Genomic DNA, 288,358 nt, shown 5'->3' with positions numbered 1-288,358 from the left:
TTTAAAATCAATGTTTAATTTACTAGATTTTCTCAAACCCCATCATGAGTAATGTCGCAAACTAAATGCTTTGTGTTATGTGTTCCCTGACTCATGTTACTTGTTATATGCTTCTTAAACTGACTTCCTCTCTTTGACTTTATTCTTGAAATATACTTTTTCTCTTCACTGTGTCTGTATTTTTTTTTTTTTCCATGGCCTTAATATGCTTCCGTACATGAGAGAGTAACCGCGGAGCAAACATCCTTTTATTTCTATGTATTGTGCCTACGTGACCACACGGTAATACCCAATCTATTCCAAAGTGACGCTTGCACTGTTTTCTGTTTTTTGTATCTCACAACCTCATACATCCTTTATCTACGGTGAAGAGTTTGATCAGAAGACAATATGAAGCTGGGTTTAAATCAAAAGTCGTTGAAGTGGCGAAAGAAATTGTTAACTGCGCTGCTGCAACAAAATTCAATGTGTCCGAGAAACTGGTGCGAGATTGCAGGAGGCAAGAAGATTTTAAAAAAGAAATGAAGTGTCATATATTTGAACGGGAGCAGCACAGTGGTCCAGTGGGTAGTGCTGCTGCCTCTCAGTTAGGAGACCAAGGTTCACTTCCCCAGGTCCTCCCTGCGTGGAGTTTGCATGTTCTCCCCGTGTCTTCGTGGGTTTCCTCCCACAGCCCAAAGACATGCAGGTTAGGTGCATTGGCGATTCTAAATTGTCCCTGGTGTGTGCGCCCTGCGGTGGGCTGGTGCCCTGGCCAGGGTCAGGGCCGTTTGAAGGAATTTGGGGGCCCCAAGAAAAATGGACATGGAGGCCCCCCGCACGCACGCACGCACGCATGCAAAGGAACCACAGCATAGCCATACAGTTTAAATTCACTCACACTTTATATAAATAAAAAAGGTTTACAATCAATCAATCAATCAACATTTATTTATATAGCACATATTCATACAAAAAAATGTAGCTCAAAGTGCTTTACAAAATGAATAGAAAAATAGAAGACACAATAAAAAATAAACATAAGTCAACATTAATTAACATAGAATAAGAGTAAGGTCCGATGGCCAGGGTGGACAGAAAAACAAAAAAACTCCAAAGGCTGGAGAAAAAATAAAATCTGTAGGGTTCCAGACCAAGAGACCGCCCAGTCCCCTCTGGGCATTCTACCTAACATAAATCATCATATTTTCATGGAAGGACCTGATGATGATGGTCACGTAGACTTCTGGCTTTCAGTCCATCATTGTTGGAGCATCATGATGCAAAGAAACCGGAAAAAGAAACAGAAAAGAGAGTTGGGGTCAGTACGGATTTTAGAGCCACCATGAATAGTTATTATGAAGAATTGAACATACAGAGTATCAGGATTATGTTAAAGTGAAGTTATAAAAAGGCCATGTTAAAGTAATGTGTTTTCAGCAGTGTTTTAAATTGCTCTACTGTATTTGCCTGGCGAATTCCTATTGGCAGGCTATTCCAGATTTTAGGTGCATAGCAGCAGAAGGCCGCCTCACCACTTCTTTTAAGTTTAGCTTTTGGAATTATAAGGAGACACTCATTTGAAGATCTAAGGTTACGATTTGGAATATAACGTGTCAGGCATTCCGATATATAAGATGGAGCGAGATTATTTAAGGCTTTATAAACCATAAGCAGTATTTTAAAGTCAATCCTGAATGACACAGGCAACCAGTGTAGTGACATCAAAACTGGAGAAATGTGTTGGATTTTCTTTTCCCAGTTAGGATTCTAGCAGCTGCATTCTGCACTCGTTGCAAATGATTTATGTCTTTTTTGGGTAGTCCTGAGAGGAGTGCGTTACAGTAATCTAGTCTACTGAAAACAAAAGCGTGAATTAATTTCTCAGCATCTTTCAATGATATAAGAGGTCTAACTTTAGCTATGTTTCTTAAATGAAAAAATGCTGTCCTAGTGGTCTGATGAATATGCGATTTAAAATTCAGATTACAGTCAACGGTTACCCCTAAATTTTTACTTCCGTCTTAACTTTTAATCCTAGTGCATTAAGTTTATTTCTGATAACCTCGCTGAATCCATTATTGCCAATTACCAAAATTTCAGTTTTCTCTTTATTTAGTTTGAGAAAATTACTATTCATCCATTCAGAAATACCAGTAAGACATTGTGTTAGTGTATCGAAAGAGTCGGAGTCATCAGGTGCTATAGATAAGTACAGCTGTGTGTCATCAGCATAGCTGTGGTAGCTCACGTTGTAACCTGAGATAATCTGACCTAACGGAAGCATGTAGATTGAGAATAACAGCGGACCCAGGATAGAGCCTTGTGGAACACCATATCGGATATCATGTGTCTTTGAGATTTGATTACCACAACTCACAAAGAATTTTCTCCCTGCCAGGTAGGATTCAAACCAATTTAAGACACTGCCAGAGAGGCCCACCCATTGACTAAGGCGATTTCTAAGAATATTATGATCAATGGTGTCAAATGCAGCACTCAGATCTAAGAGGATGAGAACAGATAAATGGCCTCTGTCTGCATTTACCCAAAGTCATTTAGTACTTTAAGAAGTGCAGTTTCTGTACTGTGATTTGTTCTGAAGCCTGACTGAAAAGTATCAAGAATAGCATGTTTATTGAGGTGGTCATTTAACTGCATAATGACTGCCTTCTCTAAATTTTACTTAAGAAGGGCAGGTTAGAAATGGGTCTAAAATTTTCAAAGGCAGAGGGGTCAAGATTATGTTTCTTAAGAAGGGGTTTAACTACAGCAGTCTTAAGACAGTCTGGAAAGACCCCGTATCTAATGACAATTTACTATGTCCAGAATATTGTCAATTAGAACGCCTGATATTTCTTTGAAAAACCTGGTTGGTATTGGGTCAAGGACGCAGGTGGAGGATTTCAGTTGAGAGATTATACTATGTAATTCAGGTAAATCTATCCTGGTGAAAGCATTTAATTTGTTTATAACGGAGTACCGGGGCTTTGGAGGTTCTGCAGTGTTGGGGAGATATACTATGTTATCTCTAATATCATTAATTTTTTGAGTGAAAAATACAGCAATGTTCTCACAGGTTTCACTGGAAGTATTCTGGGGCATTCCTTTGTGTTCCCTGGGTTTAACAGACGGTCAATTGTTGAAAATAAGACTCTGGGATTACTAGCATTGTTATTTATAATATTAGAGAAATAGCAGCGCTCTCAAGACGGACAGTGTTATTGTATTCTGTTATTTTAACTTTTAATATTTCATAGTGGATAGTTAGTTTAGTTTTCCTCCATTTACGCTCAGCTCTACGACATGTTCTTTTTAAATCAGACACTCTTTGGGTCTTCCATGGAATAACAGTACTAGAGGATTTTTTAACTGTCTTTTCAGGTGCAACTATGTCAACAGCAGTTCTTACTTTAGAGTTAAAGTTTTCCACTTTACTATTTACATTATCCTCGCTATTATAGCTGGCATTATAAACGGACTGATTGCTTAGAATAGTTGTAAGCTTTAAAGCTGCTGATGAGTCAAAGAAGCGTTTTTTAACAAAATGCTTCTCATGAGCGTTTTCTATCTTTATTTCTATATTAAATAGTAGAAGGAAATGGTCTGATAGACCGATATCAGTGACCTGCTTTATATCAACTTTAAGTCCTTTAGTAATCACTAAGTCTAACGTATGACCTGCTTTATGTGTAGGCTGATTTACGAGCTGCCTCAAATCAAACAGTGCAACATACTGTTTAAACATACATAGTTTACAGTGCAACATACTGCTTTTGCATATAAAGTGCATAAAATTTGAACATTTTCAACAATTGAACATTTGCAAAAAACACCACTGTACCATAAAATCAAATATACATTAAAAAGTGCACAATAACTAAATCCAACATACTTAAAAACACACACACACATACATACTCACATTAACATTTTTCAGTTCTCTCAAACATGTGCAAATTATTTAAAACTGCTGTTTGCGAGCCTTGTTTTCTGCAAAGGCAATCACAATGTCCTCCATGTCCAAAGACTGGCGAACATCCCGCTCAATGGACATAAGTGCCAGTCCTGTGAGCCTTTCTTGGCCCACCGTGGACCTCGTGTAATTTTTTATCAGCTTCAAAGCTGAAAAGCTCCTCTCACCAGAGGCCAATTATTCTTATTTCTTTTTATTATTTTAATTTCTTCTATGTAAAGCACTTTGAATTGCCATTGTGTATGAAATGAGCTATATAAATAAACTTTTTACTGTTAGTAGTGCTGTGAGTCGACTACCAATGCTTAAAAACATCCCAAGCTAATGTTTGATGCACAGAATTTATTGTGTGGTTTTCCTAAATAGATTATCGCAGTGGAATAGTTAGTATAGCATGCTATGCCACTTTCATCAAAACCTATTACAAAGCTATAGCAATGTCATGTCATTTATGTATGATACATACTGTAGACATATTTCTGTTAGCCTACCTGCTGCAAAATTGCACCATTTGTACAAGACAAGTAGAGCTATTTTATGTGTGTAATTTATCACTTACCACTGTCTTGTTTTTTCTTATCCTCCTCTTCCTTTCTCTTCTTTCTTTTTTGGCTTCCTGAAGCATAATTCCGCTTCATGACTGCCGAGGAAGTTTTGTATTTTGCCGGCAGCAGAGATCGCGTGGTTGGCTGGCTGCTGTCAGCGAGGGGGCCCCCCTTGAGGGGGATCCCGATAACAGTGTCATTGCACTTTACTGCATTCACTATCAATGGGGCGCTCACACAGTTTGTCGCTGCATTTTATTCTTAACCAGTCGTTGTCTTGGGGCCCCAGGCCAGCTCGGGGCCCCAAGCAATTGCTTGGTTTGCCTGCCTTGTCGCGACGGGCCTGGCCAGGGTTTTTTTCCTGCCTTGTGCCCTGTGTTGGCTGGAGTTGGCTCCAGCAGACCCCCGTGACCCTGTAGCTGGGATATAGCGGGTTGGATAATGGATGGATGGATGGATATTTAAACGGGCGTATAAGTCGGGGTCTGATTTTATGATCAATTTTTTGGGTTTCAAGACTCGACTTATACATGAGTATATACGGTAAGTGCTTGTTGAATTTGAATCGACTAGAAGTTTCACGCAGACACTGGGGTAATGGTATAATATTTTACCTCCTGTAAGGTAACATGTAATAGAACTTTCTCGGCTTTTTCTGTAATAACGGAATGTTAATTCGCCGGTTAGTCTTTGTGTTAGCAACATGGACTGTTAGCTTAGCTTACAAGCAGAACATTCTAGAACATTTCTGACCGTGTAACTGTACTGTATGACTAATGTCCTGTGAGGATAGGATGGGAACTCAGAGAACTGCAATCAGATATTTAAGCCTTAAGCAGAAGCATCTCACACAAGAACCCCCTTTTTGTATTGTTAATTTTTCCCTTTATTTTGTGTGAACGGTATTTGCTTTGAATTTTACGTTTAAAAATCAAAGATACTTGGACTGTGGAATTATTTGCATACGCGTTGCACTTCTTGCCCAAATCGTTGTATGAAGTAAGCCGAAACTGCAGAACTTTGGAAACCCTCGACCAACACAGCAACATCTTGTATATCTGCGTTATGTAAGTGCATATCGATTTATATTTTTGCCATGTCATTTATTCATTTCTATTCTTATCTATTTTGAATTTGTTTTGTTTTGGGTTTTTTTCAGGCAATTTTCTCTTTGACATCTTGTAAAGCACTTTGAGCTACGTTCTTAGTATGAGAATAGGCTAAAGTGAAATAAATGCTGTTGTTGTTGGGGCCTGCCTTTTGAGCTTGGAGCCAGGCTGCCTGGGGTGAGACCTGCTCCTCAGACACACTAGTGCAGTGGTTCTCCACCTGTGGGGCAGGCCCCCCTAGGGGGGCACAAAGTAACAAAAAGGGTGGTGCGAAGATGTGAAAAAAAGAAAACAAGAATCAAAAATATGAAAAAAAAATCTGTAGAAACCAAAACAAATTAACTTAAACTACATTCTGATACTGGAACAATAAATATAGAGTTAGATAAATGTCGATAAAAGTTAAGTAGGTATAATAAAATATGCATCTACATTTCAAAAAAATGTTATGGGGGCGCGATTAAAACTGTTATGCAAACTCGGGTTGCAAATACTTAAAGGTTGAGAGACGCTGCGCTAGTGATGTCCTGGTTGGATTTTTTTGGAGTCATTTTGAGACCATTTTGCCAAGTTGTGCTAAAAGTTGTGTTGTCACCCTAACCCTTCTGGCTGACTGCTTACCTTGTTTTGATATGCTTCATTAATCCTGAGGGGGAGACTGTCTTTTCGTGTGACCTGTGGGGGTCAGAGTACAGGGTCAGCCATTGTGGAGCACCCATGGAGAAAGTTTTAGGTTAATGGCCCCAGAGCCCAACAGAGTATGCTCCCTTCTGGCAGTAACGGGATTTAAACCAGAAACCTTCCAGACCCCAGGGTAGATCCTTAGCTTCATTTTCTCCTGTTCAATCCCCAAAGACGTGTCAGTTATGGTCACTGGTGACTTCAAATTAACGCTGTTTGAGTGCGGGTGAGTGCGTGTGTGTGTAGCTGGGCCCTGTGATTGACTGGCAAATGAATACAATATACCACGATTGTGAGCAAATGAAAATGAACAGATCCTTTAAATGTCTCAGGTTTACCATGTAACTACTTTGAAACTATTAAATATTTCAGGGCAGAGAGCTTCACGTACAACAAATCAAAGTTCAAAAGGCAACTTAAACTACTGCCATCAAAAGAGAAATCTGTGGTGTTCTTCACGCTGTTAGTTAGAGGGCTTTCCAAATTTTTCAGCCCAAACTTTTTTTGCACAAACTCAAACTCTCTAATTGTTTAAACGTTAGCCTGTTTTTTAGGCCATTGTTCAGATTTGATTTTTGACAGTTTGTAGCTTCAGATCCCACCACTGCCTCACCGTGTGCCCCAAAGCGAGTTTCTTATCCGGATTCTGTGAATGTGTCCTGATCTACTAAGTTACATGGGATAAAGGTGTCAGCCATTTGCTGAATAATAATAATAATTCTAAATGTATTTATTATTATTTATTTATTATAATAAATATAAATTTATTATAATAAACTCAGGATTGGGTCACTGCTTTTTGCAGATGATGTTGTCCTGTTTGCTTCATCAGGCCGTGATCTTCAGCTCTCTTTGAATCGGTTCGCAGCTGAGTGTGAAGCGGCTGGGATGAGAATCAGCACCTCCAAATCCGAGAGCATGGTCCTCAGCCGGAAAAGGGTGGAGTGCCCTCTCAGGGTTGGGAGCGAGATCCTGCCCCAAGAAGAGGAGGTCAAGTATCTCAGGGTCTTGTTCACAAGTGAGGGAAGAATGGAGCGTGAGATCGACAGGCGGATTGGTGCGGCGTCCACAGTGATGTGGGCTCTACATCAGTCTGTCGTGGTGAAAAAGGAGCTGAGCCGTAAGGCAAAGCTCTCAATTTACCAGTCGATCTACGTTCCTACCCTCACCTATGGTCATGAGCTATGGGTAGTGACCGAAAGAACGAGATCGCGAATACAAGCGGCTGAAATAAGTTTCCTCCGCAGAGTGTCTGGGCTTTCCCTTAAAGATAAGGTGAGGAGCTCAGTCATCCTGGAGGGGCTCAGAGTAGAGCTGCTGCTCCTCCGCATTGAGAGAAGTCAGATGAGGTGGCTCGGGCATCTGATCAGGATGCCTCCGTGACGCCTCCCTGGTGAGGTGTTCCGGGCACGTCCAACCGGGAGGAGGCCCCGGGGAAGACCCAGGACACGCTGGAGGGGCTATGTCTCTTGACTGGCCTGGAAACACCCCGGGATTCCCCCGGAAGAGCTGGAAGAAGTGGCCTGGGAGATGAAAGTCTGGGCCCCCGCGACCCGACCTCGGATAAGCGGAAGAGAATGGATGGATAATAATAAAGCCAGGGTAGCAGGCTGTTGCTTCATTTTAGATCTGGCTGGCCGTGTGGATGTTTTCTTGTACCGTAAGCCGTCCTGCCAATGCATTGAGTTGAACTGAATTGTTGTTTGAGTGACTGCCTCAGATGTCCTGCTGCTCTTCAGGCCCAAAGGTTTTTCAACATATTAAAAAAAATAATAATAAACAAGGGTGGCACGGTGGTGCAATGGGTAGCGCTGCGGCCTCGCAGTTAGGAGACCTGGGTTCGCTTCTCGGGTCCTCCCTGCATGGAGTTTGCATGTTCTCCCAGTGTTTGCGTGGGTTTCCTCCCACAGTCCAAAGACATGCAGATTTGGTGCATTGGCGATTCTAAATGTGCTTGGTGTGTGCCCTGCAGTGGGCTGGTGCCCTGCCCGGGGTTTGTTTCCTGCCTTGCACCCTGTATTGGCTGGGATTGGCTCCAGAAGACCCCTGTGACCCTGTAGTGAGGATATAGCGGGTTGGATAATGGATGGATGGATAATAAACAAAAATCACTCTGAATCAGTTTAACATCTGATGTCTAAATAGGAAATGCAACTTTCAAACTGACTGATTGAATATTATTTAGGAGGCGTTTAAGGAGCTCCAAGCCCCACGTCCACAGACGATTGCGAATAGCGTCTTCACGCCGCAAATAAAAAAAAAAAAAAAAAGAAATTCACTTGCACTTCACTTGCCTTGAATATAAAATGATTCTGCATTATTCAGCGTCGGTTCACATCCTGAGACACACATGCAACTGTTTTTTGAATCTTCAAAAACAAACAGGCAAATGAGCCTGGTACGCAATTCTGCTAATTATTGATGATTATCGTGTCATTTCCTGCAGTCCTTGGCCACTTCATTAATGTTTAAGCATCAGCTGAAAGACAAATTCCTACAATGAAGGAAAAAAAAAAAAAGAAAAACATACTTGGCATGTCAGGCTGCGTTTTGTAAAAAGCACTGAATGACTCCAAAAGGATTCTTGATGTGCATTGATACACACGCAGAGAGGCAAACTTTCCTGTCACGCCAAACTTGTTACCCTTCAAAGTTCAACTCTTTCTGTTGAGAGGTGAGGTGCCTTGCAGGACTGAATTTGCACCCGGGATTCTCTCATCAGATTGAATCGAACTCGGTCATATAAGCTGATCTGTCAGATGTTTTCCGATGTTTGCACTCTGCAACTGCCATGTTTTGTTCCTTTACCTTCCTATACTTTGATGATTAGATTTACTGCATCACTTTTCATATTTTGTTTCTTTTATTGACAATCCACGTTATCTGTATTTATAGCACAGCATAACCTTCTCAAACCCCTTAAGTGTCTGTGTGGGTTTCCTCCCACAGTCCAAAGACATGCAGGTTAGGTGCATTGGCGATCCCTAGTGTGGTGGGATGGTGCCCTGCCTAGGATTTGTTCCTGCCTTGCACCCTGCGCTGGCTGGGATTGGCTCCAGCAGACCCCCGTGACCCTGTGTTAGGATATAGGGGGTTGGAGACTGACTGACTGACTGATTGATGCTCTCATCAGATTGATGCCAATCTATCTCGGTCATATAAGCTCATCTGTCCGATGTTTGCACTCTGCAACTGCCATGATTTGTTCCTTTACCTTCCTATACTTTGATGATTAGATTTACTGCATCACTTTTCATATTTTGTTTCTTTTATTGACCATCCACGTTATCTGTATTTATAGCACAGCATAACCTTCTCAGACCCCTTAAGTGAGTTCTAACTTGCAGGAGCTGAAGCCCTGGGTACAAATGTTGAATTCCAAGAAAAGGTACGTCTGACTGAATCTGCAGCATTGTTACACTGAGGTCCTTCTGGTGTGTGTCTGCCCAGATCTCGCTCCACACATTGTGCCCTCCGTAATGTTTGGGACAAAGTCACTTCTTTCCCATGAGCCCCCCTCTGCTCCACAGTTTAAAATCCATCCATCCATCCATTTTCTAACCCGCTGTATCCGAATACAGGGTCACGGGGGTCTGCTGGAGCCAATCCCAACCAACACAGGGCACAAGGCAAGAACCAATCCTGGGCAGGGTGCCAACCCACTGCAGGACACACACAAACACACCCACACACCAAGCACACACTAGGGCCAATTTAGAATCGCCAATCCACCTAACCTGCATGTCTTTGGATTGTGGGAGGAAACCGGAGCACCCGGAGGAAACCCACGCAGACACGGGGAGAAAATGCAAACTCCACGCAGGGAGGACCTGGGAAGCGAACCCGGGTCTCCTAACTGCGAGGCAGCAGCGCTACCACTGTGCCACCGTGCCGCCACAGTTTAAAATGATAAATCAAAAAATGAAGGTGCTGTGATTAAAGTGTACACAGCAAACTTTCAGTTGAGTTCAAGTCTTTTCTGTTGAGAGGTGAGGTGCCTGCGGGACTGAATTTGCACCCGGGATGCTCTCGTCTGGGCGGCACGGTGACACAGTGGTACTGCTGCTGCCTCGCAGTAAGGAGACCAGGGTTCGCTCGCCGAGTCCTCCCTGCGTGGAGTTGGCATGTTCTCCCCGTGTCTGTGTGGGTTTCCTCCCACAGTCCAAAGACATGCAGGTTAGGTGCATTGGCGATCCGTAGTGTGGTGGGATGGTGCCCTGCCTAGGATTTGTTCCTGCCTTGCACCCTGTGCTGGCTGGGATTGGCTCCAGCAGACCCCCGTGACCCTGTGTTAGGATATAGAGGGTTGGAGACTGACTGACTGACTGATTGATGCTCTCATCAGATTGATGCCAATCTATCTCGGTCATATAAGCTGATCTGTCCGATGTTTGCACTCTGCAACTGCCATGTTTTGCTCCTTCTTATTTCTATACTTTGATGATGAGATTTACTGCATCACTTTTCATATTTTGTTTCTTCTATTGACCATCCATGGTTTGTATTTGTAGCACAGCATAACATGCTCAGACCCCTTTAAGTGAGTTCTAACTTTCAGGTGCTGAAGCACTGGGTGCAAATGTGGGAGACGACACTTCTAATAAACGGTACATCATTCTGAATCTGCAGCATTGTTACACTGAGGTCCTTCTGGTGTGTGTCTGCCCAGATCTCGCTCCACACACAGTGCCCTCCATAATGTTTGGCACAAAGACACACTTTCCCATGATTCTTCCACTGCTTCACAGTTTAAAATGACAAATCAAAAAATTCAAATGCTGTGATTAAAGTGTACACAGCAGACTTGCAGTTGAGTTCAAGTCTTTTCTGTTGAGAGGTGAGGTGCCTGCAGGACTGAATTTGCACCCGGGATGCTCTCATCAGGGCGGCACGGTGACACAGTGGTACTGCTGCTGCCTCGCAGTTAGGAGACCTGGGTTCGCTCCCCGAGTCCTCCCTGCGTGGAGTTTGCATGTTCTCCCCGTGTCTGTGTGGGTTTCCTCCCACAGTCTAAAGACACGCAGGATTGGTGATCCTAAATTGTCCCTAGTGTGGTGGGTTGGCGCCCTGCCTGGGGTTTGTTTCTGCCTTGCACTTTGTGCTGGCTGGGATTGGCTCCAGCAGACCCCTGTGTTAGGACACAAGGGGTTGGATAGTGACTGATTGATGCTCTCATCAGATTGATACCAATCTAACTCGGTCATATAAGCTGATCTGTCAGATGTCGTCAAATGTTTGCACTCTGCAACAGCCATGCTTTGCTCCCTCTTATTTCTATACTTTGATGATGAGATTTACTGCATCACTTTTCATATTTTGTTTCTTTTATTGACCATCCATGGTTTGTATTTATAGCACAGCATAACATGCTCAGACCCCCTTAAGTGAGTTCTGACTTTCAAATGCTGAAGCACTGGGTGCAAATGTGGGAGACGACACTTCTAATAAACGGTACATCATTCTGAATCTGCAGCATTGTTACACTGAGGTCCTTCTGCTGTGTGTCTGCCCAGATCTCGCTCCACACACAGTGCCCTCCGTAATGTTTGGGACTAAGACACACTTGGCACGTCAGGCTGCTTTTTGTAAAAAGCATTGAATGACTCCAAGAGGATTCTTGATGTTCATTGATGCACTTGCAGAGAGGCAAACATTCGTGTCTTGCTGAACTTGTTCCCCTTCAAAGTTCAACTCTTTTTTATTGAGAGGTGAGGTGCCTGCAGGACAGAATTTGCACCCGGGATGTTTATATCACATTGACACCAATAAGTCAGTCATGAAAGCTGATCTGTCAGAAGCTGTCTGATGTTTGCTCTCTCCAACTGCCATGTTTTGCTCCCTCACATTCCTATACTTTCACAATTAAATATGTGCGTCATTTTTCTTTTTTTGTTTCTTTTATTGACCATCCATGGTTTGTATTTATAGCACATGCTCAGACCACCTTAACTCTTTCAGGGCTGATGTTGACTTTTGTCAAAATTCAGGGGTAGAGGACGGTAATGGGCTGTAAACTGCGACAAAACTCGTCCTTATGTTTTAGTTCGACTCTCTTTGGTTGAAGGAAAGTTACGTAGCTTTGTTGACTTGACCTCGATTCGCTGCATGTGCATGAGTATTGAAGAGCCAACAGCCTCTAAAATGGCATTGACTACTGGCAAGACTAACACAAATGTGTAAAGCAAAAATACTCCATGGACGTTGTACATGTTATCGCTGAATCGGACTCTGGAGTGAGTGATCTGGAGATGGATATCGAAAATGAAAGTAAGGTGTCAGCATCGGCACATCGGTCCTCAGCTGATCGTGGTGCTGAACACGTTCATGTAGCTGATGCACCTACAGCAGCGTTCGCCTAGGAGGACCACCACTTATGATGACAAGAGGTACAAACCAAATTGCGTCACACTGCGACTGCCACCCTCGCCCACCTGCTGTGCGAAGACAAAGAGGTAGCTGGCCTGCTGGCCATCGAGTTGCCCCTGCAGAGCCAGTCATGAAGAACAGGCACCAACAGCAGCCACAGCACCTAGCAACAGGCGTTTTATGTTGATTTATGTGTCAAACCAAGCATTGTGTGCTTTTCAGAAAACTACGTTTTTCGGAAAAAATATTCAGGCCTCAAAGAGTTAAGTGAGTTCTAACTTTCAGGTGCTGAAGCCCTGGGTACAAATGTTGAATTCTAAGAAAAGGTACGTCTGACTGAATCTGCAGCATTGTTACACTTCTGGTGCGTGTCTGCCCAGATCCCGCTCAACACACAGTGCCCTCCATAATGTTTGGGACAAAGACCCACTTTCCCATGATTCCCCCACTGCTCCACGGTTTAAAATGACAAATCAGAAAATTCAGACACTGTGATTAAAATGTACACAGCAGACTTGTAGCTGAGTTCGTCTTTTCTGTTGAGAGGTGAGGTGCCTGCAGGACTGAATTTGCACCCGGGATGCTCTCATCAGATTGACGCCAATCTAAGTTGGTCATGCAAGCTGATCTGTCAGATGTTGTCCGATGTTTGCTCACTCCATCTTTGTTTGTGGCCCATTTTCTGTTCTGATTTTGAAAGAGCTGCCAGGTTTTGCTACCTCACATTTCTATACTTTTCATAATTAGATTTGCTGCATCACTTTTCATATTTTGTTTCTTCTATTGACCATCCATGGTCTGAATTTGTAGCACAGCATAACATGCTCAGACCCCCTGAAGTGAGTTCTGACTTTCAGGTGCTGAAGCATTGGATGCAAATGTGGGAGACGACACTTCTAATAAACGGTACATCGGACTGAATCTGCAGCATTGTTACACTGAGGTCCTTCTGGTGTGTGTCTGCCCAGATCTCGCTCCACACACACTTTCCCATGATTCTTCCACTGCTTCACAGGTTAAAATGGCAAATCAAAAAATTCAAATGTTGTGATTAAAGTGTACACAGCAGAGTTGCAGTTGAGTTCAAGTCTTTTCTGTTGAGAGGTGAGGTGCCTGCAGGACTGAATTTGCACCCGGGATGCTCTCATCAGGGCGGCACGGTGGCGCAGTGGTACTGCTGCTGCCTCGCAGTAAAGGGACCTGGGTTCGCTTCCTGGGTCCTCCCTGCTTGGAGTTTGCATGTTTTCCCTGCATCTTTGTGAGGTCTCCTCCCACAGTCTAAACACATGCAGGATTGGTGATCCTAAATTGTCCCTAGTGTGGTGGGTTGGCGCCCTGCCTGGGGTTTGTTCCTGCCTTGCACTTTGTGCTGGCTGGGATTGGCTCCAGCAGACCCCTGTGTTAGGACATAGGGGGTTGGATACTGACTGATTGATGCTCTCATCAGATTGATACCAATCTAACTCGGTCTTATATCTGTCAGATGTTGTCCAATGTTTGCACTCTGCAACAGCCATGTTTTGCTCCTTCTTATTTCTATACTTTCATAATTAGATTTGCTGCATCACTTTTCATATTTTGTTTCTTTTATTGACCATCCATGGATTGTATTTATAGCACAGCATAACATGCTCAGACCCCCTTAAGTGAGTTCTGACTTTCAGGTGCTGAAGCATTGGATGCAAATGTGGGAGACGACACTTCTAATACACGGTACATCATTCTGAATCTGCAGCATTGTTACACTGAGGTCCTTCTGGTGTGTGTTTTCCCAGATCTCGCTCCACACACACTTTCCCATGATTCCCCCACTGCTCCACAGTTTAAAATGACAAATCAAAAAATTCAGACATTGTGATTGACTTTCATTTAAGGGGATTTGCTACATGGTTTTTCTACATGGTTCCCCCATTTCAGGTCATCATAATGTTTGAACGCAGCAATGGCAGGTCTGTTAAAGCCATTGTCATATTTAGTCCTTTGTCACATATCCCTTGCATGCAATGGCTGCTTGCAGTCAGCGATTCACAGACATCACCAGGGGCTGAGGGTCTTCTCTGGTGATGCCATGCCAAGCCTCTAATGCAGCCATCTTCAGCTCCTGCTTGTTTTTGGGGACTTGTGTCCCCTTAAGTTTTCTCTTCTGCACATGGAAGGCCTGCTCAGTTGTATTTAAATCAGGTGACTGGCTTGGCCATTCATGAATTTTCCATTGTTTAGCTTTGCTGTGTTGCCTCAGCAGTATGTTTGGCTCATTATCTTGTCGTAGGATGAAGCACCGTCCAGTGAGTTTGTAGGCCTTTACTGGAATTGAGGAGATCAGATGTTTCTACACATCTCACAATTCATTGTGCTGTCAGCAGGTCATCACCAATGAAGGTAAGTGTACCAGGACCTGTTCACCGACAAAAGCGCGATAGACATATGATCCCCGACAAAAGCGCGACGGACAAATGAGCAGCGACAAACTCGCTAACTGGTTTCTGCGAGAGAAGCCAAGAGAGCGGGACGCGTACGTGCGCATTATGTACACATTATGTGCTAGATTATAACTGTTAAAACTGCTGATGGCATGCCGAGAACAAATAACTCAGTCGAGGGTTGGCATCACGCGTCGTATACAAAGCGGAATTACCAGCAGTCAGGCAGCCAGCAAGTCTTAATACGCTCAACTATCAAGACGTCTTAATGCAATTCTTCCTATATATGCAGGGCGTGATCTTAAGGACCATCTGCGTGCCGTGCTGATGGCATACCGCGTCTCATAATATTGACTTCTAAAATAAACATTATTATATATGCTTTAAACTAGTAATTCATATTTGATGAAACTTTCGCGATTTTGTTGGCGCGATTTTGACGCCGTGTTTTAATCTGCGCTATTTTGTCGGTGCTCATATGTCTATCGTGCAAATGTCGGGTCACAACCAGGACCTGTGGCAGCCATACATACCCAACCCATAACACCACTAGCACCACCATCTTTAATAGATGAGGTGGTCTTATTTAGACCTCGGCAGTTCCTTTTGGTCTCCACACTTTGCTCTGCCATAACTCTGCTATGGCAGGTTCATCTTTGTCTCGTCTGTCCACAAGACCTTTTCCCAGAATTCTGCAGGCTCTTTTAAGTCCTTTTTCACAAACTCTAATCTGGCCATCCTGTTTTTGTGGTGCTCATCTTGCAGTGTGTCCTCTGTATTTCTGTTCATGAAGTCTTCTGCTAGTCGTCTCTGACACACACATTGGACTCCTGATGACTGTTTCTGGTCTGTCAGACAGGAGCTTGGGGCTTTTTCTTTACCAAAGTGAGGATTCTTCTGTCATCGGTGGAGGTCCTACCAGCACCTTTGTGATTACTGAGACCACCAGTGTGTTCTTTCTTCTTCATGATATTCCAGTTGATTTCAGTCAGGCTACGGTTTTATTGATGTCTCTGATGGTTTGATTCTTGTTTTTCAGCCTCAAAATGACTTCTTTGACTTTCATTGGCACAGCTCTTATCCTCATGTTGAATAACTGCAGACTCCAAAGGGTAGAAGCAGGCGGAGGGATCTTATGAAGCCATGAAACACACCTGAGGAATCACAAACACCTTTGACACCAAATATCCCATTACAGTACGGTGCCCTGAAATGGTGGGACTGTGCAGACAGGGTGTTGTCATTTCTAATACGGTGAGATCAAAATGTCTGCACATCCCCTTCAATGAAAGTCTGCAGTGTGCACTTTAATCAAAATGTCTGAATTGTTTGATTTGTCATTTTAAACTGTGGAGCAGATGGGGGACACCAAGGAAAAATGTGTCTTTGTCCCAAACATCATGGAGGGCGCTGCAGCACCTTCCTTTAACTTTGTTTGTGTTCTGTTATATATGCAGTGGCTATAAAAAATATTCACCCCTCGGATGTCTATCCATCCATTATCCAACCCGCTTTATCCTACGTACAGGGTCACGGGGGTCTGCTGGAGCCAATCCCAGCCAACACCGGGCACAAGGCAGGAAACAAACCCCGGGCAGGGCGCAGTCCACTGCAGGGCATACACTAGGGACAATTTAGGATCACCAATGCACCTAACCTACATGTCTTTGGACTGTGGGAGGACACCAACACAAAATGGGGAGAACATGCAAACTCCACGCAGGGAGGACCCAGGAAGCAAACCCAGGTCTCCTAACTGTGAGGCAGCAGCGCTACCCACTGTGCCACCATGCCCTTGGATGTTTTCTCAAATGTATTCTTTTATAACATTAAATCCCAGGGAATGTAATTTGCTGTTTTTGACATTGATTAGCAGAAACCGACTCCTTAATGTCAAAGTGGAAACAAATCTCCGAATCACAGCAAGCCAAATTAACATTTAGTGACACCTCAAGATACATTTCACGACATCTCCAAAAGCATTTTAGAGTTCTCAAATTGAATTACAGATATCTGAAAATAAATTAATTACAATTATAAAACACACAATAATTAATCTCCTAAATATTCACCCCTGAACAATCACTGGACAGCCAACTGGTTTTAGAATGGAGGTCACCTGTGTGGGACTTCAGTTGATTGTCATCTAAATGCAGCTGAATGTGGAAGGTTTCAACTTAGGGTGGGTCAGTATGGTGGTCTAACCAACACTTTGATGACAAAACAACACACCAAGCACATCCATGAAAAGCACAAGTCGGGATATAAACAAGAAAATATCCAAGTCACTGAATATCCAGTTAACTCAGTCATGAAGAAATGGGAAGAGAACTGAAGAGAGCTGGTATTGTACTAGAGCAGGCCATCCACAAAACCTGAGCAAGGCAAGTGAAAGAGACCACCGAGAGACCTCTAAGAACTCTGATGGAGTTACAAGCTAAAGTGGATGAGATTGGAGTGACAACAACTGTTGCTCAAGCCTGCATCTATTATCAGCTCAGGCCAGGGCAGGTCCACCCTCAGGACATTCTGGGTGTGCACTGAAGGGGGCCATGATGGCAAGGGCCTTTTTTCCAAAAGCACCTGATGAAATGATGTACAATCCATGGACCAAAATGACTAAAGAGGACACATCACCCCCAAGCTTGAGGAAACAACCAAATATCATTGTGTGATATGACCAAGAGGGACCTGAAATTCAAGGCTTGCTTAACAATCGAGTATCCATCTGCCAACAAAATGAGCAAGTGGGCCGCTGCATTGTGCTGCTTTGTTAAAAGTATGATCAGCTCTCTGATAAGAACCTCATTCACCGAGGAGCTTGTTGGGGTCTCAATATGGCCTTGATCTCACGGCATTACCTAAAGTCGTATGATCACCTCTCTTGTAAGAACCTTAGTAACCGAGGGGATTTTGAGGGTCTCAATACTGCCTTGACCTCACGGCATTAGCTAAAGTCGTATGATCAGCTCTCTGATAAGAACCTCACTCACCCAGGTGCTTGTGGGGGTCCCAATACGGCCTGGAGCTTGTGGTATTAGATAAGTTGTATGATCAACTCTTTTGTAAGAACCTTAGTAACCAAGGGGCATCTGAGGGTCTCAATACTGCCTTGACCTCACGGTATTAGCTAAAGTTGTATGATCAGCTCTCTGATAAGAACCTCAGTCACTGAAGAGCTTGTGGGGGTCTCAGTACGGCCTGGAGCTCATGGCATTAGCTAAAGTCATATGATCAACTCTCTTCAGAACCTCAGTCACCGAGGGGCTTCTGAGGGTCTCAATACTGCCTTGACCTCACAGCATTAGCTAAAGTTGTATGATCACCTCTCTGTTAAGAACCTAAGTCACGCAGGGGAATGTGGGGGTCTCAAAATGGCCTGGAGTTCACGACATTACCTAAAATCATATGATCAAATCTCTATTAAGAACTTCAGTCACGCAGGGCCTTGTGGGGTTCTCAATATGGCCTGGAGCTCATCAAGCCTTTCCTATCTGTAGCTGAACTAATTCAAGCCTTTGTCTCTTCCCAGCTTGACTATTGCAACTCTCTTCACCAGAGCCACCCAGTCATCCTCTGCTCATCTACAACGAGTCCAGAGTGCTGCGGCCAGACTCAAGGACTGGCACACGAAAACAAAATCTCATCACACCGAGTGCAGGTTCATTTCACTGGCTGCCTTATCGCTACAGGACTGAGTTTAAAATCTTATCGTTTGCCCCCTCATACATTACTGACCTTGTGATCACTTAGCTCCTCTGGGGTCCTGACTTAAGCTCAGAGGTGGCTGTGCCATTGCAGACTCTATGCTTTGGCACAAGCTGCCCCTTTATAGTTGGTCTGCAACAGCTTTTTAAATTAGCAGGAGAGTATTTGCTGTTTGTTTGATCTTATTTATTTTTTAGATATTTATTCTTCTATTTATGGAAACTGTACAACACTTTGCTCATCTGCTGTTGTTTTAAGTGTGCTCTATAAATGCAATTGACTTGAATTGACTCTCTGGCGTCTGTCACTGCCATTCTTTCCTTCTTTCCTTGTCACTGTATTTCAGTGCTGTGCATGAACGAGTTCAGAAGAGTCCGTTCATCGCCCAGGCTCATTAAACTAAGAACGGTGAACTTAACGTAACGTATTTACAAGTGAAGAACTTGAATATGAGCTCATCCAGTTTGATGTGACATTCTGGTTTAAGTCCAGAATAAACGTTTTGCCTTACTCTGTAATGTAGGGGTGGAGCCCAATCCAAATGCGGTATTCAGATAAGCACAATTAGTGGATTTTTACAAATATTTATTTCATATGAATTTTTTGCCATTTATTTGTATTCGGAAAAAATAACGTAAAATCAAATTGGCCCTGCGTCTGCCTGCTTGTGTTTAAGCTTCGCCCCTGCTGACACAAGCATGCGGTGACGCTCCGATTTCACTTTTAGGAAAACGTTGAACTTCACGAGGCCACTTAATATTGTTCTCCATTCGACATGAAATAAGTGAGATGAATTTTGGCCAGCAGCGTAATTTGACCAGCAGTTTAACAGGTTACTTCACCTACACTCTGGCTCCACAGTCACCATTTGTGTCACACGGTTGGAAACAGAGCGGTAATTTATATGGATACTTGCGTCTATTTAATTTCTTTTTTTGACCGGGAGGATATTAGCATATATGGTTATACATGTTTGTTGCTGGGTATAACTCAATAAAGTGTATTTAAATAAAACATTATTGTATTTTATTCAAGAACACTGTAATAGATAGATAGATAGATAGATAGATAGATAGATAGATAGATAGATAGATAGATAGATAGATAGATAGATAGATAGATAGATAGATAGATAGATAGATAGAATTCTATTTTTTCCCAGGAGAAAATGTGTTTTTTTACAGAAGCCCTTTAAATAAATAAATAATACGTAGGGTATATATAAACTCATATTTTTATACACACTATGGTCTGAACACACACCAGAGTTACTAGAAAGGAAAGAATGACTAGAAAGTACCATTGAGGAGCTATGCAGGCGTATTGCTGTTGGTGTAAAGGACCCCCTGTCACTTTTCCTAACACACTTCTACTGAATGATCCATTGGCTGAAAGTTCTGTGTTGTGTCACAGAGAGGATGTGCAGCATCGTTGATAATGACACTAAGGTTTGTTTTAATTAGATAGAGTAAGACACTATATAATAGATAGATAGATAGATAGATAGATAGATAGATAGATAGATAGATAGATAGAGTAAGACACTATATAATAGATAGATAGATAGATAGATAGATAGATAGATAGATAGATAGATAGATAGATAGATAGATAGATAGATAGATAGATAGATAGATACTTTATTAATCCCAAGGGGAAATTCACATAATCCAGCAGCAGTATACTGATACAAAAAAACAATATTAAATTACAGAGTAATAAAAATGCATGTAAAAGCAGACAATAGCTTTGAATAATGTTAGCGTTTACTCCCCCGGGTAGCCTAATATAAGGCATGCAAAACTGAAAGAAGTAAACTTATGGTTAATTTATTCTCACTCCTTAAAAAATACAAAATGAACTGAACAACAACTAGTTCAAATTTGAAATGGTGAACTATGAACGTGAATTTATTCATTTTAATCTGTGGGAACTGAACTTTGGGTGAGTTCTTGTGAGGTGTGAACTTGCATACCACTGCTGTATTTTTATTTCTTTTATTTCCCGGTGCCAGTTTCCCACTCCAATTGTCGCTGCCCATCCAGACAGTTGTGTTTGTGTTTTTCATGTTCTTCTAAACAACAACAACAACAACATTTATTTTTAGGGCATGTTTTCATACAAATGCTGTAGCTCAAAGTACTTTACAAGATAAAGAAAGAAAAAAGAAAAATATACAAATAAGATTAGGCAATACTAAGTAACAAAGAATAAAGTAAAGTCCGATGGCCAGGAGGACAGAAAAACGAATTAAACAAAGAGAAAAAACAAAATCTGCAGGGGTTCCGAGGCCAGCAGACCACCCGGCCCCTTTTAGGTACAGGTAGAATAAATGAACTCAATCAGTCCTAAAGGTATTCAGGCTTCATGTGGAAGAATTTGATGATGATGATGATGGTTATGTGGACCTCTTGCCTTCAATCCATCAATGTAGTGACTGCATGGTGCCCCTAATCAAGTGGGGGTGGCACAGATCGGCACCACAGAAAGAACAAGAACAGCAGAGAAAAGTAGGGGTTAGTAGAGATTGTGGAGCCATGATAAAAATGATAATTCAATGCATACACCAGCGGTTCTCAAACTTTCGTATTTCGTGCCCCCCCCTTTTCTACCTTGAATAATTCTGCGCCCCCTGCATAATATAAGATAGATGAGAATAACCCCTGATACAACTAGTTATGATACTCGTGTGGTGTCACAGTATCCTATCATTTTTACTTCCATAAGATTTGCATGTGTTCGGCTAACTTCGATGAGATATTTGCAATAAATTTTTTTTAAGTGCTTTAATAACTGGTAAAATGCCTTGTGTGGTTTTTGGTAGTAATTCTAATCCCAAAAACAAAGAATAAATTATTTATTCTTATTTAATAGTTTTTTTATGCAAAGAAACGATTAAATATGTTTTAATTTTTAAAAATCTAAAAGCGAGGACACCGATGAAGTCAATCTGCGCGAGACGAACGTATTTTCGTCCGACAAATATTATACCGCCGTTAGTTTTATCATGAAAATAACCCAATACGCAGTAAATTATTTAACTCAATTTGCCAATATTGGCTATGCGGCCAATGTGGTGCAGTCGCGCCGCATTATCACCTGATCTACTGTTACCCGAATGTTCGTCACAGATACCGATACGTCTCGAACTTTCTGGATTGAAAATACGCGACTATAAAAGCAGCAGCAGCGGCGCCGCTCGTCAGTTAGTCATTAGATCTATGCCTTAGAAATGTTTTATTTTAATTTTAGTTATGATGCATTCATTGTGATTATATGCTTGCAAATTTAAATTTGAAATAAAAATGTAAAACATTAATTTTGATATCTTGTTCATTTATTCGATGCCCCCCTTGTACAATACAATACAATACAATACAGTTTATTTTTGTATAGCCCAAAATCACACAGGAAGTGCCGCAATGGGCTTTAACAGGCCCTGCCTTTTGACAGCCCCCCAGCCTTGACTCTCTGAGAAGACAAGGAAAAACTCCCAATAAAAACCTTGTAGGGAAAAATGGAAGAAACCTCGGGAAAGGCAGTTCAAAGAGAGACCCTTTTCCAGGTAGGTTGGGCGTGCAGTAGGTGTCAAAAGTAGGGGGTCAATACAATACAATATACACAACAGAACAATTCCTTAAGACAGCATAATAAAAATTTTAGAATTACGGTTTAACAGTAGATGATATGACATAATTAGGTTTCGATATTTTTAGAGTCCTGGAGACCTCATCCATCTAGCTGCATCTCCATTTGGCCATGCCACGGCTGAAACATTGCTCGATGAAAGGACCTCTCTTTCCCATGATTCCTGTGATCCTCCATCAGGGATGACTTTACCATAGGCAGGCAAACAACTTGGCAGGTGGGCCGTGGCACCAATGGCCACATTTGGGTACCGAGAAAAGAAACAGAATAGGTGAGGGTTAGTATTCAAATATAATTATCATGTTACTTATGTTATAGTGCTAATGACTAACAACAGAGATGCAGTATGTACAGTTAATCAGCAGCTCTAGTCAGGATATGCTAAACTGAAGTAGTGAGTCTTCAGCCGGGATTTAAAGGCTGAGACCGAGGGGCATCTCTTATGGAAGCAGGAAGACCATTCCACAGTTTAGGGGCCCTGTAACTAAAAGCTCGACCTCCCACTGTTATTTTATTAATCCTTGGAATCCTAAGCAGACCGGCATCTTGAGATCTTAATGTGCGCTCTGGTTTGTAAGTCATGATAAGTTCAGACAAGTAAGCGGACCTTGGCCGTTTAATGCTTTATATGTTAAAAGGAGGATTTTGAAATCTGCCCTAAATTTAACTGGGAGCCAGTGTAAAGATTTAAGAACTGGGGTTATGTGTTCATATTTTCTTGTTCTTGTAATAATTCTTGCAGCGCATTTTGGATTAACTGGAGGCTGTATAGAGAACAGTTTGAACAGCCAGTGAACACCGCATTGCAGTAGTCAATCCTACTAGAGATAAATGCATGAATTAATTTCTCACAATCCTGTTTATTTAGAAAGCGCCTTAATTTCCTAATATTTTTAAGATGGAAAAAACAGGTTTTGGACGACTTTGTAATATGCTTTAAATGACATGCTAGAGTCAAAGATAACTCCTAGATTGCGGGCTGATTCAGTAAAATTAATTGGGATTCCCACTGAGTTAAATGACGACAAAATATTGCTGTGATCAGCGTCATTCCCTCCAACAATTAACATCTCTGTTTTATCTGTATTTAAAGACAAGTAGTTCTCATTCATCCATTCCTTTAATTCACTAACACAACTAATTAAAGACAACATCGGAGAAACTTCATTTGATTTAAATGAAAGGTATAACTGGGTGTCATCTGCATACGAGTGAAAATTAACATTATGTTTCCTAATGAGAGATCCCAGTGGAAGCATGTAAAGTGAAAACAGTAAAGGTCCCAGTACTGAGCCCTGCGGGACACCATATTCAACTTCTGTGTATAATGATGGAGTACTGTCAGCATATTTCTGTACATATTGGAATCGATTTGATAAATAAGAACTGAACCAAGCGAGCACGGGGCCTGTAAGCCCAATATCATTTTCTAGCCTGTGCAGTAAAATAGAATGGTCAATGGTGTCAAACGCTGCACTTAAGTCCAACAACATAATTACAGTGTACTTGTACTGCTTCAGCGCTCCCCCTAAGGGGTACGCCCCACAGTTTGAGAACCGCTGGCATATTCAGAATATCCAGGGTACACTAAAATGAAGCTATGAGAAAGCCATGTTAAAGTAATGGACCTCTCGCACCACCCCTATCTCTCGTTGGTAAGGATTAGTGTGGCGTCACCGGTGTGTTCAGACGACTGAGTAACGATGGCATACAAGAGTCGGCCTGTGCAGTTCCTCTGCATTCACTCCTCTGTAGGCAAAAATGCAGACGCTCCCTGTGTGTGACATCCATTCTCAGACAATGTGATGATGGACAAATACTTAGTGATCGACAAAATCAAAGAGACTCGACCTACCGCTACAAACACTGTGCGGTGTTCATGAGACCCTCTTCAAATGCACGCAGTGCCCTTCATTACACAGGAATTGACTTTTTTGGACCATACCTCATTTAGGGTGACACAGCCCCAGCCTTTTGCCCCCATTAGTGAAGCCTGTACCAATTTGACAGAATGAGTTTTAATCTCCGATTCTGATCTGAAAATCACAGCTCAGGTCAGAGTCAAGTGTGAGTCCGGCATTGTCAGGGTGAAAAATGAAACAAAGACAGACGACCATTGAAAGCTGTCCCGAAATGCCCACTGTCTGGGGGGGCTAGGCAGGTGTCCATGTACCCAGCTGCTAATAGCAAAGCATGTTGAGTGTCAAATTTGATGTAAGGTTTTGCTTTTGTGAACAAAGATTTACTAACTATCAAATAAAAAAACAAACATAGACAATTAATTTAGAAAGAGTAAAACTAGCAAAATATTAACACCCCCATCAGCTCCCACCCTCCCTGACTGTACTAATGGCACAAAATGGCAGTAGTCAGAGGAAAAGATGCAATGAGTGGATAGAGAAAATAACCAAACTCAAAAAATGGCATGGAGCTCATCTAGAAAATGAGTTCAGTACGCAGAAACCAAAAGCTTATCTTGGGGAGTCGAATATCCAAGAAATGTACATAAATTAAGTGAAATCTTAAGCTGAAGGATGGGATCAAAAAGATAGAAATCAAAGTAATGTACAAAAAAATACCATTTGGGTCTTCTGAGTTGTATGAGCAAACTTGGACAAACCCAGAACTGCATGACGCTGACCTCTTTATACCACGATGGCCATTAATGTCACACCCCGCAAACTTCTGGGGCCTCGTGTATAAATGTTTCGTACGTCCGTTTCCTCGCACACTTCGAGATGTATAAAACCTAAACTTGACGCAAGCCGTGCACATTTTCACAGTAGCCCCCTACCCTGCGTACGCACGTTTCTGCTCAGTTCTGCAAACTGCCGGCACCAGCGCAAAGTAGTGCCACTGATTCTGTGTCATTTCCTTTTCTTTTTTATATTCACATCAATGATGTGGGATTTATGAAATACACTGAAATTAATTGCAAATCATTCACAAATCGAATTCACTTGATTGTAATCATTCTGCAACAATATAACGAAGCACGGAATGGCCAGACTATTCCAACTACCATAGCTGCTTTAACGTTGGTAGAAGACGCAAATGGAAGAATTAGAAGCGAGCGTGTAAATCATACTGATTGCTTGTCCCATGGTGTTGTCTGCGTTCTAAGTTAATGTCGATTTCTGACAGCTACCCTCTTGGCGCTGTGTGCTGAACTGGCGCCGGCTTTACAAAGGCGGACTTTAAGGGACTGTGGTCTACCATCTCCTTTACAAGTTCTGACCACCCTTGGGTTTTTAACCACGGGTTCCATTCAACCTTGAACTTGCTGACGAATCGGGTATTTCACAAACATCACTGAGTGGCACCATGCCAGCTGTATAGGATGGTATTATCCGCTTCTCATCCAGATATACAGTATAAGATTTCCTTACACTGTGTTTGAACTGCAAAACATCAAAGTGCAATTCGCAGCCACAACCGGTTTTCCAAATGTAATCGGAGCAGTCAGCTGCGCACACATTGCTATTGGAATGGCGTCAGACAAGCTACATCAGTCAGGGATGAATCACCAAAAGAATGAGCTGGCATTACATTATGTACTGTATAGGTGGAGAACCTATAAAAACAGCAGCTCCGTAAAGCTGCAGGTGCTTTTTCCCCAACTAGTGCAGCAAAAAGCAAGCAGTTCTTTTAAGGATAGCCAATCACCTCAAAGTAAAGAGCAGAGAATCGATCCGTTGTGTCGCTTGGTGCTGTCAGCTGCAATATAAAGGAACCTTCAGAGAATGAATTTGCTTACGTAATTAGAAAGCGTTTCCATTCTATTAATGTGCTTCTCTGTCGTCAACAGAAAGTGTGTTGCATTCTGCAGGAATGTAGTGTTCTGCTTGCCCGTACCTGAAGAGATGCACTATGATGACCATGACCCTGACTTACCCCGACTTACCAGTTAAACAGCATTACAACATCATTAGAATCAGATACCCATTCATTTAAATTGTGGTCAATACCACATAGTACAGCCCTTATATTCTTTAGTTTATTGGCCACATCTCTTACAACATCCGCTTTTGCATTTTGTGACTCCAGAACAGCATGTGTCAGCACACAGCCAGATGGTTTCCGAAGCAGAGGTGTGTATGCCACCAGCGTCTGAACATGTGCTGGGCTCAGCAGCACCATCACCGCCTGGAGTCCTGTCATCGGCACCGGGTTTGATATTTGTAATATTGCCTTACACATCCACTTTGATATCTGACTGCTTCTTTTTAATTTCAGGAACTGTGCGACTTTCTGAACATGAACTGTCAAGTGTCTCCGTCACACTGTATTACACCATAACTTCCTTTACTTGCTTATACCTCTGCTTAAGCCAACAAAGAGAACATTTCTCCTTGCCTCCACTTCACATTCACTGAAAATCTTCTTTTTTCCATGTGATTTTGACATTGTCTTTTAACAAAGCACTAAATGGAAGGTGATATTTACTGCATATTGATTTGCTTATTAAAATGTGCAAAATTCTGGGAGGAGTCGGGGTGGGGCTGTAGGTGCACGCATGTGCGTTAAAGTTCATATTCATTGGGATTTATACTGGAGAAGTGTGTGGAACTTGGCGTACGCACAGCGTTATTCATCTGTGGCCTTATGTATAAACGGTGCGTACGCACAGTAATGTTGCGTAAGAACTTTTCCACGTTCAAATCGCGATGTATAAAACCTACACTTGACGTAAAGCTACGCACTTTTCCACGGTACCTCATGCCTTGTCGTACACAAGTTCTCCGCTCGGTTTTGCAAACTGGCGGCACCCAGCGTCAAAGCAATGCTACTGTTCTTGTGTGATTACTCATTATTTTCATGACGCGGCTTTATAAATACACTGAAACTAACCGCATATTGTTTATTAGTGTAATGCATCTGATTGTAATTAACTCGTAACAATATAATGGTCCAGGGAACAGCCATAGTATTCCAAATACCATAACTGCTTTAGCGTTGTTACTCTCACTTCTTCTTCTTCTTCTTCTTCTTCTTCTTCTTCTTCTTCTTCTTCTTCTTCTTCTTTCAGCTGCTCCCGTTAGGAGTTTCCACAGCGGATCATCTTTTTCCATATTACTCTCACTGCACGACTCGGAGTATTTATATCACGTTATCTGAGTTTGAATCACAGCAGCAGCTGATCGGAAAGAGAATTATTGGTATACAGCTTTAAGTACACGCTGTGTCAGCCACTGCAAAATGTTTTAAAGCCTTTCCTGTACGGACCTCGCGGTTCAGAAACAGTTTAATCCCAAGAACTTTAAATGCACTCAATCAATTGCTCCTTGTAGAACGGTTTGTACTTATAAGTACAATCACCCCACTGTAAACTTGCACTACAGTTATAATATCTCACAACCTGGGCCACTTTATAAAGCGCGTATTTACATATGATGACGATATCATTTTTAAGGTGAAATGCAGCAAAATATGTTTGTTAAATTATACACATAAAACTTTAACTTCAATTAAATAATCTATATTCTTCACTGGGAGTGTCGTGAAGGATAGAATAATTAAACATGTACTACGAAGATATTTCAATGTTCTTTAAACGTTTTGAAGAATCGGCGCTAAGCTTACAGATGGCTTAACGTCTATTACAGAGCTGATTGTATGGCGATCGGTTACTTGGGGAAAGAAAAGCAAGGACTCTTGGGGCGGCCACGCCAATATATATTGAATATAAAACAGAAAGAGAAAATAACAACACAGCTAAAAACGCGGCGACAAATTTCGGCAAAAGATAATGCTTGTCATGAGCACGAGGCTCATGAAACACATGTTTAATAATGTGCTTTAGCTCCTATCATCATGAAAGTGACATCACGTATACATCTCAGTATTTTAGTTATTCAGAGAGCTGTAATATCACAAATGTAATGGACTCTTTGTCCAGTTGGAGGAAGAGAGCCAGTTTAAGAAGCAAGTAGTGATTCACACACATATATCACATACGAGTAGAAGATCAAATACAAAACAAAGCATTTAACGTGCTACTTTCATTACGATGTAATTTTGAGAAACTGGTTAATTAAACGATTTTAAGATGAAGTTTATAATGTTCTACTAAATGACAAAATAAACTATGTGATTAAAGTGGAAATGTCGAGATTGAAGTTGACATTTCGTGCTTTTTCCCCACCGTGTGCCTTTTTCTCTGTACCCTAATAAACTTTCATATGACACTCAGACAGTGGGCTACAACTCTTCTTTTCATGGCGACTTTGATATGTGACAACTTCTTTTTATTTCCGGCACTGTGCGATTTTGTGAATGTGAGCTTTCAAGTTTCTCCAACACGCTATGTCACTCGATCAACTTCATTTTGTTGATTTATTTGAACAAATAGTATGTTTTTCCTTTGCCTCCACTTGGTATTCGCTGAAATTCTTATATTTTCCCCGTGCTTTTCCCATTGTCTTTTCACAGAAGGCTGCGCTTAAGGGCGATTTATATTGATTTGCATATTCAAATAGGTGTAATTCTGGGAGGATTTAGGGCGCTACAAAATGCGTGCACGAGCGTTAGTTTTCACGCTGATCGGGATTTATGTAGCGGAAGAACGTGGAAGTTGGAGTACGCACAGATTCCTGCATCTGGATTTTTCTGTGCGTAAGCACATTTCGGCTTTTGTGCTTACGCCATGTTATAGTGCGAGTTCTACGCACGGCGTTATACATGAGGCCCCAGGTCATCCAGCCTTGTTACTTCCCAAAGACTAAGAAAACAACAAGGTGCACATTAGCAGAGCTGGGGTTGAAACCAGAAGAAATGAACTGTCTTCATTTTAAACTTACTTAAGAAGACATTTACACTACCGGTCAAAAGTTTTAGAACACCTCAGTTTTTCCAGTTTTTCTTCAAATGTAATCAGTTGAAATGCAATGCATGACTTGAAATGGTGAAAAGGTAAGCAGTAAGCTGTCTGAGGTTTACATGTTTAGGTTAGGAAAAACTGAAAAAAGGAAATTTCAGAATATTTTCTTCAGGGAAAAACCAATAGGTTACAACCTACAGATGTTCTGTAGCAGTTCAAGTAAATAAAGCCTTACAAATTAAAGCAAACAATTTGCACTGGCGTCCCCATTTCTGTAGATTACTTAAACAGCCTTAGTGTGTCTTAAAGCAGAGTTGGACCAGACTGTGTTACTACACCCTCTGAAGTCCTTCTTCTTCTTCTTTCTGCTGCTCCCGTTAGGGGTTGCCTCAGTGGATCATCTTCTTCCATATCTTTCTGTCCTCTCCATCTTGTTCTGTTACACCATCACCTGCATGCCCTCTCTCACCATATCCATAAACCTCCTCTTTGGCCTTCCTCTTTTCCTCTTCCCTGGCAGGTCTATCCTTAGCACCCTTCTCCCAATATACAGTACTCAGCATCTCTCCTCTGCACAGGTCCAAACCAACGCAATCTCGCCTCTCTGACTTTGCCTCCTATTCCTAATCCTGTCCATTCTTGTCACTCCCAATGCAAATGTTAGCATCTTTAACTCTGCCACCTCCATCTCTGTCTCCTGCTTTCTGGTCAGTGCCACCGTCTCCAACTAATATAACATAGCTGGTCTCACTACTGTCCTGTAGACCTTCTCTTTCACTCTTGATACCCGTCTGTCACAAATCACTCCTGACACTCTTCTCCACCCATTCCACCCTGCCTGCACTCTCTTCTTCACTTATTTTCCACAATCCCCATTACTTTGTACTGTTGATCCCAAGTATTTAAACTCATCCACCTTCACCAACTCTACTCCCCTCATCCTCATCATTCCACTGATCTCCCTCTCATTCACACACATGTATTCTGTCTTGTTCCTGCTGACCTTCATTCCTCTCCTCTCTAGAGCATACCTCCACCTCTTCCAGGGTCTCCTCAACCTGCTCCTTACCCTCGCTACAGATCACAATGTCATCAGCAAACATCACAGTCCACAGGGACTCCTGTCTGATCTCATCTGTCAATCTGTCCATCACCATTGCAAATAAGAAAGGGCTCAGAGCCGATCGCTGATGTAATCCCACCTCCATCACTCCTACCGCAGACCTCACCACTGTCACACTTCCCTTGTACATATCCTGTACAACTCTTATGTACTTCTCTGCCACTCCTGACTTCCTCATACAATACCACAACTCCTCTCGAGGCACCCTGTCATATGCTTTCTCCAGGTCCACAAAGACACAATGCAATTCCTTCTCCTTCCTTCCTCTCCAACCACAGAGCAAACATCGCACCTGTGGTGCTCTTTCCTGGCATGAAACCATACTGCTGCTCACTAATCATCACCTCACTTCTTAACCGAGCTTCCACTACTCTTCCCATAACTTCATCAATTTTATCCCCCTGTAGTTACTGCAGTCCTGAACATCCCCCTTATTCTTAAGTATCAACACCAGTACACTTCTTCTCCACTCCTCAGGCATCCTCTCACTTTCCAAGATTCCATTAAACAATCTGGTTAAAAACTCCACTGCCATCTCTCCTAAACACCTCCATGCTTCCACAGGTATGTCATCTGGACCAACGGCCTTTCCATTCTTCATCCTCTTCATAGCTGTCCTTACTTGCTCCTTGATAATCCATTGCACTTCCTGATTCACTATCTCCACATCATCCAACCTTCTCTCTCTCTCTCTCTCTCATTCTCTTCATTCATCAACCTCTCAAAGTACTCTTTCCATCTTCTCCACATACTCTCCTCGCTTGTGAGTACATTTCCATCTTTATCCCTCATCACCCTAACCTGCTGCACATCTTTCCCAGCTCAGTCCCTCTGTCTAGCCAACCGGTACTTTTCTCCCTTCTTAGTGTCCAACCTCTTATACAACTCATCATACGCCTTTTCTTTAGCCTTCGCCACCTCTCTCTTCACCTTGTTCCTTGTCTCCTTTTACTCTTGTCTACTTTCTGCATCTCTCTGACTTTCCCACTTCTTCTTCACCATTCTCTTCCTCTGTATTCTGTCCTGTGTTTCCTTTTTCCACCACCAGGTTTCCTTTTTCTCCTTCCTCTGTCCAGATGTCACACCAAGCACCCTTCTTGTAGTCACTCTTACTACATTTGCTGTAGTTGCCCAGCTGTCTGGTGATTCTTCACTACCACCCAGTGCCTGTCTCACCTCCTCCCTAAACTCAACCTTGCAGTCTTCCTTTTTCAGCTTTCTCCATTTGATCCTTTGCTCTGCCCTCACTCTCTTCCTCTTCTTGATCTCCAATGTCATCCTACAGACCACCATCCTATCCTGCTTAACTACACTTTCTCCTGCCACCACTTTGCAGTCTTTAATCTCCTTCAGATTGACTCTTCTGCGTAGGATCTAATCTAGCTGTGTGCATCTTCCTCTACTTTTGTACATCACCCTATGTTCCTGCCTCTTCTTAAAATATGTATTCAGCACAGCCATGGCCATCGTTTTTGCAAAATCCACTATCCTTTGAAGTTCTTCTTTCCTCTTCTTGACAACATACCTACCCATCACCTCCTTGTCTCCTCTGTTCTTTTCACCAACATGTCCATTGAAATCCACTCCAGTCACCACTCTCTGTCCATCACTTCATCCAACTCACTCCAGAAATCATCTTTCTCATCCATCGCACACCCAACTTGCAGGGCATATGCACTAACAACATTCATCATTACACCTTCAATTTCCAGCTTCATAATCATCACTCTGTCTGATACTCTTTCCACCTCGTGACATACTGTTCCTTCAGAATAACTCCTACCCCATTTCTCCTCCCATCCACACCATGATGGAACAATTTGAATCCACCTCCAATCCACCTGGCCTTACTCTCCTTCCATTTAGTCTCTTGCACACACAATATATCAACCTTCCTTCTCTCCATCATATCTGCTGACTCTCTCTCCTTACCAGTCCTACTGCCAACATTCAAAGTTCCCACCCTCAATTCCACTCTCTTTACCTTCCTCCTATCCTTTTTTCTCTGGACACGCCCCCTTCTCCTTCTTCTTCATTGGCCAACAGCAGCCCAATTTCTGCCAGCACCCTGTTGGCTAACAGTACTGGCGGTGGCCGTTGTTAACCCGGGGCTTGACCGATCCGGTATGAAAATCTGTATTGTTGTCCACATGTTGATCTGGCAAAATTTTACACTGGATGCCCTTCCTGACGTAACCCTCCCCATTTATCTGGGCTTGGGACCGGCACGAAGAAACACACTGGTTTGTGCATCCCCTGTGGCTGGGTTACACCCTCTGAAGTCCTACTTGGACAATATGAAAGTGATAATGGCAGGAAAATGGCATTTAACAAATGAAATGAGACCGCAGCATTGTGACCATTAGAAGTGCAGACCTTTCATTGAGAGAAACCGCATAAAATACGAAAGTGTCATTGAGTCCAGTGGTGTCCTCCACAATCTAAAGGCAATTGGAAACTGGAAGAAACTCTGATAGGAAGAGATCTGGCAGAGCCAAAGTCACCAGCCAATCGGAAGACAAGTTTTTGGGGGTCACCAGCTTGGGTGGTCACAGGCGCCTCACAGCACAACAACTTAACATTGCAGATCGACAAAAGCGAGGGTCAGTTTATACTGTGAAGAGGAGACTTAGTCCTGTCTGCCCTAGTCCACAGCTGGTATTTCAAGGCTTTGCCATTTTGACTTTTAAGGAATGGCTTTCTTCCTGACACTCGCCCTGTCAAACCGGCAGCACAAATTCTCCTCTGCCACCTGCCTGGCCTTGTTTATTTATTTTTTCCTGCCATCTCTTTATTTTTCATGTAGATCTCTGCAGCTCAAGCAGATGCTTCTTTCATCCATCCACTGCAGGTGTGGCTGACAGAAAGAGTGCACTTTCCACTCTTCATTGATGTCACCTGTCTCAGACCACAACGCCACAGCTCCCTATGTCAGCCACCAGCAGGATTCTGTCAAAGGTTGGAAAATTCCCAGGGCTTATGTGACTGAGTGAATTTCCTAAGGCAGATATTCACATTCTCACCGATCACTTCATTCATATCCCAGCAGCAGAGGTGAACTGCGGTCAATCAGATGTCAAAACAGGCCACTGTCACCGGCACAGACAGACCTAAGCAACTTAAGGCCTGCGTCCTCTGAAATAGCCCCGTTTACTTTTTCAGTCCCTTCAGAATACCGTTAGGCACACATAAAAGTATCAGCTAATCATCTTATCTTATGTTTATATTGATAAACTGATATGAAAGGCACTATATGATAGATAGATAGATAGATAGATAGATAGATAGATAGATAGATAGATAGATAGATAGAAAATGCACTATATAATAGATAGATAGAAAATGCACTATATAATAGATAGATAGATAGATAGATAGATAGATAGATAGATAGAAAATGCATTATATAATATAGATAGATAGATAGAAAATGCACTATATAATAGATAGATAGATAGATAGATAGATAGATAGATAGATAGATAGATAGATAGATAGATAGATAGATAGATAGATAGATAGATCCATCCATCCACTATCCAACCTGCTATATCCTAACAGGGTCATGGGGAACTGCTGGAGTCAATCCCAGTTAACACAGGGCACAAGGCAGGAACAAACCTCAGGCAAAGTGCCAGCCCACCACAGATGCAACATTTTTTAAATAATTTTATGTTCCTACCATACAATTCCCTTAGCTCTGACAGGGTTGTCCAGTTTTCTACCTGAGGGGATCAATGGCACCCTGGCCCTGCTGTGACCTCATGCCTGGCACAACCAACCAGCAGCACCTAATAAAGAGTACCTTTAAGAGACTTCATATCAGTTAAAGAGTTGGCAAATCTACAGAGTATTGGGGTTTGAACCCTGGGCACAGGATCTGATTGTATGGCTCTCTCTCTGTGTCACTTGCTCGCTTTCTCTCTCTCTCTCTTTCTCTCTGTTGCTTGCTTGCTCTCTCTCTCTCACTCTGTCGCTTGCTCGCTCTCGCTCGCTCTCTCTCTCCCTCTCTTTTACTGGCTTTCTTCTCCTGCAACCTCTCGTTCTTTCCTGTTCTCTTCTCTTTCCCTTTAGCTGACTCGCGCTTCTATTTATGAAGAGGCATGGTAGTCGTGGCAATCAGCAGCTCCTGGGAACAATTACGGATGTGGACCGCTTCTCACCTGTGCACTTAGGTGAGAAACGCCCACATCACAAACTCCTCAGGAACCACTTCGGCCACACACCACCACGCCCCCTCGCTAAGCCGCGAGTGCGGTGATTATTTATTAAACCTGGCCTTTTTGATGGGAGCGCAATACCACAGGAGGAAGATGTGTGTGGTGCACTGAGAACAATGTACTGTACAGGGAGAAACTGAACACGTGCAGAAATCATCGGCGCGTACGAACTGGAAGGGAAATGAAATAGAGCACAAAGAGTTCACAGCGAATGCACAGGTAGAGACTGAACACGTGAGGAAATCATCGGCACGTACGAACCGGAAAGGGAAACTGGCTTGTTTGTCACCCGAGTGTGTGGTCGTGAACAGATGCAAAAGTTTGGCGAACTTTTTGGTCGTAACCCAATTTGTATGTGTTCTTAGACGTTCGTGACCCGAGGTTCCACTGTATTTGTGTCATTCTCAAAACTTTTGGCCACGAATGTACACCTCAAAAAACAGAAATCTTACTAGTTGTTACCAAATCTGTCCTCTCTACCCTTCGTGGGCTAAAAATTAACATTGATGGGATCCTGGTTGAACCCTCAGCATCAGTCCATAATTTGGGTGTCATCTTTGATCAGCTCCTTACTTTCCAACCACACATTAGCTCAATAGTACATTCAATATTTGCTCATCTGCATTCTTTCCTCAGTATGAAGGATACTGAAACACCGACTCACGCTCTCATCACTACCCGTCTGGACGATTGCAATGCATTGTTTTATGGCCTCCCGACTAAACATATCAATAGATTAGCTGCTCGTCTACTTACACACACTAAAAATCTTCTCACATCACTCCTGTCCTCCATGATTGCCATTGGTTACCAGTTTCTTCAAGAATCAAATATCAAATTATTCTTCTCACCTTTAAAGCCCCTCATGGTTTAGCCCCTCATTATCTGTCTGAGCTGCTGCTTCCTTACACTCGCGCATTAAGATCATCGGACCCTAACTTACTCACTGTACCTAAATACAGGTTAGTAACTATGGGTGGCAAAGCGTTCAGTGTGATGGCCCCTAAAATTTGGAATGCCTAAAAACACATCTCGTCAATGAGCATTATCCATTTTCTTGAATGTAATTTCTATTGTCTTGTGTCACACATGCGCGCCTAGGAGGCAGTCAACAAGCCCGGAGGTGAGCCAAATATCGTGAGACAGGGGGGTTGATATACAGTACTAACGCCTCTCTCTGTCTCTCATTAGACAAAAAGAAGAAATGTAAAGTACCTTCTGTACTTCCGGGTTCCCAAGATGGCGTCCAAATCGTCCTTCGACTTGACGTCACTGCCGGTGCCTTTGACACAATGTCACTTCCAGCCCCACCCCGATGACCTGGCTTCCAAAGATGACGTCACTTCCGTCTGACAGCCATGACGTCATCTCCTGCCAACTCACTTCCGTCCGCCGTTTTTTCTCTGTATATAAGCGCCAGTTTTCTGATGTACTATGTTGAATGACTGTAAAGTACTTTGACCCAAATTTCTGTCTTTTATGCATTCATTGTCCTTTGGACATTATACGGGGACGGTCCCCAACTCTTTTTTCTTGTTTGTTGTTCTATTTTTCATCACACTTGGTGATGTAATGTATTTATTAAATTGTAAAGTGGGCGGCACGGTGGTGCAGTGGGTAGCGCTGCTGCCTCGCAGTTAGGAGACCCGGGTTCGCTTCCTGGGTCCTCCCTGCGTGGAGTTTGATTGTTCTCCCCGTGTCTGCGTGTGTTTCCTCCGGGCGCTCCGGTTTCCTCCCACAGTCCAAAGACATGCAGGTTAGGTGGATTGGCTAGTGTGTGCTTGGTGTGTGGGTGTGTTTGTGTGTGTCCTGCAGTGGGTTGGCACCCTGCCCAGGATTGGCTCCTGCCCTGTGTTGGCTGGGATTGGCTCCAGCAGACCCCCGTGACCCTGTATTCGGATTCAGCGGGTTAGAAAATGAATGGATGGATGGATGGAATTGTAAAGTATCATTGAGTGTATGAAAGGTGCTACATAAATAAAACTTATTATTATTACCTCAAAATTAATTTGACAGTTCTATGTGTGGTCTCTGGTTTGTATGATTCTGGGGGGGCGGCGTATTTCTGCACCCCAACAGAGTTGAGCCGTCAGGTTTGGTTGGTTTCAGGCCTTCAGTACTGGGGTCTGCCTTGCACCGATCGCCCCCTTCAGACTGAAGTCCTACCCTTGCATGCCTGTCTCCCATGGTGGTCTCCCACCCACTCTGGCTCTTAATCAAGGTTTGATGATGGGCCGATTATTTTGATTATTATTGCTTTTATGGCTCTCGTATGAACTGCAGGGACACTCGAATGAATGCTTTTGTTCTTCTTTATCCTTTCAGCATTTTTTTTTTCCATTTTTTATGCAGGAGCTTGCAGGCCAGCTGCTGTTGTTGTGACAAAAGTGAAAGAAGAAGAACATTAAACGGTGGCGAGAGTGGCAGCAACAGTAAGTGTCTCCTTCATTTTATTTATTTATTTTTTCTTTAATATACCATTGGCTCTGCATACCCAAAAATCGTGCTCGTCTTTTCAATTGCCTCTCCACATTGCCGTCTGATTTTGTGTGATCATTCCTTTGCAGCCCCAAGGTCGCTCCTCCATTCTTCTTTGTCTCTTTTGATCCCATTCATTCACCCTTTGTATCCTGCATTTTTGAACCGATGTGTCGTGCATCCCATTTAGTAGCATTAAATATCTTTTGCTCACTTACAAAGGACTTTTTTTTCCACGTTATACCTGTGCAGCATTTTCTCTCGGTCTTTTGTGGCGATTCAATGAGCTTTTAACTTGTGTCGCCATCAAGGCTGTTTATACAAATTAGGAGGAGCGTGAACCCACACAAAGTGCCCCCAGGGTCCCACTTGATGTCGCACGCCCCTTGCTTGTGGACCCTTTCTCTTCTCTTCCTCCTTCACAACTTCTGGATGAGTTCCACGTCACCTCGGTCCGCTCACCTTTAGAACGGTCGACCGGAGCTCGGCAAGGCCTGTTTGGCGTCACTTAACATCAGGTGGGCTCAGCGTGTGCTCTTTCACTTGGGCACTATGACATCCTGCTTGTAATTATGCTCAATGGCTCCTCAGCTGGGTGGACACACACACTCTGCTCAGTTATTTTCAGTCTAGCAAGTCATAAATGAGCAGCCTTAGTCGGCACAAGACATGAGCCCCTTTCCCAGAACACAGACTGTAGACTTTGACGTGTTCAGTGTAGGCCATGGATCTCCAACTTCAGTCCTGGAGGGCCGCAGTGGCTACAGGCTTTCATTCTTCTTGATTAGTGACCAGCTTTTGATGCTCGTTAACATCTTTTACCTTCATTTTAATGAACTTGAATCAGACCCCTTAGTTGTTCCTTTTACCTTAATTAGCAGCCAAACAATAATGAGACATGAAATGAGTCGCCACATGACCAGCTCATCTGTGCCCATCACACAATATCTAAAAATAAAGAAAGGTGAAGGTCTCAGTAAGGAAGATCTGCTCAGGTCACCAAAACATCTTGACGGTGTTCTTAGAAAAAACAGAAAATGAACAGTTTTGGAAATGTCTGCCATGGCAGAATGACAGCAGCAACAAGCCATGGAATTAAATAACGAGTTTAATTAACAGCAAGAATCGGCTTCTCATTAAGAAACTGGTTGTAGTTTGAAGCCCTGATTCAGCTGGTCATCACTTCACATGCACAATACAATAGAATATGATACAATACAAGACAGTACAATTTATGTTTGTATAGCCCAAAATCAGCAGCACGGTGGCGCAGTGGTAGCGCTGCTGCCTCGCAGTTAGGAGACTTAGGTTCGCTTCCTGGGTCTTCCCTGTCTGGAGTTTGCATGTTCTCCCTGTGTCTGCATGGGTTTCCTCCCACAGTCCAAAGACATGCAGGTTAGGTGCATTGATTATTCTAAATTGTCCATAGTATGTGCTTGTGTGTGTGTGCGTGTGCCCTGCAGTGGGTTGCCGCCCTGCCTGGAGTTTGTTTCCTGCCTAGCTCCCTGTGTTGGCTGGGATTGGCTCCAGCAGACCACCGTTAGGATATAGCGGGTTGGATAATGGATGGATGGATAGCCCAAAATCACACAAGGAGGCCTGCAATGGGCTCTATCAGGCCCTGCCTTTTGACAGCCTTGACACTCTAAGGAGACAAGGAAAAACCTCACCCCCCCAAAAAAAAGCCCTTGTGAGCCACATTTAAGTACCAAGAAGAGAAGCAGAATAGGTGAGGGTTAGTAACAAATTATAACGATCATGTTACTTATGTTTTAGTGCTAATGACTAACAACAGAGATGCAGGCTGTACAGTTAGTCAGCAGCTCTAGTCAGGGTGTGCTAAACTGAAGTAGTGAGTCTTTAGCTAGGATTTGAAAGCTGAGACTGAAGGGGCATCTCTTATAGAAGCAGGCAGACCACTCCACAGTTTAGGGGCCCTGTAACTAAAACTTCGACTTCCCTCTGTTATTTTATTCATTCTTGGAATCCTAAGCAGACCGGCATCTTGGGATCTTAACGTGCGCTCAGGTTTGTAAGTCATGATAAGTTCAGACAAGTAAGCCGCACCTCGGCCATTTAATGCTTTATAAGTTAAAAGGAGGATTTTGAAATCTGCCCTAAACTTAACCGGGAGCCAATGTAAGGATTTAAGAACTGGAGTTATGTGTTCGTATTTTCTTGGTCTTGTAATAATTCTTGCAGCAGCATTTTGGATTAATTGGAGGCTGAATAAAGAACAATTTGAAAACCGCATTGCAGGAGTCAATCCTACTAGAGATAAATGCATGAATTAATTTCTCAGAATCCTGTTAATTTATAAAATGCTTTAATTAAATTAAATGCCTTCATTAAAATGAATTCATTCAAAAAGATGAAGCGTTACACACACCCCGATTTCTCTGATTCCCAAAGAAAAGGTAAATATTTGCAGTGATAGATAAGAAAAGTACGAAATGGATCCCGACCTCCCTTGTCTTAACTCTGACAGATAAATAATTACAAGAACAAACTATCCACAAACACACAAAGACCAATGTAGAAAGACAATAAAACTGTAGAGATTGGAAAGCAAAGAACAGATGGAAGCAGTTGAAATTTAAGTGATGCAATGGCAGCAGAGGCACAGCTCAGCCAGGGATGCTCCGAAATGTGAACTGTTGAGTCCAGATAGCAGTCCAACAGCGGTGGGCAACTTGGTGAGACGTGGTGATCTGGTGTTCCTGTTGGTGAAATGATGGCAACGACTGCTATGGTAAATGCCGGCCTTTTCTGATGCCCCCTTTTCTCTCCCAATTTCTTTAAATGTATGCAACCCCTTCCCCTCAAACTCCAAAGAAAGGTCAAGCATTGTAATTACAATACAATACAATACCATTTATTTTTGTCTAGCCCAAAATCAGACAAGAAGTGCCACAATGGGCTTTAACAGACCCTGCCTCTTGACAGCCCCCCAGCCTTGACTCTCTAAGAAGACAAGAAAAACTACCAAAAAAAAACCCTTGTAGGGAACAAAATGGAAGAAACCTCGGGAAAGGCAGTTCTATGAGAGACCCCTTTCCAGGAAGGTTGGGCATGCAGTGGGTGTCAAAAAGAAGGGGGTGACGTCCTGGTGGTGTGTGGAGAGACACTCACGGTCAGACAACACAACACTTACCAGCATTAAATGAACACAATCGACATTTTCTGTAGCCCCGCTACAGTCTCTCTTTCTCTAATCGTGTCCAATGGCTGAGGATGGCATCAGTCCCAGCGAATTCCTCCCACCTCCAAACCAACGGCATTAATAAAAAAACATAAACTGTCCAGCTATAAATACAAAAAAGAGAAGACTGTTAGCGCAGTTGCCCCCAAAACAGAAAGGCTCGTTTTTAAAATTTAGTGTCTCAGACTCGCTCACCAAGGATGATAACCCACCCTCATCATCAGGTCACTGATTTTACTATAAAGTTTGCCCAACTGCAATCAGCCATGGATGTAGTGGTCTCTCCTTCCAAGGACAGCAATAAACAAACCCCCGCCAGTTTCAGCTCACTAAAGCTGTGAGGTGATGATGCAGGGTGATGGAGACGCTCAATGAGCCCACCATGAACCCAAATGTCCTCTTCATTTACTGCAGACTCTCAGACTGAGACAGTTCTGATGAGAAGAGGCCATTTGATTGCTAGAGAGAAAAGGCGCTATATACTTACAGTGGTACCTCTGGTCACAACCTTAATTCATTCCAAAACTCTGGACGGGTCGCGATCTGAACGTAATTTCCCCATAAGATTGTATGTAAATACAATTAATCCATTCCAGACCGTATGAACTGTATGTAATATATTTTTTAAGCAAAAAAATAGTTAATTATACCATAGAACGCACAGTTTAATAGTAAACTAAACATTTACTAACACTGAGAAAATCTTGAACAACAGAGCAAACTAACATTGTAAGAGTTTGCAACAGATCCTTACGAACCGCTCGCTGTAAACACTTTTTTATTAGTTTTAGGCACAGGGAAAAAAAAATGAAATGCCGCTTCTCTTGTGAAACTTTTCAAACCATCCTCTACTGGATTTAAATTCCTCACCTTCGCCACTCGAAGAAGGATTTTGTTTCAGCAAATCGCCATGAATCTTCCTGGCTTTCTCGATATGATCGCCTCGCTTACGCTATCCCCTGCAAGATGCTTCTCGTTCAGCCACACTAGCTTCAGTTTTTCCACCTCTTCCAGCACTTGAGGCCTCTGCTTGGTTAACATTGTAACTCCTTTTGCAACATCAGCTGCTTTGTTAGGCCCTGTATGCGCAAACAAAAGAAAACGGGAGACGGAGAACAGGAGATCATTGGCGCATATGAACGTGTGTAGAGAAACTGGCCGCCAGTGTTATTGTTCGCCACTAGAGCGTGTGGTCGTGAACAGATGCAAAATTTTGGCAAACTTTTTGATCGTAACCCGATTTGTACGTGTTCGCAAACGCTCGTGACCAGAGGTTCTACTGTACGTGTACTATCTTCATAGATTTATTTATTTATAAAGCACTTTAAAAACAATATCAAGGCTGACCCAACATATCAGACGCACAATAACCAAAGGCTAAAAGAAACAGAAACACATAATAAAAAGTACACCGATACAACAACAACAACAACAACATTTATTTCTATAGGGTGGTCCAGATCTAATTATGCAATTTTCATTACGTTATAACTTATTAAGTTTATTACATAGAAAATCACCCAAAAATTCCCGGACCATCGAGAAGTGTGCAAACTGACGACATGAAGAATCGTCTTCACGCCAAACTGGAATCGCGTAAATCAAAGTCATCCAGACGATCTGGATCTGCATAATTAGATCTGGACCACCCTGCAGAGCACATTTTCATATAAATCTGCGGTGGGCTGGCACCCTGCCCAGGGTTTGTTTCCTGCCTTGCACCATGTGTTGGCTGGGATTGGCTCCACCAGACCCCCGGGACCCTGTAATTAGGATATAGTGGGTTAGGTGATGGATGGATTGATGGATTTTCATATAAATAAAGCTCAAAGTGCTTTACATGATGTAGAAAGAGGAAAAAGACAAAATAAATAAGAAAATAAAATTAGGGAACACTAATTAACATAGAATAAAAGTAAGGTCCAATGGCCAGGGAGGACGGAAAAAACAAAAGAAAAACTGCAGACGTCTGGAGAAAACAAACAAAAAAAAATCTGCAGGGGTTCTGAGGCCACGAGACCACCCAGCCTCCTCTAGGCATTCTACCTGACATAAATTATCTCAATCAGTCCTCATGGTATTCAGGGTTCACATGGAAGAACTTGATGATGACGGTCATGTGGACCTCTGGCCTCCAATCCAGCAATGGAGGGACATCACGGTGCTTTGATCAGGTAGTGGTGGTGCAGATCAACACCACAGAAAACCGGAAAAAGAACAGAAGAGAAAGTAGGGGTTAGTACGGATTACAGAGCCACCATGAATGATAATTGTAATTAATTGAATATACAGAGCATCAGGATTAAACTAAGACGAAGCTGTGAGAAAGCCATGTTAAAGTAATGTGTTTTTATCAGTTTTTTTAAAGTGCTCCACCATATCAGCCTGCCGAATTCATATTGGCAGGCTATTCCAGATTTTAGGTGCATAACAGAAGAAGGACGCCTCACCACTTCTTTTAAGTTTAGCTCTTGGAATTCTAAGCAGACCCTTATTTGAAGATCTAAGGTTACAATTTGGATTGTAAGGTGTCAGATATTCCGAAATATAAGATGGAGCGAGATTATTGAAGGCTTTGTAAACCATAAGCAGTATTTTAAAGTCAATTCTAAATGACACAGGCAACCAGTGTAGTGACATCAGAACTGGGGTGATGTGCTCAGATTTTGTTTTTGTAGTTAAGATTCTAGCAGCTGCATTCTGTACTCGTTGCAATCGATTGATTTCTTTTCTTGGTAGTCCAAAGAGAAGTGCGTTACAGTAATCTAGTTGACTAAAAACAAAAGCGTGAACTCATTTCTCAGCATCTTGCAATGTTATAAGACGTCTAACTTTTGCTATGTATAGTCAACATCTCACACTGGATTAAAGGCCAGGGAGTAAAAGTGCATTTTTAAATAAGATTTAAAGACAGCAAGTGAAGGAGCCTGCCTAACGTGCAACGGCAAATCGTTCCAGAGTTTTGGAGGTGCAACTGAAAAAGCCCGATCACCTCGGAGTTTGCATCGCATCTTAGGAACAAGTAAAAACCTCTGGTCGGCTGACCTGAAAGAGCGAGACGGTACATAAGGGGGCAACAGTTCCAACAAATAAAATGGGGCACAACCATTAAAGGATTTAAAAACAAATACAAGAATCTTAAAATGGATTCAAAAATGAACTCTGAGCCAGTGAAGGGAAGCCAAAATCGGGGTAACGTGCTAACAGAGGCATAGCTAGGGTTTTCAGCGCCCGGGGAAAACGGAAGATTTCGCACCCCCTCCTGTTTGCCAAAATGCAATGGGGAAGGTAAAGAAAATTTTTAAAAATGTATTTAAAATAATAGTATTTTAAGATATTTTTTATTTTAAATAGTTTTAAATTTTTAAATATTTCAATTTTTTAAAGCACTTTTATGCGGATATTTTCAAGGTTTCGCTAAATTTATAAAAATAGAGTGAAGTGAAATAATTGAGACAACAATGGTAGTTCGAAAATATATATTTGCAACAACAACTTAGACAACGATACACTAATACCTCATGTCAGTCGGGCGACTTGTTTAATAACGTCAAAAATGTTTCTGGGTGGGAGTCAAGCATGTTAGAGTAGTGGAGGGGATAAATTATTGTCTGTTGGGTATATAGAACTAATACGTACTTCGACATCAGAAAGAGACAAAAACATAGGAAAAAGATCTCCTCATACTGGCGGAGTGATGGACTGAGTATGCCAGTGTTTTTTTATCTACTTTTTAGTGCATTTAAGAATGGAAAACATTTCATTCTAAAATTTCGTAACATCAATTTGGCACCCCCTGGATGCTGCGCCCAGGGACAGATGTCCCCCCTTGCCCCCCCTAGCTACGCCACTACGTGCTCATGCTTGCTAGTGAAAAATCGAGCGGCGCCATTTTGCGGCAGCTGTAGGCGAGTAATGGGGGCCTTGCTAATTCCAAAAAGCAGCATATTGCAGTGATCTGGCTGTGAAGATATAAAAGCATGTACAGTATCACTGTTTCAAGGCTGCGTTTAGACAAAACAGGCTTGATTTTCTGACAGCCGCCTCAACTGGAAAAAGCAGGATTTTTATCACTGCGTTCACATGGCTAACAAGTTTTAAGGCAGAATCAGTAAATTTGTGATCATGGATTTCTCGTATTGAGCCACAGTGGAAAGGTCGATGCAGGGGGTCCCGCTGGTGCCATTGGGTCTGAACAGCATGGCTTCTGTCTTGTTCTCATTAAAATTTAGAAAAATGTAATGCCATCCAACATATTTGAAAGGTGCTTTAATAGAATAATGAAAAGGTATGATAAATGACAAGATTTAGAAAGATAAATGGGATGAAGGGCGCTTTATAGAACGTAATGTGCTGTATGCAGGCACACATAACTGGCACCGTACAGAACACGTTGGTATGGTGTCACATTTTGGAAGCATTTGTGAAGTTAAGAGTTGTGATAAAGACGCACTCGCCTCACTGAGTTATTCCTACACAAACAGGCACACATTTCTGCTCTCTGAACGTTACGCACGCTCGGCTCCTTCTCATTGCTCCATTTTTATAATCTCTTCATGCTGCCATCTTCTACAAATTGAAAGAAGTCTGTTAAAATGTTTAGAGCTGCCGGGTGGAAAAATGATTATTATTTTTTTTTTTGTACATTTAATTTACAGAGAATATTTCATAACGAGGGAGGAACGCACTGAAAAAGTAGCTTTAGACAAAGGCGGCATGGTGCAGCTCGGGATAAGCCGTTTGGCGTTTTGTACGACGACGTATCGCTGGCTCCCGACTGAATCTGTTTTTGTCCTTGCAGGTCAGAGGGGAAGCTTGATTGCATATGGTTTGAAGGATTTTCATCTTGAATTTCAATTAATTACCGGAAAATCTTTTTGTCTGTAACAGGTATGTGAAAGAGTTACCCTCATTTCCATTTGCCGACATACGGTGGTCCTGCTGCTGATGTCTCTTATTCTGTCGGATTGGCACTATTTCAAATGCCATTAAAACAAACACCTTCATTATTAAACCTTCAGTCGCTGTATTATGTTGGGCAACACAACAAGTTTGTGAAGTGCGCTGAGGCTTGTTATTTAGCTTGCTTAATGTGAAAATGGGACAGAACAGCAAAAATAAATGATTCATCAGGGACTTGCAGCGTTTTCAAAAAGTACAGTTTCATTAAGTGTACATAGATTTAGAATAGCATTATGTATATGTATACAGTATATATATTGTAGAAAACATAAAGGACTCGAGATTTCAAAGGGGGGGGGTTCTGCTCCGTATATTGTTGATTTACTGTAAAGAAAGTGAGAGTTAGTGAGGAGTAACCTCATAAGAATGAGTCCAACATAAGACTGCCATAAGGAAGAGCTGAAGGAGAGGAAGAGGCAGATCCTCAGAGGAGGGAGGGAGGAAGTGATGTCATCTGAGGGTGTGGTCTGTAGTCGGAAGAAAGCGGGTTAGATCTCTTATATATATTTCTCTTCTGGTTCGTCATGCTTCCTCTTCAAACCCGGTCACATCATGTCACGTCACCACCCTATATCAAGCCTGACCGCGTGACCTTTCACTTCGGCGGTGATGTGACACCAATAGGGTCATGAGAAAGGAGCAGGGAATTGCGGTAGTCCGAAGGAGGAATAGGAATCGAGAAAAGCGGTGCGGGGCTGTATGGGAGGCCGCAGCCAGTGTGGGGAAGGGTTTGGAAGAGGAGGAATAGGAATCGAGAAATGCCGCGTGGGCTGCGTGTGGGGGACCGGGTTGGAAGAGGAAGCAGGATGAACCAGAAAAGAAATATATATATAAGAGATTATTGAGTGCAAACTGATCGCTATTCAAAATTCTGAAACAATCTTCATTCCCAGAATCTCTCTCTCTCCTTCCTTCCGACACCAATCTCCCTTTTAAATTTAAGCGCACACAATTCCCACTCAGACTCGCCTTCTCCATGACTATCAACAAGTCCCAAGGACAAATGTTTGCAAAGATTTGCGTTAATCTACAACAACCAGTCTTCAGCCACGGTCAGTTGTACGTGTCTTTTTCTAGGGTTAGATCTTTCGACTCATTATCTGTCGTCTCCAGCAAAACATCTATTCACAACTGCGTCTTCAAAGAAGTATTTCTTTCTTCTTGATTTCTGAATTCCTTTCTCACCGTTTTCCATTCCTATTCTTACACCGTTACGGCTGGCGTCGGCTAGTATTACCTGCAAGGAAGGAGAGAAGGTAATATTGCACATGATTACAACATTTAACAACAACAACATTTATTTATATAGCACATTTTCATACAAACAGTAGCTCAAAGTGCTTTACATATTAAAGAATAGAAAAATGAAAGACATAATTATAAAAAATAAATCAACATTAACATCGAATAAGAGTAAGGTTCAATGGCCAGGGGGGACAGAAAAACAAAAAACTCCAGACGGCTGGAGAAAAAATAAAATCTGTAGGGATTCCAGACCATGAGACCGCCCAGTCCCCTCTGGGCATTCTACCTAACATAAATGAAACAGTCCTCTTTGGATTTAGGGTTCTCACGGAAGGGCTTGATGATGATGATGGTCACGTAGACTTCTTCCTTTTAATCCGTCCATCATTGTTGATTAGCCCATTTTATAATGTTTATTCTCGTAGCTTATTTCAACCCAAACAAAACTGAATAAGCTTGTTTTGCCAGAACATTTACAAAATGTTGGTGTCCACAACTCACGTTTTACATTGAAACATCACAAAAAAATATTTAGTTCACCTGCAAGTGCATTTTATATCTATATACATTATCTCACACTATTGAATTAACACATGAACGCTGTCAGAACAAAACAATGCAATTCCAAATCCACAGATATGACTTCTTCATTTGTCATTTTGTCACATGTCACTGTGTCGCTTTATTCACAGGTCCAGTTGCATGTGTGATGTGTTGTTTAGTTAGTCAGATGACTGGCACTGCATGGAGTCAACAAGAGAGGCAGGTGTCTGGTGGAGTGGAGCCACTGAGGTTCACTCTGATGGAGTCATTTAAATGTTTGTCTGTCAGTGTTGTTCTGAACTTGGATTTCATGACATTCATGTCAGACTCAGAGAGGTATGGAGATCCAAACAAAGCAGACATTTTCAGAGCTGCTTGGTGAAGTGCTCCAGAAATGCTGTTGAGACTTTAACTGTACTTATGTTGAAGGTTTATAGTACTAATATCCTTTCATCCATTATCCAGCCCGCTATATTCTAACTACAGGGTCATGGGGGTCTGCAATCCCAGCCAATACAGGGCACAAGGCAGGAAACAAACCCTGGGCAGGGCGCACACATATACACACACACACACACACCAATCACACACTAGGGACAATTTAGAATTGTCAATACACCTAACCTGCATGTCTTTGGATTGTGGGAGGAAACCAGAACACCCGGAAGAAACCTACGCAGACACGGGGAGAACATGCAAACTCCACGCAGGGAGGACCCAGGAAGTGAACCCAGGTTTCCTAACTGCGAGGCAGCAGCGCTACCCACCGCACCACCGTGCCGCCCATTTACTAATATATAATATATAAAATCCAATGTCTCTCTGTCTGTATGTCTGTCCGCTTTCCACGAGAGAACTACTTAACGGATTTAGATTGATTTTTTTTTTCTATAATTTGGTTAAACATTCCGGTTGATTTTGCGACTCCTCTCATTTCGCGATGTATCATAGTTCACTTGCGGTGCCAATTTATTTGCACGAATCTGAGAAAAAGGCAGTGGGTCGAAGGGAGGGCGTGTCCCTTAACTCTGCTTAGCTAGCGAATGAGAGAACAATTGAATTCAACTTTGTTTGATATTTAAAATAAAGTGTTACTTAGGTCTTGATGAGTTTGAGTCCAGATATTCTCTTAAGTGTATGCCACATTGAAAAGATAGATTGCAATTCAGATTGTGGATCGTGATTTTGTGTTAAAAGGATTGTGATATGATTTTTTGGAAAGATCGCCCACCTTTAATTTGACTAATCAAGTTTTCAAATTTATGTAGGATTCATTAACCCTTTGGAGAGCTACTTGGACAGGGGTAGCTCGCAAGCAACGTGTTGGAGACCCCTGAACTAGAACTTGCTGCTACCTCCTATGTGCACACGTGTGACAATATGTATATTATGACAGGCATTCACAGCCATTACCCAGCTGGGATGCCAACAGAATGGAAGGACTGGGGGAGAAGAGAGCATCTCTGGAGCAATGCCTGGAGGGCAGCCCTCCTGGGTGGCTGTGGCACCATGGACTCCCTCAGGGTGTGCTGAGAGCTGGGGTTCCATGGGGGCCATAAGGGAGAGCTGCAGAGCATTACTGTATAGTGGACTTCTACCCATTCAGGGAGCCAGAGTGGGAGTGATTCTAAGGAGAGAGAAGAGAAGAGTAAGGACAGGTAATACTGATGAGCCACCTGGAATCACTCCTGGGACCTGAATCAAATTCTCCAACTTCCGGTGGGTGGAGGCCTCATTCCTTACACTTCCTTAGTTGGGCAGGTTTTATATCGGGAGGTCATAACTGGAGCAGTTGGGAGATGAGCTTCAACGCTGTGATGGAGGAGGAGTGGAGACATGCAATATAATTGGAGAGCGAGAAGACATATACAACCATATTCATGAGTTCTGCTACTTGAAACAAAGCACGATGTAAACCTACACTTTAAATTAAGGACTGAGATTTATATTGTGTTTAGGAATTAGGCTGTGGGAGAGATGAAAGGGTGGTGTTTGACACTCCCAGCTGTAAGGACTGGAACTTGTTTCTGGCTAACTGTGGCGGATTAGGGCAGCTGTACGCACCCTGGTGGTCCACATGTATGTATATGTATATATATATATATATATCTTTACAACGATATTAACTCACAACACATCCTACAAATACGAACCTGATTGAAAGAAATAATGATAATCAAATCCTTGAATGGGAGACGTTATTTTTAAAATGTTCCCTTTTCTTTTCTACCTTTTTAACACACTACTTCTCCGCTGAAGGATCTTAACAGACCTGGGAAGACATTGAGCGGTAAAAAGTAAGCAGGGAATGGCATGGGCTACTAACTTTCTCCCTCTGCTTTTCATATGGACAAAAGACACTCTGCCACCATAAACTACAGCTGGCACAGCTGCCTTGCGCACTGCTTACTAGAGTTATTGCGCCCTTCCTCCTCCATCTTTTGCCTGAACGTGCATCAATCCTATCTCTTCCAGTTAAAGACTGGTTCACTTGAGCCCAGCATTCCTCCACTTCACACCAAACAGAAACGAACTCCTCCTCCATAAAATGACATATGAGCAAAGACAACTGATGATTTGATTTGTTATTGCGTAAGAGCAACCGTTATATTGCAACTCTGTGTGTTTATATGTATTGTTGACATGTAGTTTTTATGCATTATATTATTATGTATTTGGTGTATATATGTGTCTGTATATATGTAGATATATATGTATGTATATATGTGTATATGTATAGATATGTATATATATATATGTTTATGTGTGTGTGTGTAAATATATATATATATATATATATATATATATATATATATATATATATATATATATATATGACAACAATCATCACTCACAACAGTGACAAAACCATTGACCAATTTTCACCTTTTCTCTGTCTCAGTACTTTTACAGTATATATACTGTATGTGCATATTTTGGCCACCTGCAGCAACAACAGCTCCACAAAAAGGAAAATTTGGGACACCAACTTGGTTATCCCGTTTAATGTTTACAGTCCAACAAAATTGAATGCTTTTGGGTGTACTAGCCATCCAATTATCAAAAATTAACTAAATATATCAGCTGGTCAGCCACTGATACTTGGTCAGATTCTCTGGATCTCCACCTGGCTGGTAGCCCTTGCCTTTTGTGGAGTGTGAATCGGAAGCGGCGGAGCCAATTAGCCCAACTGGGCAGTTTCTTGGCGCTACTGAGAGAGAAGGAGCTGACCATCATAGCGATCACATCCCCTCTCCTCCTGGGGTCTTATTACAGTGCCTGTAATGAGAGCCTTCAACGCACATATGTGACAATATGTAAATATGTTTAATCACAGAAAATATCGGGTAGTGCATCCTTTTGCTATTAAAAGAGCATCAGTTCTTCATGGCATGGATTCCACAAGATGTGGGGTACATTCCCCTTAAGATTCTGCTCCATATTGATAAGATTGCATCAATACACAATTTAATTGATTTAAGCACACATTTTTATTATTAATTTTATTGTAATCTTTCCATACAAATCAATCAATTTTTACAAAAAGAAGGATTGAGAAAAAGTTGACCCCTACCCCTGAGAGAGAAAGCATGGCCTGATTTAAGCACACAATTTAAGCAGTTTTGTCAACTGCAAATTCACCTGTGTGGTCTCCATTTCTTTTTACTTTCTTGTCTACAAAGTATTGTAATCGTCTAAAAATTCGATTTCGAGATTTTTGATGAATCTCGACGTTTTAGACCTCCCTACTGTAAGGCCGAAAATACTGTATGTCTGTCTGTGTGGGTATGTAAACACGATAACCTGAGTACACTTTCACTTAGATTAACCAAATTTTGCATACAAGTATTAGGTACAACATTTGGGCTATTTCTGTTAACCAGAAGTGGTTACTGTTTTATTCATGCAGCTGCAGAGTCCGATTTATTCAACTTTACTTTTATAATAATTGTTCAATATATTATTAATTTGATTTCATTTGTTGTTGATGGTTCTTTAATGTACATAATATAAAAATATAACAACTGTATTGTGATTTACTCCCCAAATATCCATCCCCATATCTGAATATGCGAGAAAGTCTAGGGGAGACCACTCCTGATTTTTTAGATTTGCATCTGTGATGCAGATTGTATCAAATACATCAAAATTAATTGCATATCATTTACAAATTTAATTCACTTGATTGTAATCATTCTGTAACAATATAATGGTGCAAGGAATGGCCAAACTGTTCCAACAACCACATCTGCAGAATTCGAAGAAAGTGCATATTTAAAGATGATGATGACTTGCTTCTAAGTCGATTTCGATTTCCAGGAGCTATCCTCTTGGCGCTGTGTGCTGATCTGGCCCGGGCTTTACAAATGCAGACTTTGAGGAATTTTGCTCTACCCAATCCTTTGCAAGTTTTGTCCACCCTCAGGTTTTTAGCCACAGGAGCTTTTCAACATGAATTTGCTGGACGATCGGGTATTTCACAAACATGACTGAGTCCCGCCATGCCAGCTGTATAAGATAGTATTATCCGCTTGTCATCCAGATAGATAAGATTTCCTTATACTGTGGTTGAACAGGCAAACATCAAAATGCAATTCTTTGCAACGTCCAAATGTAATCAGAGCGATCGACTGCATGCTCGTTGCTATAAAGGCAGCTTCTGAGAATGAATTTACTTATGTAAGTAAAAAGCATTTCCTCTCTGTTAAAGTGAAAATCATCTGTGATGCGAAAATGTGTCTCATTAATGTTGTGGTCAGAGGGCCTGGCCCACCTCATGATTCATTCATTCTGAGAAATAGTAGTGTTGGGAACAAACTTGGAAATGGTGTTGTGTGAGATGGTTGGCTTCTTGGTAAGATAAGACATTTAATATTACTGTTTTAGTCAGAATTGTAAGTTATGTGTATGACGTACCATATAACACGATTATTTGGTGACAAGACGTGGTTTCTCACCCTGCTCGCCAACCCACTGCCTGAACAAATGTGATGTTATAATGAACTCCACTATCAGGCTCAGGCAGTGGTAGCATGCTGGTTTAAAGTGTCTTACCAGTAATTGCAGCAGCTTGCTGCTCAAACAATGAGAGCCACCAGAATTCCACTTAACCTTGTCCAGTGGTGTTGACACTCAGACGGTGGACTGCGACCCGCCTTTTCACTTCAAATTGGATATCTGACCACTTCTTTTTTATTTTGGGTTCTTTGTGACTTTCTAAACTGTTGAGTGCCTCTGCCACGCTGTACCGCTCCTTCGAATTCCTTTAATTGCTTATACCACTGCTTAAGCCACCAAGCAGTATTGCTTCCACTTCACTGAACAGGACCTCCATTTTGCATTCTCTGAAGTTCTTCTTTTTAACACATGCTTTTGCTATTGTCTTTTAACAAAACACAGAACCAAAGGGGCTATTTGTTTTGATTTGCATATTCAAATAGGTGAAATTCTGGGAGGAGTCAGGGTGGGGCTGTAGGCTCATGTAGACTGGGATTTGTAAAGGGAAAGTGTGCACAACTTAAGTTACGCAGTTTTATCCATCTGAATTTTTTATGCGTATGGACATTTCCACTTCTGTCCGTACTCCATGTTTTAGTGTGAATTCTACACACGGCATTATACATGAGGTCCCTGGAGACTGGGAAGACCACTGAAGAAAACTCAGCTCATTGTCATGTTCATGAAAACAGTTTTGCTTTGTGATAGTGGTCAATGGTGACCATGAAGGACATGCTCAGCAGCAAAACTCCAACAGACCTCGACATTCAAGTGAAGTCAAGCACCAGAAAGACACTTACCGTATAAACTTTCATATTTCGCGCCCCCCCTCCCCTTTTCTACCTGGAATAATTCTCCACCCCCTGCATAATATAAGATAGATGAGAATAACCCCTGATACAACTAGGTATGATACTCGTGCGGTGTCGCGGTATCCTATCATTTTTACTTCCAGAAGATTTGCATGTGTTCGGCTAACTTCGATGAAATATTTGCAATTTTTTTTTTTTTTAAGTGATATAATAATTGTTAAAATGCCTTGTGTGGTTTTTGGTAGTAATTCTAATCCCAAAAACAAAGAATAAATTATTTAGTATTACTTAATTATTTTTTATGTAAAGAAACAATGAAATATGTTTTAATTTTTAAAAATCTCGTAAACGAGGACACCGATGAAGTCAATCTGCGCGAGATGAACGTATTTTCATCCGACAAATATTGTACCGCTGCTAGTTGTATCATGAAAATAACCCAATATGCAGTAAATTATTTAACTCAATTTGGCTATATTGGCTATGCTGCCATTGTGGTGCAGTCGTGCCGAATTATCACTTAATTATCACTTAATTTTTAAAAATCTCGTAAACGAGGACACTGATGAAGTCAATCTGCGCAAGACGAACGTATTTTCATCCGACAAATATTGTACCGCTGCTAGTTGTATCATGAAAATAACCCAATACGCAGTAAATTATTTAACTCAATTTGGCTATATTGGCTATGCTGCCATTGTGGTGCAGTCGCGCCAAATTATCACTTGATCTACTGTCACCCGAATGTTTGCAACAGACACCGATACGTCTCGAACTTTCTGGATTGAAAATACGCGACTATAAAAGCAGCAGCAGCGGCGCCACTCGTCACAGAAACAAACTTCAAGTAGAAAAGGAGCTCAGAGTGTCTCGATATCTTGAATATCAAACCAAACCTGGACAGGCTGTGTGCTTTAAAGCAGGCACATATTAGTCATTAGATCTATGCCTTAGAAATGTTTTATTTGAATTTTAGTTATAATGCATTCGTTGTGATTATATGCTTGCAAATTTAAATCTGAAATAAAAATGTAAAAAATTAATTTTGATGTCTTGTTCATTTATTCAACGCCCCCTTGTACAGCTTCATCGCCCCCGTGAAGGAAGAAAATGGATGGATGGATGGATGTCTTGTGCCCACAGTTTGAGAACGTGCCCCACAGTTTGAGAACCGCTGCCGTGCATAAGTTGTGTCTTGAAACCTGAAAAATCAATCATAAAATTAGACCCCAACTTATAGGCCAATTCAAAAATACAACGCTTCCATTTTTTTTTTTAGATCTTCTTGCCTCCTCCACTCTCACATCAGTTTCTCAGACACATTGAATTTTGCTGCAGCAGCGCAGTTACCAATTTCTTTTGCCACTTCAACGACTTTTAATTTAAAATCAGCTTCATATTTTCATCTGATCGAACGCTCCATCGTAGATAAGGGATGATCTTACGATAAAGGTGTATGAGGATGTGAGATACAAAAAACACAAATCTGTGCAAATGTCACTTTGGAATAGTTCAGGTATTACAGTGTGGTCACGTAGGCATAATACATAGAAATAAAAGGCCGTATGCTCCGTGGTTACTCTCTCAGGTGGGCATTAGCATATCGTAATCTCTTGGACCAATAGCGTGAGTTTTCCGCATTCCACTTATACAACCGACATAATAAAATGCCAGAAATTATAAGGTGAAATCAAGTCCCAAATTATCCACAGGAGAACTTAAACGCTAGTACGAGGTGTGGCAGAAAAGTAATGAGACTGGCAACACTGCAAGCGATCTGGCAACGCTGCGCTGTTGTCCTTGATAGAGCACGTGTATCAATCCCCTCCCATAGCTCAGTGCGAGTTTCAACTCCTTCCGTTAACTACGTTGATTTTGTGACTGCTATTAGCGAAGTTGTGTTTTTGGTTGTGCGTCACGCAAAATGGAACAGCGGAATTTGGAGCAACGTTGTGCCATTAAATGGCAAGTGTGACGTTTGAAAAGTTAAAACAGGCCTATGGGGAACATTCTTTATCCCGAGCTCAAGTTTTTCGCTGGCACAAATCATTTTTGGAAGGCAGAAAACACGTTGAAGATGAACACCGTTCAGGGAGGACTTCAACTTCAAAAACCAATGAAAACATCGAACGTGTGAACACTTGTGAGATCAGACCGTCGCTTAACATTAAGAATGTTGAGTGAACAATTCAATTTGAACAGATTTACCGTTCATCAAATTTTGACTGAACATTTGCACATGCGAAAGGTCTGTGCCAAAATGGTGCCGAAAAACTGCCCTCTCCATAACAGAATTTTTGACCTCAAAAGGCGTTCCTGTGGTTCCCCAGCCCCCTTATTCACCTGACCTCAGTCCGTGTGACTTTCTCCTTTTTCCTAAACTGAAAAATGTCCTCCAAGGACGTCATTTTGGGACTTTAGAAAACATCCAAAAGAGTGTAACGGACATGCTGAAGACCATACCGGTTGAAGACTTCCAGCGCTGCTACCAACACTGGGAACAACGTCTCCATCGGTGTGTAGCTGCCCAAGGGAACTACTTTGAAGGGGATAACATTGAGGTTTGAAAAAAATAAAAACTTTAGTAAATAAAAAATCAGTCTCATTACTTTTCTGCCACACCTCGTATGTACGGTATATGGCAAAGAGTGGGTCATGGGACCAAAATGGTGGTGAAGCCCTGATAAAGATGGCTTTTACTGTACAGTTACTGTTCTTTTGTGGCTTTTTAAAATTAAAGGCAAATACTGTGCTCATAAATACGGAGCATCATATGTGTTTTTCTTTTAAAATTGTAAGAAGTGTAAACTGCCTAACAGAGTAGCTACAAAAGACGTTAATCTGGAAAACAGCAGTGATATCGAGTGGTGATGCCTCTTTAGATTGTGTTTTGATAACTCCTATTAACTCAAGGAATGTGATGTTTGGTAAAATGGGTGTCAATTTTCTGACTCAGGAATGCATACATTCTCCTGTTGTAGATAATGATGATTATTTTCAAATTACCAGAATTTGCCGTATGAAGAAGCTTTTCAGGGATATATTATGTTTGTAAAGAGGGAGAGAGCCTTTGGTGTAGCCGGGTTTAGAAATAGTTAAACTCTGCAAAGAAGAAATTAACTGTCTTAAGGACTGCAAAAAAATGTTCTTGCTTTCTAGTCGGTCATTTTCTAGTCTGCTTAGTCCTGAACAGGGCTGTGGGGACGTACTGCAGCCTATCCCAGGTGTCACAGGGTGGGAACAAACCAAGGCTGACATTCCGGCTCGGGGCGAACGCACCAACATGTACACTTCCACACACACGGGCCAGTTTAGGATCGTCGATCCATCTGACCTGCATGTCTTTGGACTGTGAGAGGAAACCCACCCAGACACAGAGAAGACATGCAGACTCCATGCAGGAAGGACTCAGGATGCAAATCATGGTGTCCTTACTGCAAGGCAGCAGCGTGACTACTGTGCTACCATGCTGCCCAAAATGTACTTGTTTTCTGAGTTAATGTGATTTTACCGGTGTGTTTTTCTAATATCTACAGTAGAAATGGCATAATTGTATGTCAGTTATAATGTCTCTCTATTATAATAAAAAAAGCCAGGGACGAGACGAGACTTTTTAGCCTGGGACGAGGCGAGGCTTTCTCAGAGAGACACCTTCACGTCCTGCAAGATGAGTCTTTGTGCCAAGAGATTTAACCATGGCTGGGGCCGGAAATAAAAGACAAAGAGTAGAAGACAAAGTAGAACATTGTAAAGAATTCAAAAAACGTTGGCGCGTTAGACATGCAGAGCAGGTTAGAGAAAATGAAAGTACTAAAATTTGAAAGTCGCAAATGATATTAAAACAAACAGAAATATTACTCAGTGAAATAACGGAACAGTGAAAAGAGATCGAAAATATGGTTCGGATTTAAACTTTAAGTCGGAGACTTATAGATCGTCTAATTTGTGTTGCCATTGGGGAAAAGTTGTGTTTCTTTCTAATGAAGAGGTGAATCTGCGACAATTAAAAGATTTGTTGTTTAGTGAAAGTGAAATCCACATACGCGAGCGGCAGAAACGTGAAGTGGCTGGCGTGTAGGGCAGGCCGAGGGGTTGGCAAGCAAAGCGAGCAGGGAGCAAAGCCCTTTAGTCTTCTAAGAAAAAAAAAATTGTAACAAGGAAGCATATATTCTTGGTATTGTTTTAGTGATTTACTGATAAGAAGAGCTGTATTTTGATGTTTTGACGTTCCTCCCAGAGTCTGCTAAGTTCTAACTCAGGTTCTGAAGTTGATGGTGTGGATAGTTGGGGATGGGGATGAAGTTTTAGTGGTTTTAGCTACAAAGCTACTTTTATGGCAACAGGGATTTTATGACAAAGCTTTGAGTTTGAAATAATGAGTACAGATCCCCCCTTCAGGAAGGTACCTTGGAGAATGAAAAGTGGGGTTTATGGACCTCAGTGACAAGAAGGCAATGAAAAGTCATCTGATGAGCAGGTTAGGGAGAAAAGACAGAGACACAGAGGGAGCTGACAAGAGACAAGATGAACTTGCTACAGGCAGCAGCAACCATAGGGAGCCGACCAGAAATGATGACTTCACCGGAGACCTTGTGGACCTGCAAAGATTATGGGCCATCTGGAATTGACATACATGTTGTCACAAACTTGACTCCGACTCATAGAAAGGTTTGGGGCAGCCACCTGTATAACTGATTTCCTGGCTGCAAAGTTACTCAAATGAAAACAACACTGATGTGCTCAAAACCCGAGTCCAAAACAGAACTGGGGGAATAGGCAAAAGGTGGAGACTTTTAAAGAGGGAGACAGGAAGTGAGATCAAAGCGGTCCGGCTCATAAGGGTCTTCAACCATAGGCTCGAGCCCAGATGTGACATCACAGGGGCCGGAGCCAGCAAGGTCTTCTTCAATAGGCTCGGTCCCGGAAGTGACGTCAAGAGGGTCAGGTGGGATCTCCTGTGAAAGGTCTACAGGCAATGGAGAAAAAATAGTCTAGTGCACTCTACCACATCCCGGTATGACTCGGAATTGCCCTTCCTCAAGTCCTTTAGCTGCCTCCTATGCGCACATGTGTGATAATATATTGGATATGCTGAGGATCTTCATTTACTTTCACAACTACAGGGCGATCCAGGCTGACATGGTATGAAGCCACATCTGCATTATGGCATTAACTATAATATTTATAGATAGATAGATAGATAGATAGATAGATAGATAGATAGATAGATAGATAGATAGATAGATAGATAGATAGATAGATAGATAGATAGATAGATAGATAGATAGTGTGGTGTATGGCCGGCCGTTTATCCCGGCCAATACCCCCAAGTCGCCAGGTGGAGCCCTCCCTGCAGTATGGAGGTTCCCCGAAGACCAGCTGGGAATCATGGACATTGCAGTTTTTATACGCAGCCCTGCTGGATGCCGTGGGGGCCACTAGGAGACGCTGCAGGGAGGAACAATGGGTATTTTCCCTACGCCCCGGAAGCACACATGGACAAGGGGAATGACGTGCTTCTGGGGTGAAGAAAAGGACTTTTTACCTGACCCAGAAGTGATACAAGATCACATGGACTGGGGATTGGGAACACTTCCGGGTCAGGATATATAAAAGGACTATGAGAGCTCCCAGATGGCAAGCTGAGCTGGGCGGAAGGGTGGCAACACGTCTGGGTGTGGAGGATTGATTTATTGTATTGGTTAGTGATTGTGTATGAGTATAGGGGAGGAGAGGGTGCTTTGTGAACAGTGGCAAAATATAATAAAGTCAAGTATTGGACTTTTACCTGGTGTCTGGAGTTGTGGACAGGGGTTCAAGGGAGCGACAGCACCCCCTATCTGTCACAATAAAAGGCACTATATAATAGATAGATAGATGTGAAAGGCACTATATAATAGATAGATGTGAAAGACACTATATAATAGATACAGTAGATAGATAGATAGATAGATAGATAGATAGATAGATAGATAGATAGATGTGAAAGGCACTATATAATAGATAGATAGATAGATAGATAGATAGATAGATAGATAGATAGATAGATAGATAGATAGTGTGTTGTATATCTATCTATCTATTTCATTTCATGTTTTCAAGTAGAATTAGGAAATAAAAGTGACCAGTGCTGTACAATTTTATCCATCCATCCATTATCCAACCCGGGTCACGGGGTCTGCTGGAGCCAATCCCAGCCAACACAGGGCACAAGGCAGGAAACAAACCCCAGCAGGGCGCCAGCCCACCGCAGGGCACACACACACACCAAGCACACACTAGGGACAATTTCGAATCGCCAATGCACCTAACCTGCATGTCTTTGGACTGTGGGAGGAAACTGGAGTACCCGGAGGAGACTCACACAGACACGGGGAGAATGTACAATTTCAAAACTTATGAAAAAACTCATTATTCTTGTCATATAATGCATGTGTTGATTATTCAGTCATATCCTCAGAAGATCCAAAACACTTGCATTTTCTGCTCAATTATTGTTAAATATATGTATACAGTACTTCTGGAATATTCAGCAGACATCACAAACAGGAGAATGTATTCCCACAATACCGTGCTTCTCATTTGAAGATCTGCCACTCCCCCTCATTTGTTGGTGCCATTTTCTGTACTTTATGGGTGGAGTTCCCCAGGAGGCAGGGCCACTGTGATGTCACTGTTGCTGATGACATCCTCCTTCAGGCTTTATAAGTCAACCAAGAAAAGAATCCCAGTTATGGAGCATTGACTTCCTATCTCAGCCAGGGTTCATCCTCTGGTTGGGACTCAAGTTCATGTTTAATTTCTATTGTTCATTCATTTTTGATTCTTTAATGTATCTACATAATGTTTAAATCTTTATTTTTGCTTTTGTCTATGTTTATATGTAGCTTGTGTTTTGTACTATGTGTTTCAGGGGTGGTTCCCCAAGAGGCGGGGTCACCTGCCAATCACCTTTCAAATGCGCTAGGAAGTGAGTGGAGTGTCTGACTGGTGTTTCTATTCTGCTTTTTGTTTTTTCCTGGATTTTTGAACCTGTGCTCAGTTTTTGACTTCACCATGCTGTGAATTGCTTTGCCTTCTCAGGACGTTCCTTTTTGTGCTTTAAGGAGCTTCTTGTGCTTCTGAGAAATTTCATTAAAAATAAATATTTTCTTTTATAAAGATTCTTCAATGCCCCTTTAGTTTCTTCTTGAGGGTGTTGACAGTAATCCCACCTAGAGGGCAAATTTTCTAATTATTTATAAAACGTTTGTGGTTTTGGGACTCCCAGTTTGTGACAGTTGAGTATGTTTTTGGAGTTTCATTGAGTATTGCTATCTTCTGATTTTTATAGTTTTTGTTAGTTATTGTTTGCGTTTTTGAATTTTACCTTTTAGGTTTTGTATTGGGACTTGTTTGCTTTGGACTGCCTATGGACTGCATATCCCTTTTCCTTATATTTCCCCTTTTCCCTGTTTTTTTTTTAATAAATCCTTTTTGTTTTCGATTGCCTTTATCACCCAGAGTTCTATGTTTATCTCTCCCTTGTAAAACATTTTGATGTGTTTTTGGCCTTTGAGTGTTATTATAAACTGGAGTCATCCACATGACGATAAAGATATGAGGCCTTCGAAAGGCTTAACTGACCGGGCCAGGCCTACTTAGCCTGCCTGGAAGAAGCCTCACCTCGCTGAGCTTAAACCAAGCTCCAGTGGTCTTCCTCAGTCTTCACAGGCACAAAGTGGATTTAAACTTCCAGAGTAAAGTCTCAAAATTATCACAAAAGCCCCACAAGAGGAGGGAGGACTGTAAACCCTTGGCTTGTGTAACAAAGGGCAAACAATAAATGTAAGATTTATTTAACAAAAGAAAAATGCAAAGAAAAGCTCAAAAAGGCAGGAAATTGGCATAGAAAGGCAATCTACAGCAAGCAAGTCCCAATAGACAATCAAGACGAATAATCCCATAACAGAGCTGAAAAAGAAGTGAAGAAACCTGAAAATCAAAAAGAAAAAAATACTTACATGCTCCATGAGAAACGTATGATCTCCTGCTCCTGAGTCTTCTCAGCAGACTTATATAGTCAGAGGGAGGGCTCAGAGTCAAGATGTGGGGCTCCACTAACAAGGGACAAGGAACATTAAAACATTTAAAGGGACAGTACACTATTACAGAATTACAAATTAAAGCCAACAGAAAGTGAGAATTAACAAAAATAGCAGTAAAAAATAAAATACACATCAATGCAAACAGATACGTAAAAAGTATATTGTTGAGCATTTTTAAAATTTTTTCTCCATTTTGTGCCTGTGTAGGCTGAGGCCTGCATCTAGCAGTTGAGGGCGGAGGCTGGCTGCCTTGCCTGGCCGGGACAGCGAGGGTCTTGGCCTTCTTTAGTGGATTATTTTGGAGGCCTCACCTCTGTTTGCCATGTCTGGAACTCTTAACATACAACACCAGTATTCACTGCATGTATTCCATCCATTATCCAACCAGCTATATCCTAACTACAGGGTCATGGGGGTCTGCTGGAGCCAATCCTAGCCAACTCCAGGCGCAAGGCAGGAACCAAACCCCGGGCAGGGCGCACACACACACACCCACACACCAAGCACATTTAGAATCGTCAATGCACCTAACCTGCATGTCTTTGGACTGTGGGAGTAAACCGGAGTACCCGGAGGAAACCCACGCAGACACGGGGAGAACGTGCAAATTCCACACAGGGAGGACCTGGGAAGCGAATTCAGGTCTCCTTACTGCGACGCAGCAGCGCTCCCACTATGCCACCTCACTGTAGTATTACTAATTGAATTATTAAGTACATACGTAAAGGACGGACTGTCGACTACAGAATAAGATCTCTCCAGACAGGGTGCCGTCTGTCATTTTCAGCTGGTATCTACAGAATTGTCCGTTGGCAACTGTAAGGGTTCTGCTTCACCAGCGGTGGATGCACATTGGAATGAATGAGAAACTGGGACCCTGAAAGGTTAGTGGAGCAACAACTCCAGAAGTTTTTTTTTTTCCTTCCCTTCATCAGGCTAGTCTTCCTCTTTGAGACCCATGAGATTATTAGTGAAGTGGAGTTTCCGTGTTTTGCTCCACACTGTGGGAGATTCTTAGCCTCTGTAAGGATGTTTTGTTTTTCTAAGGAATGCTGCACTTGATTTGACTTCAGTTGAGTTGCTGAAGTGCTTGTCACCCTGCCAATATCCAATGGGGACGGCGCCCCCTAGTGTCGACAGCGTATTCTGAGGCCCATCTCCATTTGCAGGATTTGGTGAAGCAAACCTGTTACCCGGACTCTTGTCTTTTGGTGCACTTTGGGCCAACTTACTATTTTTTTTTTTCCTGTCAAGGTTCAAACTGCACTTGCACTGCTAATTCAGATACTAGACCTGTGCATTATTTTCTCTATTTCCCTGAAGTTCCTTTTGCACTTTACTAAAGCCGCCACAATTTTTGTTTCCTGTCTACCTCTTGTGTAGAAGTTCCTTTTGTAAGCCATCTTGCTAAATTGATTGAAAAATGTGTAGCATTGCCGCTTTGTGCACATTCAGATGCGACTTGATGAACAGCGTGCATTGTTCCAGCAGCAAACCTGAATAGTCTCATCTCGACTCTAAGTGTCTCCTATTCGGCTCCCACAGAAAGCTTTTCTTCATCGGGTGGCCTTGAGTCCCAATATTGGAGATTCGTCTCGGGGTTTCTGCCAGTGGCCGGCTCTCATTTAACCCTTTCGGCCCTGACATCCTATTACGAGTACATACAGTACACATGCAGCCATTTTTGTAAAGCACAGGTACGTTGGCAGCCGTTGAAAAGGGGGGTGTTACTATTCACGCAGACTGGCATACAAGTGAAAATGGACACTTCCGGACTGTGCACACCACATCGTAAGTAGGTCCACTTTCAATTTTATTTCTTCACGAAGATTGAAGTATTCGGCAGCTATTGTATAATAATAGTGATATTTTTTTTTTTTGTTGTTTTTTCATTTTTGAGCTTCCTAGACACCCCAAAGGTAGAATATCTCACAAAATAATTTCCCATAAAAACAGAAAATCCAGGGCTGAAAGGGTTAACTTCTGTCATCCTGAGTTTGGCTTATTTCAGATCTTTCATTTCTTTATTTAATTACTTTATTTAATTAATATTAATTACACTAGGGGGCTTCACTATACACCCCCCAGCGCTACTCTGTGTTTGTGTGAAGAGGGGGGCTGAATGCACCCTAAGAAGACGCGGCCGCTCCTCCGAAACCCCCTTTTTAAATGGTGATACAATGGGAAACAAATAACACTTTTTTTTTACCTCCTCTTTGCTCGATCAACTGCTGCCATGCCGCGTGATCGGCATCTTGTTCAGCGCTTCGAACGTTTAGATAGATAGATAGATACTTTATTAATCCCAAAAGTCTGTACAGCAGCTGTCCTTTTGTCTCACTGCCTTGTCTCTCTTCTCCCCCAGAAATCCTCAAACACTATTCGATCTCTTTTCGCTGTTCCATTATTGCACTGAGTAATATTTTCCATTTGTTTGTGAGAATGCGATCTTTACTCTTATTTTTTTGAGACTTTCGAATTTTCCTAATTCCATTATCTCTAGCCTGCTCTGCATGTGTATCACGGGACTTGCGTCGGAGGTTTTGTAAGTATGACGTGACTTGCCTGTCTCACGGGATGTGAAAGTGTCTGTCTCTTTATCTCTATCGTGCTCTGCATGTGTATCATGGGACTTGCTTCCAAAGGTTGTCAGTTTGATGTTGTAGCGGTCTGGTGCCACTAAGATTCACACCGTCAAGCTGACGGTGATTTATTTCTTTTTTATAGAGGATCCCAGGGACGCCCCCAGGCCTTGGCCCGTCTGCACACACTCACAAACAAAGGCAAAATAAAGCATGCTGGAAACTAAGGACAATTAAGAATATAATGAAATGAAATGATATAAATGAAAACAATAATACCACCCCTGTGCCCCTACGGCGATATTACATTAAACATATAAACACAAACACCACACAGCAAAGTCCATGGAATACCAAAACGGATGTGATGAGAGATGACGAGAGTAAGTCCAGAGATCTGTATGTTGAAAGGGAAGGAAAAAACAGTCCTACCGGTAAACTCTGTAAGGGCGAAGACGGATCAATCAATCAATCAACATTTATTTATATAGCACATATTCATACAAAAAATGTAGCTCAAAGTGCTTTACAAAATGAATAGAAAAATAGAAGACACAATAAAAAATAAACATAAGTCAACATTAATTAACATAGAATAAGTAAGGTCCGATGGCCAGGGTGGACAGAAAAAACAAAAAAAACTCCAAAGGCTGGAGAAAAAAATAAAATCTGTAGGGATTCCAGACCATGAGACCACCCAGTCCCCTCTGGGCAATCTACCTAACATAAATCAAACAGTCCTCTTTGTATTTAGGGTTTTCATGGAAGGACCTGATGATGATGGTCACGTAGACTTCTGGCTTTCAGTCCATCATTGTTGGAGCATCATGATGCTTTGAGTGGTGGTGGTGGCACAGGCCACCACAGAGAAACTGGAAAAAGAAACAGAAGAGAGAGTTGGGGTTCAGTACGGATTTTAGAGCCACCATGAATAGTTATTGTGATGAATTGAACATACAGAGTATCAGGATTAAGTTAAAATGAAGTTATGAGAAGGCCATGTTAAAGTAATGTGTTTTCGGCAGTGTTTTAAAGTGCTCTACTGTATCAGCCTGGCGAATTCCTATTGGCAGGCTATTCCAGATTTTAGGTGCATAACAGCAGAAGGCCGCCTCAAGACTTGTTTTAAGTTTAGCTTTTGGAATTCTAAGGAGACATTCATTTGAAGATCTAAGGTTACGATTTGGAATATAACGTGTCAGGCATTCCGATATATAAGATAGTGTGAGATTATTTAAGGCTTTATAAACCATAAGCAGTATTTTAAAGTCAATCCTGAATGACACAGGTAACCAGTGTAGTGACATTAAAACTGGAGAAATGTGCTAAGATTTTCTTTTCCTAGTTAGGATTCTAGCAGCTGCATTCTGCACTCATTGTAATCGATTTATGTCTTTTTTGGGTAGTCCTGAGAGGAGTGCGTTACAGTAATCTAGTCGACTGAAAACAAAAGCGTGAATTAATTTCTCAGCATCTTTCAATGATATAAGAGGTCTAACTTTACTTATGTTTCTTAAGTGAAAAAATGCTGTCCTAGTGATCTGATGAATATGCGATTTAAAATTCAGATTTCAGTCAACGGTTACCCCTAAGTTTTTTACTTCCGTCTTAACTGTTAATCCAATTTCATCAAGTTTATTTCTTTTCTGATAACCTTATTGAATCCATTATTGCCAATTACTAAGATTTCAGTTTTCTCTTTATTTGGATGGATGGTTCAGGAGCGCCCCTTTTCTTGTGGGGAAGCCAATGAATCCAAAATCAGTCCTCAGCACACAGATAGACAGATGATCCAGACCCCAGCCATGAATATAATCCAGGACACAGTGATTAAATATGACTTATTTAACAGAAGGCAGTCCAACAGGTAAACGACACACAAAATACAACAAACAACACACACCTCTCCCCTTGGCCACCCGCCCTCCTTTTAAACTCCTTTGACCACCTTTGACCCCAACAGCCCCTGCAGGGACTGCTGGGAGATGCAGTTCCCACTAATAGAAGCACTGCTACAATGTGACTTGACCGTCTCGCGGGACGTGAAAGTGTCTCTCTATCTCTATCCTGCTCTGCATGTGTATTGCGCCAACGTTTTTGAATTCTTTACAAAGTTGTACTTTGTGATCTACTCTTTGATTTTTATGTGGTTAAATCTCTTAGCACAAAGTCTCATCTCACGGGACGTGAAAGTATCTCTCTTCAAAAGATCGCGTCTCGTTGTAGGAAATAAGTCTCGGCTCAAGATTTTTTTTTATATAGAGAGAGAAATAGAACATTTTCCTGCCAGCGCTATCACAATGCCATTTACAAAGCAAACTGAAATGTAATTCCGACAATTCAAAATTCAAACAATGAATCCAAGGAAGTATTATCAGTTTGAAAATGTCCGGCAAGTCCAAATGAAGAGAATGTTTATTGGAGTCGATGAACAGCTTAGAGAGGAGTTGGCCACTATGGTGTTAGGGATGGCTGAGTGTAACCTGGTGGATAATCACTTTAAACTTTCTTTATTTATATATGTGATGATACTGTGAGATGCTAACACCATGCTATGTCTTGTAATGAGAAACACAAACAAGCATACAGAGTTGGGGGATCTGCAGACAAACCCCATATAATCGAAAAATAAATGTAAAGTGTAAATACGTCCTGCGGTGGGTTGGCAACCTGCCTAGGATTGGATTCCTGCCTTGTGCCCTGTGTTGACTGGGATTGGCTCCAGCAGACCCCCGTGACCCTGTGTTCGGATTCAGCGGGTTGGAAAATGGATGGATGTAAATACGTCAAGAAAAATACCAAAAAGTCTTCACAGACGCGGGTCTCAGAGTGACTGCTCCAAGGTGGTGATGCTGCCAAGAGAGTCCAGCTGCAGACGAGACCGTCAGAAGCCTCAGGCCGATTCAGCACCATGATGAGATATGCTGAAGCCCCTGTCAGTGGTGTCTCTTTGACTCCGCCCACTTTCCAAGAGCCACTCCCCGTGTTTCACCGGTGTACTGACCCCTATATTGCATGTTCGTCATATCGATTTAAGTTCCTGCTCTCAAACCTGTGGAATCGGTAGTTCTGAGGCCTGTGTGTTCAGCATGCATTAAACTTATTAAACTATCTCGGTCTCTTAGTTCTGCATCTGAAGCAAAACCACAGAATGGATGTGTCTTTTCTTATTTCTTTTATATATATATAACTATATATAAACATATATAGAGGGCGGCACGGTGGCGCAGTGGTAGCGCTGCTGCCTCGCAGTTAGGAGACCTGGGTTTGCTTCCCGGGTCCTCCCTGCGTGGAGTTTGCATGTTCTCCCCGTGTCTGCGGGTTTTCTCTGGGCGCTCCGGTTTCCTCCCACAGCATAAAAGACATGCAGGTTAGGTGGATTGGCGATTCTAAATTGGCCCTAGTGTGTGCTGGGTGTGTTTGTTTGTGTCCCACGGTGGGTTGGCACCCTACCTGGGATTGGCTCCTGCCTTGTGCCCTGTGTTGGCTGGGACTGGCTCCAGCAGACCCCTGTGAATCTGTGTTCAGATTCAGCAGGTTGGAAAATGGATGGTTATATCTGTATTATACATAGTATAAAAAAATCCTGGAAAGAAAGAGTAGGTTGATGAGACATGATCTTCACGTTAAGATCACGGAAGACACTTAAAAGACCTGCGAGACTAGAGAGATTGGCCACGGAGCATCTCGTGGGGACTTTAAACATGAGACTTTGTGCCAAGAGATTGACCCCGGACCGTCTCGCGATGACGTAGAACAAGAGATTCTTGCAAGACAAGCCCTACTTACAAATAAATAAGAGCACAGGCAGACAGAAAATTGGACACACTCAGTCGTGTTTTGGCTTTGAGACCACACAGCTATAAAGCATATAAGGACAATACGTTATAAATAAAACGTAGACGACTAAGTAGAAGAAGAAAGCAGCACAGAGAAAAGAGACTCAAAAGTGTTGGAGAGACAAAAAAGAAAAAGAATAATCAAGGTGCAAATTCAGAAAATAAGGAAAGTAATTATCAGCCCGGAACAAGTGGAATTGAAAAAAAAGCAGGGCCAATCGGGCTCAGAATTAAAAGACAGAGTAAAAGACAAAGACAAACGTTGGCGCTATACACATGCAGAGCAGGTTAGAGATTATGAAAGCAGTGGAATTCGAAAGGCTCAAAAAAAAAAAAAAAAGTTGGCGCGATACGCCTGTGGAGAAAGTTAAAGAATATGAAAGTAGGACAGTTAGAAAGTATAAAAAAAAAAGAAAGTAAAGATCGCAGGAGCGCAAACAAACGGGAATTATTACTCAAAAAAGGGAAAATAATCACCACGGACCAGGTGTCATTGAAACAAAAGCAGGATAAAGCGAGGTCAGAAATAAAAGACAAGTAGAAAACAAAGTAAAACGTCATAAAGAGGTTAAAAAACAAGGGGGGGGGCCAAACACAAGCAGAGCAGGTTAGAGAAAATGAAAGCAGCAAACGCTGACAGTGTCAAAAAAAAAGAAGTAAACATCACATTAGCGCAAAGAAACAACGGAAAGGGCGACTAGAGATCAAATATATGGACACAGGTGATATGTCAGAAGTATGTAAATATTGTAACGCTTTGAAGTTTAAGTCAGAGAATTTCAAAAACGGAGTTTACTTCACATGCACTTATTGGTTATTTTTCCCAAAAAAATTATTAACTGCTGATGATGAAGATCTTTTTGTCTGTGCTGAAATTCCAAACAGAGAAACTTATCCTGAATTATGGTACAAAGTCATTAGACACAAGTCTCACGGACCTCATTGAAAAGATTCAGAACATTGGGACTTGAAAGATTCCAAATATTATTTTTACAGAAGTTCTGAAATAAAAGTGAAACTAATGAAATAGTAACAATTCAGAGAAAAAAAAATCTTAAAAGTGTGTATCTGGAAAAAAAAAAACCAGGGTTGGCAAGCGAAGCAAGCAGGCGGTGAAGCCCCCTAGTGTATATATACAGTATATATATATATATAAAATTATGTTAACATTTGAATGGCAGAAACAATTTATTCACAAAATATACTTCATATGTGCAAAATGATTTACAAGAATGTCTCAGCCTGTTCCCCATTATGTACAACACACAAAAACCAAATGTGGCACGTACATTGTCCACAAAAATTGTGTATAAGTATATACATAGCAGTACCATTAGTCAGTCAGTCAGTCAGTCATCATCCAGCCTGCTATAGCCTAACACAGGGTCATGGGGGTCTGCTGGAGCCAATCCCAGCCAGCACAGGGTGCAAGGCAGGAAACAAACCCCAGTCAGGGTGCCAGCCCACCACAGGTCCTATCCACTTATCCACATCTCATTGAGTTTTGATGGACCCTTTGTAATGATTAGTCTATGCGCCCAGTCTGTGTCCAGAGGGGACTGGGCGGTCTCATGGTCTGGAATCCCTACAGATTTTATTTTTTCTCCAGCCGTCTGGAGTTTTTTTGTTTTTTCTGTCCCCCCTGGCCATTGAACCTTACACTTATTTGATGTTAATGTTGATTTATTTTTTTATAATTATGTCTTTCATTTTTCTATTCTTTAATATGTAAAGCACTTTGAGCTACTGTTTGTATGAAAATGTGCTATATAAATAAATGTTGTTCTTGTTGTTCTAGGCTAAAAGAGGGCAATGCCACATTAACCATAAATTTGTTGAGCTCTTATTAACTCATGGAACCTGACAGCTCTGCCATTTCTCCCCTCAAAGCTTAGTATTAAGCAAAGACAAAAACAGAAGGAAACATTAGTGGAACAACACAAGAGAACATTTTTCAAACATATTTATATATATTGAAACTACAACAGCAAAAAACAAAATAAAGTCCCCTTTAACCGTTTCTCATACAAATGCCCATCCCATAATATAGACACTCCCTTAAACACACCAAATTCCACCAGGCACAACAAACCCCACATATATATATATATATATATATATATATATATATATATATATATATATATATATATATATATATATATATATATATATATATATATATATATATATATAAATACACATGAAAACTCTCAATGTGACTTAAACAAACAACAGACACCCCAGTTCAGGAGAGGCCAATCCCAGCCGACAAAGGGTGCAAGGCAGGAACAAATCCCCAGTTAGGGTGCAAGCCCACCGCAGGAAACACACACCCACCCAGCACAATTTAGGACCACAAATGCACCTAACCTGCATGTCTTTGGACTGTGGGAGGAAACCCACGCAGACACGGGGAGAACATGCAAACTCCACGCAGGGAGGACCCAGGAAGCGAACCCAGGTCTCCTTACTGCAACGCAGCAGCGCTACCACTACGACACCATGCTGTGCAGTATTATTAATTGAATTATTAAGTACATACGTAAAGGACGGACTGTCGACTACAGAATAAGATCTCTCCAGACAGGGTGCCGTCTGTCATTTTCAGCTGGTATCTACAGAATTGTCAGTTGGCAACTGTAAGGGTTCTGCTTCACCAGCAGTGGATGCACATTGGAATGAATGAGAAACTGGGACCCTGAAAGGTTAGTGGAGCAACAACTCCAGAAGTTTTTTTTTTTTCCTTTCCTTCATCAGGCTAGTCTTCCTCTTTGAGACCCATGAGATTATTAGTGAAGTGGAGTTTCCGTGTTTTGCTCCACACTGTGGGAGATTCTTATCCTCTGTAAGGACTTTTTGTTCTTTTTACCTTTTTACCACTGTGCCACCATGCCACCCAAGAGACAGATATTTTTACACAAATTCAGTCCAAAGGGTTATTGTCCATAAAAGAAGGAGAACAGTGCGACGAGGGCAATGAGATTGGGAAGGTTCGAGGAAAGATGGATGACAACACTATCCCGGAATTAAAAAAAAAGGGGGGTCACAGATCTGACCTTCCGATATTGGTAATCCAAAGCCTAGGGACAGTCCGAAGAAAAAAAAAAAGACTAAAGGCATGCAGGTGGCCTTCTCACTAACCTTATCCTAGCACTCAAGATGTTTCTACTTCTTTTCCCGTCTGCGTTGATAGTGTCCGTCCTATCTCTTTTGCAATGCAAAGCGACTATTCCTTCCCCTGATCATTTTCTTTTTGCCAATTTCAATTACGGTACTCAGACCCTTCATTGGCTGTCCAACCAGAACAGTGTTTGTGTTGGCCCTTCCAGATCCGTCAATCATTGCCTTGCAAATCCTGATTCTGAACTGCGAAAGGCTCCACCGCCTGAATCTGAGTGGAAGCCCCCGGCAGTGACGAAAAGCACTCAAAAGACAGACAAGACACAATACAACACACACACAGGTAAAACTCCTTATGTGGCAGTGCTACACCCTAAAGTCCTGCTGTCCACCACACTACTTGGTTGCTTACTCCACGTGTTTGTGGTTCCTCTGTGTGAAGAAAAACCTCCTAATGTTTCTACGAAATCTACCCTTAACAAATTTCCAACTGTGCCCCCGTGTTCTTGATGAACTCATTTTAAAGTCACCATCTTGATCCCCTGGACGCATTCCCTTCATTATTTTAAACACTTCAAATCAGGTCTGCTCTTCATCTCCTGTAAAGGCTCAGCTCTTTTAACTTTTCCTCATAACTCATCCCCTGTAGTCCTGAATCAGCCTCGTCGCTCTTCTCTGGACCTTTTTCCTGTGCTGCTGTGTCCTTTTTTGCAGCCTGAAGATCAGAACTGCACACAGGACTCCGGATGAGGCCTCACCAGTGGGTTATAAAGCTTGGTAAAGAGGAAATCATGCAGTCTGTCCCGTCCAGAACAAAAAATCAGACATGCAAGAGAGAAAGGAGAGGGACCGTTGTGTCCTTTTTAATGTTATGGCTAGTGGAACCAACCATAATGGACCTCCATTATGAATTCTATATAGATAGGGGACCAGGGGGCAGAGAGTAGCCCAGAAAGAGGTGCCAATCCATACGTTTAGAGTCTTATGGGACAAGATTTTTTACTTTACTGTTTTCACTTTCTGCGGTGGGCTAGCGCCCTGCCCAGGGTTTGTTTCCTGTCCTTGTGCCCTGTGCTGGTTGGGATTGGCTCCAGCAGACCCCTGTGACCCTGTAGTTAGGATATAGCGTGTTGGATAATGGATGGATGGATGGATGTTTTCACTTTACATGCTTCCACTGGGATCTATCATTGGGACACATCATGTTAATATTCTCTCGTATGCAGATGACACCCAGTTATACCTTTCATTTAGATCTAATGAAGTTTCTCCAATGTTGTCTTTAATTAGTTGTGTTAGTGAATTAAAGGAGTGGATGAATGAGAACTACTTGTCTTGAAACACAGATAAAACAGAGATGTTAATTGTTGGAGGGAATCACGCTGATCACAACAATATTCTGTCATTTAACTCAGCTGGAATCCCCATTAATTTTACTGAATCAGTCCGCAATCTAGGAGTTCTCTTTGACTCTAGCATGTCATTTAAGGCGCACATTACAAAGTTGTCCAAATCAGGTTTCTTCCATCTTAAAAATGTTGGCGCTTTCTAAATAAACAGGATTCTGAGAAATTAATTCATGCATTTATTTCTAGTAGGATTGACTACTGCAATGTGGTGTTCACTGGATGTTCAAACTGTTCTCTATTTATCCATCCATCCATTATCCAACCCGCTATATCCTAACTACAGGGTCATGGGGGTCTGCTGGAACAAATCCCAGCCAACACAGGGCGCAAGGCAGGAAACAAACCCCGGGCAGGCCGCAGGGCGCGCACACACACCAAGCCCGCACTAGGGACAATTTAGAATCGGCAATGCACCTAACTTGCATGTCTTTGGACTGTGGGAGGAAACCGGAGAAAATCCACGCAAACACAGGGAGAACATAGAAACTCCATGCAGGGAGGCAGCAGCGCTACCCACTGTGCCACCATGCCACCCTGTTCTTTATACAGCCTCCAGTTAATCCAAAATACTGTTGCAAGAATTATTACAAGAAAAAGAAAATACGAACACATAACTCCAGTTCTTAAATCCTTAAATCCCGGTTAAGTTTAGGGCCGACTTCAAAATCCTCTTTTTAACATATAAACTTGTCATGACTTACAAACCAGAGCGCACATTAAGATCTCAAGATGCCGGTCTGCTTATGATTCCAAGGATTAATAAAATAACAGTGGAACTGTGGAATTGTCTGCCTGCTACTATAAGAGATGCCCCTTCGGTCTCAGCTTTTAAAGATGATGACTCACAACTTCAGTTTAGCACACCCTGACTAGAGCTGCTGATTAACTGTGCAGACTGCATCTCTGTTGTCAGTCATTAGCACTAAAACATAAGTCACATGATAGTTCAAATTTCTTACTAACCCTCACCTATTCTGTTTCTCTCCTCGGTACTCAAATGTGGCACTTGGTGCCACGGCCCACCTGCCAAGATGTTTTGCCTGCCTACGTCATCCCTGATGGAGGTTCACATGAATCATGGGGTAGAGGGGTCCTTTCACCGGATTGGCTGGCCCAGCACTGTTTCAGCTGTGGAATGGCCAATAGGGGGAGGCAGCTTGATGGCTGAGGTCTCCAAGACTCTCTGAACAAATCCACATCATATGATGTGATATCATCTACTGTTAAATTCTGCTCCATACTTGTAAAATTTTTATTTTTATACTGTATTGAGGATTTGTTCTGCTCTATTTTGTATTGTATTGACCCCCTTCTCTTTGACACCCACTGCATGCCCAACCTACCTAGAAAGGGGTCTCTCTTTTTGAACTGCCTTTCCTGAGGTTTCTTCCATTTTTTTCCCTACAAGGGTTTTTTTTTTCTTGTCTTCGTAGAGAGTCAAGGCTGGGGGGCTGTCAAGAAGCAGGGCCTGTTAAAGCCCATTGTGGCATTTCTTGTGTGATTTTGGGCTATACAAAAATCAATTGTATTGTATTGTATTGTAAGATAGAAACCCATGAGGGAAAGCATCGACAACCTCCTCACAATCAGCAAGGTGGTATGAGATGCTGGATCCATGAGGCAGAACTGCTAACCGCGTTGCCACTTTACTCACTTTATTTCAAATGTCTTACACCTTTGTGTAAATGGCAGAGTTCTAAAATGCACTCTTGCTCTCTCTGAATCTCACTGCCCTGTGGCCCATCAGCTCGCTCTATCAATCCAACCCTTCCACTCCGCTGTGGCCTGCTGGCTACGCTCAGTGACTTTAATCCACACGGTCCCTGCTTTTCCTGTCACGGACTCTCTGCGTGACTCCGAATGAGTCACTCAGCCTGCACCGTGTGCACATTATCCGAAGTCTATACGAACACTTGAACTATAGCTCGATCCTTGTAAAGCACCATGGGATAGCGTTACATAAACAGAGGTTTGATACCTCAGGCCAGAGTGACGCACACTCGAGAGCGAGCACTTTCCCAGGAACGCCCAGCGGTGTTATGTATCCAATTCCCATAACTGTGGCACAACACGGGGAATATGTTCATTCAGATGAGCTGAAATCTATCATATAATGAGCTCCATGAAATGACGGCTGTCTGCGAAGAGTCTGAATAAATCATTGTGTCTCTGACAGGCCGTTTGTGCCACAAATTGACCAAAACTGCAGCGTAGCAGGGCTTTGATACTCGTGGCTGTGATAGTGGCAATTTACGAATGAATGAATCTTTGTGTGGCGGCCAATTCAGCAACTGGCACCTGTTGAAACTAAAACTGCACAGAAAGAAGTTTGGCATCTCACAGCCGCAGCGAAAACAAAAGCTGCAGCTGTCAGAGGAGAACTGAAGCCTGGCCTGAAGGCTCCATCCCCGAGCAGGGAAAGAGCTTACCTGGAGCAACAGGACACCGAGAATCTGCTCCTCCTTACAGCTTCACTCCACGGGCCGTCACGGGGGCCGCGCCAGCCAGGGAGACGCTCCCCTGCAACCGATTACCTTTCTGACACCAATGAAAAATTCATGGCATCTTGATTTATTTCACAAGATAACTCTAATTAGAGCGCCCTCGCCAAACTTGATACTTGGCCAACACTTTTTTCACAACACGTGCTCCATAATCATCTCGGAGCCGGGCTGAAATACACAGGGTCTGTCTATTTATCTGCAGTCAGGTCCGTAAGTATTTGGACAGGGACACGATTTTCAGAATTTTGGCTCTGTTACGCCACCACAATGCATTTGAAATGAAGAAATAACGATATGATTGAAGTGTAGGCTTTCAGTTTTAATTCAAAGGGTTTAACAGAAATATCGTATGAGCCGTTTAGGAATGGCAGCCATTTTTATGCAGGGTCCCCCATTCTCTGGGGCTCAAAAGTATTTGGACATTTGACTGACCAGCTGTTCCATAGCCAGGTGGGTGCAGGTCCCTCCTTATTTCATTAACTGGTAAGCAGGTAGAAGATCTGGAGTTGTTTCCAAGTGTGGGATTTGCATTTGGAAGCTGTCACTGTGAACTCTCACTATGAGGTCCAAAGAGCTGTCCGTGCAAATAAAAACAGACGGAGAAAACAAAACAAACCCTTTAGAGAGAAACACCAGGAGTGGTCAAGTCAACCGTTTGGTAGATTCTTAAAGAGAAGTAAAACACTGGTGAGCTCAGCAACATCAGAAGGATCTGGAAAAGCACAGAAGACAACAGTGCTGGATGATTACAGAATTCTGTCCTTGATGAAGAAGAACACCTTCACGACATTCAGCCACACCAAGACCACTCTCTGGGAGGTAGAGCTATCATTGGCAAAGTCTACAATCAAGAGGAGACTTCATGAAAGTAAAGACAGAGGGTCAACCACAAGGTGCAAAGTATAGGAAGGACAGATTAGACTTTGACAGAAAACATTTAAAAAAATCCAGTTTTAGAATAGTTTTCATTGGACAAATGAAATCAGGATCAAAATATAAATATATAATGATGGACAGAGAAGAGTATGGACAAGAGAAGAAACAACTCATGAGCCAATGAATAGCACATCATCTGTGACATATGGTGGAGGACATGTTGTGGCCTGATCACACATGGCTGCCAATGGAAGTCGGTCACTGGTGTTAATTGATGATGTGACTGTTGGTAGACGTAGCAGGATGAATTCTGAAGTGTCCAGGAGTCCACCATCTGCACAGATTTGGCTAAATGCTGCACAACTGATTTACAGTACAGATGGACAATGAGCCAAAACATACTGAGAGAGCAAACCAAGTGCTTCTCAACGCAAAGTAGTGGACTATTCTTCAATGGCCAAGTCAATCAACTGACTTCAACACAACCGGACACGCAGATCACTTACTGGCAAAGCATTGCTGGGGTGGAAACTCAACACTGGGAGACGGCTGTGGGTTTAGACTTCAGGCAGTCATTGACTAGAAAGGATTGTCAACCAAATATTGAAAGTGATCATTGAGCCCCTGAAAATAGGGGGACCATCTACCAAAATGGCAGTCTTTTCCAAACAGCACCTATAATGTTTTTGTTCAATGGCATAAATTAAAACTGCAAGTCTGCACTTCAGTCACATCTATCTATCTATCTATCTATCTATCTATCTATCTATCTATCTATCTATCTATCTATCTATCTATCTATCTATCTATCTATCTATCTATCTATCTATCTATTATATAGTGCATTTCATATCTATCTATCTATCTATCTATCTATCTATCTATCTATCTATCTATCTATCTATCTATCTATCATATAGTACCTGTCATTTCTCAATTATATAGTGCCTTTCACATCTTTCTCTCTATATGTCTAGATCTATCTGTCTATCCATCTCTCTCTAATGTACCAATTATTCTAGGCAGTATCTATCGATCGCACTTCTCTGTGTTTTTTTTTTTTTTTGTGCCCCCCCCCAGTCTTCTCGGCCTCCTTGCCTAATTACCGCAGACTCGCTTGTCTCTTTTCAGCTCGTGTTTTCTGACCGTCTTTGCCACGGCAGCTTCATTGTATATGTCATGATTTAGCGCGGAGGAGAGAGAGGAATGTCCTTCCTTTCTTTCTGCCATTGTAATATCATGAATAGACAGGCCTCCATTTCCAATTAAAATCCAGGACCGGTCTGTCTGGACGATGAGCCGTGAGTTGTTCTTCACAAAGGTGTCTTATTCATTCCAAAGGTAAATGAAAATTTCAAAGATTCCTTTTAATCGATACTAGTATTAAAATCTTATTAAGATTTATTGCAGTTAACAGGCTTTTCCCCTTGTGTTAATTTTGCTTGCTTTATTGAGCTGAATAAAAGTCTTTTTTTTTTTTTTGCCTTTCCTTCATTTTTTTTTTTTTTTATGCTCATTTGTGATTTTCTGTATCCGGGGCATTGATCTCATGGCTTCTCTGTGTTGGTAGACACTGTTAAAGGCGCTATACAATATAAACAATGCGCTGCCGATTGACTGACTTATAAGGTCCAGTGGGTCCTCCTGATTGTGAAGAGTCTGAAGGACTGAGGTGACAAGTGGCCTTTAGTCGCTCTGTTCCTGACTGGCTTATTCTGTGCCCCCCATTTGTCTCGACTGCCACTCAGCCTTAACTTCCACCCACCCTGCACAGGAAGTGCCAGGCGAGATTCAGGCAGTATGTTATGCCAGCATTCTGAGCCATAAGAAATCAAGAGGAATGTGTCTCATTTCAGGGAAATAATCCCCCTTGACTTTGATAGTATGGTTGACCAATGTGAGACCGCTCTGCATGCACAGTGTCCCATGGTGCTGTAGGATGGACTCACAGCCATTGAAGAATTCCGACTTCACTTTCTCCTGCATCCCCTTCTCAGGGTCTTGTTAAGACAGTTGTGGATGACGATGATGATGAGGAGGATGGAGAGTTGGGAGGGTCCTCTACATCCCCTGATGTTCGTCATAGAGAAGTCTACTGGTCAGCATTCCTCACTGATGGAGCTGCGTGAGGGCGGCCGTCTGAAGAGAAATCCATTCAAATCCCCTCACTATGTCACTCCACTTTCAACAACAATTCAAAATAAGGCCTTCATTTGTTTTAAGGCAGCCTTTTTGTGTGCACTTCACCCAAATTAACGGGAGGCATTATTTCCTTCTCAGATGATCACGGGCAGAATTTTTAAGCCTTACCAGACAGAACTGAGAAAATTAAAAATGAAAGCTGAAGGTCACCTATGAGGGTCCTCAAGTGAATTCCCTGAATGAAGGTAAACAATGAGAGACTGGACTGGAGTTCATTAATGTGGTCATTGCTGAGTGACCACACTCAAGATCACCAGTGTCGGACAGAACCATAAGTCATGACTGAGAGTCACCTCACTGCAGAGGAGCACAATTAAAGAGCACAGCAGAGGATCACTGATGAAGTACACCTTTCTCATTAATAATACGTGGTCACTACAGTAGGATAACACTGAGGGTCAGTACTGAGGGTCACAACTGAGATACCCTTCTGAGGGTCACCATTGAAGGCTGCCTGTGATGGATCACATCATTGAGAGTTGCAATGGAAGTTCTTTATGAAGAGAAAGCACTGCTGAGGGTCACCATTGAAGGACTTCACTGTCACAACTAAAGGTCACTGATGAGACGCCACCGCTGTAGATTAAGACAGAGGGACATAAGGTGAAGGTCAGGAATGTGGGAAACAGTTGCATGTGTCTGACAGCGGTCAACACTGTTACTACCAATGACAGTCACCACTGCAGGCCACTACCAATGGTCACCATAGAATGTTGTCTATGTGCATCACCGTTAAAGGTCATCAATGAGAGACATGACTGAAGATCACCACTGAGGGACACATCTGTTGACCACTTTCATGGGTCACCATTGAAGGTCACTGCTCATGGACACCACTAATGGTCACTGATGAGGGTCATAGTTAAAGATCATCTGTGAGAAAGAGAACCACAGGTCACTGCAACGATGAGGAGCATAAGTCAAAGTTACAGAGGATGGTCACCAGACAGGTATAGCATGAAAGGTCAACCCGAGGGAAACCACTGAAGATTACCGTTGAGGGGTAGGACTTCACTCGCACAACTAAAGATCACTGATGAGGGTCACCGATGAACGTCAAGACTGAGGGGCACAAGTGAAGATCAGGAATGTTAGTCCACTGTTATCTTCCGATGACAGTAACCACTGCAGGCCCCTACTGAGAGTGACCAAAGAATGTTGTCAACGTGGATCACTGTTAATGGTCATCAATTTAAGCTTTTTAATTAATTTTACCACTGGGGGACACAACTGTAGACCATTTCCGAGAGTCAACATTGAAGGTTACCTACGAGGAACACATCAAAGAGAGATGCAGCTGAAGGTGATTATGTAGAGATAGCATCACCACTGAAGGTCACCGCTGAGGGGTAGGACTTCACTCTCACAAATAAAGGTCACTGATGAGGGTCACCGCTGAACGTCAAGACTGAGGGACACAAATGAAGGTCAGGAATGTGGAACACAGTTGTATGTGACTGATTGTTACCACCGATGACAGTTACCACTGCAGGCCACTACTGAGAGTCACCATAGAATGTTGTATATGTGGAACACTGTTAAAGGTCATCAATGAGAGACATGACTGTAGGTCACCACTGAGGGACACAACTGTAGACCACTTCCATGGGTCACCATTGAAGGTCACTGCTCATGGACACCACTAATGGTCATTGATGAGGGTCATAGTTAAAAATCATCATTGAGGAAGAGAACCACAAGTCAAAGATACAGAGGATGGTCACCTTTCAGGTATAGCATGAAAGGTCAACCTGAGGGAAGCCACTGAAGTTCACCACTGACAGTCCACAGTGAGAGTTGACACTAAAGATCACCAGTGTACACACCAAAATAAAACACCACTCAAGACACTGCTAAGGGTTCCCAGCTCTGAAGGCTACTAGTGAGGGTCAGCACTGAAGACCATCCAAGCTTAAAAGAATACCATTGAAGGTTGTCACTGTGGGACAACAGTGACGGTCACCACTGACAGTCATTACTAACTAAGGTTCATCAATCAAGGCCATCCCTGAGAGAGACACCAATGAGGGACAGAACTGAAGAATCTGTCTAAATCACCACTGGAGATTGTTAGTCCTTTAGGGTCACCATAAGAGTCAATAGTGGAGGTTACAATGGAGGGTCATCACTGAGAAACCCCACTAGAGTATCATTAGCTTGATCCTAGCAGGTGATGCCAGCCTGTAAGTCCTTACTAGCCCTGATGTGGGCTTCTAGATGGCAGCCTCCTGTCTGTGCTGCTTTTGTCATCGGGTGTGTGTACGTGTCTAAAAATTGAAAGTACGCCTTATGAGAAGGATTTAGGAGTTGTAGTGGACTCTGAGCTATCAACTGGCAGACAGCGTTCAGAAGCCATTAAGAAGGCTAACAGAATGTCAGGTTATATAGCGCCTTGATGTGTGGAGTACAAGTCACAGGAGGTTCTGCTCAAGCTTTATAAAACACTGGTGAGGCCTCATCTGGAGTCCTCTGTGAAGTTATGGTCTCCATAAGATATAGCAGCACTAGAGAAGGTCCAGAGAAGAACGACTAGGCTGATTCCAGGGCTACAGGGGTTGAATTATGAGGAAAGATTAAAAGAGTTGAGCCTTTACAGGATATGAAGAGCAGACCTGACTTGAAGTGTTTAACATTATGAAGGGAATTAGTGCAGTGGATCACGACGGTGACTTTAAAATTAGTTCATCAAGAGCATGGGGACACAGTTGTAAACTTGTGAAGGGTAAATTTCACACAAACATTTGGAAGATTTTCTTCACACAGAGAACCACAAACACGTGGTGGACAGGAGGACTTTAGTTATGGTTCTGCTCACAGTTTATAACACACTGGTGAGGCCTCATCTGGAGTCCTGTGTGCAATTTTGGTCTCCAGGCTGCAAAAAGGATATAGCAGCACTAGAGAAGGTCCAGAGAAGAGCGACTAGGCTGATTCCAGGTCTACAGGGGATGAGTTATGAGGAAAGATTAAAAGAGCTGAGCCTTTACAGTTTAAGAAAAAGAAGATTAAGAGGAAAAATGATTGAAGTGTTTAAAATTATGAAGGGAATTAGTGCAGTGGATCGAGACGGTGACTTTAAAATGAGTACATAAAGAACACGGGGACACAGTTGGAAACTTGTTAAGGGGAAATTTCACACAAATATTAGGAAGTTTTTCTTCACGGGGAGAACCTCAGATAATTAGAATAAGAGACCAAGTAGTGTGGTATACAGGAGGACTTTAGGGACACCCAAAGTCAACTTGATGTTATTTTAGAAGAATTAAGTGGACGGGACTGGCAGGCTTTGTTGGGTGGAATGGCCTGCTCTCGTCCAGATTGGTTCTAATCTTTTAATAAGCCACAGATTATGTGTGACTGCTCAGTCGTGTGGGGTGCTTGGGTTGCTTTGTGCCTTTTGGTAGGTGAGTGGACGGCTTGTGTTGCTCTTCATGTTGTGTCTGTGCCTGTGTTTGTGAATTTTTGCACAGGTCACAAGGCGTCACATGTCACATAGCAGCGGCGAGGTCCATACTGAGACAGGAGGTGCCAACATGATATCAGAAATGATAGCCAATTGGATTCCTTGTGGTTTCTCAGCTTGGCTGTTTTACCAGGAGTTTTTGAGGGCTGGAAGGTGCCCCTGAATACAGAAGGTGTTAGAGTCATGGGTGCAGGTGGGTTTTTAGGGTGGCATTCAAGTTAGTTTTCTTCTACTAGGCAGATCAGCAATGCTTCTCATGTGAGACGTTTGGCCATGGTAGTCCCTTAGCGCTTTTTCAAGGTCAATCTGATGTAAGGATGTTCACTTTTGCCTGTTTCTTGTTTTCTATGTCTTTCCGTGGTTTCCGGTCAACACCAGAGGCCTCAAGTATAGCACAGCGAGTAGAATTCACACTAATACATGGCATATGGACAAAACTAGAAATGTTCTTACACACAAAAAAATTCAGATGCATAAAACTGTGCGTAAGCAAAGTTCTGCGCACTTGCCCTTTATAATTCCAATCTACAGTACATGAATTTTCACGCACATGCACACGCCTGCAGCCGACTACTCCCAGAATTTCACCTATTTGAATATGCAAATCAATACAAAAAGCTCTTTCTGTTCAGTGTTTTGTTAAAAGACAATGGCAAACGCATGTGTAAAAAAAGGAGAATTTCAGCAAATGCGAAATAAAGGTCCTTCTCTGTGAAATGGAGGCAAGGAAAAACATACTGTTTGGTGGCTTAAGCAGCGGTTTAAGTAACAAAAGGAAATCCACGGAGTGGCACAGTGTGGTGGAGGCACTAAAAGATTCAAGTTCAGAAAGTCGCACAGTGCCTGAAATAAAAAAACGAAGTGGTCAGATATCACAGTCGACGTAGGAAGGCGAGTCGCAGTCCACCGTCTGAGTGTCCTATGGAAGCGTATTAAGGCCACAGAGAAGAAATAAAAAAGGTCTATGTGGAGATTAAAATCGAAATGTCGACTTTAATCTCGAAATTTCAACTTTAATCTCGTAGTTTATTTTGTCATTAAAGTAGAATGTCATAAACTTCATCTTTAATTTGCCAGAGTTTCTCAAACCCCATTGTAACTAAAGCAGCACGTTAAATACGTTAAAGTGTTCCCCTGTTTTGTGATGAAATGCATGAAAGCATGTATTAAACATGTGGGGGCACGGTATCACTGCTGTGTCAGTTCCAGCAAGCATTGAGTGTGAGACAGGACCAATCCCGGGTGAGCGCCAGTTCATTGCAGGGCTAATATGAGCCCACCTATACACTACAGCGTCAATTTAGAATCACCAGATCCCGTAACCTGCTTGCCTTTGGAAGGAAACCGAAGCACATGGAGGACACCCACCAGGAAAACATACAAACTCCCGGCAGGGAACACCTGGGATGTGAGCCACCTCATTGTGAGGTAGCAGCGCTTTGGCCGCCCCACCGTGCCCCCCACGTGTTTAATTATTAACAGTATACATTATTTAAATGAAGTTAACAATTTATCTGTAAAATGTAATATGTATACTTTAAAGCATTTCAGGGCGGAACGGTGGCACAGTGGTAGCGCTGCTGCCTCGCAGTAAGGAGCCCCGGGTCCTCCCTACGTGGAGTTTGCATGTTCTCCCAGTGTCTGAGTGGGTTTCCTCCCACAGTCCAAAGACATGCAGGTTAGGTGCCTTGGCGATCCTAAATTGTGCTTGGTGTGCCCTGCGGTGGGCTGGCACCCTGCCCGGGGATTTATTCCTACCTTGGGCCCTGTGCTGGCTGGGATTGGCTCCAGCAGACCCTCGTGACCCTGTAGTTAGGATATAGCGAGTTGGACAATGACTGACTGACTAAAGCATTTCATCATTAAGATGATATCAAGTTTACCTCCAAGAATTCTAACAGCACACAATGCCAAGAGGATAGTAGCTCTTGGAAATCGAAATCAAGTTAGAAGCCAGTCGTCATCATCATCTGTAAATATGCACTCTCTTCTAATTCTTGATTTGCGATGTCTTCTAACAACGCTAAAGCAGCCATGGTAGGTGGAATAGTTTGGCCATTTCATAAACCATTATATTGTTACAGGATGATTACAATCAAGTGCATTACATTCGTAAACGATTTGCAATTAATTTTGGTGTATTTGATAAAGTCCGCGTCATTGATGCGAATAAGAAACGGAAACCGGAGAGAAACAGTAGCACTGCTTTGACAGCGAGTGTCGCCCTTGAACAAAACCCGAGCAGAAACGTGTGACAGCTTAGTGTGAGGCCGCCATGAAAATGTGCATAGCGTTACGCCAAGTTTAGTTGTTATACATCTCGACGTGAGCGTGGAAATGGGTGTATGCAACATTTTTGTGCGTACGCGACGTTTATTCAATAGGCCCCTGCTCTTTCTCTTTGGGTTCTTATTGTTTAGTGGGGCTTATTTCTAGTCAGGACAACTTTATTGTCATGTCTGCATAACATATTTCAAATTGTATGCGTTTGTGAACCACCAGGGGGCATACCGCTCCCCAAACCCCGATACAGACTGGCTGAGACACAAGGCTTTTATTTATTTAATTATTTTTTTAACATTTTATTCATTTTATTAAAATCACATAACATTCCATACAAGCAAGTCATATTAAACAAAACTAGATTCGAAACCAATCGACCTCCCACCCGTGAGAAATAGAGCTAGGTCATCAGAGTAAAACTTTAATAAAAGTAAAAATATGTAAGTAAATAAATGAATAAAAAGAAATAGAATAAAAAAGGGGAGAGAATCCACTTCCTCAATTTAAATGCTTATTCTAAAATGTTATTTACGGAAGTCGAGAGAGGATGTGCAATGTCGTTTTTTTTTTAATTGTCTCCTCGAGATAACGGAATAATTTTATCGAGATGTAGAGAAAACGAAAATTTATTTTCACGAGATAACGGAATCATTTAATTGAGATGTCGAGAAAACGTAAATTTGTTTTCTTGAGATAATGGAATCATTTTATCGCGATCTTGAGAAAACGAAACGTAATCTTTGCTTCTGGCATCAGGCTTGCTTAGCTTGCAACGCCTATACAGCTGAAGCCTTGCTAACCGTCTTCTTAAATGACGCACACTAACATTATTATTTTCTAAATTAAGGCATAAACATATTATAGCCTGCATCAGCCCTTGATTGAACAAAAATGTGACGCGATCATCAACACAGTTCTGCTCTTCTGCAATTTCAAACAGAACATGGCTTCAATGAGCTAAACATTAAACATTAGATACAATTATTTCATAATTTTGAGGAAACAAGATCTTTTGTTTTATCGGGATCTCGATAAAATTATTCCATTATCTTGAGAAAACAATTAAAAAAAATAATGATATTGCACGTCCTTTCTTGGCTTCCGTAGTTATTGAACAGATCCTGCCAGGTTTTGAAAAAGTGAGAATATGAGCACACCTTTATTTAAGTGGGGAAGTGTTTGTTACACAGCACAGTACAAAGCACCAAACATATAGCCCAGTTCTTGTGTCTTCCTCCCTCTTTCTCTATGTTTTTGTCTCCACTCCTCCTCCTCACAAGCTTTGTCCTCCACCTCCCGACTCTGGCTCCCTGACTGGTGGTGAGGCGGCCCCTTTCATAGCTCACCCAGATGTGCTCCAGGTGTTTCTTAACCTTCTTTCCGGCTACACTTCAAGGTGTGGTGGAAACGGTGCCACAAAGGACTCAGCTGTACCTGCAACACCCACTGGTGGTGTCCACGGAACACAACAGGGCTGCTCTCAACTACAACTCCCAGCATGCCCTGTGGTGACTCTGTGGTACCATACCAACCCTGGGGGACTACCCTCTAGAGTCGAATGGAAGATACTGTACTGTCCCAAACAGGTGCTCTCCCTCGGTTTTTCCACCCAGCCAGTGTCTTGGCCGGGTAGTGGCCCTGGGCATCTGTCACACCTTTTAGGGACAGTTCACAAAAATATAATAAACAAATATGTGAAGTATTAATAGTTAGCATGCAACGTATATGTGGATTAAGAAAGCATTCAGACCCCATTCACTTTCTGCATGCTGTATTGTGTTGCAGATTTCAATTGAAGTTGATAAATTTGCCATTTCTGTCATTTCTAATTCAAAAATCCCTCGTGATGAAGTGAAAACACATGTTCAGAAAGGTTTGCACATTTATTCAAAATCAAAAACTAAAATTTATAATTCATAGATATCCTTTAATTTCAATCTTTGTAGAAGCAACTCCAGCTTTGAGTCTTCTTGGTGTTTTCTACAAGCTTTGCATTCCTGGATTTGGGCACTGGATGCCATTATCCTGGCACATCCTCTCAAGCTCCATTATATTGGACCCCTAAGCGTCTGTGAACTGCCATCTTCAGGTCTCTCCACAGATGTTCTGTGACGTTTAAGTCTGGCCTTTGGCTGGGCCACTCAAGGACTGTGTCTTGAAGCCCCTGCAGTGTTGTCTTGGTTTTATGCTTCAGCTCATTGTCAGGCTGAAAAGTGAACCATTACATTACTACTGGAGCAGGTTTTCTTCTAGGACCCCTCTGTATTTGGTGATCTTCATTCTTCCCTCAGTTCTGACCAGTCACCCTGTCCCTGTCACTGAGAGCCATTCAAATGGCATGATGCCTCCACCACCATACTCCACCATAGAGATCATATTAATCAGGTGAGGAGCAGTGCCTGGTCTTCACCAGTCAGAGTGTTTGAAGTTCTGCCCAGAGTTCACATTTTGTCTCATCAGACCAGAGAATCTTGTTCCTTGTGCTCTGCTAGTATTTTAAATGCCATTTAGCAAACTCCAAGCCGGAATTAGCCGCTCTACGATCAACACCTGATTGATGGAGTGCTGCTGAGGTGGCCGTCCTTCTGACAGGTTCAGAAGCATCTGCTACATTGACTATTAGGTTCTTGGGTGCATCCCTGACCAAAGCCCTTCTCGCTTGGTTACTCAGTGTAGTCAGATGGCCAACTCTGACAGTTCCAAACTTCTTCCCTTTTACATTTCTAGAGGCCACTTTGCTCAGTGAACACCCAAAGGTTTATAAATGGTTTGATCCCCTTGCCCTGACTTCTGCCTCCTGACAGTTTGATCACAGAGGTCTACGGGGGGCTCCTGGGACTTCATGGTTTGGTTTTTGTACTGACGTGCAGAGTGAATAGTGGACCTTTGAACATTCCTAAATATGGCTCATCAGTTCAGTTTGTCACAAGCTGACTCCCATAAAGCTCTACAAACATCTCAAGATGAATGAAAGCAAGCTTAGCACACTTTGGAGTGACACAGCAAAAGACTGGAATACTTCTGGAAAGGTCACACTTCTGGTTTGGATTTGAATGAATTTGGAAACATTTTTAAATGATTGTTTTCACTTTGTCAGTAGCAGTTGTTGAGTTTGGACTGACAGGCAAAAGCAGCAAATGTGTTAATTTAAAAGTAAATCAACAACACAACAAAGTTTGGAGAAAGTGAAGGGGTCTGAACATTCTGAATCCTATTATATGGTACAAAATAAGATTATTTATTAAAGTATCCTGTATGAGAGTACTGAATGTACTCCCACTGTTTGGTAAGTTACAATATTTACATTGACATTAGATAGATAGATAGATAGATAGATAGATAGATAGATAGATAGATAGATAGTGATAGATAGGCAGATATAGATAGATCGATAGATAGATAGATATGTAAGGCACTATATAATAGATAGATAGATAGATAGATAGATAGATAAGATAGCACTATATAGATAGATAGATCGATAGATAGATAGATAGATAGATAGATAGATAGATAGATAGATATGTAAGGCACTATATGATAGATAGATAGATAGATAGATAGATAGATAGATAGATAGATAGATAGATAGATAGATAAGGCACAATATAATAGATAGTTTGAGACATAAAGAGACGAGACCCTTTTTTGTCTCTCTACTTTGACACTTCTAAAATCCAAGACTTCAAGCTGCATGGCCTTCACACCGAAGCTCCTTTTAAGCCCCATCCCATAATTCCTTCTGGGGTCACTCCCGCTCTGCAGGCTAGCCTGTGTCCTGATGAGGGATGCCAAGTCAGAGCTCCACCTAGTGGATCCTGCTTTCTCTGCCCCCCTGCAGGGGTCTATCCACCGGGTTCTAAGTATAACTCAAGGCACCCTGCTGCCCCCAGATGGTTAATGTTCACGTTCTACATGTTGGCCAAAGCGGTGTGTCTTCTGTGGTCACCTCGCAGCTGAAGCCCCTTCTGTCCCCCTAATGCTGTGTCCAGCTGGCTCACTAAAACTGGGCTTAAGGTGCTCGCCTTGCTCTTCTCCTCTGATAGCCTGCCCCTTTCAACAGCCCCCACCCAAGCCCCCGCACTTCACTACCAGCCCCCAGCTTTCGTGGCCCCGCTCTTCCTTCCTTTTACCGGCCCTTTGTCTTGTCTATCTGATCTCTGCCCTTTTGTTGCTCTTTCAAAGCGTGACCCGACAGTCATTATTTTCTCTTTTATCTTCTTCTTCCTTCCTTTGATTAGACGAGTCAGGGCTGACATTCGGTTTCCCCGAGATCCTATCCATTACGCTGTCAGCGGGGCCGGCACCATTACTCTAGGTGGAGTGTCAACAGAAGGTGAGGCAGAAAATCAGCAGCAATCTAAAGCTAATTACTGTGCCTTGAAGTTAATTAAATCCTTGTTAGAAGCAGCAGGGGAGAAGACTAATTAAACTTGTCGAATAATTGCACTGTGACACGCAGAATTTATACCGGCTCCGCGCACTTGTGTAAAGGCTAATAAATACGTGTCACGCATGGCGGGCCACTCCTGGACCTCATTCTGCGTCTCCTTGGGATGCCACAGGCCGCAGCCTTTTCTGGCTTTAATTACTGCCTTGAAATCACCAGCAACATCGCTTTGGCCTGCAGCCCCAACATGAGAGGCCTGCTGATCTTCTCTGCTGGGGTGGCGGTGGCCTCAAGTCAGCGAAATTTTGCAATAAGAGCATCTGTGCCGACTGCAAAGCTCGCAAATGGACGTTTGACTCAGCCTGGCAGGCTTCAGCATTGAAAAACTGTGGCGCCACCTCCTGGGAATTCTCCTTGATATTTGCTAGAGTTCCAAATTGGCTGCTTTTGACAATCATGTGGCCAACCGCAGGACACCCCACTGGACGTTTATCACTCTGTTTGGCAGCTTTGGGCGTCTACATCTGCACTGCCAGCTATAGGAGAATGTGGCACCACCTTCAGGGCATGAAAGCAGGTTGCAGCAGTGACAATGGGAGCATGTGATGCCATGTGCAGGGCACAGTGGTAGATACCTACTGCATACCCTGGCTATGTGTCAGAGATGGTGGTGTCTAATGCTGGGGCATCTCAGGGAACTGTCCATGTCTCCCCTGCTGTTTGCCATACTCTCGGTGGTCTTCAAGTATACTGTAATAGCAACACTTGCCACCAAAGTTTTCAGACGATTCCTCCATCATAGGTTGTATTGATAATGGAGGCAACTCGGAAAACAGGAGGATGGCGGATGACTTTGTCTCATAGCTACCTGCAGATCAACATCAACAAGAGCTGGTGGTGGACTTCCAGTGGAGACAGATCTAACTACAGCCTACAATACCTATGACATACAGTAGGTCAGGTAATGCCCACAATATCAGTCACGAAATGCCTTTTGTGTCAGGTGACCCTCTCACAACCGTAATCTTAACCACTGTGTAGAGGGGCCCTGATGTTAACCATAGTCTGATGCGATGGGCTTTCCGTGATGTTGAGAAATTACATGACTGACCTCATAGGCACTGCGGTCTGCAGTTACACAAAATTGTTCAAATGTGTTTTGAGGACCCTAATAGAGCAGTCATCATCCAGAGGGAGGAAATGGAGTTGGTCCAGAGCTACAAGTACCTGGGGGTTCGTATGAACAGCAAACTGGACTGGTTTGACAGCCCAATGGTGCTGTATAACAAAGGCCGGGGCAGACTGCATTTCTCGAGGAGACTCAGCAAGCTGGTGGAAATGTCTTACCAGTCTATAGTAGTGCCAGTGTGTTGTCCCACACTGTGGTCTCATAGAGAAATGAGAGGCCATAAAACACCTGAGCAAACTTATCAGAAGACCCAGCACCACCATGACAGGACTGACACTGGACACTGGATGGTGGCAAAAGTTGATGCCCATGGCCTCCATTAGTAGATACGTCTACTACATTATAACAAGTATTACACAATATGCTTTATTCTGTTGTCTGATGTTGTACTTTAGTCATTATCTTTGTAATTTATGCCTTCGAAATTTCCCCCAGAGGATTGATGAAGTAAATCTCACGCAATTTCAGCACACACATTCTTGTGAAGAGCTTCACAAAGTTCAGCATCATTGATGGGGCAAACCGTTTGCGTTTGCCGCAGCCTGTCATGTCTGAGTACTAAAATCAGTGTTGGCATACCTGAAGGGATATTGCAACAATGGTCACTTATGCTACCATGTGGAACCACTCACTACAAAGGACATTTGATTTAGCACTCATATTGTTACGAACAGGTTCTGGAAAGTGAGATGGCTCCTGCAGGGTAAAATATCTGCAACGGCCAGATCAGCTGTCACACTCTTATGGGTTAAGGAGGTTGGCATCACCTACAGGATTGGCTATCTGTGCTTCAATAAGGAGGGGAAACTGGAATGAGGCTACAAGTGAAACTGTGTTACCCCCTGAAGGCCGTGTCACATGATATGACTTTTCCAGCGATCTTCAGTCACAGCATAATCTTTGTGAGTTGGAGGCAGTCATCGATGTGCTCCTGTGTAGCTGATCATGTAACGTGACTCACTACGACTAGTCGGTGACTCGGAATGATAAACTCGAGTGAGTTTTATTTTGTGTTTAATTGCCGGGGTGGCTGTGTCTGTTTGAGATCTGACAGCCAATGAATGATCACCTCCAAGTACAATGCATAGAATGTAAGGAACGTAGAAGTTTGGGAGCTCGCAAACAGAATAGAAGGTCGTCTTGTCTGGTGTCTTGTGTTTTATGTACCATGATAAAATGGAAAAATAAAAAGTCAGGAGTGATCTCCCCTTGACTTTCTTGTAAACTCAGAAACGTGGATGGATATTTGAGGAGTACACTGAAAGACAATGATTATATTTTTATATTATGTACATTAAATGACCATCGACAACAAATCAAATCAAATGAATAATATCGTGAACAATTATTATAAAAGTAAAGCTGAATAAATCAGACTCTGCAGCTACATGAATAAAAAATTTGCCATGATAATTTTATTTTGCCGAACAATTCAGGTACAGTATATACTGTACTCATGCATAAGTCGGGACTTGATTTTACCGTATAATTTCTGGTATTTTATAATGTCGGTCGTGTAAGTCGAATGTGGAAAACTCACACTATTGGTCCAAGAGATTATTATATGCTAACACCCACCTGATAGAGTAACCATGGAGCACACTGCCTTTGTTTTCTATGTGGGTGCGGCAATGCGCTGTATTAGTGCTTGATCCTAACCTCTCTCTGTCTCTCTATTGTGCCTATGTGACCACATGGTAATACCCGAACTATTCTGAAATTATGTTTGCACTGATTTGTGTTTTTTTGTATCTCACACTCTCATACACCTTAATCGTAAGAGCATCCCTTATCTACGATGGAGAGTTCAGAAGAAATTATGAAGCTGGTTTTAAATTAAAAGTCGTTGAAGTAGCACAAAAGATTTGGTAACTGCACTGCTGTAACAAAATTTGCATTTTTGAACGGGCATATAAGTTGGCGTCTGATTTTATGATCAATTTTTCAGATTTCAAGACCCGGGTTATACATGAGTATATATGATAAATTATCACTTTCAGTAAGTGGAATGGGTCAAAAGTTGCAACAGACTTTAGTAGTGTGCATAATGTAATACTTGTACGCAAAATTTCATTTATGCAAAGCAAACACTTTTTTAAATATGTATGTATTGCCATTTTATCATCAAACAAAAAATTGCAATTATCTCAAAAACCAGTCGTTTTTCAAAAAAATGCTTAGAATGTGTTGCTTTATCATAATATGATGCGAAATTATCAAATCTATACTAATAAAAGGCAAAGCCCTCACTCACTCACTCACTCACTCACTCACTCACTCACTGACTCATCACTAATTCTCCAACTTCCCGTGTAGGTAGAAGGCTGAAATTTGGCAGGCTTATTCCTTACAGCTTACTTACAAAAGTTGGGCAGGTTTCATTTCGAAATTCTACGCATAAGGGTCATAACTGGAAGCTATTTTTCCCCATATAATGTAATGGAGTCTTGAGTTGGAGATGGCCGTTGGGGGTGGAGTTTCGTGTGACATCATCACGCCTCCTACGTAAGTACGTAGAGAACAAGGAAGAACTCCAAACAGCGATGAGCACAAAACGCCATTTCACAATTGAGAAGGCAGAAAAACATTATGAAGCAAATGATGCATACAAGCATATTCATAAGTACAGCTACTGCGGAAACAAAGCACGGCGTGAACCGTAAGTTTATATTAAATTAAGTTCATAGACAGGCTGCCACTAGCGTTTGTAATTTAGTGCCTGCCCATATAAGGCCGTCCATCAGCGGCAATCCAATACAAACACTGCCGGTAAATATTCACGTGTGAAGGACTGTGCTTATGCAGAGGAAGATGAGATGGTCAGGGTGGTGTTTGGCACAAACTCATTGAAACTGCGAGAGAAACTTTTAAGTGCGGGTCTTAGCTGACATTACACGAGATGGCACCAGTACAGCTGGGAACCTTCGATGCAAGAACACCAAGCGGCTCACGTGAACTGACGCAGTGCACAGACAAAAAGCAACAGTTCCAAAGAGTGCTGAACAAAACCGAATTACACAATTGAGAAGGCAGCAAAAAAATATGAAGCGTCTGATACATACAATCATATTCATAAGTGCAGCTACTGCGGAAACAAAGCACACGGTGGAAAAAGTGAATGTCCCGCTAAAGGAAGACAGTGTAAAAAAAACCGTGCATGCAGTTTGTCACATCTCAGATAAAGAGGAAGACGAGCTGTTTATTGATGCAGTAAGGAACTAATCGATGAATGAAACCTCTTATCTTTACAACGATTGACAAACACGGAATGTAACTTGAACACAACACATCCTACAAATACGAGCCTGATTGAAAGAAATAATGATAATCAAATCCTTGATGACAGCAACATTCAATAACACTCACAAAACAATTACTGTATATTGACAATCATGTTACGTTATTTTTAAAATGTTCCCTTTTCTTTTCATAACTTCTACTTCTCCACTGCGATACGGGTATATATATATAAATGTATATATATACCCGATCTACAATACATACTCTAGCATAGACAAGCCACACGCTGTGGCTCAATTGTAGAGTCTTCGCCTCTAATGCCGACATTTGAGGTTCGATTCCCGAGAGGGGATGTACTGACTATGTACGCTACCGATTCATTTTACCTTCGATCTCCTTGGTTTGGGACGTATGAAAAATATTAGGTTAACTAGAATCATGTTACGTTATTTTTAAAATTTTCCCTTTATTAGCACAAGCACAGCTGAGAAGCTTCATGCATGTACTCCATAACGCTTAAAAATAACGCATTTAATCACACTTTCAATTCCAAGCAAACGGGAACTTTTGTCAATGCATGATTTCCTGGTACATCCATTACACTGATGCACACATCACAGCTACAAAAATGTTAGAGTCGGAATAAAGCGCGTTCCTACGACTGATCATTTCGACTACCCGAGCGAAGCCTTGATAAAAGCATGGTTTTGTGCACACTGAAAAGCAAGCAAAATTAGATGCATTACAGAAAGCGGACTTTGTGGCTCTTACTGGGGATCATTGGACTTCCGTGACCGTTAGTAATTCTAAATTATATCTAATTACAAAATGTTCAATGATCACACTGTTTTAGCCTAATGTACAAAATAATTTTGGCTAATGTTACTCAGGGTTTAAAGATTAAGTTGGTCAAATTACCTTTTATGTTTCTGACTTATTTTTTAAGAAGAAAACTGCACTTTATGTTGAAATTTTGGTTATTATTATTTAAAGACAATACTATTCTGAAAATGTACTTAAAGTACTTAAACTACCACTTTATTTTTAAGTCTGCCCAATTTTAACCAGGGATGATATTTTTGTTTCTGTTTTGAATTCAAATGCAGTTTAAAGCTTTTTTTCAGAAATTAAAACAGCTTCAGTTTACAATATTCATGTCCATGTCTATTATTTGATTCTGTCGCCCACTAAAACCTTTTAAATTAAAAAAAAACATTTGCGATTTGGGGCAAATTTACGTGTCGATTACATACGATTAATCAAGATTAATTCTTACACAGCCTCTAATTAATTGGATTAATTTTTTAATGAGTCCCACCTAATATATATATATGTGATATATATATATGTAGATTTGTATATATATGTGTATATACAGTATATATGTAGATATGTATATGTGTATATACAGTATGTATATATGTGTGTGTGTATATATACAGTATGTGTATATATGTATATATATAATGTGTGTGTATATATATATATATATATATATATATATATATATATATATATATATATATATATATATGCCAGCAACACTCATGACAATGACAAAACAATTACATTGTCAATCATGTTACGTTATTATTAAAATGTTTCCTTTTCTTTTTACTTCTCCGCTGCCAATCGAGGTATTTTGCTATATATATATATATATATATATATATATATATATATATATATATATATATATATATATATATAGATATATATAAATATATAGATATGACAACAACACCCATATCAATGACAAAACAATTACATTAACAATCATCTTACGTTATTTTTAAAATGTTTGCTTTTCTTTTTCATAACTTCTTTAACACACTACTTCTCCGCTGCGAAGCGCGGGTATTCTGCTAGTTTTTTATATTTTTGGACAAACATTTCAGGTAAAGTACTACTTCCGGTTAGCGGAAATAGCTCAAAAGTGGATAGAAATCTACATTTTGTACGAAATACTTGTATGCAAAATTTGGTTGACCTAAGTGAATGTGTACTAATGTTATCATGTTTACACAAACACACACACAGACAGACATGCAGACATAATTCCAAAAATTATTTTTTTCCGACTCAGGGAGGTCTAAAATTTTGGGATACATCAAAATCTCGAAATCAAAATATTTGAATGATTCAAATACTTTCCCTATACTTCGTGCTCGTACAAGAAAGTAAATCGGATTCAGGGAGGTATAAAATGTCGAGATTTATCAAAAACTCGAGGTTGAATGTTTGGATGATTCCAATACTTTCCCTATACTTCGTATATATGAAAGTCAGGGAGATCTAAAATGTCAATATTCATCAAAATCTCAACATCGAATCTTTGGACAATTCCATTACTTTCCTAACAAGAAAGTAAATCGGATTCAAGGAGTTATAAAATGTCGAGATTTATCAAAAACTCGAGGTTGAATTTTTGGATGATTCCAATACTTTCCCTATACTTCGTATACGAGAAAGTAAAAACAGATGAGATTACAGCTGAATTCTCTGTACCTTTTAACCCTTCACACAGCATCAACTCCGTCAAGCATCATGGTATTGATTGTCACATAAAAGGGTGAAAATGACTCTACTGAAAGTTGTCAGGCAGTCACTAGATTTGACACGTCCAGCAATTTTCAGTCATTGATGTGTTCTTGTCGAGTCGGAGGCAGTCAGTGGCAAACTCCTCTGAAACCGGTCGTGTAATGCGACAATCCAAGTGACTCAACACAACTACCCCGTGACTTACTATGATAACATCAAACAGGTTTGTTTTTGTGTTTGGTCGTAGGAGCAGCTTGTGTGCGTGAGAGCTGACAGTCAATGAATATACAATACACAGGAAGCAAACCATGAGAAATAAAGAGGGCGAGTGTTTTCGACCTCACAAACAAATGAAACGCTCGTCTGTCTGATGTCTTGTGTTTTACGTCCCAGAATAAAATGAAAATTGGCGGTTCAACTCGGCATCCCTGTGAAGCCTTCATGGAGCTCCTGCTCTGTCAGGCAACACGTTATCAGGGTGAGTGCAACTGGGCTGGAAATTCAGTACGGCTGTCACTAAATATGATCTTCAGTTGTGTAAATTGATGTGGTCCGGTGATGAGATCGGTAACAACATTTGGCAAGTCTAAAATACTAAAATACCCAACACCTAGAACTGGCGTAATGTGGCATCAGTTTTAGTTGGGTTCTGAGCTGCCATTTTGGATGGTTAGAATGAAGCCAGCTTAGTGTGAAGAGGATCTCACGGTGGCACCAGTTTGTGCTGGGGAAGGTGGCATGACACGCTATGAACTTTTGTATGTTCAGGTTATTCAAATCTTTATTGTTCTTTTGTTTTTTAGGCATCTCCTTTAACTCTGTGTTTTAACACCTATTCATTTCTGCATTTGTAGCTCCTGGCAAGGAGTGTGACCCCCAATCATGGCTAACTGGTAAGACATGGACACTGGCTGACTCAGTTATTTCAATCACTAGTTATCTCATACAGTTGTGCTTAAAAGTTTGTGAACCCTTTAGAATTGTCTATATTTCTGCATAAATATGACCTAAAACAATCATCAGATTTTCACTCAAGTCCTAAAAGTAGATAAAGAGAAACCAGTTAAACAAATGAGACAAAAATATTATACTATTATACTATGACATATTTGTGAGTGGCAAAAGTATGTGAACCTCATGGATGATCAGTTAGTTTGAAGGTGAAATTCGAGTTCGGTGTTTTCAATCAATGGGATGCCAATCATGTGTTAGTGGGCACCCTGTGTTATTTAAAGAACAGGATCTATCAAAGTCTGCTCTTCACAACACATGTTTGTGGAAGTGTATCATGGCACGAACAAAGGAGATTTCTGAGGACCTCACAAAAAGTGTTGTTGATGTTCATCAGGCTGGAAAAGGTTACAAAACCATCTCTAAAGAGTTTGGACTCCACCAATCCACAGTCAGACAGACTGTGTACAAATGAAGGAAATTCAAGACCATTGTTACCCTCCTCAGGAGTGGTCGACCAACAAAGATCACTCCAAGAGCAAGGTGTGTAATAGTCGACGAGGTCACAAAGGACCCCAGGGTAACTTCTAAGCAACTGAAGGCCTCTCTCACATTGGCTAATGTTCATGTTCATGAGTCCACCATCAGGAGAACACTGAACAACAATGGTGTGCATGGCAGGGTTGCAAGGAGAAAGCCACTGTTTTCCAAAAAAATCATTGCTGCTCGTCTGAAGTTTGCTAAAGATCACGTGGACAAGCCAGAAGGCTACTGGAAGAATGTTTTGTGGACGGATGAAACCAAAATAGAACTTTTTGGTTTAAATGAAAAGCGTCATGTTTGGAGAAAGGAAAACACTGCATTCCAGAATAAGAACCTTATCCCATCTGTGAAACATGGTGGTGGTAGTATCACGGTTTGGGCCTGTTTTGCTGCATCTGAGCCAGTAGGGCTTGCCTTCATTGATGGAACAATGAATTCTGAAATATATCGGAGAATTCTAAAGGAAAATGTCAGGACATCTGTCCATGAACTGAATCTCAAGAGAAGGTGGGTCATGCTGCAAGACAACGACCCGAAGCACACAAGTCGTTCTACCAAAGAATGGTTAAAGAAGAATAAAGTTAATGTATTGGAATGGCCAAGTCAAAGTCCTGACCTTAATCCAATCGAAATGTTGTGGAAGGACCTGAAGCGAGCAGTTCATGTGAGGAAACCCACCAACATCCCAGAGTTGAAGCTATTCTGTACGGAGTAATGGGCTAAAATTCCTCCAAGCCGGTGTGCAGGAATGATCAAAAGTTACTGGAAATGTTTAGTTGCAGGTATTGGGGGGTCACACCAGATACTGAAAGCAAAGGTTCACATACTTTTGCCACTCACAAATATGTAATATTCGATCATTTTCCTTAATAAATAAATGACCAAGTATAATATTTTTGTCTCATTTGTTTAACTGGTTTGTCTTTATCTACTTTTAGGACTTGAGTGAAAATCTGATGATGTTTTAGGTTATATTTATGCAGAAATATAGAAAATTCTAAAGGGTTCATAAACTTTCAAGCACAACTGTATATAAATGTCTACATGTGGAAGTGTGTGTGTGTGTGTGTGTCCGGCCCGGAAGTGAGAGGCGTATTCGGGCTAAAGGCTCCACCTCCGAGGATGCTCAAGCGAGGCGAGCACGTTGGCAAAACGAAACCTCCTAGGAGAGAGTTGCCCTGAGTAGTTCCTTTCAATTACCTGACAACTCTACATTTCAATTTTTTTCTGACGATTTCAATAGTTTTCTACACTGCTAGTATAATATAAGCAATTGCAGTATGTGGGGAATCTATTCTGTGTGAAAACGTGAGCTATAAAATAAAGCAAGTCTGTAATTCACTGGGCCGCTTTCATTTTTCAGAGATCCTGCCCACTACGCTGTCAATGGGGCCAACAGCAGCTCTCTAAGTGCAGTGTCAACAGAAGTGGCATTGTGGTTAGGGCTGCTGACGAGGGAGAAATTTAGCTTTAAGTGAAAAATGAGAATGTTATAACCAACAACAGCAGCAACAAAGCCCCTCTAACCCACACAAGAATTACATAAAAGAAGAAAACATCTGACTTGGCTGAAGATAAGAAAGCCGCCACAATGAGGCACTATAAAGGAGCATCGCCTTTGGTATGAAGGACCCCATGTAGCATTTCTTGACACACTTCTGTTGTCTGAAAGCCCTCAGTGTTAATCTGGCACTCATTTTTGTCTTCATTCTGTGCTTCATACCTACCTCCAGGGGGTCCACAGTGCATCCCTTAAGTGAGCCTGCATCCTTAAACAGGTTGGTTTGGGGGACCTCACTTGAAGAGATGTGACCAGCTCAGCACATGACAGCATAAAAAAATCATAGTGGCCATCATGGAGGTGCTTTTATGGCCAAAACAGGAAGAGTGGTCTGGACAGAGCCTACTGCTGGACACGATGACCAACAACCAATCACAGACCATTTGGGACAAACATGGACACATTTGGGGAAAATGTTTAGATGATCAAAGAGTGGCCACCAAAGCCACAGGTGACACCATCGTGACTTCACATGCATACATGGAGGACAAAAAAAAATTAGAAAATCGCAGAGTGATGATGTCATCAGTGTACAAAATTGACATGGTCCAAAAATGAAATGAATAAAGGAATAAACGTAAGAAGATCATCACCGTGAGGTCTTCTTTTAAATGGTGACAGTCTTCACGTTCTCTTTGCATCTGCATTGGTTTTCCTCAGAGATCCTATCCATTATGACATTATTACGTTATCAGCAGGTCCGGCACCATTACTCTAAGTCAGGGGTAAGCAAAGTCATTCCTGGAGGGCCGTAGTGGCTGCAGGTTTTTGTTCCAACCCAACTGCTCAATAAGAAGGACTCATTGCTCAAGTAACACTTCTGCTTCATTTTAGTGGTCTCGCTCCACTGGCATAACAACGGATTATACAGAGTGTGCAAAGCACAAGGTCCTATGAGCTTGGGGGGCACACTTGGGGCCATATGGATTTAAAAAAAAAATGTAATAACTTAACTAAAACAGCCGTTTCACTGTCTCAGTGCAGTGGCTTCAACGCTCAATGTCGTTACCATCAACTCTGACTTCGATGGCTGATGACGAATTGTATGCTGCTGCCGATCTTCTCATTGAACGCTGTTTACCGACATTTCACCAGTGTTTTGCACTCAGTTGTGTGTTTTCTATCTTTCCTGTCGACCATTTCCACAAGTAGCTGAAATTTTGCTGTTAGGTCACTGTGCACTGTCATCTATTTTCAGTGACGTTTGCACGGTTTACATGTTACTGCAGACTACGCCAGCGACTGTTGCTGCGTGTGAACGAGCATTCTCCAAGTTAAAACTCGACCCCAGAAACACCGCATCACAAGACAAACTTAGTGGCTTGGCTGTACTCTCAATTGACAACTTAACGTGTCAAACATTGTGGAGACTTTGGCATAACAGAAGACATGCAAGCAAGTATTTCAAGGTATTATGATTTGTGACTTGTCGGTCAGTTCCATTTTGTTAAGCTTTAATAGTTTAACATGTCTGCGATCTGTTTTATTGTGTCCCTTAGTATGGCTTACTGTGCATTAGTGTCACTACTCTGGGGATTTGTGAGCATCATCACTTTATGATGTCCAATTTCTCAGAACTTGGTTCAAACAGGTTGATGGTGTAGTAGCAATTTGTTACAAATTAAAATTGGTTCATTTTATCCTAGAGAATCCATTCCCGGACAGGTTTATCCATTCCCAGGAATCCCAGGCTCCCGGGAATGACACAGTGCACGGGCATCTCACATGTGAATGGTTTTAGAATGACGACACTTATTTTTAATAAAACTACTGCAATATGTTGATACCAATAAAAGACTAACCTCATCTACAAGCAGTTCATGCTGTCATATAAGTACATGTATCTAGTTGAGGGGTGCCCACACTTTTTCGGCTTACGAGGTACTTTTAAAATGACCATGTCGAAATGATCTACCTACATTAAAAATGCTATATATATATATATATATATATATATATATATATTGCATAGTTTTACTGTAAAATAATGCAAAGAGTACGTGACACGTGTTTCGCCCTAATTCTGGGCTCATCAGGCATCCACACTCACTGCACCACCTGTCGGGAATCGAACCTCGAACGTTAGCGGCGAAGCCACGGTTTGTGGTTCATTTATTTGACAGCATATAGATCGGGGTAATTATATTCATGGCATTCGTAGTCTGAATCACAATCTGATTGTATGGGCGCATGTGGGATGACCAGTATGTTAGAAGAAAAGAGATCTCAGACTGGCCGCCCTGTATGTCAATCAAGTGGCAAATGCCATAGGGAGGATATATGATAGACTAACATTTAAAAAAAAAAATTTTTGAATGCAACGCGATCTACCTGCACTACCTTTCCGAGCTACCGGTCGGTCGTGATCGAAGTGTTGGGCACCCCTGATCTAGTTAGTTGCGGTAATAAGAGCGTAGAAAGCACAATGTGTCGTGTGCGGTCGTCCAGGCGAGAGCGTACTTTGTGCAGAGTATGCCAGTCGCTGAGAAAGCACGCTCTGCCTCCACTGAAGTATGTGTCACAATCATCAGATACTGATACACTTGTTCTAAACAACGCCCGCGCTTGCTGTTGCTCTGAAACACCACCATTTTAGCTTTTTCTGTGATGGCAAGTTTCTTGGCACAGATAATGGGGAAGCAACAGACTGATGCATTGCAATTTCAAGTTGCTGTTCAAAGCTGTTGTCTGACAGACGTTAATGAAGTCTTCCCCGTCCCGGCATTCGTGAGCTGCAGAGTGCAGACTCCTCCCAGTCCGCCGTGCTCAGTCTTAGTGGGAGCCGGGAGACTGACGACTGCTGCTGGTCTGTTGTTGACTGAATTACTCGGCAACACACTACACCGTGGGCCAAAAAACCGGGCCACTTAATTATTTTCAACTATAACTATGTTATTTCTTGATCTATTTTTACACTTTCACACACTATATATGCAAGCTTGACCGTTCCCGGTTTCCCAGAAATTACAGCAGTTTCATTCCTGGGAATCCGGGAATAAAAAATGTCCGGAATGGATTCCCTATTTTATACCACAGAACAATTTCTACTTTCTATCTTACATTACATTTTAATCATCTTCTTTCACAAAGTTGTCTTGGAAAAGTAAGCGGGTTCACATTTTACATATATTTATGTAATACTAATACCCACACCTCCCATAATCCATTCTCACAATTTATTTTATTTTTGCTAACTTACAGCAGCTGTAATAAAGCGATTAAAAAATGGAAAATTACCAATTCCATATAAAGAGCTGCTTTGTTTGTCACCAGTGTGTGATCTGATAGTGACGCGGTCCTGGACACCACTGGCCAGCCGGCCCCTAGGATCTTATTGTGAATAAATTACTAAAAGTTGTGCTAGACAGGAGGGGGCCCACCTCAGGGCACTGCACAGGGGTCTTCAGCAAGCTAACTACGCCAGCGCCTCACAGATTTTGAACCTTTATTTGTTATTTTAGTCTTAAACAGCTGTATTCTTGGCTTTTAATTGCTCCTTATTAACAATGAGATGCAAATGACAAAAGAAACCAGCAGTTCTCCATTTAGGTTAAACACTTTGAGCTACATTTTTTTTGTATGAAAATGTGCTCTATAAATAAATGTTGTTGTTGTTGTAGGTTGTTTTTGACCAAAACAGGAAGAGTGGTGGTCTGGACAGAGCCGACTGCAGGACACGAAGACCGACAACCAATCACAGGCCAGTTGTGTGTGTTTATATTGTACTATTTGGTTTAATTAAATACATGGAAGGAAAGTGAAGAGAGAAAAGTGAAGGAGTGGGAATTACTCCTCCATTTTAGCCTTCAAATCATTTGGATGAAATCCTTAGAAAGGGGAAGAAAATCTAGGATATGAGAATGACCGGACATGGCAGAGTTAAAACACTAACAAGCAACTGAATTAAATTATTGACAAGGATTGTTTTCTAATTAAGCAACTGGGTTGGAACAAAAACCTGAAACCTGCTCAAGGGGGGATGTCCTCAGAAGGTGAGGCCGATTCCAAAGACATGCAAGTCTTTAATGAGCCCAATGTGAGTGTGACCCGCAATGGACTGGGGTGCGCAGTCCTGAAATGAGATTGGCTCCTGATCAGGAAGCCGAGGGACCCTAAGCCTTGCTTGCTTGCCAGGACAGGGCCATGGATGGATGGATGGATGGATGGAAGGAAGAAATAATTTGCTTATGATTCATTCCTAACTAGCTGGCTGCCCATGCCACTGGAAGTTTTTTACATTTGGTCACACCTGGTGGACATCATGGTGATGACCAAAAGGTTTGTATTTATCTCAGACTTGACTTGCTCAGTTCAAGGCAGAAAATGAGAGAGTGAAGTCTCCGTAGAACAGGGGTCTCCAACTCCAGTCCTGGAGGGCGGCAGTGGCTGCAGGTTTTCATTTTAACCCTTTTATTGATTAGTGGCCTGTTTTTGCTGCTAATTAACTTCTTTTGAATTAATTTTAATTGACTTGCTCTTGAAGACTCAGACCCTTTAATTGTTTCTTTTTCCTTAATTAACAATAATGAGATACAAAATGAGCCAAAACATGACCAGCAAACATACAATATCATACAATATCATACATCATACAATATCTGAAAATAAATAAAAAGCTCCCGTTCCACCACATCCCAAAGATGCTCTATTGGGTTGAGATCTGGTGACTGTGGGGGCCATTTTAGTACAGTGAACTCATTGGCATGTTCAAGAAACCAATTTGAAATGATTCGAGCTTTGTGACATGGTGCATTATCCTGCTGGAAGTAGCCATCAGAGGATGGGTACATGGTGGTCATGAAGGGATGGACATGGTCAGAAACGATGCTCAGGTAGCCTGTGGCATTTAAACGATGCCCAATTGGCACTAAGGGGCCTAACGTATGCCAAGAAAACATCCCCCACACCATTACACCACCACCAGCAGCCTGCACAGTGGTAACAAGGCATGATGGATCCATGTTCTCATTCTGTTTACGCCAAATTCTGACTCTACCATTTGAATGTCTCAACAGAAATCGAGACTCATCAGACCAGGCAACATTTTTCCAGTCTTCAACTGTCCAATTTTGGTGAGTTCGTGCAAATTGTAGCCTCTTTTTCCTATTTGTAGTGGAGATGAGTGGTACCCGGTGGGGTCTTCTGCTGATGTAGCCCATCCGCCTCAAGGTTGTGCGTGTTGTGGCTTCACAAATGCTTTGCTGCATACCTCGGTAGTAACGAGTGGTTATTTCAGTCAAAGTTGCTCTTCTATCAGCTTGAATCAGTCGGCCCATTCTCCTCTGACCTCTAGCATCAACAAGGCATTTTCGCCCACAGGACTGCCGCATACTGGATGTTTTTCCCTTTTCACACCATTCTTTGTAAACCCTAGAAATCCCAGTAACTGAGCAGATTGTGAAATACTCAGACGGGCCCGTCTGGCACCAACAACCATGCCACGCTCAAAATTGCTTAAATCACCTTTCTTTCCCATTCTGACATTCAGTTTGGAGTTGAGGAGATTGTCTTGACCAGGACCACACCCCTAAATGCATTGAAGCAACTGCCATGTGATTGGTTGATTAGATAATTGCATTAATGAGAAATTGAACAGGTGTTCCTAATAATCCTTTAGGTGAGTGTATATACAGTATATATACAGGGTGACTCAAAATTATGTTAACACTAATGGTACTGCTATGTATATACTTATATACAATTTTTGTGGACTGTTTATGTGCCACATTTGGTGTGTTGAACATGATGGCGAACAGGTTGAGACATTCCTGTAAATCATCTTGCACATATGAAGAATGTTTTGTGAAAAAATTCTTTCTGCCATTCAAATGTTAACATAATTTTGACTCACTATGTATATATATATATATATATATATATATATATATATATATATATATATATATATATATATATATATATATATATATATATATATATATATTATTATTAAAAAATCTTGAGTCGAGACGTGATTTTCTCGGAGGCACTTTAACGTACTGCAAGACAAGGCAGTGAGACAAAAGGACGGCTGTTGTACAGGTTTTTGAATGTTCAAAGTGTAGCTTGACATGCAGATCAGTAGAAGCAGCAGCAAGACAGCTGATTGAGCATAGAGGAGGTTAAAAAAAACTGTATTTGTTTCCCATTGTATCACTGTTAAAAACGGGGTTTCGGAGGAGCGACCGCATTTCCTTCACAACGCAATGTGGCTGGTGCGTAGCGAGCCCCTTGGGAGGAAAGGGGGTGGGTGAGTGAAACAAGCAGGGGGCAAAGCCTCCTAGTGTGTGTGTATATATATATATATATATATATATATATATATATATATATATATATATATATATATATATATATATATATATAGTGATTTGGGGTTCAAACACCAGCACTTTGTCCAAACACATGTTTATTAAAGAATTCCCGCACAACACACAGTGCCCCCAGCACCCTCCACAGGCCTTTCTCTTCCTGTCCGTGGGCCGCCTTTCCTCACCTCACAGGAGCTTTGTCCTGCTCCCACTCCCGACTCTAGCTCCCTGATTGGAGTGAGGCGGCCCCTTTTATTTCCACCCGGATGTGCTGAAGGTGCGTGATGACATCCTCTTGCACCTCGAAGCACTCTGGGCATCGCTGGAAGGATCTTCCTCCACCTTCCCAGGTGTGGTGAAAGTGCAGAAGCCATGGGCCCCCAAGGGTTTGTGCCTCCTTGCTCCATCCCCGTGGTCCCTTGCTTATATCGGGGGACATACTGACTGTCTCCTGGTCCTTCCAGGTGTCCCCCAGCCTCCTGTGACAATATATATATATATATATATATATATATATATATATATATATATATATATATATATATTGAAACTGAAATGTTGTGAGAGCATATGTATTCAGTTAAACCCCTAAATAAGGTCTGGCCCAACCAGTTAACTTCAGAAGTCACATGATTAGCTGATTAGGGTCCACCTGTGTGTGTCACATGATCAGTCACATGATATCTGCATAAACAGGCAGGTTCTGAAAGGACCCTGAATCAGCAGCACCACTAAGAAAGCGACAGGAAGACCAAGAAACCCTCCAAACAGGGCAGAGACAAAGTTATGGAAATCAGGGTTGGGTTGTAAAAAAATATCTCAAACCTTGAATATCCCACGGAGCACCATGAAGTCCGTTATAACAAAAAGGACAGAATGGCTGCCTACTAAAACTTACGGATTGGGTAAGGAGGGCACTAACTGGAGATGCTAGAAAGACACCAAGGATAACACTGAAGGAGCAATAAAGATCCGCAGTAGAGGTGGGAATATCTGTCCATAGGACCACTTTAAGCTGTACACTCCATAGAAGAGTGGCCAGAGAAAAGCCATTGTTGAAAGGAAAAAAAAAGTGTTGACTTTGGGGTGGTGAATACCTGCACACATTCAGGATTTCTGTTTTTTGTCTATATATTGTCTTCAGTATTATCTTCGATTATCTTCAAAGTGGTAGGCAAATCAAATGGTGCTAACCCTGCAAAAATCCATTTGAATTCCAGGTTGCAATGCTACAAAACATGGAGGGGGATGAATACTTTGACAAGGCACTGTAGATATGAAAGGCGCTGTATAAGAGATAGATAGATAGATAGAAATGAAAGGCACTATATGATAGATAGATAGATAGATAGATAGATAGATAGATAGATAGATAGATAGATAGATAGATAGATAGATAGATAGATAGATAGATAGATGATCCCAGTTGTACGTCAGGAGTAACCCCTGAGGCCTGATCTCCATGTCTTTGGGCTGCGAGATGAGGGTTGCCGAGTTGAGGGACTCCTCCATTCATCGGGGGGATTTGGGGGGGAGTTGGTGGGGGGAGATCAGGGTGGATGTCATTTAAATAGGTAATTAGTTGAAAAGGCAGGAAATTCATTTGTTTTTTTGGCAAAGCTCAGCCTGGTTTGCATAAGCCCACGTCCCTCTGCCTCCACGCCCTCCTTGACACATCGAGTGCCTGGTTTGGTTTATTAATGCCAGAGGAGTGCATAAGAGGAAGGTCTGAAAATGGTGACATTTGAAGTCGGCTTTAGATGAATTTGAACTGCACCACCTGGCAGCCCTTTTGCTCAGTGCCGGCACTCATAATTAAAAATCACAGCTGTACAGACGAGCTCTGTAGTTCCACGCATCTTGATATTGAAATAGAATTTCCTTTTTGGCTGGGGAGTATGAAAGCGTCTCAAAAGACGCAGCTCCCAGCTTCAGGCTCAGGAGAGAAGCTGTCTCACCCAAATGCTCACCTTGTCTTCTTTTAATTCCTGCCAAGTGAATTAAAATAAAAGCAATTTTGTATAATTATCCCCAGTTTCCCAGTAATAACTGTTAATAATGATTTAAGTAAAAGCTCGGGTGGGAGCTGGTGTTAAGGAAATAAAGGAATAAATGAAAAATTAATTGCTAATGCTTTATGACAGCATTCCTTGTGTTAATTATAACCTGGTTAACATAAAGAATTGCATTGAAATGTTATGCCTACATTATGGATAATCAGGAAATAAGCCCTGGAAAAGGCCGCTCGGCATTTTTGTGCTTCATATTACTGTAGCGATTGATGGTAGCTAAATTACAGTGTAATGTTATTATGTATAAATATATCTATATGTGCACATGCAATATTGTGATTGGCAGCCTCCAAAACTGTCACCAACATGAGGGAACATGAGCAGTGACACAAATACTCGCAGATTACCAGAGAAGCATGCCTGCCAATGTTTCGTCCGTCAGGTTGTATGTCATATAGCCTCTTTCACAAAGAGTCGGTGGGCTTTGCTGCCTCATCTCTCCAGAGTCCTGGCTCTTAATTTCCGTATGGATTTTGTGTGTTTCTCTTACTGTGCTCTGATTTCTTATCCCATCCTTAAATGTACAGCTTGGGTGCATCGATGACTCTAAATTGTCCCAATGTTGGTGTGTGTATCTGTGTGTGACATAGATTTGCGCCCGATGCTTCCCCTTTGACCCTGCGTTATATTATAAGCACCCAGCAATACGACCCCCTACTGACTGAAGAGATGGTTTAAAATCAAAATTCACAGATTCCTGCATGGACTCCAAATGTATGAGAAACGTGTATCTCTATGGAAGTAATGGGCTATAAACTGCTTTGAGGGGACACGATGTCCACAATAAAATGAAGATTGTCACTGTTAGGTCATTTTCCAGAAAATGGGACCTACTTAATCATGGGGTTGATGAGTAGTACAAGAAGAAACAAATCTGAGAAATGGTCAGAAGAGGACAGAGACAGAGTGGCATCTGTGGCCGGGTGTGCCAATGACAGCTCAGGAATTCAGCAAAGAAGTTTTGGGGCCCCAACCACATCATCCCTTTTACTGTCTGGACACAGAAAAGCAAACAAAAAAATCAACCAAAATAACACTCGATGGCGCACATCCCTTCAATGGGGAATTCAAAGTAATGTAGCTAGGTTGTCGTTCTAATGGGCGACTCTGGCCAGGAAAGATGCCAAGGGTCTTATGGCAACTGGAGCAGAAGGGGCAGAGTTAAATATCTTCATTGGGCAGCTTCTGGGTAGGAAGGAGATAACAGCAGTAGTTGCAGTGCCCCCTCTTGTCTTGGGAGGTCATTACATATCATCTCAACTGACGTACATCCTCCAACGTACAGTACGTACGTGACACAACCCATTACATTTTGGTTCCTGCCTTAACATTCGATTCTTCCAAGCCCACTATGACCATGAATTAGAAAGCAATGTCTTTATTAGAAGAAGAATAAGATGAGTAGCTTAACTTGTTTTCATGGTTCGGGTCTGACTGTTGTGACCCTGCTGGCTAAGCAGAAGTATGTTTGTATTCAGGAATCCTTGGAATGTGCTCCTTAATCGCTGAAGCCCAAATGAAATTCATTATACCTTTCTCTAGTGCCCATAGCACAGAAGATATTATGAGAATACAACAGTGTGGATTATGGGACACAAATCACAAGGGTGGAAGGAATAATCACACAATTAAGTCAGCAAACACTCCTAAGTGAAAACAGCCAGAGGAAGCCCATGGAACAAAACACCCTGTCATAGTGAAGTCAGTGACGGGCATCGGTGTCCACGTAAGGAGAGTGGCATGGACAGCAGCAGGTTGTCTTTGTCTATCTTTAGATAAGCTCCACGTTCTACATGGTGCCGACTGTAGGGGGCACTTTTGAGCGGACCCCAAACCCAAAAATGGCTTTAGGTAGGCCAAAGTATTAAAAGGAGCTTTATTATAAAATAATTAGAAGAACACATGGCAGTAAAGATTGCTAAATTTCCCCCTGGGTACAAATAAAATCCTATCTATCTATCTATCTATCTATCTATCTATCTATCTATCTATCTATCTATCTATCTATCTATCTATCTATCTATCTATCTATCTATCTATCTATTATATAGTTCCTTTCACATCTATCTATCTATCTATCTATCTATCTATCTATTATATAGTGCCTTTTCCATCTATCTATCTATCTATCTATCTATCTATCTATCTATCTATCCTATCTATCTATCTATCTATCTATCTATCTATTATATAGTGCATTTCACATCTATCTATCTATCTATCTATCTATCTATCTATCTATTATATAGTTACTTTCACATCTATCTATCTATCTATCTATCTATCTATCTATCTATCTATTATATAGTTATCTATCACATCTATCTACTTTCATCTATCTATCTATCTATCTATCTATCTATCTATCTATCTATCTATCTATCTATCTATCTATCACATTTAAAACAACTAAAAGTTGACCAAAGTGCTTTACACAGAATAGATAGATAGATAGATAGATAGATAGATAGATAGATAGATAGATAGATAGATAGATAGATAGATAGATAGATAGATAGATAGTAAGAGCTAACAGTAAGAAATAAAAGCCAGATAAGGAATTATTAAAAAGAAAAACAATAAAAATTATACATACATGAACACACATATACCAATACACACAGATCAATAGCTTACATAAAACTAGTTGTCCCCTGCGGCTCCAGCCATGTAGTAGCAGAACAGGACAAACTTTAAAAATCAATTAACAAATTTAAAAAAATGTAATTCTGGCCAAGCGGAAGGTATGTAGGCTCCAATATTAAACGCTGGCTCTGTATCTGATCATTTTCAGCTCTGATGGGAGAGCGTCCCCCACGTGGGGAGAAAAGCACGTGGCCGTGATATCTGTGGCAATCAGCAGCTACCTTGTAAAACACACGGAGCTCTGATCTCTCTCTCACAATGTTACTCCTTAACAATCTCTAAATAATAATGACTGCTGAACAAACAGGTAATGCTAGCTAAGCGGAGGCAAGGTGCGCTCCAATACGTGGTGAGAGGTAGAGCGACCTGAACGGAGGCTGGCGCGTGAGTTAGAAGGGCCACGCCCCCCTCCCTTTGTCCCACAGCCGCTCACTCGGATTTTTGCAAATAAATCGTTACTGCAAGCGAACTATGATGCGATGAGAGACATCGCAATGTTCAAGCAAATTATACAAAAAAACCCAATCTAAATCTGTTAAGTAGTTCTCTGGTGAAAAGTGGACAGGCACGCAGATAGACAGACAGACAAACAGACAGATGTTAGATTTTAAATCTCTCTATTATAATAAAAAAATCTTGGGACGAGATGAGATGTGACTTTTTGAAGAGACTTTTTGGAAGGAAGTCAAGCGAGATGGAGACTTTTGCCATAAGATAATTTCAAGTAACGCCCTGCTTACAACTATTTTCAAACAAGACCACGGTCATCAGGTGCATTCCGGCACTTAACCTGGACAGACACGAACCTATTAAAGGGCTTACTTATGAACACACACGCACACAAACGCACACTTCTGAAGATCCAGTTTAGAATCACCCACTCATCTAAATATGAGAAACGATGAAGTCAAACGAATTAATGTGAAAATTGTCAATCGGTTTCACGGAAAACTGGTTTAATGCGTATCAATAGACTCTGCTGAAGGAGATGGTGGTGATGGTGCAGAAGATGAAACATCAACTTACAATATCCTGAAGAATATCAACAAACGTTAACACTGTCTGGTCTTCCACCAGTCAAATTATTGTTGATAGAAGGACGTATCGTAATGTTATTGCGTAATTTATGTCTGAGTGATGGGCTGTGCAATAGGACAAGATTAGTTGTATTAAAAATTGGAGGAACAACTCTAACATAAAATTTTAACAGGCGACAAGAAAGGTAATGTAGTACATATTCAGGGGATAACATGGGACACCAAAGGACATCTTGATATGCCATTCGTATTAAAACATTAACAGTTTCCCATTAGAATAGCTTTTGCTATGACAATTAACAAATCACAGGGACAACCATTAAAAAAAATTGGTTTATTTATTATAGAGAAAGAAACAATATTCCCTCGCAGGCAGTTATACATTGCATTGTCACGATGTAAATCCAAACACGGAATAAATAATTCAATGCGATCTTGAATAAAAGTTAATTCCAAATATTGTTGTTACTGAAGTTATAAAGTAAAAGTGAAAATAATGCATATGTAACAATTCCCATGAAAATAACAATCTCATTAAATTGTATATCCGGTTAACCAAACTCGGGGGTTGGTGAGCAAAGCGAGCAGGGGGCGGAGCCCCCTAGCATATATACATATAGGCGGCATGGTGACATAGTGGTAGCGCTGCTGCCTTGCACTTAGGAAACCCAGGAGTTTGCATGTTCTCTCTGTATCTGCGTGGGTTTCCTCCGGGTACTCTGGTTTCCTCCCACAGTCCAAAGACATGCAGGTTAGGTGGATTGGCGATTCTAGATTGTTTCTAGTGTGTGTATGTGGGTGTGTGTGCGCCCTACCAGGGGTTTGTTCCTGCCTTGCGCCCTGTAATGGCTGGGATTGGCTCCAGCAGGCCCCCATGACCCTGTAGTTAGGATATAGCGGGTTGGATAATAGATGGATGGATGGATCAGCTCTTTTACTCTTTCCTCATAATTCATCCCCTGTAGCCCTGGAATCAGCCTAGTTGCTCTTCTCTGGACCTTCTCTAGTGCTGCTATGTCCTTTTTTGTAGCCTGGAGACCAAAACTGCACACAGGACTCCAGATGAGGCTTCACAAGTGTGTTATAAAGACTGAGCAGAACCTCCTGTGACTTGTACTCCACACATCAAGGCGCCATATAACCTGACATTCTGTTAGCCTCTTAATGGCTTCTGAACACTGTCTGGAAGTCGATAGCTTAGAGTCCACTGTGACTCCTAAATCTTCTCATAAGATGGACTTTGATTTTCCGAACTGCCCATTGTGTAGTCAAACATCACATTTCTACTTCCTGTGTAATTCTTTACATTTACTGACATTAAATTTCATCTGCCACAAATCCAAGCCTGTGTGCTGTCCAAGTCCTTCTGTAAAGATTCATCGGATTTCAGATTATCTGCAAATCCACCTATTTTGGTATCATCTGCAAACTTAACCAGCTTGTTACTTATATTCCTATCTAAATCATTTACTGTATATATAATAAAAACCGCAGTGGCCCCAGCACTGACCCCTGCTGGTCAGCACTCTTAACTTCGGCCAGTTTTGATAGATAGATAGATAGATAGATAGATAGATAGATAGATAGATAGATAGATAGATAGATAGATAGATAGATAGATAGATACTTTATTAATCCCAGGGGGAAATTTGATGAGGTTCCTCACACCATCACCCTCTGCTTCCTGTGTCTGAGCCAATTCTGCACCCACCTACACACATCATCCTGAACTCCCACTTCTTTGACTTTGATGCCGACCCTCTCATGTGGCACCTTATCTAATGCTTTCTGAAAGTCCAGATAAATAATCTTATAAGCTCCACTTTGATCACATCCTTTCGTTGCCTCCTCATAGAATTCCAGCACATTAGTAAAACACAACTCTTCAGACCCTATGCTGACTATTCAGTAAAACTTGTATACATGACATGTGCGGATCTTATCCTTAATATTCCCTCCCATTAACTTCCTTGTGATGCATGTTAAGTTTACTTGCCTATAGTTACTTGAATCACTCTTTTTATATAACAGGATAATATTTGTAATTTTCCAATGTCCAATGATTTCTTAAAAGGGTTTATATCTGTACTCGCTAACCTCCTTAAGAACTCAAGGGGAAATATCTGGTCCTGGTGATGTGCTTGTCAGAAGTCTATTACACGGCCCAGCCATTCAGACCAGACCAGGTAATCTAAGGTGTGTGTCTTTATCCTGTGAGACCAAACCCACATGCACTAATCACTGCGCCACAATATCACCCATTTCTAAATATATTCTCGACCTGTTCTGTATAAGAGGGCTTGGAAAATTAATAGATGGAATTATGCAGTGGATTCAGTGGATGTTCAGACCCCTTCACTTTCTGCACACATTTTATTTGAGATGTGGACTTATTTTTAAATGGAGAATTTGCCATGTTTTCCCATCAATCTACATTCAGTACCCAAAAATGAAAAAGTGAAAACATGATTTCAGAAAGGTTTGCAAATTTATTAAAAATCAAACCTGAAATCTCTCTTTTAAATTCAGTATGTATTCAGACCCTTTATTGTGGCATTGCAAACTGTGGTCATCTGCCTCCCATTTGCTTTAATTCTTCCTACGGTGTTTCTAGAACTTGATTGGAGTGAACCTGTGACAAAATAAATTGACTAGACTTCATTTAGAAAGGCACACACTTGTGTATTGAAGGTCCCACAATTCCTATCGCATGCCAGGACAAAAACCAAGCCATTAAGTCCGTGGAACTGCCTGTAGACCCCCATAATCAAATTGTATGGGGATTGATCCATTTCTAATGGTTTGTGTGTTCCCAGGTTCTCAGTTGCCTCCATAATTGTGAAATGGAGGAAGACAGAAACCACCAGGGGCCTCATGCATAACGCCATACGTAGAATTCACACTATAACATGACATAAGCACAAAAGCGGAAATGTATGTATGCACAAAAAAATCCAGATGCATAAATCTGTGCGTTAGCCAACTTCCATGTTCTTCTGCTACATAAATCCTGGTCAACATTAACAGAAATGCACGTGCCTGCTGTCCCACCGCAACTCCTCCCAGAATTACACCTCTTCGAATATGCAAATCAATATAAATAGCCCTCAAGATCAGTCTTCTGTTGAAAGGCAATGGCAAAAGTACGAGGGAAAATAGAAGAATTTCAGCGAATACCAAGGGGAGGCAAGGAAAAACGTACTATTTGTTGGTTTAAACAGTGATATAAACAAGAAAAAGAAGTTGATCGAGTGATATAGCGTGTCGGAGAAACTCGAAAACTCAAGTTCACAAAGTCGCACAGTGCCCGAAACAAAAAAGAAGTTGTCAGATATCAAAGTCGCCGTGAAAAGGCAAGTCGTAGCTCACCGTCTGAGTGTCATATGAAAGCTTATTAGGGTACAGAGAAAAAAAAGGCACACAGTGGGGAAAAAAGCACAAAAAGTCAACTTTAATCTTGAAATTTCCACTTTAATCACATAGTTTATTTTGTCATTAAAGTAGCACATAATAAACTTCATCTTAAAATCTTTTAATTAACCAGTTTCTCAAATCCCATTGTAACTAAAGTAGCACTTTAAATGCTTTGTTTTGTATTCGATCTTCTATGTGTGCGAATCGCTATGTGCTTCCGGGCTTTCTCTTCCTCCGACAGGACACAGAATCCATTACATTCGTGATATTACAGCTCTCTGAATAATTTAAATACTGAGATGTATACGTGATATCATTTTCATAATGATAGGAGTTAAATCATGTAATTAAACATGGGAACATGGTGGCGCAGTGACTGTTCATGTCTCACACAAGATGCTCGCTGCGCCGTGCGCGACCTTCGATGAAATAATTTATTGCAGCAGTACTGTCTCTTTCAAACGTACTAACCTCCAATTCCTATCCTTCCTTTTCTTTCTATAAATACCCAATCGCCACACAATCAGCTCTGTATAAGATGTTAGGCCATCTGTAAGCTTAGAATGCAGATATTTCAAAACTTTTAAGGAACATTGAAATATCTTCGTAATGTTTAATTATTCTATCCATCTATCCTTCCAGTGTCGCGCCAGCACAAACAAGAATACAGAGGCAGGAACAAACTGTGAACGAAGTTCCAGCTCCTGGCTAGCACTGCGGCACCGTGTAGTTAAAGTTTTATCTGTATAATATAATAAACATATTTTGCTGCATTTCATCTTAAAAATGATATCGTCATAATATGTAAATACGCGCTTTATAAAGTGGCTCAGGTTGTGCAATATTATAACTGTAGTGCAAGTTTACAGTGGGGGTGATTGTACTTATAAGTACAAACAGTTCTACAAGGAGCACTTGATGCACTGATTGAGTGCGTTTATAGTTCTTGGGATGAAACTCTTTCTGAACCGCGAGGTCCCTACAGGAAAGGCTCTGAAGCGTTTGCCGTATGAGAGCAGTTCAATAGACAGCATGGCTGAGGCAGCGTGTGCCTGATGCTGTATACCAATAATTTCCAGTCAGCTGCTGCTGTGATTCCCCACTCAGATACAGTGATATAAATACATCCGAGTGGTGTAGTGAGAGTAATATGGAAAAAGATCATCCGCTGTGGCAACCCCTAATGGGAGCAGTTGGAAGAAGAAGAAGAAGAAGAAGAAGAAGAAGAAGAAGAAGTGCAGTGAGAGTAACAACGCCCAACTATACTTCTTTAGAAGGTTGGCATTCTTCAACATCTGCAATAAGATGCTGCAGATGTTCTACCAGATGGTTGTGGCGAGTGCCCTCTTCTACGTGGTGGTGTGCTGGGGAGGCAGCATAAAGAAGAGGGACACCTCACGCCTGGACAAACTGGTGAGGAAGGCAGGCTCTAATGTAGGAATAAAGCTGGACAGTTTAACATCTGTAGAAGAGTGACGGGCATTAAGCAAACTCCTGTCAATCATGAAGAATCCACTGCATCCACTGAACAGTGTCATTTCCAGGCAGAGGAGTAGCTTCAGTGACAGACTTTTGTCACTGTCTTGCTCCACTGACAGACTGAGGAGATCGTCCGGGGGAGTAAATGCTAACATTATTCAAAGTTATTGTCTGCTTTTACATGCATTTTTTATTATTCTTTAATTTAATATTGTTTTTTTGTATCAGTATACTGCTGCTGGATTATGTGAATTTCCCCTTGGGATTAATAAAGTATCTATCTATCTATCTAAAGCAGCTATTGTATTTAGAATAATTTGACCATTCTGTGGACCATTATATTGTTACAGGTTAATTACAATCAGATGCATTAAACTAATAAGCAATATGCGGTTAATTTCATTGTATTTATTAAGCCGCATCAGGGATGTGGATCTGAAAAAGAAAGTGTAACCACACAGGAACAGTAGCACTGCTTTGACGCTGGGTGCCGCCAGTCTGCAAAACCAAGCAGAGAACTTGCGTACGACAGGGTATGAGCTACTGTGGAAATGTGCGTGGCTTTGTGCCAAGTTTAGGTTTTATACATCGGGATTTGAAGGTGGAAACGTTCTTACGCAACATTTCTGTGCGTATGCACCGTTTATACATGAGGCCCCAGGACTCTTCCTACAGTTAGCTGTCCAGCCAAATTGAGTAAATGGGCAAGAAGAGCCTCGGTCAGGGGGGTGATCCAGAACACAATGGTCACTCTACGAGAGCTTCAGAAGGCCTCTGCTGAGATGGAAGAACCTGTCTGAGGGACAGCAGCACTTCTTCAATCTGCCATTAATGGCAGAGTGGCTAGATTAATGGCAGCCTGCTTGGAGTTGACCAAACAGCATTCATTGGACTATGAGAACATGAGGAAGAAGATTCTCCATCCTAGTAAGACAAAAATTTAGCTCTTTGGGAAAAACTCCAGGCACTGTGAGCAGGCTCTGCTCATCACCTGCCTCATGCCCTCCCTTTGGTTAAGCATAATGGACAGCAGCAGCCAGAATTGTGGCAGCAGGTCAGAATTGAGGGAACATTTAAGGCAGCCAAATACAGAGAAGGCCTTGAAGAAATCCTGCTCCATAGAGCAGCCTACCTCAGACTAGTCAATGACCCAAAGCATACAGCCAAGACAACACTGAATGTCCTTGACTGCCCCAGTCAAAGCCCAGACTTAAACACCATAGAACATCTGTGACGAGACCTGAAGATGGCAGATGCTTCTAATCCAATGTAACGGAGCTTGAGAAGATCTGCTAGGAAGAATGGGATATGCTGCCCAAATCCGAGGGTGCAAAGTTTGTAGAGACCTACCCACGATGACACAAAGCTGGAATTGCTGCCACAGAGGCTTCTACACCATATTGAATTAACATTCTGAATACTTAGAAGGATGAGAGACTTCAGATATCGATTTGTAATAAATTCACAAATCTTTCTGAAAACATGTTTATCATGACGAGTTATTGGGTGTAGATTGATGGGCAACAGTGGCAAATGTATCCATTCAAAATGAAGAGTACAACACAGTAAAGTGTGTGGAAAGTGAAGGGTCCCGAGTATGCACTGAATCCACCGTATGTCCTTGTAAACCTTTATTAAGCCAGCCTGCTTTAGTCTCTGTGGGTTTAGTTTATGTTGATTCTGCTCTGAGGTTTTGAGTAGAACACACGCATATCTGAGTACAGCAGCTCCCCATGCCACCCTGCTATATATATATATATATTGTGACAGTAGGGGGCAGTATCGCTCCCTTGAACCCTCAGGTACCACACCAAACACCAGGTAAAAGTGCAATAAACCTTTATTATAATAATTATGTGCACTAAGCACCCTCCACTCCACACTACTCATAAACAATCACAATACTCTAATAATAAATCAATAAACCAATCCTCCACTCCCAGACGTGTTGCCCTCCTACCACCCAGCTCAGCTTGTCGTCTGGGAGCTCCCACAGTCCTTTTATACTCCCTGACCCGGAAGTGTTCCTGCCCAACAGTCCACAAGTCCTTATTCCTTCTGGGTCAGGGTAAATAGTATTTTTCTTCACCCCGGAAGCCCGTCGCTCCTCCTGTGATGAACTTCCGGGTCATAGGGCATAAATGAGTCCACTGGCCTCCCGACAGCGACTCCCAGTGGTCTCCAAGGTATCCAGCAGGGCTGTGCATAAAAACTACATAGTCCATGAGGCCCTGCTGGAATTCGGGGCCCGTCCACGCTGTCGGGAGAGCTCCTCCTGGCGGCCTGGGGGTGAGGGCCGGAATATGAAACCGGCCATCCATCACACTATATATATATATATATATATATATATATATTTTTTTTGTCACACACGTGCACAGAGGAGGCAGCTGAAGGGCTCACAAAGGGATAATTCCTTGCCAGACCAGGGGGTGGCAGGGTACACTAATCCTCCCTATTTTTCATCAGCAGACCAACCACAGGAAATTTTGCCAGGACTCAATGACATCACTTCCGGTTCTGGCCCTGATGGCGTCTCTTCTGGTTCCTGCCCCGATGACATCACTTCCTCTGCCCGGCTTTAAAACCGCATTCTTTGCCTGTTATAATTGTTCTATTGTTGGACTGAAGTCTGTTGAGACCTATTCAATGGAACCAACCTTTCAATTTTGGCAGCCTAATTCAAGTATACTGGTGGCTGCTCCCAAACCTCTTCCTGTGTCTGTCCAATCTTTTCACAATATTTACATTGGCATCCATAATGTTTGAGACAAAGACCCATTTTTTTTTGCTGTACCCCTCTGCTCCCCAGTTTAAAATCACAAATCAGACATTTCAGACTATTCAGTGATTAAAGTGCATGTTGCAGATTTTCATTGAAGGGGATTTGTACCCATTTTGGTCTCACTGGGTTAGAAATGACAGCACTTTTTTTAACACAATCCCCACATTTCAGGGCACCGTAATTGTTTTTACGATTGGTGTCACAGGAGTTTGTGATTCCTTGGATGGGTTTCATTGCTTCATAAGACACCAGACCCTTTGGAGTCTGTAGCTGTTGAACATGAGTACAAGAACTGTACCAGTGAAAGACAAAGAAGCCATTATGAGGGTGAAAAGCAAGAATAAAACCATAAGAGACATCAGTAAAACCTTAGGATGACCAAAATTCACCCGCCTGGAATATCATGAAGAAGAAAGAACACATTGGTGGGCTCAGTAATCACAAAGGGGCTGGTAGGCCAAGGAAGACCTCCACTGCTGATGACAGAAGAATCCTCACTCTGGTCAAGAAAAAGCCCCAAACACCTGCCTGACAGATCAGAAACAATCATCAGGAGTCCAATGTGTGTGTCAGAGACGACTATCAGTAGAAGACTTCATGAACAGAAATACAGAGGACACACTGCAAGATGAACACCACAGAAACAGGATGGCCAGATTAGAGTTTGTTAAAAAAGGACTTCAAAGAGCCTGCAGAATTCTGGGTAAAGGTCTTGTGGACAGATGAGACAAAGATGAACCTGCTGTATCTGATGGAGGGCAGAGCAAAGTGTTGTGTAGCTGCTCAAGATCAAAAGCAGACCACCTCATCTGTTAAACATGGCAGTATGGGTGTTATGGCTTGAACATGTATGGCTGCCACAGGTCCTGGCACACTTCTCTTCATTGATGATGAACTTCTGACGGTGCAATGAATTCTGAGGTGTAGAGAAACATCTGATATGCTCAAGTTGCAGTAAAGGCCTCCAAACTCACTGGACGACGTTTCATCCTATGACAAGATAATGAGCCAAACATACTATTGAAGCAAAACAACAAAGTTACAAAATGGAAAATTCTTGAATGGCCAAGCCAGTCACCCAATTTAATTCCAAATGAGCAGGCCTTCCATGTGCAGAAGAGAAAACTTAAGGGGACAAGCCCCCCGAAACAAGCAGGAGCTGAAGATGGCTGCCTTAGAGGCTTGGCAGAGCATCACCTGGGGCCTCATGTATAACGCCGTGCGTAGAACTCGCACTATAACATGGCGTAAGCACAAAAGCCGAAATGTGTGTTCTTTCCCCAAGTAACCGATCGCCATACAATCAGCTCTGTAATAGACGTTAAGCCATCTGTAAGCTTAGCGCCGATTCTTCAAAACGTTTAAAGAACATTGAAATATCTTCGTAGCACATGTTTAATTATTCTATCCTTCACGACACTCCCAGTGAAGAATATAGATTATTTAAATGAAGTTAAAGTTTTATCTGTATAATTTAACAAACATATTTTGCTGCATTTCACCTTAAAAATGATATCGTCATCATATGTAAATACGCACTTTATAAAGTGGCTCAGGTTGTGCGATATTATAACTGTAGTGCAAGTTTACAGTGGGGTGATTGTACTTATAAGTACAAACCGTTCTACAAGGAGCAATTGATTGGCTGCATTTAAAGTTCTTGGGATTAAACTGTTTTGAACCGCGAGGTCCGTACAGGAAAGGCTTTGAAACGTTTTGCCGTGGCTGAGACAGCGTGTCCTTAAAGCTGTATACTGATAATTCTCTTTCCGATCAGTTGCTGCTGTGATTCACACTCAGATACAGTGATATAAATACTCCGAGTCGTGCAGTGAGAGTAATATGGAAAAAGATGATCCGCTGTGGAAACTCCTAACGGGAGGAGCTGAAAGAAGAAGAAGAAGGTGCAGTGAGAGTAACAACGCTAAAGCAGTTATGGCATTTGGAATACTATGGCTGTTCCCTGGACCATTATATTGTTACAAGTTAATTACAATCAGATGCATTACACTAATAAACAATATGCGGTTAGTGTCTGTGTATTTATAAAGCCGCGTCATGAAAATAATGAGTAACCACACAGGAACAGTAGCACTGCTTTGACGCTGGGTGCTGCCAGTCTGCAAAACCGAGCGGAGAACTTGCGTACGACAAGGTATGAGGTACCGTGGAAAAGTGCGTGGCTTTACGCCAAGTGTAGGTTTTATACATCGCGATTTGAATGTGGAAAAGTTCTTACGCAACATTTCTGTGCGTACGCAACGTTTATACATGAGGCCCCTGGTGATGACTATGAATGGCAGACTTCAAGAAGTCATTTCCCACAAGGGATGTGCGACAAAGTCCTAAATATGACAATAGCTTTAATAGACTTGCCACTGCTATTGTCCAAACATGATGGTGCACCCCCTGATATGGGGGGGGGGCATGTAGAAAAGGTCATTTCTACATGCTGTGACTGAAATGTATACCAATAACTTGAAATTAAAGTCTGCAATGCACACTTTAATCAAGACTGAATTGTTTGATTTGTCATTTTAAACTGTGGAGCAGCGGGGGAAATCAAAGAAAAAAATGGGTCTTTGTTCCGAACATCATCATCATCTACAGTGGGTATAGAAAAGAATCCTCCCCTTCGAAATATTCCCATTGTTTTTGCTTTACATCCTTAACTGAAAACATGCACAAAAAAAAATTTCTTCCCAGCGTTACTTGCAATCAATAACATCCAAGTGAAAGATATCACAGCTACAGTTCAGAAAAATTATAAAAACAAGACCTACTGAGATTAATAAAGGACCACCCCGCAGTGTCAATGTCATTTTGTTGGACCACCGTTTGCTTTAATGACAGCCTTGAGTCTGTTGGGATATCAGCTTTGCACATCCAGATTGAGTAATATTTGGCCCGCACTCTTCTTTACAGAACTGTTCAAGTTCGGTCAAATCGGATGGTGAGCGTTGGTGGTCTACTATCTTCAAAACTTTCCATAGATTTTCAGTGTGATTTAGGTCTGGGCTCTCACTGGCCACACAAGGACATTCACTTTCTTCTCCTTCAGCCACTGTGTGGTCAATTTTGCTGTGTGCTTCGGGTCGTTGTCGTGTTGAAAGATGAACATTCTGCCCATCTTTAACTTTCTGGCAGAGGGTAGCAGGTTTTCCTCAAGAATTTGATGGTATTTTGCCCCATCCATTTTTCCTTATTCCCTAACGAGAGCCCCAGCCCCACCACAACAGGATGCTGCCCACTCCATGCTTTACTGTAGGTATGGTGTGTTGTGGATAGTGAGCTGCATTGGTGGACCATTTGGTATTAGGCCAAATAGTTTGATTTTGGTCTCGTCTGACCATAAGACGTTTCTCCACTTGGCATCACAATCTTCAAGGTGCATTCTGGCAAAGCTCAAATGAGCCTTAATGTGGCCTTTCTTGAGAAGTGCCTTTTCCTTGCGACCCTCCTGAACAAGCCACAATTGAGGAGCGCTTGTGAAATTGTTGTCACATTCACACAATGACCTCTCTTTGCCATCAAATCCTGTAACTCCTTCAAAGTGGCCATTGGCCTCTTGCTAGCCTCTCTTACCAGTTTTCTTCTTGCTCTTCCATCCAGTTTGGAAGATCCAGGGAGAATCCTAGTAGTACCAAACACTTTTTTTATTATGGACTTTGCTGAGCCCCTTGGGATTGATAAAGACTTTGAGATTTTTTTTGTCTCTATCTCCTGCCTTATGTCTGTCCACAACTCTGTCCCTGAGATCTTTTGAAAGTGGCTTGCCTCCCATAGTCAGTTGTTTGCTGTCAGTTGTACTACCAAGCAAGGGAATGAATGGACCAGGAACAGCTTTACTAATTACTCATTACAATTGATCACAGGTGGAAGGAAGCAAGTAACCGCAATGGAAATGGTGGGCACTTACACCTGATTGAGTTGAAGGGGTCCTTTATTCATCTCAGGATTTCTTATTTTTTAAAATTCTTCTAAACTGTAGCTGTGATGTCTTTCACTCGGATGTTATACATTGTATTGAGTAAGTAAAACTGGAGAAAATATTAGTTTGTGTGTTTTCAGCTGTCCTGGTTATGACGTTAAACTTCATCCGACCCTTCAAGCGTTCCTCCAACTTGTAAGGAAATCAAGGGGTTTGGTGGCAGGATTGGCACTCCAGCCACCGTAAAAAAAAAACAAAACTTCACAAAGCTCCGAGACTACAGAACGAACCCCTTTTTGCTCTCCGCTGGAGGAGCTCTGCTGCAGCCACCCATTGGAAGGTTGCTCGCATCATGAAGGGGATGGGGAAAAAACACTCGGGAGCCCCATTCCCAGAAGAGTCGAAACCGTTGGAGAGCCAATAGGGTCATGTCTGCTGGGGATCAAAACTGGTGTCCTGGATAAAAACCAAGAGCCAGGACTTTAATGACCTCTTGGGCACAGCCATCAGCAGTGTGTCTGTCTACGGAGAGAGTGTCGACCTCATCGAGAGGTCTACTTACCTTAGCAGTTACATTCATGTCTCTTGTGACTCTTCCTATGAAGTCAGCAGATGGATTGGGAGAGCATCGGGGGTCATGAGGTCTCTGGAAAGGGGTGTGTGGAGCTTGGACGAAGGTCCAAGTCTTTAGAGTCTTGGTGCTTCCTGTCTTGCTATATGGTTGTGAGACATGGACGCTATCCAGTGACCTGAGATGAAGACTGGACTCCTTTGGTACTGTGTCTCTTTGGAGAATCCTTGGGTACCTATGGTTTGAATTTGTGTTGCTCATGGAGTCCCGAATGAGGCACATGACCTGCATTGTGAGGGAGCATCAGTTACGGCACTACGGCCATGTGGCGCGATTACCCGAGGGTGATCCAGCTTGTAAGATCCTCATTGTTGGGGACCCGAGTGGCTGGACCAGGCCAAGGGGTCGCCCACGTAACACCTGACTGCGGCAGATAGAGGGTCATTTCCGGAGGGTGGGACCGGACCACGTGTCTGCCTGGTGGGATTTCAAAGTGGGATCCCGAGTTGTTTCATTGTGCAGTGGGTGCGTCAACGCTGTCTTTTCTATACCCACTGTATGTTGGTCATCTGGGACTGACTCAGCCAGCCTATCCTATAGCTGTGTACAGTGGCATAGCTAGCTTAATGAAGACCCCTGTGCAGCTCCCTGAGGTGGGCCCCTCCTATCTAGCATAACGGTTAGTAATTTATTCACAATTAGATCCTAGGGGCTGGCTGGGCAGTGGTGTCCAGGACCGCGTCACTATCAGATCACACACTGGTGACAAACAAACCAGCTCTCTAAATGGAATTGGCAATAACTTTTTTAATTGCTTTATTAGAGCAGTTGTAAGTTAGCAAAAAGAAAATAAATCGTGGGAATGGAATATGGGAGGTGTGGGTAGTCGTAGTAATCATACATCAATATTTGTAAGATGTGGACCCGCTTGCTTTTCCAAGACAACTTTGTGAAGGAAGATTCTTAAAATGTAACATAAGCTAGAAAGTAGAAACTGTTCTGTGGTATGAAATGAAGCCATTTCAATTTGTAATTAATTTAAATGACAACACCGACTGACAGGATACTACTACACAATCGACCAGCTTTACACAAGTTCTGAGAAAATGGACATCATAAAGTCAGGTGTCAATGATTCCAAGGAATTTGCCTTGTCGGTAGGAAATTGCTTGGTCATATATTTTGCTTGTTTGTCTGTAGTAGTTTCTCCATTTTTAACGGTTTTAGCAGATAGCACCTGATCTGAAGACATTGCATTGCTTCTTTCAGACTCAGTTGTAATCATTTCACTCGCTGCACTGTCTGCATAACCTACTGGCTGCCATTGTGACGATTCTCCAGCATCAGCACTCTCGGTACTTGGTAAGCTTAGCGTATTGCAATTCTTGTTGCCGGTGTGCTTTACATTTAGCAGCACCACTCTTATAATGTTTGCCAGATCCGCCAACATGACGTCATATGACGAGAGTACAAAAGGTGTCAGATTTGCCGACTAACGGGGACCATAACTTAACAACAGAATTGCTATGATTTCCCGTTTACAAATTCGAATTTCGAAAACTGTTGACATCAAATTAAAGTACAAAAGTAACATTTACGATAATGATGTATTTTTACATTGTCCATCCATCCATTATCCAACCCGCTATATCCCAACTACAGGGTCATGGGGGTCTGCTGGAGACAATCCCAACCAATATAGGGCGCAGGGCAGGAAGCCATCCCCGGGCAGGGCACCAGCCCACTGCAGGGCACACACACTAGGGACAATTTAGGATTTCCAATGCACCTAACCTGTATGTCTATGGACTGTGGGAGGAAACCTAAGCAGACACGGAGAGAACATGCAAACTCCACGAAGGGAGGACCCAGGAAGCGAACCCGGGTCTCTGAACTGCGAGGCAGCAGTGCTACCCACTGCACCACCATGCCACCTCATTTTTACATTATTCACCTTTAAAACTTTTTCCATTCATGTCCACTGTGGCACACCAAAGGTCGGCAAATTTGGGAATGTGCACTTCTCTGTAAGGTGGATTAGGACGTGCTGTGGCTCCGAGCTTCCAAACTCCCAAAGTCTAAATTCGTGTAAACTGTAGGCCTGCCGAATACATAATATCATCATGGATTAGATTGGACTTGCCTGGCAATGGTGCAAACATGTCACTGAAACTGTGAATTATTAATGCAATGAACCGTGCAAGTCAGTCAGTCATCGTTCAAACCGCTATATCCTAACTACAGGGTCACAGGGGTCTACAGGAGCCAATCCCAGCCAGCACAGGGTGCAAGGTAGGAACAAATCCCAGGCAGGGTGCCAGCCCACCGCAGGGCACACACACACACACTAAGCACACACTAGGGACAATTTAGGATCGCCAATGCACCTAACCTGCATGTCTTTGGACTGTGGGGGGAAACCCACACAGAGACGGGGAGAACATGCAAACTCCATGCAGGGAGGACCCAGGAAGCGAACCCCCAGGTCTCCTTTCTGCAAGGAAGCAGTGCTACCACTGCACTGTGCAAACGATTTAAGTTATTCCATTTTGTTTTTAAATCTATAAGGCCCAAGTGGGCCCTCCAAGCTCATAGACCCTTGTGCGTTGCACAATCTGTACAATCCATTGCTACACCACAGGCTGTGTGTAGCTTCTCCAGGTTCTCCAGTCCAGAGATCTTAGTTATCTATCAGCAGGCCAGGCTTCCTATCCATCCCTGGTCGCCATTCGTGCACGCAGGATGTGTACAAAGTCTTCAGGACGGACTTCATTTTGTCCATCTTGTGGCTTTGACACTGAAATCTTGCGTAGTGACGGCGTGGGGGGGCTTTTGTTTTCCCCTTCCCCCAAACTCGAACGCATATCGGTCTGACAGGCGGGGACCCCGTTCGACCGTTTTTTTTTTTTGTTTTTTGTTTTTTTGCGGCCCTTAACGGAGATCATTTTGGGGTTTACCACTTATAGAACTTTAACGCACGTTATTATTATTATTATTATTATTAGTTTTAAGCCAGAGATCCCAGATTTAAAAAGTGAGAGAGGGGGAGAAAAAAGAATGAAAGAAAGAAAAAAGGCACGGCGCAGAACAAAAAAAAAAAAAAAAACGAGCTGCTATAATAACAGTAAATGGAGTGAATAAAGGCGAGCCTGTGTGCCTGCGTGCCAGCCCGCTTCCATTTGCCTTTTTGTTTACACTGGCAATACAATGGGAGCTCTAGTCCTTCCAATACGTCTTTTATACAAGTACTGCAGCCCTGAATGTACAGACAGTAGCGGCTCTGTGAATAAGCTCTGTGAATATTGCCAAGACACTGTGCTTTGTTCAGCATTATTCCTCACAATAGATATCACACTTTGGAAGTAATTTTAAAAAGGGAATCAAAATAGTGGTACTTTTAGCCTTTGTCTCTTTTATACTGCCGTGCATTCTCTGTCTCTCATTCAGCGGCTTTCATTATACTGACAAATTAAATAAAGCGCTCCATTGCTAAAGAGGCTTGGACAGTCAGGGAGTCACTAGTCGGCTACAGACAAGTAGAACGCAAACATTTGCTCGGTGTGCCAGCAAGTTTGCACTTTGCGAGAGCCGAGTGGAATGCCGGGGATCAGGGTGGCATGAGACGGCGTTCTTCAGCCGGCGGATGGGAGCGGCGTGCGGGCGGGCGGGACTCTGGACGGCCCCCTCCAAGGTAACAAAGCCTCTTTATTTACAGGACACACTTGAAGCCTTCAATCTGCCGAGAGTGTATGCATCTGCGTTTTCATGATAATAACCTGTATTTACGTCAAGGTGCCACTCGGGTGACCTCTGGACTGCTCGTGCGGAACAGCGGACACCGACCCACTTCAATTAGACCCCGGTCTGCTTCGGATCTGAAGCTCGTCGAGGTTCTCTGGGAACCTGTTGATTAAGTGCGTGCCGCTAGCTCCATGTGTTTCACTTCACAGGGACCGAGAACGGGGAGGTACTGGAACAACGTCTTAAGTGGTCCTGTGCCAGCCTGGGATCTGCGTGAGCCCACTGCGCCCTATCCACATACTCAGACGTGATGCGTGCTGCCCCTCCTGCATCACTACAGTCATCCAAAGCTCATTTTCTACAATGTAGCTAGGGTCGACCTCCTTCATTGACAGAATTATCTCGTTTCATTTGCAAAGTGGTTTGCACCATGAAAGGCGCTATATAAACTAAAGATCAACGGATCGACTGATGACTGATTGGCCCAGTGGTGCAGGGGTTTATGCTGCTGCCTTATAGATCCGGGAGTCCTCACCACATGGTCTTGGATTGGAATAAGGGGGCACAGATGAGTGGTTCAGTGAATGATCGAGTGATTGATTGATCAAATGGCCTGAAACCAATTTCATAGATGGACGTTTTCAAAATTATGCTCACTATTTTTAATTAAGGAATGGAAATTATTATAGCATGCATTACATAATAATGTACTTTTTTGGCAATTTGTTTACTTTCTGCACTTTTTAGGAAAAAGCATCCTGAAACTGCATGCTCTTTTTTCTTTCTTTTTGAAAAGCCCTATATGCAAGTGCTCTTTTTGTTCATTTCCTTTATTGTTATTGTTTTTGCAAACTTTTAAGATAAGCCTGACTATGAAAGGTGTTATATACAAAGTTTTTCGTCTTTCTTTCTTTCTTTCTTTCTTTCTTTCTTAGTTTGTGTAATGTTTAGAAATGTTTAGAATATGGCTCGCAGAAGGCACTATATAAGGTTTCTCTTTCTTTATTCCACTTTTTATCCTGAATTGCTTTGTTAAACGGGATTTAATTCAGTACTAATGGCAATATATACACATTTTTTTCTTTCTTTCTTTCTTAAATATTCAAGGTACACCAAAATGTGAAAGGCACTATATACATATTTTTCTTTCTTTCTTTCTTTCTTAAACATTCAAGGTACACCAAAATGTGAAAGGCACATATACATATTTTTTCTTTCTTTTTCTTTCTTTCTTTCTTTCTTTCTTTCTTTCTGAATCATTTAAGGATCACCTAACTGTGAAAGACACTATATACTCATTTTCTCTGTATTTCTTTCTATCATTTACTCTTTATTACTTTTAAAAACATTTAATATGCAGGCCTTATATGAAAGATTCTTTCATATTTAATTTGCACTTCAGGGTGAAAGGCACTATATACATGTTTCTCTGTATCTCTTTCTATCATGTACTGTTAATTGATTATCAAATCATTTACTATGCAGCTCACTGTAAAGGGACCAATATAAAAGTTTCTTTTACTATTACTTTGTGCAGTGCTTAGAATGTAGCTTACTAAAGAAGGCACTATATACAAGGTCCCTCTTTCTTTATTCCACTTTTTATCATGCATCACTTTGTTAAACTGGATAAAATTCAACATTAATGACAATATACACACACTCTTTCTTTCTTTCTTTCTTTCTTTCTTTCTTTTTTCTCAAACATTTAAGGAACACCTAAGTGTGAAAGGCACTATATACACATTTTCTCTGTATTTCTTTATATCTCTAACTCTTTATTACTTCTAAAAACATTTAATATGTAGGTCACTGTAAAAGCGCTATAGAAAAGTTGTCTTTCTTTCTTTCTAAAACATTTAAGGTACCCCTCATTATAAAAGACACTATATACCCATTTCCTCTGTACTTCTTTCTATCTCTAACTGTTTATTACTTCTAAAAACATTTAATATGCAGCTCACTGAAAAATGACATATAAAAGTTTTTCTTTCTTTCTTTCTTTCTTTCTTTCTTTCTTTCTTTCTTCAACTTGTATTCTCCCATGAGGAAATGGAAAGTCAGGAAGCTCGTCGCTTTGACAGCATTCCTTTAGAGCTGCACACTTAGGGAAAGGTTAAATTTCCAGAGCTGCCCGGAGGTGACTGTCTTTGTATCTTCTAAAGGAATCTTAGAATTGCTTATAAAAATGTTACAGAAGTAAATGGCAGGTGGAAGAGATGGCTTTGAAGACTTGTGCCACCCTCTAAGGTGACCTCATTTAAAATGCAAGGAGTCTGCAGAACAGAGTGCAAGACACTGTGATCCAACAGGGATGCCCCTCTGCTTCTGAGTCAGGGATCACCGCAGGTGGACGGCGACAAAATATCGAATGTGAAGGAGTTGCAGGCAGACAATTGCAGCTTCATCTTTTATTGCCAAAGAAAAGACTTCAGATTGCACAGCTGAAATTCCCCGCTATTGTCTAATGGTAAAATGTGTTCACCATAATTTGCCCCCGGGGAATTCCCGCTGCTGCCTTGAAGCAGACTTGCTGCCTGCCCTCTCATAAGTGTCCGCGGGGGCCTCTGGAGAAAGCAGCGGCCAGAGCCGGCGGCGGAGCTGAAGGTCAGGGTTACCCACTGTGGCTTGACTTTTCAGCTAAAGAGCTTTTTATTTCTCTTGTTGCCGTGTCAGATCTAATTTGCTGTGCATTATGTCGCCAGGGTGGGCCTGCGCATGACAGGAGAGGGTTAAATGAGATTACAAGCTTTAGACATTGTCAGCAGCTACTGCTGACTGGGATGTTAAATGGCAATTTAATAGTCAGCTTTTTTGGGTGACACAACTGAGGGGGGGGTGAGCAGTTTTTAGTAACAGATGCAAGCGTTGACACAATTCTGTACAGGACGGAAAAAGTTGAGGGATCACATTTCAGCGACAGATCCCAGTGGAAAAATCACTATATGATATATAGTGACAGTTTACTTGACAAAAAACAGAACGCTTTGTATTTATTCTTTAACTTTGTAAATTCATCGTCACATTTATACAGTACAGCATGCATCGTTACTTCAGAAAATCAAATCCTTAGCAGCAGTGAGGTACACGGTGGGGAGCGGAGCAACGACTGAAAGACAGACGGAAACACGGACTTGAGTTGTATTAGTTAACTCGGCTAACTCAGTTCTATAGACCGCCTTTCATATCTGTAATCATATTTACATATCAACTTTTATTTCTCATATAACACCCTTCATATGTGAGTCCAGTTAGATTTATAACTCGCTATTACATTTAGTGCTGACCATTTCAAATGAACATTTATGTTTTCAATTCAATTATTCTATCTATCTATCATATAGTACCTTTCATATCTATTTAACTATCTTTTATATAGTGACTTTCATATCTATCTATATTTCTATCTATCTATTTATTATATAGTACCTTTCATATCTATCTATCTATCATATAGTGCCTTTCATATCTATCTTTTATATAGTGCCTTTCTTATCTAGTCATCTATTATATAGTGCCTTTCATATCTATCTATCTATCTATTATATAGTGCATTTCATATCTATCTATCTATTATACGTATAGTGCCTTTCATATCTATCTTTTATATAGTGCCTTTCTTATCTAGTCATCTATTATATAGTGCCTTTCATATCTATCTATCTATCTATCTATCATTCTATTATATAGTGCATTTCATATCTATCTATCTATCTTTTATATAGTGCCTTTCAGATCTATCTATCTATCTTTTATATAGTGCCTTTCAGATCTATCTATCTATCTATGCAATGGTTTTACCATCAGTCACGTGTAATCCGTTTATCCTGCCTCTTTATACTAACAGATCTCTCACAAGCAGATCGTTTCGTCTTTTGCTCTCCATCTTATCCAGTTGCCACTCCTTTTCCAACTTGTATGATTTTCCTGTTATTCCATCTCTGCAACTTTGTTGCACTTTTAACAGTATCGACATGTTTTCTAATGGCTTCACTGCCTATCGCTCTTTTTGTTTTTGCCTTACTTTGCGGTTTCAGATCACCCCCGCCTCTCATCTCTCTCTAGTTACAAGTCTGTTGATTTAACGGAGTCTGACATTATCCGTGTCTGCCTATATAAACTTTATTAAATGTAACAACGTTTAAATAATTATCACTGTGTCATCTTGTATATTGCTATAATCGATCACTCGTACTGTTCTGTGTATGGCCCTAATTGTCTCACTTTTGACCATTTTTGACCACTGATACCAGTATCTGTGTATGCTCCCAACCTTAGTAACGATGTGCGCTATTTCATGCAAATAAAATCAATGTGAATTAATCTTCATGTTTAATTTAAAAAGAATTTTAAGTGTCAAAGGACGCTCGACCTTCAGTGTTAACGTGAATAGACGATTTGACTTTTGGGTCACACCTATATTAATAAAACACGTCTATAAAATGCGTAACCTGAAGCCGAAGTTTTTTAAAAAAATGTCAATTTGCTAGATCTCATTTTGTAATGCGTGAAGTGTGACGTCACGTTTGGCCCGTTTCCGCAAGCATTTGTAATGACGTCACAGACACTTTGACCGCGGCGGGCGGATGGAGCTGATCTCCTGGCAGGTAGACGCGTCCGCGCAGCGCTCCGGGGTGCAGAGTGAGATGTAAGTGAAAGAGACAGCAATTGATTGCCCTGCTGGTTTGTGTATAAACAAGCCGCTGATCGAATTAGTTCCAGCATGTCCGGCAAGCCAAACCAGCCTCATCAGTCCCCCCGCCCACCACCAGCCGGGCAAAAACAAAAGGCGGAGAAAGTGCTTGGCAGGCACAATCTGCATTGTCGCTTTGCAAGGGAAGGGTCAGTAAGGAAAGTTCAGGATTAGGACATTTAATATCCTGTCAAAAAATTCTCATGATAATGAATCACGGATGGGCTGGCTGAGCAACTGTGACAGCAACAATGCCGCTGCCACACACGAGATAGCGTATGGTAATGTACTAGCGCGAAATGTGCTGAGCTGGCATCTGGGTGGGGGGCTGTGGGGAGCCTAGGGTGACACGTGCATGCCCGCCCGCGCCCTCACAAGACCAGCTTATGAAAAGTCACTCATCGATCAGATCCCACTACTGGCACTGTGTGACCCTGAGCAAGTCTCTTCACCTGTCCTTACTCCACTTGGAAAAACAAAAAAGAAAAATTCAACTGTATCTCAAATGTTGCAAGTTGCCTTGGATAAACACAGCAGCCAAGTGATAACACGAACTTTCCTACCTAATAATTACATTGTGCTTTATCACTCCATCTATTGTATAGTGCCTTTACTACTGTATAAAAACCAATAATCTACTGTACAGGCAGGCAATGCAACATAGTGGTTAAGGCTTTGGACTTCAGTGCCTGGGGTTGCGTGTTCAAAATCCTGCTATTGACATTGTGTTACCCTGAGCGAGTCATTTCACCTACCTGTGCTTCCACTGGTGGGGTTTACTGGGGAAGAAATGTAACCAACTGAATCTCAAATGTTGTGATGAAGGAGTCAGCCAAGTAATAACAGCGCCTTTAATTTCTGTCAGCCTATTTTATAGCACATATGTACTGCCAATCTATCTATCTATTATATAGTGCCTTTCTTATCTATCTATCTATCTATCTATATGTGTACTAAGTAGTGCTTTCTGTTTATCTATCTGTCTATCTATTATATAGTGCCTTTCCTATCTATCTATCTATCTATTATATAGTGCCTTTCCTATCTATCTATCTATCTATCTATGTAGTGCTGTCTATCTATCTCTTTCTTTCTTTCTATCTATCTACTACTGCAGTATTTCTCAACCTTTACGTACTTGCAGCCCGAGTTTTCATAACAGTTTTAATTGTGCCCCATCTAACTTTTTTTGAAAAGAGCCCACTAATACCAATTTGTTCTTTTTTAATTAATGATATATCATAGAGGGGCGGCACGGTGGTGCAGTTGTAGCGCTGCTGCCTCGCAGTATGGAGACTTGGGTTCGCTTCCCGGGTCGTCCCTGCGTGGAGTTTGCATGTTCTCCCCGTGTCTGCCCTCCCAAAAACATGCAGGTTATGTGGACTGGCGATCCTAAATTGGCCCTAATGTGTGCTTGGTGTGTGGGTGTGTTTGTGTGTGTGTCCTGCAGTGGGTTGGCACCCTGCCCGGGGTTTGTTTCCTGCCTTGTGCCCTGTGTTGGCTAGGATTGGCTCCAGCAGACCCCCGTGACCATGTGTTCGGATCCAGCGGGTTGGAAAATGGATGGATGGATATTCTCATACTAAGAACGTAGCTCAAAGTGCTTTACAAGATGTCAAAGAGAAAATTGCCCGAAAAAAAACCCAAAACAAAACAAATTCAAAATAGATAAGAATAGAAATGAATAAATGACATGGCAAAAATATAAATCGATATGCACTTACATAACGCAGATATACAAGATGCTGCTGTGTTGGTCGAGGGTTTCCAAAGTTCTGCAGTTTTGGTTTCAATAGATGTATTTTTCATATTTTCGATTCTCGTTTTCTTTTTTTTCACATCTTCACGGCCCCCTTTTTGTTACTTCGTGCCCCGCTAGGGGGGCCCACCCCACAGTTTGAGAACCACTGTGCTGCTGTATATAGGCAGGCAATGTGGCATAGTGATTAAGGTTTTAAATTCCAAACCCTGAGGTTGTGGACTCAATTCCAGCTAGTAAACGCTGTGTGACCCTAAGCAAGTCACTTCATCTGCCAGTGCTCCAGTGGGTAAAAACAAAAGAAATGTAACAAATTGTATCTCAAATGCTGTCAGTTGTCTTGGATTAAGGCATCAGCCATAAAATGAGCAATAATAGGGATAGTTTCTGTATGTCAATTATATTGTTCCTATCTATCTGTCTTTGGACACTTCATAGTGCCTTTGCTGTGTCTATCCATTTATCCAACTCGCTATATCCTAACTACAGGGTCACAGGGGTCTGCTGGAGCCAATCCCAGCCAACACAGGGCGCAAGGCAGGAAACAAACCCTGGGCAGACCGTGCACACACACACCAAGCACACATTAGGGACAATTTAGAATTGCCAATGCACCTAACCTGCATGTCTTTGGACTGTGGGAGGAAACCCACACAGACACGGGGAGAACATGCCAACTCCACACAGGGAGGACCCAGGAAGCGAACCAGGTCTCCTTACTGCGAGGGAGCAGCGCTACACACTGCGCCACCGTGCCGCTCCTGCTGTGTCTATATATCTATATATCTATCCATAGAGACAGGCATTTTTCCATAGGGGTTAAGCCTTTGAGACTTCAAACTCCCACTGATGCCTCTGTGTGACCCTAAGCAAGCTACTTCACCAGCCTCTGTTCCATCTGGGAAAAAAAAAAAGAAATAATAAAATATCATTTTACCTGAAATGTTATGTCACCCTGGATTAAGGTATCAGCCATTGAATAAGTAGTAACAGGGTCATTGCTCTCTGTTAATTATATTATTCTTATCTATCTGTGTATTGTATAATGCCTTTCCTCTATGTGTGCGTGTTTGACTGGCCAACCACACGCATTACCTGTGTAGGTAACCATATAGTAATCAGATTGCGATTCAGACTTTAAAAGAAACTATCTATATATATTGATATCTATACATCTGTCTCTCTCTCTTGGGAGGCTGTGTGGCGTAGTGGTTGAAGCTTTGGACTTCCACTGCTGACACTGTGTGTCCCTAAGCAATTCACTTCACCTGTCTGTGCTCCAATCGGTAAAAACAAAAGAAACGTATAACCAATTTCTGAAATGTTGTAAATCGCCTTGAGTAAAGGTGTCAAGCAAATAAAAGAAAACAAGAAGAAGATGACACCTCAGCGCACGCCATTACTTGTTACACGTCCGGATCGAAATCGCCCAACACGGTCACGCGTATTTGCCCCAATTGCACGATTCTACTCTTTGTAACTTTTTTTTTTTTTTTGATAGCACGTGAATCGGAACACGGATTTTAGATTTTAAGACCTTTAATATGACATGAGGCTCACACAGGAAAAAAAGAATAAAATAGCATGTCCACTTCTGCTTGAGCTCGATTCTCCTAAGAAAAGTGCTTTTTTTTTGGGGTCGCTTTACGGAAATCGCTCACTCAAGGTTGAAAAATGTCCCAATAAAGCTCAGAAATGAGAAAAGAAATAAAAACAAAACAGCAAAAAAAAATAATAAAGGAGTCGGAAAACAAGAGGGCGCCGATCCAGAGCGGCGGATGGAAAACAAATGAGAGGCGCAGGTTAGCGATCAGGCGAGAGCGCAATTTTCGGCCTTTTTCCTAAATGGGCCGTTTCGGCTGCGCACCTCTCTAAGCAGCTGTCACATTTGTACATTATGGTACATTGAATGTGAATGAGGCTCTCCACATCAAAACCCTGCATCCATTATGATATCATCTCCTGCTCGAAGCCGTAATGCTTATTAATTCCGCAGCCATCCTCGGCAGGCTCGGCGGGCTCGGGCGAATGTATTCCATCAGCCTTGCATTTAATTTAATTAGTACAGCTGCGCTCTCATTCTCCTGTCTGTGTCAGAGGTATTGTCAGCACGTTCTGCTAGAACACAATTACTGATTGCTTTTAGATAGGCAGAAATATGATTAGGGTTTTGGGTGACTGTATCATAAGCCTTATTAGTTTTATTTGAAATCTGGAGATAAATAGGAAACTTTTATTTGCCATGTAATGAGATTATGCTTATTAGTCCAAGGCCTCCAACCCTTCTGTGGGGATTAGAGCCGCACTGTAGGATTATAAACTGCAACTCTAACGTAGCGTTATGTACAAGTGAGGAGCTGAAGGCACACAAAGCTTGAGGCTCGCCCAAAGCCAGCCATGAGATTGGAGTGGGGGGCATAAACCCCCCAGCGCAACGCCCTGAATAAGAGCCGGCACGACGAGGCCCCACAAGATTGAAGCAGTTATGGAAGCTTTCTCCTCCTTCTCGTCTCTCCCTCACTCGCTCCCTCCAGCAAGACATTTCCAACTTCCTGATGGCGGTGAGCCGCTGGCCCACATAATGCGGTCGTACGTGCAGCCGCACTAAAAGACAGCTGCTAATGAGTCCAACTGCAAAGTGGTTAACAAAGATATTTCTGCTCCGGCCAACACATAGCAACCATTATGTTTCCGAGTGCAAAGAGCTCCTGTTAAAGCTTCTGACCCAGGGCAACTAGATGACTACATTAAAACATGCCTCATATTAGCCCTTCGTCTAATACCCATTAGTGTTAGAGCCTATTACTTCAGTAATGAATGACACAGCCCTAATTATAAATGTACTTGGAACACTGACATTATTAAAGGAAGAGCTTCAGCAAGCCATTAACAATGTTACTCTAAGTGATCTGGCTGCGAACTGTTAAAACCATTAAATTCATTATATATCAATCAAAAAGGGTGTTGCAATTAATTGATGAATGGAAGAATGCTTAAAATCTAAATATAATTGCTGCACTCTCGGCAACAACCATTTTTTGTACCGTTACACTGCAGGTATTTACTTTAGGAAACATTTCTGGAGATTTCTTTTTTTTTTAATCCGTCACTACGTGGAGGATTCGGTCGACATGGCGTGAAAGTTTATCATGTAAATATGTGTGTGTGTGCGTTTTTTAATTTTATTTGTATATTGTTTAAAATCTTTAATGAAAACGCTCTTCTCTTCCACCTTACTAGTGTGAGGAGGATGCTGGCTGCATTTGTACTTACACAGTCAGGGTGATTTGCGGTTATTTTATTTGTCCAAGCATACGGATTACACAAAGAAGCCTTACTTATTTTTAATAATGTCTTTTCACGGCACGGGCACAGCCTCGAGGCTCTTTACACGTTTAATGGAGTGCCTGTTGGGTGATGTGGCTCCTCCAGGCTCACACTGAGAGCGACCGGCTGGGTCGAAATGTGCAGCCTTTGATTATGTGTGCAATGTAAAGGGAGGTCCAGATCTAATTATGCAATTTTTATTATGCTATAACTTAAGTTTATTACATAGAAAATCATCCCAGACCATCGAGAAGTGTGCGAACTGACGACATGAAGAATCGACTTCGTGCCAAACTGGAATCGTCCCCACATAAATCAAAGTCATCCAGACGATCTGGATCTGCATAATTAGATCTGGACCACCCTGTATAGTGCCTTTCATCCTGAACACCTACCCGAGGCACTTGACATGCATAATACAGTTATTTATTATTATTTGGCTGACACCTTCATCCAGCTTACAACATTTAAGTTTCATTTCTTATGTTTTCTTCTAGTTTTAGCACAGGTGGGTGGTCACACAGTGTCATTAGCAGAGCCTGGGCCCACAACCTCAGGGTCTGAAGTCCAAAACCTTAACCACTACACCACTCTGTCTCATCCAATTCAACGTCACGGGTCACTGGCGCCAAAGCAGGACACTCACCGGGACAGGGAGGTGGTCCATCGCAGGGCCCTCATACTCACACAGGAGTGATGTATAACCAGCAATTGAGGGGACTTCGGTGTGTCTGGAATGTGTGAGGAATATCTGGAGGAAAATCAACACAGATAAATGGAGGGCTTGAAAAGGCAAAGTGACACCACCAGCATGTAGTGCGGCCATTTCAGCTCATTGGCAACCTGAGCCCAGAAGATGAAATTAATTTGTTATTGATAGAATTATTTATACATGGCCCTATCTTGGGTTAAGTGCAGGGTTTAAGTATATTATTATTATTATTATTATTATTATTTTTTATCAGATAATAATAATCACATGTGACTTAGATAAGTGAACTTTATATAGAGTTTGCGTGAACAGTATTATTATTATCCCATCTCCAACTCTACAAGTTTTAGATGATGATGATGATTACTAAGATGTCTTTATCCAAGGCAACATATTAAAACAAATACACTAAGTGATAATTATTGCTATCATTCTCCTGTGTTTAATGTGTATTAAGTGGTGTTCATCGAGAGTTGAGGCTGTGTCCAAAAACAGGGCCTGTTAAAGCCCACTTAGGCATTCTTTGTGCAATTTTGGCCTATACCAGAAATAAATTGTTTTTAGTATTTTCAAAATGTATGTTTATATAATGTTATTATAATCATCTTCATCATCATCATCGTTATCTTCAATATTAGTATTCATCAGACATCTTAATCAAAGGCAAACTTAGAAAAACACAGAATATATCCAGTGTAAAATGAAGCACAAATGGTTGAAAAAGAGCCGGAGTTCCAGTGTAAAAAAAGAAAGCCAATAAATTGTCATGTTGGGAAAAACAAAAAGAAAATGAAGAATTAAAAAAAGAAGGCAAGGTGCTCTTGGTTCAGTGTCTTGATCTTCTAAACACTTCTAGTCAAAATGAGGCCCACTTCCTGGGGTGCTCTAGTTTTATAACAAGGTGACCTGAAGGGGTGGAGTCAAGAGTTACTTGGTGGGCGGGTCATCTTATTATTAGTCAGATGTCTTTATCCAAGACACAATGCAAAAGCAAATTAAACATACAATCTGACCCCATAATCATAGAATGATATTCTTCTTCTTCTTCTTCTTCTTCTTCTTCTATGCAACTCTTCAATTCCACTCGGGGGAGTAAATGCTAACATTACTCAAATTTATTGTCTGCTTTTTTATTTATTTATTTATTTTTTTCATTTTTTCATTTTTATTACTATTTAATTTAATATTGTTTCTTTGTATCAGTATACTGCTGCTGGATTATGTGAATTTCCCCTTGGGATTAATAAAGTATCTATCTATCTATCTATCTATCTTTCTTATTATTATTATTATTATTATTATTATTATATTATTATTATTATAACAATAGTAATCACTATCATCATCATTTTAAGACTCTCAAATGTGTTAGGCAATTTATAAAAACAAGTTAAAATTACAGTTTGTAATATTGTTATTATTAAATTTAACATTATTTATTTCATCAGTCACAAATTTACAAGACATCTTACAAAAACAAATTAAACTTAGAGTTTGCACTATTATTATTATTATTATTATTATTATTATTACTGATGTTACAGTTTGTATTATAATTATTATTAATATCATTACTCTTGATTTTATTAATCATACATCTGTAAGGCAACTCATAAAACAAATTCTGTTATCATTATTTTCCCATGACCATAAATCAAATAAATCAGTTTTAGAATGTTACTATTATTAATGATGTCTTGATCCAAGTCAGGCTACAAAAAAAAATATACATACAATTTAAGTGAATATTATCATTTTTTTATTTATTTTGTTTTTTGGGGCAATATTTTTTATCTAAGATTACTTACAACATTGCACATAGAAGTGATTTCATTTCCATTGCTTTTTCCCTGGTTGGACTGCAGGCAGGTGAAGTGACTTGATCAGGGTCACACTGTGTCAGCAGCAGCGACTCCAAAGCCTTAACCACAATACATCACACTGCTGTTATTATTGCTGTTCTAAATATTTTCTGAGGTTTTCCTGTTCCTTCACCCTGAACTGCCACTTCTTTTAATTTGATGCCCAACCTCTCATGTGGCACCTTATCAAATGCTTTCTGAAAGTCCAGATAAATAATATCATAAGCTCCACTCTGGTCGTATCCTTTTGTTGCCTCCTCATAGAATTCCAACATGTTAGTAAAACACGACCTCCCTCTTCTGACCCCATGCTGACTGTTCAGAATAACTCCTGTCCTTGCCATGTGTTGCTCAATCTTATCCTTAATAATTCCTTCCATTAATTTTCCTGTGATGCATGTTAAGCTTACTGACTTATAATTGCTTGGATCTGCCATGTCACCCTTTTATATAATGGGATAATATTCAAGATTCAAGATTCCAGAGTATTTATTGTCATTTCATCCATATACAGTAGTGCAGCACACAGTGAAACGAAATAACGTTCCTCCAGGACCATGGTGCTACATAGAGTACAGGACAATGAAGAATCCATGACACATAACATAAAGACACATAATATATAACATATATAACATATCCTACCAATATGTGTTGAGGGTTTATGTCTCTACTCACTAGCCTACTTAAGAACAGATAAATATTATCTGGTCCTGGTGATTTGTTAAATTTCAGTTTATTTAATCTGAACAACACTTCTCTCTCTGCAATTTCCAAATCAATCAGTACCTCCTTAATAGTCCCTGTTACTACTGGGATGTTATCCACTTCCTCATTTGTGACAACCTCAGAAAAATGCTTATTTGGAGTGTCCACTATTTCACCGTCTGTATTTTTTAATTCACCTTTTCTATTTCTGATGCCCTTCACCTTCTCCTTGACTGTTTTTTTACTACTAAAATCCTGAAAGATTCTCTTTGGGGATTGTTGTGAAAGGTTCCAGTTTTCCTCTTGTATCCGAAAAATGTGCTTTTTAGATAGATAGATAGATAGATAGATAGATAGATAGATAGATAGATAGATAGATAGATAGATAGATATATAACAATAGGATACTAGATAGATAGATAGATAGATAGATAGATAGATAGATAGATAGATAGATAGATAGATAGATAGATAGATAGATAGAAGAGTAAGACACTATATAATAGATAGATAGATAGATAGATAGATAGATAGATAGATAGATAGATAGATAGATAGAAGAGTAAGACACTATATAATAGATAGATAGATAGATAGATAGATAGATAGATAGATAGATAGATAGATAGATAGATAGATAGATAGACAGATAGATAGATAGATAGATAGATAGATAGATAGATAGAAAAGGCACTATATGATAGATGCACACACTGCAGTCTGGACACATGCCAGAATACTTAAAAGCAAAAAAATTAAAATGAAGAAAACCTCTGACTTGGCGGTCCCAGTCCCAGGGTGGCACAGGTACATTGAAAGACTCTCAAGAAGTCATTTATGGGTGTGGATGATTGTGTGTGTGTGTGCACTCAAACTTAATGGTCGCGCATCCCAGTTTTTTCTTTTTAAATTCATTGATGAGCAGCAATTTCAAACCAGTTTCTTGGTGTAAAGAGCACCATTGATGGTCCCCATTAGTGAAACAAACTCACTTAGAAATGGGGAAACACATCACACCGTGCTGCTAATCGTTTTGGCGACCCACTTGTAAAGCATTGACAGAAGCCCATCAGTTAGCAACCTGGGTCACAGCTTAGTGATTGATAAACACAGTTTAGGCGACCCACCACTTCCAGCTCATGAGCAAACATGGTTGAGAGACACTGCCTTACACAGACAGGGCAAGCAGCTGCCATGATGCAAAGAGCAGACTATGCTGCTCTGAACCAGCAATTAAAGAACTGGTGACCCACACCAGACCCACAGACTGTCACTTGCAATAGGAAAGACCTGTACACCTTGCAACTGATGTATCCCAAAATGGCCAGTCCCAAATGGGACCACTGTTTCATGACCAATGTTGCATGGCCCCGAAGAAGAGTCACTAGGCCCCAAAGTGCCTGAACTGTTTCGCTATGGGTTACCTTCTTCTCCAACTTCAAAACCAGTCATAAATCTTTGAGACACCTCTCATTCTTAAGACTGGCCATCACCAACTCACACTCGTGATCAAACACCTCTGGACATTCAGCTTGATGTGATGGACTTCTTCTATCCACCTCTAATTCTTTCCCTGTTAACACAATAACATGAAACTGTTTAATAATTAGGTACATTGAGCAATTTATATATATGAGGGGGGACGCAAAAATAACCGGAAGTATTTTTAAAACGTGTTTAATTTAATTTTCTGTACAAAATACATTTAGTCTCCTTCAAAGTACTCTCCATTGGTGGAAATACACTTATATAACCATTTGTTCCATTGTTCGAAACATTTTTTAAATTCGTCTGAAGTAATACCCATTAATGCTCTGGTCGTTTCTTGTTTTACCTCTTCGACGTCAGCAAAACGCCTTCCTTTCAAGTCTTTTTTCATCCGAGGGAACAAAAAGAAATCACACGGAGCTAAATCCGGTGAGTAGGGTGGGTGGTTCAGGGTTGTCATACCGTTTCAATAACAATAGTTTCTGCAACACTTTTTTCAGAAAGAAAACAATATTTCACTGCCGCACGTTGCTCATGATCATCGGCCATCGTAAAAAAACGACGCTTGCACAAAACTACTTTTACAAAATTCACTGCACACAAGCACAACCTTCCAGACTGATGGCACTTGGCAGACTGACTTGTGAGGAGTGTAACTAGATCGACCTAGCGGCCCAACCACGTACTACAAGTACCAACCTAACAACAACAAAATTCCGGTTATTTTTGGGTCCCCCTCGTATATGGTTTATATAACAGTTGATATAATAATTGTTGCACCGTTCAGACATTTTTTAGTATTTTGCTTTCATACCAAGTATTAAGCTCATCTTCTCTCTTTGATCTCTTCTTTGTCAACTTTAAAAATCCAACATGTTCTCCATTATGGCAGGATAGCAACTCAGATCTCTCAAAGTGAGTGACCCCCGAGATGAGACATATTTTTATGGATTTAAGGGTAGTACAGGCTGAAGATAAAATATTTAAAGACACAATAACGGAATGACAAAAATTAAAAATTTGAAGGTGCTGTTAATCCTCTCACTAGGAATACTAACACATCCTCACAAGATCACACATTGGCTGCGTGGAAGATTGCTGGCTTCTTACTCCGGCCCTCACCCCCAGGTCGCCAGGAGGAGCTCTCCCGACAGCAGGATCGTGCCCCGAGTTCTCAGCAGGGCCTCATGGACTATGTAGTGTTTATACACAGCCCTGCTGGATACTTTGGGGGCCACCAGGAGTCGCTGTAGGGGGGGTTTCGTGGGCTCTTATGTGCCCTATAACCCGGGAGTACGTCACGATCACGTGACGGGAAGGAACGACGTGCTCCCGGGTTGAAGAAAAGGACTGTTTACCCTGACCCGGAAGGAATAAGGAACTGTGGACTGATTGGGCAGGAACACCTCCGGGTCAGGGTGTATAAAAGGATTGTGGGGAAGCCCTGAGACTGAGCTCAGCTGGGAGGTAGAGGGGCGAAGTGTCTGGGCGAGGAGGAGAGAATATTATTGTTGTGGTTGATTTCATTTATGAGTAGTGTGGAGGGTGCTTTGTGCACGTTATTGTCCTTGAATAAAGAGGTCTTGGGCTTTTATCCGGTGTCTGGACTAGTACCTGAGGTGGAAAAGGGGGGTTATCTGCGACAGCTGCCAGTGCTCCCAGGAAAAGCCAGTCATACCGCATCCGGAGAGATATTCAGGAAATCCTGAGGAGTGTTGTGCGAATGTAGCGTTAAGCAGATGATTCTTGAATGGGGAAAATCCTAATGCGTAAATGTTTGAATTGCACAATAAATTGTTTCCTTTTCAGTTTTTAGCCCAGAGTAGCGTAGTCAGCAGGATAACGCTGTAGAATGGTTTTGGAAAGACAGCCACAAACGAATCCGGATGATCACACTCGTATCGTGTTTAAAATTTCTTTATTATGCAAGAAACCACTTCAATGGGCATCCTTGATGTACGATACAAGCAACCTGTGTTGTTCTTCACTTGATTTATTTGTACAGAAAGTCAGGATACTCCTTCAAATGGAAGAAATCCAATTTGAGAAGAACATGAAAGATGCAAATAAAGAAAACTTCCAACACACGGCTTTGAAAACATTCATGAGTCTGGGAGTTTGTGATGGCAGTGTCGGCTGGAATGCCAGAGTTCCACCAGTGCATGGCATACACTGGGAGTGGAAGGAAGTGGGAATCCACAAAAAAAAAAAAGACTGCAGAGATACAAGGGGAGCATGCAGACTCCACACCCAGCCTGGAGTTGAACTCTGGTCTCTACAGCCGAAACTCCTATGGTAGCCACTCTGTCCCCACGTCATTATTCAGAGTTCTCTTAGAGTTGGCGTCCATTGTGCGGATTCCTCATCCCATCACTGACAATTACCTTACCTTACACGTGCTTAACGCTGGTGGGCGAGTGCACTCTTCTCTGCGTGAAGTGATTTCCCTTCCAAATGGCGTTATTTACTATATTGCTATTACCGTTACTATTAAGCAAGGATTCTTGAATGGGGGAAAATCTAAATGAATAAACATTTGAATTGCACCATAAATTGTTTCCTTTTCAATTTTCACACAGAGAGCTCAGAGGAGCGTAGTCAGCAGGATTAAAACGCCTGATGAGTGGCAATTGGCATACTGATGACATAAGGGGCAGTCCTTTTTTTTTGGATGGGGGTTATAGAATGAGTAGATGGGATTTGATTCAATTTGTTTAAGATTTATGTTGAACAGATTAGGACAGTGGTTAGCGCTGCCACGTCAGGCCTACTCCTGATGTGAATCTCAACCGTGGGAGTCATTTGGTACACATAAAATGTGTGGGGGGTGATTTATCTTAATTTGCATTCATTTAGGGTTAATGGAGTTGGACAGTTGGGTTAGTGCCGTGATCTCACATCTACAGGGATTTAGGATCAATCAAAGTGCACAAACCACCTTGAGGAATGTTTGGGCACCAACTGGGTGAAACCCCGTTTGATAACAAAAGTAAAAATTAAGGGTGCTCAATGGCACAAAAAAAAAGTTGGGCACTGTAGCCCAAACACAGTGTGTAAAACCAGGCTACAACAAGATTAAAACCTACAGCAGACACTGGGGCCACACCAGCCAAGCACAGCTTCTTCCCAGTCTCTCCAGCTCACCCAAGGCTTTCTCAGCTGGACAGACTTCTGTCCTCAAGCTACCGATTCCTGTCTTCGCTGCCTCCACTGACATCTGCCGGACTGCTCAGGGTCAGTTGTCCTCCCATCTTCCTTCTCGCACTTGCAGTCATCCCTCGGACCCCTAGGGCGGAATCTACCTCGATCGAACCCAATCTTTACATTCAGTGGGTCCGATCTTTCGCTCCACATGGGACCCCTGACCGCGTTGACCTCTCACATCAGCTAGCAGGCTCATCCGCTCACTTTCACTACGCCCCAATGCCGCACTTACGCTATCCAAGCGTTTCTTTCGTTTCTTTTATATCTCTCTTTTCGTCAAGCAGGACCCTCACCATCACAACCATGTGCTGTAATTTCCCTTCCAAATGGCGTTATTTACTATATTGCTGTTACCGTTACTATTAAGCAATGATTCTTGAATGGGGGAAAATCTAAATGAATAAACATTTGAATTGCACCATAAATTGTTTCCTTTTCAATTATCACACAGAGAGCCCAGAGGAGCGTAGTCAGCAGGATTAAAACGCCTGATGAGTGTATCTCTTTTTTCGTTTCTCTGTGCCGGCTTGTTCTTATATGGTTTCGTGGGCGCAGCGCCTTTAATCATGAAGCCGATTAAGGAATTGAGAACGATTGCACCCTCACGTGTAGGTGCGACTCGCCCCAATTACTTCATCAATTCCCTGCGGCTGCACGATCGCGCCTTTCCTTTCGAGTCGTGGACCCAATGCACCACATTGGTCCGGAAAAGGAAATCGTGGCTGGGACTACAAGTAGGCGTCCTAACTGGGAGGTCCCTTTAGAGATGTAGGCGGAAGAGAAGAAGATGTAAGCCTCAGTGCCCCCTCTTGTCCTGGGGTGGTACAATACAATACAATAATACAATACAGTTTATTTTTGTATAGCCCAAAATCACACAGGAAGTGCCGCAATGGGCTTTAACAGGCCCTGCCTTTTGACAGCCCCCCAGCCTTGACTCTCTGAGAAGACAAGGAAAAACTCCCAATAAAACCTTTTAGGGAAAATGGAAGAAACCTCGGGAAAGGCAGTTCAAAGAGAGAACCCTTTCCAGGTAGGTTGGGCGTGCAGTGGGTGTCAAAAGTAGGGGGTCAATACAATACAATACACAGAACAGAACAATTCCTTAATACAGCATAATAATAAAAATTTTAGAAGTACGGTATATGGTATATTGGTGTATGGTATATTGGCAGAGCCTAAGGGTGTGCTCACACTAGGCATGTTTGTTCCATGCCGTTTCCCAAGTGCGAATGTCCCCCCTTCCTACTCCCCGTTGGCCTGCACTCACACTGCACTGATTTAAAATCCTGAACAGACAAATGGACAGCCACGGTAGCATATTATATAAGAAGATTGTACAATGCCGACAATCCCATTCAGGTTTGGTTCCTGCCTAGGGTTGCCAGATGTCCCTTATATATGGGACATATCCCATATTTGATCATTTTGTCCCCTGTCCCATACTGACCTTTCAGGGACACCCAAATGTCCCATATTTAGTTCTTTTTTCATCCATCCATCCATTATCCAACCCGCTATATCCTAACACAGGGTCACGGGGGTCTGCTGGAGCCAAACCCAGCCAACACAGGGTGCAAGGCAGGAACAAACCCTGGGCAGGGCGCCAGCCCACCGCAGGGCTAGTTCATTTTCAAATTTCATAATAAAAATATATTTACTACCTTCTTATAATGCTGATGTTTTCCCAGTGTCTGCGTGGGTATCCTCCCACAGTCCAAAGACATGCAGGTTAGGTGCATTGACTATCCTAAATTGTCCCTAGTGTGTGCTTGGTGGGTGTGCATGTGCCCTGCGGTTGGCTGGCGCCCTGCCTGGGGTTTGTTCCTGCCTTGTGCCCTGTGTTGGCTGGGATTGGCTCCAGCAGACCCCCGTGACCCTGTGTTAGGATATAGCAGGTTGGAGAATGACTGACTGACTATCTTCTTACGGTACTTAGTTATAACTTTTTAAGTAATTATACTTTCTTTTCTCAGATTCTCTTGATGAAAATAACCCAAATGTAATGAAGAAACTCGTGTTTACTGCCTGTTTGCAACTTGTTTAATTGCTATGGTTGGCTGAGGATGGCGACACTCTTACCGTTTTACTCTCCAGCCGCGCTGCTGTGTAGTTCTGTATCAGCATTACAACATACAGTGACTGTCGACAAGTGTCTTGTTACTACTTGCCACGGCCCACTTTTTTTCTAACTGCCTGTATTAAATAATAATAATAATAATAATAATAATATTTCTCTGTTTTCTGTATTAAATAAATATTTTCAAATGACTTCACTTTTACAGAATTTTTTTTTAGCTTGTATTAAATCATTTTCAAATGATTTTACTTTCGTTTTTATCATAACCCATTAAAATCCTTACTTTATGATTATAACTTGTGTCTCTACTTTTATATAATATATTGATCAGGGTGTGTAGGGGGCATGTATAAATTTATATATATATATAGTAATATAGAGAGAGATTTTAACAGTGTCCTGTATTTGTGATTTTCTAGTCTGGCAACCCTATTCCTGCCTTAACCTTAATGTTGCCCAGTTAGATTGTGCCCCACTGAGACACAGAATTGGATTAAGGGTTTTTCAATTTTAAATCTATATATATATAAACCAAATACCACTGACTCACTCATCACAAAATCCCCCGAACCACGAGGACTTGGGACTTATAATTTGGAATGTAGGTTACCCTTCACCCATAGGTGCTCACTAAGAAACAGTTTTAAAAATTTCGTGGCCCAAGTGCAAATTTTCTTTTAGTGTTTTAGACCCGTTTGTACATCTGTCCGCTTTTCATGAGAGGACTACTTAACAAATTTAGATCGGGTTTTTCTTCTATAATTTGCTTGAACATGATTTTCCGACTTTCTCACCGCGCTAAGTATCATAAGTATCTAAGTCAGGGGTCTCAAACTCTGGTCCTGGAGGGCCCCAGTGGCTGCAGGTTTTCATTCTAACCATTTTCTTAATTAGTGCACTGTTTTTGCTGCTGATTAACTTCTTTTGAATCAATTTCAATTGATTGACTTGTTTTTTTAAGATTTTTTCCCCTAAATTTCTTCACTGTTCCTCTGAATTGCTCCATTTCTTTCCTTAAACAGAAACGAAATGTGAAGTGAGTGAGCCAGCTAAGACCAACTAAGTCAGGGCCTCAAACACCAACCAATTTCATGCCAACCAGTTGCTTAATTAGGTGCAAATTCTTGTCGTTAATTAAACCCGTTCTTTAATTCCACGGCTTGTTGCTGCTCTCATTATGCAAAGGCATACATTTCTGAAATTGGTGATCTTCTTTTTTCTAAGAGCACTGTTAAAATGTTTTGGGGACCTGAACAGATCAACATTCTTGAGACCTTAACCTTAACCCTAACCCTAACCCTAATCTTTCTTTATTTTCAGATATTGTATGATGGACACAATTTGTTAGTCATGTTTTGGCTCATTTTGTATCTCATTATTGTTTGGCAACTAATTAAGGAAAAAAAAAAACAATTAAGGGGTCTAATTCTTCGAAAGCAAGTTGATTAAAATGAATTCAAAAGCAGTTAATTATGAGCAAAAACAGGTCACTAATTAAGAAAAGGGGTTGGAATGAAAACCTCCAGGACCGGAGTTGGGGACCCCTGATCTAAGTATCATATCATTGCGGTACTGATTTATCAGCTCGAATCTGAGAGAGACACATTGGGCTGCGGGGTCCTCCTCACTCACTCGTCTGCCTCGGGGAGTAACCTTACCTCTGTTTAGTTAGCGAAAGACAGATCCACACTTAACGAATTTAGATCTTTTTTTTTTCCTATAATTTGCTTGATCATTCCGGTTGATTTTGCAACTACTTTCATTGTGCTAAGAATCAGAGTTCACTTGCAGGAGTGATATATTAAAGCGAGGAGATGGGGAAACGTCACGTCAGGAGTAGAGAGCTGGGCGGGGGTCTCCTCACTGTCCTGTATCACTAATATGCAGGCGAAGCCACCGTGGATGGCTAGTTTATCATAAATTAATAAACTTTACTGATGAGAAGTGATGACTTACTTTACAGCAACAATTCACAGACTTGGGATGTCTCCAAAAAGTAAAGACCCCCGGGGTCCGAGCAATGCATCCTGACAGCAATGCAAGTTCGAGACTCTTCTGCCCTGTAGTCCTATTTACTTTGTTAAGGGTCTTTATGATGGATCTAAATATGAAAGGCACTATACTGAATATTGAATGGTTTATGGATTATGGTTGTTTTTGTAATCTGTTTAACAAACTCTTAAAATGCTTTGTGATGATGCTACCAGAGAAAATAAGGAAGGATTGGTTAATTGCAGCAAGTCTTATGTTGTTTTCCAATCCAAGTCGACCAGACTAGGGGTGCTGAGGGGTGTGGAGCCCATCCCAGAGCAGAGGAGAGGACACAAGGCAGGAAAGAAACCCTTGATGGGGCGCCAGCCCATCGCAGCGAAAACACACACACACACACACACGCACAATCAGCATCACCAATTCACTTAACCTGCATCTATTTGGACAGTGGGTAGAAATTCCACACAGACACAAAAAAAAAAACATGCAGACTCCACATAGGGAGGAACCGGGACATAAACCCTGATCTCCCTACTGCAAGGTAGCAATGCCACTGTAAGAGCCATTTTCCTAGTGCTATAAGATTCATGGATATTTTACTAGATGACAATGCATAATCTATGGCAGGTTCCTATAACCTCCGTGAATAGAATTGTATTGGTGTATTCCTGCCATTTCTAACAGCTTTGAGTGAACAGTGTTCTCCAGTTAGTGACAGCCTTGCCTTGAGTAAGGTATGGAAGGCATAAGGTTTTAAACCGTGCCTGGGCACATGCCTATGTGCCAACCAGCAAACGGGCCTTTTGAGTGTGAAGTAACTCGTAAAACAGCACGTGTTGAACTGTATGCTCAAGGTATACAGAAGAAATTAAGAACCTTTAAGTATAGAAATAAGAAGCTAAGAATTTTTAGGTATATAAGAAATTAAGAACCTTAGTATAGAAAGAAGAAGTAAAGAACTTTTAAGTATAGAAATTAGAAGCTAAGAATCTTTAAGTATATAAGAAATTAAGAACCTTAGTATAGAAAGTAAAGAACTTTTAAGTATAGAAATAACTAAAGTTTCTCAAGAAAAGCTAAGTTTATAGAAGATACATTTTTTCTTTTTTTTGCCTTTTATTCTACGTGTGTTACTATTTTTCCTTTTATTGTTGTGTGGATTATTTGCTTTTAACTTTCACTAAATATTTTCAAAACAAACGTTTGGACTGTGAGATTTCTTTACACACTGTTTTACCCGTGCCTGATTTCGCCTTACTCCGGCGGCTGCAGCCATCATATCCAACCCATTGTAGCTATTTGGTAATCAAAGTACACATTGACTGATTGGCATAACAATGTAATCTTGAAGACCAGGATGAATAATAAATGATAGGACTCACTGTGACAGGCACTATATTCATTGATTGCTTCATTGTAATTTTCTTCTGATCAATAAGGACTGGTTGATTGTCAGGTATAATATAATTTAGAGCAATATGATGGTGCATTGCTTCATTAGGCACATTATAAATGGATGAGGACTACTAAAGGTGCTATATTGAATTGATTTATTGTGATAATTCTATAATCTTTATAGCTTGGATGACTGTCACCCACACTATAGTACAGTGGTTCTCAATCTGTGGGGCGGGCACCCCTAGAGGGGCGCGAAGTAACAAAAAGTGTGAAAAAAAGAAAACAAGAATCGAAAATATGAAAAATACATCTATTGAGACCAAAACAAATTAACTTAAACTACATTCTGATACTAGAAAAATAAATATAGAGTTAGATAAATGCCGATAAAAGTTAAATAGGCATAATAAAATATGCATCTATGATATATCATTATTTAAAAAAGAACAAATTGGTATTAGTGGGCTCCTTTCAAAAAAACGTTAGGAGGGCGCGATTAAAACTGTTATGAAAACTCGGGTCGCAAATACTTAAATGTTGAGAAACGCTGGAGTAGTACAATGTGCCATTGGTTTATAAAGTACCTTATAATGGGGCTCAATATAATAGGCACTATATTAAACTGTGATCATAATTGTAAATTTTATTGATTGATTGCAATTTAAGTACCTTTTAATTTTAATAGAATGGTTGCTTGTCAAATACAAAGTAATCTGAAAGAACTGGATCATGTCTTTCTTTTAAAATACCTCATCATGGTGCTCAATGTGAAAGATAATAAATTAAATTGATTGATTGACTGACTAGCTGCTTGATTGATAATTGATGGATGGATCAGAGTTACCTTGTAAATGTGAATAGATTTTCCGATTGGCACATATAATGCAATGTGAAATAATTAAACTCTTACTTTCTTTGTAACGTACCCCGTAATGGTGTTCAGTGTGGGAGGGGTGGTATTAAATTTATTGATTGACCGATTCATTGATTGATCTGACTTATAAATTTGCATAGATTGGCTGATTGTCATATATACAGTATAACGTTATGTGAAATACGGGTTGCTGACTTTCTTTATTATGTACCTCATAATGGTGATCAGTGTGGGATTTACTATTTGAAATTGACTGATTGATTGATTGAGAGATTGATTGATTAATTGATTTCAGTTATCTTGTAAATCGGCATACAGTACAGGCCAAAAGTTTGGACACACCTCCTCATTCAATGTGTTTTCTTTATTTTCATGACTATTTACATTGGTAGATTCTCACTGAAGGCATCAAAACTATGAATGGACACATGTGGAGTTATGTACTTAACAGAAAAAGGTGAAATAACTGAAAACATGTTTTATATTCTAGTTTCTTCACAACAGCCACCCTTTGCTCTGATTACTGCTTTGCACACTCTTGGCATTTTCTCGATGAGCTTCAACAGGTAGTCACCTGAAATGGTTTTCACTTCACACGTGTGCCTTATCAGGTTATTTAGTGGAATTTCTTGCTTTATCAATGGGGTTGGGACCAGCAGTTGTGTTGTGCAGAAGTCAGGTTAGTTGGACGATCATTTATTTTTCAACCAGACAATGACCCCAAACACACCTCCAGGCTGTGTAAGGGCTATTTGACCAAGAAGGAGAGTGATGGAGTGCTGTAAATGGTCATGAAAATAAAGAAAACACATTGAATGAGGAGGAGGTGTGTCCAGACTTTTGGCCTGTACTGTAGGTATGCTGATTGTCTTATACAGTCATGGCCGAAATTATTGGCACCCCTGGAATTGTCCGAGAAAATGCACCATTTCTCCCAGAAAATTATTGCAATTACAAATGTTTTGGTATACACGTTTATTTGCTGTATGTGCATTGGAACAACACAAAAAAATAGAGAAAAAAGGCCAAATCTGACATCATGTCACACAGAACTCAAAAAATGGGCAGGAAAAAATTATTGGCACCCTTAACTTAATATTTGGTTGCACGCCCTTTGGAAAAAATAACTGAAATGAAGCGCTTTCTATGACCATCAACAAGCTTGTTGCACCTCTCAACTGGAATTTCCGACCACTCTTCTTTTGCAAACTGCTCAAGGTCTCTCAGATTTGAAGGGCGCCTTCTCCCAACAGCAATTTTGAGATCTCTCCATAAGTGTTCAATCAGATTTAGATCCGACTCATTGCTGGCCACTTCAGAACTCTCCAGCGCTTTGTCTTCAACCATTTCTGGGTGCTTTTAGGGGTATATTTGGGGTGATTGTCCTGCTGGAACACCCATGACCTCTGACGCAGACCCAGCTTTCTAACACTCGGCCCTACATTGTGCCCCGATATCTTTTGGTAGTTTTCAGATTTCATGATGCCTTGCACACAGTCAAGGCATCCAGTGCCAGAGGCAGTAAAACATCTCAGAACCTCCACCATGTTTGACTGTAGCTACTGTGTTCTTGTTCTTCGTAGGCCTCATTACCTTTTCTGTAAACAGTAGAATGATGAGCTTTACCAAAAAGCTCTACCTTGGTCTCATCTGTCCACAAGACATTCGCCCAGAAGGATTTTGGCTTCCTCAAGTACATTTTGGCAAACTCCAGTCTGGCTTTTTATGTTTCTGTGTCAGCAGTGGGGTCCTCCTGGCTCTCCTGCCATAGCGTTTCATTTCGTTCAGATGTCGACGGATAGTTCGAGCTGACACTGTTGCACCCTGAGTCTGCAGAACAGCTTGAATATGTTTTGAAGTTGATTGGGGTTGTTTATCCACCATTCCGACTATCCTTCGTCGCAGTCAATTTTTCTCTTCTGTCCGCGTCCAGGGACAGTAGTTACAGTGCCATGTGTTGTGAACTTCTTAATTATGTTGCGCACAGTGGACAAAGGAACATGAAGATCTCTGGAGATGGACTTGTAGCCTTGAGATTGTTGATATTTTTCCACAATTTGTGTTCTCAAGTCCTCAGACAATTCTCTGCTCTTCTTTCTGTTCTCCATGCTTAGTGTGGCCCACTCAGACACACAACACAAAGGTTGAGTCAACTTGTCTCCATTTCAACTGGCTTCAGGTGTGATTGCTATACTGCCAGCACCTGTTTCTTGCCGCAGGTGAGTTCAAACGAGCATCATATGCTTGAAATAAAACGATTTACCCACAATTTTGAAAAGGTGCCAGTAATTTTGTCCGGCTCATTTTTGGAGTTCTGTGTGACATGATGTCAGATTTGGCTTTTTTTCCTCTGGTTTTTTTTTTTTTGTTGTTCCAATGCACATAAAGGAAATAAACATGTGTATACCAAAACATTTGGAATTGCAACAATTTTCTGGGAGAAATGGTGCATTGTCTGGGAAAATTCCAGGGGTGCCGATAATTTCAGCCATGACTGTATAACGTTATGTGAAATATAGGATGCTGACTTTCTTTATTATGTACCTCATAATGGTAGTCAGTGTGGTAGATTCTATTTTAAATTGATTGATTGATTGATTGATTGATTGATTGATTGATTGATTGATTGATTTCAGTTATCTTGTAAATCGGCATAGGTATGCTGATTGTCTTATATAACGTTATGTGAAATATAGGATGCTGACTTTCTTTATAATGTACCTCATAATGGTGGTCAATGTAGGAGGTGCTGTTATAAATTAATCAATTGTTTAATAAGTTGATTGATTGATTGATCGATTAATTGATTGATTGATTGACTGATTGATTTCAGTCATCTTATTGACTTATATAATGTAATATAAAAGTATTAAAGGCTGACTTTCTTTATTATGTACCTCATAATGGTAGTCAGTGTGGTAGATTCTATTTTAAATTGATTGATTGATTGATTGATTGATTTCAGTTATCTTGTAAATCGGCATAGGTATGCTGATTGTCTTATATAACGTTATGTGAAATATAGGATGCTGACTTTCTTTATTATGTACCTCATAATGGTGGTCAATGTAGGAGGTGCTGTTTTAAATTAATCAATTGTTTAATAAGTTGGTTGATTGATTGATCGATTAATTGATTGATTGACTGACTGATTGATTTCAGTCATCTTATTGACTTATATGATGTAATATAAAAGTATTAAAGGCTGGCTTTCTTTCTCAAGGGCCTCATAATGGCAGTCAGTGCAGGAGGTGCTATATAGAGTGACTGATGACACACACTTGTCTTGTAGTTTATATAGATTGGTTGATAATGTAATGTTGGAAAAACAGATGCTGACTTGCTTTATAAAGTACCACATAATTGCACTGACTATAAAAGGCACTATATTAAAATTATGGATTGATTCTAATTGTAATTGATTGCTTGTAGAATGCTTATAGAATTGTTGATTAGCCATTTACAATGTAATCTTACAGAAGAACATATTGCTTTTCTTTATAAAGTAACTTATAATGGTGTTCATGGTGAAAGGTGCTATATTAATTTGGTGGATTGACTGCTTGGGGCTCAATAAGGATTTATTGATTATCATTGTGTTTTGTAGAGGAATAGAATTTTATTTTAATGTATAAAGTATTTTATCAGAGCACTCTCTGTGAAAGGCACTATATAAAAATGATTCAGTTTCACATTGTCATTTCCAAAACTGTGCATCACATGGCATGATTGAAATGTTTTAGGACCTACAAAATAAATAAATAATCTGTAAATGAAAAGGCTCAACACAGATATAGATGCACCAGGCAGTGATCCCCATATATTGTGGAATAAATGCACAATGAAAACATTTGCAAGAAAAATAGATTCATCCTTCCATGAACAAAACTGTCTTCTTCGGGGAGTGGTGGCCATTTTATGTGCTCTGACCCGAGAAGGGGAGGTGCTTGGCGTGGAAGTGGGTGTGTCTTGGGTTGGCCTCGATTTTCAGATCCTCTGCTCTGCAGATAAAAGAGCACAGTATGTGAATGACAGCGCCCTCTCACATCCCAGGGTGGGATTACGTTCAATGCACAAGCCCTGAGACTGCACCCATATGTGTGACATGAAGTGAGCTGAATGACTTCCGGCCTGTCGCTCTGACGTCACATTTGATGAAGACCATGGAGCGGCTGCTGCTTCACCACCTGAGGCCACAGGTCCGCCACGCCCTCGACCCTCTGCAGTTCACATACCAGGAGAAGGTGGGAGCGGAGGATGTCATCATCTATATGCTACACCGATCCCTCTCCCACCTGGACAGAGGCAGTGGTGCTGTAAGAATTATGTTTTTGGACTTCTCTAGCGCCTTCAACACCATCCAACCTCTGCTCCTTAGAGACAAGCTGACTGAGATGGGAGTAGACTCACACCTGGTGTCATGGATCGTGGACTATCTTACAGACAGACCTCAATATGTGCGTCTTGGGAACTGCAGGTCTGACATTGTGTGCAGCAATACAGGGCGCCGCAGGGGACTGTACTTTCTCCGGTCCTGTTCAGTCTATATACATCAGACTTCCAATACGACTCGGAGTCCTGCTACGTGCAAAAGTTCGCTGATGACACTGCTATTGTGGGCTGCATCAGGAGTGGGCAGGAGGAGGAGTACAGAAAGTTAATCAAAGACTTTGTTAAATGGTGCGACTCAAACCACTTACACCTTAACACCAGCAAGACCAAGGAGCTGGTGGTGGATTTTAGGAGGCCTAGGCCCCTCATGGACCCTGTGATCATCAGAGGTGACTGTGCAGAGGGTGCAGACCTTTAAATACCTGGGAGTGCAGCTGGATGACAAATTGGACTGGACTGCTAATACTGATGCTCTATGTAAGAAAGCTCAGAGCAGACTATACTTTCTGAGAAGGTTGGCATCCTTCAACATCTGCAGTAAGATGCTGCAGATGTTCTACCAGACGGTTGGGGCGAGTGCCCTCTTCTACGCAGTGGTGTGCTGGGGTGGCAGCATAAAGATGAAAGACGCCTCACGCCTGGACAAACTTGTTAAGAAGGCAGGCTCTATTGTAGGAGTAAAGTTGGACAGTTTAACATCTGTGGCAGAGCGACGGGCACTAAGCAAACTCCTGTCGATCATGAAGAATCCACTGCATTCACTGAACAGGATCATCTCCAGACAGAGGAGTAGCTTCAGTGACAGACTTTTGTCACCGTCCTGCTCCACTGACAGACTGAGGAGATCGTTCCTTCCCCACACTATGCGACTCTTCAATTCCACCCGGGGGAGTAAATGATAACATTAATTTTATTTTAATTTTTTTCATTTTTTTTTTTTTCATTTTTATTACTATTTAATTTAATATTGTTTCTTTGTATCAGTATACTGCTGCTGGATTATGTGAATTTCCCCTTGGGATTGATAAAGTATCTATCTATCTATCTATCTATCTATCTATCTATCTATCTATCTATCTATCTATCTATCTATCTATCTATCTATCTATCTATCTATCTATCTATCTATCTATCTATCTAGTATTGGAAGAAAATCTTGAAAGGCAGCACAATTCAATCTTTTGCTCAATCTTGAAATAAAAAACATGACGTTAATGTAGCACTTGAAAAGTGTGGCACTGTACCTGGGCTCTCTGACAGGCTGGGACACCCTCGAATAGGCCTGATCAAATGGCGAGTGGCCCAGCCCGTGGTCCTGCCAGGGATCCAGATTGCAACTAAAATGGTCTCGGATGCAACCAAAAATAGGCTTTGGCGATTATCATTTCTACTTAGTTTGCCAGCTGCGAATGAAATCTTTGAAACTTTAAACTAATTATATGTAACAGATGCAAAAGGCCATTTTTTATGGTTGAGTGTATGTGCCGTTAACACATGTCGATACGAACTCCCGCTTTCGTATCCTTGAGCCGCATAAAAGAGAGTTTATATCTCGTGCTGGGCATGAGGGGAGTCGCGGCAAAAATGACGTCAGAGGTGGAGGCCCGCATGGGAAAATATTTCTAAGCACAAAGCGGTGCTGACCATAGACATAGAATTACTAGACGCCGCATGACCAGCAGCATCGTATGTTAACATCGCCGCCATATTGCGAGTGGCACTGCTGTGGAGTGAAGTAATGGATATAGATGCCTCATGCATGTGCTGCTTGGGATTGTACAAACCGCTGTACACTCCAAACCAGATCCCAGGGGATTACCTTTCATAGGTAAGGCTGAACAATTGCTTTGGTTATATATGGCCTTTAGGAAATCCCGTTTTATAATCTTAGCTTTAGCTACACCAGGCTAAGCTAGCAAAGCTATGCATTTATGTGCTCAAGTGAGCCTCCAAACAATGTTTGGGCTAAACGTATTTCATCATTAACTATGTAGATTGTTGTTAGCTGTTAACATTTCTCAAACTCTGAAGGTTTTCCAAAAAAATCCACCTCAGGAAGCAGTGAGAGGTCAGGTAGCCCTTAGACGGGATTTTGAGAAAGCTATCATGTGACGCGTGCCGTGCTAGTTTGGTAACAGATGCTGTACCGACATCATATGATCAAAGCTACCACTCACTCACATTAAAAAACAAGGGAGGTCTGATGATTTCTTCTGAGGGTCCAGTCAAGGTGGTCAAAGTAGCTGAGCATGTTATCCGACAGTCGACATTAGGGCAAGCTGTCAGTGTATCTTTGATCAATCAGTTTGTTCGGGCTGAGACTGGTTCAGATGAAGGAGCACATCGAGGAAACACAGTTTGAAATTGACAACCATCATTTCATGCTCATGTCTTTAGTTGTGTCTGTCTTCTACAAACAAAGGCTGCACCACATTGACAGACCGAATCCTCTCAAATGACAGGATCTGAGTGAGCGAGAGGGAGTGTAAATCTGGAGGAGATCAGTGAGGTTGTGGAGAGCTTTAAACGTTAAGAGCAGTGAAGTTGAGAGAGAATCGCTGTGATATGTTCAGTCGATTTAGAACAGCAGGTTATTATCCTGGCAGCAAAATTTTGAAGAAGTTGCCCAGCTAGAATAGCATTACAATTATCTATATGTGAGGTGACTAAATTTGTGAATTTCCCCTTGGGATTAATAAAGTATCTATCTATCTATCTATCTATCTATCTATCTATCTATCTATCTATCTATCTATCTATCTATTAAGGGCATTAACCAATACTTCAGTATTGTGTTGCGTAAGAACAGGACGAAGTCTAGAAATGTTTCGGAGATGGAAGAAGGCAGTCTGAGAAATGTTACTTATATAGGAGGAATTATTTATTAATAATAATAATAATAATAATAATAATAATAATAATAATAATAATAATAATACATTTATTTATATAGCTCCTTTCCCATGCTCAAGGCACTTCACAGAGTTTAAGAGAGAATGGCAGGGTATACAGTATATAGCATTGTACAAACCAAACAAATAAATAAAGAAGATTAAGACAGTAAATTCAGAGAAAAGTCTAACAGACAACACGATTGATGGTCCAGCACACACACACATACACACAGGTTACAGTGGTGTGAAAAACTATTTGCCCCCTTTCTGATTTCTTATTCTTTTGCATGTTTGTCACACAAAATGTTTCTGATCATCAAACACATTTAACCATTAGTCAAATATAACACAAGTAAACACAAAATGCAGTTTTAAATGATAGTTTTTATTATTTAGGGAGAAAAAAAAATCCAAACCTACATGGCCCTGTGTGAAAAAGTAATTGCCCCCTGAACCTAATAACTGGTTGGGCCACCCTTAGCAGCAATAACTGCAATCAAGCGTTTGCAATAACTTGCAATGAGTCTTTTCCAGCGCTCTGGAGGAATTTTGGCCCACTCATCTTTGCAGAACTGTTGTAATTCAGCTTTATTTGAGGGTTTTCTAGCATGAACCGCCTTTTTAAGGTCATGCCATAGCATCTCAATTGGATTCAGGTCAGGACTTTGACTAGGCCACTCCAAAGTCTTCATTTTGTTTTGGGTCATTGTCCTGTTGCAGCACCCAAGATCGCTTCAGCTTGAGTTGACGAACAGATGGCCGGACATTCTCCTTCAGGATTTTTTGGTAGACAGTAGAATTCATGGTTCCATCTATCACAGCAAGCCTTCCAGGTCCTGAAGCAGCAAAACAACCCCAGACCATCACACTACCACCACCATATTTTACTGTTGGTATGATGTTCTTTTTCTGAAATGCTGTGTTCCTTTTACGCCAGATGTAAAGGGACATTTGCCTTCCAAAAAGTTCAACTTTTGTCTCATCAGTCCACAAGGTATTTTCCCAAAAGTCTTGGCAATCATCGAGATGTTTCTTAGCAAAATTGAGACGAGCCCTAATGTTCGTTTTGCTTAACAGTGGTTTGCGTCTTGGACATCTGCCATGCAGGCCGTTTTTGCCCAGTCTCTTTCTTATGGTGGAGTCGTGAACACTGACCTTAATTGAGGCAAGTGAGGCCTGCAGTTCTTTAGACGTTGTCCTGGGGTCTTTTGTGACCTCTCGGATGAGTCGTCTCTGCGCTCTTGGGTTAATTTTGGTCGGCCGGCCACTCCTGGGAAGGTTCACCGCTGTTCCATGTTTTTGCCATTTGTGGATAATGGCTCTCACTGTGGTTCGCTGAAGTCCCAAAGCTTTAGAAATGGCTTTATAACCTTTACCAGACTGATAGATCTCAATTACTTCTGTTCTCATTTGTTCCTGAATTTCTTTGGATCTTGGCATGATGTCTAGCTTTTGAGGTGCTTTTGGTCTACTTCTCTGTGTCAGGCAGCTCCTATTGAAGTGATTTCTTGATTGAAACAGGTGTGGCAGTAATCAGGCCTGGGGGTGGCTACGGAAATTGAACTCAGGTGTGATACACCACAGTTAGGTGATTTTTAACAAGGGGGCAATTACTTTTTCACACAGGGCCATGTAGGTTTGGATTTTTTCTCCCTAAATAATAAAACCATCATTTAAAAACTGCATTTTGTGTTTACTTGTGTTATATTTGACTAATGGTTAAATGTGTTTGATGATCAGAAACATTTTGTGTGACAAACATGCAAAAGAATAAGAAATCAGGAAGGGGGCAAATAATTTTTCACACCACTGTATATGAGCATCTTGACAGAGAGATAAACCGAGAGAAGGGTAATAAAGTCAGGTAGAGCTAAAAGCCTTCCTGAACAGATGAGTTTTGAGTTATTTTTTAAAAGAATTTATGGAGTTGGCTGACCTGATTAATTTCGGGAGGTCATTCCAGAGTCTGGGCACTCGCTATACAGCTGAAGGCCCTGCTGTCACCCATGGAGTGTAGATTAGTGTGGGGCACAACAAGATGGCCAGAATCAGAGGACCTTAGTGGGCGGGCAGGCACATAGTGATGGAGAAGGTCACTGATGTAGTTTGGCGTGAGGTTATTTAAGGCTTTGTAGGTTATTAGTAGGATTTTATATTCAATTCTGTAAGACACAGGGAGCCAGTGAAGACGGAGCAGGATGGGTGTGATGTGCTCGCTGCTGATGGTTTGAGTAAGGACTCTTACAGCAGAGGTTTCAATAAGCTGGAGCTGTGATATAAGATTAGAAGGGCCACCTGCCAGCAGCAAGTTTTACAATAATCGATGCGGGATGTGATAAAAGCAGGGACAAGTTTCTCAGCATTAGAAAAGGAGAGGAAAGAGCGAACACGGGATATGTTACGGAGGTGAAAGTAAGAAAGTTTCCTAATGTGATTTATGTGGGCGGAATAAGAAAGGGAGGAATCAAAAATGGCACCAAGATTCTGTATTTAATAATTGCCATTATTAGTGTATAAATGGATATAAATAATTGCATTGAAACGATTCGCCAAAATCTGTTGTATGTAAACGATACTGTTTTAAATGTTCTTGTTTTTTCATCAGAAAACCCGGTTTCCACGTCTACCTGTATTAGTTTAAATGGCACTTTTGCCACTCGCAATAGGGCGGATGCGCTGACGTATCGTGTCGACTGGGCAACACAGTGAATGCGGCGTCTATCTATATATGTCTATGGTGCTGACGGGACAGTAGTGAATTTCAACGAGAGGCTGGCTACGCTTATACCGGAGCGAATAGTTGAATATGACGTAACCGGTAATCAAAACAAAAGGTAGGCGTGCAAAACATATGAAATTCCTCTGCCCATCATATAAGATACCTGTGCTCCGTAGAATTCAGTTGTCCGTTCTGATTTGGCGCAGGCACACAAAGGTGTGACTGTCACCGATCTCCTTGTGTTTGCGCATCTTTGCTTGCCGTTTCTCTTTTACTTTAACTCACACTCCATGCAAAATGCCGGCCTGTCCGTCATTAAACGTGTAAGAGCAGTCGCCTGCCCGCTGCGATGTGATCAAGTCTGCGTTTTAAGGTTGCAGATGTATGACTGTCGCTTCACCGGGCTGTTCTGTGATTGACGGCGGACAGTAAACTTTATTAAAATAGGACCGAAAATGCCACTCCGTTAGTTGTCACTTCAGTCGTTTTGGCGTGCGCACTGGATGTTCTGTTACAAATAAATTCTTCAACGGGAGCTCATCAACAAAGTAATATGGAAAACGATTTAGTAAAAATAATAATAGTAGTAATTATAATTAATAATTCATTAACCAAGAATTCTGTACAAAGACATTTTAAAATAAAAGAGCTAATCCACTTTCACGCCATAAGTGCAGCCTTGCTCTTAAACATTCACTCGGAGTTTTTTTGTTCTGGCGGAGAACAACAATGAACACGGGAAAGTCGTTGTTGTGGAACTCAGATTTCACATCCGTCATATGAGGGATTAAAACCGTCAAGTTCTATGGAAAAAAAATCCCTTGCCTGCCATGACCACCCATTTAAATTGGGGGAGGATCTCATATTTCTAAAGGGAAACGAATATTCTTGCTAATAAATGCACACTTTTTAAAATGTTTATGCACATTAAGATGTGCCTGGGTCAGATGTGAACAAATGTAAAAAGGAAACAATGAATAAACATGACTTGCTTTTAAATCCATTCATTTGTATTGATATACAAATTGTCTTTACCTGCTGCTTACCGGCCTCTAAAAATGTCTGGCCCAGCGAAATTTCTTGATGTGAAAATCTGGCCAGAGTGAATTTGGAATTGAATAGCTCTGCCCTAGAAGGTTGCACTATTTGGACCAAGCAGGGGTACCCGGCACTGCCCGGGGTTGGACGGTGGGCTAAAAGTGCATGTTCGATCATTACACAAATTTTCATTTTAGCTCCACTGCCTTTACACACCCATCGGGAGCCACTTTGCATACCTAAAAATATCTCAGGGGGGCTCTTCCCTAATAAAGTGCAAGTGCTGTCACTATGTAAAGCACCCCTACAGGGTGGGGGTATCTGTGAATGAAACCCAGCCTATGGTCGCCACCTGTACAAAAGTTGGCAGAGGGTGTTGAAGTGGTGGGGGTTGGAATACGGGCCACAGGGGCACATGCTTCATGTAGAGGAGGTGAAGATTTATTCACTGATTTAAACTGTTGTGAGAAATGTGCCCCATAAAACAATAAACCATCCCTTGTTTATAAGTAGGCTGCAAGGTGGCACAGTGGTTAGCGCTTCAGCTTCCCATCAGCACAGACCCGGTGCCAGATCTCCTGCCTGGTGCTAGTCAGTGTGGAGTTGGCACATTCTTTCCGGTAGTTTCTCTGACACAGATGTAGTTCTTCAATAAATTGGCAGGTCCGTACATGGGTGCCATGAGTAGGTTATGTTGGCACCCTTTAAAATCTGTAGAGCTGCATAGGCCAGTGAAGGCCCTGTAGGCCCAACTTTGAACACAAAATCCCAGGTTCAAATGATTACTTATTGTGGAATGCAATACCTTCTTGAGCACAAACACAATACTTTCATTCTTTTGTTCTTTAACTCTCTACTCCTCCTCAGATGAGGGTCTTCCTTCTCCTGTCCTGACTCCTCCTGGGTGAAGAAGAGTGGTTTTCTTTAAGCCAGACCTCAGCATTACTTCTGGTGCCATCCATATTGGACCCAGGAAGCCCTTAGAGGTCAGATGAGAGGCACTGACATGACACATGACAAATTAACTCAGGATCCCATGATTAGGACCTGAGTGTATCCATGTAACAGGTGACACCTCAGCACCACACGAGTTTAGATGGAATGGAACCAGTGTAAGGTGGTTTATAGTGGCTGGAGTGCTGATTAACATCATGCCCAACGAAGTAGAGTCACTTTTGGCATTTACGGGATTCGAACCAGCAACCTTCCGATTGCCAGTGCGGATCCCTGGCCTCAGAGCCAACTCTCTTCCCCATAAGGTCAGATAGAATCTCCTTGCAGCTCCCCCTGGTGGTTCCCTAGACACCCAGCAGGACTACAATTCCCATGGCGCCTTGCAGGTGTGCACTGAGGAGCTCCACCAGAGGGGTGCTGCCCCCTGTTGTCTCCACCTATCCTGCCACTACAAAGGCTTCCCTGGTTGAGTAAGGAGCCCTCCATCCTGGCCAGGATGCCATCCAGTTGGTGTCCTCTGACACAAAATGAGCAATTTCATGATGACACACTGGTCTGATTTGAACTGGGTTCGATTCCAGGTCAAAGCCTATATGGATTCACCACATCATCTCCAAATAAAGTATGGCTTTATCTGGGCTCTCTGGTTTCCTCCTTCATCCTAAAGACATCCAGTTTTAAACCTGGAATACACGGAACAATTCTGATATGCCTACTGGCCATCGATTCTGGGATGAGCATATCAGCGCAACACTATGGAGACAAAAGGAAGAACCAGAAAGCTGATGAATGCATTGAAGCCATCATGTATTGTAGGTAAAGGTGGTCACCATGAAAGGTGCTATATAAAAATGACTGACTGATTGGTAAACTTGTAAACTCTTATTATTCTTCACTAGCACACAGTTCAGCATTAGGCTACCAGTCTCACACAATCATCATACAGGAAGTTAAACGTTCATAGCTATGAAGCATCCTCACAGCAAAGACGCTTTCGGATGACTGTGCCCTTTTAATTAAGGTGCAGCGAAAGACCACCAAACATCGTAACACGACTGCTGGCCGAGATGAAGAAAGAGACCCACCAGGATATCATCTCGGTCACTGCTGGGAAGGCTAAACTACGAGCGGCTAGCTGACTGACTTCAATCACATGAGGAGATGAAGGGGTCTGGCAGGGAGGGGGGCCGCTGACATTCAGCTTTACAAGCGGGGGTTTATGGGGAGGAAGGATGGCCCTTCAAGGAGTTACGTCTCATTAGTTCACCTGGGGGGTGAGTTGATCAGTCCATCTGTATTGTATATAGTGCCTGCTAAATCGGGGTCACGGTTTGCTGGAGTCCATCCCAGCCAGCAGAGGGCGCAAGGCAGGAAGGAGGTGGAACTTCAAAAGCATTCCAGTGAGGATTTGGAACAAGCAGGGAGAGCTTCTAGGGGTTTATGTGGGCCTGTTGAGGTGGAATTTTATTCTCCTGCAAGCCCTTTAAAACATCAGGGGGATGGATAAGCCTCTACTGTATTTCATATACTATGGATTCAGTGCATATCCAGACCCCCTTCGCTATCTGCAGCCTTTATTACGTTGTAGATTTAATTTTAAATGGAGTGCACCAGGCTACACTCAATAACCCTTAAAGATAAAGTAAAACACAGGTTTACAGAGTGGTTTGCAGATGTATTAAAAATCAAAAACTGAAGGCTCTCCTGTTTGCTGTGACCCTCCAGATTGTGCTCTGATGCCTCCTGGTTGTTTGAATTCCCCTTGAGATGTTTCTAGAACTTGATTGGAGTCCACCTGTGGCAAAGTGAACTGATTGGACAGGCACACACGTACCCGTGTCTAGGTTGGGAGAGAGTGGTTGACAGCCACCACACGATGGACCATCTGGATTGGGACCGAGTGCATCGGGTGACACCTGTGCATAGAGGGAGGTTAGGAGCATGTTGTTATCCCCCCACATGATGGACCACCTAGATTGGGACCTGAGACAGGTGACACCTGTGCATAGATTAGGAGCATGTTGTCAACATGATGGACCACCTGTTGGCCCGAGGTGACACCTGTGTGTAGAGAGAGGTTAGGAGCATGTTGTCACCCCCCTTCCCCCTACATGATGGACCACCTGGATTGGGACCCGAGAGTGGCGGGTGACCCCCCAGATTGTGCTCTGATGCACAATCAGGTGATGACACCTGTGCATAGAGGGAGATTAGGAGCATGTTCTCAACGCCCCCCCACCCCCCACATGATGGACCACCTGGATTGGGACCCAAGTGTAGTGGGGGACACCTGTGTGTAGAGAGAGGTTAGGAGCATGTTGTCACCACACATGAGGGACCACCTGGATTGGGACCCAAGTGCAGTGGCTCACACCTGTGTATAGCAAATCCCATAATTTGCATTGCATGACACGACAAAAAACCAAACCATGAAGTCCAAGGAACTCTCTGTAGACCTCCATGATCAAAAGTTGGTGAGGGTTAGATCAGGGCAATGGGATTTAAACCATTTGTAAAGCTTTGGGTGTTCCATGAGGACAGCATCTTCAGGAATTCTAAAATTTAAGAAGTTTAGGACCACGTGGTCCTCAACTACCTTGAGTTGGCCATCTGAATAAGCTGAGTAACCAGGCAAGGAGGTCCTCAGACAGGGAGGTGACCAAGAGCCCAATGGTCACCCTAATAGAGCTTCAGAAGTCCTCTGCTGAAATGGGAGAAGCTGCTGGAATGACGACTATCTCAGCAGCATTGCATCAAGCAGACGTCGATGGTAGAGGGGCTCGACAGAAGCCATAGGCATGTGACAGTTTAAAGGACTCTGAGGAGGAAGATTGCCTGATCTGAAGAGACCTCTATCAGGAGAGCACCAAGCACTGAAGACCAGACACTGCTCATCAGCTGCCTAATAGCGTTCACATGGTGAAGCATGGTGGTGGCAGCATCCTGCTATGGTGGTGCAGGGACAATGAGATGGGCCAGAATTGAGGGCAGGATGAGTACGACCAAATCCAGAGGGGTCCTTAAGGACACCTGCTACAGAATGGACATGAAGTCAGACCGGGGGATGGGTCATCTTTCAGCACAACAGAGACAAGAAGCCTACAGCCATTGGGAACTGTAATATTTTTGGGCAGCCCTGGTAGGTCCCATGGGTGCCGCCAGGGGGCTTGCTGCCAAGAATGGCTGTCCCTACTTTGAGGGTCTTGCCTTTGGCCTGGAAATGTTTTCCTTCGTTCAATGTCATGATACCAGAAGTACTCCCGTGTCTGGCATAAATGGGGTCTTCCCATCACATTCATGAAGTTATAGTCAGGAGGAAGAGGAGGAGGACAACATTTGTTGAAGGAGATTTGAGAGAAAGTTAAAAGATGGAAAGATGACTTGTGTTGGTGGGCATTGAAGGTACAAACTTTAAAGATTATTTGAACCCATGATTGGTGTGTGCATAGATTTGTTGAGGGTTTGGAGTCCCAAGACACCCTCTACAAGCCAAAAGGGATTATGAATGATTTTTAAATACGAGGTTACCTGGAGTAGCTTTGGGATAAGCTTTGGAGTGTCCTTGAGTGGTCTAGCCAAAGCCCAGAACATCTGCGGAGAGGCCTGACGATGGCAGTTCACAGACACTACCCATCCTATCTAATGGACCTTGAGAGGATCTGCCAGGGAGATTGAGATCAACTGCCAAAATCCAGGTGTACAAAGCTTATAGAGACTTCACCAAGAAGACTCGAAGCTGGAATTGCTGCCCATGGGGCTTCTACAAAGTACTGAAAGAAGTATCTCAACACTTCTCTGAGTTTTCGATTTTTAATAAATTTGCAAACCTTTCTGAAGACAGGTTGTCACTTTGCCATTGTGGGTTGTTGAGTCTAGTCTGATAGGGAAAAATGGAAAGTGAAAATCCATTTCAAACAAAATCTACAACACAATAAAGTGTGCAGAAAGTGAAGGGGTCTGTAGACTTTCTGAACCCCCTGTTGTTCCCTTTAAACAATGGCGAGCCGCTGATGGGGAAACTTGACAAGGGTGCAAGCTCTTCAAAGACTTACAGAAAGCACAACTGTGCAGGTGGAACGTTAAAAGCACTCATGCCCTTCAAAGCTGTCCATCCTAGCTGTTCTCTGGGGTGAGACGAGCGACTTTTATTTCATATAGCGACTTACAAGAGAACAGAGCAGCTGGGATGGAACTTTCCAAGCAAGGAAATCCTTCAGAGTATTCCATCTCAATAAGCCGTTTGGGTCACAAAATCAATTAAACTTTATTTAATATAGCGCCTTGCACAGATGGGAAGACTGCTATGGAGGAACTTTACAAGTGTGCCAGCCCCTCATAGCATCACGTCCTATTTAGACTTTGGAAGAAGCCCATCACTCAAACTTTACTTTATGTAGAATAACCGAAATGAAACATTAAAAGCATTCATCCCAGTCAGTCCTTTAGATGAGCCAATCCATCGAAACGTTTTGATATGTCGACTTAATGAAAATGGAACTGCAGAGATGGACCTTTAAAAGTGCTCACGCCCTTTAAAGCAGTTCCTCTGAGAAATTTCTTACCTCATATTGCAACTTCCAGAGTTGAAAGGCTGCTGAGGGAGAAATTTACATCACAGCAACTCTGCAGGATGAACCAATCTGACAGTTTTTATTTTATATAACGCCTGGCATACAGCAGGGTTGCTGAGGTGAAACTTTATCAGCATGCAAGCCTTTCAGAGCATCACAGATCTGTTTGGGCTGAGACAGTCAGGCAGTCTTGATGTACAGTTAGGTCCATGAATATTTGGACAGAGACAACTTGTTTCTCATTTTGGTTCTGTACATCACCACAATGAATTTTAAATGAAACAACTCAGATGCAGTTGAAGTGCAGACTTTCAGCTTTAATTCAGTGGGTTGAACAAAACGATTGTATAAAAATGTGAGGCAACTAAAGCATTTTTTGAACACAATCCCTTCATTTCAGGGCTCAAAAGTAATTGGACAATTGACTCAAAGGCTATTTCATGGGCAGGTGTGTTCAAGTCCGTCGTTATGTCTTATCAATTAAGCAGATAAAAGGCCTGGAGTTGATTTGAGGTGTGGTGCTTGCAAGTGGAAGATTTTGCTGTGAACAGACAACATGCGGTCAAAGGAGGTGAAAGAAGCCATCCTTAAGCTGCGAAAACAGAAAAAACCCATCCGAGAAATTGCTACAATATTACGAGTGGCAAAATCTACAGTTTGGTACATCCTGAGAAAGAAAGCAAGCACTGGTGAACTCAGCAACGCAAAAGACCTGGACGTCCACGGAAGACAACAGTGGTGGATGATCGCAGAATCATTTCCATGGTGAAGAGAAACCCCTTCACAACAGCCAACCAAGTGAACAACACTCTCCAGGGCTTGGTCGGCGTATCGATATCCAAGTCTACCATAAAGAGAAGACTGCATGAAAGTAAATACAGAGGGTGCACTGCAAGGTGCAAGCCACTCATAAGCCTCAAGAATAGAAAGGCTAGATTGGACTTTGCTAAAGAACATCTAAAAAGCCAGCACAGTTCTGGAAAAACATTCTTTGGACAGATGAAACCAAGATCAACCTCTACCAGAATGATGGCAAGAAAAAGTATGGAGAAGGCGTGGAACAGCTCATTATCCAAAGCATAGCACATCATCTGTAAAACACGGTGGAGTCAGGCAGTGTGATGGCTGCCAGTGGCACTGGGACACTAGTGTTTATTGATGATGTGACACAGGACAGAAGCAGCCGAATGAATTCTGAGGTGTTCAGAGACATACTGTCTGCTCAAATCCAGCTAAATGACGTCAAATTGATTGGTGGCGTTTCATGATACAGATGGACAATGACCCAAAACATACAGCCAAAGCAACCCAGGAGTTTATTAAAGCAAAGAAGTGGAAAATTCTTGAATGGCCAAGTCAGTCACCTGATCTTAACCCAATTGAGCAGGCATTTCACTTGTTGAAGACTAAACTTCGGACAGAAAGGCCCACAAACAAACAGCAACTGAAAGTAAAGGCCTGGCAGAGCATTAAAAAGGAGGAAACCCAGCATCTGGTGATGTCCAGGAGTTCAAGACTTCAGGCTGGCATTGCCAGCAAAGGGTTTTCAACCAAGTATTAGAAATGAACATTTTATTTCCAGTTATTTAATTTGTCCAATTACTTTTGAGCCCCTGAAATGAAGGGATTGTGTTTAAAAAATACTTTAGTTGCCTCACATTTTTATGCAATCTTTTTGTTCAATCCACTTAATTAAAGCTGAAAGTCTGCACTTCAACTGCATCTGAGTTGTTTCATTTAAAATTCATTGTGGTGATGTACAGAACCAATATGAGAAAAAAGTCGTCTCTGTCCAAATATTTATGCACCTAACTGTATATAGCGCCTTTCACAGCTCACACAACCGCAAGGTACATCACCTAGCATTTAGAGTAAGTGCACTCACGTTCAAACCCCTTCATATTTTTATGTTTTGTCATTTTTCAGTCCAGCCTCATGCAGGTTGGCTAACGGGTCCTTTAATAAGTAATGCTTAATTGTCAAGATGAGTGAAACCCTAAATGAATGAAGCAGCCACATTCAGATTACTTGCCGGCCGTGTTTGTGGCTGAGTGCCCCACCACTACTCTTCCCTCCTAATTGTTCACTCGCTCCTGTGATGACTTCCTTCTGCAAAAACCACCCACGCCCAACCTGCAGTGTGCTGTACTCCTGAGAATCCCCCGGCTACTCACTGGTCTGAGGGGCTTTCACATTTCTAGCAGTGCAATTCTTTAAGGGTTGGTCCTGAAATGAAGATCTGCAGCATCAGGTGCTACCCGTTAGGCCACGGGTTCAAATTTCCCCTCTCCCTTGAAATAAGAATTATTTCATTTGGGACAATTTAAACCACAAAAAATGCTTTATGAAATAACTAGCTGTGCTCCCCATTTAAGATAGGCTGAAATCTAAGTAACTGAGGTTTATTGCATGTATTTTGTACTGCCCAGGATTGGTTCCTGCCTTGTGCCCTGTGTTGGCTGGGATTGGCTCCAGCAGACCCCCGTGACCCTGTATTCGGATTCAGCGGGTTAGAAAATAGATGGATGGATTTTGTAATGCATCTATACTAATAAAAGGCAAAGCCCTCACTGACTCACTCACTCACTCACTCACTCACTGACTCTCTCACTCATCACTAATTCTCCAACTTCCCGTGTAGGTAGAAGGCTGAAATGTGGCAGGCTCATTCCTTACAGCTTACTTACAAAAGTTAAGCAGGTTTCATTTAGAAATTCTACGTGTAACGGTCATAACTGGAACCTACTTTCATCCACATATAGCCTGCAGCTCAGTCGCCGTGTGAAGCGGAGTTGCGTCCCGCATCATCACGCCTCCCACGTAATTGAGTGACTGCCCATATAAGGCCGTCCGTCAGCAGCTATCCAATAGACATGCTGCCGTGAAATATTCGCGGGTGAAGGACTGTGCTTATGCTGGCGTTTGTCATGCCTAAGACGAATACGATATTCGCGAGATAGATCGTGCGAGATAGCACAAGCACAGCTGAGAAGCTTCGTTGCATGTACTCACGTGAACTGACTTTGTTCTGGCTTTAACTAATGAGAAATAAACAGACATAAACTGGAAGCGTGAGTCTGTGCCTTTTACTGATCTCGAGAGAGAAACATGGTGGCAGCGTAGGTGACGGAACTGCGCCCAAAGTCACGCCAGTTTGCTGTTAAAAGTTCAGGACGCGGAGGCGCTAACACAAAAGGAAAATGGAGGGTCTGAGACCGCCGCTGACGTTAAGCCTCGATGCTACAGTCCTGGCGAAGTCATGGAGAACATGGAAGGACGAGTTCAGATTATTCACAGAACCTGCAATGCCGGAGGCAGAGGAAAACACTAAGGTCAGATTATTCTGTTATCTTATTGGAGAGAGCGGCAGAGAATTGTGTCAGGCGCTGACTGGTGATGTAAGACGTGATGAGTTAACCATGAGCTTGATGATACGTATATTTGATGAACATTACAACCTGAAAATAAACGAAACTGTAGACGGGTACAGATTTTTTTCAAGAAATCAGGCAAGGGGAGAAAATTATAGACAACTACGTCACAGATCTGAGAGTGTTAGCAGGCACATGCAATTTCGGGGAGATTAAAAGTTCCCTTATACGTGAACGAATTGTGTGCGGAACCAGTGATGCAAGTTTAGAGAGGTGCAGAGCCACAGAACTGTCGACAGAGAACAGCAGGACAGTCACACGGGGTTCCCTATTCTATATATAAATAAACCTTCTGTGCGGGAACATTATCATAAGGCTTAACGATCCTATTGTTACACCTTCTACGTGCACCCAACCGTCCTTATTACGGAGTCTTCCTTGCTTTACCGCTGGCTGCTTCTTTCCATTCACCTTCCCAGCTCTTTATTTAAACAGTTTTCCTTCTCATTTTTCCGCTCCTTGGCTGTCTTCTCCCTTTTCGTTCAAAATACGCGCCTCCTTGCCTTTAGCGATTTGGGTAGTGAACACTTCGATGAATGAAACCTGTTATCTTTACAACGGTTGACAAACACGGAATATAACTTGAACACGACACGTCCTCCAAATACGAACCTGACTGAAAGAAATAATGATAATCAGATCCTTGATGACAGCAACACTCCTAACAGTCACAAAACAATTACATTGACAATCATGTTACGTTATTTTTAAAATGTTTCCTTTTCTTTTTCATTTCTTTAACACACTACTTCTCCGCTGCGAAGCGCGGGTATTTTGCTAGTGTATTAATAAAATGCATTCCATCTCATTGATGCCGCATTATGAACATTTGTCATAATAAAATGCAATGCTACAAATGTTTATAATGATCCATCTGTTGGAATGACAAACACAATGCATATGTCTCAGTTATATACCATCTGGACTGTGCCTCCTGTTAGAATGACAAATGCAATGCATATGTCTGCTGAATGCTGTTTGGTATGGGATTTGTAAAAGTACAACAACAACATTTATTTATATAGCATATGTTCATACAAACAGTAGCTCAAAGTGCTCTACAATATAAAGAATAGAAAAATAAAAGACACAATAAGAAAACAAAATAAATCAACATTAATTAACATCGAATAAGAGTAAGGTCCAATGGCCAGGGGGGACAGAAAAAACAAAAAAAACTCCAGACGGCTGGAGAAGAAAATAAAATCTGTAGGGATTCCAGACCACGAGACCGCCCAGTCCCCTCTGGACATTCTACCTAACATAAATGAAACAGTCCTCTTTGGATTTAGGGTTCTCACGGAAGGGCTTGATGAAGATGGTCACGTAGACTTCTGCCTTTTAATTCATCCTTCATTGTTGGTGCATCATGAAGCTTTGAGTACGTGGAGGTGGCGCAGGCCACCACCACAAAGAAACCGGAAAAAGAAACAGAAAAGAGAGTAGGGGTCAGTATGGATTTTAGAGCCACCATGAATAGTTATTATGATGAATTGAACATACAGAGTATCAGGATTAAGTTAAATTGAAGTTATAGAAAGGCCATGTTAAAGTAATGTGTTTTCAGCAGTGTTTTAAAGTGCTCTACTGTATCAGCCTGGCGAATTCCTATTGGCAGGCTATTCCAGATTTTAGGTGCATAACAGCAGAAGGCCACCCGCCTCACCACTTCTTTTAAGTTTAGCTCTTGGAATTCTAAGGAGACACTCATTTGAGGATCTGAGGTTACGATTTGGAATATAAGGTGTCAGACATTCCGATATATAAGATGGGGCGAGATTATTTAAGGCTTTATAAACCATAAGCAGAATTTTAAACTCAATCCTGAATGACACAGGTAACCAGTGTAGTGACATTAAAACTGGAGAAATGTGTTCGGATTTTCTTTTCCTAGTTAGGATTCTAGCAGCTGCATTCTGCACTCGTTGTAATCGATTTATGTCTTTCTTGGGTAGTCCTGAGTGTGTTACAGTAATCTAGTCGACTGAAAACAAACGTGTGAACTAATTTCTCAGCATCTTTCAGTGATATAAGAGGTCTAACTTTTGCTATGTTTCTTAGGTGAAAAAATGCTGTCCTAGTGATCTGATTAATATGCAATTTAAAATTCAGATTACAGTCAACAGTTACCCCTAAGCTTTTTACCTCCGCCTTGACTTTTAATCCTGATGTATCCAGTAGTCTTTATGTTTCTGATTTGTCGTCTGTAGGGAAAACAAAAGAAATGCATATGTCTCAGTTATATGCCATCTGGACTGGGCCACCTGTTGGAATGACAAATTCAATACATATGTCTGCTATATGCTGTTTGGTATGGGATTTGTAAAAGTAGTGTTTATGTTTCTGATTCGCCATCTGTTGGAAAGACACAAACAATGCATTTTATTACTACAAACTAGCTGTGCTACCCGTTTAAGATGAGCTGAAATTTAAGTGATCAATGTGCAGTGCACCATCTGTTGGAGTGTATTTTGTAATGCATGGAGTAATAAAATGCATTTAATTTCTCCTTCCAACAGATGGCGCATCACAAACATTTGTCATAATAAAAGGCAATGCTACAAATGTTTATGATGTGCCTTCTCTTGCAATGACAAACACAATGAATATGTAAGATTATTTGAAATCTAAGTAATCAACATAGACTTCAGTGTTAACGTTTGCAGTGCACGGTCTATTGGAATGTATTTTGTAATGCATGTACTAATAAAACGCATTGCATTTGCATCTCTTCTCTCAATTGGCTGCCACATTATGCACAATGTTCCATATTGGGTGGCATGGTGGCACAGTGTTTATTGCTGCCTACGTCTTTGTGGATTTTCTGTTGGTATTCCTGTTTCTCTGAAGTGGATACACAGGTTAGAAAATGGATAGATGAATTAAATTTATTGCTTTCTCTGTATTGGGCAACATTACTCTGAGTGATTGTGCCCTGCATTGCACTGGCATCCTGGCAAGGTGGGGTTCATACCTTGAGTACAGTCACCCAAATCCCTACAAGCTAGAACAGAATCAGCAAGTTAGAAAATCACAATGTTCATCATTCAGAATTAGGATGGCACCCCAGTTTGCTTGCACAGGCACAGAGATCCGGGTTCAATTCAAGGTCCCTGTCTAAGGGAGAGTTCTTGCCAAATACAAGCAGGTTTCAGATGGAGTTTCTGGTTTCCTTGTCCTTCCCACAGACGTGCAGGCTAACTGGTGGCTTTAAAGGTGGCCAAGTGTGATGGACTGGGGTGCCATCTAGGACTTGGATTAGAAAATGAATACCTGCTTGTTTCCTTAGGAGGTATTGGCTCACCAGAAATGTGTTCTTTTGAAATTGCAGCATGTTAAGTAACCGAAAAATATAGAAATATGACAGAAAAGGCGATATCCCTCCCATCCTGATTATGGCGGTACAAAAATCACATGAGAGAAACAGATATACTTTAGCTTACTTTACCGACGGTGTTACGCGGTTACAGATGGGAAGCTTATGGCAGACTCTATCAAGGTGTGGGAATCTTAAATCTACGCAGTCTGCCATCTTTCGTCACCACGCTGAAAGGGTTTTCCGGACGGATGACATAATCTTCCGCCCGACTGCTTGTTCCATGTATTTATACTGTCTTCTCCACGTGCAGGGCCCTCTCTGGTCTCCAAACAAGGACAGAAAACACAAACCCACCTCCAACAAGAATAGTACAATGCTCACACTGCAGTTTGTGCCATTCTCCAAACTAGGAAAGAAGATTTAGTGCTGACTGAGGACAGAAGTATACTATTCTGTCTTTTAGGCTGACTATACAATCCTCCAGTTGTCTTTGGCTAACCAGTCCTATGCTTGGCTGTCAATTCTAAATGCTGAGCCCCTGTGTACCATACTTGGTCTGCCAGTATGAATGACTCCAACAGTGTGCATAGAGACAGTGACAATAAACTGAATATTATAACAAACTGAGTATAATAACACTGTTTAACTGACATGTAGGATGGCACACTGGTGCACCTCACCAAAGATCTGGGGGGCAGCTCCGGGACCTTGCCTCAGTGACCTGCAGTTTTAAAACTGCCCCACTAGTGAGTGGCGGTGTGTGCCTGACTGAGCTTTGTGGGGTGGACTGACGTCCCATACAGCGCTGATTCTTACCTTGAACTCGATACTGCTCAGGTACATTTCATGTAAAAAGGTGTGTTGTAAAAATGTAAAGGAGACACAAAACCCCAAGTTGGACCCTTTAGCCCCGTGAATCAGAGTACCCGTCGCTTTGGCTGCCATACTTGCTCACTTGTCCATACTTTTAATGTCACGGTTTGGGCAAAGCTCCCGATTCATCGTCAACCAGCTAATGAATTGCTGCCAGCTACTGAAAACATGACAAGGTGTGGTCAGGCGTCCATGTGGGATTGAAAACAGGTGAGACAAGTAGGGCCAGTCGGGCGCAGTGTTAACATTGACCCATCCAGCTCCTGCCAGTTCTGTGACACCAGGGGGGCCAGATCCTGCACTGTCCTCAGCAAGGCAAGCTCTAAAAGCATCCATTGGTATTGGGGTGAACCACAGGATAAAGGTGGATGAAGAAAGGGGGCTGCCGAGCCACAGTGCAAATAACTAACATGCCCTTGTTCACTTCTAATGAAGGTTAACTCCATATGACCTTGTGCCCGGCACATTCCAAACTCGCTTTTGGAGGCTCCAGCACTTCATTTTGGTTATTTTTATTTATTCAAAGAAGATTTCCATGTAGCTGTTTACACAATAGGCGATGAATGGCTCGCTGTTCACATGCTTTATTTAGCAAACATCTGAGGCCTAGTAAATATAACCTATTGTTTCTCTTTTCTACTTCTATTCTCTTTACATGACTTTGACCTCAGCAAGGTTTTCTTTTATTTACTAGTGACTTATTATGATGCCTCACATGTGACAAACAGACAGTTTGTCCCCCTAGTGGTTAAAGTGTTGAACTGTACACCACAAGGTTATTGGCTCCATCTAAATGTTCAAATTGAGGGAAGATGAAAGAATAAAATAAAACTAGATAGCCAACACCCGACGATAGGATTTGGCGGTGTAAGAATAGGAACAGAAAACGGTGCATTGCCTTCGTCAACCGTTTGTGTCAAGAAATAACCAACTGATAGGAACAAGCAGTTGCCAGAACCCGGAATACAGATGACGTTGTATAAAAACCCGTCGACAGAGAAGATGCTGTCGTTCATTTTATAACAAAGGCTTAGGAAACAACCGTCGCAGTATAACGAAAATAGCAAGGAGCGAAACCAATGCCAATGGTCGAGAGAGTACCTTCCTGCAGCAGGCTACGGAAAATATTCCCAGGCGCAGACATGGCCGAAGTGAAAGGTCACGCGGTCAGGTTAGATATTGGGCGGTGACGTGACACCAATGGAGTCATGAGAGAGGACCGGCGAACGTGGTAGTCCGAAGGAGGAATAGGACTTGAGAAAAGTGGCATAGGGGTGTATGGGAGGCCACAGGCAGTGTGGGGAAGGGTTTGGAAGAGGACGAATAGGAATCGAAAAAATGCTGTGTGGGCTGCGTGTGGGCGGGATCAGGTTTGAAGAGGAAGCAGGACGAACCAGAAGAGAAATATATATGAGATTGTGCCGCATCTGTTAGGACATTGGGGGCGGTGCTCATTATGAAAGGTATTTCGGTTCAAATAGTGTACACTTTTGAGAAATATAGAAAATAAACCTGGACTCTAATAATAGATTGAATTATATAGCGCCTTTCTAGACGCTAAAGTGCTTTCGGTAGGCAGTGGGATGGCAACTAATGGTGGATGATGTGGTGGCAGCCATTTATTCTCCGGGACACTTACCTTACATTATCTATTAGATGGTAAAGGGCTGAGAGAAAGAGATAGTTAAGGGGCTCAGAGGTGGGCAATACAGCCAGGACATCGGTGGGACACCTTACTCCTTTTCAAAGCATGTCCAAGGATCTTTTATGACCACAAAGAATCAGGTGCCATATTTACAGCACAGAGTCCCTGTCATTGCACTGGTAGCATCAGGTAACCACACACAGACCACCGGGTGTGCGCCCCCTGCTTGCCTCACCAGCACTTCTGTCTCAAGCTTTTCCTACCTGACCTCCCATCCAAGTACTTTGCCAGGCCCAAACATGCTTAGCATCAGGTGGAAGTTCAGGTGCTATGGCTGGTGGTTTTTTAGGGATGGGTTTGTCTGTTTTGAAAGGTGCTATAAAAAAAGAAAAAGTCTGCCGATTCAGCCCCTCTTATTGTGTGATCCTATCAGGACTGTGAAGAAACTTGAAATGGTGTTCATTATGAAAGGTGCTATAACATATCAAAGGTCCGTTTTATCAAAACACACACACACACAGTGCCTCACAGTGTAACTCGGTGTCAGATTCGGAGTTAACCCTTAACAGACCACAGACTCACCACGTGACCTGTGAGTCACATACTGTAAAAACAAGGTGACAGTTGACCTGCAAAGTACTACCACCGACCTCACACACACAGATATTTAAGAACAGTTTTTATGGAAATGCGCACAGTTTAATGTCTTAATGTTTCATGTAATCAAGGCATAAAACAAAAAACAATAGCAAATTTTAAAAAGGGAAGGAATCATTAGGTATACAAAATTGTATTCAAATTATTGATTGCTCAAAGTAGCCCGCACCTTTTTCTGATATAACAGCCAAACTGTGGTAATTCTTTTGATTCAGAGTGCCAGTCACCAATTCCATCTTCAGCAAAAGAACCCCAGACCATCACACTTCCTCCATGTTTAACAGTTGGTGTCACACACTGAGGAACCATCACCAACTCGATGGCGTTCAAACACCCTGCATGATGAGGGGATTTCAGATTTTGATTCACTGGTACATAAGACTTTAGTCCAGTCTGCAGTAGTCCACAGCTGGTATTTCAAGGCCCAACTTTGTCTTTTGAGGAATGGCTTTCTTGCTGCCACTTGCCCTGTCAAACCCACAGCACAAATTCTCCTCTTCACAGTACAAACTGACACTCGCTTTTGTCACCCTGCACTGTTAAAGTTGTTGTGCTGTGAGGCACCTGTGACCACGCAAGCTGGTGACCCTCAGAAACTTGTCTTCTGATTGGCTGGCGACTTTGGCTCTGACAGAGCTCTTCATATCAGAGTTTCCTTACAGTTTCCAGTTGCCTTTGGATTATGGAGGACACCACTGGACTCCCTGACACTTTGATTTTTTTTGGAGTTCCTCTAATTGAAAGGCCTAAACATCTAAGGGTAAAAGGGTTCCGTCTCATTTAATTTGTTAATTGTTGTTTTCTTGTCATTATCACTTTACTTTTGTCCAAGCAGGGCTTCACAGGGTGTAGTAACACAGCAGTCTGCTCCAACTCTGCTTTAAGACACACAGAGGGTTTTTAAGTAATCAGCAGAAGTTAGGACACCTGTGCAAATTGTGTTCTTTAACTTGCAAGACTTCAGTTACTTGAATTGCCACAGAACATCTGTAAGTTGTCACATATTAGTTGTTCCCTGTAGAAGGCCCATTTGTAATATTCTGTATTTTCTGTTTTTCAGTTTTACTTACCTAATCTTTAAATTTAAACCTCAGACAGTTTTTCGAAACTGCTGTAATGTTAACGGCAACTGTGACCGTACTGTGATACAACAAATCTGACATTCTGGGGGTCCGCAGTTAAGTGTCATGCATCACCAGGGCTGGATTAATCATTAAGCAAAATACACAAGTGCCTAGGGTATGAAGGGATGTGGGAGCACCACAGAAATGTTTCATTGCCAGATTTACTGTGGACCAGATGGTGTAGAACCGCAAAAGTACAGCTGAAAGTGGTTCGACAAAAAAAAATAATAATAATAATATATATATATATATATATATATATATATATATATATATATATATATATATATATATATATATATATATATATATACTGCTCACAAAAATTAAAGGAACACTTTTTTATTGGGCCTGGCATGAAATCAATTAAACCTGTCTGATAATTTTCTGGTTGGTTAAGCAGCTGAGGTCATTGTTAATCACTTTCAGCTGTATTGGTGTTCATGGACAGGTGCACTAAAGTGGCAACAATTAGAAAACCCTCAAAACAGGACTGGTTTTACATGTGGAGGTCATTTCAAGTTTCTCCCTCTTGATCTTTTTTGGCTGGTTTTCCACTCGTGCTAGTTTTGGCTTGAGTAATCATCTCTACTGGCAGTATGAGGCGATTCCTTAACCCTACAGAAGTTGCACAGGTTGTCCAACTTCTCCAGGATGGCACATCCACACGTGCTGCAGCAAGAAGGTTTAATGTGTCTCCCAGCACAATCTCCAGAACATGGAGGAGATTTCAGGAGACTGGCTGTTATTCTCGGAGAGCTGGACAGGGCCGTAGAAGGTCCTCAACCCATCAGCAGGACCGATACCTGCTCCTTTGTGCAAGGCGGAACAGGCTGAGCACTGCTCGTGCCCTACAGAATGACCTCCAGAGGGCCACTGGTGTGAATGTCTCTACCCAAACAATCAGGAACAGACTTCATGAAGATGGCCTGAGGGCCCGACGTCCTGTAGTGGGCCCTGTGCTCACTGCCCAGCACCGTGGAGCTCGACTGGCATTTGCTCAAGAACACCAGAATTGGCAAGTCCGCCACTGGCCCTGTACTTTTTACAGACAGAGCAGGTTCACCCTGAGCAGCTGTGATAGACGTGAAAGAGTCTGGAGAAGACAAGGAGAACGATATGCTGCCTGCAACGTCGTTCAACATGACAGGTTTGGTGGTGGGTCAGTGATGGTCTGGGGAGGCATATCCATGGAGGGACGCACAGACATCTACTGCGTAGGAAATGGTGCTCTGACTGCCATAAGGTATCGAGATGAAATCCTTGAACCCATTGTCAGACCCTACGCTGGTGCAGTAGGTCCTGGTTTCCTCCTAATGCGTCAATGCCCGGCCTCATGTGGCAAGAGTATGCAGGCAGTACCTGGAGGATGAAGGAATTGAAACAATTGAATGGCCTTCACGATCCCCTGACTTAAACCCAATAGAACATCTGTGGGACATTATGTTTCGGTCCATTAGGCGCCGCCAGGTTGCTCCTCAGACTGTACAACAGCTCAGGTATGCCCTCATACAGATCTGGGAGGAAATGCCACAAGACACCATCCGTCGTCTCATTTGGAGCATGCCCGACGTTGTCAAGCATGCATACAAGCTCGTGGGGCCACACAAGATACTGAAAAGCATTTTGAGTAGCAGAAATTAAGTTTTTGAAAAATGGACTAGCCTGCCACATCTTCATTTCACTCTGATTTTAGGGTGTCTACACAATTGAGCCCTCTGTAGGTAGAAAACTTTTATTTCCATTAAAAGACTTGGCATCCTTTTGTTCCTAAGACATTGCCCTGTCGTTATTTGTATAGATATCCAACTTCATATTGAGATCTGATGTATCTAATGTGTTTCTTTAAAGTGCTCCTTTAATTTTTGTGAGCAGTGTATATACAGTGCATCCGGAAAGTATTCTCAGCGCATCACTTTTTCCACATTTTCTTATGTGTCAGCCTTATTCCAACATGGATTAAATTCATTTTTTCCTCAGAATTCTACACACAACACCCCATAATGACAACGTGAAAAAGTTTACTTGAGATTTTTGCAAATTTATTAAAAATAAAAAACTGAGAAAGCACATGTACATAAGTATTCACAGCCTTTGCCATGAAGCTCCAAATTGAGCTCAGGTCCATCCTGTTTCCCCTGATCATCCTTGAGATGTTTCTGCATTGGAGTCCACCTCTGGTAAATTCAGTTGACTGGACATGATTTGGAAAGGCACACACCTGTCTATAGAAGGTCCCACAGCTGACAGTTCATGTCAGAGCACAAACCAAGCATGAAGTCAAAGGATTTGTCTGTAGACCTCCGAGACAGGATTGTCTCGAGGCACAAATCTGGGGAAGGTTACAGAAAAAATTCTGCTGCTTTAAAGGTCCCAATGAGCACAGTGGCCTCCATCATCCGTAAGTGGAAGAAGTTCAAACCACCAGGACTCTTCCTAGAGCTGGCCGCCATCTAAACTGAGCGATCAGGGAGAAGGGCCTTAGTCAGGGAGGTGACCAAGAACCCGATGGTCACTCTGTCAGAGCTCCAGAGGTCCTCTGTGGAGAGAGGAGAACCTTCCAGAAGGACAACCATCTCTGCAGCAATCCACCAATCAGGCCTGTATGGTAGAGTGGCCAGACGGAAGCCACTCCTTAGTAAAAGGCACATGGCAGCCAACCTGGAGTTTGCCAAAAGGCACCTGAAGGACTCTCAGACCATGAGAAACAAAATTCTCTGGTCTGATGAGACAAAGATTGAACTCTTTGGTGTGAATGCCAGGCGTCATGTTTGGAGGAAACCAGGCACCACTCATCACCAGGCCAATACCATCCCTACAGTGAAGCATGGTGGTGGCAGCATCATGCTGTGGGGATGGAACTGGGAGACTAGTCAGGATAAAGGGAAAGATGACTGCAGCAATGTACAGAGACATCCTGGATGAAAACCTGCTCCAGAGCGCTCTTGACCTCAGACTGGGGCGACGGTTCATCTTTCAGCAGGACAACGACCCTAAGCACACAGCCAAGATATCAAAGGAGTGGCTTCAGGACAATGAGTGGCCCAGCCAGAGCCCAGACTTGAATCCGATTGAACATCTCTGGAGAGATCTTAAAATGGCTGTGCACCGACACTTCCCATCCAACCTGATGGAGCTTGAGAGGTGCTGCAAAGAGGAATGGGCGAAACTGGCCAAGGATAGGTGTGCCAAGCTTGTGGCATCATATTCAAAAAGACTTGAGGCTGGAATTGCTGCCAAAGGTGCATCGACAAAGTATTGAGCAAAGGCTGTGAATACTTATGTACATGGATTTCTCAGTTTTTATTTTTAATAAATTTGCAAAACCTCAAGTAAACTTTTTCACGTTGTCATTATGGGGTGTTGTGTGTAGAATTCTGAGGAAAAAATGAATTTAATCCATTTTGGAATAAGGCTGTAACATAACAAAATGTGGAAAAGTGATGCGCTGTGAATACTTTCCGAATGCACTGTATATACTGTATATATATATATATATATATATATATATATATATATATATATATATATATATATATATATATATATACATACATACAGTGGAACCTCGGTTTGCGAGCATGATTCATTCCGGAAACGTGCTCACAGTCCAAAGCACTCATATATCAAAGTGATTTTCCCCATAAGAAATAATGGAAACTCAGATGATTCGTTCAACAACCCAAAACTATTCATATAAAAATGATTATTCCAAAATATAAAGTAAAAATACATAAAAAAATTAATCTGCACTATACCTTTGAAAAGAATCATGGCTGGTGTGAGTGAGTTTCTAAACTCTTGTGGGATTCCACCCAACGGGACGACACACGGAAGAGCGTCCAAAAGCAATCGCAGTCTCCCAGCGCTGTAGCAGTTCACCGTAAAAACAAATCCAGAAAGATCGCTGACATGCTCTAAGCACCTGCCGTCAGTGGTTGATACAAGGAACATTATAAATGCGCAGGGCACAGTATCACTTGGCCACGACCCTGCCTGACTGCTGTGTCTAAGTATAGGAGAGTGGCAGATCCCGCTACAATAAATAACTGCGCTGGGACTGCGCAAGACAGGGACTCGCACGTCACAGCACACACACGCACGCGCGCACACACACACACACACACAATGCTGTAGTAAACAGTATACGCTTGTATGGATGTTGACTATATGAGTGAGGCACGCCAACTCAGACGGAGAATAGGAGACGATTGCCCACAATCCCGCAGTGAGAGAGAGAGAGAGAAGAACCATCAGCTCAGTTGTGATTACATGACGCTCAGCAGACAAAGCGTATACAGACTACTCGTATTGCAAGACGTCGCTCATTTATCAAGTCAAAATTTATTAAAAACTTTAGCTTGTTTTGCAAAAGACTCGTAAACCAAGTTACTCGCAAACCGAGGTTCTACTGTATGTATATACTGTATATATATATATATAAATATTTGTAGTTGGAGATCCACAAAGGGAGAGAATAAATCACGTATCATAAAGTAGTTTTTATTCCTGAGCTTTCAGCTCCTGCCAGGGGCCTTCATCAGAGGATAATGCTTAGACATACAAGAATCAAAGGCAATATATAGCAAAAAATATTTGGGCAGGCGGGGAGAGGTGGCTAAGTCAGCGTGATCATGAGGGGGGGTATTGGGTGTAAAGGGGATCTATCTATCTATCTAAAGTTTTATTTATTATGAACATGTTCTTCTTAACTTTGCATATGCTGGATTTATGTCCAAGTGTCTGTTGATGGCTGTTGATAGCCAAGATTTCTCTGGCACTTTTAGTACTGGCCTTAAACCTTACTTGTACATTGTCCCAGTTAAATGTATGTCCTGTTCATTTAGTATGCGTATAGATCAGTGACCGTGAGTCCTTCCTTCTCATGGCGCTTGTCCCAGTCCCTGTATGTCCTGTTCATATATATACTTTTAAACTAATCTACAAGGTGTAAAACTGAAATGGATTGCATTTTAAGAAAACTGAAATATATATATATATATATATATATATATATATATATATATATATATATATATATATATATATATATTGCTCAAAAAACTTTAAGGAGCACTTTTTAATCCGGGTATGGCATCAAGTCAATGAAATTTGTGAGCTATTGATCTGGTAAGTTAAGTAGCAGAGAGGCTGGTTAATCATTTTTAGCTGCTTTGGTGCACTAGAGGGGCAACAGTGAGACGACCCCCAAAACAGGAATGAATGGTTTAACAGGTGGAGGCCACTGACATTTTTCCCTCCTCATCTGTTTTGTCACTAGTTTTGCATTTGGCTACAGTCAGTGTCACTACTGGTAGCATGAGGCCATACCTGGAACCTACAGAGGTGGCACAGGTAGTCCAACTTCTCCAGGGTGGCCATTGCCAGAAGGTTTTTTGTGTCTCCCAGCACAGTCTCAAGGGCATGGAGGAGATTCCACGAGACAGGCAGTTACTCTAGGATAGCTGGACAGGGCCCCTCGTAAAAGGTCCTTTACCCATCAGCAGGACCCACTGGTATCTGCTCCTTTGGGCAAGGAGGAACAGGATGGGAACTGCCAGAGCCTACAAAATGACCTCCAGCAGGCAGGTCACTGGTGTGAATGTCTCTGAGCAAACAATCAGAAACAGACTTCATGAGGGTGGCCTGAGGGCCTGACATCCTCTAGTGGGCCCTGTGCTCACCACCCACCTGGCACCATGTAGCTTGTTTGGCATTTGCCATAGAATTCCAGAATTGGCAGGTCCACCACTGGCACCCTGTGTTTTTCACAGATGAGAGCAGGTTCACCCTGAGCACAAGTGACAGACGTGAAAGGGTCTGGAGAAGCCATGGAGAACTTTATGCTGCCTGTAACATCGTTCAGCATAACCGCTGTGGTGGTGGGTCAGTGATGGTCTGGGGAGGCATATCCATGGAGGGACGCATAGACCTCTACAGGATAGACAATGGCACCTTGACTGTCATTAGGTATCGGGATGAAATCCTTGGACCCATTGTCAGACCCTATACTGGTGCAGTGGCTCCTGGGTTCCTCCTGGTGCACAACAATTCCCGGCCTCATGTGGTGAGAGTATGCAGGCATTACCTGGAGGATGAAGGAATTGATACCATTGACTGGCCCCCACACTCACTCGTCTGACCTCAATAGAACACCTCTGGGTGGGACATTATGTTTTGGTCCATCTGACGCCACCAGGTTGCACCTCAGCCTGTCCAGGAGCTCAGTGATGCCCTGGTTCAGATCTGGGATGAGATCCCCCAGGGACACAATCCGTCGTCTCATTAGGACATTGTCAGGCATGCATATAAGCACATTTGGGGGGCATACAAACTACTGAGTATGATTTGGAGTTTTGGCCAAATGGACTTGCTTGCCTGCCTGCTGCATCATTTTTTTTTACTTTGATTTTCGGGGAGTCCGTGAATTCAGCCCTCTGTAGGTTGATCATTTTCATTTCCATCCTTTTGTTCCTAACACATCACCATATCAGTCCATATCAGAAGAGATAACCAGCAGGATTTTTTTTTCCCATTGACATCTGATGTGTTTTCAAAGTTTTCCTTTAATTTTTTTAGCAGTTTATATATAACCCACTGCAGGACACACAAACACCCACATCTACACACCAAGCACACACTAAGGACAACTTAGAATCGCCAATCCACCTAACCTGCATGTCTTTGGACAGTGGGAGGAAACCGGAGTACCTGGAGGAAACCCACACAGACACGGGGAGAACATGCAAACTCCACGCAGGGAGGACCCGGGAAGTGAACCCAGGTCTTCTAACTGCGAGGCAGCAGCGCTACCACTGCGCCACTGTGCTCCCCTTTATATATTATATATATATATATATATATATATATATATATATATATATATATATATATATATATATATATATAGTGACAGATAGGGGTTGCTGTCGCTCCCTTGAACCCCTGTCCAAGACGTCAGACACCAAGTAAAAGTCCAAATATTGACTTTATTAATAACGCACAGTGCACAAAGCACCCTCCTCTCCACAACACTCATAAACCACAATACAAATCTCACTAATAAACAATCCTCTCCCAGACACGTTGCCACCCTTCCACCCAGCTCAGCTCGCCGTCTGGGAGCTCCCACAATTTTTTTATATTCCCTGACCCGGAAGTGTTCCAATTCCCAGTCCATGTGATCTCCTATCACTTCTGGGTCAGATAAAAAGTCCTTTACTTCACCCCGGAAGCACGTCATCCCCCTTGTCCATGTGATTCAGACCTACTTCCCGGGTGTAGGGTAAATAAACGTTGTTCCTCCCTGCAGCGTCATCTAGTGGCCCCCACAGTATCCAGCAGGGCTGTGGATAAAGACTCCAATGTCCATGATGCCCTGCTGGTCTTCGGGGCACCTCCATGCTGCAGGGAGAGCTCCACCTGGTGGCTTGGAGGTATTGGCCGGGATGAACGGCCAGCCATACACCACTATATATATATATATATATATATATATATATATATATATATATATATATATATATATATATATATATATATATATATCCATCCACTATCCAACCCACTATATCCTAATTACAGGGTCACAGTGGTCTGCTGGAGCCAATCCCAGCCAACACAGGAGAATGGGAATGGCCACATGATAAAACTGGTTTATGCAGTGTCTATTAAAAGTATTCACCCTTTGAGATGTTTCCACAATTGATTGTTATATAACATTGAATGCTTTAATGTCAATATGAGCACAGATCATTGTGAAGTGGTGTGAATTATTTAAAAATATATATATATATACCCAAAGTAACTGATCTCGTAAGTATTCACCTCCTTCAGTATGACCCAACCCAAATCCTCACTGGTGCAGTCCATTGGTTTTAGAAGCCCCATCATTAGTTCAATTGAGTTCACCTGTCTAGGAGTTTGTGGGGAGCCAGCATGGTGGACTATTCAACACAATGAAGACATGAGAACACAACTAGCAATGTCATGAAACACAGGTCAGGGTGACTAGAAAATATCCATTTATTTACTTAAATCAATCATTAAGACATGGAAGGAGTATTTCGCTGTTGTAAATCTGCTGGAGAAGGCCATCCACAAAATGTCAGGGAGGCCACCGAAAGGTCTATGGGAGCTCTGAAGGAGTTCCAAGCTACAGTGGACATGCTGGAGAGACCGTGCAGACAACAAGTGATGCCCAGGTGCTCCACCAGTTGCAGCTTTATAGGGGAGAAGGAAAGAGGGAGATATCTAGAGAAAAAAACAGGCTTGACATCTGGACAGAAAGAACATGGGAGACCCCCGAAGTCAGCTGAAAGATGGTTATGTGGTTTGATAAGACCAAAGCAAAACTTTCTGACAATATGACTAAACACCATATTAAGTGTATGCAAACCACTAACCAAAAACCTCACCATGCCCACTGTGAAGTACAGTGGTGGCCGCATCAGGCAATGGGTGAAGAATCTCTGCAGGCAGACCCCGGAAAGCTTGTGAAGGTAAAGAGAATGCAACAAAATACGGGGAAATCCTGAAGGGAAAAAGCTGATGCAATCTGTAAGAAACCTGCAAATTAACGACAGATTGTTCTTTCCATCAAGACAACAAATCCAAATATAAAAACAAAGCTACACAAGAATGGCTTCAAAACAACAGTAACCCTGTGAATGACCCAGAGTCCAGATCTCGGCCCGATTGGGAATTTGTGCCTGGATTTGAAAAAGGCTGCCATGACACCTGTCAGAGTTTGAGCAGCTTTGAAGAATGGCAGAGCCCAGGTGTGCAAAGCTGAGAGAGACCTGTGACTGCAGACTCAGGGCTGTCATGGCTACTGACGGGGTGATACTTATGCAGTCAATCATTTTGTGTTTTATATGTGCTATTAATTTAGACCACTTTGAAGTGATTTGTTCTCACTTTGTCTTTTTCTGTTGATCAGTCTCAAAAAATTCAAAATAACTACCACTATGATTCAATGTTCTATAACAATAAAATATTAAAACTTCCACAAAGGGGTGAATCCTTTTCATAGACCTTGTCCATGCAGTAAGTTGATTGATTTCCCAATCTTTGCATGGCGTGTCTGCAGAAAATGAATTTCACCCGCTTTGGGCTTTGCTATCCGCGGATGAGAATTTAGGCTTCAACCTCCTTAGCCATTAGGGGGCCCCACTGCCCGCTGTCCTTTAAACGGAGGCTGCCAGCCCGGCGTGTCGTCGCGGTGCTCAGATTGTCGCCGATTTCGCTGCGTAACCTCGCATGACGCGGCTGACTCGAAGCCATGCACGCGGAAATGCGGCGAAGCAGACGGCCACTTGATCTGTTTTTCTCTCCGCGGAGCAATCTTGATTTATTCATTCATTCCTCTTCTCAGTTATCTTTGTAAAGTGCGTCTGTTCTCAGGCCCGAGAATGAGGTAGGGCCAGCAGTGGAGCTCTCTTACTTTGAGCAGACAACTTTGAAATGTAGTAATCAGATGTATGAGATCTGTAATTACACGCGCTCCCTTGATCATCATCCTCACAGGAAGCAGCCTTATAAAAACTGCATACCAATTTTCACATTGTGAATATCAAAGTGACTATCCCATGCCATATAATCAACACAGCCAGAGAATTTCCCAAAGTGTCATATTGTATATATTGCAGAGAAAGAAAGCTGGAGAGATAATGTCCATATTACAAAAGTTTTCAAATAACTCTCCAGTTTGCACGGCGAGGCTAATCTGCTTCTTTTTTTTCCGTTTAAAAGAATTGTGACAGATAATTCCGAACTGCTGCATTGTTAACTGCAAGTGCGACCGTGATACGACGAATCTGACGTTCTGGGGGTCTACAGTTAAGCGTCATGTACCACCAGGGCTGGATTAACCATTAAGCAAAATACGTACGTGCCTAGGGCATCAAGAAAGGGGAAGGGGGTATAGGGTTCGTTGTCGGACCACAGAAATGTTCCATTGCCGGATTCACCATGGACCATATGGTGTAACTGCAATAGTGCAGCTGAAGCTGGATCGACAAGAAAGAATCGCAATCTGATTAGGTGGTTTGTTTTATTTGGCAGACAATGTATCATATATATATATATATATATATATATATATATATATATATATATATATATATATATATATATATATATATATATATATATATTATAATACATACACATTTTGGGAATACACCACAATTCGCATCCGCTAACTGCCACACTGACCACTGAGGCATCACGTGATCGTTCTTGTCTCGCTCATGTCGGCTGTCCCGTTTAGTCGTCCACTGCGAGTAAGTGCACCTCATCATATATGTGGGGAGCACCAAAATCCTTTTTAAGTGCTTAGGGCCTCTAAAGGTTTTAATCCGGCTCCGTGTAACCCCCGACACCCGGCGGTTCACACGAACAGTTTGCACGTTGCCATTACGTAACCTCCTCCGTGTTCGGCGCGGATATTTGGGCAGCTGAGCCGAGCACGGCAGCACTGACCTCAAAGCAGGACTCATTCAAGAGCACGCCCGCAGACATTCACGGTGGAGCCAAAGTGAAACAGTCAAATAACGTATACTACACGCCTTTGGGGGATATGGGAAAAATATGAAAACCTTCATAGCAGGCAGCATCCGAGAGACCGATTCACGCGCACGATCCCTCTATCCGTGAAGCGGCAGCACTAGCCGTTGTCACCTTTCGAACTAGCGTTGTGCTGCGTTTGTCACCCGCTACACGGCTGCGCTTGGGTCTTAATTTGGCATCCTGAGGTGGTTAGTCGTGTGGTGGGTGACATTTACCATTTGAAGGGAATTACACCTCAAAATTTACCGAGATGTCTTGTAAAGTCCGTTGAAATGGTAAAGTTAGTGTAAGAAACGACCCGTTGGCTTTTAAAATAACGACACTCTTCTGGGTTCCACAAGTACAGCTCCCAGAAGACCCGTCCGCATGGAGGACCCAGAAAGAACCTTTTTATTTACACCAGTAACAGGTTTCACAAATAACCATGATAAAAGATTTGTGACATAGCTGTCTGAGTTTTACAAAGACGATTGCTGTATACAACAGCAGAAGCTACATTCAGGTTTTCTCCATCTGTCACAAATCATTGTCTATTGCAGTATAATTAAAAATTTCTGTGTGTCCAGATATTAGGAACTTTTTCAAAGCTCAATGACCCAGTTTCACCAGAATGAAAAAATTCTTTGCCAAGCCGTGGATCTATGAGGAACCACAGCACGCAGTAGAGCGCCATGTCAGAACCGTTGTTTTTATAAAGACTGAGGATATCTTCGCCGGCTCTTTAACGGCGCTTTACTGGTTTGTGTGGTTCTTTCATTTAATTCTGGGAAAGGGCTGCATGCGTATAAACCTGGGCCGTTTGAATATGGAAAAGCTCCTGATACGTGGACAAAACGGGAATCTTTAGTGTGTACACTCTTAAAGTAAGAGTTTTTTAGTGGCGCTTTACTGGGGTGTGTGATACAGATTGCTCTAATAATAATAATAATAATAATAATAATAATAATAATAATAATTATTATTATTATTATTATTATTATTATTTACGTTTATTACATTTTCTTACGACTCGAATCGCTTTACATAGTGAGTGGGGAGCCACTTCAGCCACCATTAATGTGCTGCATCCACCTGGATGATGCGACGGCAGCCATTTTTGCGCCAGTACGCCCTCCACACTTTAGCTATTAGGTGGTGAAGCGGGGAGAAAGATGGCCAATTAGGGAGAGGGGATGATTAGGGCGCCAGAATGGCAATTCACCCAGGACATCGTGATATACCCTGCTCTTTACGAAGGATAACCAGGGATCTTTTATGGCCACAGTGTCCCAGTCACTGCACTGGAGGCATTGGGATCCACATTCAAACCTCGGAGTAAGCGCCCCCTGCTGGCCTCGCCAACACTTCTTCCAGCAGCAACACGCCTTTCCTAGATGGTCTTCCATCCAAGTACTGGCCGGGCCCGAACAGGCAGGTGGGCGATCTCTTCTGAAGTGCAGGTGGTGTGGCTGCTGCTAGGAGCTTCTCAAAGTTGGTGGACCTTTACTGGGATGTGTGGTTCTTCCCGTTTTATTCTGGGAAGGCGTCTGTGAATATGAAACTGTGCCATTTGCCTTTGAAAGGCACTCCTCAATTGTCTGTAAAACAGAACTCTTTAGTGTGTGGTACACTCTTAAAAATAACAATTCTTTGGTGGCACTTTACTGACTTGTGTGGTTCCATTGCTTGATGCTGGGTTCAGTGAAACGAAGTTGCTTCTTTGGGCTTCGAAAACGTTCCTAATATGTGGCTATAACAGAAATCTTTAATGTATCATAGGCTGCCTAGCAGGCTTTGACAGATCAACGTAGCCTGTTATTGTAGGCAATTTAAAAATCAGGAACCCATCGGTGCTTCATACATCATTTATTATCTGTTCATGGTTATTTATGGAGCTTATTACGAATTTAAATAAATAAAGGGTCCTCCTGAAGCTTTCATTTAGTCGACCCTTTTGGGAATCAAAAATGTTTTCCCTAAATGGCATCGTTCTGAAGAACCACACTGGCACCTTTATTTTAAGGATGCAGGCACGTGGAATAAGAGTTTGTGTACAAATGTATCAGCAGTAAATAAATATTAAAACTAAAATAAGACAGAACGATGATTTGTTTGTGGAGAACCCCACACCGAAAAACTATACGCCTGAAAAAGGAAAGCCATGCAATGTAAGGCCGCCATTCACATTTAGTTACGCCTCGATCCCAGGTTTCATCCTTCTTGAATTCTTTGATTACCATACAAGAGCAAACTCCGCAAGGACAAAGAGGGGCTGCGGGGGGAATCTTTGAGGTGGAAGGTGGCGCTAACCACTGCGCCAACACGGCAATGTCACAATGCAACGCAAATACCATTTAACGTTCTCAAGTTTTAACTCACAGTAAGAACGGGCGAAAACACACGCTTACTAGGCGAGTCTTTACTCTGTCGTATTGTCAGTTTCTTACACCTTTTTGGATTAACTCAGTCGAGAGCCATGAATTATCCAACCGTCGATTTTCTAAAGCTGGTTATTCTAATTCAGATATGCGAGAAGAAAAAAAAAAGAGAAATCGTAACCAAGTTTGTAGTTTTTAGATTTGGAGCTTGTAGCAACCAGAAGCAAAAACAGCAGCCTCTACGCGAAAAAATGTCTTGTTAACCGGAGCCTCACAGAAAATGAAAACTCGCGTATGTTTAATGTTGTGAATTGTGCATTCAGGCTCCGGATGATAGTTTCTTATATCTGAGTGCACCGTGATCGCATTTCCCACCTATGTCCCACCACTAATTTTAAATTTCCAAACACATGACAATATGCTATTGGATATACAGAACATTGGAGATTCGATCCTTTCTTTCATTCATACCCAGCTACCTACATACATACATAGCGGCATGGTGGCTCAGACTTAGCTCTGCTGCCTTATACTAAAGGAGACCAAGGTTCACATCCAGGGTCATCTTTAAATGGAGTTTTCATTTTCTCCCCATGCTCTCTTGGATTTCCTTCCACAGTTGGCTGTGTGCATGTGTGTGTCTTTGTGTTTATCCTGTGATGGGCTAGCGTCCTGTCCAGGGAATTCTACCTGCCATGTACAATATATTTGTTGCAGTAGGCTTCACCTTCTCCGCAACCCTTTTCAGGATAAAGCAATTATAGATAGATAAATATAATTGAAAGGTGCCATATAATAGATAGATAGATAGATAGATAGATAGATAGATAGATAGATAGATAGATAGATAGATAGATAGATAGATAGATAGATGTGAAAGGCAATATATAAGATAGATAGATAGATAGATAGATAGATAGATAGATAGATGTGAAAGGCACTATATAATATAGATAGATTGATAGATAGATAGATAGATAGATAGATAGATAGATAGATAGATAGATAGATAGATAGATAGATAGACATGAAAGGCACTATATAAAACAGACAGATAGATAGATAGATCACACAGAGCTGCTGTCTGCGTAATGTTTTTGTGTTACATATTCATGCCTAACTGATTGTAATTTGAAATCTTCATTTTTTATATATGGATGTGTAAAATGAAGTATCTTCATTAAATGTTTTGTTGGAGTCAAAAGTTGATTTTTTTTTTTTTTAAGAAAAGAGGGCTTTTCTGAGCTTTGTATGTTAATAGTCATTAGAGGTTATGCCAACCTAAAGGGAAATAGCTCATTGAAAGACATCTCCAGTAGATAGAAAAGCCCCTGATAATCCCCAGATAAACTTTGTAATCATCTTTTTGAAAGACTCCCTAAAGATGATGATAAAGGGGATAATCTAACACTGGGCTATCTCCAAGGCATGAATAAGAGCACAAACAACTTTTTAAATCTGGGAAGAAGCATTTCCCCAGACACTACACACAATGGAGCCTCCATCTACTTTAGCTTGGATATTGATAGGATAAATAAAATTAATAACATCTTTTCATGGTAAAAGCTTTAGTTAAAGTACATCTAAGACACTTTATGGAACATATAAATTTGGAATGTTATCCTTTCTCTTAATTTTTTTTTTTTTTTGATTCATTGGCCATATTCATAATGTGTTACGATGTACAAGTGTGCAAATCCTACCGTAAATTCCAGATGAAGCATCTGACTGCAGCCCACTGATAAAAGCTGTTAAGACCCTGCCGCAATTTCTCTCACTTTTGTAAAAATCAAACCAAATTTACAAAATGACTTTTATTTAAAAGAAGGAAAGATTGGCAATACTTGAATGTCAGTACTCAGTATAGGGCATTAGAAATGTTTCTGTGTCTGGGAAGTTAACTCTGGGGGAAAAATAAGTCAATTGTGAAGACAAGCTGGGCTCACAGTAAATGTTTGCTGTCTCCTTACCTAAGTGCAGAAAAGAATAACTAAAACTACCAGCCACCCAAAACATCGACTCCGGTTTTGTCATGTTGTCAATACAGTTTGTAAACCGGAGAGAACGATTTTGCTCGAATTTCCAGTGTTACGGAAATCGGTCCATGCTGTTTTCGATGCTCTTGCCTCGGAGGATGATCTCCCACAAAATGAAATGAACAGTTGCCTTAGATAACGAAAAAGCGGGATGGCTGGGGGCTGCGGAGTAACTGAGACGTCTTTCAGCACCCAGGAAAGATGACCCCTCTGATTAAAAAAAAGTGCTGTCTGCGGACGCCACCGATCAGATGTGCCGGGTCGCCGCTCGCTGCTCACTGCCCATGTGTTGCAGTGTTTGTGTGGCTTTGCTGTATTCAGGGGGCCGCGCTCTTGACAGGCGAAGGCAGGAGCGCACAATAGCTAGAGAACGATGTATGTCCACAAGATGGGCAATAATAAATGACAAAGACCCCCCAGCCACCCCCCACCCACCCACCAACTGGTTTGAGCTGAGTGCTCGGCAGTGAAAAGCAGAACTCCACAATCATATGGCAAAGTTATTTAAAAAAAAATTGGATAGGAAAACTGTGATTTCTGGGCTTTATGTAAATGTAGCAACAGTAGATTTGACATCTGTTTGCCAGAATGCCTTGTTCTTAACCTTTTTCCCGGTACAATGTGACAAAATGTGACAGCCTGTCAAAGCCAGCTGACTGCCAGCTGTGCACTCCACTATAAAAAAAGATACTGTGGAAGATAGAGTAGTTTCTTTATTCGCCATAAGGCCATGGTGAAATACAGCTTTTATACTTTAATTTAACCGTTCTATAAAGACACGGAAAGGATGTGATACTTCATGCTCTATTCGCTCAATTTCCTATTTTCCCCCTCAGTGCTTTAAAAGCACCTTTTTTTTTTTTTTGGGATGTCTTGATCCTCTTCCCATTTATTCACAATCCAGTCAAATTTATTAACATTAACATATCATTTTCAGACTATTAATATTCAAGAACTATAGTCATCATTATGAATTTTGGAAGCATAAAAAACAGACTTTTTTTTTCTTTCTTTCTTTCTTTCTTTTCCCCCAGCGGTTATTTAGAAACGCGCATACACCACATTTGAATGCTTGTATATTAAGACATCATTGCTTCTTCAAGCAAATGTAATTATTTGCATTTAATGTCAAAGCCATTAAAATACCAAAAGTTAATTACATTACATTTTATGACTGGATGATCGTCAGGGTTATTCCGAATACGTAAGGTGAGCTGCGGCTGCTTGCTCTTATTGTGGCGTGGGTAACACTTTGACTTTTTTTCCTTTTTTTTTTTTCTTTTTCAGCCCCCTTCTCCTTCGTTCTTGAAGTATTTATCACAAATTCAATTATAACATAAACCGAAACATACATTTGAGCAATTTCAGCTGCTTACACACTGCAAATTTTAAATTGCCAGGGAGTGAAGCCTGCTGAATTTCTTTGATTATAATAACATCAGTATTTATTTAAAGTTCTTCAGTGTTTATGAATATATCCACAAAATGATATATGTTCTCCAAATGAAACCTTTATGTTTTTCTTTCTTTCTTTCTTTCTTTCTTTCTTTCTTTCTTTCTTTCTTTCTTTCTTTCTTTCTTTCTTTCTTCTTTTGGTTTCTGCTTCTTTCTTGGTATTGTTCAATGAAAAATAATGTGGGAGTTAATCTGCTCCTTTTTAAATCAATCAACAGAGGCAACACATCTAAAAAGTTGTATTATACTTGTGTGACTGAAGGTTTCTAGACATCATTTTTCTCTAATATGTACGTATGCCATTCTGCAAATTTGTGGTATATGTCAAACTGTCCACACTGATGAATGATGTGTTACACAGGATACCATTATCAGTCTGGCTAACCACCTAGCATCTAATTTTTAACTGCCGCAATTACAGGTAAAGGCACAGTGTGAAATACGACAGGAGCTATGAGGCCTGAGATGGATTATGTAAGGCACAAGGGTCCCAATTAGTGATTTGGCATCTGTAAAATACACATTAGTCTGCGTAAATATTTCTTTCATTTTCTTGGTAGGAACTGTTTTAATATTTACATTATATGTAAGCATATGTGTATCTGTGTGTATATGGTGTAGAATGTACATGCATTTACATATGTGTACACATCCTGTGTGTGTGTGTGTGTGTACATCTTAATTAATTTATAAGTAGGCCTCATGTGTGTGCATGTACAATAAATATGTGTGTACATCTCTATGTAATGGAGTGAATGTGCATAAAAAAAACACAAGGGCTCACTGTATTTGAAACTTTAGGTCTGTTATATATATATATATATATATATATATATATATATATATATATATATATATATATATATATATATATATATATACACAAAAACAATAAGTGGTCGGGGAGTGTAAATAGGCATGTGTATGTGTTTGTGTGAGGGTAATGTACAGATAAAGATCCAATTAAATATCAGTAAGTGGCCATATTCATTATATTATATGCATTATGCAATACACTGCACTATATATGTAATAATAATAATATATGCTCTCTCACACACCCATCTATCTGTGCATATATGAGGTGGACAACTTCCAACAATTGAGACACAACAGCTTTCATTTCTTTTGTTTTTCTAAGAGGAGCACATTAGTGTCAGTAGTAGGATGTGTGTGTGTATGTATGTGTTTTATATATATATATATGTGTGTGTGTGTGTGTATATGTATATGTGTGAATGTGTATATGTATGTGTCTGTATTACATATATATGCATGTGTGCATGTGTGTATTATATATATGTGTGTGTTATATATATATATATATATAATCTGTGTGTCATTATGTGTGTGTGTGTTATATATGTATATATATGAATGTCTGTATTATATATATATATATATATGTTTGTGTATATATATGTGTGTGTCTATATATATGTATGCATCTGTGTGTTATATTATATATATGTGTGTAAATGTATGCGTCTGCGTTTTTTATTTATATATATACGCATGTCTGTATTATATATTTATATATGTCTGTGTATGTCTATATATAAATATATATATGTATATTATATATATATATATATGTGTATGTGTATACTCCATATTTACTGAATGTATACTGTATATTTACATTTCATATTTATCTGACACCTTCACCCCAAGGCAGCATCCAGCACCTGAGTCACAGCAGCTTTTATTTCTTTTGTTTTTTCTAGTTGGAGCACAGGCAAGTGAAGTGAGTCAGGGTCACACTAGTGTCAGTAGTGGAATTTGAACCCACAACCTCAGGGTATGAAGTTCAAAGTCTTAAGCACTGCACCACACTGCCAATAATAATAACAGTATTGATAATATAACACTCGTATAATGTATAAGTGTTACAAACATAGACGTGTTATTCAAATCACTCATGCACATAATGTATATATATATATATATATATATATATATATATATATATATATATATATATATATATATATATATATATATATATATATATATACACACTGTATAGTGTGTGTTTGTAAGTAGGTAATGTAAATTGCATAAATTATACATACACAGGATTTGGCTTGGTTGGCTATACGATATGCTTATACAAGGAAAAAAGTTCTAGATGTATAATTTTTATTTGTGAAGGGCTTTTGCTGTATTCCATATATATTTAGAGAATTAGAGAGATCGCGTGCATACCCTTATGTCATGAAATATAATGTACTTGAGCGATATCAGAGACTGGTCTTCCCCGTTCACGAAATGAAAATGAAAGCTATCAAACGAAGGACACATTTTAAAGGAGGTACTGAAAACACGAGCGTTTTTATGAATGCACTTGGTCGCTGCTCGGCGAACAGGTGAAATACGAGGGTTTCTTGGCAGCCTTTGCCACCCACTTTCAGAAAGATGCAACAAAGAACAAGACAACTTAAAAAAAAAGAGAGAGCTAGCGAGTAGGTGAATTCGGAGGAAAGCCGCCGAAAGGAGAGCTGTACCTGCCTGAAGAGCGCGAGGTGGCAGAGAGCAGCGGCCAGACAAGCGGCGTCCAGGTGACAGGACCCTTCCCCGACGAGCGCCGGAGGTTTGTGAGTGCGGAGCGGCAGCCGCGGGCTCGCAGGTTGCTCTAAGGGAGGCTGGCTGGCTGGCTGGCTGGCGGGGACGTTGGGGCTCCACCTCCTCCTCCTGAAACGTCGCAGCTGCTTTCAAACCAACTGCTCCATTCAATTCAGCGTCGAGTGGGAACAAAAAAGTGGATATTTATTAGAATACTTGTTTTGTATTGTTCGGCGCTGCACAAAGGCGTTTCATTATGTAAGAAGGAGCCCCTTTCTCAGAGAGAAACAATAACTTGAAATTGTCTTTAAAGTCTATCAATAATAAATTTCATTTTCTTTTCTCTCCCATTCAGTGCGTATTGAGTGAGTGCTGGGCTTGGAAGCCGGGCACTGCTGCCCTTGACACATTTTCTCTCCTGAATTTGGTGGGATGGGTTGCTGTAGGCTTTTTATTGCTTGTTGCTTATAATAAGAAGGTGCCTAGAAAACAGAGTATAGGGGGGAAGATGACACCAGGGCCTGTCTACATGTCGGGTGGAATGAAGCTGGCGGTGTTCCTGTAAGTCTTTATAGCTCTGGCATTTTATCGGATTTAGTGCTGTGTGGGTCCAGAATGAATCCTGCTTTTTTGCGGCGATGAGCCCGTGTCGCGATGGGCCACTGGAAGTGCCTGCGCTCAGGTGCCGGCTATACGTTTGTGTACTGAGCGTTATTAACTGGTATAGTGGGGGGCTTAATAGAACAGTAAGGGTTAATTATCAAATACCGTTAAATTTGAGTTGTGACGTCTTTAGCCGTGAGGCTTCATGTTGTTGTTGTTGTTTACACCGAGCGGTGAGATTTTGCATCTCTCTTTACTTGGAGTCATTAAGCGTTTCGTCTTGTATTCATTCATGTAACCACGAGCCTCGTGAAACGAGCGGAAAACGGCGATTTTTAAAAATGAATTCAACATGAAAAGGCTGTCAAACTTTTCGTTTCAATTCTCCTCTTAATTATGCTGCTATTATTAAGATTGTAAGCAATACGTTGTTTGTGTGGCTCGTGTGATACATAGTTTTAGGCAACTGGAGCCTTATCATTAGTTAAGTCTCGGGATGAGCGCTCTTCACGCACAAACATACAGAGAAGGTCTGCTTAATGACACGCGGAGCCCGCAATTGATGTCCTCGTGAGCGAGATCGACTCCAGACTACAGCAGCACATGCACTCTCCAGATGGAGTCTAACCGAGCGAAACGTGTCACTTCGATTTCTCAAATGCCACTCGACTTTAATTAATTTCGAACTTGATTCTCGTATAACGATTCCACAATTTATCCCGACATCAGTAAAAAGGGGATCTTTGTCCTCATTGTCCTTCTAGTTCTGGGCTGTGCTCATACGGGGCGATGCTGGTTAGGCTTTGCAAATCCGTTTCTGAAAAGTCTTTTAAAAAAAAAAAAAAGATTGGATGATTACGTTTGTCGATCAACAGGCAATAAATAGGCAGCGAAAGTGCCGAGAAATTGATCAACAAATGGAGGTCGTCCGATTTCCTTATCACAGACAGGTGTTTTAGCGTGATAGCCGTTCCAGTCAATTAACCCATTAAAACCTCCTTTTTATCGCTTTGATTGTTTTGTGACATGGGAAGTGTAATTTAGCCGAGGGTTGTAGCCGATGCACCCCCACCCCCAAAAGCGGGCGCCCTTCTATCGATTGTTTATTATCGGAAATAAGAAGTTAATGATCTTTAAAAATGTAACCGAATTTAATTTAATCCACCGGCCTACCTATATTTACTGAATGTTTTTTTAAACTGCTAGGCGCAATTCTAATAAATTTTTAAGTAACTAAAATAGCCATTTATTTAATAGTTTCTTATAAACCAAGTACCATCCCAATGGAATAATAATAATAATAATAATAATAATAATAATAATAATAATAATAATAGTTAACGATTTTGTATTTTTCCACGGTGGATAGGAAAGAAGGTCAAAAACACAACGGCCGTACAACCTTCATAAGAAAAGCACCACGATGGTTTTCATTAAGTCGATTTAATAAACCTTTGCAACAGGAGAGCTTTTAAATTAAATTGCCTTGCATATATTTTAAAATTTCGTTACGCTGCTTTTATCAAATACCCCACACCTATGATTCGTTCGTTCTATTTTTTATTTTTATGGAGGTTTTTTTATAAACAAAACCTTTACACTAAATGTTTTAAAGAGATGTCAAAATTCTCGTGTGATCGAGAGTGGCTTCCTTTTATGAGCGGTTGGTCATTTCCATCAAATACATCGAGAGGGACATCCCATAAGAAACAGAAGAAAAAAAAAAAACATGAAGTGATTCGGAATCTTTTTAGCATCCTTGGGCTGTCTGGGGGTGGGTGTTACGTGGGGGCTACTTAGAATGGTCACGTGAGAATGTGCAGACATTAATTCTAGGCACTGTTGACTTGTCAAGTTTGCAATTTGCACGTGGACATCTTTATATTTGTTTCGTCTGGACAAATAAAGTATCTATCTATCTATCTATCTATCTATCTATCTATCTATCTATCTATCTATCTATCTATTAATGCGATCTGTAATTTGCAAAAAAAAAAAGTTTACTGCATTAACATATCAATTGCATCATAATTTATTATATTTGGTTTTCATTCGTTTTCGTTTGTCAAACAGTCGTGAGAAGAAATCGAATCGTGGCTATAACTTTAAGCGACTTGCGCGAAAGATGAAGTACCAAAGGGCAATAAAATGCTTGACATAGTGTGAAAAGTGACGAACTGTGTTCAGGTTGAAACAAAATCTAATTGATGAGGCGCAGATGGAAAATCGGGGGACAGAAACTATTCAATAGTAATATTGTACTGTATGGATCCCTAAACGTCAGCAGAGTCCGCTGTAAAGAAAGTGACTCCATTGCTAAACACTAAACGAGTGAAACATGCTCGGATTCCTTTTTATGATTCGGAAAAGGATATATTTAAAAGACCAAAAATAATCAGGAACATTAAATATGAAATTAAGAAAAACAAAATGCTAAATGACTATTATCAGTTGTAATGAAATCCGATACATGGCTTACAATAAATCGGAACACGTTTTTTTAGATTAAGATAAACAGCGATTTATGTTTTCCTGAACAGTTAAACCGTTATGCAGTTTGGCATCTAATTGTCGATAGGTGTAACTTTAATTGCAATTTGACTGACATATCAGAAGATCGCAGCCGCTCAGAAGACAGCTTCCATCGACTATTCTTAATGTGTAAAATGCTGTGGCCAGTATAAACGCTAATCTGCAGTTACACGAGGGGTGTCAGAGGAGTACCTGTCATGTGGAACTAAAACAAACAAACAGAAACCCTAGGCGACCGAAGTTATTTTGCTGACAGGTTGTGTGGAAAATGTATACGTTGTGTTCTACAGGAATATTTTATGTACGTGTGCGCATCACATCTCGATGCCCCTTTTCGAGGATGCAATACAATAAGATCAGCATATGTGTGTGTGTGTGTACACACACACACAAACGTACACACACACGTACAGTATAAAAACATAAGACATTCTGCTTGGTTTACTACCTGAATTATTTAAATAGGAAAAAAATATATAACTGAATTAACTTAATTATGTATTACGTTTAAGAACGTTACGTTCTCTCGCTAGATAGATAGAAAAGGCGCTATATAATAATAATAATAATAATAATAATAGATGTGAAAAGGCACTATATAATGATAGATAGATAGATAGATAGATAGATAGAAAAGGCGCTATATAATAATATTAATAATAGATAGATAGATAGATAGATAGATAGATAGATAGATAGATAGATAGATAGATAGATAGATATGAAAGGCATTATATAATAGATTCATATATAGCTAGGTTAATGTAACATCCATGCTGAAAAAATTAAAGAAGGATTGAGAAACAACATTTCGGCAGTACAGCCTTCACCAGAGGTGTGTATTTACTTAACTTAAATTTCACAGTTCTTGAGTTTGCGTAAGCCACGGTTGACACGAAACACTCCACGGCGTCGTATTCTGATGCGTTAAAGTTCTTGCTACGCCGCCTAAATAACATTTTAAATATGGTATTCGGTATTGCGAGAAGGTCTTTACAAAACCTTCTCCTTTCCTTGATTCCTGTGGAAGCAGCCGAATTCATGTCCGTGTTGCCGGGTTTATTATGTTTAAATTGCGGGTGTCTCACAAATTGCCTTTCATTATACTACTATTCAACAAGTCTGTCGAGACTCGTTTTTATTTTTTTAACATCTTAGTTTTAGTGGTAATAAAACGAGGATGGTAAAGCAATAGGGAAACGCTTGATGATTTTTTTTTAACCTGGTAGTTCGCGTAAAGTGCAAAGGCTAATATCGCTGTGCGTTTGTAATTTTCTAAACAGTAGTTGCACTGCATCGTCGCCTCTTGAAAATGACAAGGTCTGTATATTTAGGGTAAATGCAAAAGTGAAGAATGTGTAATGTAAGGTATGTGACATTATAATAACACGGACAATAATAATGAGACAAGATAATAAATATATATAAATACATAACATATATTTTTACAACTTGCAATGACAACCCTTATTATAAGAATTATTGCCGCAAAGGTGAACGATCATAAATATATAATACATAACATGATTCGGTTCTTTTCCTTTCGACAGAAAAGGTGTAATTTAAATCGTTTTTTAGACCATCGTGTCATTATTGATTCGTGTGTTCTTTTGATTTTATAAAGTAGCTTGTGGGTGGATTATTAAGATGCTTTACAGTTCTGCCAATGTAGTTAAAACCATCGCAACCATTATTTGTAGCAATGGGCTATGCGCTTTGCCGGGCGTATTCATGGCACTTCAGCAATAACGACCTACGCTGTTTTATCTACAGTTTATTATACATGTGGATTTTTATGATTTTTTTTTTTTTTTTTGTCCTCCTGTCTCTCTGCTCCTGTTATGTTTGCTTCGGTTTACAAGTTGCGGACAGACACGTGTCCTTTGAAGTCGGATGTCATGAAAGATCGGCGTCTTTGTGATGTGAGAGCGCAGTGCCTAAGTCGCTCTTTCTAAAGTAACACAATCTAATCTTACGAATGAGTGAAATATGACATAGACGGTCGGTGGCATTATTGGTGTCAGTTTTCCTGTAAGAAGAGTACACGAGATTCCAAACTTTTAGAAATATCGCGATGAATGTTTTCGAGCAGGCAATACAATATAATCAACGTACAAAAATGAATATTTTCGCTCAAAATAAATAAATAAAGGTGCACCAAACGTGCAATTATAGATAATCGTTGTGCTTACATATAAAAATCAAGATTTGTTTTGCTTAGGCCAATAAAGACCGTCCCCATTAGGGAAACCCTGGTAATATGAGCCGAGCAGGCATTTATTATTGCGGGACAATTATCATTTGACAAGATTAATAACATCCGGATAGTCGATTGTGGCACAGAAAAGACTGTAATACCGTCGACATTTCAGGTTTGTATAGCCGCGGCAGAGGTGTTAGTTACTCCATTATCATCAGAGTTGAAGCTGAAGTGGGAGCGGTATTAGTATTTTCTTGTAATAGCAGAGTAAGAAAAAAAAACATCATTACTGTTTAATTTTGCCTGCATTTATGCGGGTTGATGACACTATTTTTGATTATACCAATATTTTGCCTATTTGCTTTTGTGAGGGATTTGTAGGTATTGTTTGACGATTCTTTTATGGCAGACCAGGCGAGTACGCAGCTTGAATATTGACGTCTATGCAATCGCTCCGCTGTTAACCCAATTACAGAATTCATCAAGACCTGTACTGAATTATCTCTTTCCATATAGTATCAGCATTAGCCTAATTAAAAGCTATAAAGTCTGATATAATGATTAAATCGTTAGCTCTGCTGTGGGGAAGCAATACGTTGTTTTCCCTTCAATTAGTAGATGATTGAGGTTTTCAGAGCAGGTCAGCTGTGAAATTTGAATTATATGTGTGGGTATTGCTCACAGGGTGAGCTCTTATTCTTAGGCTCTGAACAGTTTGGAATGTTTTGAAAACTACATTAATTTGAGTCATTACTGCAAAATTTTAAATATATTAGCTCGCCAACGTCAGTGACTTGCATGACAAGCATAATGAAATGATGCCGCAAAGACAGAGAGAGATATATATATATATATATATATATATATATATATATATATATATATAACAGGGTGTTGTAGTTTTATGAAGCTTTTAATGAATCAAATATATTCCGACACGCATGGAAGTGGATTTTTATTGTAGAGATCGAACCGAAAATGGGAGAAAAAAAAATAAAGAAAAAGAAAAAAAAGTAATAAAAATGTCTTCGCGTGACATTTTCGAGTACACACTTTTCTCTTTAGAAACTTTAGAATAGTATCGAAAGCTGCAGTGTGGCCGTCGAAAAGCCGCTCGAGCCTGGAGAGCAGCCGTTCAGCTTCGAGAGCCGCCGGCTGTACGCTTGTCACCAGCAGACGGCGATCACATCCTCCTTTGGACCAAACGAGTGACGCGTGAATGTTGTAAAGAAAAAAAAAGGAGTTTCTAGGACGCTGTTATTTTAGGAAGTGACACTTTAGGAGGACCGGCTCGAAGCAAAGCACTTCATTCGCGCAGTTTTAGAAAAAAAAAGTGTGTTTGCAACCCTAGCTAGCCCTGAAATATCAAAACGGCAGCCACATAATAAGGCCGTACAGGATTTTCTTTTAGATGTAATTCAGCAGCATTGGCAACGGGATCTGAATTTCATTTCAACAAACGCTAGTTCTCAAAACGCAAAAGTACATATTCATAACAGCCTATCCTTTAGGTTGGAACATGTACTGATACAGTGCGTTGCCGTACCCACTTATGTATTATTATTATTATTATTATTATTATTATTATTATTATTATTCCACGATGAACGGCCGCCCTAATCAGGGCGTGTTCCTGCCTTGCGTTCGATAATTACTGGGTTGTCTCCATCTTCCCCGTGAACCAGCTAAGGATAAGGAGGGGAAGGCTTGGAGCGAGGGTTTTTAAATAGATTTATTATTATTATTATTATTATTATTATTATTATTATTATTATTATTATTATTATTATTGTAGTAGTAGTAGTAGCAGCAGTAACGTAATATAAAGTTTTAACCCCAAACCACTTGGCGCAATATGAGACGCAGTCCTGAACAGGAGTCGAGTCCATCCCAGAGCCCACTCACACACTCGCGCTGTTTGTTGGATTATGCAGGTTTAAAAATGCTGTCCTTTATGTCGTGAAAATTGCGTGCTGTCCTGAGCAATTCATGCTTCAAAACTCTCAGCAACGGTCGTCTTCGCAAATAGTGATTAAAGCAGAAACAGAAAATGGAAAGACGGGGTTTGACCCTGCATGCAGTGTAGCGTCCAGTCCAGGGCTGGTTCTTGCAGTGCACGTGATGCATTTGGGGATGAACAACGGTTTGTCATAATATACTACTGCTCCATTAAAAAAATAATGGTTCTTTAATGGCCCTTTACTGGGTTATGTGGTTTTTCGTTGAACCTTTGCTTGCCAAAAAAAAAAAAAATGCTAATAATTCTTTGCACATGAAGTTGGTTCTCTGCACTTTGAAGAGGTTCCTTATATGTCGACAAAAGTACAGTATCGGCAACCACAGATCAAGAAAACCTGCTTAGATCGTGTTATATATGGGACCAGAGTCCTTATAATTGACATTTCACAAATCAGTTGCTATCTATTAATGGTTACCCTCAGGACCTATTATGGTTTTAAATAAATAAAGGTTCTTTCTGGAACCTTACACGTGGATGAAAAGGTTCATAATATGCAAACAAAACAGAAATCGTTCATGTAAAGTAGACCACCTATAGCAGGATTCAACAGATCAATAAAACTTTAACGTAGCCTGCGTTATTGTATGCTTACATTTACTTAGCTGACTCCTTTATCCAAGGCGACGTAAAACATTTATGATAAAATTGGTTATTTTTTATTTATGTATTTATTTATTTTCCAATTGGAGCACAGTCAGGTCAGGTGACTTCCTCAGGGTCATACTGTGTCAGTTGTGGGATTTGATCCTCAGGGTTTGAAGTCGAACGACTTAATCACTACACCGCCCTGGCTGCAGTATGTAGTGTGAAAATACTTTAAAATAAGGAACCCATTGGTATTTCACTATTCTATCATCATCTCTTTTAAATAAATTTGAATCCTGGCTTAGATGGTTCTTTAGTAAAGCAAAATGGCATCGCTTTGAAAATTCACTCTTGCGTCTTTATTTTAAAAGCATTATTATTATTATTATTATTATTATTATTATTATTATTATTATTATTATTATGTGCGGGTGTGTGTTCGCCCCGTAATGGACTGTTGCCCTGTCCCAGCTGGATTGACCTTGCCTTGCCCTACGGCTGCCCTGCGAAGCTGGATGCATGGATGGATGGACAGTAAGCGAAGGAAATGAAGACCCTCGTGCAATCCAGACTGTCTTTCAAGCATATTTTGAACATCTCATGACTGAAGAATTTAAAATATTTTACTGCGTCCTACACATTAACACACACACGTAAACTGTGAATGTACCCTAAGTAAAGGCCACTAACTCGATGTTTGAATTATTTCTTTGCAAATGGTTGGAAATGGAATGAAACTTAAAATCTTAACAACTTACGTCTTCCAAATTAATACATTTCTGTACTGGATCTGCGTATTTAAGAAACATATTTTTTTAAAGACAGGTAAATTGAGAAAAAAACCTTGTGTATGTAAACGTGTAATATGTAATACGCACTTGAATATTACGTCAATGTCCAATCAAACGATTGTCACGCTTTCATATTAACGGTTGGTTTTCATTTGTTTGGATATCTCGAAATAATCAAAACAGTCTAAAAGGAGGGAACTCCTATTTCGTTGAGTCCACAATGAAACTGCTCATCCGGCATTATTTCCATTGAGCTCCGTCCATGCACTGGCTGTGCTTTGATGGGCTGAGCTCGTAGCCGCACGTGCTCGTGAGAGTGTCAGTCACCTGTTACCTGGCAACGCCTGGCGCACGCAGAGACGCACCTGTGGCTGGACCTCAGAACACGTCGAATTTGAATGGCAGTCTGTAGTAAATGTGAAAACAAGGGCACGTAAATGGTTCAGTGGGACAGAAACGGATTTGAATTTGTTTCTGGTGCAGCTCCGTTTTATGGATTATATACGAAACCCTGTACATTGTCAGTCGTTATTTCTTGAGCTGACCGATGCTTGCATTCATAACCAACTCCTCTCAACCCTAATGTCACTTTCCTAGAATGAAGACACGACTGCACCTGTGCCGCACTTGATTTTTAAGAAGTCCCGCAATAATTCCCAGTTAAACAACGCACTGTGGTGTTTGATTTGTATCTACTGTTTGGAATTAAAGCACACTTGAACGAAGCGTAGCTGTTTTTAAAGGTGTTCTTTACGGTTATATCTTAAGCAGTTGGAAGTTTGATTTTTTTTTTTGACCAAGCCCCAGCCGCTTCAACCCCCCAACCCATTCCCACACCACACACACAAATGAGTAAAACTGAACAACAAAGACACGCATTGTTATCCCTTTCTTCCTCCCTTTGACCCCTGTCGGTAACTCAGGAGCAGCAAAACGTGCTACTCTCAACGACGGAAAAACATCTTGGCGATTTGTCTCTGTAGAGGCCCGTAAATGGCTTCTTTGTCTGCTAAAACTAGATTATCAACTTTGATTGTGGCCGGACTGTTTTGTCACTTTTTGGTTCAAATGTTTCATCGTAGAGGTCAAACTATAATCAGTTCTGAGAGAACGTGTGGCGGCACAAAGAGGACAGGGTGGTGAATAAACTTTTTTTTTCCCCCTAAACTTCAGGCTGAACCGTTTCGTTACTATTTACCTTCCGCCTGAAGCGGAGGTGACCCTTTCAGTGGCCCCGCCCTCTAGTTGTTTGTCACTTCTCTACGTCACCTGACCGCGCTCCATGCAAATCAGGCTCAGCCTGCTTGCCGATTGGCCGCCCTCAGCTCATTTAATCCCTGTCAAACTGCATCATATGGCTGCTGCACCGTTAACTTCTCTACTCCATCAGGGAAAGTGGCTCAAAAGACGTTTTCCATCAGTGGATGTGAAAAAGCCAGTTGGTTGAAAGTTCCTTGAAGTTGCGCCGCTTGCTCGGGATTTACATTCCACTCTCCACCTTTGGAGAGGAGTGGACTGCACAACGAGATTATTCATTTCATGTTCTTCTGTGCCGATTGAGAACTCACCAAATCCAGGTGAATGTATAGCATGATGATGGAAACGGACTTGCACTCCCCCGGACCCCAGACTAATACCAATCCGGGACAAACGGGGCCAAATAGCGGGAGCAAAGCCAACCAAGACCGGGTCAAGAGGCCGATGAATGCTTTCATGGTGTGGTCGCGGGGTCAGAGGAGAAAGATGGCCCAAGAGAACCCCAAGATGCACAATTCGGAAATCAGCAAAAGACTAGGCGCCGAATGGAAAGTCATGTCCGAGGCGGAGAAGAGACCCTTCATCGACGAGGCCAAGAGGCTGCGCGCCATGCACATGAAAGAGCACCCGGATTACAAGTACAGACCCCGACGGAAGACCAAGACCCTCCTGAAAAAGGACAAGTACTCGCTGGCGGGCGGGCTGCTGGCAGCCGGAGCGGGGGGTGGCAGCGCCGTCGGAGTGGGACTCGGAGTCGGCATGAGTCCCGGAGTCGGGCAACGGCTGGAGAGCCCGGGGGCCCACGGGGGTGCCGCCAGCGCCGGCTACGCGCACATGAACGGTTGGGCAAACGGCGCCTACTCGGGCCCGGTGGCCGCGGCAGCGGCGGCGGCGGCGATGATGCAAGAGGCACAGTTAGCCTACAGCCAGCACCCGGCTACGGGGGCGCACCACCACCACCACGCTCACCACCATCACCCCCACAACCCGCAGCCCATGCACCGCTACGACATGTCCGCCCTGCAGTACAGTCCCATCTCGAACTCTCAGAGCTACATGAGCGCCTCTCCGTCGGGCTACGGCGGCTTATCCTATACGCAGCATCAGAGCTCCGGGGTCGCCTCCTCGGGCACCATCGGCACCCTGGGCTCGTTGGTCAAGTCGGAGCCGAGCGTCAGCCCCCCGGTCAGCTCCCACTCCCGGGCGCCTTGCCCAGGGGACTTGAGGGAAATGATAAGCATGTACTTGCCGACGGGAGAAGCCGGTGATCCATCGGTGCAGAACAGACTGCACGCGCTGCCTCAACACTACCAGAGCGCCAGTACGGGGGTAAACGGAACGGTCCCGTTGACGCATATCTAAAGTGAGCGGCGACAGCGACGGCGGCGACAGCAAAACGACACATAACCAAATATTTACCTCTTTTTTAGACTCTATCTGAACTACCTTTTGTACAGAATGTTTTTGATGTTAATGTAAATGAAAGGTAAAGATGGTTTCGATGCCTTTTTATGAGCGCTAGGTATCAAGCAGGTATGGCATTTAGAATGCTTTTATGTTTTATGAAACACTTTTTTTGCACAGTTGCAATCAAACAATGTTACTTTTCAGTTAACGGAGATGACAATGCCAGTTAAATGTGATTTTATGAGAAGCATAACATAGTCTGTTGTTCAAAAAATGTAACCTCGAAATTGAAGTCCTGTGCAAAATTATTTAATAGGAAGCAAAAAAAAATAAATAATTAAAAAGCTAATTTATCAAGCCTCGTTTTAGCTGTGTACAATACAGAGACAAATTAAAGGTGTTTTTACAAGTTTCTAAAAACCCTTTTTTTCATTTGACACTCAGACGTTTGTAATCATGTGACTTTCTGTATCTGGATTATTTACTTTTTTGTTGTAATATTTCCTGTAAATTGTGAAATAATTTTTAATATTCTAGAAATTGGCAAGCACCTAAAGCTGTGTAAATAGTTTACTAAATGCATTTCTGCCACAAAAAAAGAGAAAAGAAATCTTGAAATGGCGTTGAATTATGAGTTGAATAAATTTTACGAAAATTTAAATCTGCATCTGATATACCGTTTTCTTATTGTGTGATCTACGCTTTTAATGCTGGCTTTGTTGTCTGTTTGCTCTCATTACGGTATATTCTAGCAGGGGGCTCCTTTTTTTCCTTTTCTTTCCTTTCTGTATGAAACGATTACAAGCCATTAATTGCTAAATATGTGATTGTTTGAAATATAATCTCGCCTTTACACTGATTTTAATCGAATGAAAAGTGTGCGTCTTTCAGGAAAGTTCGAGTCGCACGGTCGCTAACGAGCAGATTGGGAACTAATGCGGCCATTAGGACACATTTTTATGTGCTTTGGGTGGTTAAACGAGAGCGCTGTGATTGAATGGCTTAGCAATGCAAAATTGGTCCTCCGCTGCGTATTCAATTACACGTCAGCTCAATAAAAATATCTTTCGAGGAATCCGTTATCTGTAGTTTTAAGTATCAGGCTGCATCTGATTTAACGGCGATTTAAGATAATTCACTCAGCCACGGAAGAAACGAGTCTTCCGTGTTACTCGAATCCGCCCTGAAGACGCCAGACCGTCAGGTAATTAACTATTCCGTTTAACGTCGATTTTTTGAATATTAAATTGGTCATAAAATGTCACGTATACAGAAGGCAGGTTGTATTATGTGTGACAACGTTTTTTAAAAAAAATATTATTAATACTAATACTACTACGACTAGTACTACTACTACTAATAATAATAATAATTGTACTAGTAGTAAAGTAACAATACAAAAAGACCCTAAAATTGTAACCATCCCATATGTACTGGAGCTTCTCACAAATTAAAATTTAACTGATACATTACTATTACACTCCGATTAATTTTAACCACCTGTTTTATATAGCTGTGATTGTTTCCAGTATTTTGTTAATATATCGATATTGATATACTAATAACAAACAGTGCAAAACGTGTCAACGTGTTTAGTTTGGGCGTGAGAACTTAAATGCGCTTTAAACAGATTAATTTGTTTTGCGTTAATGATAACTATAATAAAGAATTAAGTAAGTACAACGATAACGATGGTAATAATAAAGTTCTCTGTGAAAAGTGGCCAAGTTTAGAAACTGAACACCTGTTGAGCTGTTGGGAGGAAGTTTTTATTATTTATTATTATTATTATTTGGCTGACATCAAAGCGACTTAAAACTTGTGAGTTGAGACAGCTAAAATTATTTACGTTACATATGTACAGTATTTTCCCATATTCTGTCAAAATGTTCCTACGGTACTCTTTAATTCGGAGACCCCGATTTTTATTATGTTTTATTTATCTTTTTTTATTACAATAATTTTTGACTGGTTTCATTTTAGGGTGAAATGTTTACAAATGTAAAAATGAAGAAAAGAACTGAACACCCGTGCTATATCTTAAACGATGCACTCCATGTGTGTCTGAATGTGGTTCTAAAACGTTACTTCAAACAAATATTTCGTTTGCACTGGCTGTCAAAATCAAATATCATCCGAGAAATGTTCGGCCAAATATGCTCAATCCCCATTAGGGTCATCTGTTTTAGTTAAGGCTAAGACAAGTCCTGATTTAAATGAGTTATTGAAAAGACCTGCGCGCTGCGCTCATTATTTTTGGGTAAAATGCAGTTGAATGCTGGGAAGTTGAGGTTTCACACACACTCACGTTTTCTTTTCTGTTTCTTTCTTTATAAAGACCCTGTTAGACTGACATTTCTGTTGCGGCCGTTTGACGTTTGTTTATATGTGTGCCTGAGTGAATTGGATCAATTAGTGGAACTGAGAAAAAAATTATATATATGGTTGAAATAGTTTTACCTTGAATATATATATATATATATATATATATATATATATATATATTCAAGGTATATATATATATATATAAAAAGAAGCAAGATGGAGAAGGATAATCTGTGGGCGCGTTTGGCGGAGTTTGTCGTTCTCTTTAAATTTCTATGCGCCCTTCACTTACGACGATGAGAAGTCTGACACAAGCCTCTGAGATGTCTGCCACGCCGGGCGTTTTTCAAAAGCTTCACTTCGTTTCATTTCATATTAGCGTTTACAGACGCCCGGTCCTTCAAATGTAAATGGTTTTAAAATGCAAAAGGAAAGAAATGTAAATGAACCGTCCAGTTCTGCTTATTTAATGTAATACAACAAATTAAGCATAATCTCATTATAATAAAGTTCGATCAGCTATTTATTTAGTTATTTACCCTTAACTATTATTGTTATATAATATAAAATGCGTTATTAACCGAGAAGTATAATCCGCATAACGATTTGGTCCTAGTGTATTTCTTTCATAACAGACAATTACAAATAATAAAAAAGAAAAGGTTGGATCGGTCTGTTTGGTTGTTTTGCAAGTAGAGGTCAAAGTTCATCTCTTTACCTTTATCTCCAAACAAAGAATTTACAATTGAATAAAAAGACTTTAAGAACTTAAGAAAATCAGATTATTCATTGGCCGCTGGACCCTATTGATACTCACCCATAACACGCTCTCTCTCTCTCTCGCTCTCTCTCTCTCTCTCTTTCTGCCCCCACCAACCCCAACACGCACCCCTCCCCCCAAAGCTCCTCACACAGCTCTCACCCACGTGCTCGAACTCTTTTTCTTAAACGTATTAAAATAATCGCCAGACATTTCGGGGACACACTGATGCATATTATTAAATGTGTCCCACCCGCCACCAGAAAATACATTTCAAGGTGTTTTCGTTTATTAAATAATGGGTTTCCTTTTGACTGTTTTAAATAGCACGGATACATTAATAATTAACACTTCATTAGAAGTTAATATTTCAGTGTCACGTATTTTTAGTTTTTTTTTTTTTTTTTTTCAGGACAGTGGAATATTAAAATCTCATAAAGTTTTCCTGGCAGTGTGCACATCTGTTTCCAGCTGGTTAGAGAGATGTCATTGATAGACAAAGTTTTAAGTTGTGATTGGTTACATAATAATAATAACCTTATAATAATAAGGTTTTGCTCACAAAATCAATCATTTGTCTTTTAACATTTATGTGAAAAGCGGACCTTTGGCACTGAATGACATGAGCCATCAAGAGCCAAAAAATATTTAAGTAATTAAGACACACTGCAGTGCATTACATTTTTCAATCAGTTTGAGTCGTCTACAAATGACCTTTTTGAACCGCCTTTCCAATCGATCTATTATATAGTGTCTTTCACAGTTGTCTGTCTATTATTGTTAGCTGATTTGGCTGACGCCTTTTATCCTATAGGCGACTTACAACATTTGAGATACAACTGGGAACATTTCCTTTGTTTTTTCTCAGCTGGAGCCCAGGCAGGTGCCGTGACTTCATTCGTGGTCACACTAGTGTCAGTAGTGGGATTTTAGCCTAACTGCACATTAACAACATTTTTTTTTTTTTTATTCTCAAGACTTCTGACACAGGAAGATATTTATTAAACACTTAAAAAAACAGGCAGGGGAAGTGACTTGCTCAGGGTCACTCAGTGTCAGTAGTGGGATGTCTTCCTTACCCCCCAAGTGCTGGTGCTAGTTTATTTTGAGCCCTAGGCCAAGCTTATTAGTGTGCTAAACGAGTATTCGGTGGCTAAACTGTGTGGCTGGGCTCCCCTTTATGACCTGCGTCCTTGGTGGATGTCTTAATGGTGGCACTGACCCTGCTTACCGCATATTCACAACACATTTTTATTGTCAAGACTTTGGACTCAAGAAGACGTTTACTGGAGATGGGAAAACAGGCACGTGAAATGAATGACTCAGGGTTGCACAGTTATTATTATTATTATTATTATTATTATTATTTTTGCCTTAATAATAATGATAATAAAAATAATAATACACTTTATTTATATAGAATTTTTCCAATTCCTTACCGCATATTAACAACACATTTTTATTGTCAAGACTTCTGACTCAGGAAGACGTTTAGAGACAGGAAAACAGGCAGGTGAAGTGAATGGCTCAGGGTCACCCAGTGTCAGTATCAGGGTTAACCACCACGCCACACTGCCTACCATCATACTTATGAGAGAGACCCGTTATACATTTCCAGTTTCAAAGTATTTTCACTCAGCTCTGCGATATTCGTCCTCATCAGGAGGGTGGCACAGTGTCGCAGTGAGTAGCACAGCTGACTGAAGGGGTACTGAACCTGACGTTGTCCGTGTGGAGTTTTCCGAGTCTTCTCGCGTCCTCGTGGTTTCCTTCAGGGTCGTCCGGTTTTTCCTCCTCTTCCCCCTCCTCCTCCCAAAGTCGAGCAGGTCAGATTAATTGGAATACCCTGACCCCTGGGTGAGTGGGTGCCTGAGTATGCCCATAGCTGTTTCCTGTCTAGCGGGCTGTGCTGCCCTGAACCTGATTCACTGAAGCGGATTTGAGACTGCTGAGTTATCTTCATCATGTGCGAAAAAAAAAATCAGGAAAAAGAAGGTTGAAAGTCGAATTTCAAGATCATTTTGTGGAACACTGACGCGGTTTATTTCACTATTACTGTATTTGGCTGACGCCTTTTATCACAGGCGACATATAACGACTTACAATTGGTTGCATTTCTTTTGTTTTTCCAGGTGGAGCACAAGGCAGGCGAGTTGACTTGACTCATGGTCACACTAGGGTCAGGAGCGGGATTTGAAACCCAAACCCTTAACCACTACGACACACACATGCGCGCGCGTATTGGCAATTGCCTTTTGATTTTCGAGTATCTTTTAATTTGTCTACTGAAAAACATTTAACATTAAGTGTATTGATGAACATAACATTGCTGTTAACATTAATCTGATTTAAAAGCTGGTGACCTCGGGAAAAGACGTCGCATTCAAACATGCTGTAGATGTATAACAAAAGTGCATTTCGAGTAAACTGGCGTCTAATTACCCGACTCAAGCCGCAGGTCATAGGCCAAGCCCCTGCTATTGTCTACGCCCCATGACGTCATCTCGATTGCATGCCAGCAATAAGTGCGGGCGGCCACTGAGAAAAAAAAATAAATAAACGCTGGAGCTACGCCTGTGCTCGCTGCCTTCACTCGCCGGTGCCTCCCGATTTTCGGTGTCCAAAAGCAACAACGACAATTCGTTCAGCATACGACCGACTGAATACCAAGGTAGCTGAGAGGATGTGCCACTCAAGAGTGTTTACTATCGATATGGCCGCGTGTGTGACATTAATAATACACGTGGTCTTTTTGGTTTAGAGAAAGCGACGGCGGTCACATTAACCGGAGTATTTTACTAAGTGTTACTTCGTTGTTTTTGTTTTTTTTTTTACTAATTTATTAAATAAATAAGTAAATATTTCCCCCCTTGTTGAAAACAAAAGTTACAAAGTTAAATATCAGTTGGTCTGTTAGACCCGAATTTGCGCCTGTGGACTCCTTTTAGGGGTCGTGTCTGTTGAAATTTTGTCCTTGTATAACAAACCGAATTCTCCGGTTCCGAATAAAAATTGACGAGTACTTCACATCGGCATCGAAGTTCGGATCGTCATGCTAACCGTTCGCAACATTAAATGAAAGATACGTGGGTGACACTGGTGGTCAAAATTTCAGACCGCAATAAGCGAATTTCTGCAGTAAATGTTGGACAGAATTTACTCGAAGCTTAGTCATATTTTATAGCGCCATTTAATTGATCCGCATAAGTCAGTTTTTACGGCCTCATCATATTTTACAGTTAAGTTAAAAAATCTTTTTTTTTTTCTTTCTGCAATACGAGATTCACCATATTTTTTTGCTTCCGTTTAATAAGGCTAATAATTATGCTGATATGCAAATGAAAACAAGACCATGTGTGAGCACTGCGGTTTCTGCGACAGTGGACACTGTCACTATAGAGAGCCACTTCTACCATCATGATGAGACAAGTAAGACACCCCCGACCCCCCCTTCCACCTGATGCTTTTGACATGCCTTCCGGTCGCGCTTTTAAAGGACACGCTTGCCCCTTCCCCAATAACACACACACACACACACACACACACACACACATACTTATTTGTTTCATATCAGCTGATGTAAAACTACAAGGATTTGGATGGAGGCACACAAAGCCGCAGCAAGTCATGGCGCATTGCCAAATAAAAGAGAAACGTTCTGGTAAATTTCACCTAAATAATTTACTGCTCTATAAAAGTAGAAAAGTGGGAGGTGAAGCCTTTAACCAATAAATCTCTTCTGCTTCTGATACTCTTATCTTGTATGCGCCAATATGTGCCGCGCTAGGAAGCCATCATCATTGGCTCTTATTTGCTATTTGTAAACCCCGATCTTTTGCACTCAGTGTCCTAAATGTGGATAATTAGCATCAGTTTATCACGCCTCTGCATATTTTCTCTTCTCTCCAAAAATGCAGACTGCTATTGGTTGCTATTCTGTCACAGAAGATTATGGAGACAGATTGCACAGAACGAATGTGCTGAACGAGATTAGAAAGGAATAGAAATAGCAACTGGGCCAATAAATTCCTCGTGAGAGCCTTATCATACAATTACACGTTGACATGTTTAACAATCTTGCAGCCTGTTAATCCAACGCCCTTCCAACAGTAGAAAACCAGTGCCGTAATAACTGCTGTAAATTCTTAGAGTGATTTAAGCCTAATTGTGAATGTGCTCTTCATGCGCCCGAGGAAGAAGAAGAAGAAAACTTATTTGAAAAAACTTTCCACGATTTTTTTTTTTTTTTTTACATTAAAATAGGAAGCCGACAGATGAGTGCGCACATGTGTAATGTGTGTGTGTGTGTGTGTGCGCGTCTGGGGGTGGTCTTTGGGGTACGGGGGTGGGGGTATTGAGATTAGCCCATAGTGTGCTTGTGCTGAAATTTTAAGGTCCGTGTTCTCTATCGAAGATTCCTTAAAAGACGTGACATTTTTTTTGTAAAATATTATGAGAGAAGAAAGAGTTTTATTAATGTCATTTATGAACTCCTGTCTAATTTTCATGTGCACAAATATTACACTGTGATTTATTATACAAAAACAGTCAAAGTTTGTCTTAGGCATTTGTAAAGAGTTTTCTTCAACTTTCTTTTCCCTCTTTTTTTTTTTTTTCTTCTTCTGTTTAGTGTGTCTGGGGCTGCGAGGTCTGTGTGAGAGTGATTGTGAGTGTCTCTGCTGGAATTTGGCAGGACTGAGTCTTGGAGAGCAGCCCCATGCTGACTCCCATTCAGCCGGCCAGCTTTCTGTGAGGCTGCAAAGTTTCACTCAGCCGTGCACTCAATGGCTTCACAAAGCTGATTACAAGCTTCAGCGCATTCCTGAAGGGACCAAAAGCGACGCAGGTGCAAAGGAGCTAAGGGAGCGCTTGATACCAGTGACAGAATGGGGCAATTCGAGGACCACACAAATCTAAACACTCCCCGGGAAGCGCCCAGACCTTGGGAAAAAAAGGCACATCATCGCCACCTTCTCTGGTCTGAAACAAGCTGGAAGAAACACTTCGTTTTACTTGGAAGATGCGATATTTAAAGTGCAATATTTCAGTAGAGGTCTGCGCTTGGGAACCGAGCGATGTGAAATCAGATGGAAGTCTGCAATTATCAACTTTATTCATCATTTCAATCTGTCTCTCTCTCTCTGTCTCTTTATATATACACACAAACGCACACATATACTGTAGATAGATAATAGATAACAGACCGACTCGGTGAATTCAATTAAGTTTCCTGCTGGAATGGGCGGAGCTTGGGGACTGAAGCCTATCCAATCAGCACCAAGCTCGAGGCAGGAAACAGGCGCGCTATTTGACGCGCATACATACCCACCCACACTCTTTCTCACACAGGGCATCTACACCCTATAAATACTGGTCTTTAATGGGGTTACTGGGTCCCTTGTAGAGGCATTGCTTAAAAAAATCAACCATTTGAATTAGGGAAGGGGTATTTGCATATAAAATTATTTTGGTGAGGATGGGGGCTTTGAAAAGGTTCCTAATGTGTGGAAAATTTTTAAATAGACAATTTCATTTGGGAAAGGGGTCGTTACAAATGAAATTACTTTTGAGGGGCTTTGAAAAGGTTCCTATAATGTGTGGACAAATTTAAAATGGACCATTTCATTTGGGCAAGGGGTCTTTACATATGAAATTATTCCTGGGGGGCTTTGAAAAGGTTCCTATAATGTGTTTACAAATTTAAAATAGACCATTTAATTTGGGCAAGGGGTCTTTACATATGAAACTATTCTTGAGGGGCTTTGAAAAAGTTCTTATAATGTGAAGACAAAACTGAAATCTGTAATGGATGGTATGCTACACCAGATCAAGAAAACCTGCACTTAGCCTTTGTGAATGTATACAGTGAGAAACAGGAACCCACTGATGTGTCAAAGAACTTTTTGCTCCCTGTTCATGGTTACTTATGGAGCCTGTTATGGATTGAAATAAATAAAGGGTCTTCCTGGAACCTTGATTCAGATGGTTGTTTGGAGACCCCAAAAATGAAGAACCACTTTGTATTTTTAAGAGTGTATAGTTTGTGTAAGTGTGTATGTATATAAAATAAACACTCACACACACAGCTGAATGCATATTCTGGGCTAAGGCTGTGGCTCTTCACTCAAATAAGGCCCGTTGGCGATGGTGGCAAGGAAAACAAAAACACCTACCATGGCTTTGTGAACACACCCACACTTGTTAGCTTAAGTGTTCACCTCCCAGTCCTTTTGTTCTGACAGCCTCTAAATCAGGCATTGTTCTTAAGAACTGCTGTCTTTATACATTTATCAGAATATACGCTGCTACCCTGTGTAAGACTGCATTTGAAGAGCAAAAGACCACTTATATAAACATTTCTAAAAAGGAAAACAAAAAAATAAATCATATCTCACGGTATCCTCTTTTCCCGCTAACACACTTTTGTCAAATATGCCGCCTTTTCAGAAGTGGATAAGGTTAGTGCTGCAGTCACCTTGTTTGATAAATTGAATGTCGTCAAGTATCAATAGTTGTTCACGTTGCTTCCTAACCTCCACACCTGCCTGAAAAGCAAATAAAGAGGGGAGTCATCTTCCAGTGTGCGGTTTTGTTCTAAATTAGGTACATTGAATTATTTATTGATGCACAAGTTATATGCCCTTAAAAAAATGAGAGGTGGCTTAAAGAGCTGCAGGGTGAATGCTAAAGTGTGCCCGGTTACCCGGCCTTATTGAAAAAGTCAAATCATAAAAGAGAAGCTACCATCATGGTAACAGCTTTAAAGATTCAATTCCTTTGACTTGTCTCTATCTGAACGTTTTTAACAGCAGCAATACATTTGTTTCTACTGTACATCACTTTTTCATCCAGAGAAGTCAGCTCAAAGTGCTTGACTGTCCAAGTAAAAGTTACTGGAAAACATAATGTACTACATTTAATACATACAAATAAAAATGAATAATAGACCTACCAAAACTAACAGCTTCAAATAAATCAATAGGCACTTACATAACATAAGGGAGGCAAACAGAAAGACGAGAGTTCTTATATATTGATTTGTTTTTAAAGTCTTTATAGATAAGTCTTATGGTATTATCAGAAAGCCATGGAGGACAGAAATGGCAAAACAAACAAACAAACAAAAAATAAATAAATAAAAACTTACATGCAAACACATACTCCAGGAGTGAGATGCTGAATAAAAAAATAACCAAAAGACCACTAAACCCCCCAATTATGATATATAATTATGTATAGGTGTTAATGAATACTTTATAGGTGGTCAATTTTTTACACTTTTTTAAACATTATACACTTTTGCGGGGTACTTTGACATGCTAAGAGTTAATTTAATACTGACAGTTTCTGATTTTTGATGTACATTGTTAGTAAATAAGGGGTAGTTGTCATGTGACCGTCATCTCCCTTGTAATATATATATATATATATATATATATATATATATATATATATACTCAGCAAAAAAAGAAACGTCCTCTGACTTTCAACTGTTTTTACTTTCAGTAAACTTAATGTGTAAATATTTGTATGAACACTAAAAGAGTCAGCACCATAAGACATAAACTAAAAATGTTTCACAATGTGTCCCTGAATGAAGGGAGGCTCAAAATCAAAAGTACCAGTCAGTATGTGGTGTGGCCACCAGCTGCTTGAAGTACTGCAGTGCATCTCCTCCTCATGGACTGGACCAGATTTGTCAGTTCTTGCTGTGAGATGTTACCCCACTCTTCCACCAAGGCACCTGCAAGTTCCTGGACATTTCCTAGCCCTCACCCTGCGATCCAACAGGTCCCAGACGTGCTCAATTCCTTCGACGATAAACACGAATCCGTCCATCACCCCTGGTGAGACAAAACCGTGACTCATCAGTGAAGAGCACTTTTTGCCACTCCTGTCTGGTCCAGTGAAGGTCGGTTTGTGCCCATAGGCGGCGTTGTTGCTGGTGATGTCTGGTAAGGACCTGCCTTACAACAGGCCTACAAGCCCTCAGTCCAGCCTCTCTCAGCCTATTGCGGACAGTCTGAGCACTGATGGAGGGATTGTGTGTTCCTGGTGTGACTCGGGCAGTTGTTGTGGCCATCCTGTACCTGTCACGCAGGTGTGATATTCGGATGTACCGATCCTGTGCAGGTGTTGTTACACGTGGTCTTCCACTGCGAGGATGATCAGCTGTCCTTCCTGTCTCCCCTGTAGCGCTGTCTTAGGCGTCTCACAGTGCGGACATGGCAATTTATTGTCCTAGCCACATCAGCAGTCCTCATGCCTCCCCGCAGCATGCCTAATGCACGTTCACGCAGATGAGCAGGGACCCTGGGCATCTTTCACAGTCGGTAGACAAGTCTCTTTAGTGTCCTGCGTTTTTAGAACTGTGACCTTAAATGCCTACTTTCTGTAAGCTGTTAAGGTCTTAACGACCATTCTACAGGTGCATGTTAATTAATTGATTATGGTTAATTGAACATGCATGGAAAACATTGTTTAAACCCTTTACAATGAAGATCTGTAAAGTTATTTGGGTTTTTAAAACATTGTTGTTGAAATACACAGTCCTGAAAAAGGGACGTTTCTTTTTTTGCTGAGTATATATAGATAGATAGATATCCATCCACATGTCGTTCTCTAACCCGCTTTGCCCAGACCAGGGTGGCGCTGGAGGCTGCAGAGACTATCCCAGAATGCAACTGGCCCAAGGCAGGAACAATTCCTGGACAGGTCGCCAGTCCAGAACAGCAAGCAACAATGACAGCAAACGCACCCCCTGGACTACTTAAACTCTTGGCTGGCCCTTTCCTGGCTTGTGTGATTCTACTGCTTCACGAAAAGTCCACTTCATTCTGCGAAGGGTTCTTTGAAGTGGGACAGAACAGAATTCTTTTATGTACAGTAAGCTACTGCCTAGCAGGATGCTGGCAGATCAAGAGAACCTGAACTTTGGCTGTTTTATGATATGCAGCGAGAGTCCCTGTGAAATCGGGAACCCATTGGTATTCCACAAATCAATTAGGATCTAATCCTGATTACTTAAATAATAAATAAAGAATCTTTCTTGAACCCGATGGTTCTTTTGTCAAAAGAAAACGTTTCCCCTACGGATGGCTATACTCAGGCACACACCTTTCGAGTCTTATACTTTTTTTAAAAAAATTATGGGAGGAAAGCAGAAGAGTCCTAAGAAATAATCACGCAGACATTGAGAAATATTTGAAATTTGGATTTTGGAAATACAAAAAAGGAGCGCTAAGCTGTTTGTCATCGTAATATCCCCAAAAATCCAAACAGATTTAATTATCTACAGGACAAACGATAGTGGAAGAGTTTTTTTTTTAGCTGGCTTTTTCCTGAGTTTCGCCCCTGTTGCTTGGACGGGCTCCGGCCTCTCGTGGCACTGACTCGGATTACGCGTTTATGTGAGCGTTACATTTGTTTGTTTGTTTGTTTCAAAACACAGGCGCGTCTCGTCGAGTCTTGTTCTCTACGATAGCGCTGAAGTCCTTTAAACTCTCCGGCCGGCAGCGCCCGCGAGGGTTCTTTTGCTCTTTCTTTAGAATTTTAAAACGAACCGGTTCAGCGTTCATTGTCCTTAATTGGACATCGTAATTGTAAAACACAATCTGAAACGGACTGCGATCCCCGTGTTAAATAAGTTGATTACCCTCGTGATAATTGCGCAAGTAAATAAGTATCAAGAAGGTAGAACCTATAAGCCTGCCTATTCATTTAATTCCCAATTAGCATAAATGCTTTAATTTAATGTTCGGCTTGCTGAGCAGCTTCCACGTTAAAATACTCTTTACAATTTATAACCTTCTTTAAGGGCAATGTATTTTTCTATTTTTTCAGTTATATGTAACAATTTTACAAGAATCGAAGGGGGCAGCGTAGGAAATCTTGGGAAAGTTAAAATCAAGAAGAAAAATGGGACTGTTGGAAAGCGTCGTTTTCCTTTACCACCAGCCCCTCCGAGTGGAAAACTCAGATTGTGCCCCGTTATGTGGCTAATTAGAATAATTTTCCGCTATCAGTTACTTCGGGGGAAGAAGACAAATCCCTGGAGGAGCGGTAATCACACGGCCGACAATCACAGATTTACTAATATCCTGAGTAATGTGAATGGCGTGCACACGAGCGAGTAGCCGCGCACACACACACACACACACACACACACACAACAAAGAGTAAGTCAACTATGAATACCAATCAGGAGACTCTCCATTTTCATTAAATTACCAATAAATTGTTTGGTTAGTTAAAAGTACGAGTTCTTTTTGCGTGTATCAATACCTTTCAACGAAGCGCCAAAATCGTGCCTTATAAACAGATCGATCGGCCCGCCTCACTATGCTTTTATTTATTTAAGCATTTTTTATTTGTATTTTATTTTATGTTCGATAAGTGTTGCGCTATAGACGATGCCAACTCTTCATTTAAAAAACAACTAGTTGCCGTGCTGCCCCTTACAGTTTTGGACTCGATGCTTATTATTCCCGTTAGGAATCTTCGCTGGGCAGCACCACCCCCCAGTCATGCACATGCCAGTCAGCACCTGGTCAGTTTGGATTGGCCGGCAAACCCTCAATGTACTGGAAAATTCACTTGCGCCCCCTTAAAAATAAAGACGCCAAAAGTGCTTCTTTATATCAGAGCGATGCCGTAGGGGACGCGGGTGGGAGTCCAAAAAAAAAAAAAAGTGCTCACGAAGATTCCAGACAGAACCTTTATTTATCTAAATGGCCATTAATACTTGATTACAAATTTGTGAAATACCACCGGCCCCCGATTTCAAAATCACGCACGGCATACAATCACGTATAGTTCGCGTTTTCCCGAGTTGTTGGCAGCTACTACGCATTACAGATTTCTGTTTTGCCCACATAATAGAAATCTTTTCAAAGCGAACCATATTCATATGCAAAGAACCTTTCCCAGAATTCAACGTCTCTTTGCCACCCGATGGTCCAACGAGGTAGCGCACAACCCATTAAAGTGCCATTATAGAACCAGTAAATCTACGGGTGGTGTGGTCACCTGATCTGTATGTATGTAAGGGTAAATTCCATATCAAATCCCAATTAAAATCAGCGTTGACCTTGTATTGTTCCTGCTAGTAGGCTGAGACAATTTAGTTTAGAATAAATAGTAATGCGCATGCGCAACACGAGCGAGACGGCGTTTACGGAGTTATTAACTTTTCTTCCTTAACTGTGGTCATTGCTCTTCGAGTGTGATGTCCGGTCAATTAACAATAAACAATAATTTTGCACTTCATTTTTCAAAAGTAGCTCTTTCAGAAAAAAATAATAATTGGTATACAAAACGACATAGATTGATTGATTGATTGATTGATTGAGTGAGTGAGTGAGTGAGTGAGTGAGTGGTTTGATTGACTGAGCCTTTCTACAATGACACCCAGTTCTATTTTATATACATGGCACAGTGGTTAAGACGTTGGACTTCAATGTCAGGTTCAAATCCCACTACTGACACCTGTGTAATCCTAGTTACTTCAACTGCCAGTGCTGCGATTGGGAGAAAAAAAAAAAAAAAAAAATGGAGCAAATTTTATCATAAATGTTGTAAGTTGCCGTGGATGAAGGTGTCAATTTAATAATAAGTAATAATAATAGACGGAACTAAATGCAAGAGATTGGCAGAGAGGCACTTTATAAGAGATAAATAAATAGATTTGAAAGACACAGTACAATAGGGAGATATGGAAGGGGATATAAAATAGCTTGTAGATGGCAGGGAATGGTTAGAATATACGTCCCTCTGCAGTGTTTAATTTAATATAGCAATATTGGCCCTTGATTACTCAATTCACCCAGTGTAGAGGGTCGGCATTTTCTCTTTAACTTTTGTGTAAGAGAAAGCATTGTCTGTTTGATATTTAAAGAAAAGGGAAAATCTGGAAATGCAGGAAAAAATAAATGTGACCAATTGTATCTCATATGTTGTAAGTTGCCTTGGCTCAAGACATCCATCCGCCAAATCACAAGTAATACATTTCTATCGTTTCTGTCAATCTGTCTGTTGTGCATCCCCTTTGTGTTAGTCAAGTCAAGCCAAGTCAACTTTATTTATAAAGCACCGTAAAAACACAAAAGGGTGTACCAAAGTGCTGCACAGTAAATAACAGTAACAATAAATAATAGAAAAACATTCCATAATTACAGTCAACATGTATTAAGTAGGGCGGCATGGTGGGACAATGGTAGCGCTGCTGCCTCGCAGTTAGGAGACCCGGGCTCGCTTCCGAGGTCCTCCCTGCGTGGAGTTTGCATGTTCTCCCCGTGTCTGTGTGGGTTTGTTCCGGGCGCTCCGGTTTCCTCCCACAATCCAAAAACATGCTGGTTAGGTGGATTGGCAATTCTAAATTGGCCCTAGTGTGTGCTTGGTGTGTGGGTGTGTTTGTGTGTGTCCTGCGGTGGGTTGGCACCCTGCCCGGGATTAGTTCCGGTGCCCTGTGTTGGCTGGCATTGGATCTAGCAGACCCCTGTGACCCTGTGTTTGGATTCAGCGGGTTGGATTATGGATGGATGGATGTATTAAGTACAGTGGCTATCCAATACATAAAATACAAACCAGCAGCCCTTTTAATTTGTATTCAAAGCCAGATATGTTTTCAATCTAGATTTTAAAATGTTCAGGTTCAGAGCAGATCTAATCTGCAGCGTCAGATTGTTCCAGAGCCGTGGAGGAGCCACCACAGACGCACGACCAACTCGACACCTCAGCCTTTTCCAAGGTACCACAGTAGAAACTGGCCAGACAATCTTAAAGACCAAGACAGGGCATGTGGCTTAAGAAGACTGGTGAGATATACCGGTGCTAAACCATTGACAGATTTATAAACAAGCAATACAAGCTTAAAATCGATTGTAAAACTATCAGGTAGCCAATGAAGAGAGGCCAATATCGGAGTAATGTGTATTCACTTCTGAGTTTTTGTAAAAAGCCTAGCAGCTGCATTTTGAATAGAGATACAGAAAGGACTGCCTGACCACTGTGTACAGAGAACTTCAGTAATCCAGGCTGGATGAAATAACAGCGTGTACAGTAAGACCTTCTCAAATTCAGAAAAACAAGGAAAAGGCTTTACCTTTGCCAACAGTCTCAACTGGCAAAAGCAGTTTTACAGTGTTATGTACAGGCGTGGGCAAAAGTAGGCTTACGGTTGTGAGGACACGAAACACAGAGTTTATTCTTGTTTAATTACTTACTAATTAATGATTTATTATTGAACTGCATTATTCACCTCCTTAGATGTAATAAAGCTATTCAGTTAATAAAGCTTTTGCAGCCAGCAAACATCTGTCACATCCTCTCAGTTGCGAGACACACATATCCGCAAAAATCCATACAGCTAATGAGCCCCAATAAGGGTGAAACACGTGTTGTGAACTGTTTGTATTATTTGGAAGATACTGTATCACACACACACACATACAGAGTGTATATATATATATATATATATATATATATATATATATATATATATATATATATATATATATGTTATAATAAAAAAATCAAGTGAAGAGAGATGAGATGTGACTTTCTTAGAGAGACACTTTCACGTCCTGCGAGAAGAGACTTTGTGCCAAGAGAGTTAACCACACCCGGGGCCGGAAATAAAAGACAAAGAGTAGATGACAAAGTAGAATCTCGTAAACAAATTTAAAAACGTTGGCACAGTACACATGAAGAGCAGGTTAGAGATAATGGAAGTACGAAAATTTGAAAGTCTCAAAAAATCCCATTAGCGCAAACAAAGCTTATTACTCCGTGAAATAACGGAACAGCGAAAAGAGATCAAATATATTGTTCGGATTTAAACTTTAAGTCAGAGACTTGTAGATCATCTAATTCATGTTGCCATCAGGGAAAAGTAGTGTTTGTTCCAAATGAAGAAGCATATCTGCGAGAATTGAAAGATTGGTTGTTTGGTGAAAGTGAAATTCACATACGCGAGCGGCAGAAACATGAAGTGGCTGGCACGTAGTGGTTGGCAAGCAAAATTTATATATTATAATAAAAAAAAATCTTGGGAAGAGATAGAAAAATCTTGGGACAAGACAAGACTAATCCTGCCATGAGACATGACTTTTTGAAGAGACTTTTTGGAAGGAAGTCAAGTGAGATGGAGACTTTTGCCATGAGATTCTTTCAAGTCACGTCATACTTACAACTTTTTCAAACAAGACCACGGTCATCAGGTGCATTCCGGCACTTAATCTGGACAGACACCAATCCATTAAGGGGCTTACTCATGAACACACACACCCACACACAAACACACACTTATGAAGATCCAGTTCAGAATCACCCATTCATCTAAATATGGCAGAGAGCAACGATGAAGTCAAACAAGTTAACACCAAAAATGTCGATCAGCTACACAGCAAATTGGTTAAATGCGTATCAATAGACTTTGCTGAAGTAGTTGATGGTGATGGTGCAGAAGATGAAAACGTCAACTTACAATATTCTATGGAATATCTACAACCTTTAACACTGTCCAGTCTTCAATCAGTTGAATTACTGTTGAAAGAAGGACATATCACAATGTAATTGCGTAATTGATGTCTGAGTGATGGGCCATGCAATAGGACAAGACTAGTTGAACAATTCCGACATGTAGAATTTTAACAGGTGACAAGTAAGGTAATGTAGTACATCTTCCATGGATAACATTAGACACCAAAAGACACCAAGGGAGATCTTGATATGCCATTCGTATTAAAACATTTACAGTTTCTCGTTAGAATAGCTTTTGACAATTAACAAATCACAGGGACAAACATTCAAAAAAGTTGATTTATTTATTAGAGAGAAAGAAACGATATTCACTCACGGGCAGTTATACGTTACATTGTCACAATGTAAATCGAAACACTATATCAAATTTCAATGCAATCTTGAATAAAAGTTAATTCAAAATATTTATTTACTGAAGTTTAAAAGTAAAAGTGAAAATAATGCATATGTAACAATTCTCATGAAAAAAACAATCTCTTTAAATTGTATATCTGGTTAACCAAACCCGGGGGCTGGCGAACAAAGCAAGCAGGGGGTGGAGACCCCTTATATATATATATATATATATATATATATATATATATATATATATATAGATATAGTTATATATATATATATATATATATAGAGAGAGAGAGATGAAATATACATATATATCGTCTTTTGTATACTGTATCTGCTGTATCTCTCTGTGCATACTAGTTAAGGCTTTGGACTTTAAGCTTCCAATAATGGATGACCCTGAGCCATTCAATTCACCTCTCTGTGCACTAATTGGAAAAGCAAAAGAAACGTAACCAATTATATCTCAAATATTGTTAGTTGCCTTGGATGATGGCGTCAGCCCATAGTTCTAAGTAATTATAATACTCTAGCGCCTGTAACTTCATAAGGAATAAGGGCTCGCAGATATCTCTGCCTGTTATACGTTGAGAAAACTATCACTAAATCCCATTCATGGCTAAGCATTGCACAATTTGTTTGATAAAAGTTAGATGCAGCCACCTTACAGGTAGTTTATGTTTACTCAGATATGACCAGCAATCCAAATGGAGGAATAATGTTTAAAAAAAAATACTTTAATGAATTAACATTTTTTTATTATTATGTTTGTTCTTAATTGATTGAAATAAAAACATTAGTAAAACACTTATGCGATTTTGCATCGTAAAGCTGGCATCAAATGCTTCCAAATCATGAATTCAAACATACATTCATCCATTTGAATTTCTTACAATGAGAAGAAATAACACAATCCAATCTCAAAAGTTGGATTAAAGGTGGCAGCCCCATAAATCAGTGCCAAACTTCTGCAGCTCGTTAACTCATTCATCCGCCGATTCTAAACTTTCCAGGAGCTTTACACGGATGAGTGACGTCAGCTCAATGACGCGATAGCCAGCAGAGCGTGTGAACTAGCGGAGTCCACGCAGCCTGGTAGTGACAGCGCCTGGACGCCTGCCCCCTGTACCATCTTGCCCCTCTAAGTAAGGCTGATTCAGACTTCATGCAGAACTGTGGTTTTCCTAACCAAGATCTCCATCACAGTGTCTCGTAAGTCGGAAGCTGTGAACGGTTCTCCACTACTTTGTAGGGATATTTGATCGGATATAAATATTTTACATTGTTCAAAATGTAAGATACGATGACATTCCCCAATCCTTTTAATTCAATGCAGTGTCTGAAGGGCCAACAAGTGTTACTTATTTAAATCAAATCTGTATTTTTTAACATTGTTGCCACACATATTTCTCTCGTTTTATTAGTGACAAACGCTCTGTTGATGGGATTTTGATGCGACAATCTGAATGTTTGATATTTTAGCTCCTTATCATGTGCCCATAATTCAAACAGGGAATAAAAAGGCAAGTTCGGTATGGAGCTATATTTACATAATAAGAATTAATGTCTCCGCAAATGATTCGATTTTAAGGGTGCACACGCATCCAACCACAAACTGTACTTTAACAAAGAGGGTGCAATTTAATAAAGTGACGACATTTTTTTTTAACGAACGGAAATAACTTTTGCAGCCAACACCATGTCGTCCACGTTTTCTTTCGGAATCTGAGAGCCTGAATGCGCCTCCCTTTCACAAGAGACGTTTATATTCAGATGTCGTCTCGCCCTGCATGTACTTTCCCCACGAATTCCCATGGCCCTTCGCCTCCCAGTGCATTTCTGAGAATTTATCCTCCGTTTGCTCTCACCTGAATCCTGGTTATCCCTGCCATCTTCTTGTGACCTGGAAACAATGCTGATCCCCTGCATTGGCTATGGTAGTCAATCAGCCAGAACGGACTATGCAAATGGAGGAGAAAGGCGAGAAGACAGAAAACAGTGGCCGCAATTGTTTAGTCATTTCCACAGAGGAGCCCCTCTGCAGCCGCGGTGTCACCCGGAGACCCCCCAGCTCAATCAATGCAACTTCCAAATTCAACATTTAATTAAGTGGGCGCCACATGAATGGGCGGTTATAACATTCGCGCTCCCGTTTCGTCGGCTCGCAAATGATTTGAAGTTAAGGGAGAAAGTGAAAACAAAGTTAACAGAAGCTGAACAAATGCAGCGCGTGTTCATTTTCTTGAATATCTTCATGTGTGTGGACGTCCTAAGAGAGGCCACTTGTCACTAGCAGAATTAGCTTTGGATTAATCGCGTTATTAGTCTAAGATTATAGTCGTTTTAATAGCACACGGAAGCATACAAGTGAATTGTTAATGTGTGCAAATAGGAAACCTTTCATTTTACGTTCATTATGTACACAACGTCTCACCAATGCAACGCCATTATTTTAAATAATAGTATTATCCACGGTAAATTCACATAATGGAAAAGTGTACTATAAACGGAAACCCTGCATGCGATAGCGAGCGCTGATTAATAAGGGTCTCTTATGGCCGTTTTGAGAAAGGTGCAATATTTATAGGCGGATCAACCACATTTCTAAATGGATGAAGACAATTTAGTGTGACAGTTCAGCTTGAGCAAGTCACTTTGGCGACACCTGTGTGCCCAGACTCTAAAACCAAAACAGCTGCGCGAAACCACGAGGTTGGACAACGTCAGCGCCCTTGTTTTGTGTTTCACGCCGTGTGAGGTTGACGCGGTGGCAGCTCTCGATGAACCGCCGCAGCATTAGAGAAAGTGCTTTTATCACCCCCACCCCCCCACACTCCAATTTCAGCAGTTCTTGAGCTATTTAAATTTAATGTGATTACATTAATGAGAATACAAGTTCTCATTACGAGACTACGGGAAAGTAAGACACAAGAGGATTAAAATGTAGCCGGAGCTGTCCAGGTTCTGAAGCGACAGAGCTGCTCTCCACTATCAAGTGGGCCCGCGATGATAGACGTGCTCTGGATTAAGCTCATTATTAGTCTATTCCAACATGCGCCTCGCAAACAATTGATGCTCAGTTTGGCTTGGGCACCTTTGAACAATAGGCCCAGCGGAATGCCTTGGAGAGAAACGTCGGGCATGTTCAAATCGGGGGTTCAAATATTTGTACGGTGTAGTCGGACAGTAGATGCCATGTCAGATAGGCCTTCGTCCACGCGGCGTAAATGTCGTGAGCGCCCAGCACTTCACACACTTTTCCCTAACGAGAAAATAGTACTCCTTTGAAATTGTTGGCTTTTCTAATAGACAAAAAATCCGAAATACTTTGTCCGCAATGTAACGAGTTCAGTACTCGCTTAAACTGTATAGAGCCGCAGCGTGAGGAGTGCGACAGGAGCCAGCCGTGGACGGGACGCCATATTACCTTAACGGCTACCTGAAGTACACCTTTGCAAGTTCAGCTCGGGGGAGGGAAGATGATTTAGTAATCAATACTTGAGTGTAATTATTACAATCATTTTATAGCATTTATAATATGTCAGGAATAGGAATCAAGGGTTGGAATCAAAGTGGAAGCATAATTTGTAGGATTTCAAGCAAACGTTTGAATGTACGCGTAGCGTAAGAGGATTGCACGAGGGCAGTGATGATGGTAAATTAAATTATACGAGACATTTATTTATTTATTTATTTATTTATTTATTTATCATGTATTCTTTTGAATCTAAATGAGGAATAAGAGGACTAGTATACCCGGGAGTAGTGGTAGTGAAGTATTAATGCGAAGAAAAAAAAATCTATTATTACTGGAAATGTATCTGTTTTATAATTTTATAATTGTATGTCAAATAAATTGATTGTACATTTGTTTTATTTTTCAATTGAATGTAGATTAATTTAAAATTGAAAAAAAACCTAATCTATCTATCTATCTATCTATCTATCTATCTATCTATCTATCTATCTATCTATCTATCTATCTATCTATCTATCTATCTATCTATCTATCTTTATCTAACCTGGCCAAGACAAGCATAACTGAGGCTCAGCATTTCTGAGGCTCAGATCACTAGGGATAGATAGATAGATAGATAGATAGATGTGAAAGGCACTATATGATAGATATATAGTGCCTTTTAAATCTATCTGATAGATAGATAGATAGATAGATAGATGTGAAAGGCACTATATGATAGATAGATAGATAGATAGATAGATAGATAGATAGATAGATAGATAGATGTCAAAGGCACTCTAAAAGTAGATTGCAGACAACTGGGACTGAATAGAAAGTATAATTTACTGTATTGTTTAATTATTTAAAAATGTTGTTCCTTGCTCACTCCTTTCACCCTGTGATGTGTCTCGGTGTCTCCCTTTTATCTTTAACCTATGTGTGAAAGAAGCAGCTGTTTGTGTGATTATCTGGTTGGTATTCCATGAAAATACAAGTTCTGTTGCCATGCCTGAATGGATGTATTATACGTGTGATGGCCAACGGATATTCAGATAATTGGAGATTTAATCCTTTTTTTTTCATATAATGCATTGTTGTAGATAGATACGGACCTAAAGCACAGCTTACAGATGGCTTATTTTAATTATTATTACGGATTTAGCTGATGACTTCATCCAAGCTGACTTAAAATTTTTGTTTGGTTTCGTTTCTTATTCCAGTCGGAGCTCTGGCAGGTGAGATGCTTTGTTTGTAGCCACAGTGTGTCAGTAGAGGGGTTTGAACCGACACCCTCAGGCTTTGCACTCCAAAGCCTCATCTCCCTCAGTGTCTGGGCGTCTGCATTTTGTGTTTTACTGTTGTAGGAGACAATTCATTGTTTGTCTAATAATGTAATTGATATTCAACGAAGATACAAAAAAATATTGTTTCAATACCAGAATAGTTAAGTCATGCAAAGTTTCAGTTTATCTATGATTCAGTGTACTGCATATTTAAATGCATTACAACAGCTTGTTAGGCTCAACTCTGTTCAAAAAGAACTGGAGAAGCTCATAAGGTGTGCACAGGTAGAACCTTAACAGACAATACTGGTCGAAGCCCAAATAGAGCCCTGGGCACCCGCCTCGGTGTGTAGAGCACAAGCCCCCTGAGTTACCAAAATGGTCCTCCTCAGTGTCCAGAGTGCGAGCCCCTTCATTTACCAAAAACAGCACACCTCGGTGGTGATAGCATGGCCAGAAGATTAGGATTCTGGAGTACACGCTACTTGAGTTGCATAAACAGCGCCCTCTTATGGTAATGCCACCCTAATTGGCCACCTATGTAACCTAATAAAGTGTCCAGCTCTGCATATGGAAATTAAAGTTCAGCATGTTTAACTCATAATGAATTTGCTTTTCACTAAACATGATGAAAACTTATTGCAATCATGATCTACCAAATCCAGAAATCCCCCCAAATCCTTTATGTATTCCTTTCGTGATGATTCTGTATAAAGCTCGGCTGTTGTGTGCAGCACCCCACTCCATGGTCATCTCTGAAGTCCCTCTCATGGTGCCGACCGCTTGTTTTACAGGAGGCAAGCCGTCATGTGAAGTTACTTTGGCCTCAGCTTTAACTTTAATGTGTAGGTCAGTGTTTTGGGCTTTGCTATTTGGATACAGAAGGGTGTTTGAGCCATGCAGATGTGGCTCCATGATTGTGTAGTATGAGTGTTAGTAGGTGAGGTAACCTACATAACCATCATTATCCTCTAATTTTTCCATGTAAAGCCTGAAAACCTTGAGGACTAATTGAGATTATTTATGTTAGGTAGAATGCCCAGTGGAGGCTGGCTGGGTGGTCTCCTGGGGCCTCATGTATAAACAGTGCGTACGCACAAAAATGTTGCGTATGAACATTTCCACGCTCAAATCACGATGTATAAAATCTAAACTTGACGTAAAGCCATGCATATTTTCACGGTAGCTCACACCCTGGTGAACGCAAGTTCTGCATGCAGTTTTGCAGACTGGCGGCACCCAGCGTCAAAGCAGTGCTACTGTTCCAGTGTGGTTTCCCTTTTTTTTCAGATCCACATACCTGACATGGCTTTATAAATACACTGAAATTACATGCTTACTGTTTATTAGTTTAATGCATCTGATTGTAATTAACATGTAACAATATAATGGTCCACAGAATGGTCAACCTATTCTAAATACGACAGCTGCTTTAACGTTGTTACTCTCACTGCACCTTCTTCTTCTTCTTTCAGCTGCTCCCGTTAGGGGTTGCCACAGCAGATCATCTTTTTCCATATTACTCTCACTGCACCACTCGGAGTATTTATATCACTGTATCTGAGTGTGAATCACAGCTGTACAGCAGCTGATCAGAAAGAGAATTATCGGTATACAGCATCAAGCACACACTGCCTCAGCCATGCTGTCTATTGAACTGCTCTCATACGGCAAACACTTCAGAGCCTTTCCTGTACGGACCTCGCGGTTCAGAAAGAGTTTCATCCCAAGAACTATAAACACACTCCATCAGTCCATCAATTGCTCCTTGTAGAACTGTTTGTACTTATAAGTACAATCACCTCACTGTAAACTTGCACTACAGTTATAATATTGCACAACCTGAGCCACTTTATAAAGTGCGTATTTACATATAATGACAATATCATTTTTAAGATGAAATGCAGCAAAACATGTTTATTATATTATACAGATAAAACTTTAACGTAAAATAATCTATATTGTTAATAATTAAACATGTGAGGACACGGTGCCGCAGCGCTAGCGAGGAGCTGGAGCGCCGTTCACGAATTGTTCCTGCCTCGCGCTGTATTCTTGTTTGTGGTGACGCGACACTGAAAGGATAGATGGATGGAATAATTAAACATGTACTATGAAGATATTTCAATGTTCCTTAAAAGTTTGAAGAATTGGTGTTCTGAGCTTACAGATGGCTTAACGTCTATGACAGAGCTGATTGTGTGGCGATTGGTTACATGGAGAAAGAAAAGTAAGGACAGGAATTGGAGGTTAGTACGTTTGAAAGAGACAGTACTTCTCCAATAACTTATTTCATCGAAGGTCACGCACGGCGCAGCAAGCATCTTGTATAAGACATGAACAATCACTGCACCACCATGTTCCCATGTTTAATAACATGATGTAACTCCTATCATCATGAAAATTTCAAGATTGAAGTTGACATTTCGAGCTTTCTTCCCCACTGTGTGCCTTTTTTTTCTCTGTACCATAATAAGCTTTCATATGACCCTCAGACGGTGGGCTACGACTCGCCTTTTCACACCGACTTTGATATCTGACAACTTCTTTTTTATTTCGGGCACTGTGCGACTTTGTGAACTTGAGCTTTCAAGTTTCTCCGACACTCTATGTCACTCAATCAACTTCCTTTTGATGTTTATACCACTCTTTAAACCAACAAATAGTACGTTTTTCTTTGCCACCACTTGGTATTCGCTGAAATTCTTCTATTTTCCCCCATGCTTTTGCCATTGTCTTTTCACAGAATGCTGAGTTTAAGGGCTATTTATGTTGATTTGCATATTCAAAGAGGCATAATTCTGGGTGAGATGGGGAGTGGCAGCAGACGTGTACACGTGCATTACTTTTCACGCTGACCGGAATTTATGTAGCGGGAGAACGTGGAAGCTGGCATTCACACTAATTTATGCATCTGAATTTTTTTGTGCGTACGCACATTTCCGCTTTTGTCCATACGCCATGTTATAGTGTGAATTCTATGCAGGGCATTATGCATGAGGCCCCTGGCCTCGGAACACCTGCAGATTTTGTTTTTTTCTCTTGGCCTCTAGAGTTTGTTTTTTTGTTTTTTTGTCCTTCCTGGCTATTGGACTTTACTTTTATTCTTTGTTACTTAGTATTACCTAATTTTATCTCTTCATAGACCTTCATCTCTTAAAGCACTTTGAGCTACATCACTTGTTTGAAAACGTGCTCTAGCAATAAATGTTGTTATTTCTATCCATCTATTATATAGTGCCTTTCATATCTATCTGCTATATATAAAGATGCTGGTCATTTTAACGATTTCTTTTTGTCATCAGGCCGTGGTGAGGTATGAGCCCCAGTGTGGTATGTGAAGCCGAGTCTCCCATGTAGCACACTCTAACATGACATTGGAATATTGAATGCTGAAATTAAACAAATCTCTTACACAGCTCAATGGCAGTCTTCACAAAGGGGTCAATAATTTCATCATGAACATACAGGTCCAGTGGGGCGCAGTGGCTAATGCCTTGCACTTCAGACCCTGAGGCTCTGTTTTCAAATCTTGCTACAGCGGAGGCTCTCAACCTGTGGGGAAGTAACAAAAAGGGGACGTGAAATGGAAAATATGAAAAATACATCTATTGAAACCAAAACAAATTAACTTAAGCTACATTCTGATACTAGAAAAATAAATATAGAGTTAGATGAATGACAATAAAAGTTAAGTAGGTATAATTAAACTTGTAGTGGTGTATCAACAAAAAAATATATAGGAATACATTTTATTAGAGTTTCAAAAAAACATTAGGGGGTGTGATTAAAACTGTTAGGAAAACTCTGTTCGCAGATACTTAAAGGCTGAGAAACGCTGTGCTACAGACACTGTGTGACCATGAGGAAGTCTCTCTACCTGCTTGTGCTCCAACTGGAGAAACTAAAAAAATTAACCCATGCGTCAAACGTTGTAAACCACCTTGAATAAAGACATTGGCCAAGTCATAAAAGTGCCATTTTAATCCACCTATTATATAGTGCCTTTCATATCTATCTACTATATAAAAAAGAGGCTGGTTGTTTTAACAATTTCTCTTTGCCATCAGGGCGTGGTGAGGTATGAGCCCGTGTGAGGTATGTGAATCTTAGTCATCTATACAATACACTATAATGTGACATTGAATACTGAAATTAAACAAATCTCTGAAACAAACTACTGGAAGTCTTAATAAACGGGTCAATAATTCCTTCATGAATGTATAGGTCCAGTGTGGTGCAGTGGCTAAGGCTTTGGACTTCAGACCCTGTATTTGTGGGCAGTGTTGGTTAGAAGCCTATATGGAGCCCTTTTCTTGTGCCCCTTTAGTTAACATAACAGGGCCCCTCGATGTCCACAGCACACACGTACAGTCGTGCTTAAAAGTTTGAGAAACCTTTAGAATTTTCTATATTTCTGCATAAATATGATCTAAAACATCATCAGATTTTCACTCAACTCCTAAAAGTAGATAAAGAGAAACCAGTTAAACAATTGAGACAAAAATATTATACTTGGTCATTTATTTATTAAGGATAATGATCGAATATTACATATTTGTGAGTGGCAAAAGTATGTGAACCTTTGCTTTCAGTATTTGGTGTGACCCCCTTTGCAGCAATAACTACAACTTAACGTTTCCAGTAACTTTTGCTCATTCCTGCACACCGGCTTGGAGGAATTTTAGCCCATTCCTCCGTACAGAACAGCTTCAACTCTGGGATGTTGGTGGGTTTCCTCACATGAACTGCTCGCTTCAGGTCCTTCCACAACATTTCGATTGGATTAAGGTCAGGACTTTGACTTGGCCATTCCAGAACATTCACTTTATTCTTCTTTAACCATTCTTTGGTATTACGACTTGTGTGCTTAGGGTCGTTGTCTTGCTGCATGACCCACCTTCTCTTGAGATTCAGTTCATGGACAGATGTCCTGACATTTTCCTTTAGAATTCTCTGATATAATTCAGAACTCATTGTTCCATCAATGAAGGCAAGCCGTCCTGGCCCAGATGCAGCCAAAAAGGCCCAAACCATGATACTACTACCACCATGTTTCACAGATGGGATAAGGTTCTTATACTGGAATGCATTGTTTTCCTTTCTCCAAACATGACGCTTTTCATTTAAATCAAAAAGTTCTATTTTGGTCTAATCCGTCCACAAAACATTCTCCCAGTAGCCTTCTGGTTTGTCCACGTGATCTTTAGCAAACTGCAGATGAGCAGCAATGTTTTTTTTGGAGAGCAGTAGCTTTCTCCTTGCAACCCTGCCATGCACACCATTGTTGTTCAGTGTTCTCCTGATGGTGGACTCATGAACATGAACATTAGCCAATGTGAGAGAGGCCTTCAGTTGCTTAGAAGTTACCCTGGGGTCCTTTGTGACCTCACCGACTATTACACGCCTTGCTCTTGGAATGATCTTTGTTGGTCGACCACTCCTGGGGAGGGTAACAATGGTCTTGAATTTCCTCCATTTGTACACAATCTGTCTGGCTGTGGATTGGTGGAGTCCAAACTCTTTAGAGATGGTTTTGTAACCTTTTCCAGCGTGATGAGCATCAACAACTCTTTTTGTGATGTCCTCAGAAATCTCCTTTGTTCGTGCCATGATACACTTCCACAAACATGTGTTGTGAAGAGCAGACTTCGATAGATCCTGTTCTTTAAATAACACAGGGTGCCCACTCACACCTGATTGTCATCCCATTGATTGAAAACACCTGACTCAAATTTCACCTTCAAACTAACTGCTGATCCTAGAGGTTCACATACTTTGACACTCACAGATATGTAATATTCAATCATTTTCCTCAATAAATAAATGAACGTGTATAATATTTTTGTCTCATTTGTTTAACTGGTTTCTCTTTATCTACTTTTAGGACTTGAGTGAAAATCTGATGATGTTTTAGGTCATATTTATGTAGAAATATAGAAAATTCTTAAGGGTTCAAAAACTTTCAAGCACAACTGTAACACAAAGGAACACCATCCAAAGCGTGTGCCCCTTAACATTCAGAAATGGTGCCCCCTGAGGTCTCAGTGCCTTAGGCACCTAATGAAGGTTTTGTGGGATCAAACCCCACTTCTGACACTGTCTGACCTTGAGCAAGTCGCTTTACTTGCATGCGATCGAATTGAAAAACCATAAAGAAATGGCAACAATTGTAAATTGCCTTGTCCAAGTATATCATAAGTTGTATTCATGCAGGGGTACATCACTTCATTATGAATTAAAATACAAAGGACTTAAGCATGAAGCCATGCCACCTGCACCTCAGTAAAGATGGATCACCTGAAGCTAAGCTTGTTCAGGCCTGGCTGGTACTTGGATGGGAGACCATGAGGGAAACGCTGTGGAGCTGCTGCTAGGTGAGGTGTTGATGAAGCCAGCAGGGGGCACATACCCTGTGGCTTACCCTGTGCCACCAGTGCAGTGACAGGGACACTGTGCTATTAAAATAGTGGAGTTCTTAGGGTGAGACGTAAAACTGAGGTCCTGACTCTCTGTAGTCATTAAAGATCTCTGGGCATCTTGAAAAGAGCAGGGTGTACCCCAATGTCCTGCGCACCAGGACCTCATCCATTCTGACCCCCTAACTACCCTCTCTCACACCTTCATCACCAAATAGCTAATGTGTAGTGCAAGAATGGCTGCTGTCACATCTTCCAGGTGGGTGCTGTGTATTTTTGGTGGTTGAAGTAGTCTCCCCACCACTGACTACATTAAGAACTTCGAGTAGGCTAGAAAAGCCCCCTATAAATGTAATTATTTAATTTTATTAAAGATGCATTTTCAGTTATAATATTCAATTAATAAAGAACTCACAAGTATTGGCCTATTTCATGTATGTTGTGGATGGGTGGGAGTAAAAATAAGGTTGAGTCCCAAGATGTGTTGGGGTGCTAGCTGCGTGACCCCCTGTAAAATCTTTAAACATTAAAGGCTCTCAGCTTTTTTAAAGGTGGCAGCTCTTAAGAGCGGGTCGATCAGTGGCAGCACCGTCCTCTGGTAAACCCAAGTCCAAACGAGATGCCAACATTCGGATGCCTCAGATTCCTATGAAAGGGGCCCAGTTAAATGCCATAAGGGGCGTCTTCTTTGCTGCTGTCGAGGAGAAATAAAGACAACAGTGTTAGCAATGGTGCCCCCTCTCTCCCCGGTAGAGAATTGCATACATTGCATGAGCCCAAAAAGGTTTTCCACTGAACATAAATATATGAGGTTTAACATTTCTGGCTTTATTTTATATATTTTGAAGTTTCACAAATATGGCATCTTATTATTTTGTTTTTCAAAATGCCCCAATTTGAACTGCGTAAAATAGTTATATTTACTTTATTGTACTTATAAATATTGAGAAAAATCCTACACACTAATATAAATAATCCCAATAACTCCTCGACTACACACAAAAGATGACAAATTGTTCATTTATACTAGCGGGCTGTGATTCCACTTTCAATGTCCTGTAGGCAGCTTTTTATTGTACTCAAAATAATGAGAGCAATTCACCATTGGGAAATAATAGATATTTCCAAAATAGGCAAAGGCCGCACATCTTCAGTCGTTTTTTTTTTTTTCTTTTCCTTTTGAAACAGATAAATGTGAAAGTATAGTTATACAGATATTAAAAACAGTATGTTTGATTCATTTCTTTAATGACACGAGAACTAATTATACAGCCTACCTGAAGAGCTGGTTGGGCAGTGGAGTCTGTGGGCTGAAGTCAATGGACACCACGTACAGTAAATTCATACTCACGTAAAAAAACATCGAGGTCCATTATTTAAGAAAGAGCCTTTCGCAGACGTGATGTGGCGGCTATTTTTCATAAATGTATACTGGCGCAGTGGTTAAGGCTTTGGGCTTCCAGCCCTGAGGTTCAATTTTTCAAATGTTGCTGCTGACACTGTGTGACCTGCTTGTGCTCTAACTGGAAAAACTAAAGAAATGAACCTGTGCGTCAAACGTTGTAAACCACCTTAAATAAAGACATCGGCCAAGTCATAAAAGTGCCATTTTAATCCACCTATTATATAGTGTCTTTCATATCTATCTACTATATAAAAAAGAGCCTAGTTGTTTTAACAATTTATCTTTGCCATCAGGCCGTGGTGAGGTATGTAAAGATGAGTCACCCATGTAGCACACTCTAACGTGACATTGTCATATTGAATACTGAAATAAAACAAATCTCTTACACAAACTACACAGTTCAATGGCAGTTTTCAGAAATGGGTCAATAATTCCATAATGAGCATACAGATCCAGTGGGGCGCAGTGGCTAAGGCTTTGCACTTCAAGCCCTGAGGTTCTATTTTCAAATTTTGTTACAGACACTGTGTGACCATGAGGAAGTCACTCTACCTGCTTGTGCTCCAACTGGAAAAACTAAAGAAATTAACTTGTCTGTCAAAAGTTGTAAACTGCTTTGAAAAAAGACATCGGCTAAGTCATAAATTGTGCCCTTTCTATTTGTCTATTATATAGTGCCTTTCATATCTATCTACGGTTTAAAAAGGGGATGGTTGTTTGAACGATTTCTCTTTGCCATTAGGCCATGGTGACGTATGAGCCACAGTCTAGTACATGAAGCTGACTCACGCATGAAGCAAACTCTAACGTGAGATCAGTGTTTTGAATACTGAAATGAAACAAATCTCTGACACAAACTACACAGCTTGATGGCATTCTTCACCAGCGAGTCAGTAATTCCATAATGAACATACAGGTCCAGTAGAGCTCAGTGGCTAAGGCTTTGCACTTCGAGCCCTGAGGTTCTGTTTTCAAACCTTGTTACAGACACTGTGTGACCATGAGGAAGTCAATCTACCTGCCTGTACTCCAAGTGGAAAAACTAAAGAAATTAACCTGTGTGTTAGACATTGTAAACCACCTTGAATAAAGACATCGGCCAAGTCATAAAAGTGCCCTTTCTATCAAGCTATTATACATCCATCCATTATCCAACCCGCTATATACTAACTACAGGGTCACGGAGGTCTGCTGGTGCCAATCCCAGCCAACACAGGGCACAAGGCAGGAAACAAACCCTGGGCAGGGCACACACACACCCTAGGGACAATTTAGAATCGCCAATGCACCTATCCTGCATGAGGAAACCGGAGCACCTGAAGGAAACCCACGCAGACACCATGCAAACTCCACGCAGGGATGACCTGGGAAGCGAACCCCGGTCTCCTAACTGCAAGGCAGCAGTACTACCCACTGCGCCACAGTGCCACCGTTTATTATACAGGTTGAGTCAAAATTATGTTAACATTTGAATGGTGGAAACAATTTATTCACAAAAAATACCTCATATGTGCAAGATGATGTACAGGAACGTCTCAACCTGTTTGCCATCATGCTCAACACATGTACCATATGTGGCACATAAATTGTCTACAAAAATTGTACTGCATATTGTATAAGTATATACATAGCAGTACCATTAGTGTTAACATAATTTTGACTCATCCTGTATAGTGCCTTTCATATCTATCTACTATATAAAAAGTGGCTGGTCATTTTAACAATTTCTCTTTGCCATCAGGCCACAGTGAGGTATGTGAAGCTTAGTCACCCATGTAGCACACTCTAACATGACATCGGCATATTGAATAATGAAATAAAGCAAATCCTGACACAAACTACACAGCTCGATGGCAGTCTTCACAAATGGCTCAATAATTCCATCATGAGCGTACAGGTCCAGTTGGGCGCAGTGGCTAAGGCTTTGCACTTCAAGCCCTGAGGTTCTGTTTTCAAATCTTGCTGCTGACACTGTGTGAGGAAGTCACTCTACCTGCCTGTGCTCCAAGTGAAAAAACTAAAGAAATGAACCTGTGTGTCAAACGTTGTAAACCACCTTGAAAAAAGATATCGGCCAAGTCATAAAAGTGCCCTTTCTATTTGTCTATTATATAATACCTTTCATATCTATCTACTGTATAAAAAGGGGCTGGTTGAGGTATGAGCCACTGTGTAGTAAATGAAGCTGACTTGCCCATGAAGCACACTCTAACGTGAAATCAGCGTGTTGAATACTGCAATAAAACAAATCTCTGACACAAACTATACAGCTTGATGGCAGTCCTCACAAATGGGTCAAAAATTCCTTCATAAATGTACAGGTCCAGTGTGGCGCAGTGGCTAAGGCTTTGGACTTCAGACCCTGTGGTTGTGGGCAGCTCCAGCTGAAGCCCTTTTTTTTGTGTCCCTTTAGTTAGCATAATGGCACCCCTCGATATCCCAAGCACAGATGTAACACAAAGGCACTCTATCCAATGTTGTTCCTCTTAACTTTCAGAAATGGCACCCCCTCGGGTGTCAGTGCCCTTGGTGTCACCAAATGGAGGTACTGGCAGTGGTTTGTGAGATCGAACCGCACTACTGACACTGTCTGACCTTGAGCAAGTTGCTTCACTTGCATGCGAGCAAATTGGAAAATCAAAAGAAATGGAAGCAATTGTAAGTTGCCTTGCTCAAGAATATTGTAAGATGTATTTATGCAGGGGTACAATGCTTCATCGCCCATGAGATGAGCACCCATCGATGCCCATAGCGCTGATGTAACACAAAGACACACCATCCAAAGCACATGTTCCTTAATTTTCAGCAACAGCTCCCCCTCGGGGACGGTGCTGTAGGTGTCATCTAATGGAGGGACTGAATGTGGCTGTGGGATCAGACCCCCCTGCTGATAGTGCTGTGACATAGTGGTAAAGGCTTTGGACTTCAGACTCCCACCACTGGCACTGTGTGACCCTGAGTAAGTCACTTCACCTGCCTGTGCTCCAATTGGAAAAGCAAAAGGAAAGTAACCAGTTGTACATCAGAAGCTGTAAGTCGCCTTGGATCAAGGCATCAGCCAAATGAGAAGTAAAAGCAGTGCCATTTCTGCCTTTTAATTATATTATTCCTATCTCTGTTGTACTGTACCTTTCCTATATATGAGGGGGTACCCAAAAATAACCGGAATTTAAAAATAAAATAGTTTTGATAATTTCAACTTGCTGAAATTTAGTCTCCTCCAAAGAACTCCCCATGTGAATGGTTTTCCCACTGATGGAAACATTTTTGGAATTGCTAAAGAGGAACGTTGTCCAAGGCTTGCAGTGATTTTTCTTTGAATTCCTCCACGGTACAAAAACACTATCCTTTGAGTTCTTTTTTCATATGCAGGAACAAGAAAAAGTTGCACGGAGCAAAGATCAGGCAAGTAGGGAAGGTGGCAAGTACTCCAAGACACACAAGTCAATACAGAAATCTCCTCAATAGTCCGACGACGATCTTCGGAAATTGCATTGTGAACCTTTTCAAAATTTTCATCATTCCTAATTCTGGAAGGTTGGCCAGATCTTGGTTGGTCTTCAAGTGACATTTCCCCTCGTCTGAAACGTGAAAACCACTCATAGACCAGTGTTTTAATTAAAGGTTCCTCTATTGTAAAGGAGGAATTTAAGAACCTAATCAAGGACTTTGTTAAATGGTGCGACTCAAACCACTTACACCTGAACACCAGCAAAACCAAGGAGCTGGTCGTGGATTTTAGGAGGCCCAGGCCCCTCATGGACCCCGTGATCATCAGAGGTGACTATGTACAGAGGGTACAGACCTATAAATACCTGGGAGTGCAGCTGGATGATAAATTGGACTGGACTGCCAATACTGATACTCTGTGTAAGAGAGGACAGAGCCGACTATACTTCCTTAGAAGGCTGGCGTCCTTCAACATCTGCAATAAGATGCTGCAGATGTTCTGTCAGACGGTTGTGGTGAACGCCATCTTCTACACGGTGGTGTGCTGGGGAGGCAGCATAAAGAAGAAGGACACCTCACACCTGGACAAACTGGTGAGGAAGGCAGGCTCTATTGTAGGCATGGAGCTGGACAGTTTGACATCCGTGGCAGAGCGACGGGCGCTGAGCAGACTCCTGTCAATCATGGAGAATCCACTGCATCCACTGAACAGGATCATCTCCAGACAGAGGAGCAGCTTCAGCGACAGACTGCTGTCACCGTCCTGCACCACTGACAGACTGAGGAGACCCCACACTATGAAACTCTTCAATTCCAAATGGGGGGGTAAACGTTAACATTATATTATTGTCTGTTATACCTGCATTGTTATCACTCTTTAATTTAATATTGTTTATTATCAGTATACTGCTTCTGGAGTATGGGAATTTCCCCTTTGGATTAATAAAGTATCTATCTATCTATCTATCTATCTATCTATCTATCTATCTATCTATCTATCTATCTATCTATCTATCTATTAAAAGCAGTTTCAAGCACCACTTCTGTTTCAGCAGCTGTTTTTCACTAAGTGGAAACAAAATTTAACACAGACTCGCTGTGTTAAATGCCATATGAGCAATACAGAGCAGTGGCAGACTGCCACAGAATACTGTAAGTATGCTACGCCTAGCGGCGAAATTCACAACTGTGTCACCAGTAAGCCTAACACAGTGGACAGTGGTAGGAGACCCCAGAAGATGCAAACTCCACACAAGGAGGAGCCAGGATGCGAACCTCACTGCAAGGCAGAAGTGCTACCACTGTGCCATTAGGCCACCCACTCAAACAATGCCCAAAGCAAGAGGCCTTGGATCTGTGAGGTGCCAGTGTTGCCATCTATGCCCTTGTGCTGCACACCAGGGGCCTCATGTATAACGCCGTGCGTAGAACTCACACTATAACATGGCGTAAGCACAAAAGCCGAAATGTGCTTACGCACAGAAAAATCCAGATGCAGGAATCTGTGCGTACTCCAACTTCCACGTTCTTCCGCTACATAAATCCCGATCAGCGTGAAAACTAACGCTCGTGCACGCGCATTTTGTAACGCCCCAAATCCTCCCAGAATTACGTCTATTTGAATATGCAAATCAATATAAATCGCCCTTAAGCGCAGCCTTCTGTGAAAAGACAATGGGAAAAGCACGGGGGAAAATATAAGAATTTCAGCGAATACCAAGTGGAGGCAAAGGAAAAACATACTATTTGTTCAAATAAACCGTGGTATAATCAACAAAAGGAAGTTGATCAAGTGACATAGCGTGTTGGAGAAACTTGAAAGCTCACGTTCACAAAATCGCACAGTGCCGGAAATAAAAAGAAGTCACATATCAAAGTTGCCGTGAAAAGAAGAGTTGTAAGCCACTGTCTGAGTGTCATATGAAAGCTTATTAGGGTACAGAGAAAAAAGGCACACGGTGGGGAAAAAGCACGAAATGTCAACTTCAATCTCGACATTTCCACTTTAATCACGTAGTTTATTTTGTCATTTAGTAGAACATTATAAACTTCATCTTAAAATCGTTTAATTAACCAGTTTCTCAAAATTACATCGTAATTAAAGTAGCACGTTAAATGCTTTGTTTTGTATTTGATCTTCTACTCGTATGTGTCTATGTGTGTGAATCACTACTTGCTTCTTAAACCGGCTCTCTTCCTCCAACTGGACACAGAGTCCATTACATTTGTGATATTACAGCTCTCTGAATAACTAAAATACTGAGATGTATACGTGATGTCATTTTCATGATGATAGGAGCTAAAGCACATTATTAAACATGTGTTTCATGAGCCTCGTACTCATGACAAGCATTTAACTTTTGTCGAAATTTGTCGCTGCGTTTTTAGCTGTGTTGTTATTTTCTCTTTCTGTTTTATATTCAATATATATTGGCGTAGCCGTCACTGCAGTCCTTGCTTTTCTTTCCCCAAGTAACCGATCGCCACACAATCAGCTCTGTAATAGAAGTTAAGCCATCTGTAAGCTTAGCGCCGATTCTTCAAAACGTTTAAAGAACATTGAAATATCTTCGTAGTACATGTTTAATTATTCTATCCTTACGACACTCCCAGTGAAGAATATAGATTATTTAAGTGAAGTTAAAGTTTTATGTGTATAATTTAACAAACATATTTTGCTGCATTTCTCCTTAGAAATGATATTGTCATCATACGCGCTTTATAAAGTGGCCCAGGTTGTGAGATATTATAACTGTAGTGCAAGTTTACAGTGGGGTGATTGTACTTATAAGTCCAAACCGTTCTACAAGGAGCAATTGATTGAGTGTGCTTATAGTTCTTGGGGTGAAACTGTTTCTGAACCGCGAGGTCCGTACAGGAAAGGCTTTAAAACATTTTGCAGTGGCTGAGACAGCGTGTCCTTAAAGCTGTACTGTATACCGATAATTCTCTTTCCGATCAGCTGCTGCTGTGATTCACACTCGGATACAGTGATATAAATACTCCAAGTGGTGTAGTGAGAGTAATATGGAAAAAGATGATCCGCTGTGGCAACTCCTAACGGGAGGAGCTGAAAGAAGAAGAAGAAGAAGAAGAAGTGAGAGTAACAACGCTAAAGCAGTTATGGTATTTGGAATACTATGGCTGTTCCCTGGACCATTATATTTTTACGAGTTAATTACAATCAGATGCATTACACTAATAAACAATATGCGGTTAGTTGAGTAATCACATAAGAACAGTAGCACTGCTTTGACGCTGGGTGCCGCCAGTCTGCAAAACCGAGCGGAGAACTTGCGTACGACAAGCTATGAGGTACCGTGGAAAAGTGCGTGGCTTTACGCCAAGTGTAGGTTTTATACATCGCGATTTGAACGTGGAAAAGTTCTTACGCAACATCTCTGTGCGTACGCACCATTTATACATGAGGCCCCTGGTATTGTGATGTTTGTTACTGTTAGCCATGTGAATAGTGAATTTTTATTATTATAATTTCTTAATAGAAATTTCTCAAGCGGACTTCTTGCAGTTTCAGGGTCATGGGAAGCAGAAGCCTTTTCTAGCAGGATCTGGTGCAAGGAATTAACTAAGTGTGGATGGGACAGCCACGCACATTCACTCACAACATGGCCACTTTACAGTTGTCAATACACCTGACATGCAAGACGGCTGAGGATGTGGGAGGAAAAACAGAAAATCTGGAGTGAAGTTTACACATGGAGAACATGCAGACTCCAGGCAGGTAATGAGAATGGAATCCAGAAATCCCAGATCTGTGAGCCAGAAGTGCTAACCAATATGCTGGTTTTAGGAGGTGTAAATGTACTGCTTATTCATCCTCCTATTTTATAAACCTACATTTTCTTGTACAGGCTTTGAAGATACTGGAGCTTTAGGTGGGAGGCTGAAATAAAGCCTTGGCTGGACAGCCGTCCACCTCACAGTATACTCACAGCCACCCACAACGGTGCAGTTTGGGTTTCTCAATTACTGCAATGGGCTCGACTTTGGGATGTGAAGTTACTCGAGCGCCACGCAGATGGGGGAGAAAATACAAGCAACTGAACCTTTGGCCTTTCAAATGTAAAGTAGCAGTGCCATGTTTCTTTTTTATTATTATTAGCTACCATGCATGCAGTTGGCTTATTATTACTATGAATGGGACCAGGAATGAAATGATTTAATTGTTATTGTTCAAGCTTGCAGTGGGTTTATTATTAATAAGAGACCATGCATGAAGTGGTTTTACTGTTATTATTATTATTCTTTGTTCATGAAAATTCCACCGGCACTTCATACACTAAGGTTTTGCGGAACTGTGGAGCTGTGATGCATGTAGGCCACCCATTACTGCCCATCCAAACTTAGGGTCTCAGGTAGCTGGTGCCTACTTGGCATCATTTGTCACCTACGTATATCAAATTCTCAGTCCAAACTGTGAGGATCCACCATCTATCTTAGTAGAAATTGGCACGTGGAAGTAATACAGCACTGAGCTGAGTGCCAGTCCATTGGAGGACCCTCTTCTGTTCACACACATACACACTCACTCACACTCTGGCTAATCTGAATGTCTTTAGAGATACAAAAAAAAAGCCACAGTTTGGAGGTAAAAACTCACACAGACAGAAGGAAGCCATGAAAGTTCCAGATGAAAGCTAAAGTATCCAAACCCAGGATTAAGGATCCATGAGGGTTTAGCAGCAGTGCTGCCTGTCTGTTCTGAAAACGCTCACCCTGATGAGGGTCACAGCACCAGCAGGTCAAGTAGGTCCAAACAGACGTCCATGTCCTCAGCTACAGATTCCAGCTGTTTCTGGGGAATTCCTAGTTGTTCCCAAGCCAGCAGAGAGATACAATCCTTCCACCATGTCCTGGGTCTCCAGCCAGTGAGATGTGCCCTGAGGGGCTCCAGTTTGCCCAGGGGACATTCTTATAACATGTGCAGACCACTTTAACTGGCTCCCCTTAATCCAACGCCACCCTGAGGGTCTCCCAAATCATTGAGCTTCTCAGGCTATCCTGAAGTGTCAGCCCAGCCACCTTCATTCTATATTATTAGTATCCATATATGTAATGCATTTTATGGCTGAGGGAGGATGAAGCCTGTCCTGGAAGTATCTGGTGAAAGGAATGGAGCAGCAATCAGTCACACTGGCCCAATTCAGAGTACTGCTTTACCTAACAAAGTGCAGCCATGCACTTCAGGAGAGGTCAGACATCTGAAGCTAAGCATGTTTGGGCCCGGTCAGTAGTTGGATGGGAGACCACCTAGGAAAGCTTGGGTTGCTGCTGGAAGAGGTGTTGATAAGTCCAGCAGGGGGCGCTTACTCTGTGGTCTGGATCCAAATGACCCAGTGCAGTGACGGGGGACACTATGGTGTAAAAATGCTGTCATCCTTCGGATGAGATGTAAACTGGAAATCCTGACTGCCTTTGGTCTTAAAAGATCCCTGGGCATCCTTTGTAAAGTGTAGGGTGTATCCTGGCTAAAATGTGTACCAGGGCCTGATTAAGGTGGGTGCTATTGATGCTGCAGCAATAGGCCCAGATGAAAACAGACAAGAATTTTCCGGAAGCTGAACAGTTTTCCTTTGCTATTTTAACCTCAAAATAATTCTTAGAATGAAATTTGGAGTCCGACTTTCAGACGCCTAGACACAGCGTTACTTATTTTACAGCTACTATTGTTCCTTGCGCTGTGACGTAACTATAACGTCGGTGTGTTTATTGTTAACCGAAGATTTCAAGTTAATGCTATCAATTTTACGTTAAACAGTTTACTTAGTAATTTAGCTGCGTTTTTTGCAATATCTTGGGGATTCTTGCCACTTTATTATTGTTCGGTAAGTGCCACGTAGTCAATTTTTCACCTTGAAAGTTAGTTGTACAGTAAAAATCGATGGCAATTTAAATGGTTATCTGTAAATTTAAAATAACAGCCGACCCGCGGGCCCGGCCTGGATGTTTAGAATTTTTAAAATCCTCGACAGGATTCTGGTCTATTATGAAATTCAAATCGTGGACAAATTTTTACCCTCAAGAGCCTGAACTGAGTCACTTTGACCCAATGTCTCTGCAAATTCATTTTTCTTACTCTGTTTCGTAAGAGAATTGCGAAATTTTGTGTATTTCATTGTTAGGTTTTCTGCATTAATTGCTATTGAATGTTGATGTTAATCTCAAGTTGTTGCGATACTACGTCGTTATTATTATTCATGTTCAATAAAGGCTGGCTGGTTGCGTCGCAAGCAATTAAGGCTCCTTGGTCGGTCAGAGTGCGCGTGTACGGTGAGTGTCGAATGCACCAATGCTGAGACAAAATAGGCCTTTTTTACGCTGCAGCATCAGGCCCAATTTCGTCTTAATCCGGCCCTGACCATGGCTTAATCGTTCTGGCCCCAAAATCGTCCCCTGTCTCTATTTGGCTATTTCTATCACCCCATCACCACGTAACAGCTAATGGTGAGTGTACTGGTGCAAAAATGGCTGCCGTCGCATCATTCAGGTGGATGCTACACATTAGTGGTGGTTGAAGTGGCAACCCACTTACTAAGTAAAGTGCTTTGAGTAGTGAGATGAGGGCTATATATACGTAAAGAATTATTATTATTACTAGCAAAATACCCGGGCTTCACAGCGGAGAAGTAGTGTGTTAAAGAAGTTATGAAAAAGAAAAGGAACCATTTTTAAAATAAAGCAACATGATTGTCAATGTAATTGTTTTGTGACTGTTATGAGTGTTGCTGTCATCAAGGATTGGATTATCATTATTTCTTTCAATCAGGTTCGTATTTGGAGGATGTGTTGTGTTCAAGTTATATTACGTGTTTGTCAACCGATGTAAAGATAACAGTTTTCATTCATCGAAGTGTTCACTACCCAAATCGCTACTCATGAATCTAAGATGTTAAACAGGCATTCCCGGTATTAAGTTGTGGATTTGCCTGCGAATATTTACTATGCACTTAATTTAAACTTAAGCTTTACACCTTGCTTTCCTATTGATATGTCTACAAAGGCTTGTTCAACTTCAGAGGGTTGTTCCTGTCCTACTGCATCAATAAACAGCTCGTCTTCCTCTTTATCTGAGACATCACACACTGCATGCACGGGTTTACCTTTCCCAGTCCTGCAAACTTTAGTGAAGTGGTTCAATTTACCACCTTTTTTACGCTGTCTTCCTTTAGCTGGACATTGATTTTTTCCACCATGTGCTTTGTTTCTGCAGTAGCTGCACTTATGAATATGTTTGTATGCGTCACTCGCTTCATATTCTTTTGCTGCTTTCTCAATCGTGTAATGCATTTTTTGTTCAGCGCTCTTTGGAGCTCTTGCTTGTTCTCTGTGTACTGCGTTCACAGTCAGTTCACGTGAGCCGCTCGGAGTACATGCATCGAAGGTTCTCAGCTGTGCTTGTGCTATCTTGTGCAATCTTGCGATGTCCACGGCTTTATTTAATGTTAGCTCAGACCCGGCACTTAAAAGTTTCTGTCGTACTTTCGCTGAGTTTGTGCCAAACACTAGTCTATCCCTGACCATCTCATCTTTGTTTGCATAAGCACCGTCCTTCACCAGCAATTTTAACTCCGTTACAAAGTGATCCAAAGTCTCGTTTATACCCCGCGTCCTCTCATTAAACTTGTATCTCGCGGATATCGTATTCGTCTTAGGCATGACAAACGCCAGCGGCAGCCTGTCTATGAACTTAATTTAAGGTTAAGCTTTACACCTTGTAGCTGCACTTATGAATATGCTTGTATGCGTCGCTCGCTTCATATTCTTTTGCTGCCTTCTCAATTGTGTAATGCGTTTTTTGTTCAGTGCTCTATGTACGTAAGTAGGTTCTAGTTATGAACGTTACGCGTAGAATTTCAAAATGAAACCTGCCTGACTTTCGTAAGTAAGCTGTAAGGAATGAGCCTGCCAAATTTCAGCCTTCTACCTACACGGGAAGAGTCAGTCAGTCAGTGAGTCAGTCAGTCAGTGAGTGAGTCAGTGAGTCAGTGAGTCAGTCAGTCAGTCAGTCAGTGAGTCAGTCAGTCAGTCAGTGAGTCAGTCAGTCAGTCAGTCAGCAGTCAGTAGTGAGTCAGTCAGTCAGTGAGTCAGTCAGTCAGTCAGTCAGTCAGTCAGTGAGTGAGTCAGTCAGTCAGTCAGTGAGTCAGTGAGTCAGTCAGTCAGTCAGTGAGTGAGTCAGTCAGTCAGTCAGTCAGTGAGTCAGTCAGTCAGTCAGTCAGTCAGTGAGTCAGTCAGTCAGTGAGTCAGTCAGTCAGTCAGTCAGTGAGTCAGTCAGTCAGTCAGTCAGTGAGTCAGTGAGTGAGTCAGCCAGTCAGTGAGTCAGTGAGTCAGTCAGTCAGTCAGTCAGCGAGTCAGTCAGTCAGTCAGTCATTGAGGGCTTTGCCTTTCATTAGTATAGATTAAACAAGCAGGTATTTGGGGACGTGGGAGGAAAGCCTAGGAGAACAAACAGACTCCACACGGACAGTGGCTGGGCTAGGAATTGGAACCCACAATGCCATGTCAGAGCTAACCACTGTGTCATCTAGCCACCCATAATTCTGATTATGATTATTACATGTAGCATTAGTAGACGTATGATGATGATGTGTTTGCTCTTTATATTCTATAAGTTGGCTTTACCTAAGTGTTTGTTCTCAAGCTAGGGGTAGCAGTCGGAAGGGGAGTAGGAATCCCTCTTTCTTTAAGGTTATATAGCACCCTGATGTGTGGAGTAAAAGTCACAGGAAGTTCTGCCAAAGCTTTATTACGCACTGGTGAGGCATCATCTGGAGTTCTGGGTGCAGTTTTGGTTTGCATTAATGTAAATAATTAAAGTGTGTTGAAAAAATGTCACAAAGGGAATCATCAAATCACGCTAACAATACATTTTTAATGTTCACACTTTAAACTTCAAGTTGGTGTTTACCAGAGAATGAAAAACTTGGAAATAAAAGAAAATGGGGATCAAGATCAGTAGCGCGTGCAACGAAACACTTGGTCATTTATTACATGGCTCTGTGGTTCTCTGTGGGAAGACAAAGTATTTATGGAGAATCAACATCTGATGCCAGGGCCCCTGGAACTCAAGTCCGCTCTTTTGAAGCATAACCACACCTGTGTAGAATTCTAAAAATCTTTGAGAACATCTGGATGAGAACAGGCCATTTAGGCTAATGAAGCTCACCAGTCCTCTCCACTTAATTCTTCTAAAATTACATCGTCGGGGTTTAAAGGTCCCTAAAGTGCTACTGTCCATCACACTACTTGGTCGCTTATTCCAAGTGTCTATCATTCTTTGTGCAAAGAAAAACATCCTGATATTTGTGTGAAATTTACCATTAACAAGTTTCCAACTGTGTCCCCGCGTTCTTATTCAACTCATTTTTCAAGTCACCGTCTCGATCCACTGCACTAACACTTCAATCATGTCTCCTTTTAATCTTCTTTTGCTTAAACTGTAATCTTTCCTCATAATTCAACCCCTGTGGCCCTGAATCAGCCTAGCCGCTCTTCTCTGGAACTTCTCTAGTGCTGCTATGTCCTTTATGTAGCCTTACTTATTCTATGTTAATTAATGTTGACCTATGTTTATTTTTTATTATGTCTTCTATTTTTCTATTCATTTTGTAAAGCACTGTGAGCTACATTTTTTTGTATGAATATGTGCTATATAAATAAATGTTGATTGATTGATTGATTGGAGACCAAAACTGCATACGGGACTCCAGATGAGGCCTCACCAGTGTGTTATAAAGCTTGAGCAGAACCTCCTGTGACTTGTACGCCACACATCAAGGCGCTATATAACCTGACATTCTGGTAGCCTTCTTAATTGGCTTCTGGTCTATCTGACTATAAGTCCTTATTAGAACATTAGAACAATCTAAATGAGAACAAGTCATTCGGCCCAACAAAGCTCACCAGTCCTATCCAATTTATCCATCCATCCATTACCCAACCCGCTATATCCTAACTGCAGGGTCACGGGGGTCTGATGGTGCCAATCCCAGCCAACACAGGGTGCAAGGCAGGAAACAAACCCCGGGCAGGGTGCCAGCCCACTGCAGGGCACACCCACCCACCCACACACTAGGGACAATTTAGAATCGCCAATGCACCTAACCTGCATGTCTTTGGACTATGGGAGGAAACTGGAGTGCCCGGAGGAAACCCACGCAGACACGGGGAGAACATGCAAACTCCATGCAGAGAGGACCCAGAAAGCGAACCCGGTTCTCCTAACTGCGAGGCAGCAGTGCTACCCACTGCTCCACCGTGCCACCCCCCTATCCAATTTATTCTCTAAAAAAACATCAAGTTGACCTTTGAAAGTTCCTAAAGTCTTACTGTCTACCACACCACTTGGCAACTTATTTCAAGTGTCTGTGGTTCTCAGTGTAAAGAAAAACTTCTTAATGTTTATGTGAAATTTGCCCTTCACAAGTAACCAACTGTGTCCCAGTGTTCTTGATGAACTCATTTTAAAGTCACCGTCTCGATCCACTGGACTAATTCACTTCATAATTTTAGACACTTAAGTCAGGTCTCCTCTTAAACTTCTTTTGCTTAAACTGTAAAGGCTCCTCATAGCTCATCTCCTGTAGCCCTGGAATCAGCCTAGTCGCTCTTCTCTGGACTTTTTCTAGTGCTGATAGATAGATAGATAGATAGATAGATAGATAGATAGATAGATAGATAGATAGATAGATAGATAGATAGATAGATAGATAGATAGATAGATACTTTATTAATCCCAAGGGGAAATTCCCATACTCCAACAGCAGCATACTGATGATAATAAACAATATTAAATTAAAGAGTGATAACAATGCAGGTATAACAGACAATAACTTTGTATAATGTTAACGTTTACCCCCCGGGTGGAATTGAAAAGTCGCATAGTGTGGGGTCTCCTCAGTCTGTCAGTGAGCAGGATGGTGACAGCAGTCTGTCGCTGAAGCTACTCCTCTGTATGGAGATGATCCTGTTCAGTGGATGCAGTGGATTCTCCATGATTGACAGGATCCTGCTCAGTGCCCGTTGCTCTGCCATGGATGTCAAACTGTCCAGCTCCGTGCCTACAATAGAGCCTGCCTTCCTCACCAGTTTGTCCAGGCGTGAGGCGTCCTGCTCCCCAGCACACCACCGTGTAGAAGAGGGCGCTCGTCACAACCGTCTGATAGAATATCTGCAGCATCTTATTGCAGATGTTGAAGGACACCAGCCTTCTAATGAAGTATAGTTGGCTCTGTCCTCTCTTGCACAGAGCATCAGTATTGGCAGTCCAGTCCAATTTATCATCCAGCTGCACTCCCAGTTATTTATAGGTCTGCACCCTCTGCACACAGTCACCTCTGATGATCACGGGGGCCATGTGAGGCCTGGTCCTCCTAAAATCCACCACCTGCTCCTTGGTTTTGCTGGTGTTCAGGTGTTGGTGGTTTGAGTCGCACCATTTAACAAAGTCCTTCATTAGGTTCATATAGTCCTCCTCCTGCCCACTCCTGTTGCAGCCCACGATAGCAGTGTTGTCAGTAAACTTTTGCACGTGGCAGGACTCCGAGTTGTATTGGAAGTCTGAGGAATGTTGGCTGAACAGGACCGGAGAAAGTAAAGACCCCTGCGGCGCTCCTGTGCTGCTGACCACAATGTCAGACCTGCAGTTCCCAAGACGCACATACTGAGGTCTGTCTGTAAGATAGTCCACGATCCATGCTACCAGGTATGAATCTACTCCCATCTCAGTCAGCTTGTCTCTAAGGAGCAGAGGTTGGATGGTGTTGAAGGCGCTAGAGAAGTCCAGAAACATAAATCTTACAGCACCACTGCCTCTGTCCAAGTGGGAGAGGGATCAATGTAGCATATAGATGATGGCATCATCCGGTCCCACCTTCTCCTGGTATGCAAACTGCAGAGGGTTGAGGGGTGGTGGACCTGTGGCCTCAAGTGGTGAAGCAGCAGCCGCTCCATGGTCTTCATCAAATGTGACGTCAGAGCGACAGGCCGGAAGTCATTCCGCACACTAGGACGTGATACCTTTGGTACTGGGGTGATACAAGATGTTTTCCAAAGCCTCGGGACTCTCCCCTGTTCCAGGCTCAGGTTGAAGATGCGCTGTAGAGGACTCCCCAGTTCCAACGCACAGGCCTTCAGCAGTCATGGCGATACTCCATCTGGACCCGCTGCTTTGCTGGAACGAAGTCTCCTCAGATCTCTGCTCACCTGGGCTGCTGTAATTGTGGGTGGGGATGTCTCTCTTATGCTGGTATCAGCAGAAGGATGGGTGGAGGGTGCAGTACTCCGATGTGAGAGTGGGTTAGGGTGGTCAAACCTGTTAAAGAAGTTGTTCATCTGGTTTGCTCTCTCCACGTGTCTCTCGATGGTGGCACCCTGCTTTGAGGTTACTACCATCCTCGCCAGAGCTGGTGAGGGAGTCCTCCGATGCCCATGCATGACAAGTGTTAGAGCTGGTCCAAAACACAGCATAGGAGTCAAGCTTTTATTTTAACAATTAAACTTTGAAAACTAAAAACAACCTAAAATGTCTTTCTGAAAAGCCTTCATTTTGTATTTATGAGTCTTGTGAAAACTTCAACCAGCCTTGAAGCCTTAAAAAGGGAGAGGCAAAACAGCAGTCTTTTAACAGGCAGACGTCAAGTCAAGTCAAGTCAAGTTGGGGAGCTGCACTGGTACAGTGCGTTGCCGCACCCTCCACACGACAATACAGCTCTGGATGCCGGTTTGAAACCCCCCAGGCAGACACGCAGTCCAGTCCCACCCTCCGGAAATGACTCTCTATCTGCCGCAGTCAGGTGTTACGTGGGTGACAATGAGGATCTTACGAGTTGGATCACCCTTGGGGAAATGTGGCGCATAGCCGTAGTGCCATAACTGACTAAATGCAGGTAATGTGACTCATTCGGGACTCCATGAGCAACACAAAGTCAAACCAATGGTACCCAAGGATTTTCTGGAGAGACACAGTACTGAAGGAGTCCAGTCTTCATCTCAGGTCACTGGATAACGTCCATGTCTCACAAACAGGGAGCACTAGGACTCCAAAGACTTGGACCTTCATTCTTTTTCATAGATATCAGGAACGCCACACACCCCTTTCCAGCGACCTCATGACCCCCCATGCTCTCCCAGTCTGTCTACTGGCTTCATAGGAAGAGTCACCAGAGACATGAATGTCACTGCCAAGGTAAGTAAACCTCTCGACAAGGGCGACACTCTCTCCGCAGACAGAAACACTGCTGATGGCTGTGCCCAAGAAAAACAAAAATTCGGACATGAGCATCACTAGGGTTTGCGCCCCAGGAACCAAATTACTCAAACTATTTTATAATATTTCAGTAATTATTTACCACTGTGATTCTGATCTTTGTGATCATAAAATAGGTCAGTATGATAGCAACAGATGAGAAGAATTCATAATAAATCACAGAATTACAGTATTTGACGGTTCCTCTATAGGGTCTCTTTCTCTTGCACGATTTGGCTCAAAAACTAATCTGCACCTCGTCATCTCATAACAGGCTAACGTTTCGAGTTTGATATTTTTCCGTCCAGCCGTTTTAGCTCAAGACTGCCCTCAAGGAACTGTGACACACAGGCAGACACACACCCATCATTGAGATAACAATGTTTTCGATATCAGGGGACCCTAAAACGTGGAAATCCATCGAAAACCGGAGATTGAAATTTGTGATGAATCTAAAGCTTTTGCTAGTCCCCCATAGATGATAGGTTATGATGATAGGGCGCAATGCAAAAAAGAACTGGAAAACATAAGACAAAACGCAAAATTACAAAACACTATTCAAAAAAAGAAAACTGTAGGTCAAAAATACTCAGTTCCTGGACGTATAGAATTTTTGCCTATCTCTTGATGTAAGAAGTACACAAGAAAATTGGTTGAGTCGAGAAATGACCCGCACGTCACCACTGGAAAATGTTGAGTTGCCAACTCTGGTCATCCGCCTTTAATTCCAATGAGAATCGTGTCAAAGTCAATGACAATAAGGGTCGCTGTACAGGCCAATACAAAAGAAACTTCGCTAAGCAAAGTTACCGTCAGGCTGTGAAGGACTGGAAAGCATGGAAGAACCTCCATCCTACGGTAAGTTAGGTAGAAGACTCAACACGCCATCCGGGGGGTACCAGAAGGGCGATGGAGTCACGTGCCCTCACTGGGCGTCTTCTCTGTGCTGCTGAAGGAACAAGAGAGGAGAAAGTTAGCATCAGCAGCCCCACTTGACATACTTTAGGGGCCTCATGCATAATGCTGTGCGTAGAATTCACACTATAACATGGCATACGGACAAAAGCGGAAATGTGCGTATGCACAAAAAAATCCAGATGCCTAAATCTGTATGAACGCCAGCTTCTACGTTCTTCTGCTCCATAAATCCCTGCTGTCCTGCCCCAACTCCTCCCAAAATTATGCCTCTTTGAATATGCAAATCAACATAAATAGCCCTTAAGCTCAGTGTTCTGTTAAAAGGCAATGGCAAAAGCACGAGGGAAAATAGAAGAATTTCAGTGAATACCATGTGGAGGCAAGGAAAAACGTATTATTTGTTTGTTTAAACAGTGGTATAAACAACAAAAGGAAGTTGGTCGAGTGACATAGCGTGTCTGAGAAACTCGAAAGCTCAAGTTCACAAAATTGCAGAGTCCGAAATTAAAAAGAAGTTGTTATATATAAAAGTCAACGTGAAAAGGTGAGTCATAGCCCACCGACTGAGTGTCATATGAAAGCTTATTAGGGTACAGAGAAAAAAAAAATAGGCACACAGTGGGGAAAAAAGCTCGAAATGTCAACTTTAATCTCGAAATTTCCACTTCACTTAGTTTATTTTGTCATTAAAATAGAACATCATAAACTTCATCTTAAAATTGTTTAACTTATTAGTTTCTCAAATCCCATTATAACTAAAGTAGCACATTAAATGCTTTGTTTTGTATTTGTTCTTCTATGTGCTCTGTGTGTGTGAATCACTACGTGCTTCTTAAACCGGCTCTCTTCTTCTGACAGAACACAGAATCCATTACATTTGTGATATTACAGCTCTCTGAATAATTAAAATGCAGAGATGTATACTTGATATCATTTTCATGATGATAGGCATGTTATTAAACATGGGAACACGGTGGCGCAGTGATTGTTCATGTCTCACGCAAGATGCTTGCTGCGCCGTGTCCAACCTTTGATGAAATAATTTATTGCAGGAGTACTGTCTCTTTCAAACGTACTAACCTTCATTTCCTGTCCTTCCTATTCTTTCTCCAAATACCCAATCACCACACAATCAGCTCTGTAATAGACGTTAAGCCATCTGTAAGCTTAGAATGCTGATTCTTCAAAACTTTTAAGGAACATTGAAATATCTTCGTAGTTGTTTAATTATCCTATCCATTTATCCTTCCAGTGTCATGCCAGCCACAGCAAGAATACAGCGCAATGCAGGAACAATCCATGAACGGAGTACCAGCTCCTCGCTAGCGCTGCGGCACCGTTTCCTCATATGTTTAATTATTAACAATATAGATTATTTAAATGAAGTTCAAGTTTTGTCTGTATAATATAATAAACATATTTTGCTGCATTTCATCTTAAAAATGATATCGTCATCATATGTAAATGTTTATAAAGTGGCTCAGGTTGTGTAATATTATAACTGTAGTGCAAGTTTACAGTGAGGTGATTGTACTAAGAAGTACAAACAGTTCTACAAGGAGCAGTTGATGGACTGATTGAGTGCATTTAGAGTTTTTGGGATGAAACTGTTTCTGAACTGCGAGGTCCGTACAGGAAAGGCTCTGAAGCGTTTGCTGTATGAGAGCAGTTCAATAGACAGCATGGCTGAGGCAGCGTGTGCCTGATGCTGTATACCGATAATTGTTTTCCCGATCAGCTGCTGTAGAGCTGTGATTCCACACTCAGATACAGTGATATAAATACTCTGAGTGGTGCAGTGAGAGTAATATGGAAAAAGATGATCTGCTGTGGCAACCCCTAATGGGAGCAGCTGAAAGAAGAAGAAGAAGGTGCAGTGAGAGTAACAACGTTAAAGCATCTATTGTATTTAGAATAGTTTGACCATTCTGTGGACCATTATATTGTTACATGTTAATTACAATCAGATGCATTAAACTAATAAACAATACGCAGTTAATTTCAATGTATTTATAAAGCCGTGTCAGGGATGTGGATCTAAAAGAGAAAGTGTAACCACACAGGAATAGTAGCACTGCTTTGATGCTAGGTGCGGCCAGTCTGCAAAACCGAGCAGCGAACTTGCGTACGACAGGGTATGAGCTACTGTGGAAATGTGCGTGGCTTTACGCCAAGTTTAGGTTTTATACATCGCGATTTGAACGTGGAAACGTTCTTACACAACATTTTTGTGTGTACGCACCATTTGTACATGAGGTCCCAGATGAGCCCAGAGAGTGGTCCGCAGGCACGCATGCGTAACAAGTCCAATATGTGGGAACTTCACAAAGGACATCGCCATCTTTAAACAGATGGACAGGTTTAGATAGATAGCACAGGGGGGAAATTTTACTTTTATAGATGTTTGATAAATACTGTAAATGAGTATTATAACAAACTAGCTGTGTAAGCCCGTGCTGTAAAAAGCCAGGGGTCTTTGAAACTATTGAAATTGAGAGATGTCACGTAATTGAAAGGAACTACTCTGGGTGTCTCCCTCCTACGAGGTTTTTATTTTCCCGACGTGCTTGCATCGCTTGTGCATTAGTGGCTAAGCGACTGTCTTTCTTCAGAGGTTTCGTTTTTGCCGATGTGCTCACCTCACTTGCGTATCCTCGGAGGTGGAGCCCGTAGCCCGACTCCACCTCTCACTTCTGGGCGAGACAGACAGACACACACACTTCCACGCACAGACGTTTATACAGTATATAAGACAACAGTCCGGAGTCCTAGAAACTAAATCTTCCGAAAAAAATTAAGGTGTAGAGATGTCATGTAATTGAAAGGAACTACTGTGGGCGTCTCTTTCCTAGGAGGTTTCATTTTCCGACGTGCTCGCCCCGCCTGTGCATTAGCAGTGGGAGAAAAAATAAAAGGGATATTGTTTTGCCGATGTGCTCACTATGCTTTTGTAATAGTGGCTAAGTGAAGGACTCTCTCTTCAGAGGTTTTGTTTTGCTGACGTGCTCGCCTTACTTACATATCCTCGGAGGCGGAGGTGGATTTAGCCCCCTTAGCCCGACTTCACCTCTCACGTCTGGGCGGGACAGACAGACACACACACTTCCACACATAGACATTTATACAATATATAAGATAACAGCTCCCCCCACCCTTTCAAATATATACCATCCATCCATTTTCCAACCCGCTATATCCTAACTATAGCGTCATAGGGGTCTGCTGGACCCAATCCCAGCCAACATAGTGTGCAAGGCAGGGGAGAACATGCAAACTCCATGCAGGGAGGACCCAGGAAGCAAACCCAGATCTCCTTACTGCGAGGCAGCAGCGCTACCACTGCACCACCGTGCCACCCCAAATATACCGTATACCAGAATAACTAAATATAAAATAAATCTTCTAGCTTGGCGAAAAATAAAAAGAGCTGTGCCAGTACCTGTGAGGTTATGAGAAATGAATGAATGAAGCCTGATCACTTGGTAGCACTGGAGCATAGCAACTGTCAACAACAAGGTCATGGCCTTGCAAAAAACATACGTAAAGGCAGTGCCCGCGAAGAACGCGGACACCAAGATCAACAGGTGCGACAAGGACGTTACTATCACAACAAAAGTACACTTTAACATTGTCAAATAGAATGTGCATAAGCAATGGCAAAAAAAGACTTTTAAAACTCTAACAGAAAATGTCACAAAGGAAACAGGCCAAAATATTATGAAGAAATTGTCCAGCCTGACTGCCACTTCAGCCAGCTGCCTGCATTCTTATGTTTCTTTGAGTTGTCGCCGTCTGTGGGAGGTTAATGGCTACTCTAAAAATGAACAAAAGAAAAGTGCGGCAAAGTAAACGGTCATTGAACGTTTCACATGTCAAAAGGGAATGGAAAGCAAAGGAAATTTTTGTGAGTCACTCAGTTAAGACGTCAACCGTTTAGCATTTTACCAGGGCTCGTCTTGGTTTCCTTTATAAACTCGTGTACGCACAAAAAGAGGGTTGAAATGTGCGTATGCAACTTCTCACGCAAACATCGGGATTTATAAAAGATAACCTGATGGGTGGAGACGTGTGTATTTTTGTGGCAACACTGACCCATACGTATGCAACATTTCAGAGAAACTGGGAAATGGCGACACCCTCAATCGCCCACTAAATGACGACTTACGCATATCGTAATTCATATTAACGAGATGTTGTTATAATGTGCATTGACGTGATGTTGTGGTGTGAAATTTTGTATATAAGTTGATATCTGTATAAGGGACGTTCAAAAAGTCTCCACACTTTTACATTTTCATTGGAAACAGTGAAGGCAGGAGGAGTTGTAATTGGTCATGTCTGAGAGCGTAATATGACGGGGAAAATTACATCGCAAAGGAAGGTGACTATGTAGAAAAATGATGGCATTTATTTTTGAAATTCTTAATTAATAGATTTAAAAAAGAAGTGCAGAAACCTTTTGGACGTCCCTCGTAACTTAGACAAGTCAAGTCAAGTCAAATTGGGGAGCATGCACTGGTACAGTGCGTTGCCGCACCCACTACACGGCGAAACAACTCGGGATCCTGGTTTGCAACCCCCCGGGCAGACACGCGGTCAAGTCCTACCCTCCGGAAATGACCCTCTATCTGCCGCAGACAGGTGTTACATGGGCGACCCCTTGGCCAGGTCCAGCCACTCAGGTCCCCAACAATGAGGATCTCATGAGCCGGATCACCCTCTGGGAAATGAGCCGCATGGCTGTAGTGCTGTAACTGACGCTCACTCACAATGCAGGTAATGTGCCTCATTCAGGACTCCATTAGCAACACAAAGTCAAACTAACAGTACCCAAGGATTCTCTGAAGAGACACAGTACCAAAGGAGTCCAGTCTTCATCTCAGGTCACTGGATAGCATCCATGTCTCACAACCATAGAGCAAGACCCCAACTCTCTCTTCTGTTTCTTTTTCCGGTTTCTTTGTGGTGGCGGCCTGTGCCACCACCACCTACTCAAAGCATCATGATGCTCCAACATTGATGGACTGAAAGCCAGAAGTCTACATGACCATCATCATCAGGTCCTTCCATGAAAACTCTAAATACAAAGAGGACTGTTTGACTTATTTTAGGTAGATTGCCCAGAGGGGACTGGGCAGTCTCGTGGTCTGGAACCCCTACAGATTTTTTTTTTTTTCTCCAGCCTTTGGAGTTTTTTTTGTTTTGTTTTTTCTGTCCACCCTGGCCATCGGACCTTACTTATTCTATGTTAATTAATGTTGGCCTATGTTTATTTTTTATTGTGTCTTCTATTTTTCTATTCATTTTGTAAAGCACTTTGAGCTACATTTTTTTGTATGAATATGTGCTATATAAATAAATGTTGATTGATTGATTGAAGACAGGAAGCACCAGGACTCTAAAGACTTGGACCTTCATCCTTTTGCATAGATATCGGGAGCGCCACACACCCCTTTCCAGTAACCTCATGACCCTCCATGCTCTCCCAATCCGTCTACTGACTTCATAAGAAGAGTCACCAGAGACAGGAATGTCACTGCCGAGGTGAGTAAACCTCTCGATGAGGTCGACACTCTCTCCGCAGACAGACACACTGCTGATGGCCGTGCCCAAGAGGTCATTAAAGGCCTGATCTTGGTTTTTATCAGGACACTCACAAGCCCAGACACTCAGACTCCTCACTCAGTCTCTTGAGCGTCCTGATCAGAGCCTCCATTGACTCCACAAAGACAACTTAGACAAAGTAATGTAATATTAGTGTTACATTATTGATAAGAACAGCAGTGGTTTGATGGTTAAGAACCCCCCAAAGGATTTTGGACTAAGTCTTTGTAATTTTATGACAGGATTGAGGGAAGTGCCTGAAACCAGTTTGGCAAGCGATTCTCTGCAGGACTCTCTCAATCAACCGTCAGCTGGCAAGCTACACCTTAATAAATGGTTTCGGGTTTGGGGCAGGTGTGAAGCCCATTGTGTCACACCAGAATTCTATTGGTCTAAAGTTGCCAGTTTGTTTCTTTAAATCAGAAGCCATTAAGTACGGTGACACCCTATTTGCTGTAGGGTTTGGACAGAGAGTCTATAAATTAGCTTGCTTTACTCCTCTCTCTCTCTTACACCATCATCATGAAGGAGCATCTCACACGCCATGGACTGAAAAGGACAACACAATTAAGAGCACAGCTCGGCAACCATATTGAGACAGGCATGCGGCCTGTTCTGAAGGGAGCTGAGCAACAATGGTGCCTTAACTAGAAGACATTTTAAGTAACTAACAGATCCGTGTGCCACCTGAAGCTCAGCATTTATCAGGTTGTATGGTCGCCAATATTCACTTGTACTTTGCTTATTGTTATTATTTATGAATATTATCAATAATACATTATTTAAAGTGTAACTTAACTCCTGCTTGTCTTTTACTCTATGTAATTGCCTGAGGTTATAAATGTAGAAGGGAAGGTGGGGAGAAGTTATAAAGTACAATACCTTATAAACAGATTAAAGTGTGAGATTTGAGGCATTCTGACAAAGGCTATGTATTAAAGAATACAAAAGGGGACAAAACAAAGACAAAACAGATGACAAAACATATTACACCTCAAAAATTTTGAACTCTTTTTCAGTTCCCTTTCAAGAAGGCCAATGCAGTGTTTGCACTAGAGAACTTCTTTGGTTTGTGTTTCCTTTAGGGAGCGATAGAGCTCCCTAATTGGAATAAGTTCTTTTATAATTGCGGCATTTTAAGTAACCGAAAAATATAGAGATATGATAATAAACGGCGATATCCCTCCCATAGTGATATGGCGGTACAAATCACATAAGAGAAAATAACAGCTTTCTTTACTGACGATTTATGTGGAATTACAGATTGGAAGCCATGATAGCATGACAATATCAAGGTGGGATCTTGATCTTTAAAGTCTGCCATTTTTCATCGCTGCGCTGGAAGGCTTTTCGAGACAAATGACGATATCACCCATTTGTCCGTGCATTGGCTTCGAAGCGTTTGGCTGCTTGTCCACATATTTATGCTGTCTTCTCCACGTGTAGGCCCTTCTTTGGTTTCTAAACAAGGAAAGGATTCAATTTCATCTCTAAAATACAAGAATATTACATTGCCTATTTTCTCAGTTGTCCTCTTCCTTCTCCAAACTGCTTGACTAGTGGTTTCTAAATGCTGACTAGCCCCTGTGTGCCAACTTTGGCCGGCATATGTGATTGAATTCATAAAATGATTTCTTGTACATAGGACAGTGACATTAAACTTACATTCTTGTTACAGTTTGTCGTCAGTTTATATTAACAACGTCACAGTGAATAGGCCAGCTGGTCAGAAATATCACCTTCCATCATGCTCGCTATGCTGGAAGCCACTAACCAACCGGTGAGGCCCTACATCCATGTGGGTGTGGGTACAATACATAAATCATAACATGACAACGTGAAAAGTCAATTTACAGCCATGTCCAATTCTCCTAACATAATTGGAGCAAAAAACTGCACTCACATTGCAATACGAGAATGAAGCTGCTTATGTTAACCGTGAGCAGTGGCACTCCATTAATGCACAAGTCATCTGTGATGCCAAGATGGGGTTGACATATGTTGTGGCTCAGTTGCCTGGGTCAGCCCATTATTTATTTATTTTGATGCAAAGTAGCTTTAAGAGATGTGATGGTGCTGTATGTGGTGGCTCTGTGATGGATGAACTTACTGACAGACCCTCATTCTGTTCTACACTATTCATTGTAGCACCAATCATGTCATTACATGTGCCAGGTGATAGAGGCTACCTGTTCAGAAACATGCATCTTACTCCTTTCCCGGACCCCCAGAACAGAGAGGAGAGGCACTAAACAGCCACACATGATCCTACACTGTAAATTGCAGAATGCTTCCAGACATTCTTAAATGCAGGGGGCGGAGTCTCAATGCATCAGGAGGGAGAGGCTGCTCTACCAGCCAATGAAGTCCTGCATATACAGGAGGTTGATTAGAATGATCCATATATGGATGGTGATTGTGATTCATGAACAGTAATTTGTGTAGAAATGTGTGTATGCCATGTTTTATAAATGGTTTTTTTTTTTTTTTGGAATACGCATTTTTCGGTTTTTTTCATCTAGTAATCCATGCAAAGTTTTATAAAGCATGCCCCTAGACTATAAATTGCAGGGGTGACAAATCTGATTTCCAGCACAGTTTCACATTTCCAAACTACTGCAGGGAAACCTTTCTTGATTCTATTTAGATTTTTCCTTGTTTTGATAAGCAAAAAAAAAAAATAACTTAGAACATTTAGAAACTGTTTTGATCTTGTACAGTTACTTTTATGGTTTCTACCTTCTCCCCCTATTGAAATAATTTTTCAGCCTGGTCCATTTTGGCCCCATGCAGGATGTGAAGCCTGTTTCTAGAGTTTGGGGCTAGGCTGACTTTACGAGACGAGACTTTTTTGAAGAGATTTTTTTCACGTCCTGCGGGACAAGACTTTTGCAAGATTTTTTCAAATCCCGCCCTCCTCTCAACCATTTTCACCCACACACACACATGGCCCACTCACCTCTCATTTGTGTGAATGCTTTTGACAGACACAGTTCTTGCTCTCTCAGCTCTTATAAATTTTAATGTTTTCCTCACTTTAACAACAACAACATTTATTTAAATAGCACATTTTCATACAAACAGTAGCTCAAAGTGCTTTACATAATAAAGAATAGAAAAATAAAAGACACAATAAGAAAACAAAATAAATCAACATTAATTAACATCGAATAAGAGTAAGGTTCAATGGCCAGGGGACAGAAAAACAAAAACTCCAGACGGCTGGAGAAAAATAAAATCTGTAGGGATTCCAGACCATGAGACCGCCCAGTCCCTCTGGGCATTCTACCTAACATAAATGAAACAGTCCTCTTTGGATTTAGGGTTCTCACGGAAGGGCTTGATGATGATGATGGTCACGTAGACTTCTGCCTTTTAATCCGTCCATCATTGTTGGAGCATCATGAAGCTTTGAGTAGGTGGAGGTGGCGCAGGCCACCACCACAAAGAAACCGGAAAAAGAAACAGAAAAGAGAGTAGGGGTCAGTACGATTTTAGAGCCACCATGAATAGTTATTATGATGAATTGAACATACAGAGTATCAGGATGATTAAGTTAAATTAAGTTAAATGGAAGTTATGAAAAGGCCATGTTAAAGTAATGTGTTTTCAGCAGTGTTTTAAAGTGCTCTACTGTATCAGCCTGGCGAATTCCTATTGGCAGGCTATTCCAGATTTTAGGTGCATAACAGCAGAAGGCCGCCTCACCACTTCTTTTAAGTTTTGTTCTTGGAATTCTAAGGAGACACTCATTTGAGGATCTGAGGTTACGATTTGGAATATAAGGTGTCAGACATTCCGATATATAAGATGGGGCGAGATTATTTAAGGCTTTATAAACCATAAGCAGAATTTTAAAGTCAATCCTGAATGACACAGGTAACCAGTGTAGTGACATCAAAACTGGAGAAATGTGTTCGATTTTCTTTTCCTAGTTAGGATTCTAGCAGCTGCATTCTGCACTAGTTGCAAACGATTTATGTCTTTTTGGGTAGTCCTGAGAGGAGTGCGTTACAGTAATCTAGTCGACTGAAAACAAACGCGTGAACTAATTTCTCAGCATCTTTCAGTGATATAAGAGGTCTAACTTTACTTATGTTTCTTAAGTGAAAAATGCTGTCCTAATGATCTGATTAATATGTGATTTAAAATTCAGATTACAGTCAACAATCACCCCTAAGCTTTTTACCTCCGTCTTGACTTTTAATCCTAATGTATCCAGTTTATTTCTAATAGCCTCATTGTATCCATTATTGCTGATCACTAAGATTTCAGTTTTCTTTATTTAACTTGAGAAAATTACTATTCATCCATTCTGAGATACAAGTCAGACATTGTGTTAGTGAATCAATAGAATCGGGTCATCAGGTGCTATTGATAAGTACAGCTGTGTGTCATCAGCATAGCTGTGGTAGCTCACGTTGTGCCCTGAGATAATCTGACCTAACGGAAGCATGTAGATTGAGAATAACAGCGGACCCAGGATAGAGCCTTGTGGAACACCATATGGATATCATGTGTCTTGAGTTGTAATTCCACAACTAACAAAAATTTTCTCCCTGTCAGGTAGGATTCAAACCAATTTAAGACACTGCCAGAGAGGCCCACCCATTGACTAAGGCGATTTCTAAGAATGTTGTGATCAATGGTGTCAAATGCAGCACTCAGATCTAAGAGGATGAGAACAGATAAATGGCCTCTGTCTGCATTTCACCCGCAAGTCATTTACTACTTTAACGAGTGCAGTTTCTGTGCTGTGATTTGTTCTAAAACCGACTGAAATTTATCAAGAATAGCATGTTTATTTAGGTGGTCATTTAACTGCATAATGACTGCCTTCTCCAGAACTTTACTTAAGAAGGCAGGTTAGAGATGGGTCTAAAATTTTCAAGAGCGAGGGTCAAGATTATGTTTCTTAAGTAGGGGTTTAACTACAGCAGTCTTAAGACAGTCTGGGAAGACCCCGTATCTAATGACGAATTTACTATGTCAAGAACATTATCAATTAGCACGCCTGATACTTCTTTGAAAAACCTTGTTGGTATTGGGTCAAGGACAGGTGGAGGTTTTAATTGAGAGATTATTTTTGTAAATCAGGTAAATCTATCCTAGTGAAAGAGTTTAATTTGTTTATAACAGGATGCTGGGGTTTAGGAGGATCCTTAGTGTTGGAGGGATATACTATGTTATTTCTAATATCATTAATTTTTTGATTGAAAAATACAGCGATAGCCTCACAGGTTTCACTGGAAGCACTTAGGAGGCATTCCTTTGAGTTACCTGGGTTTAGTAGGCGATCAATTGTAGAAAATAAGACTCTGGGATTACTAGCATTGTTATTTATAATCTTAGAGAAATAGCAGCGCTCTCAAGACGGACAGTGTTATTGTATTCTGTTATTTTGACTTTTAATATTTCATGGTGGATAGTAAGTTTAGTCTTCCTCCATTGACGCTCAGCTCTACGGCATGTTCTCTTTAAATCAGACACTCTTTGGGTCTTCCATGGTATAACAATGCTAGAAGATTTTTTCACTGTCTTTTCAGGTGCAACTATGTCAACAGCAGCTCTCACTTTAGAATTAAATCTTTCCACCTTACTATTTACATTATCCTCGCTATTATAGCTGGCACTATAAACGGACTGATTGCTTAAATGTTTGTAAGTTTTAAAGCTGCTGCCGAGTCAAAGAAGAGTTTTTTAACAATATGCTTCTCATGAGTGTTTTCTATCATTATTTCTATATTAAAAGTAGAAGAAAATGGTCTGATAGACCAATATCAATGATCTGTTTTATATCAACTTTCAGTCCTTTAGTAATCACTAAGTCTAACGTATGACCTGCTTTATGTGTAGGCTGATTTATGAGTTGTCTCAAATCAAAAGAATCCAGGAGGTTCATAAATTCTTTTACTTTTAGATCACACTGATTATCTATATGAAAATCAAAGTCGCCAACTATTAGGAGTGTGTCATAGTAATTAAAATTGACATTAAGTCAGAGAATTCCTCAAAAAAAGACGCGTTATATTTAGGAGGTCTATACACGCATAGTACTAGAACTTGAGAATCTCCATGAATAACAACGGCAAGATACTTAAAGGACTTGATCTTACCAAAACTGACATCTTTACATTTTAATCGGCTCGAGTAAATGTTAGCCAATCCGCCCCCTTTTCCCTGGCGGTCTGCAAAGTAAAACTGTAATCCGGAGGCAGATTCGATTAAAACAGCGCGCGCATCTGAATTAAGCCATGTTTCATTTAGTGCAATAAATCTATTTTTATCACTAATAAGATCGTTGATAAAAAACGTTTTGTTAGTTAAAGCTCTAACATTTAATAGTGCCATATTTAATGTTTCGGAGGTGCAGAGATGAATACTATGTGCGTTATTGATATTTGGAATAGGAACTAAATTATTTTTTTTAGCGCCGCTCTGTGTGTATTTTTTGTTTAATCTGTGATCTGTTTTTATAGTTTTAATACATCCATCCATTTTCTAACCGGCTGAATCCGAATACAGGGTCACGGGGGTCTGCTGGAGCCAATCCCAGCCAACACAGGGCACAAGGCAGGAACCAATCCTGGGCAGGGTGCCAACCCACCGCAGGACACACACAAACACACCAAGCACACACTAGGGCCAATTTAGAATCGCCAATCCACCTAACCTGCATGTCTTTGGATTGTGGGAGGAAACCGGAGTGCCCGGAGGAAACCCACACAGACACGGGGAGAACATGCAAACTCCACGCAGGGAGGACCCAGGAAGCGAACCCGGGTCTCCTAAATGCGAAGCAGCAGCGCTACCACTGCGCCACCGTGCCGCCCACAGTTTTAATACATTGTTCCTCTAAAATAGTAATTTTAATTAGATTATTGGAGTTTATGCCGTATTTCCTATATTTTCTACGTGCATTGAGATTGCTTATTACAGTATTAATGTTGTGCACTTTAACGGCAGATTCTATTAAACACTTATCATGTCCTAGCACAACAGTATCATTTCGGAAGGGGTTAAGAGCAGAGATAGATAGTCAAGATAAACGAATTACCTTCGATATGTTTTCGGAGAGGACCCGGGCGCTGAAACTGTTCGGATGCAGGCCATCTCGCTTGAAGAAACGCGGCCTTTCCAAAAAGAGATTCCAATTGTTGTTCTTCTTGCAGAAACCCTGTAGCCAGTTGTTCAATCCTAGCAGACGACTGTAGTACTCGTTGGATCGTCTGACAAGAGGTAGTGCACCTGAAACGAAGATCTTTGCCGATGGGGTCCTCTCCTTCATGTCTTTAATCAAAGCTGCGAAGTCAGCCTTCAGGATTTCTGATTGTCGGTGCCTTATATCGTTTACGCCGGCATGCAAGACGATTGCTCCAACTGCCTTCTCCTTGTGCTTCTCGTAGACTGCCGGCGCACATCTCATCACATCTCGGACACGAGCACGAGGAAAACAAGAAACATCGATTTTGCATTAGGGCATGCGACATTAAGGTTTCTAACGATAGAATCACCTACCACTATTACATCACCAGGGGCTGAAGGCGAAATGGGGACGCGGAGAGGGTCAAACCGGTTCTGAGATAGGATGCTCGCCTGTGCCGATGGAGGTGCTCTGGCCTTGAACCCCCGCCTGCATAGCTGAAATCCACGAGATCATCAGCGGTGTCGCTCCTACGAGACGCGGGGGTGAGGTCGGCACAACGCGGGGTTGATGTTGTGCCGGTTCCAGATGGCAAGGACGGTTTATCCAACAGCTGGGCCTTCAGATTTCTAAGGTATCTCCGTCGGGACAGGAGTTTCTGAATCTGTTCGTCAAGTGCCTGGAGTTCTTCAACTGCGATTTCAACGCGAGTTACCCCACTGTCGGCCATTTTCTGCTTCGTGCCCTAGGAGAAATGAGAGAGAGAGAGGTTAGACTGTCACTGGCAGAAGTGTCGAAGAGAAAAAAAAAGAGAAGTTTAAGTTCCCAATTACAGAAGAATTTCATCCTGAAGGGATATTAACAGAAGAAATGAGTACACGGCCAATCCTAGCACAGAGAGAAGATGAAGTCAAACGAATTAACACCAAAAATTTCAATCAGTTACACAGCAAATTGGTAAAGTGTGTATCAATAGATAGATAGATAGATAGATAGAGCTGTGCTTGAAAGTTTGTGAACCCTTTAGAATTTTCTATATTTCTGTATAAATATGACCTAAAACATCATCAGATTTTCACTCAAGTCCTAAAAGTAAGTAAAGAGAAACCAGTTAAACAAATGAGACAAAAATATTATACTTGGTCATTTATTTATTGAGGAAAATGATCGACTATTACATATTTGTGAGTGGCAAAAGTATGTGAACCTCACAGATTTGCAGTTAGTTTGAAGGTGAAATTCAAGTCCGGTGTTTTCAATCAATGGGATGCCAATCATTTGTGAGTGGGCACACTGTGTTATTTAAAGAACAGGATCTATCGAAGTCTGCTCTTCACAACACATGTTTGTGGAAGTGTATCATGGCATGAACAAAGGAGATTTCTGAGGACCTCACAAAAAGAGTTGTTGATGCTCATCAGGCTGGAAAAGGTTACCAAACCATCTCTAAAGAGTTTGGACTCCACCAATCCACAGTCAGACAGATTGTGTACAAATGGAGGAAATTCAAGACCATTGTTACCCTCCTCAGGAGTGGTCGACCAACAAAGATCACTCCAAGAGCAAGGCGTGTAATAGTCGGCGAGGTCACAAAGGACCCCAGGGTAACTTCTAAGCAACTGAAGGCCTCTCTCACATTGGCTAATGTTCATGTTCATGAGTCCACCATCAGGAGAACACTGAACAACAATGGTGTGCATGGCAGGGTTGCAAGGAGAAAGCCACTGCTCTCCAAAAAACATTGCTGCTCGTCTGCAGTTTGCTAAAGATCACGTGGACAAACCAGAAGGCTATTGGAAGAATGTTTTGTGGAAGGATGAGACCGAAATAGAACTTTTTGGTTTAAATGAAAAGCGTTATGTGTGGAGAAAAGAAAACACTGCATTCCAGCATAAGAACCTCATCCCATCTGTGAAACATGGTGGTGGTAGTATCATGGTTTGGGCCTGTTTTGTTGTATCTGGGCCAGGACGGCTTGCCTTCATTGATGGAACAATAAATTCTGAATTATATCAGAGAATTCTTTTTTTATTAATTTTATTACAATCCATACAAAGCAATCAAGTTTTACAAAAAGAAGAATTGAGTTAAGAACAGATCGATCCCCACCCCTGAGAGAGAGAGCAAGCCAAACGGCGTAAAATTTAAGGCTTGTAAAAATACCTAAATTAATAAATTCTCTGTGCTTTATAAACTTATTTTAAAATATTACTGATTAGATCCTGCCATGTTTTGAAAAAAGTCTGTACCGATCCTCTAACTGAGTATTTGATTTTTTCCAACTTCAAATAATATAACACATCGGTTTCCCACTGACTTAAAAGAGGAGAGTTTGGGTTCTTCCAGTTTATCAGAATAAGTCTGCGTGACAACAGTGTAGTGAATGCAATCACAATTTGTTTGTCTTTCTCCGCTTTAAACCCCTCTTGAAGAACCCCAAACACAGCTGTTAATGGGTTAGGAGGGATTGTGAGTCCAAGGCTGTCTGAAAGGTAATTAATTTCCAGAATAATGTTAATTTGGTGCAGGCCCAGAACATGTGACCCAGTGAGGCTGGGACTTGGTTGCAACGTTTGCAGGTTGGATTTGGCCCTGGAAACATTTTGGAGAGTTTTAGTCGAGACAGATGTGCTCGATATATAATTTTAAGTTGTATAATTGTATGCTTTGCGCATATGGAGCTCGAGTGAATTCTCTGCATTGCTACTTTCCACTCCTTTTCTGATATATTAATTGAGAGATCTTTTTCCCAGTGTCCTCTTGGATCTTTGAAAGGAAGGGATTGTAAAATGATTTTATATATTGTAGAGATGGAGTCTAATTCCTTGAGAAGGTGGGTCGTGCAGCAAGACAACGACCCTAAGCACACGTCGTTCTACCAAAGAATAGTTAAAGAAGAATAAAGTTAATGTATTGGAATGGCCAAGTCAAAGTCCTGACCTTAATCCAATCGAAATGTTGTGGAAGGACCTGAAGCGAGCAGTTCATGTGAGGAAACCCACCAACATCCCAGAGTTGAAGCTGTTCTGTACGGAGGAATGGGCTAAAATTCCTCCAAGCCGGTGTGCAGGAATGAGCAAAAGTTACCGGAAACGTTTAGTTGTAGTTATTGGGGGGTCATACCAGATACTGAAAGCAAAGGGTCGCATACTTTTGCCACTCACAAATATGTAATATTCGATCATTTTCCTTAATAAATAAATGACCAAGTATAATATTTTTGTCTAATATGTTTAACTGGTTTCTCTTTATCTACTTTTAGGAGTTGAGTGAAAATCTGATGATGTTTTAGGTCATATTTATGCAGAAATGTAGAAAATTCTAAAGGGTTCACAAACTTTCAAGCACAACTCTACCTGGGAGTGCAGCTTGATAATAAACTGGACAGGATTGCCAATACTGATGCTGTGTGTAGGAAAGGACAGAGCCGACTATACTTCCTTAGAAGGCTGGCGTCCTTCAACATCTGCAATAAGATGTTACAGATGTTCTATCAAATGGTTGTGGCGAGCGCCCGCTTCTACGCGGTGGTGTGCTGGGGAGGCAGCATGAAGAAGAGGGACACCTCACACCTGGACAAACTGGTGAGGAAGGCAGGCTCTATTGTAGGCATAGAGATGGACAGTTTGACATCTGTGGCAGAGTGACGGGCGCTGAGAAGACTCCTGTCAATCATGGAGAATCCACTGCATCCACTGAACAGGATCATCTCCAGACAGAGGAGCAGCTTCAGCGACAGACTGCTGTCACCATCCTGCTCCACTGACAGACTGAGGAGACCCCACTGTATGCGACTCTTCAATTCCACCCAGCAGGGTAAAAATTAACATTATGCAAAGTTATTGTCTGTTATACCTGCCTTACACTCTCCACCTTGCATTTTTTAACTTGAACTTTATTGCTCTTTAATTTAATATTGTTTTTATCAGTATGCTGCTGCTGGATTATGTGAATTTCCCCTTGGGAATTAATAAAGTTTCCTATCTATCTGTCTATCTATCTATCTATCTATCTAACAAAATGGAGGTGCGCAGCTTGTTCCACCAGCTAGGAGCAAACACATGAAAAAAGTTTGGATTTAGATTTGGTGCCATGCAGAGGTGGCATCACCACACCACACACCATTAATCAGCAGATCTAAGTGGTCGAGAAGGAGCGCAGGACCTCACAAGTGTCTCCATATACAGGTGCTGACCTGAGGACTACTCTGTAGGCCAGCATTAAAGGTTTTGAACTTAATGTGTGCTGCTACAAGGAGCCTGGGAAACAAGCATGTCCTTTTTCGACAGGCTGCCATGGGGACACAATCCAAACACAGCAGCATCAGCTGAACTGGGACTGTCTATCTCCAACAGCCAGTTCCGCCCATAGACTTTCAGCCACACCCCATTCATCATGCAGTCACGAGGGCAGCATCTGAACACCACTGTTACCACTGTAGCCCCACCCACCCAGTCAGCCACACCCCATTCAGCATCTGAACACAACAATCACCAATGTAGCCCCACCCCCGAATACACAGCCCCACCCTGTTCTGAGGGCTGCAGTAAGGTGTACTTGGAACACACTAAATAGCACTGCCATCCTTATTCATGCACTGGTCACTTTCCATATTGATTATTGTAATTCTGTTCTCTTTGGTCTCCCACATAAGCTTCTCCATAAACTCCTGTTTGTTCAGAATTCAGCTGCCCATATTATAACTCAGACCTCTTCCTTGCAACACATCACCTCATCCCTTAAACAGTTTCATTGGCTTCCTGTAAAATTTTGCATTGATTTTAAAATTGTTCTACTTACTTTCAAAGCCCTTCATAATGCTGCTCCATTATACCTCTCTGACCTCATACGTATTTATACACCTAACCGCACTCTTAGGTCCTCTACTTCTGGTCTTCTCATCACCCCCCTGTATGCCTGATCATCATGGGCTCCAGGGTATTTAGTCGTATCTCTGGAACTCACTTCCTCAAAACATTCGGGACACAGATTCCCTACCTTTTTATCAAATCTCATCTTATGACTTATCTGTTTAGATTAGCTTACACTACATGACTTAAGGCAGTACAGTGGACCCTTGACTCGTTCGCGAGGGCTGGTTGTAACTCAAGTTGGTTGTAAGTCAAGACTATTTTTCCCATAAGAAGTAATGGAAATACCCATAATGCGTTTTGAACCACAGCAACACTTACTTAACCTTTTCATAGTAAAAAAGGGGTGTATAATGTGCATGATTTACCAAAACACCAATAATTTTTCTAATGTACTAACCAAAAAGTTATAAAAAGTGCCTAGCCTACCAGAAACCACAATTTCATACTGTACTCACCATTTAAGTTGACATCTTTGGCTGGCAGGAAGGGAGGAGGAGGAGAATGAAATGGAAGGTGCTTATTGTTTGAAAAGGAGCTTCCTTATAAAAAATCTTTTCTTTGTAAAATTGTTGAGATGGTGGATTTCAACATGCTATACATATTAGCGAGATCGGTCAAACGAACGCCACTCTCATATTTCAGCACAATTTCCTTCTTCTTTTCAATTGTGATCGCTTTCTTTACCTTCATTACCTTCTCTTCTTTCCTTAGCAATTATCGAAATAAATTATATCAATCACTGCACTGACTGAAATTACGTCCACAAACACACGTATCTGGGCTCCAACTGACACTTACGAACGCTCTCGGCTGTTTGTTTACAATCGCACAAGTGGATACACGCGACCGCATTCGGGTCGTAACGCAAGACGTTGCCCAAAATTCAAAAATTTTGGTTGCATGTCAGGCCGGTCGTATATCTAGGGTCTACTGTATTCTTTTTGCTGTATTTTCAATTCCATAGATATAGATATAGATTAGATTAGATTATATTCACTTTATTGTCATTACACATGTATAAATACAGGGCAACGAGATTCAGTTTAGCATCTAATCAGAAGTGCAAAGAGCAGAAGTACAATAAATATAATATGTGCATATTATGTACAGTTAAATACGATATTTATAGTTAAATGCGATATATACAGTTAAATATGATATGTACAGTTAAGAGCACAGTGAAGATGGGAATAGATATAGATATATATAAATAGATATACAAATGTTCTAAATGCGGATGGCAAATATACATATTTTACAATATACATTTATGTACCTATACATGTATTTGTATGTACTATAATACTATAAGTATATATATATATATATATATATATATATATATATATATATATATATATATATATATATATACACATACAGATGTACAACATACAGGTGTGTTATGTATGTGCAGTAATAATATAAGTACTATTATATATACACAGATGTACAATATACAGATGTGATATGTATGTGCTGTAATACTATGAGTATTGTAATATATACAGATATACAATATATGATATATGATGTACAATGTACAGGTGTGCTGTGTGTGCACAGGTATGTACAGATATGTACAAGGAAGGGAGGAGGAGTAGTGTAGAGGATTAAGTGTGTGGATGTGAAGGTTCAATGGGGACTGAGTTCAGAAGTGTGACCGCTGTGGGGAAGAAGCTGTTCCTAAACCTGCTGGTTTTAGTTGGAAGGCTCCTGTAGCGCCTTCTGGAGGGAGGAGCTGGAAGAGTTTGTTGGCTGGATGAGAGGAGTCCTTAAGAATGCAACGAGCTCGGCGTAAACATCTCTTCTTGTGAACGTCCTCAATGACCGGAAGTGGAGTCCCTATGATGCGTTGTGCGGTTTTCACCACCCGCTGCAGTGCCTTGCGGTCAGCAACAGAGCAATTCCCATACCAGGCTGTAATACAGTTAGTCAGGATGCTCTCCTGACTATGTGTACATGCATGTTTTTGTTGGTTTTATGATTTTATTATCTGTACGGTGTCCTTGGGTGTTTAAAAATTTGCTTGATTTAAACTGTATTATTATGATTATTATTATTACTACTTGGTAACACATGATGGTTCTTCTGCCAGCAGAGAGTTACATTAGCCTGAGACCAAAGCCTGGACTGGGAGTTGTGCTGCATTCTCCATCAGGTATGGTTTGATCTTGCAGGTGTTGTAAAGAGTACAAATACACAATTGGAGGTCTTTTGAATGCACAATGAGTGGTCTTGTGGCGCGTGGGCATGGCCATTACCTGGGTCAGGATGTCAGCCAGCCGGAAGGACCTGGGGAGAGAACCTCTATGGGCCACTACCTTACCCGAGATGTTAGGTGGCAGCCCCCATGGACTGCAGTGGTGCCACAGGTCTCCTTGGGAATTGGAGTTTGAAGCAGCCTCTGATATAGCAGGTTTGCAACTCTAAAAGAATGGCCAGTTTTAAAATAAATAATCTCTGCACTCGTGGCTTAAGGAGGGGGTGTGGTAATGTGGCCGGAGCAGATCCCGGGCATGGGCATTTCCGCATTGAAGTGCACAGGTGCGGGATCGCCCGTGTCCATAATTGATGCCGGGAGCTGCTAATCGCCACACCAGTGCCACGTCCCCAATATAAAAAAGAGGAGCACAAGTGCAGAGGGGAAAAGAAAAGAGACAGACAGAGGTTAAAAAGGAGAGAAGAAGGTAGGAGACAGCTGGGAGGAGATCCTCTGTTTGGCCGAAGTTTGGAGGCTGAATGAAGCAGTTACTCCAGCTAATTGGTTTCTAGGAATTGGACTGACCCACAGTATGGCGGACTCTCAGCAGGAGTCGAGGGAGGGTGAGTATTAGCGTGAGCACCCTAGCCATTGAGGATCTCAAGTCTCGGTCCGGTGGCAGCTGTACAGAGCCTGGGGACAGCAGACAACCAGACCAGAAGTAAGGTTAGCTGCACCTGCTGATAGGGCGTCTCCTCTGTTGCAAGGCCCGTATTGGAAAAGCAACAACAACAACAACATTTATTTATATAGCACATTTTCATACAAACAGTAGCTCAAAGTGCTTGCAGGGGAGCTGCCAGCTGTATGGAGAAGGTTTTTTTATAAAGGATCACTTCCAGCCTGTTGATTTTAACCTCATTTTAAGGGATTTATTATTTTGGATTTTAACTTCCATCTTTATTTCATTGTTTTTATGGATTACTAGCCACCCCCCACGGCTAAGCCTTCATTGTAGTGGAACAGGACAGTGAGGAGGACCCTGCCTGGCCCCTCAGTCCTGACGTCATGCTTCCCCCTCTCCTTGGCCCGCAGCCACTGTCTCGGATTAGCGCGAATATCTCGCTCCTGCAAGTGAAGTATGATTCTTAGCGCGATGAGAGGAGTCACAAATTCAACCGGAATGTTCACACAAAATATAGAAAAAAAACGATCTAAATCTGTTAAGGTGTAGTAGCGGATGTAAGATACACCCCGAGGCTGGCGTGTGAGTGAGGAGGGTAACGCCCCCCTCCCTGAGGCCAGCTCCGTGTCTCTCGGATTTGTGCAAATCGGTGCCGCAAGTGAACTATGATACCCAGTATAATGACAAAAATCGCAAAATCAACTGGAATGTTCAAGCAAATTATACAAAGAAAACGTTAAGAACTTCTCTCGTTCGCTAGCTAAATACTAGATACACCCCAAGGCTGGCACATGAGCGAGGAGGGCCCTACCTCCTCCTACCCTCAGCCCGCTGCGTCTCTCTCATGGATTCGCTCAAATAAATCAGTACCGTAAGCGAACTATGATTCTTAGCACAATAACAGAAGTCGCAAAATCAACCAGAATGTTCAAGCAAATTCTAGAAAAAAAACCCGATCTAAATCAGTTAAGTAGTTCTCTCGTGAAAAGCAGACATACATACAGACTTTGGATTTTATATATATAGAGATTTATTTATTAACTTTGACTCACTTCACTTTCTTTTTGGACACTGTTTGTCTGAGTACAATACAATACAATGCAGTTTATTTTTATATAGCCCAAAATCACACAGGAAGTGTCGCAATGGGTTTTAACAGGCCCTGCCTCTTGACAGCCCCCCAGCCTTGACTTTCTAAGAAGACAAGGAAAAACTCCCCAAAAAAAAACCCTATAGGGAAAAATGGAAGACACCTCGGGAAAGGGCAGTTCAAAGAGAGACCCCTTTCCAGGTAGGTTTGGGCGTGCAGTGGGTGTCAAAAGAAGGGGGTCAATACAATACAATACACAGAACAGAACAAATCCTTAATACAGCATAATAATAAAGATTTTAGAAGTACGGAGCAGAATTTAACAGTAGATGATATCACATAATAAGATTTGGATATTTTTAGAGTCCTGGAGACCTCATCCATCAAGCTGTCTCCCCATTTGGCCATTCCACGGCTGAAATGTTGCTCGGCCAGCCAATCCGATGAAAGGACCCCTTAAGTATGAGTATATGAGTATTTGTAATAAAAGCACTTGTACACTTTTTACACCATCCCCTTGCTCCAAGTGTGATATGTCCCCATCCGCCTCTTTATCCAGTTACATTACCGACGGTGTTGGGTTTAAGAAGCTCCCAAAACAAGAAGAGGGAGCATGGAGTAGGACCCACATCACCACATAGCCCTGCTGGGTTCCGTGGGCACTTCCAGGGGGGCACTGCAGGATCTGTTGAGCCCTGTGTGGCAGCAATTCCGCCACACCCAGAAGTGCTGCAAGAATAAGGTCAGTGGACACCTGGACACCTGAAGTGCTTCCGGTTGGCCTATAAAAGGAGCCAACCACCACTACTCTGAGATCCAGAGTCGACAGTAGAAAAAGGAAGGAAAGAAGGGACTGTGTCTTATGCCCTATGCTAGCTGGGATAGGGTCCAGCACCCCCCAATCCCACCCCATATGACACCATTCAGGATTAAGCAGGTTACTTTGGGGCTGTACTGTGCTGTGATTTGGGGAGCGAGGAAAAAGTGCTGCCCCAGCTCTGAATAGAAGGGCGTCGTGTGCTGCACTTGTGTCTCTGCCTGTCTGTGTCAGGTTAGGGTGGTTGTACACACCCGGGGCTATCACAATCTAAAAATCGAAAGGAACCCTTATGAGAAGGACTTAGAACTCGCAGTAGACTCGACACTATCAACAGGCAGAAAGAGTTCAGGAGTCATTAAGAACGCTAAGAGAATGTTAAATTATTTAGCACCTTGATGTGTGGAGTACAAGTCACAGAAGGTTCTCCTCAAACTTTATAACACACTTGTGAGGCCTCATCTGGAGTCCTGTGTGCAGCTTTGGTCTCCAGGCTACAAAAAGGACATAGCAACACTAGAAAAGGTCCAGAGAAGAGCGACTAGGCTGATTCCAGGGCTACAGGGGATGAGTTATGAGGAAAGATTAAAAAAGAAGAGCCTTTACAGTTTAAGAAAAAGAAGATTAAGAGGAGACCTGATTGACGTGTTGATGAAGGTAATTAGTCCAGTGGATTGAGACAGTGACTTTAAAATGAGTACATCGAGAACACGGGGACACAGTTGGAAACTTGTTAAGGGGAAATTTCGCACAAATATTAGGAAGTTTTTCTTTGCACAAAGAATGATAGACACTTGGAATAAGCGACCAAGTAGTGTGGTAGACAGTAAGATGTTAGGGACTTTCAAATCTCGACTTGATGTTATTTTGGTGGAATTAAGAGGATAGGACCAGTGAGGTTTTTATTTTTGGCCTGAATGGCCTGTTCTCATCCAGACTGTTCTAATGAGTTAATCTGCCAAACTGAGAGAATGCAACAACCTGGTCAGTGAATGACAGCTGGTCATTGATCACCACCCCAACACTCCACTCAGCGGGTGTTAGCAACCCTATGAGTAGAATTTAGGAGTCGTGGTGGACTCGGCACTGTCAACTGCCAGGCGATGTTCGGAAGCCATTGGGAGGGCTCATGGAATGTCGGGTTGTGTGGCACCTTGACGTGTGGAGTGCAGATCCAGGAAGGTTCTCCTCAGGTTTTGTGGTGCACTGGTGGGACCTGGGCTGGAGTCCTGTGTGCATTTTTGGTCTCCATGCTACAAAATGGACATAGCAGAGTTTGAAAAGGTCCAGAGAAGAGCGACTAGGCTGATTCCAGGGCTACAGGGAATGAGTTAGTGGGGTAGACAGTAAGACGTTAGGGACTTTCAAAACTCGATTTGATGCTATTTTGGAAGAAATAAGTGGATAGGACTGGAGAGCTTTGTTGGGCTGAATGGCCTGTTCTCATCTAGAGTGTTCTAATGTTCAAACATTAGAGAGTTTAGGAAGTTTTTCTTCACAAATGAAATCATAGACACATGAAATAAGTGAGCAAGTATTGTGGTAGACAGTAGGACTTTAAGGACTTTCAAAGCTCAACTTGATGTTATTTTGGAGGAATTGAGAGGATAGAACTTGTTGGTCTGAATGGCCTGTTCTCGTCCAGATTCTTCTAATGTTCTATTGAGTTAATCTGCCAGACGAGAGACCATAACAACGTGGTCAGAGAAGGACAGCTGGTCATTGATCACCACCCTGACATTCAGCGAGTGTTAGCAATAAGGAGCCAAGCAGAACAGAGATGGGGTGCTGAGTTTACGGATAAGTAAGCATAATAAGAAGATCTGTCTTTGCCAGCTTGAGCTGGAGATGATGCTTCTTCATCCAGGTAGAAATATCAGAGAGACACATTGAGATTCCAGTTGATATCGTGAGGTCTTCGGGAAGGAAGGACAGGTAGAGTTGCTTATCATCAGCATAGCACTGATAGGAGAAACCATGGGACTGGATGATGGGATCAAGTGAGGAGATGTGCAAAGAGAAGAGGTGAGGAACCTGCACTAATTACTGGGGCACCCCGAAGGTTGCCTGGTGCACACTTGACATCTCTGTTCACCAGGACAGATGGGATAGGACTCAGACCACCTGAGAGCAGTCTGAGTGCTGCTAAGGTCAGTGAAGGTGGCGAGGATGATCCTGTGGTTGACTGTTTGGGAGGCAGAGGGGAGATCTAGCAAGTATGAGGACCGGTGACATGTCGGTGACGTGTTGACAACACTGAGCACAGCAGCCCCTCTTGGACTCCTCACTGATTAGGATCAAGCAGCACGACAAGCCTTAGCACAAAATCTTCGACACAAAGTAATATTGGGCTACATCACCCTATCTGCAACTAAATGCAAAAAGATCTACTGGGAGTTCGGTTTGTCTCGGGAAACGTGTCCTGCTATTCACTGTCATGTTCCCTCTGTGAGGGGTCAGCATTTCCCCACCTGCTACAGAGGTTTTAAGCTAAAAGAAAACCATTACAGTTAATGACCTATGAACCACAGACACAAGGAGTAAGTGACGGAGTGGTGTGGTAGACAGCAGGGCTTTGGGGACCTTCAGACGTCAACTCTAAGCTAATTTAGAAAAATTAGGTGACAAGCTTTGTCGGATTGAATGGCCTGTTCTCGTCAAAAATGATAATACATTTGTGGCCAAAAGTTTTGAGAACGACACAAATATTAATTTTCACAAAGTTTGCTGCCTCAGTTTTTATGATGGCAGTTTGTATCGACTCCAGAATTTTATGACGAGTGATCCGATGAATTGCAATGAATTACATAGTCCCTCTTTGCCATAAAAATGAACTTCATCCCAAAAAAAAACATTTCCACTGCTGCTGTGAAGAAAGCTTTAGGGCACCCAAGAAAGTCCAGCAAGTGCCAGGAGTGTCTCGTAAAATTGATTCAGCTGCGGGCACCACCAGTACAGTACATGTTCAGGAATATCAGCAAGGCAGGAGTGAATGAGGCGAACACTTTTGGAGGATGGCATGGTGCCAAGAACATTAGAACAATCTAGATGAGAACAGGCCATTCAGCCCAACAAAGCTCACCAGTCCTATCCACTTATTTCTTCCAAAAAAAAACCATCAAGTCGAGTTTTCAAAGTCCTTAAAGTCTTACTGTCTACCACACTACTTGGTCTCTTATTCCAAGTGTCTATCGTTCTTTGTGTAAAGAAAAACTTACTAATGTTTGTGCGAAATTTACCCTTAACAAGTTTCAAACTGTGTCCCTGTGTTCTTGATGAACCCAATCTCAATCCACTGGACTAACTCCCTTTATAATTTTAAACACGTCAATCAGGTCTCCTCTTCTTTTGCTTAAACTGTAAAGGCTCAGCTCTTTTATTCTTTCCTCATAATTCAACCCCTGTAGACCTGGAATCAGCCTAGTCGCTCTTCTCTGGACCTTCTCTAGTGCTGTTATGTCCTTTTTGTAGCCTGGAGACCCAAACTGCATACAGGACTCCAGATGAGGCCTCACCAGTGTGTTATAAAGACTGAGCAGAACCTCCTGTGACTTGTACTCCGCACATCAAGGCGCTATATAACCCAACAATCTGTTAGCCTTCTTAATGGCTTCTGGACACTGTCTGGAAGTCGATAGCTTAGAGTCCACTACAACTCCTAAGTTCTTCTCATTCAATTTTCTGACCACCCATTGTGTATTCAAACCTCACATTTTGAGTTCCTATGTGTAATTCTTTACATTTATTGACATTAAATTTCATCTGCCCAAGCCTGTATTCTATCCCAAGTCCTTCTGTAATGATATAATGAATTCCAAATTATCTGCTAATCCACCTATCTTGGTATCATCTGCATCAGCTTGTTACTTATATTTCTATCTAAATCATTTATAGATATTAAAAACAGCAGTGACCATAGCACTGACCCCTGCTGGTCACCACTCTTAAAATCAGCCAATTCTGATGAGTTTCCTCACACCATCACCCTCTGCTTCCTGCGTCTGAGCCAAATCTGCACCCATCTAAAAACATCACCCTGAACTGCCACTTCTTTTAGTTTGATGTCCAACCTCTCAAGAAGGGCAGCAAAGAAGCCAAGAAAAACATCGGGGGGGAATGATATCATGCAAAAGGTACAGGGATTGGACTGCTGAGGACTGCAGTTGTCAAATGATTTTCTCTGACAAATCCCCTTTCCGATTATTTGGGGTATCCTGAAAAAAGAAAAGCTGAGCGGCGCTACAATTGGTCCTGTGTCACGCCAACAGTAAAGCATCCTGAGACCATTCATGCCAGCCAGGGCCATTGCCTCACTCACCTAAGAACACAACCTTGAATAAAGAATGGCACCAAAACATCTTCCGAGAGCAACTTCTCCCAACCATCCATGAACAGTTTGGTGACAAACAATGATGGAGCACCAGGCCATAAGGGAAAAGTGAGAACTAAGTGGCTCGGGGAACAAAACATCAAAATTTGGGGTCCACGGCCAGGAAATTCCCCAGACCTTTAATCCAATTGAGAATCCTCAAGACATGGGTGGACAAGCAAAAATTCAAACTATGCAAGAATGGACAGCCATCAGTCAGGATTTGGCCCAGAAGTTGATTGCCATCCTGCCAGAGTGAATGGCAGAGATCTTGAAAAAGAAAGAAGAACCAACACTGCAAATATTGACTATTTGCATAAACTTCATGTAATTGTCAATAAATGCCTTTGAAACTTTTGAAATGCTTGTAATTCTACTTCAGCATACCATAGAAACATCTGACAAAAAGATCTAAACATCTAACAGGATCATCTCAAGACAGAGGAACAGCTTCAGCGACAGACTGCTGTCACCGTCCTGCTCCACTGACAGACTGAGGAGACCCCACACTATGCGACTCTTCAATTCCACCAGGGGGTGTGGGGGTGGGTTCAGTAAAGTTAACATTGTTATACAAAGTTATTGTCTGTTATACCGGCATTGTTATCACTCTTTAATTTAATATTGTTTATTATCAGTCTGCTGCTGTTGGAGTATGGGAATTTCCCCTTGGGATTAATAAAGTATCTATCTAAATACACTGAAGCAGCAAACTTTGCGAAAACAAACACTTGTATCATTGTCAGAACTTTTGGCCACAAGAGTACTAATTCTTTACATTTATATAGTTCTTTTCTCAATTCTCGTAGTCCTTTTCACAGAGAGTTGAGAGTCACGTCAACCACCACTAATGTGTAGCACCCACCTTGATGATGCGAAGGCAGCCATTTATGTGCCAGTCTGCTCACCACACATTAGCTATAGGTGGTGAAGTCATGAGAGAGAGAGCCCGTTAGAGACAGAGGGAGGATTAGGGGGCCAGAATGACAATTTAGCCTTGACATCGGGAGACTCCCTACTCTTTGTGACGGATGCCCAGGGCTGTTTCATGACCACACAAAGTTATGACCTCATGTGAAGGACGGTGCCCAGTACCTCTGTCACTGCACTGGTAGCATTGAGATCCACATTCAGACCACAGGGTAAATGCCCCCTGCTGTTCTCGCCCCCACACCTCTTCCAGTAGCAGTTTTTTCAAGATGGTCACCCATCCCAGTACTGACCGGACCTAACCATGGACGACATCTTCTGAAGTATATGTGGTATCAGAGAGCCCTCCCAGACAAAGGGGGAGAAGATACAAAGTTCACATGGGCAATGGAAGGGTCACGGACCAAACTGGGGTGGGGGCAGGGACACTTGGAGCCGGAAGGCAGCAGCACTGACCTCTGTGCCACCATGCCATCAGGACTTTGAACCATTTTCAAATTTGATGATCCCATTCAAGGTGACTGAGAGTGAATGCCTTTCCAGCTACTTTTACCATTCAACTGCATTTCGTAATCACAGCAGGTATCGAGACCCTCCGAGGACGTCCTTGCCATAACCCTCACATCAGATTTTTTTTTTGCATTACCCAGATGCCCCTGTCTAGAGTTGGGTCCTTGATTGTACCCAATGCTGCCAGACAAGAATCGTGGATTAGAGATAACTGAGATATGCAGTGCTTAAATGCACACTCCACCCATGAGACCCTCAAGGTTTGTGTCACCACTTTACAGCCATGATTTTTGGATCCGCTGCAGTCTGGGGGTCTCATGGTCAGGCCGTTACATGACCTGCTCAGACCACCTTTTTTTCATCCCCATTTTGGACGGTGTTTAGACAGCCACCGAGCACAGACCAGCCATCCCACATGAGGAAATCTGAGACAGGCGATGAAACAAAGAGGGGATTAAGCTGGCCAAAAGAGGAATCCTACTCTGGCAGAGGGCTTGCCCTGCACAATTCAAAGGGGAGGAGGTGTGCTAAGACGTGGGGGGTTGGTTGGGGGGGGGGATTATCCTGAGGACGGGAGCTGGAATAAAGACCCCGTTTCATCTGATCCAACTCGGCTAGGTTACTCGTCTATTGTGGAGCCTGTGTGAGCTCCCCTGATCTGATGTCAATGTGCCGAACGCTCAGCAGTGTCTCTTCAGAGTCAGATCTTCAGCCTAAATGAGAGGAGGTGTGTGGTGTGGTGTGTGGTGTGGTGCCAGGACCCCAAGTCTGTCGGCCTAGGGACTACTAAAATGTCTTAAAGGGGCTCCTTAGACAGGTGAAAGATAGCAATGCTGTGGAGATCACACGAAGGTCATGTTGAGGCTGCTGTCGAGCAGAGCTGCCCACCTAAAGCCTCCTCCCACCTCTCTGTAATATGAATGTCAGCCCACCAAGAGAAAGTGTTAGGAATTATGACATTTTACAGAATACAGTGAGTTCAAAAAGCATTCAGGGGCTGATCTACCATCAGGGTCTTTAGGGTGCATACCCAGGGGTCTCTGATCACAAGGGACCTTTTTTTCCCAATATTTTTCTTGCTCAATGACATAACGGAATATCGGTGGGCCGGAATAGGGAATAGGGTAATGATATGAAATCAAGAAATCAGTAGTGCATTAAATGACTCGGTGTAACCCCCCGCTGCAATCTTAAAAGTATGATCAGTGACCTGTTAAGAGGCTAGGTCAGCCTTTGAGTTCCTTGATTCAGACCCCTGCACTTTCTGCACACTTTATTGTGTTGTAGGTTTCATTTTAAATAGATATGTTTTCCATTTTTACAATACAATACAATATGATTTATTTTTGTACAGCCCAAAATTGCACAAGAAGTGCCGCAATGGGCTTTAACAGGCCCTGCCTTTTGTCAGCCCCCCATCCTTGACTCTCTAAGAAGACAAGAAAAAACTCCCAAACAAACCCTTATATGGAAAAAAATGGAAGAAACCTTGGAAAAGGCAATTTAAAGACAGGTTGGGCGTGCAGTGGGTGTCAAAAAAAAAGGAAGTGAATACAATACAATACACAGAACAGGACACAAGTAATCCTCAATACAGTATAAAAATAAAAATATTACAAGTACAGAGGGGTGGCACGGTGGCGCAGTGGGTAGCATTGCTGGCTTGCAATTAAGAGACCCGGGTTTGCTGTCCGGGTCTTCCCTGCATGGAGTTTGCATGTTCTCCCCGTGTCTGTGTGGGTTTCCTCCTACAGTCTAAAAACATGCAGGTTACGTGCATTGGCGATCATAAATTGTCCGCTTGGTGTGTGTGTGTGTCTGTGTGTGTGTGCCCTGTGGTGGGCTGGCACCGTGCCCAGGGTTTTTTCCTGCCTTGCGCCCTGTGTTGGCTGAGATTGGCTCCAGCAGACCCCCGTGACCCTGTAGTTAGGATATAGTGGGTTGGATAATGGATGGATGGACAAGAATGGAGCAGAAGTTAACAGTAGATGATATCACATGATATGATTTGGATTTTTTATGCACTCGGTGATCCATAATGGCAAACTGAAAACAGGTTTTCAGATAGGCTTGCAAGTTCATTAACAATCAAAAACTGGACTTTCTCACTTATAGAAATATTTAGACCTTTTCTTCAGTACTTTGTAGAAGACCCTTTGGCAGCCTTTTCCACTTTGAGTCTCCTTGGTAAGTCTCTTCAAGTTTTGCACACCTGGATTTGGTCAGTTTATCCCGTTCTTCTTAGCAGATCCGCTCCAGTAAACTGTCATCTTCTGGTCTCTCCATTTGTGTTTTTGTCAGGGCCGCTCAAGGACCCTCAGAGACTTTGTCTTGGCTGGATGCCTCAGGTCATTGTCGTGCTGACAGGTGACTTTGCATAGCTTGGCACATGGCGAATTGCTCATGCAGTACACAGGGATCAATGTAAGTTATTCTGTATATCCAGTGCAGGACAGCATTCATAATATTCATTATAACCAGCTAATGCAGCGTTTCTCTACCTTTTTGGTCCCATGACCCAGTTTTGCCTTTTAACCATTAAACTGCTCTAGTCGGTTCCCAATGAAGTTTGCCAGCACATGGGAGCCGAGGATATTCGGCGACATACATTCATTGAACGCCACAACCGGTTATAGTTATGATAGTAACAGTAACAGTTATGACTGTGTAAAAGACTCAATAGGAGACAGCAAAAAGGTTTGGGGTTTTCCGGCCCCTTATATTGTCGACACTCCAGACTCTTAACACAAAATTGCAGGGTCAAAACACAAGAACGAAAATACATTCATGCGCGACGCCATACTAGGCGTCGGCGGCCATTTTATATGGGAGGAGCTGGAAGTGCAGGAATGCTGAGAAGGAGTCGTGATGGATGATGGGACTGCTGACGTCAGAGAAGATGGCGGAGGAAGGGCGGAAGTGAACGTACTGCGGGCAAGGTCTTATGGCGGAGCATCTTTAGTCCTGGAAAACAAAGAAACAAGGTTAGTACCCCGCCATTCCCCGCCGGCGAACGTCCTTCGATGTGTTTTAAGATCCATCCGCGGTCTCCTAGTCGCGCATGCGTGACAACTGTTAGAATTGGATGCTAACCCTCACATATTCGGTTTCTCTTCTCGGTACTCAAATGTGGCACTTGGAGCCACGGGCCACCTGCCTAAGGAAAAGTCATCCCTGATGGAGGATCGCAGGAATCGTGGGAAAGAGGGGTCCTTTCATCGGATTGGCTGGCCCAGCTGTGGAATGGCCAATTGGGGGTGGCAGCTTGATGGATGAGGTCTCCAGGACTCTAAACAAATCCAAAACATATTATCTGAAATCATCTACTGTTAAATTCTGCTACGTACTTCTAAAATTTTTATTTGTATACTGTATTGAGGATTTGTTCTGTTCAGTGTATTGTATTGTATTGACCCCCTTCTTTTTGACACCCACTGCACGCCCAACCTACCTGGAAAGGGGTCTCTCTTTGAACTGCCTTTCCCGAGGTTTCTTCCACTTTTTTCCCTACTGGGTTTTTTTTGGTGAGTTTTTCCTTGTCTTCTTAGAGAGTCAAGGATGGGGGTCTGTCAAGAGGCAGGGCCTGTTAAAGCCCATTGCGGCACTTCTTGTGTGATTTTGGGCTATACAAAAATATTGTATTGTATTGTTGTAGTCAGTTTCCAGTGCAATTTGCCAGCACACCAGAGCTGATCAGTCGGTGCTGTACATTCATTGAGCAGCCAGCTCATGACACTGGTGCCACTTAGCGGATCAGCATCACTGGCCCTGGGGTTCAGCCACTGCAGTTGATGAGCCTCTCTGTGCCTGTGTGCAGCCAGTTCAAGCGCAGTTGGCTCTGTGATTTACTGAATTTCATCAATGGCGTCAGTTGCACCTTGTACATATCATCATAGACTGTTGCAGTAGTTTTTTAAATAGTTTTTATAGTTCATTGGCAGTGTGTAAAATGATCAGTGTTGCAGTAATTGTGATGCTCTTTGCATGAAAAAAATACATGTTTCATTAAAATGTCACTATTTCTTGGTGAATTGTGATGTGTCCTTAAAAAGTGCAGCAAAAAAAAAGTATTTGGCGTCCAGGGGTGCATTAACCCCCCAAGTATGTGGCAGTTTAAGTGTTAACATTCATTGATGACCCACTAGCAGTGCCCGCCCACCCGATGAAACAAGCTTAAAAAGAAATGGGGGGAAACATGTCATGCGTCACTGTCGATCACTTTGGCGACCCGCTGTGAGCCAACAGCACCAACCTGGCTCAGTAGTT

General features: G+C 41.6%; 1 protein-coding gene and 1 long non-coding RNA gene across 5 annotated transcripts; both read left to right on the top strand.

Annotated features, from left to right (window-relative positions):
- The first annotated feature begins 125,252 nt into the window (after positions 1-125,252).
- Positions 125,253-282,220, top strand: LOC120524058. Of its 4 annotated transcripts, none has more exons than XR_005632737.1 (3): positions 125,253-125,555; positions 275,590-275,649; positions 282,178-282,220. It is a non-coding gene; the product is annotated as an uncharacterized LOC120524058 (long non-coding RNA). The 4 variants fall into 4 exon arrangements; XR_005632739.1 differs by lacking the exon at positions 125,253-125,555 and adding an exon at positions 196,714-196,865; XR_005632736.1 differs by lacking the exon at positions 125,253-125,555 and adding an exon at positions 196,714-196,865 and having other exon boundaries at positions 275,587-275,649.
- Positions 206,240-208,364, top strand: sox1b (SRY-box transcription factor 1b). Its single transcript, XM_039745897.1, has one exon. It carries the CDS (start codon positions 206,617-206,619, stop codon positions 207,652-207,654), a length of 1,038 nt encoding a protein of 345 aa, XP_039601831.1. The 5' UTR covers positions 206,240-206,616; the 3' UTR covers positions 207,655-208,364.
- Positions 282,221-288,358: the final 6,138 nt, after the last annotated feature.

The sequence above is a fragment of the Polypterus senegalus genome, chromosome 2 (assembly GCF_016835505.1).
Source record: "Polypterus senegalus isolate Bchr_013 chromosome 2, ASM1683550v1, whole genome shotgun sequence".
NCBI lineage: Eukaryota > Metazoa > Chordata > Cladistia > Polypteriformes > Polypteridae > Polypterus > Polypterus senegalus.
Note: the sequence above shows the minus strand (reverse complement) of the source record. Positions and strands in the feature narration are given on the sequence as shown.

Coding starts and splice junctions, on each gene's coding strand:
- sox1b (XM_039745897.1), top strand. CDS start 206,617: ATGTATAGCATGATGATGGAAACGGACTTGCACTCCCCCGGACCCCAG.